We start from the raw sequence: 220,106 nt of genomic DNA, 5'->3' as shown, positions 1-220,106 counted from the left end.
ATATATATATATATATATATATATATATATATATATATATATATTATTTGCTGATAATAAAAAAATCTTATATGTATCTCATGGCGACTTAGTTTTTTTTTTATTCTAATTGTATTCTAAAGTTTACAAAGATAATTTCATATGTAAAGGACAAAAGTGTTCACTTGTCACTTAATTCGTTTTTAAAACTAATTATTATTTCCATACGATTTTAACTAGATTCAATTAGTTTTGCTACTCATATATGTTGGTCATATTCATATATACCATTTTATGTATAGTCTCTAACATTTAAAATGAGATTTTGTATATTGATTCATATGATGTGAGATCTGTATAATAGTAAATAAATTTGATTGATTTATGGAAGATATTACAGTGGAGATAGATTCTACAATTAACGTTTAATAGTGAATAAATATTGGCTTGATTACACCTTATCTGTATTCTTCTTAATAACACAATCTATTTTTTCTTTGTTTATGGCGATATTATAATATAATTAAGGATATTCAGTATTAATTATGTGATTCATGGACAACAAGATATATTATGTAGAATTTTATAATTCAAATTACTTTTTTTAAGACATTGATGGTGAGTATATATAAGAGGATTGCAGGAACCAATTGTGATCATCAATTTCTTCTGTGTTATATTTCATATAACATGTCTTCTCTCTTCACTACCAAGATGTTCTCATTGTCCACTCTCGTGCTTCTTCTCCAGCTATTCACGATTAACCTTCGCACTACAGGTTCTCATTTATTTCCTTTTAAGCAAAAATATACTATATATATGTTACAATTTTATCTCCAGATATGCAGCAGCTTAAATTTTATTGGTTACAATTTTCATGTTTTTGATAGCAGATGGTCAAAATGTTGGCGTATGTTATGGGACATTGGGCGACAATTTACCTCCGGCAAATGAAGTTGTGGGCCTTTACCAAGAAAACTGTATCCGAAAGATGAGAATCTTTGATCCTAATAGAGATACTCTATCTGCACTTAAAGATTCAGACATCGAGCTCATTCTTGGGGTGCCGAACGTCGACCTTCAAGCTCTTGCAACCAGTCCTGACAATGCTATTACTTGGGTGCAAAACAATGTCTTGGAATTCTTCCCAAGTGTCAAAATCAAGCATGTCGCAGTTGGCAACGAAGTGGATCCCGTCGGTGAGTTTGCCCAATACGTTCTACCTGCAATCCAAAACATATACAAAGAAATTACGGCTAAAGGCCTTCAAGATCAGATTAAAGTCACAACAGTCATTTCCACAAGCATTTTAGGAAGCTCTTACCCTCCATCACAAGGGTCCTTCAGAGCTGATGCGAGATCATACATTGACCCCATACTCGGCTACTTGGTATCTGCAAATGCACCTTTACTCGCCAATGTCTACCCTTATTTTAGTTACTCTAGTAACCCTAATGACATATCACTTCCCTATGCTCTTTTCACCTCACCAAATGTTGTCGTATCGGATGGTCAATACGGATACCAGAATCTGTTTGATGCCGTGTTGGATTCGGTGCATGCTGCAATTGATAGCACTGGAGTTGGTTTTGTGGATGTTGTTGTGTCCGAGACCGGGTGGCCGTCCGATGGAGCGCTTGGCGCCAGTATTGACAATGCAAAGACCTACTTAGTGGGTTTGTTTCGTCGTTCTAAAACAGGTAGCCCTAGAAGGCCTTCGAAACCCACAGAAATCTATCTATTTAGTATGTTTGATGAGAATCAAAAGACTCCCGAGCTAGAGAAACATTGGGGGATCTTCTTTCCTAACAAAGACAAGAAGTATCCAGTTAGTTGTGTCAAAGGCAAAGAAATATAATATAACAAGTATTTGTGCAATGTTTGTCGGCACGAGAAAATCAAACAGTTGTCTAGATCATTCTTTTTGTGTAAATGACTTTGACAATACATAATATAATGCATGCGTGATTGGATTTGGTTTGATTGAGGTGTTAGTAATAGATTTCTCTTAGTATTATTGAGTTGTTAGTGACAATAAATCTAATGTACAAATAATAAGGATTGATAACAAGAAAATTGTTACAATGATTTTGCATAGATCACTAATAGCAAGAATGGTTTAAAATGTTTGTTTCAGAATATGAGACATTTTGTGAAAGAAAAATATATTGATTCTCTAGTGAGTATTCATCAAATTTCATATCAAGTAATATGAAGAGAAAAACATAAAAATATGTATAGAAGTAGTGTTAGAGTTACCATCACAACTCAATTGATTTTTTAGGTATACAAGAGAGTTAGATAGAATATATATAATGTTTGCTATTTTATTCAGAAAATTTTCTAAGAAGGTTGGTAATCTTTGCTAGAAAAATTGTATAAGAAAATTTACAATTTTTTTATCAGAAACATTTACAGGAGAAGGGTTTGCCTTGTGTTAAATTTCTTATGGTCTTTTATTTATATTTCTCTTAATTTTTAGTATTCTTATGGCCATATTGGTTTTGTAATACTAATGTGGAATGTTGTATTAAAGTGTGCTGTGAGCTTTTCATTTATATCTTTGTTTTTATTTGTGAGTATACTTCCATTTAGATTGATGTTACAACACCAAGGTGGAATGAATTATTTTTGTAAATTGAAATGAATAAAAAAATTATTTTAAAAGATGAGCTTTTATTATCTTATTTAAAATATAAAATATAATATAAAAGAATAAAAAAAATAAAGAAAGTTGGCGGGGCGCGACCCCACGAAGGAGACAACTTCAAATTAAATAAAGAAGGGTAGAAATGAAATTCAGAACAATGAAGGGTGAAACAAGAAATTGATGGGGGTGCAAAAAGAAACAACCTTCTCTTCCTTGAGTCTTTTCCTTGATGGGGGTGCAAAAAGAAGGGGGCGACGACATTGACTGTAATAACAGTGATGATATGATATGGTGCAACAGTGAAGGCTCTTTGAGTCTTTTCCTTATTAACCTTAATATATTTTTTTTCTTTATTTTTATTGATTTTGTATAATGCTGAGACTTTCTGTTTTTATATTCGATACTCCCCAGTTTTTATAAATTATTTTTATGATATCGTGTGAATAATTAATGACGAATAAATTGTGTGACACATGTTATTTTATAGTTTTTTTTTTTGTTTTTTAAAAGAATTTATCAATCTCTTAATTTTTTTTTTTAGTTTAAAACAAATTTCATATGTCAAGTCCAAATTATTTTATGTAACAATGTCATGTGTCAAGACAATATCCAGTATTGACTTAGTATGTTAACATTAATATTACATGTCAGTTTATTATATTTGATTCAATCTCATTTATTTTTATTTTTGTTTAATTTAGTTTTAATTTTATTTTTTTATAAATTAAGATTAAATTTAATTTTTATTAAAATTCACATTTTAATAAATATTTTTACTATTTTTAAACCAACTCTAACTATGGCATTGAAATATAAGTGTTATATTTATATTTGATTTTTCTACATGTAAAAATAGGGTCCCAATTGGTTTAAAAATAAATTAGAAATCTTCTTCTAAATTTTAAAATAAGAAATAATTTTCATTCTAAGTTTAAAAATAAATTAGATTTTTCCTTCTAATTTTAAAACCAAATTAAAATTTTGCTTCTAATTTTAGAAATATGAAGAAATTTTCCTCTAACTTTAAAAATAATGAAAAAATTTTCTTCTAATTTTAAAAATAATAAAGAATTTTTCTTCTAATTATAAAAATAATTAAGAATTTTCTTCTTAATTTTAAAATAATGAATAATTTTTATAAAAACAATGAAAAAAAAATTCTTTTAATTTTAAAAACAATAAAGAATGTTCCTTCTAATTTTAAAAATAATAAAGAATTATTCTTCTAATTTAAAAAATATGAAAAAAATTTCTTCTAATTTTAAAAAAATTATAATTTGAAAAACAACGAATAACTTTCCTTTTAATTTTAATAATAATGAAAAAATTTCTTTCTAATTTTAAAAATAATCAATAATTATCCTTCTAATTCTAAAAGTGATTATTTTCTTTAATTTTAAAAATAACGAATTAAATTTCGATGAATATTTTTTTCTTCTAAAATGTGGATGGAATAAAAGAAAATTAAAAAAATTAGAATTGTATTGAATAAAATTAAAAAAAAAAGACTAAATTGAACAAAACTAACAAAAATTGAGATAAAATTGAATATAAAACAATGAGATATGACACTCAAGTCGATAAGTTAAATTGATATGACTAGACACATGACACTGACACTATCGCATAACATTGATATTTATACATGACACAATATTGACTTGACACATAATTAATTTTTTTTAAATTAATAAAAAAATAATAAAAAGTTTTAGATTTTTTTTTTTAAAAACTAAATAAATCTCAAACTGTCACTTAATATATTAAGTTTTTTTTTATTATTAAGGGAATGCAGAAAGTAATTGCACAGTTTGTCATCTTAATTATATTTTACTAATTTTTAGTCCCAAATATGGATTATGTGTTATAGGGAATTTTTGGAAGGGAAACATGTACCTTTTCAAAATATGTACACTCGATATTTATGAAGTTATTAATTATAATTTTGAAGTAAAATAGATGAGTGAGATGATCACTTATAGGGATGAAATAACATGCAAATTTGGTTAAAAAAGGAAAAATTAATTAATATAAATTTTAGTCAAACTTTCATAATGAATAATATATATAAATACTATATTTTTTTATTTTGACTAAAAACGTGATAATGTAATATATATAGACACACACTGCAAATTTAGTTTAAAAAAGGAAAAATAGTTAAATAAAAATTTGAGTCAAACTTTCGTAAAGGATAAGATAAATACTATATTTTGTTATTTTTACTGAAAATGTGATCATGTAATATAGATAATGTGCTAGCTAGCAGACAATATTATTAAATAAAGTATGTGGATATACATAGAAAGCACGATATTTATTCATATAGATTTTTATAATTGAAATTACTTGTAAGACATTGAGGGTGAGCTATATAAGAGGATTGTAGGAATCAAGTGTGATCATCAATTTCTTCTGTGTCTTATTTTGTATAACACATGTCTTCTTTCTTCTCCACCAAGATGTTCTCATTGCCCACTGTCGTGCTTCTTCTCCAGCTATTCACAATTAACCTTCGCACTATAGGTTCTCATTTATTTCCACCATTACAGTATTATTTTCTGAAGCATATCACTTTTTCAAATTTTCTAATAATAATAATGCTCACCAATTTTCATGTTTTGGCTAGCAGATGCTCAAGTTGGCATGTGTTATGGTACATTCGGCGACAATTTACCTCCGGCAAATGAAGTTGTCAGTCTTTACCAAGAAAACTGTATCCAAAAAATGAGAGTCTTTGATCCTAAACCAGATATTCTACATGCATTGAAAGATTCAAACATCGAGCTCATTCTTGGAGTGCCAAACATCGACCTTCAACAGCTCGCCACCTTCCCTAACGAGGCTATTACTTGGGTGCAAAACAATGTCTTAGATTTCTTACCCAATGTCAGAATCAAGTACGTGGCAGTCGGCAACGAAGTGAATCCCGCCGTCGGAGATACCTATAAGGTTGCCAAATACGTTCTACCTGCAATCCAAAACATATACAAAGCTATTAGGGCTAAAGGCCTTCAGGATCAAATTAAGGTCACAACCGCCATTGACATGACCATGTTAGGAAACACTTACCCTCCATCACAAGCCTCCTTCAGAGCTGATGTCAAGTCATACATCGAACCCATAATCGGCTACCTGGTATATGCAAATGCACCTTTGCTAGCCAATGTCTACCCTTATTATGGTTACTCTACTAGCCCTCATGACGTATCACTTTCCTATGCTCTTTTCACCTCACCAGATGTTGTGGTAACAGATGGTGAATACAAATACCAGAATCTGTTTGATGCTGTGTTGGATTCGGTGCATGCTGCAATTGATAACACTAAAATTGGTTATGTTGAGGTTGTTGTGTCGGAGAGTGGGTGGCCGTCGGATGGAGGATTTGGCGCCAGTAATGACAATGCAAAGACATACTTAGAGGGTTTGTTTCGTCGGGCTAAAACAGGTAGCCCTAGAAGGCCTTCGAAACCCACAGAGATCTATGTATTTAGTATGTTTGATGAGAATCAAAAGAATCCCGACATAGAGAAACATTGGGGAGTCTTCCATCCCAACAAAGAAAAGAAGTTTCCAATTGGTTGTTAAAATCCCACAGAATGGTTTTATGTTATAATTCATGCTAAATAAATAAATAATTTATAATTTTATTTATTTATTTGTTTTATAATATATGATGCATTTATATATATGATTATTGTTGTGTGTATTTTTTAATGAAAAGTTTTTAGCTTTGTTGTTGGGTTATGTTAGTGTGGTGTATAGAGACAAATGTTTAAATCTTGCTAAGCCAAACTCACTTAAAATTTTGAGTTGTCTAATAAATTCATTCTATTTTATAGTCTCATGTTCAACATTGTATCGTCTTATTAATATAATTAGCTTCTATAATTTGATTGCTGAGACCATTTGGATATATATATATATATATATATATATATATATATATATATATATATATGCTTGATTTGTTTCATTCAAATCTAAAATTAAGTAAATCATAAAGAACATGAACAATTAAAAAGTTTCTTTGATGAGGTTTGATGTTTGGTAGAAGTGTCTTATACATCATTTTATAATTTTAAACAGTATCATGGACTCATCTTATATCGTTTGATTAATATACTTATCGTCTAATCAACTTATTGATAAATCTTTTAATCAGTTTATTCTTTTAAGTTACTTGATAAGTTCATTCTATTATTTCGTTTGATTAGTATAAGAGGAACTTTACCATTGTTTAGTGTGATAATTTAATCAACTTCGTTGAGATAAAATATTTTCTTTAAAAGTTTTTTAATAAGCAAATTATCATTTAATTAAACAATTTTCAGGATATATTATCGTCAAGAAAATTATCAAAATTCATTAGATCAAACCACTTAAAGCTTATCATCAGTTCATAATTTTATATCAATGCTTTTGTCTTTTGAAGCTTATTTATTAAATACTAATAATTGAATTTTTTCAAGCTTATTTCAGGTTTTTATTAAATACTAATTTATTTTTTTACTAAATATTGAACTCAATTTTCCAGTGAAAAAAAAAAATCATTCACATATTCAATGTATTTCCTTTATTGTCTTTTTTTTTTTGCAAAAAAAGAAACGTGTTCTTTTGTATTTTTATTTTTTTCAATAAATATAATATTTCTTTTACATTTTTTAAAGGTATTGACTCATTTTTTCATATTAATTAAAATATTGAGTTGATTAAAAGTAAAATATTCACTCATTCTTAAGTGTTATTTTTTTAAAATTATAATATATTTATTATTTAATTTTACTTTTATGAAGGACACCACTTGGAATAACATTACTATGAACCAGATTAACTCTCCATAGCTTCACAATCATATGTTTTCTCAAATTTTTATTAAAAGGGAAAATAAAATCATTGTTAAAAAATAAAACGAAACCAAAATCTATATTTGAGTAACTCAAACCTCGAAAAAAAAAAATTATTCACTAGATATATATACTTTTCAGCTACAGGAATATATGATACTGGTGAGCTGAAGTGGAAAATCAATTTTGATAATCTACATACTGTGATTGCAATTTCTTTATATAAGAAGCTTTGCACTGACTCAAAGTAGAAAACTGGCAAAGGTGGTCCATATGATATTAGCTATAAAATTTGTAGGAAAATGGAATTTGCAAGCATAACGAATCGTATACCATATTTTGTATGTCCATTAGATTGTGTGAAAGAGAAAAAGACACCTCATTAGCCTGCCACTCAAACACTAGGAATTTTATCCTATCCGAATCTCATATTTAATAATATTAAGTGAGTATTTATTGAAAAATATAAATTATATTTTATAAGATTAATATAAATTGTAAATTTATATTTTTATTGAAATAATATTTATTTTAAAAATATAATAACATATTAGTTAATAAAATTACAACAATACATCAGTATAAATAATAATCATATTATTAAAATTTGATATGCGTAATTATTAAAATAATACCAATGCATAAGTTGGATGATAGAAATTTATATATGGATATTGATTTTTAGATAACATTTTTTTGACAAGAACATTGATTACGTGTCAATATGTGATTGGTCAAAAATTACTCCACAATCAATCATAATAGTAATAGTCATAAACATTATTGTAGAGTAATTTTTTACCAATCACAGATTCACATGTAATCAATATTCAAATGTTGTAAAAAAAATGTTATCTAAATATCATTATCCTTTATATATTAAGAACTATTAAGAATGAAAAAGTTTTTTTAACAACACTTTTTTAACAACTTTTTGACAAGTTTGTAATTAGTTTGTTTTAAATATTTTTTAAACTTAAATTCAAATAGACCAATAAAATAATGATATGTGTTCTATTGTCATAAAAATTGTAAAAAAGTGTTATCAAAATATCGTGATCCATTAAGAATAGTGGTATGAAGAATTACCCTTATATAAAAAGTAAAGGTAACTAGCTTTTTGTGTATTTCATGAGCAAGAAATGTTGCACTTTATGAAGATATAGAACATGCAGTTTATAATTAGCCTCTGTTCCAAGATTTGTATGAAATCCAATAATCTTGTACATCTGTTATTTGAATGAAGTGATGTTTAAATACATAAAGTAAAAACACAAGTTCAAAAATTACAATCTATGAAGATTATAGAATTATTTAGAGAACCTGATGTGTATCCAGTTGAATTGATAAGGCCTTTGTTGTACTGTTCCTTGATACTGCTGGAGAAAGCATGATTAGAAATTTGACCTACTATATCATGCCCCTTCTGTGAACTTGGTTCAGCTTTCAAAGATGACTTGGATTCTCCACTCTTTCCACCATCACTGCTACTAAGTTTTGCAGCGTTACAATGAGAACAAGCACTACGCGACCAAATCCCGGTTCTACGCGTTTTGACAATGACCTTACGTAACTCCTCACTGGGATGCTTGAAAGGACCTTCCACTTCAACACAGAAACAACTTTTCCTGCGAAGAATTTTGGCCTCAACAGAAAGACCGACATCTTTCGTAATATAATAGTGTGCCATGTTCACCATATAAGCATGCTCACTGTTAACCTTTTTCTTCATCTCCAAAACAAAAAGACCCTCTCTGAAGGAACAACCGTATGCGACCAAGGTTGTCTCTATTGTGTGATCTTGTTTCGCCCTCGTGAAGGACACCGGAGCATTACAAGAATCGATTCCGCTTATCCCTCCTCGGAGACCATCACGACTAACCCTCGTGATTTTCACCGCGAATTCGGTTTTGTTGTCGCCAAAGTCACCTAGTCCGAAATGTATGCTCTCCACACCGTTGCTGTCACGGCTTGCCTTCAGATTAAAACCACACGTGTTCTTTTTCTGACATGTTTTGTATTTCACACCCCAAACATCTGTGTTGTCGTTTTCTTTGTTATGGCCCATGGAAACTTCAAATGATTTCCCCCAACGTGCTATGCTACCGGTGGCACCGGCATCATAAGACGTGCATTCGCTTCCAAGGTTAGTGTGACTACTGTGAGCTGTTCCCATTGTATATGTGAGTACGAGAATGTAACTAAATTTCGACAAACAAGGTTATAGCAGAGCCATAACCAGTGGGAATGAGTTTCAGTATTTATTATAGCTACACAATTATATGAGGCATATATATATATATATATATATATATATATATATATATATATATATATATAATATCATATGTGTGTAATGATAAATAATATAATAACATATTTTATTCTATATAATACTTTAAAATTTGAACCAAAAAGAAAGATGAAATGCAACAATAACTTGAGTTTAATTACACTCAAGTTGTGAGCAGTAGGGGCACTATATTTATATTATTATAAAGGAAAAGAAGGATGGTCTTATTATAGGAAATAACAATGGAGAATAGGATGCGAATGAAGGTATTGTCCTCAGCTCAAATCCAATTGCCAAATAAGAAAATTAGCACAAACCTTTAATAATATATAACTTTTATTATTATTGCACAATATTTGGTCAGAGAATATATCCTCTTTACTTAGATTTGTATTTGGATCCACTGAAATTTCATCTTTTTCTTACAGAAAGAAACAAAAATTAGACGTTATGATAAGGGTTTCAGGTTCCCTTATGATTCTTCATTCACTGGCTTCAACGGTTTGGTCCAAATCAAAAGTGGTTTATTCTTGAGAAAAAATTCTGCTCCAATTCTACAATGATTACAGTTAATCACTTATCTATAGAATTCCATTATGATTTTATTTTAAAAAATATATTAAAAAATACATTTTAATAAACATAAGTACATTTTAAAGTTATGTTGTGTTTGTTTCGAGTGATGTAATGTTTATGGAAAGGGAGAAGGGAGTGGGTTTTGCGAGCACATATCTATGAGAGATAATAGATGGAAGGTGTTTGTTAATTTCTATTTTTTTTTTTACACAATCATGTAAATTAAATCATTTTTATATTTATTATATTTTTTTTATCTTTTGTACTTTTGTTAATTCAAAGATTTTGCTTTTGTGTTTTTTGTTGAAATTAAAAAAATCAAAAGCATTTTCATAATTTAAATAAAATTGAGTTAATTTTATTTAATTAATTTATTAAAAAAAGTCAAATATTTAAATTAAAAGTAAATTAAAGCATTTTAAAAATTTAATATAAAAATATTTTTTATTAAAACACTTTTCTCTTCTTCTTTTTTTTCTTCTTTCCATCCTTCTTGTTACGTAACATCAACTATCTTTCTCAATCAGTCAATGACATTGCATTTTTCTTTTGTAATTTTACTATGTTTCAAATTTATCGACCTTTTAATTCTCATTTTAATTTCTTCAATCAAAGTTGATAGAAGACTAATAATCTACAAATTCTCAAGTATCCTTATCTCGCTTCTTCTATTTTACTTTACGTCTTTCATTTTTCTTAATCAAAACTGATAAATTGACACAATTCATTTTCAAAAAATAAAAAAAAAAATGAAAAATTTTCACTATCTAAAGAAGACCATCAATAGACTTTGTTGGTCTATAATAATAAACTCACACAAGTGAAAAAAAAGGTGTTAGAAAAAAATAGAAAATAAGATTAAAATTTAATATTGTTGTTCTCAAATAAATAAATAAAAATAGTAAAACGAAGAACTATTAAATCCAAAAGCCAATATCACAAGTAATCATAAAGTTTCTTCCATTTTCATTTTAATTAAAATATGTACTTGCATTTTGTGGTATGCGGAGATTATCTATGGTTGCTAAATTGATTTGGCTACAATATATTTATTTTATTCAATTTTTTTATTCAGCCGATAGAATTTTAACGTAAGTTTTGGTGGTTTTATTATTATTATTATTATTATTATTATTATTATTATTATTATTATTATTATTATTATGATTATTATTATTATTATGTTTTGCTGCAAGTAATCTTTAACAGGCCCTTAAATGAAGATTATAATCACTTATGCATATTAAAATGTGATTTGAGATGAAAATCTCAATTTTCTATATCTGAATACCCTCTAAAATATATTGTTGAGCTTATTAGAATGATATTAATGCACAATAAATATTAGATTATCATACCTAATATAAAACTTTTCTTACCTAATAAAATACTTAAGTATATGATCTATGTACTGTATACAAAGCTTAATTATATAAAATCAAACATTTTAAATACTTATATTTAAACTACCAGCAGTTACTTCGTTTTAATTTGTATGAATTTTTTCTACTATTTTGCTTTCTTTCCTGTTTTTTCTTCACTTTTATATTTTGATGTATTCTTTTAACTATTTTTTAAATTGGCATCTTTTTTATGAATACTATATTATCACTTAAAAATATTATGAAGGACAAAATAAGAAAATAATATTTGTGTACATTAAATATAATGTATTGTTATACTTATATATTTATAAATGAGTTGGAACCATGTTTCAATATTATATTATATATTTTTTTTGTCGAATTTGGATTATATATATAAAGCATTTGGAGTGTTCTAATCAGTATTTAAGGAATAATATTCTCTAAAATAACGTGTTGCTGTCGTGATAATTTTAAACTATTAAAATGGTTTAATTATTAATAGAGTTAATTTTAGAGTGATGAAATGATAATTTTAAATTGCTTTAAAATTACTAGCATAAAGAAGGGTATTGTCGTGCTGCATATACGTACTTTTTAATATTTAATTATTGTAATTTTTCAAATTCCGTTGATTTTATTTATAAACGATGAAATAAGATGCTAAAAATATTTATAAATAATGAATAATTAATGAAATCATTAGAAAAAATAAAAAATATTGGAACCACAAAATTATAAGCACATAAAGTAAAAAAATATAGGTTGAAAGTTCTCCCTTAATTAATTAGATTATAAAGATGAAAAATGTGAGTTAAGAAAGTATTATTAAATAAAATATAAATAATTTTTAGTAAAATTTTAATTTAAATTTGGAAGTATAACAAACAAGTAAGCATTATTGAATAAAAATAAATAAATAAATTTCAGTAAAAAATTTAATCCAAATTTAAAAGTATAACAGATTGTAATTGTTCGCTCTTTTTTCTGTTTTTTTCATAATTGTTTTTCGTCTTTTGGTATGGATCTTAGAATAATTCCTTCATAGTGAATTTTTAACCTGTCATTCATGTTCTTACAATCTTCTTATTATTTATATCATTTGTCATATATTCCAATATCATTTAATAAGATGATGTATGATTTTTAAATTCTTATTAAATTACATTAATTTAAATTTCATTATTACAATTTTAAATTTCTATTAATTTTTTTCATATTTTGGATTTACATGAACAATACTAAAAAAATAAATTTAAAAAAGGAAAAAAAATAAGAAGCAAATGATAACTTAAAAAAAAGAAAAACAAATATAATAGGAGTAGTAAAAATCAGTATTGAAAGCAAAACAAAACATGAATAAATAAAAATCCGGTGAATGAATGAATAAAAAAGAAAATAAAATTGAAATTGGTGACATTTTATAATTATAATTATATTCCAATATCATTTAATAAAAACGTTTTTCTTTTCTTTTTTTATTCTATCTTGATATCTCTATTAAAAAAAGGAAAAGAAAAGAAAAAACAAAAATGGAGAAATAAAGTGCAACATAAAGGTGTTTATTATTGAGCAAGAGCATTACAAGTTTAGTGGAAAAGCATTACATTTATTGGTAAAATTAGAGCATAAAACTAATAGTAGTAGTTACTCGTAGAGGAGTTAAAGCCACCCTCTATAAAGCCTCCGTTACCATTACCATTGAAAGTGCCACTGTTATTAATAACACGTTCACCGTAGTGTTTTGAGTTGTTATACCTGTTCCGATCGCCTGAATATGCGCCGCTGTTGATCTTTGCATTCGAGAAGTTTTGGTTCCCATTGCCATGGTTGTTGAATGAGTTTGAAGTACCGTTGTTCGACCATTTCGCTGCCATTTCAGCCGCCATACGCTCGTAGTAGTTTGACATTTTGCTTCTCGATTCCTCTCTCTACCTTCTTCTTCTTCTTCTCCTATTTATAGATGCAAGAAAACCGAATCCAATGCTTTTGCTACACCACCAAATTCTTCATTAATAATATTCTAACGTTCAAATAGCAACTTGGTCGGAAAAGAGTTTCGGCGCATATATCCATTTCGGATGGACACACTCCTATGTTTTAAAGTTATTCCTTCGTGACAAATGCATGCAAAGCCTTTCTTACTGCTTCAGGAGGCTCCAAGTAAACGGTTCAATTTTAAGAGAAAATTTCCTAAGAGTTCAAAGATATCTTTCATTTAAAAGTTTTTTAATAATTGTTCCTCAAAAACCGTTTAGAAGGTGTATAGTATGATATCGGGGTCGAGCAGTTAGTATTCAGAGCCAATCAGTCCATCCAAAGCGCTCGTCAAACTAAACAAAACGATATTGGACCGCAATTGGACCAGCGTTTAAGTGATTGGGCTAATATTCCAGCAGAGAATAAAATAAATTAAGAATATCTGATTAAAGATATTTATAAAATTGTTTATGAGCAACCAACCGAATATCCAGGTAAAATGTTTAAGGTAAGTTCGTTTATGTTTTATTGGGCTTATGATAACCTATAAATACAGGGTCAAGGCTAAAAGGCAAGTACGTTTCACTTACATTCTATTCACGTTCCATTTATGCCTCACTGATACCTATAAACATTCAATTAAGAACCGAGATTCTACTATCATACGCCTAATTTGAGCATCGAGGTGCCATTACAGTTACCTATACCGAAATCGAAGGTATTTGAAAAAAAAGGTTAAAGTATTTTTAACAAATTTTTTTCACAATTTTTTTATACACATAATAGTGTCACATAATCTATTCTTAAAAAGTTGTAAAAAAAATTATTAAAATATCATAATTTTTGAAAAAAAATATTCTGACGTTAAAAATTAATTCGTTTTATAATTCAAATATTAAAGACACATGCAATCATCTTTTTCTTTATCTTAAATTTATATATTTATAGATTTTAAAATAATTTTTTTATTAAAATCCAACTAATTATGATTTAATTATTAATATTCATATTTTTAAGTTGTTCATAGTTGAAGTCTATTGAGTCATTATGTCCAACAAAGTACAACATTAATTCAAAGTTTGAACTTTTTTAATCCTTTTTTTTTCATTTAATGAGTTATTGAACTATATTATACATTTTAGCATGTATAAATGAATAAATGTACAATAAAAAAATCATAATTAATACATTAGAATCACTAAAATTTGTTGTATTTTTTTATTTTCACATAAATTCTTTTAAAAATCTACCATGGAGAAAATAAAATTGTAATTCATTTTTTAAAAAAAAAATTATACAAAACTTACCTCTATATGCATGAAATGTATCCTTATATTATGTTACATACATATATATATAAACAAAAGTTGGACTTCGTGTTTGTACTATACCTTATTGTTACGAAGATCTAAGCCAACAATGTATAGATGCAAGAAAGCGAATCCAATGCTTTTGGTAGACCGCACAAATCTATATCACTAATTTTCCCACATAAATTGGCAACATATTCATATCGTTGGATATACATCCATTTCTTATGGAACATTAGAGTCTAAAAGTTATTCGTTCTTATCAAATATATGAAGTATATAATTCAAAGTTTTATTCGTTTCTCATTTAATCTTTAAGTACTTTATATTTATGGAGCACATAATCTAAAAGTTATTCCATGGTATTAAATATATGGAAGATAAGAAGTACATAAATTAAAATTTTATTATTTTCTAAAACTTATTTTTAATCTAACAATTAACTACCAAAATATTCCAACGTATATTTCTATAATAATAAAAAACATATAAACCGAAAGTCGTGGAGAACATATTCATTATCTAGTGCTGCTACGACGAATAATCCACACACGGTGTGCTTTGTGCTAATACGTGTTCTCTTTCATTCCACTTTTAATATATTTATTCCTATTTTTCTTTCTTTCTTTTTTATCACCTTATTTATTACATATGCAACTTTTGTCTCTTTTGTTTTTATTTTCTTTTTAGATCTCTTTTACTATTTGTTCTTTTATTCACATCTCTGTTAGCTTTTTCATCATCTTTTTTATTCCTTTTATTTTTTTCCTTTATTTTGTTTCTGTCTCTCTTTCTTAAAATCCACCAAAAAAAAAAAAAAAAAAGTGGGGATGGAGTTGAATGTTTGACTAATAAGTTTCTTATATAACTAGCGTTTATCTATTGAATTTACTTTCGTTGGTATAACCTTTAGCAAAAAAATTAATCTACACTTTTATATTGTGATAGTAATAATTTGATTAGATTTAAATTTATTTTCAGTCTCTTAATATGTGATTTTAATTTTTATAAAAAAGTTAATTGTACATTTAGTTATTTGATTAATATATAAATTTGAGTGTAACTCAAAAGAATATGCGTACGGAAACCATTAAGAATAAGATTATTATTGAGATATTTCAAGGGAAATACCGAATAAATTTTCAATATTAGTGCCAGTGGTTACATTAATGCTTCTCTGAATAATTAATCTTTCATACTATTAATTTAAATTCGTATTTTGGAGCTTCTGTTGTATCCATGGAAGTGCCTATTTTAAAAAGTAATTCTGAATTCAAAACTATATTTCAAAATATATAATTTGGAATGTATTTAAAAAAATATATATATTCTGAATTGTATATTTTGGAAAATAATTATAAACTAAAAATACTCTTCAAAATGTACCTTAAAAAGGTACATTCAAAAACGGTATATATCGAAAATATTTTTAAATTTGGAATTGCATTTAGGAATATAAAATTGAAAATATTCTTTTAAAATGCATTCCGAAATATTGTATTCCAAAATACAGTTCTAAATTTAAAAATATCTTCCTACTGAAAAATATATTTCAAAAACTTCCATATCCAGATAAAAGTGAAGTTAGGCATGACGAGATTGGGTGACAAGAAGAGAGAAAAAAAAATGAAGGAGATATTTAGGTTTATTCAATTTTTTAACAGGAATAAAATGAGATTTATGGATTTTATGGTAGTGCAGAAATAAAACAATGTGTTACAAGAAGAAATTATAGAAATTTCATTTAGGCTATTGCTTCCTATACACCATAATCACTTATTGCAGATCCATAATACCAGGAAAAGACCTAAATGCATTTCAGCACTCCACGATACTATTATTGTCGTTATTATTATCGTTGTCGCTTCTGTCACCTTTCAAATTCTATATTTTTGCATATATATATATATATATATATATATATATATATATATATATATATATATATATGCTGTCTGCATCATGATAGGCTGAGACAAACGTCTTTAACACAAATTACTTATAGATATATTCTCCTTAACAATTATACATGGAGAACAATCACTCTACTTGATGCAATTCCCTCAAAATTCCCTCAAAACCACTTGATAATCGGAGTGGATATTTTCTGAATTCGATTCTCTAATTTGGTTGCATCTGTATGTATATATATATGGCCTAGTCAGTAAGGCAATTGAATAAGAATAAGTTGAGAGAGAGGGAGAAGATCAAAATGGGAGACTTGATGCAGAGAATCATGGAAATGATTCAGGCTGAGGAAGCAGCCAAAGCCTCCAACAATGGTTCTTCCAACTCATTCAACAATCACTCCTCCGGTCGCCAGGATTTCGGCGGTGCAACCATCAACAGTGGCCAATATGCTGGAAACCGTGACAGGTTTAACAACTCAATCCACTACGATGAACAGCTTCTGAATAACAGTGGTACTTTCAATGGTAACGGCAACGGTGGAAGTATCCAGGGTGGCTTTGACGCCCGAACGAAGAACTACTACCGTCGCCCTTATTATTAGTTTATTTATTTCATACATATACCCATAAATAATTTAGAGCTGCAGCTCTAATGGTATATGTAATAAGTGTAATGCTTTTCCACTGTTATCTAAACCCTAATCTTATGTTCTAATTTTTTTTTTTTATTATTGAAAGCTTCTCTCTAAGTAGATGAGAGATTCATTAAAAATACAGAAAGAATAAAAAATAATGCCGTCAACCACAGAGGGAGCAGACTATACCCTATGTGAAACCTATATGTATAAAACAATTTCATGTTTTATTAAATAACTAAGTTCTCATATACTTTCAATAAAAGATTTCTCTAATTCTTGAAGGTCTTAATTATTATGGTTGGATAAAAAAATAAGTTCAGTATTTATCCTTCAACTTGTTTATGGTCACCCTGTACTTCATGCATGCAAGTGTGACAACAATTTGATTTTATCTTGGATTAATTCTCCAATTTCTTGGTTAAGAGATAAATTCATATATGAAACTAAACTTGTTCTTCATCTGTAAAATGATATTGTCTAACTATGATAATTAAGGTTTTTGATGATAATTAAAATTACAACAAATTTCATTCAGATTACTAATCATGTGTTGAATCTTAAAAAAAGAACAAGAAAGAAAAAAATATGAAGTAGAAGCAAAATGTTCCATAAAACCCAAGAAAAAAGAACATAAAAACTTCATTATTTTGTAATAGAAAAATATTTTTGAATATAAAAAAAAATACATAATAGAAAATCATAAAAAAATTGAAAGAAAATATCAAAATATCTCTAATATTATTTTTAATTTAACTATGTCATTATTCAATTATTTTAATTTTTATATAATAATTTTTTATTGTTATTATATTGATATTATTATGCTATTAAATTATTATATTGTTAAGATTCTTCAAATTTGTTTAATTCTTTAATTTTCATAATTTATTCTTATCTTAAATGTGAAGTCTTCTAAAATATTAGAAATATCTTAAAATTGTTAAAAAATATTAAAAAGATGCATAAAAGAATTTGATTTTTTAGAGTATACTTTCAGAAAGAAAAAAAAAATTATATATATATATATATATATATATATATATATATATATATATAATTTATTTTTATATAAATGAATCAAAGAGGTACATACCTTGCAGTAACAAAGGTGAAAAGTAATGGTTTCTGAAAAACCTTCCAACAACAAGAACACTATCTACGGCAATGTTAAATTGTTAAATATTTGATGGGATTTCTCTACATGGATAACTACAAAAAGTTCTCAGAAAGGACAGATATTTGCAACTTGTCAGGACTATTCACTACAGTTTTTTTTTTTTTTTTTTATCAGAGATTTTTTTCTGAAAGCTTAGATTCAAATGACAAACATATATATTATAATTATATATATTTATTACATTTTTTATTATCATATTTGTTAGTGTTTTTTTACATACATAAATTACTTTTCAGTTATTAAATTGTAGTAGGGTGACTTGTAACATTGTCTTTTAACTTCTATACTTAAATCGTATACTTCCCTAGTAATCTACAACTATATTTATAATTATATATATTGAAAATACACCTTTTTAATATTTTTATTATTATTATTTTTTAAATTAAGTAAATGTTTATACACATAATACATGTGTTTACTTAGTCTTGTTTAAAATCCACATTTCCTAATAGTTTTAATTTTATAATTAATTCATAATAAATCTAGCACCAAGATTCCTTCCAAAAGTTAATTAAAGAACAATCTTCCAAAACTCAAGCAATGTTATGAGTTGATAACTCAACCAATTCAATCTTATATCAATTTATTTAATCCGTTAACAAAAACATAATTTCATTATCAATATATAAGTTAATTTTCCATACTTATTGTACTAACTTCAATCATTCTTCCTTTCTATATACCACCAAACATCATCAAAGATTTTTTAACCTTTTAGTAAACTTTTTAGTAAATCATTAAAATTTACTTATCATATCATTACTCAGACATTGTGTCAATCATGAGACATTTATGAACTTCATTCTTTTCTTCCTTGAATTCTGCAAATCATAATCTTCCTATATTGACGTGAGACTGCCCATAATCTAAATATTTTAGTATAAAATGTGTTATCTTTTTAAACTTAAAACATACAATAAATTAATTTAGTCATTTTATAATTAGTTACTTTATGGTGTGTGCCGACATCATAATTTTCACCAAACGTCGTGTCGACATTTTTAATTTTTCTTCTCGTAATTATGCCAAATAACTTAAAAGCTACGTGAAATTATTTTTTATTTCTAATTTAATTTAATTTGTTAAACGAAACCCGCCAACAGAGTTTGAAACGTGGAATTAGGGCATTAAGGGAAAACCAGATCGAATGAATGAGTGACAGAGGCTGTCGTGTGGGACCTGTTGCACTTTTCGCTTTTTCCCATACATATCTCCTTTCCTTGCTCCCCATTGGTACTCTCAGCTTCTCACCATTCAGAGGAAACAAACCACAATCATTTCGAGTTTCAAGCAAGTGATTAAACATGTAGGAGGTTCGTGTACACAGATATATACCAGATGAGGAAACGGATAAGAAACGAACATAGGAAGAAGGAAAAATGAGTTTGAAGGTTGGGAAATACGAGCTGGGAAAAACCATTGGAGAAGGAAGCTTTGCGAAGGTGAAGTTCGCCAGAGATGTCAACAACGGCAACAACGTTGCCATCAAAATCCTCGACCGCAAACATGTCCTCCGCCACAACATGATGGAACAGCTGCAGCGAGAAATATCCACCATGAGACTCATCAATCACCCAAATGTTACTAAAATATTTGAGGTTCCTACCATAACACTTCTTCATATATATTATCTCTTTCAACATCTATTTTCATTCAAAATTAATCTTATATTTTTTAATATTTTTTTTTTCGTAAAAGAACGTGTTTCTGATGTTTCTGATAAATAATATAATATAAGAAACTCTAGTAAGGTACTTAAAAAATACTGGGATATGGTCACTCTAAATATAGCATGTGCATGAATACAAAAAGAACAAAAAGTATCCCACTATGAAACATATATACTCTACACGTGATACTGCCGATATAGCACAAAGCTTCAAACTTTTTCTGTAATTTCAAAGTTGGATGGAATCATCATTACAACCATGCTGACACAAGTTCATGACCGATTTAGACATGCCTGTGAAATAATTGATGATTTGAAAAACGGATTCTATATTGTTAAGCTCACTAACTTCCAGAACTGATCTGGTTTAGTGGAAAAACTGTTCAACGTTAACTCATAAAAACATTGCATGGTCCTGAGGGAGATTTAGTCTCTTTTGAACCACTGGACCACTTTCTTTATTTCTTTAATCAAAGTTTTTGACTCTTCTGCAAACTCTTTTTATGAAAGTGGCTTTCTGATTAGAGTTTTATCATGCTTAAAACTTTGATCTCATGTCAAAAGATATAGATAGGCATATATTGTAATTACCTAGATTACGTATCAGATGCAAATGGTGGATATAATGTAACTAATGTTATCTCATTCTTTGAATCCACTGCATGCATTCACTTTATTCAGTCAATATATGTCCTTTATTAAAGGATAGGTGATGGCGAGCAAAACAAAGATTTACATTGTTCTGGAGTTAGTTGATGGAGGAGAGCTATTTGACAAGATAGTAAGTCTTATTTACTCTACTTTTTATTTCTCTTTTTCATTTTGTTTTGTTAATATTCTTGCATCTGAGTACATACATTTGATTTCTAGGCTGCAAAGGGGAAACTTGAAGAAGATGAAGCTAGAAATTATTTCCAACAACTTATTAATGCTGTTGACTACTGCCATAGTAGAGGCGTGTATCACAGAGATTTGAAGGTCTTTCAACTTCCCTAATCTTCTCTCTCCAGCACCATTACTTTTAAATATAGACTGATAAAATTGATAATGATTTAATTTTTTTTATGGCCATCTTCATTGTATTTTGCAGCCTGAGAATCTTCTTCTGGACTCGAATAGCGTTCTTAAAGTTTCAGATTTTGGATTGAGTACGTACACGCAGAAAGTAAGATAATTTCTTCCTTATTGGATCGATGCACGATTCATTTGAATGTGACCTTAGGCCTAACTTTCTTCAAATTCTTACGTAATGCAGGAGGATGAACTGCTCCGCACAGCATGTGGAACCCCAAATTATGTTGCTCCTGAGGTATACACATTGTAAACTACATTGGTGTTTAGTCCTTGAATCTTTCATTAAATTGTATGTTATGTGCCATTTGCATCAGGTGATTCATAATAAAGGCTATGTTGGTTCTACATCTGACATATGGTCTTGCGGAGTCATTCTCTTTGTACTTATGGCTGGGTTCATGCCTTTTGATGCTCCAACTCATATGGCTCTGTTCAAGAAAGTAAGTCATTTTAGATTATTATTATTATTATTATACTATTAATATTTTATTACCTATGGCATGAGAATTTATCATTGTTTATACAAGTCTAAATCTATAATACTACTACATTTCAGATTATCAAGGCAGAATTCACTTGTCCATCATGGTTTCCACCACAGGCAAAGACACTGCTGAAACGCATTCTAGACCCAAATCCTCAAACGGTTAGCTTTGAATGTTTGCTTCATTTCATACTGGATCATTACTATTGATTTTGTTTGTGGCTGATTGCTTCTGTAATTTACCCTTCAAGTTCTTGTCTTTGCGTTTTTGCAGAGGATAAAAATTCCCGAGCTCTTAAAAGACGAGTGGTTCAAGAAAGGATACAAGCCAACATCTTTTACTGAGGAAGAGGACCTAAGCATGGATGATGTAGCCTTCGCTTTCAACGAGTCTGATGTACTGATTTTTGGTCAACGTTTGTACTCAACTTCTTTCATCCACGGTGGGAATTCTGTTGTTTATTCATTCACTTTGGTTTGTAGAAAAATCTAGTGACAGAAAGAAAAGTGAAACCCGTCTACATGAATGCTTTTGAGCTCATTTCTAGGTCCCAAAGTTTCAATCTTGACAGTTTGTTCGAGATGCAAACGGTAGGTGAATGATTTGTTCTTTGATCATGTTGACGTTTTCATGCATATCTCATAGTTTTTTCTTAATGTTGTTTTAAAACCGTAAGCTGTCAATTTCCATGAAATATAACTAACAACCTGTGATCATTTGTGGACTATGGTCTTTGAATCAATTTGTGTTCTATTTCTTAATCAGATCAAAATTCAATGTAGTAGCTTGCTCATTATATCAAATGATTATATTTATATTTATTCCTTCTGCTTGATGCTTGTTGTTTATCTGTTTTATGTATCTCGACACTGTAGGATGAAGTAAAGCAAGAAACCTGTTTTACTTCACAGTGCCCTGCAATTGAAATTATGCACAAAATTGAAGAAGCAGCTAAGCCGCTGGGATTTAATGTACAAATCCAAAATTATAAGGTAAAGGTGATTGTTTCTCTTCAATTTTGCTATGCATTGGACATTGGTCTGTAGAGTATTGTTTCTTACGCATATCTAAATAATGCAGATGAAGCTGCAAGGTGACCAGAACGGAAGGAAGGGTCACCTTTCAATGGCTACTGAGGTACTGAAACATTTGTTTATGATAAAAAGCCTTTTTTTTTTCTCTTTCTTATTTGTGGTCACATGACAAATTATCTGTCCCTTTTTCTTGTCCCTGATGAAATGAGGCCAAGTCAGTACAAAAATCTGTCTCTCTCTTTTAAATGCCAATAACTTCTTTCGTGTTGATGAGTTATATTCTCATTCAATTAGTATGATACACTCCTAACTATAGTATGTAATATGATCTGGAACATAAATTTTAGTCTTTTGATCACAATCACTGTGTCAGAAGAACATATGAAGCAATAAATTTTCGTTGGCGGCAGGTTTTTGAAGTGGCTCCCTCAGTGCACATGGTGGAGCTGCGAAAGACAGGGGGTGATACACTTGAGTTTCATAAGGCATGTGAAAGTTCCTACTCTTTGCTTCAGATCCAGAATTCAAGCCAAATTCAACTTATTATTTTGGGTTTCTTACCAAAGCTGAAGCCTTTTTCCTGTCCCTTTTCTCAGCTTGAGCCTATACTTTTAGTTCTATTAACAAATGAAAGATACTAAAGACTACATCTTTTTTTCTGTATGTTTTCATTTTTTCTTCTAATATATTATGATGGCATCCCTCTCTGGTTTACATGCAGTTCTACAAAATCTTCTCATCAGGGTTACAAGACATTCTGTGGCATACAGAAGAAAAAAAATGAAGCGTTAAGGTATCTTGAAAGAGAACGTTTTGATCATGTAACATTTTATCCACAGCAAGCTCTTGAATAGGGTCACTGTTTCAATGATTTGTTTGATTAATCGATAATTCGGTTGTCTTCTGTTTCTAGTGTCATTATCATATGGAACACCCTCGCAAAATCTTTGGAATTGTCGTCTGGTTGGATGTTGGATATGAGAGAAAAATAGTGTGTATATGGTTAAATGATGTTGTTTCTTCAGTGGAGTAGAATGTAAATAGGGAAAAATTAGTACAAGTAGGCCTTGGAGTGTGTGTAGCTTGAACTATTGTTAATAAACTACTTCACATAATTCTAACCAATAAAGTTTGCAATATCTTCTTGACATTTTTTAGTAATGATTTTTAACATTAATGGTTTCGGTTGAACGGGGGTTGAGGATAAATCGTCCGGTCTTAGCTTCTTCCATGTCACGATTCTTCGTATTCTAAGAATATCTTTCAAAGTGATTGATGATTGATATGTAGAAGACACTTTGATACTCTATTTTTTAGGTTTAATTGCTTCTTTTGTTCCCAGTTTGGTTGAAGTGTGTCAAATTCATTTCCCTTTTAGAAAAATGTCAATTTCGTCCCATATAGAAAAAAATTGTGTCAATCAAGTCATCTCTGTTAAATACAAACTAATGGTGTTAAAAACTTAAAGTGAGTTTTGAATAATAACCACTTCATGGGTCCGATCCCTGATATTGCAGTGGATAAAGTGAGTTTTAAAAGCAATGATTTTTAACAGAGATGACTTGATTGACACAAATGTTTTCTATATGAGGACAAAATTGACATTTTTCTAAAAGGGGGACGAATTTGACACACTTCAACCAAACTGGAGACAAAAGAAGCAATTAAACCTATTTTTTACTAAGGTCTTTGATAATTGAATAATGTCAACATTAAACCTATTTTATAAAATTTATGACAATTAAATCTATTAATCGATCATTATTAATTGTTAATATACTTTGTTTCGGTAAGGTTTTTGTGGGACCGAGACACTAACCTTTTTTATGCTTGAATCACGTGCTCCACCTGCTGCTTCCACTTGGGCCGTTCGGTTGTCCTTTTCTGACCGCTCGGTTCCCTTCTTGACAGAGGGGGGAGGTACTTGCAAAAGGCACTCTGACGCTCAAGTTAGGAGCGGTTTGATGAGTTTCTACTCACAATTGTATATTTAGTGAATTATTATTACTATTGAGTATTTGGATCTTGTAGAGTATGAGTAGAACGTGAATGGAACATACATGGCTTTTGGCCCTGGCTTTGTATTTATAATTTGTCTCATGGATCTAATCTGATACAGGCCCAATAAAATATAAAATGAATTATCTTAAAATCTAGTTGGTTGCTCAAAAATCGCTTTATGAATATCTTTAATAAGATATCTTTGATTATTTTATCCTCTACTGGACTATTGGCTCAATAACTTAAATGTTGGCCCAATTTCGGCCCATCTTTGATAAAAACCATTTGACTTGTTTGGCTAGCACTGTTACTGTAGATAAACCGAACGGTCCTGGATTCCAACCATTCGGTCCATACTACATACCATACATATGTCCCCCAAGTCCGAGTTAATCGTTCGGCTTTAGCCATAATATTTAACTATAGGACTTATGATTTTGAGGGAGGTTGTATTAGCTGCATTGAGAGGCGTGCTTTTAGTCGTTGTTCATCTGTGAACCGAACAATGAGAGAGAGAGATCGGGGTCTGACCGGGTTGTACCCTATAAGGTCGAATGGTTGAACGTGTGAGGTTGAATGGTTGAGGGGTCGAATACCTGTGAGGTCGAATGGTCGTATACCTCTGAGGCCGAATGGCCGAATACCTACGAGACCGAATGACCGAATACTTATGATACCGAATGGCTAAATTCTTGTGATTCACCGTTCATATAAGGAATGTCTTTACCGTTCGGATGATAGTTCACGAGGGACTGTCTTCACCGCTCGGATGATAGTCCACGAGGGACTGTCTTCACCGCTCAGTTTATAGTCCATGAGGGATTGTCTTTACTACTCAGTTTATACTCCATGAAGGATTGTCTTTACTTCTCGGTTTATAGTCCACGGAAGACTGTCTTTGATTTATAGTCTATGGGGGACTGTCTTTGATTTATAGTCCATGCGGGACTGTCTTTGATTCATAGTCCATGGGCACTGTCTTTGATTTATAGTCCATGGGGAACTGTCTTTGATTTATAGTCCATGGGGAATTGTTTTTGATTTATAGTCCATGAGGGACTGTCTTTGTCGTTCGGTTTTGAACGTAGGAGTTCGGTTTGGAACGTTCCCTGGGTTTTGTGAATGGCCCGAACGATTAATTGCAGATTGATCAAATGAGATGTGTGCTTAATCTTGTCTTCTGCCCTGTAAAGCCGAATGGCTAAACACTTGGGTGGCCGAATAACCAAATATTTATGAGGCTGAACAGTTGAATACTTGTAAAGCCGAATGGCGGAATGCTCGTGAGGTCGAATGGTCGAATTCCTTTGAGGTTGAATGGCCGAGCACCTGTGAATGGCTGAGTACCTGTAAGGTCAAGTGGCTGAATACCTGAGAGGCCTGATGGTCGAGTACCTGTGAAGCCGAACGGCTGAATACCTGTAAGGTCGAATGGTCGAGCAGTTGAAGCCGAATGACCGAGTACCTGAGAGGCAGAATGGTCGAGCACCTGTGAGGTCGAATGGTAGCGAGGGCGATTAGTTGAATACTTGTGACCGAAAAGTTTGCACGGGCTTTGATTCTTCTAAACCCTGATGGTTAAAGGAATCCTTTTTACTGATGTGACCTTGTTAGAAATTTCAATAACAATAATGGAAACACCTTATCCTTTATCAAATGACGCATCGACCACACATGATGATGCATTTACGGATAACATGAACATTCTAAATGGTTATGTTTATTATAAATTAAATCATATAATATAAATTAAAATGAATTTAATATGGTTATATCAAAATAGTTATATGAAAAGTTGTAGGAGTTTGTTGACATTGATGCTGAGACTACGTCCTTGTCTAGTTCCTTACGGTTTTAGTAGGATGCCTCATGGTGAACGCCAAAATGTTTCGGTAAGTTTTTTGTGTTACCGAGACACTAACCTTTCTGATGCTTGAATCAAGTGCTCCACTTGCTACTTCCGCCTAGGCCGCTCGATTGCCGAAGTCTGAGCGCTCGATTGCCCTCCTCTGATCGCTCGGTTCCCTTCTTGACAGAGGGGGAAGGTACCTACAAAAGGCACTCCAACGCTCAAGTTAGGAGCGGTTTGATGAGCTTCTGCTCACAATTGTATATTTAGTGAATTGTTATCATTATTGAGTATTTGGATCTTGCAGAGCGTGAGTAGGACGTGAATGGAAAGTACCTGGCTTTTGTTCTTAACCTTGTATTTATAATGTGTCTTATGGATCTAATCTGATACATGCCCAATAAAATATAAACATTAAAATTTGATTGGTTGCTCATAAACAACTTTATCAATATTTTTAATCAGATATCTTTTATTATTTTATCTTCTGCTGGACTATTGGCCTTATAACTTAAATGTTGGTCCAATTTCGATCCATCTTTAATAAAAACCATTTGACTTAGTTGACTAGCGTTGCTACTATAAATAGACCAAACGATCCTGGAATCCAACAGTTTGGTTCATACTATATACCATACACTTGTTATTCGTCTATTAATATTAATTAGATTTTAATTACAACTTATTTATAGTTTGGTCTTGACTTATAGTTTGGTCTTGACTTATAGTTGGCAGCACGTCCAAATGTGATGCATGTACACCGTATACTATACTAATTAATATTTTTTAAAAATCATGATTACTCGTAATTTTTTTTATTATTTTAGCATTTCTATATAAAAAAGAAATATATCATGTTTCTAAGTAAAATTAATAAAAGAAACATTAAACTTTGATTAAGTTTGGCCTAGCCACTTTTCGGTTCCACTTGTTGGGTACAACAAAACAAAAACATATATATAAGACAGGATGGCTGGAATTTTTTGTGTTTGGGTGGGCATTAATAAACATCATTTTCATGACTGATTGATAAACCCAATTTTGCATATAGTTAATTTTGAATATATGCAATTTTATATAAATTATAAATTCAAGCATTGAATATCTGCTATTTGGTTCTTCTATTAAGTTTGTCTACAGATTAATCCGAATCAAGAATAACAGAAATTAAAAATTAAAAATGTTTAAAAAAAAAAATCAACAGCATCTTAGTATCTTGATTGTCTCTAGATTTTATTGTAATTACTCTTAAATTACTAATATACAAATATTTTTGCATGATACAAATATGTCGTTTAAATATTAAATCGAATCAAAACCCAATAAAATGACTAAAAGTCCTCTATTATTATCAATTTAACTAGAATGTCGTGTAAAAATCTTGCCTTGCAAAAAATAAATTTTATTCGTTTCCAAAAATAAATTTTTGGATTAAAAATATTCTATTATTTTATTATTTATTCATATTAAAATAAATAAAACTTGTGCTGATTTAATTAATATTAATTTAAACAAATATAAACATTAAAAATAAATAAATTTAGTGTCAAGTTGACATTGATATATTATTAAGTGTTTGAAACTATAGAATATAATAAATCACCGTTAATATTTTTCTATAAAAATAATAATTTCTTTTAAAAGAATTTAGTGTCACCAATATTAATATTTTTACTTATTAAAAATAGATGATATTAACATAAAGTTGTTTAAGCTAAATTGGTTGATGTCTAACATTAACTAAGCGAGTATTTGAAATATAATTATTTATATTGTTTGTACTTATATTTTTTTTCTTAAATTTTTTTGTTTTTTTTCATATATACAAACAATTTTTTATCATTGTGTTAAAAGTTATAAATCATTTTATTACTAAATCAATAATTATAAATCATACTAACAACATAATATGTAATTTATAATAATTTTTCTGTTAACAATCGTTTTAATTGGGAATGACATTTTTTTTTATCTTGAGTTTAACATTAATTGTTGAACTAGACATTTATTATTAAGTTAAAAGTTGTATTTCATAATCAACACATAAATCTTCTATTTAAGAGCTCAACAACTCAAATATCATAATTCATTTATGACTTGTTTCACTTAATTTATATATAAGGACAAATGATGTATCTTATAACAATCAGACATTTGAATTGATCTATCTTGCAAACAATCACACATTTGAGTTGGTTGAATTAAAGAACTTCTTTATTTTTTTAATTTGAGTTAATGAAATCTTGACTTATTTAACATATTCCGAACAAAGTTAAGAGTAAGTTTATTCATAATATAAAGTATTTTTTTTATCATTTTCATTGTGATTATTTTTTAGTTTTAATTTTATAAGTTGATTATTTGATTTCTAGTTCTTTTAATATTATAATATTGTTGGACAACTTTTGAATAATTTAGATAATTTATTTCTTTCCTTAATTATGTATCTTCTTACTTTTATTTTCACTTGTTATAATATTACTTTTTAACTATAACTAATGTAAGTGTTTGGTGAATCCAATCAATCTCTTCATATTATATATACTTTCAATATAAATGATGATAAGTGGATTAACTTTCACTTGCTAAGAAGAAGGTGATTAAAAAATTATTGTTGCACTTAAATGAATTGAGGAAGTGAAGCCGTGTGGCTAATGATTATGATTGCCATTAATTTCAAACACATTGATTGAATTTTGGTTTGTAGTTGGAGGAAGACGATTCATGGACAAAGAAGCTATGGACATTGTGACCCAAAAGTTCTAATCTCATTTGCTAACTCTGTAAACAAATTCAGTGCCATATGTTTATATGCCTTTTTGTAATATTGCATTTATGTTATTGGGACCATCATCAAGTTCCACCATTCAACAGGGTCATTCTCCTCCAACTAACCCCCCACTTTCAAGCATAAGTTCTTTTCTTCATACACTCATCAAATTAAAACACCTTTCTTTTATAATGTCTTTTTTAATTCTAGACTTTATAACATTATCAAAATTTATTACATTTGTGCTTGCAATTTCACCTATTTTAAAATCAGTTGACCGGCAACTCCCAAGTATATGCTTTGTTGTCGACCAAATAAAAGCAATAAAAACAAGGTCGGTGAACTACATGCACCGTTTATGTATGACTGTAGCATGTAATCCACGTTTTGATATGGTCATAGTTTTCCAATGGATAAGGAAGGACCTGTTTGAAACACTAAGTGTAAAAAAACAAATGGATCTTCAGTATCCAATGACCACTAAATCATTCGTAGCCATAATGTTGGGGCCAATTATTTATGAAAAGACATTCACGGTGTGTCAGAAATTTCACACAACATACATACATGTACGGAATAGATAAAAGGGTAGAAGAATTGTCTTGAAAAGATATTATCGGTCGTTGCACCGTGAATGGGCGGTCATAATTTCTGGTTTATGACAAGATTAAGGTAAGATGTGATTAAGACTATTCGGTTAAGATTGGATAGTGATTAAAATTTTTCTAATCATAAGTTTATATAAAAATTATAAATACAAGTAAAAAATATGAGGTAAATGATTCAGATTTAGTGTATATTAGTATTCAGAAAAAGAGTAATCTAAAAATGGAACGGAAGGGTTTAAAAGACAAATTATATAGGTATTAGAGATAACTTGACCTGGAACCCAAAAGAATACAAATGAAAAAAAAAAAAAAAAAGGTAAAATTAAACTGATTAAAACCAGCAACATAGAAACTAAAGAACAACACTCTACTGTATGAATGCGCTGATGTCTTCTACTACTATTGCATCACGAAATTTCACAGTTATGGGCTGATTAATTACGTCATATCAATTTTCCTTTGTTGGCCTAAACCACTTTTCCACCAACCAAGATCCAGATAATGGCTCATTTCAACACAACTTTACTTTAGAAAGTGAAACAGTTTCTGAAATCCACCGTCCATCACAAACACTTCTGGCTTTGGCTACTTTTGATTTCTGTCACTGTTCCTTTCCTTTCTTTCTCCCTGTTTGTTGATGGTAGAATGCACGATGGAATTATAGTATTTTAGGAAAAGTAAAACGTGCACAACAAAGAAATTATGTACCTGAAAACCTTGCTTTTAACCGAGACAGATACAGAAAGAACTTGAGTAGATAATGGCAAATCATGGTTAGAATTTATTTGAGTAAAGTTATGTTTATTCTGCAGTTTTTAAGATGGGGTTGAGGTTTTGACAAGTTAGCACAAAACCATTAATTGTTCCATGATGACCAGCCACCAACGACTACCAGCCTTCCATCAATCTTTTCCAAATTTCACCATCTCCTGGACTGTACAAAACAATAATATATGCACCCAAATATAGAGACCAGTTTCGTTTTTCTTTCTTTTCTCTCTTGTCTTGCTACACATTTGCGTGTTGAGACCCCAAAATTTGTTTCAGAAGCATACGCCAAAAGGTTATATTTTATAAAAACAAATGGAAAAAGGGCAGAAGAGACACACATTGTTCAGAGAATATCTCAGAAAGTCAAATTACGCTAGAATATACTGCTTGCTTGCTATTAGTAGAAATATTTATTAGGAAAACTGAGGTTAAAGTTAAAATGGTTTTAAAAGAGAGTTTGGTTTGAGAAAGTTGTTGAGCTATATATCTAACAATTTTCAGAACTACCGTCCATAAGATTAATTACCAAGTGATGCTACTGTTATGACATTGGCTTAGCATGTTTGTTGATGACTGTTTGGCGATTTTGATTTTGGTTTTTTCCGAAAGTGCAATAATGGTTCAGCTTCCTCCTAACGCCAAACCCTTCTAGTCTCTGCTTTATAAGCCAACCAAAACCCACCGCTTCCACATCAAAATTTCACAACAAAACACACAACAACACAATACGATAAAAACTATGGGTGGCGATAGCATAGACATGGACAGGGAGAGATTGACGGCGGAGATGGACTTCAAGGACTCGTCTTCCGCCGTCATCAGAATCCGCCGCCGCCTCCCAGACTTCCTTCAGTCGGTCAAGTTAAAGTACGTGAAGTTGGGATTGGGATACGGTTATTCATGCAACGCAGCCAGCATTGTGATGTTGGCCGTCACACTTCCTCTCTGCTTCTCCCTCACCGGTCTCAAACTCTCCAAACTCTGCTCTCACCAGCTCGACGCCGAGACCGTGCTGGCGGCTTCCGCTGCGCTCCTTTCCCTCGCCGCTCTCCACCGCTGGAAGCGCTTGGGAGCGGTGTATCTAGTGGACTTCGCGTGCTCCAAGCCGGACAAGGAACGGAAAATCTCGGTGGAGTCCTACCTGAAACTAAACGAAGATACTGGGGGGTTCGAAGAAGAGGCTCTTCAATTCCAAAGGAAGATTTCGACAAGATCGGGTCTTGGCGACGAGACTTACCTTCCCAGAGGAATCACTTCCCGCCCGCCCAATCTCTGCATGAGCGAGGCGCGCTTGGAGGCAGAAGAGGTGATGTTCGGCGCGTTGGACGCGCTTTTCGCGAAAACGGGCGTGGAGCCGAAGGACATTGACATCCTGGTGGTGAATTGTAGTGTGTTTAACCCCACCCCTTCTCTCTCCGCCATGATTGTGAACCACTACAAGCTGAGAAGCAACATCAAGAGCTACAACCTCGGAGGCATGGGATGCAGTGCCGGACTCATTTCCGTTGACCTGGCCAAGGACCTTCTCAAAGCCAACCCGAACTCCTACGCCCTGGTGCTCAGCACGGAGAACATAACCCTCAATTGGTACTTCGGCAAAGACCGCTCTATGCTCCTCTCCAACTGCATTTTCCGAATGGGCGCCGCCGCAGTCCTCCTCTCCAACAAGCCATCCGATCGGTCGCGATCTAAGTACCAGCTGCTCCACACCGTCAGAACCCACAAGGGCGCCGACGACAAGAGCTACAACTGCGTCTATCAGAAAGAGGACGATACCGGAAAAGTGGGGGTGTCTTTGGCGCGGGAGCTAATGGCTGTGGCAGGGGATGCTCTGAAGACAAACATCACAACCTTGGGTCCGATGGTTCTGCCTTACTCGGAGCAGTTGATGTTTTTCCTGTCACTGGTTCGGAGAAAGGTGTTGAAGATGTCGAGGGTGAAGCCGTACATTCCTAACTTCAAGCTGGCCTTCGAGCACTTCTGCATCCACGCCGGCGGAAGGGCGGTGTTGGATGAGTTGCAGAAGAATCTCCAGCTGAGCGAGTGGCACATGGAGCCCTCGAGAATGACGCTGCACCGCTTCGGCAACACCTCCAGCAGCTCCCTCTGGTATGAGCTTGCGTACACGGAAGCCAAGGGTCGGGTCGGCAAGGGGGACCGGGTCTGGCAGATCGCATTCGGGTCGGGTTTCAAGTGCAACAGCGCCGTCTGGAAGGCCATGCGGGACATGCCGAACTTAACTGAATGGCGTGGCAACCCCTGGGACGATTCCATCCACAACTATCCCGTTAATCTTTCATCTACTTCTTAATTAATATCTATCCATCAATTCAATCATAATTAATTGCTTAATAAACTATAATTACAATAATAATAATAATAATAATAATAATAATAATAATACACTCTTGCCTTCAATTTCTTCATTAGCTTCATCTTTTCTTCCTGCAACTTTAAATATAGAACATTCCCAAAAATACACATCTGTACGCACTGCACTACCACATCGTACAATACAACATTGTGGGAATTCCATACCAAAAAGCGTGCCTTTTTATATGATTGGTCAAATGATAAATCAAAGAGTAAGAAATAGAGGAAAACTTCAGGGAATCAGCAACTTAGGTAAATAAAATGACTAATTTAGGGTTCTGATTTTAAAACAATCAAACTAATTTGGTCACCCACTGTATCAAATTGTCGGCTCCAGTACAGTAGAACCCACCTTTGACACGTGTTATTTGATGTTTATTGTTTTTTTTTCTTTAAAATTTTTAAATTTACTGGAAATATAATAATATGCACAAAAATATAGCACGTTGGATATTCAATTTAAGTCCGACCTTACAACTCACTTTCTTCCAAACCTACGACATATTAATAAATTGGTAATACTGATAATACTATATTATAATGTGCCAAAACAGTACGTAAACTCTTAAGAATAGCTCGTAATTTCAAAGAGTTTTTGCACTTTTATATGATCACCAATAGCATAAATAAACATAAATTTAATAAAGACGTTAAACTATAATCTCAAAATCATTAATACATATCTTCACTTTCCCTTTTATTTTGAGTTTAATTTTATGAATTTCAATACTGTGATTCTTTTTTTTTCTTCTTCTTTTCTAATTTTATTCTTTAGATTTGGAGTAATTTAGAACATCTATAATGTACCAAAACTTTAAAAACTAATTTTAATTAATTATTTTAGTTAAAACTCATATTGATAAGTTCTTATTAAAATAGTTTATTTAAATTCCATTATAATTTAAAAAAGTTAAGATTAAATGTTTTGAATGAGATTGAATAAGATGGGTAAGAACTAAACTAAATTAAAAATCCCTAGGATATAAAATAAATCATTTTTAAATATAGACTAAAACGCAAAAGCATTACACGTATAAGGACAAAATAAATAACACAGATTCATGTTATAAACTAAAGAAATAAGGACAATTGGCATTCTATAGACCACAAAGAGCATGAAAGTAATTGAAAGATCTCTCTCTTACGAAAACAAGACACAAATTTTATTGTAATTTTTTCAAATATAAAATGGAGATTTTATTTATTATTTGTTTCAATTTTTAAAATTAAAAAATGATTTTTATTTTTTTATTTTTATGAATTTTGATATTTTCTTTAACATCATGAACATGTCTAATATTCAAATCTTTGGACACTTGTTTCTTTAAAATCTTGTGACGAGTAGTGTAGATGAAGTTCACTTGAAAAGAAAGCAATATTAAAATAGTTTTTATTTGCAAACTTTATTTTTATAAAATAATATAATTCAAAACGAAGAAGTCTGTGTAAGTAACGAGAATAGAGGAAAACATGTGGTTTTGTCCAAACCACGCCACTCCCTTTCAGAAGGTTCTTGTTCCCTCCGTCTCCGCCACCTCATGGAGGCAGAGCCACGGCGTCTCCGCCACCGCCGACCAAAAAGGTGGGAAATTAGGGCACACCCTTCTGGGCGTTATCCGTTCCAATTCGACTCCAATTCCGAAACTAGCAGAACAAGAAGGAGAGATCAGTGGGTCAGATGTACTTTGGGCACTGCAGAGAGCGAGTGCTCGGAAGAAGAAGAACAGGAAGAATAAGAAAGAGCATCGGAGGGACGAATCCTCTGTGGCCACTCTCACCGAACAATCTGCTGCGGATTACACCAACGTTCGCCCACTCTCTGTAAATGCAAATTGGGCTGCTAAATTGGAGGACTTGGATAAACGTCTTCGTGAGCTTTCTGATACAATTTGATTTCACTGTTGTTGTTTACATCAAGATCTATATTTTTTTTTCCTCTGATAATAATTTAACATAGTTTGCTTTTAAATGGTTGCTTAATTTTGGGTCACCTGAACGTGGTGTGCGTGCTTTTGCTTGAAGAGTGGAACTTTGGTTTTCAGTATTATACTAAATGGATGGAGTAGCAATGAATTAGCAACTTGGAAGAATATTATTTTGGAATTTTTAATTTTATTGATAAAGGCATGATTAGGTTTGGATTTGATTCTTCATTCTTGTCTGGCTTTTCTCCACTTGCAAAGAAGTTGGGTTAATAAACTTGAAAAGTTCTCTTGGAATCAATGTTTGATACTCAACAGTATTACTTAATGATATTATAAGCATGATCCTTTATTACATACATGAAAAACTGTTTTGCGGATTCCTTCATGCAGCACTGTTCCTTTTTTCAATTATATACTTGACTTCCTGTATTCTAAATTCTAATTGAGAGAAAAATATGAAACTCCATTAAATGGCATTGTTCTGGTGGGGTACTAAGCCAATCTTTTATTTTTGAGCGTTTTGGGGAATGGAAACTTCATTTCGTTTTCAAATCTTATGGACAGATTATTCTGTGATTGTCTTGTACTATATTTTCTGCAGTGAACCAGGATTTCTTATTGGGTTACCATTACCATAACTTGTGTGTGTATGTGTATAGACAGGAGCACAACAAAGGAAATAAGGAAAATTATATTTTGACACAAATTTTTTGATACAATTTTGACACTGTACACATATTAAAATGTGGTTGGACGATTTCAAATTAAAAATAAAATTTTGGTTTTTCTCTTCCAAATATGTTCTTGTTTCATCTTCTTTTATTTTAAAATCGTCCAATCACATTTTGATATATATGTAGTATCAAAATAGTGTTAAAAATTGGTGTTAAAATATCATTTTCCAATAAAGATCGCTTGTAACAAACTTCGTCTGTAAACAATAACCTCTCTAATAGTTGTAAAGCCCTATACTATATTTCTAAAAAAGACCTTTGATCAGTTTAACGTAAAATACTGAAATTGACTCCTTTTAAAATCCTTGATTTGATGAGTTCAGAAGTAATACGATATGCCTCTTAAGATTGAGATATCCTCTCCCTAGTCAACATAATGAAAGCTGGTTAACCTAAGCAAGTGGGGTTGGTGACTCATCTGTGAAAATTTTATCGTCATCAATCCATTTCTTATGTGTGAATGAAACAGGTTGTAGCATTTATTAATACCAGCTTTGCAAGCAACCATGCAATCGTTAATGAATAGGACGAGGTAATAACATACGATGAACAGAAGTAAAACCAAAAGCATGAATTGACGATGTTTGTTCATTTCTGGGAATCAACGATCTCAAATGTTGCCGGCAGATTTAGCCCTTCAGCAAAAGAATAAACATGTAAGAAATTCGGCAGCCATCAATAAACATTGGTGAAAACAAGCCAAAGGCCTAGTTCTTGAGTGGTCCAATTTTCTCGTATAGTATATGTTTTTCCATGAATTAGTTGGGTTTATTTTATTATTCCATTTATAAATGGCAGCGAGGTAGTATTGATTAACACTGCTAAAAGTACTAATCCATTTAAAGCTCACAAAACTGCCACTAACAGGTAAAGTTTTCCTGAAGCCAAATTAACACAATTTTCTACTGGCTGTCAATAAAAAATTCCAAGCATTACAAGCAGAAAATATGACAATTACTCCGCTGTGACTCGTCTAACAGCAGTAGGCACCATCATTAAAAAGTTAAATAGAATATCACTGGTCCTAATCCTAACTTTCTCTTCATATTTTTCTTCTTTTTCCCCTTTCATGGGATAGGGATATAGAGATTGTGTAAAAATGTATAGCAAATGGTTCCCAAAATCCCCTCATATCCCTAATAGGGTCGATACCTTCTACTACGATTCCCTTCATCATTGCCACTACCACCTCCTCGCCCTGGCTGCCCACTTGGACCATTACTCCGATCACTTCTGCGAGGTCGGCTGGGTGGCGCTTGTACACCAGGTTGTTGTCTGCACCATATCACAATTATCAACATCACTTATTTTTCCAATTTTCACAATTCAGTTTAATAAAACTAAATAAACGTTACTCCATATCATAGAATATAAACTTATGATTCAAATTAAAAAACATGGACAACAATGATTGAAAATTACACACGAAATAGAAATAAAATTGACAGTAAAATTATGTACAGAACATTTTATAGTAATGATGATGATACATAATACAATTTTTATACAATACCAATAATTTAAAAAACGTATTGGGTTACAAGTTTTTTCAATTACTGTGTTAAATTACTATTATGCATAATTGCCAGTGCAATTTTAAATTATATTGACAATACTAAATAATATGCTATATTAATTTATAGTATGATTTAAATTTAAAAAACGTTCTTATTGGTATTTTCATATAATAAAATTTACGTAAAATAAATTTGCAGAAACTTACAGGACATAGCCAATTCGACCGTCAGGTAACACCATTGGAACCATTTGCATTCCTGCTGGCATTGGACCCCTACCATATATCATCGGCTGCTCACACATGCATAAGAACCCACAAAGATCCAAGCGGATTAGAACAAAGGATAACACAAGAGACAGAGACATATATTTATAAATATACATTGTAACTCAGTAAATACCTGTTGATAACCACCACCAACACCATATCCAGCCCCTAAAGAGCCATAAGGATTTCCAGAAAAGTTACCATACGCAGGATGAGGAAGATGGTTTGGATGCAGTCCAGGATTGTAGCCGTACCCTCCATCTGGTTTTTTATCAGCTTGAGGCTTCGCAAGAACAACTTCAAGAACTTGTCCTGCAGTTCAAATCCATTAAACACTGAGTATATTCAAGGCACTTCTTTTACTGACAAGTGATAGCTGACACTTGTTAATGACTTTTATGCATAGATAAGTGAGATACTACTCCTTACTCTCTTTGCATAGAAATTCAATTAAAGAAAAATAAAAATAGACAGACATGAAGAGACAAATTTGGCTTATTACAAATAGTATAAAACAAATACCATCAATTTCATATTTCTCAGTATCTTTTACAGCTTTCAATGCACTTGACCTCTCTGCATAATGAATGAAGCCAAAATCGCGTTTCCCTCCAGCTTTGCCAGGTGGCATGACCACTTTTGTTACTTCTCCATGGCGACGGAATAGTTCCTTCAGTTGTTCGGTGGTAACATTCTCTGGTATGTTCTTGACGTACAGAGCTTTAACCTGAAAATGCCAAAACAAAAAAGGTTTGAAAGCAAAACTTCAATTAACTCAGCAGTTCCTTGTAGGCTCATACACCCTAAAAAACACATAAATATAAACACCGCATATCAACATTTATGATGCTTTAGAGGATCAACATCAATCCCTTTTTTAAACAAAACCATCTTTCTGTAAGTGTCAGTCATTAATATTACCAAAACAACGATCCAGAATCTAGAAAGTAAAGACACTTGAATGTTTCAGATATATGTGCATTTCATGCCAAGGAAAGATTGAGCAACATGGCAAGGACCAGAAAAATTTGGGATAGAAAGGATACGAGAAGAAATCCAAAGTGATTGAAAGGGTAAATGTTATGCTTACAGAAACAAGGATGAGCTTATATGTGCCAGAAAGCTAGCTTCATAACTAACAACCAAACTAACCAAATAAACATGTGGTAATAGCTCCTAGCAACCTGAACAATAGACATTACAACCTAAGGATTAATAATACAAGCCATGAGAATGAGAAACAGCAATGACCAAGAAGCATAACTCAGAAGTCTTCAACAAGAGTGTAGGTAAACTTAATCTTATTCTTACGCCACTACAGTACGTATTAAAGCGTATTGGAAATAGGTCCACCATATTGCGGGAACAATAATCTAAATTCCAGACTGAGACAGAGACTTAATAAGAAAAGGTATAAGCTGAAGTCAAAATTTAACACCTAAGGCAGTTGCAAACCAACCCCGTATAAAATATGCAGATAAATTTGAAGATTCGGACCGTCATGCATGGAAAATATATCGAACAGGAATCTCATATTGAATGAAACTGACAGAAGAACTATTCTTTGCCAAGTGTTTCCCTTTACAAGTGACTGCCCCTTTCTTACAACTGAGCACTTGTGAAATTCTCTCCAAATTCATATTCCTGAATGACCCTCCCGATCCTTACTACCTCCATATATTTAATTTATCCTCTCCAACAAATCAACTGCGGTAACTGTCCCTCCTCGGCGAGACTTCTAAATTATGATAAGCCTGACCTCAAAATAAAGTAAACTCATCTTCCCATCCATCTTTTTATAACCAAAAAAGAATGTTATGAGAGCCAGTTTTTCACTTTACTTTTTTTTCTCCTTTTTGAGGAAATGATACAACTTGGTCAAATTAACAGATAAAAAATGCAGCTCGGAAAATGACTGAACCTAAATCACAATAAATTTCACCAACAGCAAATAGGTCTTCCTATATGCTGAGATCCATGTTAAAAGCATAAAGAAACATGAAAATACCCATAAAGTTGGGTTCTTCAGTGTGAGAAGGAAAAGGAGGAAACGATAGCAAGGAAGGGAAGAAGGGATACATGTCCAATCCAATCAAACCCTTGATGCAATGATAGAGAAAGCTATAAAAAACTTCTCATTTGCATTCCACCTTAATTCTGGAAATTACCTGTGAAGAAGCCGAATGATCAGGAGAGTTCTTTGGATCTGCCCATGTGACAGTGGGTGTATTGCCTTCCAGCTTAAAGCTTGCATTTGACATCTTTTGCCGAGAATAATCAGCACATGCATTATTGTAATACAAAACAAAAGCAAATCCACGATTCCTACTTGGATTTTGAGGGTCCTGATAAAAACAAAATTGAGACGGAATAAAACATTGGGCCTGACAAAAGTTTAATGTAAGCTAGTAGCACAGCCACTGGAGACTGAACCTTTATGAGCTCGATATTTTCAACTCCAGGACCAACTCCTTCAATGACTTTCCTAAAGTCATCTTCCGTCCATGTTTTTGGAACATTACCAATGAATAATCTGTGTTTGGTTTCAGAAAGTGAACACCTCAAAGTTTTACCCTGAAATGATGAAAATTTTTAAAACCATTCACCAACATTGGATTCATAATTGAAATCTAAGTAGAAAATAAAATATGGACAACAAGACACTCTGAGGGAGAACGGCAATACCTTAAATTCCCTGCTATGTATCTCCTCGATTGCCTTTTGTGCTACCTCTTTTGTTTTAAAAGCAACAAAGGCATAGCCCTTGTTTTCACCCGTGTCCCTGTCTTTCATTAATCGCACCTGAAAAGTAACAATAAATAAAAATTTTACTAATAATCCCAAAGTTTCCCATCCGCAGAAAGGACAAGTTTATCATATCATTTATCAATTTATCAAGGCTCACCTCAAGAATGTCACCCATCGGCTCGCACAAATCCCTTAAATCATCTTCACATACATCCCGAGGAAGTCCACCAATAAAGACTTCGGAACCATGAGGTGGAAGGGCAAGAAGTTCGTCGTGCTTCTCTTTCTCATCTTCATCAATGAATGACGGTTTTTGATCATCATCTCCAAATTCAGTGGCAATGTCACTTTTTTCAGCTTCAGGTAATTGGTCCTTCCCACCAACCTCTGCTGTTGAGTCCTCGTATTCATGTTCCTCAACACTACCTTCAGCGTTTTCATCTTCACCTCCATCCACTCCATCGTCATCTATTTGTTCTTCGACATCATCATCGATCTCTTCCATGAAATTTTCTTCATCAAGGTCCACTCGCTCGTCAATTTCTGCACCTTCTGACATGATTGATTCAGGCTTTTGTCATGAACAGCTGAATACCTGCAGGTTCACATATTAATCACAAAATCTGTACAGAACTTTAGGATTTACAGGACACCAGCTTTAGGTAATTGTCTTTTCAGAGGGAAATTTTTTTCTAGGACAGTTAGAGCGGAGGCGTACAGAGGCATAATGCCAGACAAAACCACAGAGACCACCCAGCAACATCCCTAAATTGTTTTCATTTGGACAGTGGGTAACTGAATTGAGATCCTAAGGGTTGTGTTTGTGAAAGAAATTTGGGAGGGAAGAAAAGAGAAGGCATTTGAGAAAGGTTTATATTGATTGGGTGCTTTTTAAATTGGGGGAAAGAAAATGGTTTTGAGAATTTTTAAAACCCTCTAAAACCCTAATTCCCCAATTTGAGGCATTAGAAAAAACAAAATTAATTTACACAATAGTCCCGGCCAACTTTTGCAAATTCTGGCTCACTCATGCTCTCTCTGATTTATAAGCAACATGGAGAAACTCTCTCTCTCATCCATGTTTATCTTCTCAGCACTGGGAACCTCCGTCTTAGCCCTCCTACTCACTGGTGATTGCAATTAACAACAAGGGGTAACAGCAAGTTTTCCTGCATGCGTAGATGTGGATATGGGCGTTGTCTTGCAGAAGGACATAGTAGACCTGGTCCTTGGGGATCTGAATGACATAGGTTCCCACTGGCAGCAAGATCATTGACATAATCGAGGATACATGGATATACTGGCCAGCCGTATCCATTCCTCTTGTAAATCAATGACACAATCAAGGGCGAGTGCTGAGAACTTCCCCTTCATTTCCTTTCCCTCCTAACTGGGAGAAAATTCAGGCCTAATTGTTCATTCGGCTCTTGACCTATTCCAGTTCTAGTTCTACACTATCAAAATGGGCAATAATATTTTCATCGAAATCTGTACACAGACAAAATCTTGTTTGTCCAATGCTGGAACAGAAGAATGGCGACAAATTGAACCGGCTATTAAAATTAAACAAGACAAAGAAGCAGACACTCAAATCTCGGTGAGATAGAAAACCCTGCAAGGTTAGGTTAGGGTTAAACCCTCCGATGTGAGTGGGAAAGGAGATGAAGAGGAGTACAGAGCAGAAAAATGTGACATACCAAAGGGAAAGATGGTTTATTGGTAGATTAAGGAACGAAAATGTCGATATGGGAAGGGTTAGAATTGGATCGAAAGAAGAAGTGGGGCGAAGAAAAAGAGGCATATTTATGATGGAAATGAAAAAAGGAGGGATTTTGGATAGCGTACCAGTGCTAATAAATGAAGGGTTTTCGGATTAGCTTCTGAGTGGGTTTCGGTTCTGTGATTCTTCTTCTTCGTTTCGTTCTCACCCTTCTTCCTGTACACAGAGAAAGAGAGAGAGAGAGAGAGACAAAGACTGAGATGTGTGTATGTGTTTATCTGCCAAACCCTCTTTTTCCAGATGCCCCAAATAGACAATGATACCAAGTGCTCGTTCTCACTTTATTCATTTGCACCCGCTCTCTGGACCAATTACCAATTCCCACGTGTTCCATTAATCAATGACCACCTTTTTATATATCCAACCTTAACTTTAAATTTTCTTATCATGAATATCTAATACAAAATTTTAAAAATGAGTTAAGGTAGCATTTTTTTTTCTAAGTTACCTTACTCATCTTTTATTTAAAATATTTATTTGGTTTTATTTATTTATTTGTCCTAATTATAATGATATTTTACAATCATACAGTTAGAACTAAAAAAATAATATTCAAGCAAAAGTTATTATTGTCTTATAAAATTGAGATGAACATTTCAATGTTAGGTAACGAATAACATAAAACTATTTAGATGCCTCTTCCTGTTTAATTAGGAACTAAAAGTCTAAACAAGTTATGTTAAAATGTGTCTAAATGCTAATCTAAAAAGTCCTATCACAAGAGATCTAGCAAATAGTGTTACGAAAGTCCAATAAGTGAAAATGTATATCCGAATAGGAGAGCACTTATCTTGGGATGGGTTTCCTACTTAGATGCTTTCAGCAGTTATTCGCTCCGCACTTGGCTATCCAGCGTTTACCGTGGGCACGATAACTGGCACACCAGAGGTGCGTCCTTCTCGGTCCTCTCGTACTAGGGAAAGGTCCTCTCAATGCTCTAACGCCCACACCGGATATGGATCGAACTGTCTCACGACCACGTTTACAGAAATACAAGGTAAGACAAACAAGTTTTAAAGATCTAGAAAACAAACATATTACAAATGTGTTGACTTAAAGAGAGAGATAAGCCAAAAGGAGATGACATGTTCTTGAGAAGAAATGTCTGATTAATAGGAAAAACCTACATACAATTGTCAAGTCATTATACTTAAGATATATACATGTTCATGAAGTGATGGGTGAAAAAGTGTCTAAGTGAATATTGTAAAACAATGAGCATAAGAATCTATCAAGCAAACACATGCTTTACAAAGATGTTTTACGTCAAGTATCATTTAAAGAACATAAGGGCAAAACAAAAAGACATACATCTAGGTCTTAAGGAAGAAACATCCACCCTTGAGAAATAAAATAACATTGAAAGTCTGACATATCATATATAATCAATGATATAGATAAAAGACACTGTCTAATGAAAAGTGAAACAAATCATATAACTCCCATTGTTCTTTACTCACAAGCTTTTTGATGCTTTATATTGAATATGCCTCATACTTTCTAATATCATATTATTTGAACATTACAATCAAATGATAAATTTATTATTGACAATGCATATGACAAGATGGTTTGATCACATAGTACAAGTTAATATTCATAAACATTAAACCATTTAATGTCATTTAATACACATGTACCATTAAAGTGTTATCATGTTTGTATACTTTGTCCTCCTTATTTGTGCAAAACAAGAATGAAAAAAGGGTTAATCAAAACAGCTACATGTATGGATAAAGACGTTGAAAATAGCATTTTGGGAATGTTTATAAGTGAAAACTTTTAATCTAACATACGTCGTGCTTCAATCATTGTATCTTTACATGAAAACACTTGAGTTTGACAAGCTATCAAAAGAAGTTATAAAACTTATTCAAATATCAACTATATATTCAGTGTTAATTTCTTCATTAAGACTGTATAAAGAAGATTTAAAGAATAAGAAAAAAACTAATGGAATAAACAAATGAAGAAAAAATAAATATACAATCTAAAAGTAAGATGAGGTTGAAACATATGAGGTTGAATAAAAAAAAAGTTGAACAAAATGAAGTTGAAAATATGTTAAAAAAATATAAGAAAAAAAAATATTATTTTTTTATAATCAAACATTTGAACCGTAAACCTTAAATAATGGTTAAATGTTATCTTGTAAACTATAAAACTATTGTTATTATATTCTCTGTTTAATATGTTTTAATCAAACATTTACTTAAAAAAACCTATGCCAATTTTAGTCACTGAATTTTTTAAAAAAATATACTAGTCACTAATTTTGAAGTGAGTTAAATAATTTCAGTGAACTTTAACATGCTTGTAAAAATATTAGGATAGAATTTGGAAAAAAAACAAAAAAGTGTATATCTCTTTATACTATATATATTTATAAATATAATATTTATTTTTAACTTATTAATTTACTTATTGTAATAAAAGCAAATTTCAGCTTAAAAATAATGTAACGTAGGTGAAAATACTAGATTGTATCAATTAAGGTTATTTTTTTTCATGCAAGCTAGTGTAGGAGGTAGTTTTTGGGATGAGACCAGCAATTACCCATAAAGGCGACTGATACGGTGCGTTTCACAACACATCACAAGAACAAACAAACGCAGGTTTCCAGTTGAAGGGGGTTCGATCGAAAACCACTCGTGCTAGGGTTTCTTCTCTCGGAAGCCATGGGAGGTGAGGAGAAGCGCCACCAGATGATGCAAAACCTCTTCGGCGACCAATCCGAGGAGGAGGAAGAGCTCGACGTCGATTCCGAGCACGAATCGAACCCTCAACTCAATTACCCCTCCGTACGCCCCAATTTCACACTCCTTCTCCTTGCATCGCGTTTGGATCCCTACCCTAACCGTTTTTCCATGTTTTGGCGTTTTGTTTTTTCAGGACGAGGGAGAGGGAATGGGGGAGCAGGAGGGAGAGGGCGAGGTGGAGGGCCAGGGGGAGGTGGAAATCGAGAGCGAGGGAGACGGAGAAGGAGAACACGATCGCGAAAGCGAGGGCGAGAGGGAGCAGAGCTCGCAGGAGGTGGAAGTTGGAGAGAGAGAGGAGAGTGAGGGAAGAGAGTCGGATAGTGACGCCAAAGATGACGGTTATAGCCAGCGTGGCGTCACGAGTAAGCGCCGCGATGACGTCGTTGAGAGCGGATCTGAAAGGTCGGAGGAGAATCATTACGATCACCACGAAGATGAGGAGGAAGAAGTCGACGAAGCTAGAAGCCCCAGGTATAATGTTGCGCGGAAAAATGACAAATGTGGCTGAAGTATGTTGGTATTTGGGGACGGGTTTATGTTTTCCTTTATCAGTGTTGTCATGCATATTGAAACATGTCATTGATTAGGGCATAGGATAGAACACAGGGAATTACTGATGACCCAAGACTTTTTGTGCTTAATTATTTTAGTTTTTCAACTTTTGGATTTTAGCGCACCCATAATTTGATCCTCTAACCTAGTACCGGTTGACAAGTTCATCCTCTCTGCGAACTACATTTAACATTTTCTAACTGAAAGGATGAACTTGTTTTGCAGCATATAATTAGAGGACCAAATTTAAACAAAAAGGAAGTTGGAGAACCGAAGTGAAACATTAAACGAAGTTAAAAGATCAAACGTCAAAGAACTAAACTTGCCGATTGTTTTATAACTGCCGCATGACATTAAGATTGATAGTTTGTCTTTTTTTTTTTTTTTTTTTTTTTTTTTAAATGTAGTGTGTCGCCCAGAGACGAAAAAGAAGACGAGACTCGTGACTTGCATTCGGCCCCTGAAATTCGTGATGTATTTGGTGATTTCGATGATGATGAAGAAGAGGAAATGGGGTACACTGTTCAGAAGGACATTGAACAAGATTCAAATGTTAGTGAAGTTGCCAATAGTGATATTGGTGTCAATAATGAATTTTTCCCTTTATCTGTGAATTGCCCAAATTTTAAGAATTGATGATATTATTGGTTTCCTGCCCCAGAGATATCATGTGGAGGAGGAAGGAAGTTACGGAAAGAACCTGAGACCAGAAGACATACTTGCTGATGAAGATCATCAGTATGAATCAGAGGAGGAAAACTTTGAGATAAAAACTAAAGAGAAGCCACTTGGCCCCCCTTTAGAATTGGAAGTTCCATTACGACCTCCTCCAGCTCTCCCAGACAAGGTCTGCTTCTAATTAATAAGTTTATTTATTCGAGTGAAAGCCCTTTATTATTATTTCATATTTTAATTTTAAATTAGCTTTTAACTTGGTGGCTGCAAAACACGAGTAATTGACACTCTTCTTGTGTCGTTCACATTGTTGTGATAAAGAAGTTGGCACGTGTAGTGTGCGTGAGTGACTCCTGAATTCGAAGTGTTTAAGGAAGTGCATCTTTTAAGAAAGTTTTTTGATAACTTCCCCATGCCAAAGACGGTGACATGTTGCGAATTAGATGGGAATTGTACAAATCAGGTTTTATGATAACAAGGTCATGATGAATACGTTTTTACACGTAATATCTCTCAGGTTTTATGTATAGATGTATTGCCTTTTATAATGATGTGCATCCTGGTAAGACAAGTTGAGTTTCATTATTCAGACACTTGTATTTTAATCTCTCTCTCTCTCTCTTGGCAGATGAACATGATTAAAGTTTCCAATATTATGGGTGTTGACCCAAAACCATTTGATCCTAAAACATATGTGGAAGAGGATACTTTTGTAACTGATGAATCTGGAGCCAGAAAGCGCATACGGTTGGAGAATAATATTGTACGTTGGAGGACTGCTAGAAATCCTGATGGCACAGCATCTGTAAGTAATTGTAAACCGTTTCTTTTGCCTGCTATCGATTATAATTTCTGTCAAATTAAATGGGATGAAGACAATTATGATGTTCTTGTGTGTAACTTCTTAACTGCTTTTACATAATTTGTATTCGATTCTACTACCTTTTACTAGCCTAATTATATCATAAAATATTTGTTTTTGAATTTTGAGGTTAAATATTAGGATGGATTCAGGATAGAATGGCCAAATGTATTCTTTTAATGTTCTGGAGTCTATGATGCCTTCTGTCGATAAAATCTGCCCTTTGGTTGACAGGATCTAATTTAGTTTTCATGTGCATGAATGGACATGATTTTTTTGAACTGTAGTAGATTGATAATCTGTTAAGGAAGTTTATGATATTTTAAGGATATGGAGTATCAAATTTGAAGCTGATCATGAGGGCGAGGAAGTACTTCAAATAAAGTCATTAGTACTAAATAGGAATAAAATGCTCCATGTTCTATTATGTTTACCCTTTAACTTTGTAGAAAACCAGGTGGGTTAGTGTTATGATGATTTGTCATTCATGATCAGGTTGCAGTATATAATTGTTTGCAAGAAATGTATCATGGATTTTCTATTACTGTAGTATGAAAGCAATGCCCGCTTTGTGAGATGGTCCGATGGCAGCCTGCAGCTTTTAATTGGGAATGAAGTTCTTGACATATCAGTGCAAGATGCACATCATGATCAAGCACATCTTTTCCTTAGACACGGAAAGGTGAATTTTGTTATTCCTATGAATGTCTTGATGATTTACCATTTCCCCCTAATTGTTTGTGTCTACATGCTTCAGGGAATCCTTCAATCACAAGGAAGGTTATTGAGGAAAATGAGGTTCATGCCATCTTCTTTGTCTTCAAATTCTCATCGGCTGTTGACTGCCCTTGTTGACTCAAGGCATAAGAAGGTTTACAAGGTGAAAAACTGCATTACTGACATTGATCCTGAGCGGGAAAAAGAGGAAAAAGAGAAGGTATAATTCAATAATTACGTGCTAAGTGTCTCTTGGGTACCATAATCTAATTTCTTTATATCTTTTGTAGGCTGAAAGTCAAAATATCCGGGCTAATGTGCTTCTTAACCGAAAGCGTGAGAAGGTGAGCCGGAAGTATACTCCAGCTGTGGATAGGAGGCGGCAACTTTCTCCTGGGTTTTTAGAGGATGCATTGGATGAGGTATAAAAGTCTGTTTTTGTTTTGGTCACGTATCTCATGCAATTTTCTGTTAGCATATCTGGGTAGATAAAATTATGACAGTTCCATTATTTACCCGTTGTTCTTTCCTTCAGGAGGATGAAACAGATTACTATGATTCTCGTCGCACTCAGCGCCGCTTTGAAGATGATTTGGAAGTGGAAGCCCGAGCAGAGAAACGAATTATGAATGCTAAAAAGGTATTGTTTCTCAGTTTCCGGAAATTTGTTTGTATATTGATTGTTTTGGCATTTGTCATTGATGAGGGCTTTTTTATTTTTCTGGAATTTAGTCACAGGGACCTAGAGACATCCCTCGCAAGTCTTCTTTTCCACCTGCTAAATCCTCTCGAAATCCAGTGGGTTACCAGGATGATGAGAGAGAGGAGTCTGAGTATGAAACCGATGAAGAGGAAGATGAGAGGCCTCCTCCACGCAAGAGGGATGAGGATACTGAGCCAGAGTATGAGGATGAAGAAGAGGAAGATCACTATGAAGAGGCAGAACAAGTTAATGATGCCTCAGATGAGGAGGAAGAGAAGGTACTGCATATTTTATTAAAAATAATACATATTTAAATTTTTGGCTGTAGGTCCATAGATATTTAGTTTCAGATTGCTTCTTATCATGCTCTCCTTAGCTGTTGATAAGAAGGTATATTACGTGTGATTTGTTCATGCAGTTTCGTTGTTTTCAAATCTGCCTCATTTATAATGTTTCCATTCTTTGCACTGGTTTGTACTGTGAAGATATTTATATTTTTGTTTATAAGACTGCTGTACGCGTGTCCTCTGTGTGCTTTTACATCTTGTGGGTAGGGTGAAAGTTCATAAGATGATGATGAAGCATTTTTTGTCAGATATTATATCCTTGTGGACTTCTCTCTTATTCTCAGTTGACACAACTGTGGATGAAATCCCACGACATTTTCAAAAACACCCAACATGTTTCAACAACGTTTTGATTATCCATGTTCCCATTTTTTTGTTTTCTATTAGTGTTCCTTCATTGTTGGACTTTTCTTTTATGACTCAAATATATGTGGAAATAAGGATATTCGATTGCTATGCCGTGGTTTAAAAATTAGTTGGATGTTTTATTGCAGGAACCAAAGCAAAAGAGTAAGGAGTTTAGAGGCAGTGGCAAGAGGAAGGGATTTGAATCAGATGAGGAGTCTCCTCCAAGGAAAACAACCACCCATCGACGGATGGCAGTTGTGTATGATAGTGATGAGGAATGAACTTCCTTATGCTATATTTTCACGGTGAGTATTCTTAGTCTCTAGAATTTAATTACAATACAGGGTAAGAGTTTTAACTACGGATCATCTATGTAAGATTGTTGAATTTGTAGTTATTTTAATTTGCAGTGATGTTCCAGCGAAGGGTGTGCGTAAGAACTGCAGCTTTCGGACGCATCAGAGGCTGAGATGACTCAATATTTTTCCTTATATACATAAAACAGAGGCTGATATATTGATGTAGTACTTAGTCTCAGTCTCTCAGGTCACACAATATATGTTGATTCTCTTGATAATGATTTTAAAAAAGATCAGTGTAAATAGGTTTGTTCTCTGTATTTTCCGTTCGCAAACCTTTCGCCCTAGGGAAGGTAATGGAAACGGGACCGCACCTTCCCTTCTTACTTTCTTATAGAACGCTGACATTAGTTTGCGACTTTATATCTTCTTTTGATAAAAAATGCATTAAAGAACACGAACACTCAGGTTTTAGAAGGAGACTAGAAAACAACAGTTCTTCCATATGTATATACCAAAGTGATTTTATTAAATGATAAATTCATGAAGTTTATTATGTTACAATTTTAATATGTCTAAACACTCATAAATATCTGGTAATTTGATTTTGTAATTTAAAATGTTTAATTATAGTGTAATTTTTATTTCAAAAGTAAATGGTTTTGGTTTTGGATGTTTAATGACACTTTTGTTGATGTTGATGTAAGTGTTTTGGGGTGGGTAGATATTAGTTATGTAAGCGGATTATCCCACGAACAAAATTAGGTTCTTACCAATAGAAATGATTAGGTTGGAATGTAATTTTAAAATCCTTTGGTATCATCGTTACAAAATCCAATGAAATTTTAAGCCTTATGAAAGAACGACAACCCAATCCGCCACTCGGGCTATCAAGGAATAAGTGATTTCCTTTGCATGAGATTGAATCTTGTCTACGTGTATCAATCATAAATGACAGACATAAGTTTTATTGAGATGGAGGAAGTAATAAGGTTATTTGATGAGAACTGATAACAGTGCTTTATAACTCGTCCTTAAAATCATCTTCTTCTTTGGTTTTCTTGGAAACATGAGTACAAACCCTAGCTTCCTTATAAATTTTTCCTGATCTGCATAAGTAATCTTTCTTTGGTGCACAGTGTCTATCTTCTGAGCAAATACACATCCCTTCCATTGCACACCCATCCTTAAATACTGTCACTCCTTCTCTAAGTCCAAGCATTTGATCTGTCCACTCGCTTGAGAAGATCTCATCTGGGTCATACTCCTTTTTAACCTTCAAAAATTTCTCTGCATTATCATACTTTTTTATTATTCCAAGAAATGCTAAGTTTCTATTTTTGCCCCAGTGGGGTAATCCTCCATATTTAAACAATCCAATCTGTTCTATTTCTTCAAGTATATCTTGGAAAAGCCTAGGAGCCAATGGATCTTTACTGCGATAGTAAGTGATGTCAAAATCTACAGCGTCTTCTGATTTTCCAAGATAAGCGCTGGAAGCTGTAACATAGCGCATAAGGATTCCATTCGCTATTTCTAACCCACAGAGTGACTTTGGTTCCAACTCAACGAGTTTCTGCACATCTTCCACGAAGTTTTTTACTACAGACAGGGAAATGCTAAACGCAGTTTGGTGAAAGAACTCTCCTTTTATTCTTGAATCCCATGGACATGCTGTAATCAATCCATCGTTCAAACTATCTAAACATGTTCCTGATGCTTGCATCCTGTTGCTAAATCCAACAACAGGATATCCAAGAAAGATACCTGCATCATAATCATATGTTTAAATAGATTAATATTCTTTTATTTCAATCTGAAAGTTTTTTCTTTTTTTTTTCTTTTCTATTTCTAATTCCAAATTCATTGCCATTTTATTTTACTCAAATCAGTACCATTGTTAGTCAACCCATAAGCAATGCCCGACAGCAATGCAGTTATCAACTTCGCACCAACACACTTTCCATTAGCATCACGTGTTGCTTCTTGAAGTTCCTCTGTTAAATGAAGATGTGAAGAAACAACTATTATAAACAGAAAACTTGCCAATCTCGAAAACAAGTGATCGGAAGAAGAAGACTATTGAAGTTAAATAACGATAAATGATTGTCCTTTTCTTTATTTTTTTATTCGTGTACACACATATTCAAACATGCATGCACTTGATTAAAGAATAACAGAGTTGAAGTTAAATAATATATATAACTGTGTTTGGATTGATCTATTCAAAAGTACGTTCAAGATGAAAGAAATATAACATGCATGCACTGCCTCTATATATATGATATTGATTATGGAAGAATAGAAAAATTATGAACAGATATATCTATCCGGAACCTGTTGATCTAACAACAGCTAATGCTGCTGAGGCTGTGGAACGAAATGGGAAGAAATTGTATGAGCCATTTCCAGATGCATTAACCGATACACGGTCATCGATTCTATAGACAGCCTTTTTCTGACTTGGGTACCATATTACATCACCAAACTCATGTTTTCTTCCAAAAGTAACAAGTTCATCTCCTAAATCTGTATCATCTTTGGTGATATATGTAATGGATCGCTTGAAGAGAGGCTCCAATTTTAGGGTAACCTGTATATATAAAACCGGTGATTGTGGAAGCATAGTTATACCAGTTCATATATATTTGAAAATGGTAAAATTTGATTTAGTTATATTTTTCAATCATTAAATTTTTAAGTTATTTTTTTAAATTCAATAGTATATTCTTAAGGGAAGTATTCAGTGGTATATATTAAGAAAAGAAAAATATTTTTGCATTAGACTGACATGAAAATAGAATATACAGTAAACTGTAAATAATTATCATGTTTTGAAGGTAGAGAGGGTGAAATTCTTGGTTTTATCTTAGCTGCATTGATTCAAGATAAGAAAGGCATTATGAATTTTATAGAGGTGAAAAAGTATTGGTACATAATTTGACGGTTTATTTAATTTGAAAGATTTGACTTGGCATACAAATGGTTATTAAAAAGATACTATTAGTTGGATCTTTTGAGATTTGAAATTTTGCCAAAATTATTGACTAATTCAAATTAAAATTACATATTAATCTCGTTGCCATTTTAAAATAGACAAGAGAGTCAATGTAAATTGAAAGAGATGTTTTCCACCAAAAAAGTAAATAAATTAAAAGAGATCTTTTTACATTATAAATCACTCATCCAAGATCAATTCCTCTCACTTCTTCTAATCCTCTTACTAATACTAGAATCAGTTTTTTTTTTCTTTCAAAAATTAAGTCTCTAATTATGTTAGTCCAATAAAATGACTAAACTATAATTATTTACATATATTTAATATGTTTTATATGTTCTTAACATTTTCTAGTCGAGTAAAGTAATTATTTATTTATTTTGGTTTATGCATGTTTTTACTTGTACAAAATATAAAATTGTCATTTTTAGTCTTTGTAAAATAAATAAGCTATATTTTGGATAAATTAATTATTCAATCTTTAAATATATAAAACTAACGAATTATTTTAGTATTATAACCTTAACATATTAGGAAAATATTTTTTTTAAAAAAAATTGTTGACATCTCATCGTTCTAACATATATGCATACCTGAGAAAGAACTCCAAGAACTCCGAGGGAAACTCTGGCTGCATCGAGAGAGGGGTGAGATTGGTTAAGGGTTCGAACTTTAGCATAGCCATCTTCACGTCCAGCAGGAGTAACGATTCTCAACTCTACCACATACTCATGAACGGCGCTTCCTTTGCCCCACAACGTGCTTCCATGAGCACCTGTTCCCATCATTCCACCAATGGTTAAACCCCACCAGTACGGCGCATAAGGCAAGGCCAAACCATTCTCTCCGGCCGCCGTGATTATCTGTCTCAACGACACGCCACTCTGCACCGTCATTGTCCTTCCCTTCGCGTCGATGTTCAGTATCTTGTTTAGATTCTTAGTGCTTATCAGCAACCCGTTTTCGCCATCGGGACAAGCCAGCTTGGTTATGCTGTGGGAAAAGCGCGTTGCGGCTTTCACTTTTCTTTTGTTCTTGGAAGCTGAGGCCACCGCGGATACCAGCTCCTCCTCCGTGGTGGGGTAGACAACCTCGGCGACGCGGCAAGTGGTTCGGTCGGGGAAGATGCCATAAGTGTTGGTGATGGTGCAGTTTGTGTTTTTTGAAGCACACCGGATGGGATCTTCCGGAGGAGTTGCAATCACTCCACAGACACAGATCAATAAGAACACAAACCTTAAAACCTGTTCTTTCATCTTTTTAATGTCTTCATCTTCTCACCCTGTTTGTGCTCACTATTTATACAACCATTTGCTAACGTCAATGCTTAACTATTACCTTCTCCACTTTACAATTTGATACAGTTTTTCAAATTTCAATGCACCGCACGTTATCTCAGTCTGCACATATTGAGTAATAAAAGTAAACTCGGTCTACTTGTAATTTAAATTCAGGTTTATAGGTTTAGTTTGATTAGTTTACGTCAAAGTGTTCTTACAAACTTTATTTCAGCTTTGGAGTAAGTATTTTAATGGAAAATGATATTTTTACCACTGTTTTTTAATAACTTTTTGACAATAAGATACGTGTCATCATTTTATTTATCTGTTTAAATTTATGTATAAAAAGATATTTAAAACGGACTAATCATATACTATCACGTATGTATTGTTAAAAAGTTATAAAAAGAAGTTGTTAAAGATATAAAAGTTATAATAAAACAAATGAACAAATAGAAAATAAAATAGTAACTCTTATTAGATTTTCTAATCATTCCTCTATCTAGAACCATAATGACTTCAAATATTTCTGATGTGTATAGTTATCGGCATTCATATAAAATTGGAAGAAAACTCAAAGTGGTACACTTCTTAATGTTTTCATCCCTCAAAACTTCTGATTATTTATCTTAATGTCGCTTTGAATATTAATCTACTTGCTCTTCTTTAATTCCCCATATATAATATATAACAACATGTCACAGTGACAAGTAAGCAAATGATCTATTTTGAACTGTTCAAGGTTGATGGTTAACATATAAAGTTTCTTTGCGTAATGGGTCTGCTGAGAGATTGGCCACTCCACGTTTATTATTATATATCTCCTTTTATTTATTTCTCTTAAACTATGCAGATAGGTTGTTTGTTGAAAGTCTTTTGAAACTTGTTGCATCTTAAGATCCTGAACCAGCACAAACCTTTGCTTCTTTGTAGACTTTGCCTGGTCTGCAAAAGTAGCCTTTGGTTGGTGCACAATGGTTGTGATTGGAGCATATGCACAGACCTTCTAATGCACACCCATCCTTTGATACCATCAACCCTTCTTTCATACCAAGAACTTGGTCTGTCCACTCGCTGGAGAATAGCCTTTCTGGATCATACTCATCTTTCACCTTCAGAAACTTCTCTGCATTTTTGTACTTGTTCATCACTCCTTCAAATGCCACATTCCTGTTCTTACCCCAATGTGGTAAACCTCCATATTTGAAAATCCCTATCTGCTCAACCTCTTCAATAATGTCTTCGTACAGCCTAGGAGCCATTGGGTCTTTGCTACGGTAGTATGTGATATCAAAGTCTACGCCATCCTCTTGTTTCCCTAGGTATGCACTTGAACCCTTCACATAACGCATCAGAATCCCGTTGTACATCTCTATGCCACAAAATGCCTTTGGTTCCATTTCAACCAGCTTTTTCAAATCTTCAATAAAGTTCTTTACCACAGACAACCCAATACTAAATGCCGTTTGGTGAAAGAACTCTCCTTTGATTCTAGAGTCCCAGGGACAGAATGTTGTCATCTTTGTATTCCTATCACTGCCCAGGCATGACCCAGAAGCCTGAATGTGGTTATGAAATCCAACTACAGGGAATCCAGAGAAGACTAAACCTGCAACTTCCAATTGTAGAGTTATGTGATTTTACTGCAGAAAAATAAACTACTTATATTGTACACACACAATTCTAAGTGCTCATTTAACTGAAATAGATTAGATGAATTCAGCACCATTGTTAGTTAGTCCATAAGCAGTGGCTATAAGGGCATTGGTTGCTGTCTTTGCAACTAAGCATTTCCCCTTTGCATCACCAGTAAACTCCACAGCTTCCTCTGTAGTCAAAAAACAAAACCGGAAACAATATTTTCATCAGAAAATTTTAAGAGATGTTAGTATAAAACTATTGCCTGAACTAACAAAAGCAATCAATAAGTTAATCATGTCAACCTAAAAAGGAGATTCATCGCTTTTGGGTGAAAATCCAAATTCAATATCTATCAACTCTTAAAGTTTTCACATTTATACTTTCCAAGTACCGAATAAAGCACGTTGTTAGTATGTAACAATGAGTAGTAGTTTACATGCATTGTGCAGTGAATTAAGAATAACTCGCCTGTGGTTCTGAGGAGTTGTAATTGAGTTGCAGGAGTGGAACGGAAAGGGATGAAATCGTAAACAGCATCACCTGATGTATGAATTGAAACACGATCATCAACACGATATACAGCCTTGTGTTGAGTTGGGTACCAAATTATATCTGCAAATTCATGTTCTTGTCCAAATGTTATGACTTGGTTCTCCAAATTTGAATCGTTTTCTGTAACATATGTGATGGATCGCTTGAACAGAGGTTCAAGTTTGAAAGTAATCTGCAAATTCATATGCAAATCAGCATTTGTATCATAATCATCTTCGCAACAAAAATGTAGTGTCACAATTAAGACGTAAGTTGAAAAGAAATCTCAGTATACATCAAAAATTACACCATTTAATTATAGATAAAATTGCTTTTTAAAATATGTAAAGTTCAATTTTTAATTCTCCAAAAAAGTATCTATTTTTGGTTTCCGTAATTTTAAAATGTATTACTTTTGGTTCTCCAAATCATTTAAATAGCAACTTATAGGTGTGCTAGCAGAATTTTGCAAAAATATAAAAGTATAATTTACCCAATTAAAAAGGAAATAAATAAAAAAAAAAGTTTATTGAATAGACAGGAGTACAAATTAAATTAAACAGACAATATTTAATATTGTCAAACAAAAAAAAAAATTCTTAATTAAAGTAATGCTTCTATTTCTCCTTTGTATGGTACTCATTTTTATTTTTCTGATAATAGTAAGGACAATGATATTTTGACAACACTTTTTGACAACTTTTTTTATAATGGGATACGTGTCTTCATTTTATTGGTCTATTTGAATTTATGTTTAAAAAATATTTAAAATGGACCAATCACAAACTGTCTTGTCAAAAAGTTGTTAAGAAAGTGTTCTTAAAAGAAGTTTTTTCTGATAGTAATCTTCTTCTCCTTTGTATATTATTACAGATTACAGATTGCAATGCAGTATTGTCCAACATAACATTGCAAATATTCACAAAAGTGATAAGTGTCTATTTATGATATTCATCAATGTTGATGATATCATCATACTCGATGGCTTCAAATTTTCACAGTAGAACAAATTTTTACTATTTTCTTTAAATTTTTGTGTAAATCCATTAGTTTTTCTCACACGTTAACGTACCAATTTCTTGTTCACATGTTTTGGCTGTATTCTAGGAAGGTGCTACACAGTGATAGATAATCCGTAATGAAAAAGATAGTATGTTCTTCGTATTGTATATTACTTTAAAAATAAAACATTATATGACTCACAGAGTGATTGAGTAAAATGAATGTCATGAGAAGGTTCAAAACATGAAAGTAAAAATTGATTAGGTTAAAAGAAACAAAAAGATAAAGAGGAAAAGGAAGTTGAAGGAAGTGATGGTGCATGGTAACAAACGTACCTGTGAAATGACCCCAAGCAAGCCGAGTGAGACTTTTGCTGCATTGAGATGTTGATCTTCTTCTGTTAGAATATGAAGCTTGGCATATCCATGTTCAGAAGGTGCAGGCGTAACAATTCTAATCTCCACCACCTGTTCATGAACCGCACTTCCTTTTCCCCACAAGCTGCTTCCGTGAGCTCCTGTCCCCAAAATGCCACCCATCGTCAAACCCCACCAGTACGGCGTGTACGGCAAGGCCAAGCCCGCCTTCGCAGCCTCCTCCACCAGCTGCTTCAACGTCACGCCACTCTGCACCCTTGCCGTCCTTTTCTCGGCGTCAATCTCCATTACCCTGTTGAGATATTTGGTGCTTATTAGCCACCCATTGTGACCTTCAGGGCACACCCACTTGGGGATGCTGTGGGAGAAACGGGTGGCAACTTTCATCTTGTTTCCGTTTCGAGTGGCTGATGCAACCACTCTGAGAAGATCTTCTTCTTGTGTAGGGTAAAACACCTTTTGTGCTTGACAGATGCTTCGATCAGGGAATGTACCATAGGAGTTAGTGATGGTGCAGTTTGTGTTGTGTGAGGAGCAGTTGATGGGATCCTCCGGAGTAGAGAGTGCGACGTAGAAACCTAGGAAGAACAGAAGAAAAGGAGTTGGTTTGAAGCATAGCTGCGACATCCTCTTCAAGAACATCATGCTACAGAGTTGCTTATGTGAGAGTGAGTCTTTGTTTTCTTTTTCCGAACTCTTCATGTTTGAGGGTAACATGCGTTTATAATCATGAGCTGAAGAAGGAATCTATGCGTGTTCAAACATCAGGGTTCGTACTCGCTACGTGCCGCTTTAGGTTAATTATGACTTGAAAAATGTTAATTTTACGTTTCAAATGACACGTTACGTAACATGTGTGGTCCCATCCTAAATTTTATATCTTATCTAGATAATTCTGTAAAATTAATATATATATATATATATATATATATATATAAATATATATATATATATATAATATTAAGTTTCTTAAGCTTTTCATTAGCAAAAATACGTCTTAAAAATTATATAAGAAAATATTATCAAAATACAAAAGAAAATTATGAAAATGTAGGAAGAAACTTTCTGGTCCACAAGTGAATGCGAAGAATGAGGTCTAGCTGCATATATCCACTGATATCACAACGTAAATATTATAAATACTTATTATATATAAAATATAGATTGTCCGATACAGAAATAAACCAAAATATTATAAATAGTTATTGTGTAGAGTATAGACCGTTGGATGAAGAAACAGACTGAGAGATCAACTAATGGATTAAATATAAGAAATATGATTCTAGATTCGATCAATATAAAAATTACATTATTTATAAAATTATCATTCTATCACCTTTTATACTTAATGGATTAAAATGAGTATAATACGTGGTTATAAAAATATTTTTTTACACTAATAATAAATTACATAATCTAGTCATCTTTAATTTGATAAACTATTAAATGAGCAATGATATACAAAAAAAAAAAAGTAAAAGAGAAAAAACACAAGATAAATATAACTAAGATTTTGTAATTCATTGAGCATGTTGTTGTGATTAATTACTTTGGTATAGATAATATTTTGAAAATGTAGAAAGATATTATGAATATGTCAAAAACAGTCATTAAAAGAAATTGCATGGATACATGAAAACTGTGAGATTTTAAGTTAACAATTTGAGATCATTCATAAATATATAAACTTTTAATATTCATGTATTACATCTATTTACTCGTGATAAACACCTACATATAATTTTTCCATTAACTTGTAGTTTCAACTCCAAACAGACGTCTCTCAGCTAAATCTTTATTCATTTTCCTTTTAATATTCATAAGCTAGTTAATTGTATTATTATAGATATTTTTTTCTATATACATTACATTTGTATAAATCTAACATATATTTAGATCAATACGAAATTTTAAAGAATATGAATTTTTTTTCTTTTATATGTTAGACTTCTTTTATGTTTTCCAAAAAAAAAAAATATTTATATTCTTTTGCGAAAATGAACATAAGTGCATTGTGTTCACATCTATTAATTTGTTACATGCTACATCAATAATTAGTCTAAATGTATAATATTTATACTAAATCAGTTAATTTTATAATTAGGGATCCTAATAATGCTGGACACATGAGTTTGACTATACATGTTTCTGTTCTTATTTTTGAAGTAAAAACACATTTTCATTCCTGATATCTAATGCATATAAAAATTTGTGTGTAGCTATCAAAATAAGTAATTATAATCATACAAATTCCAAAATAAAATACCATAAATTGATATATGTCTTTAAAAGGTATATATATGTGCATGTTTATCTTCACTAACAAATTTAAAAAGTTTAATATTATCTTTCTTCTATTGTTATTTAATGATTTCAAATATTTAATGTCTATATAAAAATATATATTCAATACTATGAGCATTTTTTTCATTCATGGATGTGTTTTGCCACTCCATCCTTTATTAGAGCTAACCATGCTTAAATGAAATGAAGTTTTTATATGTAAGACAAAGTTTATTTAGTATATAAGTAAGAGTTATTTTCATAAATAACACGAAATAGTTGTGAAAAAGTATAATATTTAATTAAGAAAATATTCCTTTATTAACTTTTTTTTTTACAATTTTTTTATTCACGATTGATCTATTTTAAATATTTTTTTGAAAATAAATTTAAATGTGTCAATAAAGTAATATTATTGTCACTAAGTTGTTATGAAAATCCATTTAATTATTAGAAGAAGTCTAATTATTTGGATTAGATATAATATTTTTTACAACATTACGTGATGACTTGCGATCCATTTTAAAAATTAATATATATATATATATATATATATATATATATATATATATATATATATATATATATATATATATATATATATATATATGGGGTTTCTTAGGTTTAGAAGTATATGTGTAATAATATTTGTAAATTTGTCATAATAAATTCGAGGAATTTATTATATCAGTTCTAGACATACATATAATAAGTGATAAGTCTACTATCTATCATATTATATTAAGTTAGACATACTTAAATAAGTTTTCTAATATTATAATAGATTGAACTTATTGAGTCACCTCTATAAATATAGGGCAAATAGAGGAAAGGACAACCAAACTTCCATTTGTGTCGAAAATTTATGAAAAAGAAAACACTTTTAAGGACAACCAAACATGTATATATAATAACTTATTCATTGAGATAAAATTGTATTGATGGCAAACTATTCAGTTGATAATCATAAAAGGTTTATTTGCTTAATGTGGTGTGCTGAGAGATTAGCCACTCCACCTTTATTATTAGATATCATCTTTTATTTATTTATATAACTATGCAGATACGTTGTTTGTTGAAAGTCTTTTGAAACTTGTTGCATCTTAATAGCCTGAAACAGCACAAACCCTTGCTTTCTTGTAGACTTTGCCTGGCCTGCAAAAGTAGCCTTTGGTTGGTGCACAATGGTTGTGATTGGAGCATATGCACAGACCTTCTAATGCACACCCATCCTTTGATACCATCAACCTTTTTTTCAGACCAAGAGCTTGGTCTGACCACTCGCTGGAGAATAGCCTTTCTGGATCATACTCATCTTTCACCTTCAGAAACTTGTCTGCATTTTTGTACTTGTTCATCACTCCTTCAAATGCCACATTCCTGTTCTTACCCCAATGTGGTAAACCTCCATATTTGAAAATCCCTATCTGCTCAATCTCTTCAATGATGTCTTCGTACAGCCTAGGAGCCATTGGGTCTTTGCTACGGTAGTATGCGATATTAAAGTCTACGCTATCTTCCTGTTTGCCAAGGTACGCACTTGAACCCTTCACATAACGCATCAGAATCCCGTTGTACATCTCTATGCTACAAAATGCCTTTGGTTTCAATTCAACCAGCTTTTTCAAATCTTCAATAAAGTTCTTTACCACAGACAACCCAATGCTAAATGTTGTTATGTGATAGAAATCTCCTTTGATTCTAGAGTCCCAGGGACAGAAAGTTGCTATCTTTGTATTCCTATCACTGCCCAGGCATGACCCAGAAGCCTGAATGTGGTTATGAAATCCAACTGCAGGGAATCCGGAGAAGACTAAACCTGCAACTTCCAATTGTGGAGTTATGTGATTTTACTGCAGAAAAATAAATTCCTTATATCATACACACACAATTCTATTTTGACTGAAATAGATTAGATGAATTCAGCACCATTGTTAGTTAGTCCATAAGCACTGGCTATAAGGGAATTCGTATCTGTCTTTGCGACTAAGCATTTCTCCTCTGAATCACCATAAAACTCCTCAGCTTCCTCTGTAGTCAAAAAACAAGAAGGGGAAGAATATTATTTTCATCAGAAAATTTTAAGAGATGTTATTATAAAACTATTGCCTGGACTAACAAAAGCAATCAATAAGTTAATCATATCAACCTAAAAAGGAGATTCATATCCAAATTCAATATCTATCAAATCTTAAATTTTTCACATTTATACTTTCCAAATACTGAATCAAGCACGCTGTTAGTATGTGACACTAAGTGGTAGTTTACATGCATTGTGTATTGAATTACAATAAAGATTCTTTCACACATATATATTTTTTATATTTATTTGACACTCTCCTTCTTTAATTTTTACTCTCATTTTTGTTAAAAAACTTACAAAAATTTTACACTTTTAGGATTATTTTACTTTTATATTCTGTGTCAAATAAATATAAACGTGTCTCATGATATTATTACTTCTTGAATTAAGAAAAACACACCTCTGGTTCTGCGGAGTAGTAATTGAATTGCAGGAGTCGGACGGAAAGGGATGAAATCGTAAACAGCATTGCCTGATGTATGAATTGGAACACGATCATCAACACGGTATACAGCCTTGTGTTGATTTGGGTACCAAATTATATCTGCAAACTCATGTTCTTGTCCAAATGTTATGACTTTATTCTCCAAATTTGAATCGTTTTCGGTAACATATGTAATGGATCGCTTGAACAGAGGTTCAAGTTTGAAAGTAATCTGCAAAATTCATACACAAATCAGCATTTTATATCATAATCATCTTCCCAACAAAAATGTACTGTCGCAATTAAGACGTTGAAAAGAAATCTTCATATACTTCCAAAATTACACCATTTAATCAAGAAAAAATTGCTTTTTAAAGTATGTAAAGTTCAATTTTAAATTCTCCAAAAAAATAACTATTTTTAGTTTCCTTAATTTTAAAATGTATTACTTTTGGTTCTCCAAATCATTTAAATAGAAACTTATAAAGGAGACGGTGCTTTATATAATATTTATGGAACTAAATAGTGCGAGAATACAATATTTTTTTTCTGAGGAATTAAAACAGCAGAATTTTACACAAAGATAAAAGTATAATTTACCCAATTAAAAGGAAATAAATAAAATAAAAAGTTTATTGAATAGACAGGAGGAGAAATTAATTTAAACAGACAAATATTTAATATTGTAAAACAAAAAAAGAAGAAGAAAATTTCTTAACTAAAGTAATGCTTCTATTTCGCCTTTGTATGGTTCTCATTTTTATTTTTCTAATAATAGTAATGCTTCTTCTCCTTTGTATATTATTACAGATTACAGATTGCAATGCAGCATTTGTCCAACATAATATCGCAAGTATTCACAAAAGTGATAAGGCTCTGTTTATGATATTCATCAATGTTGATGATATCATCATAACCGATGGCTTCAAATTTTCACAGAAGAACAAATTTTTACTATTTCTTGTTCACATGTTTTAGCTGTATTCTGGGAAGGTGCTACACAGTGACAGATAATCCGTAATAAAAAGATAGTGTATGTTCTTGGTAATGTATATTAATTTAAAAAAAAAAACATTATATATGAATCACATCACTGTGAGAAACACACATTAAAAAAGTAAAAAGAATGTGATGATGAGAAGGTTCAAAACTTGAAAGTAAAAGTTGATTAGGTTATAAGAAACAAAAAGATAAAGGAAAAGGAAGGTGAAGGAAGTGATGGTGAATGCATGGTAACAAACGTACCTGTGAAATGACCCCAAGCAAGCCGAGTGAGACTTTAGCTGCATTGAGATGTTGATCTTCTTCTGTTAGAATATGAAGCTTGGCATATCCATGTTCAGGAGGTGCAGGCGTAACAATTCTAATCTCCACAACCTGTTCATGAACCGCACTTCCTTTTCCCCACAAGCTGCTTCCGTGAGCTCCTGTCCCCAAAATGCCCCCCATCGTCGAACCCCACCAGTACGGCGTGTACGGCAAGGCCAAGCCCGCCTTCGCAGCCCCCTCCATCAGCTGCTTCAACGTCACGCCACTCTGCACCCTCGCCGTTTTTTTCTCCGCGTCAATTTCCATTACCCGGTTGAGATACTTGGTGCTTATTAGCCACCCATTGTGACCTTCAGGGCACGCCCACTTGGGGACGCTGTTGGAGGAACTGGTCGCAACTTTCATCTTCTTTCCTTTTCGAGTGGCTGATGCAACCACTCTGAGAAGATCTTCTTCTTGTGTGGGGTAAAACACCTTTTGTGCTTGACAGATGCTTCGATCAGGGAATGTGCCATAGGAGTTAGTGATGGTGCAGTTTGTGTTGTGTGAGGAGCAGTTGATGGGATCCTCCGGAGTAGAGAGTACGACATAGAAACCTAGGAAGAACAGAAGAAAAGGAGTTGGTTTGAAGGATAGCTGCGACATCCTCTTCAAGAACGTCATGCTGCAGAGTGAGTCTTTGTTATCTTTTTCCGAACTCTTCATGTGTGTGGTTGCTATAAATAAAGTCGAGTACAGAGCAGGGGAAGGATGACGTTTGAGGGTAACATGCGTTTATCATTAGAGTAATAATACTATAACACTTCAAAGGAACCTAAATATTTTAGGTATCTCGTAATCATTTTTCTTATAATTATGACTCTTGAAAATGTTATTTTTACGTAACATGTGTGGGTCCCAATTGTTATAAAAACTGTGTTTTGATATTGCATAAAATATCATGATTAGCTTTTTGTGTTTGGCCATCTATGTTTTTCAGTGGGTCCCTTTGTTATAAAAAGGATATGAGCACCGAAAGAAATGAAAGTTTTACATGAGCCAAAAGTGCATGAAGTCTGCCAACGGATAGATGTTTCACATAATAAGCCTCTTCATTGTTTCTTTTCTTCTTGGTAGCAAACTACGAGATTTCTTCCTGCTTCTTTGTCTTACCATTACGGTTTCCTCCAGCTATAAAAAATGCATTGCTCATTTCGTTTTCACCGAAAAATTTAAGAACAAAAACGCATTCTAGAAGCTTTTATTTCCCTTAGTTCTTTTCTTTTCTCAATCCTGAGTTTCATTTATCTTGGGAATAAACTTTTAGAGAGTTTCGGGTTAGTTTTGAAATTCTCGAATGTTTTTATAACGTTCTGTTACATTTCGGAGGATTTGTATAATATATTTCGGATAAATTTTTAAGAATCATAAAATTACATACTCTAGGAAATATTATTCGTGATTATGTCAGAAATTTTATAACAATCTTAAAGACTTATGGAATAGTCTTTCTGAAATCACTTCCAAAGGTATCAAAAGTAGGGGCCTTCTCTGAATAGAACTTTCGACACTAGCAAGAACGCTTGTCTATCTTTTTAGGCATATACAAAGTTACTTTGCTCAAGAAAAACCTGTTCTAGAAAGGTTCGAACACAAACCTTATCACAATAGAAAAAATAATTTTCGAAAATCTCATCCAAATGGATCTAACCCCACCTCTAAGAAGAAAGGAAATTGCTTTGTACGTGGAAAGTCGGGTTATCATGCACCTTAGTGCAGACATAGAGTAAGAAATGACAATTCTCCTAAGACGAATATAGTCGAAGGAGATGACAATATTATAGCAGTTGTTTCACAAGTAAATTTGATCTCAAATTCCAAACCCTAAAAATAGAATCTGAAATCAAACCCTAAATTGATCTCAAATTCCATCCAAGTGTTTGCACCGCTAAGACAATGGAGAACGAGATTTTCGCATTGCAAAAATGCCTTGTCTTAGCCACCGGAAACTCACTGTAAACGCTGAAACACCATTGTTTAGGAAGAAAGTGTAATTGCCACCACACCTAGGAATGGCAAAAAAATCCGCAAATACGGATATCTGCAGGTAACGAATAACAGTTATTTTAATACCTGCTTCTAAACGGATTGATATGGGTATTAGAGTATTCGTTACCTCCAAAAAATAATAATAATACTTTAATTTAACGTTGAAATTAAATTTAATTAAAAATAAAATTAATTTATATAATATGATATATATTTTTTGTAATCTTATTTAAATTTTATTTTAAAAATATATAAAATATTTTCTTAAAATTTTTACTAGTATCCGTGAATTTGTCACCCCGTGAATCAAAGTTAGGATCTCCTGTTCTGCATGACATACACATTTCGCATCATCATTGGAGCAAACTTACTTCATAATATATTCATCTGATTAACTTATCTTTGCCTATTTTGCATTTTACACATGTTTAATTTAAACCAATTAATTTTCTCAACCCTCAGACATAATCACCAGACCTTTATTCCATCTTTCTAAACTCTAAACAAATAAGTAATATGGTACTTTTATGATTTTATTTAAATGAAACAAGATTGCTATATTGATCATATAGACATCTATAACAATAGACATTTTTTAACTAGATCTTACAGTAATTATATATATATATATATATATATATATATATATATATATATATATATAACTTTTTTTTCAGTATTTCTCCATGTATGAACATAATAAACATCCTTTTGTTGACCTAAAACCAATGTATTGGTATATAATCTTATCTTTCAAGTTTTTTCCTTTTATTAATATGGCAGTAATAGTTTTTTAGGTTTACAGTAATTATTTTTAAAAGGAAAATGATATTTTAACATCAATTTTTTGACATCATTTTAATATTGTACACGTGTCAAAATATGGTTGGACGATTTTAAATTAAAAAATATTTTGGTTTTTCCTTTTTAAATATGTTTTTGCCTCAGTTTTTTTAATTCGAAATCATCCAACCACATTTTGACACGTGTGCAGTGCCAAAATGATGTTAAAAATTGGTGTTAAAATATCATTTTCCTTTTTAAAATCCTAAAAAGCATGATCTTGAAATTATTCTATATATGGCCATTAGACTTAAACTTTACATTACATGCTCATTAATCTGAATAATAGTGAGTAATCATGATCTTAATTAATAAAAAAAAGAAACATGTGAAAGACTGAAGATTACTGTGAAAATCAAATAAACAACAAAAGAGCACACTTTTAAGCATCTCTAAACCTTGATTTTCAGTCACAGGTAGTTGAGTGATCAGAATTCGGCGCCGACAGCACGCCATTGCCGCACTTTGCCACCGTCCTCAAGCTCTCCACGAACGCCTCCGTCTGTGACTCCTGCGACAATATCTCCGCAAGCTGTTCCGGGCTTATTGCCAATTTCACCTTCCACACTCCTTTCCTCGGAAACACTTCACCGGTTTCCGACCACATCCTACTGTTGTTGTTATCATAGGTACACATTCTGTACGGCGTTAAGGTCGCACTGGCAGCAGCGTTGTTGGATAGTTGTCTGGCGATGTTCTTGGTGGATGACAACCTGCAAGAAGGGTCCAGAGGGAGAAGGTAGTAGAGCTCCCCCGCAAGAAGCTCATCATCACGGTGGAGAGGCTCCGAGAACAAGTCGCGGCGGCTTCGGAATATTCCGTGGCCGGAAAACTCGTTGGTTATGCAGTCGGCGGTTATGGGGGTGTAGAGCTCCATGATGCCTCCGTTTGGGGTGATGACCTTCACCATCTTATCCTTTTCCCAAGCACCTTCACTTTTGATTATTCCTCTGAACGCACAGTTCCCCATTGATGGATTAACTGACGATGTTTTTCTTGTTTATGTTTTTATGGGAAGATAACTATTAACTACCCGACACATAAAGCATCCAATTCTTTTCTTCTTTCTTTCCGAACCTTTAGGGCTATCTTTCTAATATGCGCGGACCCACTTAGTTTGTATCATGAGCAAAGTAAGATTGGATCATTATTGTAATTTTAGTTAATCATCACTAACACTAGATTAAGAATATAAATTAAGAAGAAAGGCATTTAACGATGTTTGGAAAGAAGATTGATAATTAGTAATATAAAGAATGAGTGAAAACGAAAGCGTTAAAAGAGGGAACAATGTCTGAAAAGGAGGTGGAAGACTATGATGGAGAATGCTAGGAAGGAAGAGAAGAGGCATGGCGTCCAGGTTTAGCAGATGATTGTCAATGGACACCATGATGGCTTCATGGAAAGAGTGCCTCTCCCACTGTTTTATCTTTGTTTTGTTTTTGGTGAACACATGCACACTCAAATCAAGATTGTAAATTAAGCTTCTTACATTAGACGTGTTATTCTTTTCCAAAAATATTAATAAACATATAGATTATGTAAATAAATTTATAAGGCGTAGGTAAAAAAAATATATAACCTTATTTATATTATTTTATTTACTACAATATAGTAGTGATTTTTTTATATAAGGTGAGGTAAAATTAATAATGATAAGACCCCCTCTATTGTGACAAAAGTTCATTAATTACATGTACGTTTATTAATTCAAAAGTAATATGTAACATATGATAGTGAGATCTAAATTTACAATTTGAGATGGTGAATATATGACTACCACAAATTATAATCCTTAGAAAAGAAAAGAAAAACGAAGATACAGTAACGTAACGAAGAAAATGAAATTGGGCCAATGGTTAATAAATGGGCCAGAAATCAATGAGCCCATGAACGGGTTTATGAACTCTTAAACCTAGAATCTGCAATCGTATTTCAGTAGCGGCTGCATCAGGGAAACGAATTTCTTGTTTCTGATCTGTTATCTTTGAAGGTACAAGTTTTGTAGTTTTACCTTTGACGATTTTGATTCAACCTTTCGCCTTTGTCATATGTGACTATGTTGTTTTTTATTTGTTTTCTTTGTTCAATTTTCTGTGTTGCAGTGTGAAAATGTCCGTCGGCGAAACTGCTTGTTCATACGCATCTATCATCCTTCACGATGAAGGAATCGCCGTCACTGTATCCTTTTGTGTTCCCACAGGTTCACCGTTAATGAATTGTGAGTAAATGTATGAAGCAATTTATTTTACTTATTTCACTTTTTTTTTATTGATGAATTGAGTAATTGGGATTAAAACAAAACAGAAGTTATTTTTCGGAAGAAGGTTTAGGGTTCCTATCATGATTCTGTTAACGTACTTTTTGTTGAGTAATGTGGAATTTAAACACGGAGGGAAGTGGCAATTGATTATGTTATGTTGCAGCATATTTTTTCTCTCTTGTTGGCTTGGATATCGAATCAATTTAAGTACTTCCGGCAATCGTGAACAAAAGTTTTTTGAAGGAGGAAAGGGATTAAGGGGAACGGGTTAATGTTATTAATAATGGTGATTCTTTGGATTAGTGGGTTTAATCTATTTCGTATTTTTGTTTGGAGATAATAGTGGGTTTGTTTTTTTCGTTTAATCGCAAATGAATTTGCTTGGATATGTTTGTGTTGTTCCTTAAATCGTAAATAGGCCGACAATATCACCACTTTGTTGAAAACTGCCAAGGTTCAAGTCGAATCTTACTGGCCTACCTTGTTTGCTAAACTTGCCGAGAAGAAAAATCTTGGCGATTTGATTGCAAATGCTGCAGGCGGTGGGGCACCAGTCGCTGTTGCAGCTGCCCCAGTTGCTGCCGCAGGTGGAGGTGCAGCTGCGGCCGCCCCTGCCGCTGAGGAGAAAAAGAAGGTAACTCTTTTGAACCGGTTGATGCTGCAATTTTTGTTTGATCTCATTTTTTATGATCGTCTAATTTGTATCTTTTACATTTTTATAGGAAGAACCTGAAGAAGAGAGTGACGATGATATGGGATTCGGCTTGTTCGATTAGGGACTTTTTCACTATCATCTTGTCAATTTTTGTGGTTCTTTAACTGTTAGTTGATGTTACATATATTTTTGGTTTTGTTTTTTGTGCTAATTATTTATGTATACGACTTGATTTTGTAGTACTACGAACTAAGGAATGGTGGTTTATGTTCATTTGAGAATTCTGATCGGAGAAATGTTTACCGTGACTTCTTTTTTCTTGCCCATTTATCTGCCAACACTGTTGTCTTGTACCACTTTGATTTTGTCTCTGATCCCATATTTTCCACATTGGATTTGTTTGCTGTTGTTTAGGTTCAAGTTTGTTTGTACTAAAATGTAGTTCTGATTTCCCAAACAACACCAAGCATGATCAATATTAAACCAACGATCTTTGTCTCTTTTCAATTGAATCGTGTATTGGATCTGTTTTAGTGAAGATCTGTGGAAGAATTCTTTTTTTTTATTAAACTACTTGATTGCCTGTTACAAAGGCTTTAGCGTCAGATTCAGCTTTTGGGTTTTTCATGTTTGCATTAAATTTTAGAAAGATACAATCGCTAAAATCGGGAGCGAACAAGAATGTCTGGATTTATTGGAAATGAAATTTTTTTCACAGATTTCAAATTTTAAAGGATGATCAAATGAGGATGGAAGTAAGATGCTTGATTCTACAATTAAATTCATAAGTCCCATGTTTACCTTAATTAGGGAAGTTTTCGTAGCTGTTTTTTCTTTTCTGATTATCACTCTTATATTAGTTATTGGAAATATTAATTACGATGAAAGTATATTAAAGATATTGATGGATTTATTGAAATAATTTCATGTTCTTAATTTGTATTTTTTTTAATATAAACAGATATTTTTATATCACGAAACATATTTCCTTTGGTAATTTATTTATTTAAATAAACAGGTTTATAATTATAATCTTCTGGTAATCATAAGTACGTAATTTTCTGTTTACGATAATTAGGAATATTAAAGCCACTCTCCTATTAAAATTAAGGTATATTAAATGTATATAATGTTGGTTCTTTTTCGGTAAAGAAAACAATAAATGTAATTCAAACCATGGGACACAAGTAATTCTATTTGATTTGAGTTGTTTTTTCAACATATAATGATTATTTTAAAACAAATCTTTTGTTGAAATACTTTTTAGACTCTGTTTCATAGTATTTGTATATAGCTTTTGTTTTAATATTTGTCATCATCACAATATATATTTTTATTCAAAATAACATTCAGTACTTTATAAGAAAGAAAAAGATTTTGAAGTCGATAGCAGTGTTTTCTTGCTGTAAAGAAAACAGCAAGGTTTGTTGGTTTTAATGGTGACGTAGGTTCAAGATAGTTTTCACTCAGTTCTTTTTATAACTTAACGGTTAGATATTTTAATCTTTATTAGAGATCAAATTACTCGACATCTATGGTTCGAGCCGGAAGAAATACTAATCCTAATAAAAAAAATTATAAATATAAGTTAAAGATATAAATATTAAAGTTTTTACTATATTTATTTTAATATTAATTGTTTGATTGATTGAAAATGAATTGACTTAAGAATTAGAGTGAGAAAAATCACTTTAAGTGAATATTTGATCTTATATGTCCAAAACATTATGACACCTATAGTAAGATCGAGCGGAAACTTTTTAAGTCTACATGATGATCATAAGGATTATGGCAAGCAATCAAGCGCAAGAGAAAGATCCGATGGATATCATGATGAGGATACAAAGCAGATATATGAGATGCGAATGAAATAAGAGTACGGAGAGATGAGAATGAGATCATTCAACAAGAGAAGGGTGATAACAATCTTGGGTCATTGATTCCGGCTCTTCCAAGACTAGCTAAGCAACCTCGGGAGGAGTTGGACTGAACAATCCTAGCCAGTAGCTTTATCGCGAGTAAGGACTATCGCCACTTTGTTGTAACGTTTAACACGATCGACTTTTGTCATTTGTTGCATTGATTATAGATACGATTTTGTTCGATAACTTGAGAATGTCAATATGATAGTTTCATGAATCCAGACGAGCACATTCAGATCTTCGTGAATCAAGAAGTTGCAGAGTCCGAGGTTAAGAAGTTGCATGAGGTGAGATTCGTCTTGGAGGTCAAGTACACTATATGGCTTTCTAATGTGGTCCTTGTGAAGAAATCAAACAATTAATGGTGGATATGCATCAATTTCACTGACCTGAGCAAAGCATGCCCTAAGGATGCATGCCCTTTACCTAACATCGATCAGCTAGTGGATGAAGCCTTAAACCACTGGGTGTTGAGCATTTTGGACGTTTATTCAGGATACAACCAGATCCCAATGTTCAATTTGGACAAAGAGAAAACAACATTCATCATCGAGTGGGCCAATTACTACTATGAGGTGATGTCATTCTGTCTAAAGAATGTGGGAAGTCACTTACCAATGCATCATGGACAAGGTCTTCAAAGACCGGATAGGTAGAAAAGGCATGAAGGTGTACGTTGACGACATGATGGTAAAATCCCAATGATCGATGATCATGTACATGAATTGGTAGAAATTTTTTTATCATATTCAAAGATACAACATGCACCTTAATCCAATGAAGTGTGTGTTCGATGTTGAGGTAGGAAAATTCTTGAAATTCATGTTGACTGCTCAAGGCATTGAAGCTACTATAGACAAATGTGCAATAACACTCAAAATAAGAGGACTATTTACTATATATGTACTGGCCAAATTATCCTAAATCGATCTCCGAGCTGAGAGGAAATTGATCAATGTTTATCATAATCAATTAATCTAAACATATAAGTAATCAAGTTTAAATAATTGGATTGTAATTAGTGTGATCCTAATCAAAAGTTCATGAAAAAACCTATAAATACTGTTCAAATGTATAATTGTTCGATCTTTTATGACGCATTTATTACAACATTAATTATTTGACTAATCAAACCTGAATTAACTTAAACTTCAAAGTATATTTAAGAGGTAAACTCCATCAATAGAAATATCCTAACAACAAGAAAAAAAGAAGCTAACAAATAAAAATAAATTACTTTAAATGAATATTATATCCATTCCTTCATAAACAATTACCAAACACTTTTTTGTCACTAGTAAACAAAAAGGGGATGTAAAATAGTTATTAAAAAAACATATACTAATTTCTTTATTTCTTAATAACTAATTTTAAAAATAATTAGACATATGCAAGTCTTTATCTTGCTCATGGTCATTCAAGTTATCATTAATTTTATGTAATAAAATATACCCGGATGTGTATCTATGAATGAAAGATTGATGACACTTATAGGTAATTTCTTGTATGTAAAATAAGAAAAATTTAATTTAATTTTATTTAAGTTTCATAAGTTTAAATTTTATAAAATATATTGGTTTAATTTTATTTGGATAAACATTATAATAAATATTTATAGAGAATAAGATGAGATAAACAAATTTTTAAAGTTAAAATAAATTTATACTTAAGTTAACCGTGTCTTTTGAACTCTAGTGTTTTTTATACTGTAAATGTGTATAAATAAGTTACATTTAATATTTTGTCCAATTTTTAAATTACAAAATTTTCCTCAGCCCATATTGTTTTACTACTTCTAAATATTTGTACTATGCTTTAAATTGGTCCGATATATACAACTTCAACAATGTTTTTTAATTAGTGAAATATCTTTTAAGATTAATGAACTAATTAATGTTTAATGTTTCATTTAAATTTTGCACTTTATAAAGGTCCTTTATTAAGCTAAAAAAATAGATAATACATATGATTTACACTCCAAATTTTCTTTTTCAGAAAACCTATTATATGCTAAAATTATGCTATCACTATGTGTAGATGTTTCCAAGTGACCTACCCACTTCCAATCTTTCCAAATGACTCACTTTTTTGTGTGGTTTAATTAGCATTTTTTTTCATATTATTTAACCATTTTATTGATTAAAATTTCAATTAAGATTTTATAATTATTTGCAAAATTATAGATGATACATGGAAGATAATTATTAGTATTTTTTTTTTCTTTGGATACATTGCAATTTGAATTGATTTTATTTCCCTATTTTATCTTAGTTCTGACATCGGACGTTAATTATATATATATATATAAAAAAAAGGCTCTAAAGAAAAACGTATGCTGAAATTTGACAGTAATAAAAAATAAGCTATTTTTAAAGAAAAAAACAAATTGTAAAGTTAAACAAAAATGAAAATAGTATAGGGCCCAACCGGGTTCGAACCGGTGACCTCTTGATCTGCAGTCAAATGCTCTACCACTGAGCTATGGACCCTCTTTTGGTATAAGAAGGGAAACATAAAATTTATTTTTATCATATTTTAACTATAAAGTTCACCATAATTCAATGTTAGGTTATTGCTTAACATGAGATATAATTTAGAAAACCTTTTAATTATGACTTCATGATTACTATTTATTTGCCTAGGTGAGAAAATATACAAACTCAGGTGAAAATTGAACCTTGGGTTATGTATAGAAGAGAAAATTCTTGTCTCAACCATACACATAATGTTGGTAATGAATGGTTTATTTGGGGCGATTTTGTAGGAGCAAAATGAGATGAAAATTATGTGTCAATTGAATTAGTTGAACAATAATTTGAATGAGAGAAAAGAAGAAGAATAAGTATTAGTAGGAAAAGTTAGTTACGTATTGGTGGCTTCTTTGTCTCCTCTCCGTGATGTGTGATTGAATGTGTTATGTGTTCTGAATTTGTGTTTTGATTATTTCGGCTTTCATGCATTTTTCTCTTCTCTCTTTTGCATTTCCTCAAACACATTAACCTCTTTCTTTTTCTCATTCGCATCTCGCCATACCATAATATTAACAATGTCTCTCTCCGCTCCCAAGTTTGCGCACCCTCTTCCTCTCCATCACAGATCTAATGGCAGCCCCATGTCTTTCAACACGTCCACTCCCTTCCTTGGATCCACTCAGAAGCTTCGTTTCATCGCCCCCATTAAGCTCAATGCTCGCTCTAATTCCACTGTTGTCTCTGTCTCCGATGCTGTCAAGAACAAGAACCTCAAATCAGCTACAAATCTGGTAACCCTTTTAACGTTTTGTTTTTCGTATCAAATATCAATAATCCACCCCTTTGGGTGGAAGAGATTTTAATTTGTTCTGCATCCTGCATAATGGGTTTCTGAAAATTAAATAAAAAAAATTATCTTTCCACTTAATTCAACCCACCCAATTTGTTTGTCTAAATTGTGTAATCACGAAGCGTATAGAGTTTTTGCTCTGTCTATCAATTAGAAATTGTTACAATACTTACCTTGAAAGTTATGCAAGAGTTTTGATTTGATGACATGTATAAAGAGTGTTACACTTATGGTACGTAGAGATTAAACTCTTGTTTTATAAGTTTCATGGATCAATATTTTATTTCAAATGTTGTAGATATTTCACAATTTGATGCTGTAGATTTTGCACTAACTGTAAGGAAGGAAGATATCTTTTTATGCCAGCTATATCCTATTAGCTTCAGATTCTGGAAAATATGTTTTTTGTTATTTGGAAATGAGTGTTTGAGATTATTTTTCTTGTTTGTATTTGTGTGTGCAGCTTATTACGAAAGAGGAGGGCTTGTTGCTCTACGAAGACATGATATTAGGCAGGTTCTTTGAAGACATGTGTGCCCAGATGTATTATAGAGGCAAAATGTTTGGCTTTGTTCACTTGTACAATGGCCAAGAAGCTGTGTCAACTGGCTTCATCAAGCTTCTCAAGAAAGAAGACTCGGTCGTGAGTACGTACCGGGACCATGTTCATTCATTGAGTAAGGGGGTCCCGGCACGTGCTGTAATGAGTGAGCTCTTTGGGAAGGCCACGGGATGCTCCCGTGGTCAAGGTGGATCTATGCATATGTTCTCAAAGGAACATAATGTGATTGGGGGGTTTGCTTTCATTGCAGAAGGAATCCCTATTGCCACTGGGGCAGCATTTTCCAGCAAGTATAGAAGGGAGGTTTTGAAAGAGGCAGATTGTGATCACGTGACATTGGCATTTTTTGGAGATGGGACATGTAACAATGGACAGTTCTACGAATGCCTAAACATGGCAGCTTTATGGAAATTGCCTATTGTGTTTGTGGTGGAAAATAATCTGTGGGCTATTGGGATGTCACATCTCAGGTCAACTTCAGATCCTCAAATATGGAAGAAAGGGCCGGCATTTGGGATGCCGGGGGTTCATGTTGATGGGATGGACGTTTTGAAGGTGAGGGAGGTGGCAAAGGAAGCTATTGAAAGAGCCAGACGAGGAGAGGGACCAACTTTAGTAGAATGTGAGACCTATAGATTTAGAGGACATTCATTGGCCGATCCTGATGAGCTTCGTGACCCTGGTGAGGTTTATGTTATGCTTTCTTCTCTTATAATGTACTTCAAATACGCTGTTAATTTTTTAGTGAGTTATGTAGCATTTCCTTTGCACTTTTGTTGGTATCTTTAGTGGTATTGTACATACTACTTGTACATTTACTCTGCCGTATGGTTTCTGTACATTATCTCTGTAGTTTAGTTTTAGAAGCACTTTTCTCTTGATGATAGATGTGGGGAATGCAATTGATATTAAGATTAAGATCATGGATTTGGATCACTGAGAAACTTCTATGTTAAAGAAATTGAACTTTTCGTTGTGCACTCTAAATGTGTTAATGGTGTAAAGATGAAATACTTGATAGATTGAATTTGAAATAGGGTTAACTATGTTTTTGTTACAGCATTAGTGTCACGTGATCCATGTAACCAACCTAACTAGTGGGATAAGGTTTTGTTGTTGTTTTCATTCTTGTGGGCAATAATATTACCGTTTTACTAATTTCAACAAGTCAGGATATTCATGCCATGATCTCAATGAGTCACATCTTTCCGTAGTTTTCTTTCTTCTATTAGTGTTGTGTCTGCCAAGTTCATGGTAATTGTTCACCATCATCTGTACGTGCTTTGTCAGCTGAGAAGGCACACTATGCTGGTAGGGATCCCATCTCTGCGTTGAAGAAATACATGTTTGAGAACAAATTAGCCAGTGAACAAGAGCTGAAGGCCATAGAGAAGAAGATTGATGAGGTTCTTGAGGACGCAGTTGAGTTTGCAGATGAGAGCCCTCTTCCACCACGCAGCCAGCTTCTGGAGAATGTATTTGCTGATCCCAAAGGTTTTGGAATTGGACCTGATGGCAAGTACAGATGCGAGGACCCAAAATTCACTGAAGGCACTGCTCATGTCTAATGTTTTTCAAGTCTGACATGTATCTGCTTGGAGTTTTCAGTTTTAGATTCATGTTCTTATTCTTATAGTTTCTAGAAATCAAACATTACGGCAAAATGCCCTCCATAAAATATAAAGAGGATTTTTCTTTTGGTTGTAGTTTTGTTTTTTCTTTCCTTATATTTGTTACTATTCTCAGAACTAGCGTCAACAGTGACATTTTCCAATCATTTTTTATTTGTCAGTTGTTGCAATTATACCAGCCATCTACTATTCTATTGGATTCATATAATTTTTTCAATGAGTATCTTCTAGTGGAGCATGAATTCCATATCCACGCGGTGTCCTCCTCTTGGTATAGTCATGATTTATCCTGAACTCAGTTTCATATGATTGAGTTTGGTTGATGGTTGTTATAATGTAATTTACTCTAACGTTGAATATTGGATTAAATTTGTATTAGAGATTTTTGCACAGAAGACAATTATTTTTAAATTTTATGACGTGAAATTACTTAAATAAGTAGTAGTAATATGGTTCACTAAAATTTAAATTTACTAAAATACTTATGATTTTATATCCTTTAAACTTAACTACGATCTCAATTTTGAAAAAAAATTCAATTTGTATTTAGGATTTTAAAGTTTGAATTACCACAAATTCTTCTCATATAAACTTCGTCTTGATTCTTTAAAGAGAGGCGGCTATCAGGGCCAATCACCTTTCTTGTGTGTTTTTCTTTTAATTTTTATGCAATCTATAACTTTGTAAAGCATTTCAAAAGTGTGTGGCTAATGCTAGAACATACAATTTAAATTTGTTACTTTTCTAAATTTTGGTACATCTTAGTTTTTAAATTTAAAATCCTTTTAACCTAATAATCTTAACTTCTTGTTAAACACTTATAAGGAATAGAGAGTTTCATGTAAAGAAGAGAAAAGGCAATAAATAAAGAGGGGAAAAGGCGTTAGGCAGTTATAGTTATAATTGTATTTTCAGTATTGGGTGGAAAATAAAATTCCTATATAAGAGCTAATGTATTGATATACTTTGTAGATAGGATCATGTTTATCCGGTGGAAAGAGAATCTGACTTTCTTGGAGGTTGTTACATCTGTGCATTGACTATAATAGAGAATGTTCAGATTATACTATTTTTTCTGGTATACGTGGGTGAATGCATTGTAGATAGGTTTCCAATCCTGGAACTAGATAGGTTTTCAATCCTGTGTAGCCTTATATCAAACACAATGTTATGTAAAGAAATGTAGTCAGTTGAAGATAGAATTTAGATTTAAATTATTATTATGTTTAATTGGAAATAAGTTTTAAATTTAAAAAATTGTTTTTTGTTTCTAAAGTTGTTTTCTATTTTTACGTATAAGCGATTAATAGTATCGTATTTTATTCCTGATGAATTATTTAACATTGGTATATTAAATCTGGGAATATTTGTCTTCATCTTTGTACGGTTTTCAATCCTAAATTCCCAATTTAGCCATGGTCAATCCTTCTACTTCACACAGTCTACGTTTACCACCTCTGTTTCATCCTCCAATATTATCATTCAGCAAGACAATTTTTCCTCTTCTAATGATGACTCCTCTCCCTCTCCTCAAGCTAATGTTGTGTATGAAGGAATTCTACTTGGATAATTGATACTGATGTATCAGATCATATGATTCATGATGCTTCTATATTAAAACATGTTTCCCATGCAGTAAGTCCACCATAACCATTGCTAATGGTTAAGGTACATTACTCAATAAAAAACTGTCCCTCTTCATTTTGCTCTTGTTGTTCCTTCTCTTGATTTCAATCTCTTATCTGTTTAGTCAGCTTACATCACAACTTTTTTGGCCCACATTTTGTGTTTTTCAGGACGTCCAGACCAAGGTGATTCTTGACTATCTCAACAAAAAGGAAGGAGTGACNCTGACTGAATCCAATCCATAAACCCGGAAACGAAACAAAGTTCGTTCCCTTTCAGTAGGTAAAGTAGGCATACGAACCCACTTTTATGGTAATCTTTACTTCTTAGACCTCTATGAGAGTGGTACTAACATCTCCGACCATCGTCTCCGGCTGTTGTCTCCGGCCGTCGTCATCTCCGGCCGTTGTCTCCGGCCGTCGTCATCTCCGGCCGTTGTCTCCGGCCGTCGTCATCTCCGGCCGTTGTCATCTCCGGCCGTTGTCTCCGGCCGTCGTCATCTCCGGCCGTTGTCTCTACTGCTTCCGCTATCTTCTCTATAATGAAAAGGTCTTCGACAGTCAGTGGTTAACACCAAGAAATTTCAACACTAAAATTATATATGTATGGGGTTGAAACAATTTCTCTATAATGTCAGATTTGTTTTTTGGGCTCTTTGATGAATAAGAGTTCATTATAATCTTCCACTTTCACAATCTGTCATCGGCATGTCGTCATTTCCGCCGTTCATCGTGAGGAGGAGTATGTTTCCAACCAGGTTTTAGGCTTTTAGACTCCACTAGTCAATGATTCCTTGCAATTTTGTCGTCGCTTCTAGCCACTAGAGGCCTCTATCAGTCAGTGAATATTCCAAATTCAGTTTTATTTTCAAATTGTCATCTCTCTAAATTTCAACTACTTGTGAAATGGAGAAAAGCCACATCACACATTCCCCCGATTTGAATAAAAGTCGTATTTCCCTTTCAAATTTCAATATCCTTTTGTTTTTTCATTCTTATTATTATGTCTCTCCTTTATTTGATGAGCGTTTCTTTATTTAAAAGATAAAAATGAACCTAAAATTATTATGTCTTGTTTTTCAGAATTTCACAATAAATTTTCAAAACACAATTAAAAATATAATTATATTTTATAGAATAAGATTCTCATTAAAGTTCCTAATATTTATCATACAAAGTGAACCGTAATAATCTTTATTCTCCCGTAGTAGCATAAACTTGTGTATACATAAAAATAAAGAAAATGACCTACATATACATTATAAACTAAGGACAGAAGCATCCTCAATCTGTGTGGTTTTGAGGTTTTGAAGTTGCAAAAAATGTCAATCTTGAAATTGGTTTTATCCTATACAGTCTATAAAACTCTAAATCATGTTAGAGAAATTCAAAACTAAATCCTGTACAAATTAAATGACACAAACTGCACAAACACTGGTCTTCATAACCTAGGAACCTAAAATTACCTCATAATGATGTGCCAACTATACTCACCTCAGCACACTGGTCTTCAATTTCATGTTTTAGCTTCAGAACATCCATATGTTGCAATTTCTGTCTTTTGCACACCAACGCCACCAAATAACAACTTTGCACCAAGGCTCTCTTATTTTTTGCTGTCCATATTATATTTCATTATATTCATTACCGAGTAAAATGCTGGCACCACTCAAAACGGCAACAACAGAACTGATATTGGAAGTGGATATTGCCCTCCGCAGGCAACTGTGCAATACATAAAATACATCATACACCATAGAAGTAAGTGGTAAAGAAGTAAAGGCACGTGTTCATCAATCCTTATTGCTTTCCTGACGTGTAAATCCCTCCAAAATCACATAAAATCCAGTTAACAGAAGCAACTCAGGGTCACAACTTGCTGATATTGCCACTCCTAAAGCTCTGCACGGGGAAGCAACTCAGGATCAACAGAAGTGCCCTTTGATCTTTGAAATCATGAATTCAGTGTAATCACCAAGCTGCATAAGGGAGAGAATCTCCTCCAAATATATCTCTACCTCTCGTGAGCATTATCTCAGAGGACAACTTAGCCAACTTCCTATACTCCTTATACTTGTTCAAAATCACAGAACCGCGAGAATCACACTCCTCCTGAAGCCACAAAGACCACTCAAGATCTCACTATTCTCCCCAATTGCTCAAACTCCATTCTTCAATCACTCAAGAGACTGTACCCAACATACAACTGCAATCCCTCCCCTCCTCCACACCCAGCGGGGTGAAGAGTCGAATAAACCTTAGCAATGATGGATCAAGGTTCAGGCCCTGTGGCACAAGTTTTTTTTTTTTTTTTTTCTCTTAACTTTTCATAACATAATTTCAAGTTCAATTTCTGCGCACTCATTGCAAAAACTATATGTACACATTATTATACAAACAGAAAAGTTATGGTATGAATGAGTATTAAATTAACAAATGTGAAAGTGGACAAACTCATCAAATATTAACAATTTGCAATTGGATGACAGGATTCCAGCGAAAAAGTTGTGCTCATATCTGTAATATATATGTATATGCATTACTCCCATAATTTAAGATATAGAAGAAAAAAAAAACAATCATTCCTTACAATTCGCGGGAGGCAGACTATGAGCCTCGAGGGCACTGTGGCCGCCTTCGAGGGAGTTGGAATGCGGAGGAGCGCTGCTGCTGACTGACCCTGGTCAGCGAGGTCGGAGTTGGAAGCCACGTTAGAGAGCATGTAGTCGCCGAGTGTTTCTTCGTCCACTACATTACTCGCGTTGGCCTCAGGCGTAGTCCCCATCTTTCTCACACCATTAATTAAAACAATAGATTATGATTATGAGTCCTCCAGACCTGCCCTATTTCGCACAACCATCACCAACAGTCCGTAATTGCGAAGAAAAGAAAACCCAGAAATTTAACTCAAACACCCTACACTCAAACCCTGAGGTCATAAACTCAAAACAGGGACCCCAATTCCAAAACAGAATCTGAAAGCCATAACCCCCAAATTCTCGATCATCAACCCCAACTGAAACATTACGGAATCAAGATCACAAGATTTTTCCAAAGCAGAACTTTGACCCCAAAACACAATTTGAGAAAGCAAGAACAGAGCTCCTAAAAGAGAATTCCCAAGTCAGAAGAAAGATCAGAAACCCCAATGCAATAACAGATTACCGTCGTTGGTTGCTTCAAAAAGAGGGAGCTTCCGCGATCTCGACCACCACGAGAACGCCCTCTTGTCTTACATCGCGAGCCAGAACAAGAAAGGGAAAAGGAGAAGGTCCATCCGCACAATGAAGGACCCTGGAAGTCCACTGCGAACCGCCATCGAAGGCGAGAACAAGCTTGAGTCGCGCCTTCGTAGCGCCGTCGATTCTCGCCACCACCAGACCATCTTCCTTGCACGAACGAGAGGGAAAAACAAACGAAGAAGGAGAAGAAAGCTCCCCTATTTCCAGGCTTGCGAGAATTAGAGAATAAGACAGAACAAAGGAAATCAAAGAGAGAAAATAGAGATTGAAAATGTGTTTTTTGCAGTACACTTGGAATGAAATGGATGATATATTTATAAACATGAAAAAAAAAGACCGTTGCAAGATTCTAAACGTTGCTACAGTTGCATTATGACCGTTGCATTATGACCGTTGCATTATGAACGTTGCATTATGAACGTTGCAAAATTCTTAAAGCCAACGTTCCAAAACTATTGCAATAAAATAATAATATTTTACAACATTACTAATTTCAACAAGTCAGGATATTCATGCCATGATGAAAATGAGTCACATCTTTCCGTAGTTTTCTTTCTTCTATTAGTGTTGTGTCTGCCAAGTTCATGGTAATTGTTACCACCATCTGTACGTGCTTTGTCAGCTGAGAAGGCACACTATGCTGATAGGGATCCCATCTCTGCGTTGAAGAAATACATGTTTGAGAACAAATTAGCCAGTGAACAAGAGCTGAAGGCCATAGAGAAGAAGATTGACGAGGTTCTTGATTTAGATTCATGTATCTGCTTGGAGTTTTCAGATTTAGATTCATGTTCTTATTCTTATAGTTTCTAGAAATCAAACATTACGACACAATGCCCTCCATAAAATATAAAGAGGATTTTTCTTTTGGTTGAAGTTTTGTTTTTTCTTTCCTTATATATTTGTTAGTATTCTCAGAACTAGTGTCAACAATGATATTTTCCAATCATTTTTTATTTGTCCTTTGTTGCAATTATACCAGCCATCTACTATTCTATTGGACTCATATAATTTTTTCAATGAGTATCTTCTAGTGGAGCATGAATTCCATATCCACGCGGTGTCCTCCTCTTGGTATAGTCATGATTTATCCTGAACTCAGTTTTATATGATCGAGTTCGGTTAAGTGTTGATATAATGTAATTTACTCTAATTTTGAATATTGGATTGAATTTGTAATAGAGATTTTTGCACAGTAGTCAATTATTTTTAAATTTTATGACATTGAATTACTTTAATAAGTAATATGTGGTTCACTAAAATTTAAATTTACTAAAATACTTATGATTTAAACTTAACTACGATCTCAATTTTAAAAAATTCTCAATTTGTATTTAGGATTTTAAAATTTGAATTACAACAAATTCTTCACATATAAACTTCGTCTTGATTCTTTAAAGACAATCACCTTTCTTGTGTGTTTTTCTTTTAATGTTTATGCAATCTATACACTTTAAACTTTGTAAAGCATTTCAAAAGTGTGGCTAATGCTAGAACATAAAATTTAAATTTATTACTCTTCTAAATTTTGATACATCTTAGTTTTTAAAATATAAAATCCTTTTAACCTAATAATGTTAATATGAAATGCAGTCTAACAAAAAAAAATTCACAATGTTAAGTTACAAAGACGGTATCTTTTCATTTATAAAGTTTAAGAATCAAACTATATCAAAATGAAATAAAGATGAATTTCAATCTTGTATCTAAATTTATGAATTAAAAATATATTTAACTATATTTTATAAAATAAATTCTCACTATCAAAGTTCTTTCCTAATAAATTGAGATAATTTACCATACAAAGTGAACCATAATAATCTTTATTCTCTAGAAGTTATGTAGACACAAATATAATTGTCAACAAAGATACGCATGTATTATGTGTTTTTCAGTAGTATAAGATTTGTAAATTAAACTTCTTTTTTTACAATTTGTAAATTAAACTTCTTCAGTTTTGAGTGTTTGCCTCTTCCACCATTTATCTGGTTTCTTCTTGTGTTAGGTTATAGCATTGTTTTTCACCAATGATTGTTTACTCATGCTAGCATTGTTTACTCACCAATGATGTGATTACAGAAGTGCGTAAAATGATACGTTGGACTTTGTCAGCATCATTATTTAAATAACAATTAATTCCGCAACATTCGTATATTCCGCAACGAAACGCAAGAAAAAGTTGTTTGGAAGTGAAATGTTTACTGAACTTTATACTAAACACGCATGAACTATGTCTCAAATTGATTTACAGAAAAATATTCAAAAATTCAAAATTGGAAAGTGGATATTCAGGAACAAAGACCATTTTACACTATACGAGTAATATCTTGGCCTCTGGGGCGGCAAATCTGAATACTCTGTGCCTATTATTTTGCCTTTGAAGCTAACAATGTGAGTCGTATAATGAAACTGTAAGTTAACTTACCAAACACCAAAAGTAGTAAGAATGAATCTGTAATACTTATCAGATGAAAAATTAAAGTAGAAAGAAAGAAAAGAATGTGAAGAGACCATATAAACCGATATTACAACTTCACAGCAGCTATTGCTTCTGGTTTAAAATCAATCCGCAGACCCAATACACGCCTAACTTCTGCTGGAGTTAATCTCCAGGTCATAGGTCCAGAGTTCTCACCCCAGAAATCTAGAATCTCAGAAACCTTTTCTAAATTTAGAATTGTTGCCATTTGAGTAAGACGTGCAAACTTGTCTCTGACAGTTCTCTGTGTCATGACACTGAAGTGACTTACCAAAGCTCTAGCATCTCGGTCAAGTTGAAGACCGCCAAGTTGACTAAATCTTTTTTGCATCATAATAACTTCTAGCCTTTTCACAATGAAGTCAATAATCAAATGAACAAACGTGTCATAATTGTTAGCTGTCATTAGTGGCTGCAGCCATGCCACATTCGTCTCAACAGCATGGAGAAGTCTCTGAACCCATGGATCATTCACCTCATTATTTGCATACTCAGCCTCCGAAAGCTCATAGCTAATTGTTCCAACGCTGTCTAATATTGGTCTTAATCGAGGTGTAATGGTTGACACAAGTTGTTCTATGCCAGCAGTCAAAGCTTGCTTGAAAGCATTGCTGCTATCTGCCAACTCAGTCAAACAAGATTTTACCCTTTCTCGATCAGCTAGTGCAGGAAACACCTTCATGAAGTTATTCAGTCCGTTAATTCTGCAACTTTAAACTTGTATATTATATGGGCAAAGCAACAAAGGACAAATTGACATAGCGCTGTATAAATTGAGAAACAGTTCTCGAAAATAAATAGTCTGTAAGTCTGTTCCAGCTACATTCTTTTCATTTAAAAATGAAGGAGGAGCAGTTGACAAAGCTAAAGACAAATATGAAATATTCAATTAGCAAACTCGAATGTCTGAAGAAACATCTAGTTTAAAATGGAAAATAGTTCATAAAGTGAAATCATCAATACAAAAATTTTTGAATTTCTAAACCATACTTTGATTGCACTTTTCTAATCAACAATCTCCGTATTAATGTTAACAGAAGGGTTGCTATAAATTTGAACATGTATTCATCACAACATTCAGGGGAAACCGATGTACATAGTTCATCAGGCAAAATCAATGCTACAATTTCTGATTTTCTAAATCATGCTTCAAGTGCATTCTTTTAATCAATTGTCTCAATATTCATGTTACAGAGAGGATTACTACAAATTAAACTGTGTATTCATCAACATCAACACTAAGGACAGAAGCATCCTCAATCTGTGGTTTTGAAGTTGCAAAAATGTCAATCTTGAAATTGGTTTATCCTATACAGTCTATAATTTTATCCAAGATTTGTACATATCACATAAAACTCTAAATCATGTTACAGAAATTCAGAACTAAATCCTGTACAAATTAAATGACATAAACTGCACAAAAACATTTTATGAATAATCCCTAACCTAGGAACCTAAAATTACCTCATAATGGGACCCCAGGCAAACAATGAATAAGGCAAGGGTGTGCCAACTATACTTACTGCTCATAATTCAAAATTTAATGAATCTCATTAGTGATATACAATTGTAAGGTACCAAAAATATACAACACTCACCTCAGCACACTGTTCTTCAATTTCATGTTTTAGCTTCAGAACATACTCACTGCTAACATCCATATTATTCAAAGCTGTTGCAATTTCTGTCCCTGTCTTTTGCACACCAACGCCACCAAAGAACAACTTTGCACCAAGGTTTGGCTCTCTTATTTTTTGCTGCAAGGCTTCATTATATTCATTACCGAGTAAGCTGCTGGCACCACTCAAAACGGCAACAACAGAACTGATATTGGAAGTGGATATTGCCCTCCGCAGGCAACTCTGCAATACATAAAATACATCATCCACCATAGAAGTGGTAAGGCTGTCAGGCACGTGTTCATCAATCCTTATTGCTTTCCTGACGTTTTCCAACATGAAAAATCCCTCCAAAATCACATAAAATCCAGTTAAATCTTGTGCAACCTTGCTGAAACTGCCACTCCGAAAAGCTCTGGTGGCACGGGGAAGCAACTCAGGGTCAACAGAAGTAAGCCCTTTGATCTTTGAAATCATGAATTCAGTGTAATCTTCACCAAGCTGCATAAGGGAGAGAATCTCCTCCAAATATAACTCAACCTCTCGTGGGTCAGGACCCTCAGTACCTCCTCCAACAGCAAGCAAATTAGTGTTGTGAGCATTTATCTCAGAGGACAACTTAGCCAACTTCCTATACTCCATATACTTGTTCAAAATCACAGAACCGCGAGAATCACACTCCTCCTGAAGCTCACAGATGGCATATACAATACCATCCTCCCCACAAAGACCACTCAAGATCTCACTGTTCTCCTCAATCGCCAACACAATGTCCTTGAACAAATTGGTCAAACAACCAACAAAATTGACATTACGCTGATCCATTGTCTCCACCAATTGCTCAAACTCCATTCTTGACCTCATTGCAATCACTTTCTTCAAGTACCCAACATACAACTGCAATCCCTCCTCCTCCACACCCAGCGGGGTGAAGAGTCGAATGAACCTGAGCAATGATGGATCAAGGTTCAGGCATTGTTGCACAAATTTTTTTTCTTAACATAATATCAAGTTCAATTTCTACGCACTCATTGCAAAAACTATATGTACACATTATTATACAAACAGAAAAGTCATGGTATGAATGAGTGTTAAATTAACAAATGTAAAGTGGACAAACTCATCAAATATAACAATTTGCAATTGGATGACAGGATTCCAGCGAAAAACTTGTGCATATACAGTTTGGTCATATCTGTAATATATATGCATATGCATTAATCCCATAATTTAAGATATAGTAGAAAAAAAAGACAATCTACTATAATGTTGTTCCCGCAACTTAAAATTTATAGATCCGTGACTGAACCTGAGAATGGCAGGGTGGTCGCGTTGATCCACTGCGGCAGAGAGCTTCTTCCTTACAATTCCCTCCAACTGCTTCTTTGCTGCCAGCAAGCGATCCCTCTGAAGCTGATCGGAGCCGGAATCTTTGTACTCCGCGTCAATTTGGAGGAAGGTCTGGACGTAGCGGGAGGCAGACTCATAGTCCTCTGCCTCGAGGGCACGGTGGACGCCTTCGAGGGAGTTGGCGCGCTCCACAATGGCGTCGATGCGGAGGAGCGCGTTGCGGACGCGCGACTGCGCCAGGTCAAGCTCGCGGACCTTGCTGCTGACCTGATCAGCGAGGTCGGAGGTGGAAGCCACGTTGGAGAGCATGTAGTCGGCGTCGGAGTTGACGATGTCAAGGACATCGGAGGAGCGCTGGAGCTGGAGGAGGTGACGGTCGAGGTCAGTGCGCTGCGAGAGAACCTCGTCGAGTTCGATGTCGACGGCTCTCTGGTGAGCGATGCACTCATGGAGGAGGCGCGTCATGGCGCCGACGTCGGTGAGCGAACGGACGTATTCGACGGCCTCCGCCGTGCCGAAATGAACTGAGCCGCCGAGTGTTTCTTCGTCCGCTACATTATTCCCGTTGACCTCAGGCGTAGTCCTCATCTTTCTCACACCATGAATTGCCCAACCTACAATCACATTCCCCTTCAGATCAGATCTGAACTAACTACAACAACAAAGGGAGTTTATTATCTAACTCTTAATTATCATTACACTCTTTTCTTAATTATGGTACCATGTTTTTTCTAAGAACTTATTTTCTCATGAAATATATAACTTTATGCTTTATTTTATAAATTTTTCCTTTAAAATTCATCATTTATAAACTATTCTTTATTTTTTAGTAATTTTTTCAATGATATTGTAATAAAAATAATGTTTTAGAAAAGAAAAAAAAAAGAGTGTATTTGGGGTTAAATGGATTGGGTGTAAAAGAAAACACAGCACAACATAGCACACACTGAGGCTAAACATGGCACCTAATACCACTTTCTTGCTCTCCTTCACATCTTCCTCCTTACCCATACCCTTATTCAACCACCATCTCCACACCCAATTCAGATCTTCCCACAAATCATTCTTTTCCTTTTCCAAGGCTACGACTTTCTCCTTCACCGCCTCGGTGGCCACGGTGGATAAAGCAAGGGTCGTTCACGGAGGAGAAAACGCGGAGAAAGAAACGTTCAAGCAACCAAGACCAACCGAAGTCTACATCTGCAACCTTCCAAGAAGCTGTGACGCACAACATCTACTTCATATGTTCAACCCTCATGGAACCGTACTCTCTGCTCAGGTTTTTATGGCTTTTTTTCACTTTTTCCTTATTTAACATTCATTTTACTACACCCTCTCTTCTCTTTTTACTAAATTACTCAATTTTTTTTTTTAAAAAAAAACAGAGCTTGAAATCTTCTTTGCTCTATTTATCATCTTCGTTTTCATTATTAACTAGCTAGTTCAGCAGCACAAATGTTTTCACCTTTTCTAGTTATGATCTCATTCCCCAATGGTGGTAATGATGACAAGGTACTGTGTTGATGGGTGACTGCACTTTTGCAGGTTTGCCGCAGTGAGGAGACTGGTGAGAGTAGAGGGAGTGCTTATGTCACAATGGCATCTATTGACTCCGCAAAAAAGGCAATTGAGGCATTGGATGCATCGGTTCGTGAGTGTGAAACTCGATGATGTATTATTTCGTTAATGTGTTCTGGCTGTTTGTTTGATCTGAAAGTGTGTTTTTGGTTCCTTTTTCACAACTGAAGGATGTTGGTGGGCGCGAAGTGCTGGTTAGATTTTCAGCTGAGATGAATCCCAAGAGGAGAAAGAATCTTGACACGATGAATTCGTTACCCATGAGAACTATATACTATGAAGGTCCTCATAAGTTGTATGTTGGGAATCTTTCCAAGTTTACCATACCTGAAGACCTGAGGCAGCTTTTTGGTAGATTTGGTAATGTGACCAGTGTAAGAGTGTTGCAAGATACGAGACAAGGGAAACAAAGGGTCTATGCGTTTGTCTCCTATCTTTCAGAGAGAGAACGAAATGCTGCACTATCTCTCAATGGAACGGTATATCTATGCATTCTACCTCTGCCACTTTTCATTGTTGTGCTTCTTATTCATGAGCTACTGTCTGATACCTGGTCTGGTCTTTCTTGCAGGTGCTTTGTGGTCGAACACTAGTGATTAGAGAGCGTGTAAAGAGAGAGGAATAAGATCTGACAGGATATTCAGATTTTACGTAGTGATAGTTGCAATTTTGATTGTTTGGGAGGAAGCTCTGGTCTGGTATGCATAGTTGAGATTGATGCGAGAACTTGAGAGCTAGAATATGTCAGCAAGTGGGGTAGATGTACTGTGAAAAGTCCATCAAAATCTGGATTTATTCCTTGTATTCAAAATTCCAATCAGCAATATCTCTGTATATTTGATAGTTCAAAACATGAATTTTTGAGTGAAAAAGTATTCAACTTAAGATCGAGAAATATAATGGCAGACCTGATAGGAAACTTCAGTTTATTTTCACATATCTGTAATTCTTTAAATTAGCAGTGACTAATTAGGTGCAGGGTTATGCTCACTTGTAGAGCAAGCAAAAATCAAATTGAGAAATATCATTGAGGCAACTCTTTACCACTGCCGTGCAGTTCAAAGTAATATTAAATTAATCTTCGGAAAATATAATCAAATTCATCCTTAAACACTGTGACATAATTGTTACACATTTTAGGCATACAGAATTGAATGTGAAATTTTGTTCTTTCGTCCACTAAATTGTCCATCGCTTTTAAAATCTCAAATCACTAACTTTAGTTTTTCTCATTAGCAGTGCTGCAAGTCGGGTTGTTTTTCTGTCTGTATAGTTCAGCTGCAAGATAATACTGGGCTTCATAACTTACAATGTGTCAAATTACAATGCGACGGCGGCCTGGGGAGTCGCGCTGCGGCTTTCGTTATCGCTGTTCGTAGATAAGCTTCCTCCTGTGTGGTGGAAGCGGCGCGGGAGGTGGTGTGGTTCAATAATGGGGAGTGTTTTAATCTTTTTCTATTATTATGCGGTGCAGATAATAATTGTGGGGCTGTAGGAATCAAAAGCCTTCATGTGAAGGTTTGTCTCTCTTTTTTTTTTTAACTTTGATTGTTGTTTTTATTGGGCCTTTGTCTTGGGCCTCGATTTCACTTCTTCTTTCATTCTCGCGCTGCAACACATCAGAGCACAACATAAACAAACCCTTAAGCCGTCAACCACCTTCGACGCCGCAGAGGTTTGATATTGGTTTCATTTGTTGAAGTTGAGAATGACGGAGATGGAGATTGAGGGCGAGAAACAGCAGAAGTTCGTTGTGGATCTCGGCAACCTCGTGGCTTTCGACTCCAATCACACTTTCCCCTCTCAACCACCTCTTTCCAGGTACCCAGGTACCGTCTTCTTCCTCTTCTTTAGGGTTTTTGGTTTTTGACACTGTCCTTGCTTACTTTAATTGAACACAGGGAGGAAATCGTCAAGCAGTGTTTGCTGAAAGGCACTCACTTGGTTCAAGCTATCGCAGATGCCCTCTTCACCTTACCATCAACGGAAGATGTAGATGGCCCCCTTGTCAACTTGCCTACGCCACTAACTAAATTGCCAAGAGAAAAACATGTAATCCCACACTCCAATATTTATTTTTCTTTAATTTCAAAGGTTATGCAATCTATTAATTGTGACTTTTCACTTTAATGCTCGTATTCCTGATCCTTATTCTATTGTATTGCAACTTTCCAATGGCTAAATAAAAGCCTCTTCCTTTCATATGTGTTTGCATTGCAATTAGCTATGCATTGTATTGGTTCTGTGATTCTATCATTCGTTCTTTGCTTCTAGTATTTTTTACTTCATGTCTAATCAGTTAAATCACTTGCTCATCAATTTTTGTGATGCTTTCAGCTTCCAAAACCTAAGCCTCCTACTAAATGGGAAGTTTTTGCCAAAAAGAAAGGTTTGTCTATTCGTACTGCACTTGTGACTCTCAAATAATCTTAATGCTGTTCATGCAGTCCGTGTTGGGCTCAGTGCTCTCTACTTTTTTTAGTTGAACTGATGTATTTCATCCTGTATTATTTTTTCAGGCATACAGAATCGGAAGAAAGACAAGATTGTGTATGATGAACAATCTGGAACCTGGAAACGGAGATTTGGGTATGATCGTGCAAATGATGAAGACGCTGTACCTATCATTGAGGCAAAAGAAACTGATGGTAAATGATCGAACATCCTCTTCCTCATGAACTGCTACCATGTTTCTCTTAATGGTCACGAATTAGGTGTAGACTGCCGATACTCTACTTTGAGTTGTTACTTTCGGGCACCAACAGAACCACTACAATATGTTCAGCATACGATAAAATTTTAACATAGGATACTTCATGGCAGACCTGTATAAGGTCTGTGTACTAAAAAACAGTTCTAATGAGAAAAATTATGAATCAGGACAGCATTGGCCCTTTAGAAGACCCAGATTGTACGATGGAAATATTTATATATATCAGGGCATGCTCAATGCTTAGTCAAGAGATATGCTTGGCATTGTGGGTTACCAGATTTAACACGGAATCTGTTTAATTGAATACCCTTCGGTCAAGATTTCAAATCTTGAGGATTTATTTTCCTACCAATTTTGGGCACGTTGTTATTTTTGGTTATGAAAATTCTTGTATGGGATAAGTTAGATAGTGTTTATATGTCTATATTTCAAACCATATAGACATTTGTTTACACCATTTATGTTTAATATTATTATTCTTTTGACGTAACCATTATTATCTTGTCATGAATATAAACTTGTTATTAACATTTTTTGGGTTTGTTTTTAGTACACTGATCAAAGCTATATTTGTGTCATATTAGTAATGGTATTGTAACATTTTGTAGATCCAGCAGAGGATCCTTTTGCAAAAAGAAAAGAAAATAAGAAGAAAAGAATTGAAAAACAAGATAAAAATCGACTACAGAACTTGAAAGAAGCTGCTAAATTTGGTGCTTTACCAAGGTTTGTAACATAATGTTTTCCAATTTACCTTGAAGATTTTGTAGCAGGGAATTATTCTATTTGTTAATGTTCATTATTGTATACATCATTGAGTTATAGTTGTCTGCACAATTTATGTCACGGATCATGGACCTTTGCGTTTTATTTTGGCCATTGGAGTCAGTTATATCACACCTTGGAGAGTTGTCCATTGCCTACTTTCTTTTCTCATTCAGGAAGTCTTTACTGAGTTTTCTCATGCTAAACTTTGCATAATCCAAATGATATATATGCAGTTTCAGTTAGAAATATTTATCTTTTATTTGTTAGGGCATCTGCATTGGGAGGTGCTTAACTCCTTCTTTTCACTTATTAGTACCATTACCTAATAAGCGCCTACGTTGTACTTAATTTTTCAAGTCGGGCCATGTTTTTATTTTAAGAAAGTGTGAAATTTAAATTTTAATTTGTACTTTTCATTTTATATTGTGTTTGGGTATTTCTATTGGTAAAATGAGATTATCAGTGGGATCTATTTAAATTTTTTTCAGAGGTACTGAATTAGAGAAAGTGGGTGCAATGATAGAAACAAGTAAAAGTGATTAATATGTAGAATTGGATCCCATTTAGGAATCATAGGAATTGATACTGGGTTGGAGATGACGGTCTTACATGCTCCAATGCCGGAATTACTTTTACTGTTGCGGGTATATGATATTCTATATGGAAAATCTTACCTTTTCTATTGGTGGCATCTCAACTTCTTTTAACGTCTGACTTTCTTGCATGTGGTAATTTCCCCAACTTTGGAAGCAATTGAGTTATCTAGAGGCTATTGTCCCTCCAAAGTCCTATCTTTTGACTAGATTGTTGTAGAGTGTTGTTGACCTGGTGGTTCTTGTTTTCTTTAATATACTCTTTATTGTTTTTCTCCCTGCTACTCATCATATGTTCGTTATTGTAATGAAGTCTGAACACATTATTATGCAGCCATGTTCAGTTGGCGGCTACAGCTTTGCCTATAACAGGAACTCAGGCAGCGCCCAAGAAAGTTACAAAGGATGAACTAGGTAATGTAGCAGGAATCGCAGCAACTGCAACAGCCAGTGGTGGGAAATTTGACAAGAAATTGCCGGGTGAAAAGCCTGCAAAACATAAAGGAAAATATCGAAAGGTTGTGCACTGTAAACTCGAAGAAAACTGTTTCTCTTAGCATGTAAATTGTTATATCTAGAAGCAACCATTTTTAACTAAATTGACTTACTAACTTCCATTCTTTTGTTTTCATCTAGTTCTTGCCAGTGGTGGAAGGAACCGGGATAGGATCACAAGAGAGGGAGCAAACTGAAAAAATATTGAACAAAATCATCTCCAAGAATTCTCACAACATACTAAATGTTGAAAAGGTATAGTAAAGTCATTTAGTGACATGGATTTCAAATTTTCCCAGTTTTGTTAACTTTTTTTTGTAAAAAATGTGCTCTCTGAATTCTAGGCCGTCACAATGCACAATGTGAAGAAAGAGAAGAAACGAAGGAGCGAGAAAGGGAAGGCTTCACCAGCTGACAACAAATTGAAACCTGAGAAAAAGTCTTTTAAAAAAGGAAATTTCAAGAAAAAGGGAGATTTCAAGAAAGGAAAAGGGAAAGGAAAATAATTTAGATTTTATTAAAACAAGTTTTTGCAGAGTTATCGGAAGCTCTATTTACTAGTTTCAAGTTTTGTAGTCTAATTTCATATTACGATTTGTAACCTGAGAAAGAGTCTCTTAAAAAGGGAAAAATTTCAAGGCAAGGCGGGGGAATAGTTTAGATTTTATTGAAACGAGTATTGTAGAGATCTTGGAAACTGTTTATTGGTTTCAAGTTTTGTAGACTAGTTTCTATCTGTTGCTATCGTCTTTATTTCCCATCTATTTATTAATTACATCTTTTTATTTGGCAAAGCTTTTAACTTATCGAATGGATGATAAAAATATTATGGATAAAATAGAACACGTATGTATTATTTTACCTAATTTGTACGGTATGTATAGTTACACCTTTTTAATTTTTATAAAACAAAATTCTATATTTAGTAGTGTAACTAAAGAAATATACAAAAGAAAACTTCAGTGAAAAGGTAATTTATTAAATCATTTTAAATAATTTTAAATCACATTAATTTGTAAAGTACTTTGGACTATGCCAATATAATTGTTTCAATACAAATTAATTATCCAAAACACGCGGAACGTAACTTTACCGAATAATTAAGAACTAATTCTCAAAATTGATTTGCAAAATAAAAAAAAAGTGTTCCAAATGGATTTACAAAAAAGAAAACCATTTTACACAGGATAATCTGTATATATGCTTAATATTTACTGAACAATCAAGAACTAAGTCTTAAAATTGATTTGCAAAATAAAAAAAAAAACAAAAAATACAAGAATGTTCCAAATGGATTTACAAAAAGAAAACCATTTTACACAGGTTGGTCCGTATATATGCTTAATATCTCAGCCTCTCCGGTGGCAAACTTGAATGCTCTTGCTTACTCTTTATTTGAAGCTAACAATGCAACTCACACAACAAATTGTGAGTTAACTTACCAAACAGCAATAGTTAGAATGAAAGTGTAATACTTATCGGATGTAAATTTAAAGAAAAAAAAATGTGAAGAGACCATATTAACTGATATTACAACTTCACAGCAGCTACTGCTTCTAGTTTAGAACCAACCCGCAGACCCAACACACCCCTAACCTCTCCTGGAGTTAATCTCCAGGTCATATAGGTCAAGGGTTCTCACCCAAGAAATCTAGAATCTCAAATCTTTTCTAAATTTAGAATCGTTGCCATTTGAGTAAGGCGTGCGAACTTGTCCCTTAACAGTTCTGAGGCATGACACTGAAATGACTTTCCAAAGCTCTAGCATCTGGGTTATACAGAAGACTGCCGAGCTAAATCTTTTCTGCATCATAATGACTTTTAGCCTTTTACACAATGAGGTTAATACTCATGAACAAAGTGTTGGCAGTCATTAGTGGTTGCAGCCATGCCACATTTGTCTCAACAGTATGGAGAAGTCTCTGAACCCATGGGTCATTCACCTCATTATCTGCATTCTCAGCCTCTAAAAGCTCATAGCTACTTGTTTCATCGCGGTCTAACACTGGTCTTATTCGAGGTGTTATGGTTGACACAAGTTTTTCTCTGCTAGCGGTCAAAGCTCGCTTGAAAGCATTGCTGCAATATGCCAACTCAGTCTGACAAGATTTTATGTTTTCTCCTCAGCTGGTGCCGGAAACACCTGCATGAAGTTATTCAGTCAGTTAATTCTGCAACTATAAACTTGTGTATTGTATTATGACAATTTTCCAGCCGAGTTGCATAATTATGATTGGCATTCAACAAACAACATCGTCACTTGCAAACCTTGGTTATCTGAGAAAAGCGAGCCAGATTCTTCGGAGTAACAAACATACCACAAAGATTCAATATGAATGACAAAAGAGCATTGATTGCAAGTTGTAAGTCCTACATAAGTTTTAGAATACTCTGGTGGAGTTGGCTCGTATCTTCCTAATCAAGTAGTTCTCCAAACCAATGCCAGCATCGACAATTCTAGTATGCCCTTTTATTTCAATCTTAAGAACTTCCTCCAAAGTACCATTGATTTTCCCACCATCATCCACTTCACATATTACAGGAATTAAGATCATCCAAGTATCCACATGCGGAGCTTCCCCATGTTCAAGAGACTTAGTAAGAACTCCACAAGCATCCTCAACCCTACCAACATTACAAAACCCCTTCACCAAGGCGTGAACAACAGAGAAATGAGGAGAAAAACCTTTACAGAACATATCCTCGACATACTTACTAGCCTCATCAAGCATTCCCATGTCACACAAGCCACTCACCAAAGTACGATAGGACACGAGATTAGGCAAGCACCCATTGGCCCGCATGTCAGTAATAACCTTGCAAGCATCGTGAGCGCGCCCTTCTCTACAGAACCCTAGTATAACAGTATTATAATGAACAATATCAGGATTGCACCCTTTGACCTTCATCCTACAGAGAAGCTTGTAAGCCTCCCTGAGCTTCTTCTTCCTACACAAACTATTCAACAAAGTGGTGTAAGTCAAAGAATCAGGAACAAACCCTTTGTTGAGCATATCCTCCAAAAGATCAACAGCACCATTCACTTGACTCTTCCGACACAAGGCCTGCATCAAAATCCGGTAAGACTCGATATCCGGCACAACATCTCGTTTGAACATTTTGTTGAACAGTGAGTAGGCAATGCTAATGTCCCCATTGAGACAGAACGCGCGCATGAGAATGTTGTAGGACTTGGTGTTGGGTTCCACCCCATACCTGTGAGCATCCTTGAAGAGAAGGAAGGCGGGACGAATGTAATTACGGTGGGAAACGAGGATCTCGAGAATGCGGTTAAGGTGTTTGGGCAAAGGCTTGCAATTGAAGTGGAGAATGTTGTAGAAGGTTTTGAGGGCTTTGTCGGGCAAATCGGCTTCTGCGTAGACCCTGATCAAGTAAGTGAAGAGGGTGGGGGTGATGGGGTGAGAATCGGATTTGATGCAGCGGAGGAGATGGTCGATGAGAGAGAAGTGTTTGGAGCGACCCAACTTGAGGATGAGAATGAGATAGGTTGAGTAAGTATGGCGGAAGTTGGGTTGGCGAGAGGCCACATCGAAGATTTCTTTGGCCAAAAGAGGGTCTGATTGCGAAGCTATCAGCTTCTGAACTCGAGTTGGTGATCCGAAAGGGGTGTTCCCATTGCTGTTGCTGTGGAAAGCTTGTTGATTTTGGAAGTAAAAGGGTAGTGATGGAGGGAAGAAGATGCAATTGGAAGAAACCGAAATTAGGGTTTTGGATCGAACAAAGACCCTCTGCATCTCGTCTTCTTCTTCGCTTCTGATGGGTGACGGAAGCAGAAACGATTATACATAATTAACTCCACGTGTCACAGTGGCCACCAAGACCTCCAAAATGTGGTGGCGCGTAGACAACGTGGCATTTCTCGGAATATGAATGAGGCACGTGTATAATAACCAATGGTTGAGAATGGGACACGTCAGAAGGGGAAACATGGCACGTTTAGATGCGGTGGAAGTTGAGATCTGAGAGAGTGATGAGATTCACGTTCGCATGTATCTATGCATGTATGTGGCATATGGCGAGAAGATATTTTGTAGGATTTTCGCGGTTGTGAAGCAAAGTATAGAAGGCGGTTTGAAAATTCTGAAATTCTCTTTCTCTCTCTGTCTGCCTCCACTCAATTTAGCAGACTTTTAAGATATTTTCACTGCACAACTTAAGACTCAGCATGAGGTCTTCTTCCTCCTCCTCTTCTTCTTCTTACTTTTCTAGCGTTCAATTAGGGTTTTGGTGTGGTGTTTTTGATTAATGCAGCAGAAGCAAATTGATTGAGAATGGGTGAAGTGGCGGGTGAGAAGGGTGTGATGCAGACTCAGGAGGAACAGAGCAACAATGCCTCCATGGTTCGGTGGGAACGTTTTCTGCCTCGCATGGTGCTTCGGGTGTTGCTTGTGGAAGCTGATGATTCTACTCGACAGATCATTGCTGCGCTTCTCCGTAAATGCAGTTACAAAGGTTTTTTTTTTTTTTTTGGTCTTTTCTTTTTTTAAAAAAACAATATTGTTTAAATTATGTTTCTGGAGAAAATGAAAACTACCTTTCGTTACTCTTTAAACGTGGTTAATGTAAAAAAACGAACACAGCTAGATTTTTCAATAACTGGCTATCAATCTGGTTTGCTTGAACTGAATAATTTGTTATTTCTTTTAATTAAATAAAGGGTATTGTTTCATGCGAATGTGTATTTTGTGGTGCACTCTGTGAGTTATTTCCTTCCACGGTAGTGTTTGAAAAATGAGTTTACCCTAAAGCTCAAGATGCTTATGAACTTCTTAATTGCAATTTTTTACATGCAGTTGCCACAGCTTGTGATGGCCTAAAGGCATGGGAGACATTGAAGAACAAAGCATCTGACATAGATCTCATATTAACTGAAGTGGATTTGCCATCAATATCTGGATTTTCACTTCTTAGTTTAATCATGGAGCATGACGTTTGCAAAAACATTCCCGTCATAAGTATGAGTTGACTAGGTGCTGTTAGTAGTTAGATATGGCTAATGGACTCAAATTTGTTCTCACCTTATGATGATTTTGCAGTGATGTCTTCTCACGATTCAGTTAGCATGGTGTTCAGATGCATGTTAAAAGGTGCAGCTGATTTTCTTATAAAACCTGTTCGCAAGAATGAGCTAAGAAACTTGTGGCAGCATGTGTGGAGAAGGCATGTCGTACGTCATATTCTTCAATGTTATTCTGGCAATGTTTTGATATTTCTTTTGTCTATACTAGTGTGAACTTACTACTTTGACTTATATTTACTTTCCTTTTCTTGCTTCAATTAATGTTTTCTATATATATATATATAAGCGGGCCTCCTCAAAATTTAACACTGCCACAGATTGAACTTGGTTTTGCTGCAGAAAATCATGCTGCTAGCAATGATTCTAGCGGTTCTGTGGCTTCTACACCAAAAAATAATGAATGCAGCGAGAAAACAAGTGAGGTTCAAGTAAGTTTTTCTCTTCCAGCCTCTAAACTTTCACTGAAATAGCATGCTGTAATATGACTGTTACATATGTCAGTTTCTCAGATTTCAGTATTAGGTGTGAAACAGCAACTAATTTTTTATTGTACTAATTCAATTCCTGAAGTATTTTCTACACTTTCATTGCTTGGCATGAGTAAGTTACAAAGACATAAACCTTGAATCCATTTTCCATTACATTTATATGAAGCCACTCCCAACTTGGGAAATTTTCCTTTATAGGTTAGGCTGGTTTCGTGACTTTATATAGAAACTGCATGTTTTGCCAATTCCTATGTAGGGAGAACTTGTACACCTCCATTTTTTGTAGCTGAAAGTACATGCATGTAAAATATTCAGGATGTTTCACAGCTGAAGAGTTCTTCAAATTTGAGCGATGGCACAATTAAGCATGACAACTCTACAAAATGTGAAAGGGAATCAGATAAGCATAATGACAAAGCTGGAGGTGCGCAAATTTCCTTTATTTTGTACTTTTGTTCAAATCTTTGGCCCTTATTCTGTTACTGAGTTACAATTAGCATGTATTGCAGCCAAATCAATATTTATATCAGAAGATGAAGGGTGCGACAAAACTTTTAAACCAACAGGCTTAAGGCCAGGTCAAGGATATGATTTCGGTGAAATAAGAAATCAAGATGAACTTCTAAGAATAGAGTTGAGCAAAGCCAATCCTGCAATTAGTGTTGATATTCGTGGGTGCATTGATGAATTGGAAGGTCCGTCTACTGGGGCCATTGACTTGATTGGTACATTCAATACACTTCCAGAGAGCACTGATGAAAAATGTAGTGTCAGTAGTGGTAACGTTTCCAAGTTTGACTTTGATACACAACTGGAACTTTCTATAAGAAGATATTTTCCCGGAGGCTCGTACAAAGCTGTATTTGAGGAAAGGCAAATATTGAACCATTCAAATGCTTCTGCCTTTTCTAGGTGAGTTCTCTACTTGCCTGCTATTGTTGTAGGTCAAGAAATAAGTACCAATTCTTGCTTTGAACTTCCAAAACATACAGATAATTTTTAATAATTTGTTATAAAAAAAAAATTGCAGGTATGGTAGTAGTAAATTGTTGCAGCCCCTTTGTCCAACACCATCAACTATCTCTGCAAAATTAACAAACGTTAGTCATGATTCTCAGAAATCTCCTAAGTTATTTGAAAATGCAACTACTTCTCATCATTGTGGTGAAAAAGATCAAATTAAGGAGAAAATCACCACTCCAGATATTGGTCAATCTGGACAAGTTGATCCAAAATTACCGAACAGTCAACTTGTATTCTTTCCTGCTAATGGGGTTACTTATGATCACAAATCAACTGGAAATGGAAATGTCTTCCCTTCTATGCTTTATTCTCAATCAGGTGTCCATACCATATGGACTCCAAAATCATTGTTCCAGAAAGAGAGTTCTCCGTTTCCCACTAGTACTTCCTCCCAGTCTAATCCTCAAAGTCGGAACTCAAAACATCATCACTGCTCTGACGATGCAACCCATGATTCAATTCAAAATGTAAATGACCAAAGCCATTTGGATTTTGAGACACAGGACTCTCCTGCTGCTAGTCAGACTGCTGATACTGCCCTTTACCATGATACAACAAATCATAATTGTAGTGGTGTATACAGAAGCATAGGCTGCACAAGTGATGGAAATACTACTTCAGCCAAGGTAGCCAAGGACAACCACGAAAGTTTCACTGATATTGGTCACTTCAGTCATGATGGATTCATAGGGACAGATTCTCATCGCACCAGCCAACGAGAAGCAGCTCTAACAAAGTTTCGACTTAAGCGGAAAGACAGATGCTATGAGAAAAAGGTATTGCTACCGTGCTATTACTGCTTCTGAAAAGAGCTACTTCTGAAATATTTATGGTAAAGGCATTATCGGGGCGTCATGCAATTGCTTGCTCCCATGTATTTCTGAAATTTAGGATTTGAAACTTCATTAGTTTAACATTTATGTTATTAGCGGGTCTAGTCAATTTTGAAATTCCTATACCATATTTTAACTAAAAATCTCACCATTTAAATTGTGATTACTTTCCTATCTATTTTGCTTAGACTAACATGTTTGGTTATTGTTGAATAAGCAGCTGCTTATTGTTGAATTTTTTTGCATAGGTCCGATATCAAAGCCGGAAGAGATTGGCAGAGCAGCGCCCTCGGGTGAAAGGGCAATTTGTTCGCCAAGTAGACAGTGGTCATCCGGTATCAGATCTGGGTGGTGATTCCTGAAATTATTTTCTTATGGCTTCTTGAAATTACCTTCATCACTGAATTAAAATTTGACTTCCAGAACTGATTTGCCTCTCTCGACAAGGATTAACTATAGGTGTAGTGTGTCTGGTGAAATATGTTACCTTTTAGCGTTGTTAGTATTTTCTTATGACTGGTCATCTTGGTTGTCTTTTAGAATGTAGAATTGTAATTATTTAGTAGGATTGGTTTGAAATTTTGATTTTACCTCGTGTATATGTTTCTCAATTGAATGCTAGTATAGGGTTATCCTTATATAGGCAGTGGTAGTATGCTTTCATCTTAAAGGGTTGAAATAAGATGTAAAATGGAGTTATATTTTATATGGATTGTAATCTTTCTTTAATATTTCCATTCATCATTTGAGCCCCATTTAATCACTGAACATTGGGAAAAGCACTTGGACCCCTTTGTTCATGTCATGTATTTCACTTTTCTTTTCCTAATTCCTGCTAATATATTATTTTCAGATTCTATTTTTATGTTTTTAATTGTTGCGAAATTTAATGTCTAATACTACTAGACTTCATGTTTAGATAAAAAATATAGCAATAAATTTTTTAAATAGAGTTAGTGATAGATTTTAACGTTATCTAATAATTTGGATAAATCAGTTTTGAAGGTCTTAATTAGGGCAACGAAAACATAAATAGTGTTAACATGTTTGATGTGCATAAATTGTATGGGACGCGTGCATAGCAGATGTGGGAAACACATCACATTATGTTGAGTTTGCTGTAGGATGTTGCGAGGTAAGGTCCAAACAGAACCAAACGTGTGTATAACTGAATAGAAAACACATAAGTGCTTGTTATCTCATCTCTCTTTCATTGCATGCAGAAACTGTTCATTTTTTTAAGTCTAAGTTTATCCATATGTCGGCGAAAGGAGTCAAATCGAGGCACTTAGCTCTTCTTTCGGTTCCCTCTCCTCTACTTTTGTTTTCTTTTGGTGCTTCATTTATTTTCCAGAGCAAAAACCAGAGACCCCATGAAAGGAAGTTATTCTTTTTGTTTTTTTAACATAAGGTTGCATAAGAAAGCAGTGAACTTTGTTGGTTCCACATTTGATTTTCAATATAGGTTTGACTATTTATAAAGTAATTAATTAGTTAATTCATATTGTTTTTATTCACTCATCTTCACATGACAGTTAAAGCAAGTGTAATTAGAATGAAATGAGAGAGAAAAACTGACATTATTTGCAAGATATAGGCAAAATAAAGTGAAAGGGATAACAAGTAAAGAAGAAAAAAATTGGATTGAAAGAGATGTAAAAGCACTTCCAACTCTCCTTTGTGACTTTTGCGATCTATATAACATTATTACAGCATCTTTCTTTTGAAGAGAGTTAGTTAAAATAAGGAATTGTTGGATAAGGATATACAAAACATGATTAAAGTGTGTAAAGAATGAGAGTTGCTTATCATAAGCAAAAAAACAAAATAAAATGAGACAGAGACACGTGTATATATGAAAAAAATGTGAAGTAAAAGCACTAAACAATTTGCTCTTAGATTCCTCTCCTATATTGACATCTCATTTCTCCATCTTTTTTTCTCTTCTTCACTGCCAAACTCCATAGTCACACACTGCAACAAAGGAAAAATGTCGAAGGACAAACATTCCAATGATCCCAGACGCGCAGCATGCACGGCCATCACCATCTTCCTCCTCTTAGCTGGCGTTACTCTTCTCGTGCTCTGGCTGGTCTACCGTCCCAACAAGCCCCGCTTCACGGTGATCGGAGCCGCCATCTACGGCCTCAACGCCACCACCCCACCGCTCATGTCCACCACCATGCAATTTTCCGTCCTCATAAAGAACCCCAACAGGCGCGTCTCCATTTACTACGACAGACTATCGGCCTTCGTCTCCTACAGGAACCAGGCCATAACGCCTCAGGTCCTGCTGCCGCCGCTGCACCAGGGCAAACACACCGCGGTGTCGGTATCGCCAGTGATCGGAGGGACGGCGGTGCCGGTGTCGGTGGAGGTGTCAAACGGGTTGGTGGTGGACGAGGCTTATGGGGTGGTGGGTCTGAGGCTCATATTTCAAGGCAGGGTGAGGTGGAAAGCTGGTGCCATCAAAACAGCGCACTATGGACTGTATGTGAAGTGCGATGTGTTGATGGGTTTGAAGAAAGGTTTGGTGGGTCCGGTTCCTCTCCTCGGAGTTACACCCTGCGATGTCGACGTATGATGTTTTTTTTTTTTTTTTCTGTCTTCAATTCAGTGTAATAATGTGCAACTCTATTTTTTTACCAGAAAAATTATGTATAGGTGTTAGTTTATTTGCAAATTCAGTGTGTTAGAAAGGTAAAAGTGAAAGAATTTCCAAGGTTATGTTTTTATTAATTTAGAGGAACCAGGATGAGAAGGTATGCGTGTTTCTTCTCTTACTCCTCAAATTGTTTGTGAATGGAGCTTTTTCAACTGTGCTGCAATGGGTGCAGCAAAGTGATCTAAAAAATCAATAAAGATGAAGATGAAAGCATAATTAAAAATATAATAAGTAATATAATCTGAAATGAATAAAAGATAGGAGATAAAAGAACAATGGTATAAATTCTGAGGTAGTGAATGGTGAGCATAGCATCTATATACGAAGCTTCCTCCATTGGAGTTTGATTTTGAGAGTGAAGTTTTGTTGTGAAGGTATTGGATTCCCTTTTATGTGCATAGTGGAATGAAGAACCAAAGCTTAGTAGGTAAAGGAATCACTTTTTTAATGTACTTTTTATTCAAAGGGTCCAAGATTATAACTTTTTCATTATCTTCCTGCAAAATTTTAAAAGTTAAGTTGGAAATTTCTTCTCGTATCAATTATCTTTGTTTTAAAGTTCTATATTAAAATATGATCTGGCTTTTGCTTCTTGTACTCCATAATTTCTTCGTGGACTCCCCAAATTTTCAAAATGGTGATTTTACATTTTGTAAAAGTGATTTCCCGATTATATATTTCAGAAACATTTCAGAATTTTCAGAATAAAAATTAGGAAGTGTGAAATGCATTACGAATCAAGCTTTTTAGAATTAAGCTTTCCAAAATGCATATAATAATACCTTCTAAATTATATTTTTGAAATATTCTTACAGTGTTTTGGAAGGAGTTTACCGAAACGAGTTATTTTCTGCATTTTTTTCTGTTCTTCTTTCTATACAATAGTGGCAATAGTGACAACAAGGGTAGTAATAGTGGTGATGTTTGAATATTTTTCTGTTAGTGTGCAGTTTAGTAATTATTAAGGTAAGATTAATAATTGTGGGGTGAAAGTAATATCCCTTTCCTTTCTTTTCAAGTTTGTTTGGAGTTGTAAGCCCACTGGTATTTGCTATCGGCACTGCTATATTTACTTCTTTCCTTACTTTCAAGTCATTTTCATGAAATATTTAACGGTGTTTTTGTCTTCTTTGAGTGTTCTTTTCTTCCTTACAACGAGTTTTTCTTCTTGTTCTTCTTCTTCAACAACCTTTTTTTTCTCAACGAAAGAATTTTTTATTTCATCTTCATTTTGATCGAAGTTTAGAGATATTGTCGATTTTCTTTACAAGAATCATTTGTAATTATTTATTGTTTTAGAAATATGCTTTGTAGAATGGAAAATTCAGTTTAGAATAAATATTGGATTTTGAAGTCCATGAATATCTCAGATTTCAAATATTTTGAAATTTGATTTAGAAGTGTATCGAATTTTAAATATAGTTTAAAAATGTATTAGAATTCAAAATTTGGTTTAGCATTGTCTTGGATTTTAAACATGTCAAATTTCAAAATCTAATTTAAGAGTCTATCATATTTTGAAATTCAGTGTAAAAGTGTGTTGAATTTCGAAATCCAATTTAGGACTATATCAGATTTAGAAATTCGATTTAGATGTTTTTTAGATTTCAAAATTTGGTTTTCTATTTTCTCGGATTTTGAAATTCGATTTTGTTATCTTTCAGATTTCGAAATTCAATGAAGAATTTTCTTGAATTTTGAAATTCGGTGAAAGATTATCTTGAATTTTGAAATCCGATTCTTTATTTATTTATTTTTTCTATTTTGTTTTTTATTTTACTTATTTAGTGTTTTGTGTTTTATGAAATTTGTTGTTGATCTCTATTTTAATTATTATTATTATTGTACAAGGGAGATATTGAATGCTCATGTCATGTTGTAAATAGTTACAGTGTTGTTATTTAAGGCGAAAGATTAAGCTTAAGTTTTATGGAATCACAAGTAAATGAAAACTCATTCAGATTTTTTTTCTTTTATCAATGATATGTGCGAGGGAGATTAATACTAATAACTTCACCATCGATGAGATTTTTCCTACGCATAATGAGTTAATCAATGGTTTTGAGGTATTTTTTTTCATCTTGGTTTTATTGTTGTGATTATAAGGTTTGATAAAGTTAATGATCAACCTAGAAGAAAGACATATGTATTGTTAGGATATGTAAGTGATGGAAATTATGGGAAATACAAATCTAATTAATGTTGAACGAAGTGTGATTGTTCTTTTAAATTAAGAGGAAAACCAATTGGTAATGGGGATTGATGAATCTTGAAGGTAATGTGTGGATATCATAACCATAATTTTGCCAAAAAATTAAGTTGATCACCCTTATGTTGATAGGATAAAACCTAGTGAATATTCATTGCTTATTAATATGAATAAGAGTCAAGTGAAGCCTACAAAATTCTCTTTACTTTAAAAGAAAATAATGAGTGTAATGTGACGATAATTAAACAATTATATAATACAAGATATACTTACAAACAATCATTGATATGTTCTAAAACTAAATTACAACAACTATATATATTTATTGATGTAAATGTGTCGACGAATTTAGTGACATTCTAGACACATTCTGATCACTAAAATTGTTGAATGCATTTAACATTGTGATTCTTGATTGGTAACACATACAAAACCAAAAAATATAGTTGTTATTACTTGAGATTGTTAGTGTGACATCAACATGGTTGACTTTCTCAACTACTTTGGTAGTCTTATTAAAGGAATGTCAAAATAATTTTACTCGAACTCTTGATAGGCTAAAAGGATTATTTCTAATATCTAAGTGTGGTCCTAATGTCATTGTTAGTGACATATACCTAGCTTTGATAAATGTGATTAGCATTGTATTTCTTAAATCATTTTCTATAACGTTTCCAAAAGTTTTCTAAAACTTACTTTTGAAATTTGGTATTTATTTTTAAAAATGATATATTTCATTTATTATAGATTTCTAAATCCGTTTCACCTATTTACCAAAATTAACCATCTAAACTCTTGAATCAAGTTAGTTCTAAATAAATAAACAATATAAAAGTAAAAACAAAAATAAATTTTACTTTTGTGGAGTGTTGTGAAAAGAAGAATGTGTGTAAAAAAGATGTACAAAATAAAATAGAATGTGCTTGTGAGGTGGAGATTCGAAGAAAAAAGATTGTAAGATGGGAAGAGACACTAGAATAAATGTGAAGGGGGAGGATTGTTGAGAGAATAATTATGTTTTTATCTAGTCAAAGTCACAAGAAAGTCATTTAAAGTATTTAAAAAAATTTGGCAGTACAGAAAGAAAAACTGGGGGTGCATATATACTCCAGTGGAATCCATGGGCCATTATCCATTTCTTTCCTTTTATCCTACCAATTATGTCGGGTAATTCTTTATTTCACCATAACAGTGACATTAATGAAAGGATAACAATATTTTAACATTGTTATTTTGTGATTGATGTAAAATTATTCTAAAATTAATAATAATAATTATAAATACTAATATAAACTAATTATAAAATGATAGGTAAATGATATTAAAATATTGTTGAAATATAATTGTCTTTAATGAAATATCTTTAGTGAAATATCTTGTGAAGGTGTTTGTTCAGATTTTAGATAGATGAAAGATATTTTTGCATGATTGTAAAGAAAGAGTTTGATTTGGAAAAGGGAAGGCAACCAAGAACCTCCTATCCAAGGAAAAACCATAAAAGCCCTATCCTACAAAACTACAAGCCATGTCATCACACTATCCATAATCAGAACAAATGAGTGGTTCAGTGGCTGAAGCACTTCCAAATTCATATCTATGCCAACAAAATTACAAACACACCAAATAAATATCTCACCAACATAATCTATATTCTTTCCGTGCTGTCCTCAGAATCCTTCATACCAGTACTTGCAATGGCCTCAACCTCCTCCTCCACCCTCTCTTTATCCTCTTCCTCCACCCTTGTTGACGCCAAGGCTCCAAGGCAATCACCATCTTCTTCCCCACAATGTGTCACCCTTCCCACTCTCCCTCCACCACCTGTCCACTCTCAGACTCGTCCTTCCAAAACTGCTGCTTTCTGTAAGTCAATTACCTCAAAACCTTCCTCAGATTTCATAAACAACTTCATCAATTTTTTCTCTTATAACTTTTTACTCGTCAAGATTATAACTTTCTGCTTCTCTCTACCACTTTTTTCATATGGGTCATGCCCATCGGTCTGTGAATCATGGATATTTCTAGAGTGTTATCAACTTTTCAAGGTTGATTCTTTCAGGTCGCAGGATTGCTCGAAATGTTATGGGAATGGCTACCACAAGAGAGGCACCGGCAGCAGAAGTTGCCACAACTGAGCTTGCCATTGCTGAGACGCCAGAGATTGTGAAGACTATTCAAGAAGCTGTAAGGATCTCAAATTATCTGATCAAGTAACGTACTTGTGCTAATTATAAAAGGGTGATGCATGTGAAGTTGGTATCGTGTTTCTGACTTTACTAATTAATGTTGGCTACGTAGTGGGAGAAAGTTGAAGATAAATATGCAGTGAGTTCGCTGGCCGTAGCTGGTGTGGTTGCATTGTGGGGCTCAGCAGGAATGATCTCAGTAGGCTTTTTTTAATACTGAATTTTGTATTGTGTTGCCATTAAATGCATTAAATCAAGTTGTTTCTGAGGTAAGTTATAACATAAGCAATGATTGTCACTTGTAAAACAGGCAATTGATAGGCTTCCTTTAATTCCTGGAGTTCTTGAGGTTGTAGGCATTGGCTACACTGGGGTAAGTTCATTGAACTGTTTTCAATTGAAAATGATCATCAATAGTAGTTCATCTTCAATTTGTCTTTCTTTGCAGTGGTTTGCTTACAAGAACATAGTTTTCAAGCCAGACAGGTAGAGCCGGATTCTGTTGATAATTTAGTATGATTTTGTTGCATGAATTAAGTTGATGATGAATGTTTTATTTCCATATATATAATCTGGTTGCATGGTGTTACAGGGAAGCTTTTCTAAGAAAGGTAAAAGAAACATATAATGAAATACTTGGGAGCAGCTAAAGCAGTGAGATGCAATAGAGATCTATCTTGCAGCATTTTGTTGAAGATGCAACCGTGCTTCATTTTGTCCCAATAAGCTTCTGACCATACTTCATCCCATGTAATGTAATCTAGCCTCAAAATAAATGTAATATTTTTAATATATCAAATCTACTTCAACATGATAAACATTTTAGTTCAGTTAATGCATGAATTTGAATGATATATATATATATACCTTATCATTTTGTTCATTTCATTTTCTGCAAGACCTATCCTTAGCATATTGCTAAAATAACTTGTAAAAGAGAGCATCAACACTATTAATCTTAAGTTACTTCAAGCAAATGGAGCATAAGCAGAAAGGGAACTATTCGAAATAGGTTAGTATTATATATGTCACATCATATAACTTACTAAATAAAAAATATACAATTAAATTTGTTACAAAATATTTAATATGACTAGCTCATTTTTGACAACGTTTTAAGCTAACACATAATGTAAGTCCTTTTTTTTTAACTTCTACACGTTCAAATTTATAAATCCCTTTATATCTATAAGTTGACCTAATTAAAAACATAACTTGAACACACCTTATTTAAAAGCCTATTTAAAGCTTGGAAGAGGGAAAAATATGTCCAAGCAACTTATCGGAAAAATAATTAATAATGCTTTCCAAAATCCACAAATATGGTATTATATTACTATTAGAAAAGAAATAGATCTTTCTACAAAACCAATTTTCATGAAAGGAGTTCACTCTCAAACCAAAAGGTTACATATTTGATGTGATTCTTTACGTGAAAGTTAAGTAAAATGAAAATAATATTAATAGTACTACTCATAACTATGTCCCGTGTTTTAGGGTTGAATTATTCCAAGTTTTTAAGAAATAGATAAGGTTAAAAAGTTTAGAAGTGGTTTTAATAAGAGGAAACATTTATGGATATATTTTAGTTTTACAGTGTTCAAAAGTGTCAAAAATCTTTTCTGCATTAGGTAAAGATATATTCATATCCTCATCAATTGAACAGAACAAAGTTAGGTATAAGTTCACCAAATAACATTACTTTCCGGGTATACCCATGTTATTAAACCATGATATTAGACATTAAATTCTTAAAAGTAAAAGTACTTATATACATTCTGTTATTACGTGAATCTTACAAAATTATTTACGACTTGCAAAAATTGACATTAAAAGTTATTTAACATAGGTTTTAAGGAACTCATTAATGCTACGAACTCATTAATTGCATGTGTCATTCATTATTCAAAGGTGCAACATGTCCTCTTTATTAAAAAGAAAAATCAAGACATTCTTTATGATAATATATTATTCATGGAGATCATCTTATAAGCACTACTTTCCCATGTTCTTCTATGGTAGAATTTCACATTCTGCATAATAATATTCATTACTTGTAGAACTCCATAACCCAGTTCCCACATATAGAGCATATGAATCTGATCCCACTAAACCCAGATGCTTCTGCCAATTCTATGATTTGTTGGCGTGTTCGCTCTTTCCCTCCTGGGTTTTCAGTCATCATTATAACATCAGATCCCAAAGCACTCTTAGCAGTAACACTTCTCTCCGGCACCGTCGACACAATTGAGTCCACCACAATAACCTTTCCATCATCAGGAATCCCTTTGTAGCAATTCTTCAACAGCTTCACGCAATGTTCATCACTCCAATCATGAAGTACCCACTGAAATTTGTTATCCACACCAACTTATCATGTCAATCAATCGTCTGATAAACACATCAAAAATCGTTGCTTCACAATATTTACCTTCATAAAAATCGCATCTCCTGAAGGAACGCTTTCAAACATGTCTCCTCCCACATGCTCCACACCTGCAGATTAGAACAACCGTGAGTTTATTACTTGTATCTCAGAGTTCATATCATAGATGAAGAACTGGAGATCATACCTGAATGGAGAGGGGCATTTTCCACCACATGAGGCAAGTCAAAGTTAATAGCCTGAATGTGAGGGTGTTTGGATTTGATCAATTTGAGGTTGACTCCATAACCTCCACCAACGTCGACGAGCCTTGTGACATGCTCAAAACCGTTGTATAACTCAAGAATCCTCTTCATAAATACAGTGGTGAGGCCTATCATACCGTTGTTGAAAACCTCGTTAAACCTAGGATCCACACGTGGATATTCGAAGGCATGCATGCCATGGGCCCTGTCGAATGCCACACCCCCTTCTAGGATTGCTCCTTTCAGTTCGCTCCTGAGTCAACACCCCACAACTCAATAATTTGTTGCCTCGAAAGAAAACGAAAAACAACTGAAAATTAGGAAAAGATTTATGTTCCATGAATAAGGGTAAGAAAAAGTTACCAGCTTTTCAAGAAGATGTCGTCCAGAAGTAATTTGACAGAGGATCCCAATGATACAGCTTGAGGATCAGTGACAAAATATCTGGAAGCAGGAGAGAGGGTGTAGAACTTCTGAGGGTGTGGTTCTTGTTGAGAGATGGAACAAGATAGCAGAGAGTGACTCACCAAAAGGCTAAGAAGACGATCCAACATTGCAGGAGCTTCAGGGTTCTTGCTTCCTATCTCAACTGCGATCTCTTTCGCACAGAGTTTGCCACCTTTGGCTAAGATATCAAACACCCTCAGCTCAGACAATGTTTTCAAAGCCATTGGAACCACAAAAGAAACCGTCTTTTCCATGCAAAACGCCAACTCATCTTCTTCTTCTTCTTCTTCTTCCCTTTTAAGATACTCCTCTCTCCCATTCACAACCTTTCTACTTGATTCTAACATTTCAGCCATGGCAGTTCAAAAACCTGACACACAACAGTTATAGTGATATTGATTTCTGCAATGCAGGTTTCGGTTCACCTGGCGATTCACCTTTTTATAGACACCAACTCATGCCAACAACATAATAATTTCTGTTGTTAGTCAAAAGTTATTACATTAGTTAAGTTTGACTCTTCACAGAATGAAACTTTACTTATAATTTTGAATGAATTGGAATTGGAAAGAGTGTTCATTAAGTCAACAAAAGAAGAGTAAACAAAAAATTCCTAATCAGACCGCTATGCTATCTTTCAGTGGAAATGAATGGAATATTGTTGAAACTGAAAGTTCTTTGGTCATACTTAGATTGTTCAAAGTAGTCTCTAGAAGATATTTGAATTACTCTCATTAAATGAATAAACAATTTACTTTTTCTTAAAAAGATATTTAAAATGTAATGATGATACCGTGTTCAGTATTTTATTATTATTATTAGTTAATATTTAATTTGTTTTCAGTTTCATTTGATTTTTTAAAATAACTCATTATAATTTAACTTAAACATGATGGAATCACTTTAATAATAAGAAATATCATTTTAAAATTAATGAAAACTTGTATTTTAGTGAGTCTGAGTCTGAATGTATGGTCCTTGAAATAGACATAACAGCAGCAACTGTTCTCACTGCATCATTTTTCCACAAAGCATTCTGGATAGATTCCATTACATAATTTAAACTTTCAAGTTATTATAAATTGTGATAGCTGACGATAGATTATAGTAATTTTGAATTTAATGTTTTGAGTTAATTGAAAAATTATATTTTCATTCCTAAAAATTTTGAGTGATTGATATTCAACAAGTTAACTAAAAGAGTATAATTTATTTCTTTTTGCAACCAAATTGATATTGATTAATTAATTTTACTACTGTAATTTAATTTTATAAGATTATATTTCTTTTAATTTTAAATATGAAAAAATGCGATAAATTCTTTGGATTATCAATTTTGATTATTTGAAAACTATTGTAAATACTTTTCTTAACTTTAAACTTACAAAAATATTCAAAATGTTTTATTTAAACTGTGTGTAGTTTAGACTACACAATTAAATTTAAATTTATTAATATTTTAAATTTAAATTATGATAAATATTTTATTAAGATTTAAATTTTTTTAAAAGTATTATAAACGGTTTCAAACTATAAATAATTATATTGAAATATTAAATTCAAGTTTACTTCGTATGATCATTTTTTTTTAATTTTAAATTTTAATTATTTTAAAAAGGTTAATGTTTTATTGAAATTGATCTTAATGAGACTAAATTAAAAAAAAATGTTATATTCCTAATTTTAATTTAAATGGTATAAATATTTTATCTATCTTTTAGACTATAAAAATATTACAATTTTTTTATCTAAGGTAATATTTTCTAATGAAAAATATTTATAAAAAACATTTTTATACAAAAATCATAAAGGAACGGTGATAATTATCATATTAAATCTTGAATTGTTTTGTTGTACAATTTAAAAAAGTTAATTACTTTTTTATAATTCATTGAAACATATTTTTAACTTATGTTTTGCATAGTTTATGAAATTTAATTTATTATATTTATGTTGACTTTTAAGTACATATTTAATTAGAGTTCATTATTGTTTTCATTTTATATAAGTTATAGACTAATAAAATATTGTCAAAATTTGCTAAAGGTAATAAATGTTGATTCGAACTTACCTATTAATAACAATAAAAATATACTTTTTGATGAGACAGCTTTAATAACTTTTATAATAAATGTTTAATTAAATCATAACATACATTGCCAAGTAAAATTTTAATTCTAATTAAAAAACCTTGTAGAATTTTTTGAATTAAGAAACTACTCTATTTCTTAATCTGAGAAAAATATTTAATTAAATGTTGAATTAAAAAAGTTGAATTAAGTGTACCTTTTAATAACTTTTATAATAAATGATTAATTAAATGTTAACATATATTGCCAAGTAAAATTGAATTAAAATATTGAATTAAATGTACCTTTTAATAACTTGTGAAACAAACGTTTAATTAAATGTTAACATAATAGATTACCAAGTCTAATTTTGATTCTAAATAAAAAAAAAAAAAACTTATAGAACTTTTAAATAAAGAAACTATTTTATTTCTTGATCTTAGAAAAATAATGGTCATCCGCACATTTCTTTCCTTTCCACTATTCCTTTGACTTTCATGCTATTTCTTTTTGCACTCCCATAAAACATGTAAGTTCCAAACTATTTTCATTAAAAATATAATAAAAACCCTGCATTTTTTTTTTGGATTGGATATTCCAAAACAAAATTCTAGACCTAAAAGTTTAGAGCAATCCATTTATAAAGTATAGGGGTGGAATGAACATTAATGTTGTATTTAAATGAGGTAATTTAGAAGAGTAATTCATTTATTTGAATAATTTAAATTTTTTTACACAAATGATTTGTTTGGAAAAGTAATTAGAAAAAAATTTAAATTTAAAGAATTTTAGAAAGTATTTCAAGTGAATGAAATATAATGATTTCAAATATACTTAAAAATATAATAAATTTGAAATTTCACTCTTTTTATTTTATTTAAAAGGTTTAAATACCTTTTTAGTCTCCAAGTTGGGGACTGAATTTCTGTTTTGTACCCGCTTTTAAAAATGATGTAATTTGATCCGCAAATTACTAATTTTGATGTTAATAGGTCTCTTCCGTTAAGTAGCTTGACGTTAATTTTACTCTACTTTTCTTCTCTATGCTCTGTTCTTTCTCTGACACTTTTTTCTCTCACTTTTCTGTTTCTCTCCCTCATTGACTACCTCCACATTTTTCTCTCTCTTCTACCATTATCTACTCTTCTCGCAAGAGTTAATTACCAGGTCTCCCACGTTTACCATAGGCCCCAAGTCTCCCACGTTTACCATAGGCCCGCCATTCACTGGTGGCACCGTCACCCACTCGCTACCTTTCAGGTGAACTTGCATTCCGTTTATGTTGTTCTGGTAAAGAATTGTCAAAAGGGTGGAGTTCGTGTGGGAGGCCATGGTTCAGCACTTGATAGCCTCCCCAAGTTCTGCATGCATGGCCTCTTAGGTTTCAATTCAACATTGCTGAACTTAATTAGATTAATGGAAGAGAGAGAAAAAAGCAGTCCATTTTAACTAAAAAGTTTATCTGAGAAAATGGAGAAACACAGCAGTCCATTTTAACTAAATGAGATGAATGTATGGGTGAGTGTGGCTAATTGAAGCTATCATTTATTACTTAAACTTTTTGTAAAATGGATCTAAAATCTTACAGACTAAGAAACATTAACTGAAAATGAAAAATTCAAAACAGTTTCCTTAAAATCTTAAGCATTCTCCATGAGGAAACATTTCACGTTAGAACAACTAAAACGAGGTGTCTCTGGCCGTGGTTATTTTGTTTCTCTTTGCAAGGGATGACACATCTATTCAAGGATGTGCAGGTCATCATCCTCCGAAGAAATGTTCTAGGATGTGGGTCATAAGGTCTTCCTCTTCCCCCTACACATCAACAATAATGGTGCAGGTGACAGTGGTGCCACAACAACAAAGGTGTTGATGGTAGTTGCAACAACTAAATGGTAGTGACAATGACAATCGTAGCAATAGAAGTATCACGAGTAGTGGAGGTGAGAGGGAAATCAACTATACCATCATGTTGTCTACTAACTAAACTCAATCTAAGGAGGCTGAAATTGTTTGAAATTTATACCATATGAGGACGAGGGCATTCTGGATATAAAGGTTTGGGGTGAATCAGAGCTAGGTGATCAAGCGCGGAGGTGTTTTCCGTGAGGAGCAAGTTTGGAGGTGATGGGTTGGTCGTAGTTGCAGGGCCTTCAACACGCTTCTCACCTCCATTGCACTTCAACACTTCAACTGCATGCTCTCTTCCTACACATTTTAATATTATTTTATTCTACTCAGACAATCAAATTTATTATTTTATATATTAATTTTTACTTTTATTTTAACGTTGTTTTGTTTATATCTAAAGATATTGTTTAGCATATTTAAATTTAAAATTAAAGGATTTTGAAGTTATTTGTTGAAGAGAGAACAATGACGTAAAAGAGTATAAAATTTCAAAGTTATTACTAAAATTACTATTTTTTTTATCATAACAAAATATAATAAAATTGTTATTAAAAAAATAAATGTAAATTGTTTATAATAAATTATTTTTATTTATTTTGTAAATAACTTTTCATTATAAATAATTATTTAAATGAAATATAATTGTAAATAATTATATGATTTTGTAAACTACAATGAAGGTGGAACCAAAACCTAGGTAGTAACCAACAAGCTGTTCATCTGTTGGGTGGAACCGAAACCCAGGTGGGATACATAATTCCATGGACTCTATAGGTTTGCTAGTGAACCTTCATGGAAAAAGCAATTAAATGAAAAGGGAGAGGAAAAGTCAATGATGGAAGAGAGAGAAAAAAATTACAAGTAATTAATGCTGAGAGAAATAAAATAGAGAGAGAAGAAAGTGTCAGGAAAAAGAGCAGAGGAGAGAGAAGAAAAGTGCAGTCAGTTAACGCCGTTCTATCTATTTAACGGAAAGGACTGAATTCTTATAAAATTTGTAACATGGGAACCAAATAACTTCATTTTTAAAAGCGGGTACAAAACAGAAATTCAACCCCTAACTTGGGGACAAAAAAGGTTGAGTAGAGTTGGTTTGATACGAAAGTTGAACTAAGTCAATCCGGGCTAATGGTAAAGCAAGTTGGCCTGAGCCAAGATGGTCTGGGTTTCATGCCGAGTTAGCCTAGATTGAAGGTCGAGCACAATTAGCTTGGATCGAATATTGAGTCGAGTCAACCTAAATATAATTTGAGTTGAGTCGGCTCGAACTGAAAGTCGAACCGAGTTAGAGATTGAGCATAGTTAGTCTGAGAGGAGGTTGTGACTGAAAGTAAATAAGTCATTTCGAATATATAGTCAATCTATGTTGACCGTTGCTGAAAGTCAAACAGAATCAATCAATGTGAAAGTTTAGCCAAGCTAATTTAGGTCAAAGGTCAATCCAAATTGACCTAAACTAAAAGTGAAATTAAAAAAATCAACAATCATATTATTTGTCATGATTTTTTTAAATGTTTCTTTCATCAAAACCTGAAAAATTATCATATGATTCTGATGTTATTAAAGTATTGTAAGTAGAATATCATGTCAATAAAAAATGCAAATGTAAAAATTAAGGAAGTTTTACTTTAATTCAGAATATTAGTTACAATATTGAAAATGGTGTTGTATACTTTTTCTGTAATTGGCTATGAATATTTCATTTTAGTAACCTACATAGGGACGCAAGCAGATTTTTGTTCCTGAAAGTTCTAATATTGTGTTTGTTGTTATGAATATAAAGTTTAAATTAGATACGTTAATATCTGATTTGATTTGATTAATCTGAAAACGTGTACATAACATAATACATATGAGCTTGTTCTGTTGATTCGAAATACGTAAAAGCAAACAGATGGTGTGGCTTACTTGAAGAACTCCATAACAGAGAAAATGTTTGCACGACATTCATATCTGATGCCACTAAATCCAGCTGCAGTTGCCAAATCCATGAACTCTTGCTCACATCGCTCTTTCCCTCCCGGATTTTGAGTCATCATCGAAACATCCAATTCTAAAATTGCCTTATAAACAGCACTGTTAGTCTCAGGTGTTGTTGGAAGAACTGCTTCCATTACTATCACCTTTCCATCATCTGGAATTGCATCATAGCAGTTCTTCAACAGCTTCACACACTGTTCATCACTCCAATCATGAAGTATCCACTGTACAGTTCTCTTATTGTCAAATCTCAATGAATGAGGTTGGTATACTTTCAATAAAAATCCCTTTTTTAATCATCGCTACACGACACCTCAGTTTCCGCAAATAGCATTTTTCTATTTCCAGAAACTCCGGATCTTATCTTTAAAGATATCGTTTTTCCTTTTTAGTACATACCTTTCTTCCTTTGTCTGACATTTTTTTCATTTCATAAATGGTTCATTCTCATCATTAGTAAAAGTTTGTATTGATTAATGAAAAATCCAAAATAGTTTGAATAGAATGTGTTTAGAGGTTAAAATTAAAGTCAAAATTCATTCATCTCTTCTTTAAAATTAATAGAATGATATATATACTATCAGTAAAAAACAAAACTACGTTACAAGTATAGTTTATTAATTAAAAAAATTATTATCGTACTTTCTTTCTCTTCACCTTTCATTATTACGCACTTTGTATAAAAAATTGATCTATTATTCAACATTAAATGTTGTTTGGGTACCACATCGAGTGTGGACCAAAACTCCCACTAACACACTACACTTACCTTCAAAAAAATGGCATCTCCTTTAGGCACGTTTTCAAACATATCTCCGCAAACGTGGTCCACTCCTGTAACATTAAGATGCTGAAAACCTCAGATTATATTATAAGAAAGAAACTTAATTGACAAAGAAAGTAAGTAGTAGATACTACTTATGTTATTGTCTAGTAAAACTCAAATTTGACCGAATAACAGTGTTTAAAAGAAGGAAAAGATCATTTTTTTTTTTCAGTTTTCCACAAGCACGGAATTGGAAGGTGTAAGGATGATACCAGGATAGGAAGGAGCATCCTGAATGACATGAGGCAAGTCGAAATTGATGCCATGGATATGAGGGTATTTTGAAGTGATCATTTTAATGTTGATCCCAAGACCACCACCAACATCCACCAAACTTTTTATCCCGTCAAAACCTTTGTAGGATTCCAGAACCCTCTTCATCACCAAAGTCGTGTGATTGATCATTCCTGTGTTGAAAACTTTATTGAACCTTGAGTCCAACCTTGGATACTCAAAAGCATGGGTGCCATAGACCCTGTTGAATGGAATACCCCCCTCCCTAATTGCATTCTTCAGCTCACTCCTAAGAATGTAAAAACACAGTCAGCATATTAAGAAACGCGTCAGAAAGTGATGGAAAAGGAGATAAAATGATAATAGTTAAGATAGATCCAGAGAGAAAGAGAGTTTAACCAGCTGTGTAGGAAGATTTTGTCTAGGGTCACGGCCATCAAGGGTCCCAATGAAACCCCATCAGAATTGCGAGCAAAGAATGTGGCGAGGGGAGTGATGGAGTAGAGCCTGTGAAAGGTGGGAGGGACAAGGTTGTCGGAAANGAGGGNAGAGTGAAGAATGGAGTGAGAGGAAAGAAGAGNGAGGAGACGATCTAGCATTGAGGCTGCTTCTGGGTTGGTGCAGGAAATCTTGGANGCTATGTCCTTTGCAGAGAGCTTAGCACCTTCACCCGCTTCTTTCAGCACCTCAAACACACCCAGCTCCGTCGCCGATTGCACTGCCATCGGTAGCACNACGGAGCTCACAAGCTGCATGGCACGCGAGAAGCTTTCTTCATCTTCTCTTTCTTCTGCTTCCTTCTTCTTCTCTTCGCCGTTCAGCCTTGAATTTGGAAGGCTTGTCATCTATATTTGCACACTGCTATCTTCTTCTAACTCTTTCTGCATTTTTCCTTTTATATTATACGAGGCATTGAGGATGCTTAATCACGATAGATATAGAAGTTTCAACCACATATTCTTAACCTCACCCGAGTATTTCATAGTGGTGTAAAAACGGTCCCGAACATGGTCAGCTCATTCCACTCATTTACTAGTTACTAAAAAAGAATTTAAATTCGGTCTGATCGATGTAAATTAAAAGGGTTAGTTTATTTAATTACAAGTTTTTTTAATTAAAAATTTTAATAAAAGTTTGCTAATTCAAATATAAATAAAAAGAACTGTCTTAACAAAATTTTGAATGATTTGGTAGCAATTTAAATTTGTTTCTGTATAAAAAAAATTGAGTTATTAACTATACATTTCTGAATTTTTTATATTGTTTAATTATTTCATACAGAAATAGTTTTCCACAAACCTTTATTTCATATTTTGTGTGCGCAGACTCAACCTGTCATAAACACACTAATATTGTGATAAAAAATAAGACATAAATAAGTAAAAGTTTAAGTATGTCTTATATGGAATGATCGAGGAATAATCATATTAAAAGAATATTTATCAGTGATTAGTGATAAAGTTGTTTGTATAATTATTCTTAAACACTTCATTTATGAGAAAGGAAAATTCAAATATGAAACTCAAGTTTATTTGATAATCAATTAATTAAAATAAATAATTGTTCATTATTTAATATTAATCACAATCTACAGTAAATATAGTTATCAATAAATATTCTTCAGTCTAATAATAACAACAACACAAATTCAAAATTAAATAATGAAAAAAAGCATTAAAAATAAATGATATTTAAAAAACATCACATATTATAACTTAAGTTGAAAATTAAATACATTAAAACATAATAAAAATTAAATAACAAATAAAAAATAGCAAAAACATAATAAAAATAAATAATAAAAAAAACATAAACATATTGTAAATTAAATATAAAATTAAATACGTTAACCCATGTTATAAATTAACTAATAAATAAAAAATAACAAACCATATTAAAATTTAAATAAAAAATAAAAATACATATAACACATTAAAAATTAGCTAATAAATAAAAAAAAATAACAAAACATATAAAAAATTAAATAATAAATAAGAACATAAACATATTATCAATTAAATAAAAAATTAAATATATTAAGACATGTTAAAAATCAACTAATAAATAAAAAATAACAAAACATATTAAAAATTAAAAAAATAAATATAAAAACATAAACATAGTATAAACTAAATAAAAAATAAATACACTAACACATATTACAAAATAAACTAATAAATAAAAAATAACTTAACATATTAAAAATTAAATAACTAAAAAAACATAAACATATTATAAATTACGTAAGAAATTAAATACATTAACACATATTAAAAATTAATTAATAAATAAAAATTAACAAAACATATTACAAATTAAATAAAAAATAAAAAAACAAAAAAACATAAACATATTATAACACACTACAAATTACCTAATAAATAATAAATCATATTACAAATTATATAATATATTAATAATTACATAAGTTTAATTTAAATAATTTTAAATTAAAGAACAAACATATCTTGAATTATATTTGACTATTAATGGATTTTTAAAAACTAAGGAGTACTTAAGTGATTTTGAAAAATTAATTAAAAGTCAAATATGATTCGAAATATGTTGGACCTTTAACCAGCTTGAGTGTCTTCTCAGTCTTAAAACTTTATTTATCTCTAATGTCGACCTCAAACTTTGAAGTTTTTAATGGACTTGATTTCTTTGACTGAAATGAGAAAATGTTCTTTCATCTAGTAGAAATACACAAAAATATTTATTCAAACTCTTTCCAAAACTAAAAGTAATTTGAAATTTGCATATAATATAATATGTTACACAACATGAGCTTTGTTCCGTTAATTTAAAATGCATAAAACCAAACATGCAACGCAAAAATGGACAATTAGAAGTAGAGCAGAGGAAGCAGAGGAAGCAGAGGCATATAGCATAGCATATGGTGTGATCTACTTGAAGAACTCCATAACCCAGAAAAGGTTGACATGACATTCATATCTGATGCCACTAAATCCAGCTGCAGTTGCCAAATCCATGAACTCTTGTTCACATCGCTCTTTCCCTCCCGGGTTTTGAGTCATCATCAAAACATCCATTTGTGAAACTGCCTTATAAGCATCATTTGTCTCTGGTGTTTTTGGAAGAACTGCTTCCACTACTATCACCTTTCCATCATCAGGAATTGCATCATAGCAGTTCTTCAACAGTTTCACACACTGTTCATCACTCCAATCATGAAGTATCCACTGTACAATTCACTTATTGTCAGATCTCAATGAATGAGGTTGGTATAACTCATGCATCATTTTCCATAAAACAAACTTCATAAATGTGTTTTCTGCCCTTACAACAGTGTTTTCTGCAAGAATAATTCTATACTTTAAATTTGAAATTGGAAAAAAATACGACCACGACGACCAAGCATTGCTCGTAAGAATTGAAGATGAGAAACACGTTTAAAGTTTGTATTAAAAAAAGCCAAAAAAAGTTTGAATGAAAAGTTTAAAAGTTTAAACTAAAGTCAAAAAGATGTTTCATAAAACGACAAATACTACTGCATTATAGCTAGTTTGTCCCTATCATCCATCATCACCACCTAACCAAAACACTAACCTTCATAAATGTGGCGTCTCCTTTAGGCACATTTTCAAACATATCTCCCCCAACGTGTTCCACTCCTGCAATATTAGGTAGCTTCAGCTTTTAAAACTGAACGACTTTAACAGTGCACACAACTTCATAGCCTTAGGGAAACTAGACACTAATGTTAATTGACAAAGAAAGTAGGCAGTGACACTATTTATGTTATCGACTAGTAATACTCAAATTTTAGCAAATTGCTCTGTCTAAAAGGTGGAAAAGAACCTTTTTGTTTTTTTGAACTTTCCACAACAACAGGGTTAGAATGTGTAAGGATAATACCAGGATATGAAGGAGCATCTTGAATGACGTGAGGCAGGTCGAAATTGATGCCATGGATATGAGGGTATTTTGAAGTGATCAAGCTAATGTTGATCCCAAGACCACCACCAACATCCACCAGCCTTTTTATGCCCTCAAAACCTTTGTAGGATTCCAGAACCCTCTTCATCACCAAAGTCGTGTGATTAATCATTGCTGTGTTGAAAACATTATTGAACCTTGAGTCCAACCTTGGATACTCAAAAGCATGGGTGCCATACGCCCTGTTGAATGGAATACCGCCCTCCCGAATTGCATCTTTCAGCTCAGTCCTGAGATTGTTAAAACACAGTCATTTCACATACAATCATAATACCGGTCTACCAAACCATGTTTTTGACTCAGTAGTGCGGTTTTATTCTTTCATTTTAAGTGAAACACTTATCACCATCATTGAATTTGAACTGTTGTCTCCATATGAGCAAGAGAGAAAATGAATGAAGTGGACATGTAGGAATAAAAAATGACATGTATCTAACAGCGTAATTTGTCCAAATACTTCGTAAGTTCATGAGCAACGACCAAAAATTCCACACAGCCATAATAACTGATAATGATTATTAATTACTAATCATAGCTAGACCGATTTTACCGTCAAAAAACCAAACCTCACTCAAATTAGATGATTACGCAGAAACCATTACCCCCTTTCACAACCTTCAATAACAAAAAAGAACTGGTCACGAGTTTGTGCGACCAACTTTCCATCTTCATTGTTAATTGAATCGAAGAAAGTAAAGTAGTTTGGAAAGCAAAGTTTGAATAGTAAAATCTCTTTCTCCTTCCTGTCTAAATCATTTAAGCTAAAAGGGGATCCCTTGTGTAAATCGTTTGTGATGGAAAATGATAGAGATAGTTTAGAGAGAGAGAGAGAGAGAGAGAGAGAGAGAGAGAGAGTTTAACCAGCTGTGTAGGAAGATTTTGTCTTGGAGCAAGGCCATCAAGGGTCCCAATGAAACCCCATCAGAATTGCGAGCAAAGAATGTGGCGAGGGGAGTGATGGAGTAGAGCCTGTGAAAGGTGGGAGGGACAAGGTTGTCGGAAACGAGGGAAGAGTGAAGAATGGAGTGAGAGGAAAGAAGAGNGAGGAGACGATCTAGCATTGAGGCTGCTTCTGGGTTGGTGCAGGAAATCTTGGANGCTATGTCCTTTGCAGAGAGCTTAGCACCTTCACCCGCTTCTTTCAGCACCTCAAACACACCCAGCTCCGTCGCCGATTGCACTGCCATCGGTAGCACNACGGAGCTCACAAGCTGCATGGCACGCGAGAAGCTTTCTTCATCTTCTCTTTCTTCTGCTTCCTTCTTCTTCTCTTCGCCGTTCAGCTTTGAATTTGGAAGGTTTTCCATCTCTGCTTCAACCTGCAATTTCTCACCACCTGTTACACTTTAAAGTACACACGCTGCGTTTATTCTTCTTCCTCCTTTTTTTTTTCCGGTCTGCAGTGAAAATGCTTTATCTCAAGATATTTTTTAATGATTTTCTTTTTGTGTGTTAAATTATATTAATATTTAACGTAGGTTGATGTAATATTTAAAATATAATTTTGATGTAAATATTATAAAGTAATGATCATTAGAATATAATGTATTAAAAATATTTTGAAATCCTGCATGAAAAGTCAATTCCCTTGAATTGAATTTATTCCTAAAAGTCGCAAATCTTTTAATTTTGGTTGTTACACAATTTTATGTTGCGGCACTGTTCTCACAGTAAAGTATTTTACTGTTGTGTTTGTGTTAATTTTTAACATAGATGGCACTGAATAGAAATTAAACGTGAATTAAAAGTTTGAAAGTTATATATATTTTTAATACATTTATTGACATGCATGATATAATTTTGTTTTATAAATTATATCTAATTGTTTATTAATCTTGGAGGAAGGAAATTCAATTAAGTTGAATGAGTTATAATTTTAATTAAAATTAAAAATTTTAGTCATTCTGCTGCTTTTTTAAATTACTCATGATATTGTGAAAATTATTCATAATATAAAAGATGTTAAATTATGAATATATATAGTAATTAGTCATTAATATAAGGATGTTATGGATTATCTAAAAGTGAACCATTGTTTATAATTGATGACATTAAAGTGAGACATTTCATGTATTTAGTAAATATGTTTGTATATCCAAAGATAGCATACATATATATTTAAGTATGACTGATTGTTTATTAAAGTATATATGAAATTTGCCAGTTTAAGAGTCATCCAAAGATGAACTTAAATGAATGACTTAAATGATTACCTATCAGTTTAAGTGTAGTTTAGTAATTTGTTTGAATCCATTAATTTTAATCAAAGCATTAATGTTGAGCTTGTATATTATTTCACCTTACATGAATTTATCAGGTTTGAGCAACAATGTGGTCAAGTTTAATGGGCTAAATTATGCTGATTGGTCAGAACAAATTCAGTTCCAACTGGATATTTTAGACTTGGATACGACTATTATGATGGATGAAATGTCCGTAGCCATTACAAAGACCAATACAAGTGATGAGAAGTCTCTTTATGAGGCTTGACATAGGTCTAATAGGCTGCCACTAAACTTAATGCGCATGTCTATGGCAGAGAACATAAAGCCTTCAATGCCTAAAACGGAAAACACAAGGGAATTCATGAAAAGGATCACAATCAGACATAATTGACAAGTCTATTGTGTGAACTCTTATGAGTGAGCTAACTACCAAAAAATTTGACTGGTCACAGCCTATACATGAACATGTAATTGGAATGGCTAATATAGCAGCAAGATTGAAGTCAATGGGAATGAAGGTGAATGAGTCTTTTCTAGTACAGTTCATCGTGAACTCTCTTTCTCCTGAATTTGGCCAGTTCCAAGTGAACTATAACACTCTTAAGGATAAATGGAACTTTCAAGAAATCATAGCCATGTTGATACAAGAGGAAGGGAGATTGAAGAAAATGAAAGATCATTTTATCCATCTCACAACCACTACAAGAAAGAACAAGATTTCTGGCGGATCATTACCGAAGGACAACGGTCCGCCGGTAATTTTCTATTACCGAAGGAATTTCCGGCGGAACGTTGGGTGTGTCATTACCGAAGGAATATTTCCGCCGGTAAAGCCAATGATAAGTATTATGGTCATTATCGAAGGATTTGGTCCGCCAGTAAAGGGGGTCAGAAATAAAATTAAAATTTCCCTCTTCGACTGAAACAACCCAAACCCTTAGACGAAGTTAGAAGCATTCTGAACCCCTCTCTCTGCAACTCATTCTGAACCCCTCTTCTCCGCAACCCATTCTGAACCCAAACCCTTATAATCCTTCAGCTCTTCGTTGAGAGAGGGTTCGTCACCGTGGGTGTAAGTGTGAGTGGTTCTTCATTCGGTGCCATCCTTCCCCGTTTTCGTTGACGGCCAGTATTGGTAAGTGTTGTCATCTTTCTCCATTTTTTTTCCCTCATTTCCCGAATAAAGTTCGTGAAATTTGTTATTACTGTCTGAAACCTCAAGAAAAGTCTGAAAGACTAGGAAAAAGGTTTGTGCTTCAACTTGAAATTTGGGAAGCTCAAACCCGCTGACTAGGTTTAGGACGTGGTGGCTGAAATGCTTCTCCGGTGAAGGTCAAAGGTCAATGACAGTGTTGTGATTGTCCTAAAGGTTAGATTTTTTAAATCGTAGAATATAAAATTGTAGTGTTTAATTGTTAATTTGGATGCATTTTTGTGTTTGGAATTGGTATTGGTTTGGGTTCTGAGATTTTGAGTGATATAATTTGGTGTTGCAGTTGTAGTTGTAATTGCACCTTCATGTTGTGTTTATTAGTTTAGGTTTTTCGTGTACATGGAATAAAAATAGAGTTAGGGATACTGATGTCATGGATTTGTTTAGAAATGTAGTTACTTATATGTTTCTGGCTAATCATCACATACAAGAATAGTTACACTTTGACCTAGGATTTTCTGAAAGCCTATACACCAAACTGAACCCTCACCCTGCAACACCATTGGTACCTCTGTTGCTTGATGATCCAAAAACTGCAGGTTTGTTTTACTGATGAGGCTTTTGCAATTGACAAGACTGCTAAATTCTGCATTGTCATATATTTGTCCCCCTTTTTATTTCATACAATCTTCTATATTTGGTTTCATTGTATTTTTCTATCTATAAGTGTTTGATTCTTTAGTCACTAAGAAACCTTAGGTAGGTAGGGAAATTGAATAGTGAGTGCAAGACATTGAGGCCTGAGAAACCCTCATGGGTATGGAAAATGGAAGATAATGGAGTGGGTTGGAATGATTACCCAAAGGGAAAACACCAAAGAAGGACTCAAATAATATTTTTGTTACTATTCTCTCACTTTTGTTCTTGTTCCTTTTCCCAATCTCAGTTTTGAACACTGATGTATCTTGCTCCCTAAAACTATGTTACGTCTGTAATGGTATATTTCAGCAGTTAATTTTGAAATGTCGGATGTGCTTTAAACTAGCCTTAAACATGTTGAATTGATTTTGATAATATCCATGTGGGGACATTGCTATTACTGTGTTGATTTCATATGGCAAATATTGTTTGCTAGTGTCTGTACTTACAAAAAGTTTAGTAAGTGTGTATTGTTTTTAAAAGACACGTTTTGATTTTTCTCTTTAGGTGTCACATTACTTTTTTCATCACTTTCTTTTCTTTGATTTGTATTTCAAAATGGAATTAGTAGAGTTATCCTAGACAAACTTTATCTAATGTTTTAACTCAATCACAATTATGGATTAATATTTGCATGAGATGATTATCTGATTTCTTGAATATTCATACGTATGAAAGGCAATATGTTGTTTTAGGCACATTGACAAATGTACCCTGTCAAGTATTAGTTAAGTTGACTTTTCTTTTTTTAATTTTGCCTTTTTGAATGTGCTTGTTATGTTGACAGTTTAGTACTGTTTGTGGAAATTATTTCTCACATATCTCTTTCAATGTCTTATTGGCATTTATGATCTGATAGTTGATGAAATGGTCCTATCACAATAGTTATATCTATAAATAATTAAGTAATGGAACTATAAGACTACCATTTTTTATCTGAACTATAACACCAAATTGATTGTGCAAACAATAGGTAGGAGATGTTTAATGACTTGAGACCAAACAAAGACATCAAGCACGATGCATAACTTGACTGAAAACAGTTACAACATACTAAACCAAATTTTTGATGAACTAAACTATTGATTTTGCAATTCTGTGATTAACATGAGCTGTAAACACTTGAGACATGCTTAATAACATAAAAGAAACTTGTCTCATGCTGAACATAATCAAACAACAAGCTGAACTCAAGGTTGGAAGACTCCATTAATGACATAAAACCTTAGGGATAAAAGAACATTACAGCTGAATAAATGGCCCCTGCAGCTTTGACAATTTCCTATTTACCTCCAATTTCTTTTTGCAATTACAATAGTACTGAGTGTAAAGGAAACACCAATTGTGCTTGAATCAGTTTTGACGTGCAAATTGTTCTTGTATAATAACTATTTTTCTGATTTTCCATTGTGTACACAATTGCATCATGAGAACCTTTCCAACAAGTTTAATTATGCTTTTAAGATTTGCCTTTTTCTGAATTATCAACTCATACACCTTGATTAATAACTTTTGTGGAAGCATTTAGACTGCATATGTACTGCTGCCATTGCATCAATTATGGTCTAAGTATTTTGTTCTGGTTTTGATGTCTATTTGCAGATATTTCCTATCACAAGAGAGTGGACCAGCCATTGCTCTGTTGTCCGACTCGTCAATTTGGTATTGTTTATTGGTTAATTTTGTATCAACTTAGGTATGATTGTTGTTGAGTTTGATGCTAAACTCATCTGCAAATTCCTACCCCGTTTGATGGTGGTTTCTTTATATTTCATACTCTAATAATGTTGTTGCTTTATATAACATGTTTATTATTTGAATTACCAAAGTCAACATATTCTTGCTTAAATAATCTAATAGCATACCCATTTATGTTTGAAGGCAAACATAAATGACTCAAGCATGAGTTTTATCTATCCTACCCGTTATAGTTGTTTGACACTTGGTTATAGGTATAACAAATCCGTTAGGATTGAAAATGGTATTTTTCATTTGTATAAACTTTCGTACTATTATGGTTCTGGTACATTATTGGATGGTTTATATCGTTCAAATCTTGATGTTAATTTTTATGAATCCCTGTTTAATGTTGAACATGTTGTTGATAGAAATTCTAGTGCAGGAAAGGAATGTTCTGCTTTCTTATGGCATAAAAGATTGGGTCACATATCCAAAGAAAAGACGTTAAGGTTAGTGAAAAATGAAATTTTACCTCAATTGGATTTTGATGACTAGGTGGTATGTATTGATCGTATTAAGGGTAAACAAACAAAACACATATCAAAGTAATATTCTTTTATCTTTGTGGATGTATTCATTAAAGATTGTTGTATATCTGGTTAACAGGGTTCCTAGCAAAGCAGTTTTTAAAACTCCTTATGAACTATGGACCAGAAGGAAAACTCAGTTATTACAACATATAATTGAAATAAACAACACTTATATCATGATATTCATAATATCAAGATGGAGTTTATCAACTTTACAATTATGTCAAAAACATAACCGTGTATGTTGGAAGTCTCACATCGACTAGATATAAGGTCAATTTATAATATATAAGTGAGGTGCAAACCTCACCTTACAAACCAGTTTTGTAAGGTTGAATTAGACTTAAAAACCCATTTTCTTATATGGTATCAGAGTCATGGTCGGAGTCTATCTTAGCAATATTCTCATTTCTTAAACATTTCTAATATGGTTATGTAAGATTGAATTATACTTAAAACCTATACATGTAAAATTTCTAGCATAAATCAACTATACATACTTGAATTCAATTTCCACATGTTTTCACAATTTTAAAACGCAAAAGTAAAACTAACTAGAATATACTTAACAGTCACTATTCTAAACTCCTAAATAATCTCTAAGTAACATAGTGATATACTAATTCACCAGAATCTCATTAAATTTCCCATTCATGCTAATTATCAGCATCAACATAACTTTTATTTCAATATAATTAATCATTTCATCTTACTAAGTCCTGCCATTTTCTTATATTGTTCTAATTACTAAATCAAACATATTACTATGTACTTAATATAATATCAAGTCATATGTTAAATATGTTTTTCTTCTGCAAACTATTTTAAAAATCGTATTTCATTGTACCTATTTCATCTTTGTAATTTATAAGAGTAATATAAAACATCACTCCAATGACACATGAAATTTATATTATAGTTTAGTGTGAATCTTTATTTATTATACGAAAAATAGTAAACATGTTCTTTGCTACAAAAGATATTTTAGACTATTTTCATACAAAATAAATATATAGCTTAGTTTAAAAAGAAAACAATTTTTTTAAAATTATATATATATATATATATATATATATATATATATATTGTAAAGTCATTTATTCCATTTTAATTTTACATATGGTGACAAAAATTCTCAAAAGCAGTAGAAACAATAGAAAAGACTTGGAGATACGAGAAAAGCAAAAGAAAACACACTTTAACTAAAATAATCTTCACTTATTTACTATCTATGATCGAAAAAAGAAGTTGGTATAAAAAAAATTAGAGAGGAGATAAAAAAGAATAAAATATTAAAAATCCAAAATTTAATAAATAAATAACTAAATACTTAATGTTTTAATTTATACATTTAATATTAGTTACAATTTTAATACGTTTTAAACAACTTATTCTAACTCCTATTTATTTTGGAAGTTAGGTGACTAGGTTTATTAATGACATTAATAAAATGGATTTTCCGTTTAATTTTTCTATATACATGTATTTTAGTTTTACTCTGTTAGTATTTTTTTTTTAAAATTTAAATAACAAACCATAATAAAAACAATTATTCACCCAAAAGAGAATTACTTATAATAAAATTATAAAAATTAATTATTTTTATAATTATATTTTGTTGAAATTACTCTTTAATTTAATATTATTTTTCATTTCAATAACTATTATAGCACTTTGTAAATTATTATACTATTTTATAATTATTATAGTGAGAAAACAAATTAGAACTATTTCTAGAAAAAGAAACAGATGTTACTAATTTTAGTTATGTAAGGGATTTACATAGATTTCCGCTTATAACGTCTATGAACTACTCAAATAATTTAAAATACATTTTCAACATCATAAATTATAATTCAATTAATATTTCAAGATAATTCAATTTGAAAAAAAAAAGAATTTATTTTAGCTGTTTTATTTAAAACGATTCAATTTTCCTTTTAAATGCAACTCAGTTTGGTTGGTTGTAATTTGATTTAATTTAATTTTGTTTGAATAATCCTTAAAATAAGCATCTAATAATCCCGTTCTCTTCTATCTAATCTCTGTTTACCTATAACTTTTCCTATATTTTTTTTCTGATTTAATTAACCAATTTTAATCTATTTTCTTTCACATATTCCGTTTTCATGCATCGTATCTTGTGATCAGATCGAAGACGCAATGTAGATTATAAACATCACCAAATGAACACACTCTGTCTGCCTCCTTCGTTAGATGCCACATGGCACCTCCTGTGCCACAAAAATGCTAAACCAAACAATTTTTTCTCAAACTTATTATATCATTAAGTTACTTTTCTTTTACAAATATTTCCCTAAACTTTTAATTGAGTCATGAACGTATCATTTTTATTTATAGTTAATATTTTAAAAAATAATTTTTAGAAACAAAATGTATAAAAAAAATAGGTTAAAATTGCAAACCATTGCCATTTTTTACTCCGACGAAGGTGGTGGTGATGATTGAGCCACGTGGGCAGAAGAAAACGGCAGGAGCGAGCCCCTCCGTGCGCCGGTGACTGAAAGAAGCCGTTGCCACGCAACTGGAGGGCCCACATGTGACAGCTGGCGACGCTTTTACGGACTGAAAACTATGGCGTTGGAGTTTGTGGATGAGATTTGAGCAGAGGGAAAAAGGCCCCCAAAAACAATAATAAAGAAATTGAAAAAGAGTAAAAAAAAGAAATTAGGAAAAGTGCAAGGATGTGTGTTACCTCCACCAGCCACTAAATTCATGCCACTTGTCGTCATCCCTACAGTTTTGCTCTTCCGCACCTTAGCAGCCTCAAATTAAAACGACTACTTCTTTTTTATTAAAAAATAAATAAAAATCCTGGGGAAATTCTAGTGGCTGAGATTGCTTCTCACTGTTCGACAGTTCGTGTGGATGCTTCTGGTTCGTTGTAGTTGAGTCTCTCCCTAATTCTTCTTCTTCTTCTTCTTTTGCTACTGTTTCCGAATCTTCTTTTCTCTTCCAATTTAATTCTTCCTCTGATCCTTAAGAGTCGGATTCGCCATTGCCGCAAAATGAGTCCTCCGGCGAGTGTCCGGTGAAATCCATTTCTTCTTCACATGCATGATCGCTCCAGTCACACCCATGGCTCTTTTTCAAGGTACTTTTCCCCTCCTCTGTTTATTCTCTTCCAAAAGGATTCAGTTTCCCCTATTTTTGGTTACCGAGAAAATTTAATCACCGGAATTGTAAAACGATTGATTATGCATCTCTAAGTACTTCACTGAGTGAACTACTTTCCGGATTTGCGTGAGTTAACCATCTGCTTGCTATGCTCTGTGATTAATTGTTCTCGGCAACTAAATAGGAGTAGTGTATTTATTTATTTATTCACAGTGACAGATTGTAATTTTGAAGCGAAATTATGAGATAGAACGTGCAAGATGGAAGTGTTCCTGTGATATACTAATTGTAGTTGTTTCCACGTTTGAAAGGTTTTGGCGCTGTGGAGTTCTTTTTGGTGAGGACTGATTAAAGAATTTTCTTTTATTCTTCTTTCGGAGAAGCGTCTCTCTCTGTTGCGGTGGATTCTTAAAATTTATTGAACCCTTTTCTCTTTTTTCATGTCATTTCTAATCTCTATTATCCTGCGTGTGGCTTGTGAGTTGGAATACTTATTTATAGCTATTATATCTGATACGAAACAGAGACGGATCTCTACCTATTGTTTTTGCTTTATGTTTGTTTTGCAGTAGCATCGCCTTGTCAGCAGCTTCTGCTTACTTTCACCAGGGCTTTACCATTTGCTGTGTTCCATGTCACAAAAAACGAAAGGAGATATTCCTTTTACCCACTCCTCGTCAGGGAAGATCTGAAGCAGCGCTAGCTGCAGACGTCCTCTAATGGACGCCTACTCCTCTGGAGAAGAAGTGGTTATTAAGGTATGTCAAGTTTATTGTGATATACTAACGGGAAACAATGATTCCTCAAAAAGGAAATAATAAAGCTGTTATTATTGTTGTTCTTACTATTAGTAGTAGGTTTAACTGATATTTTGGTCTGGACCCTATTGTTGTCCCCTGCTCGTTACTCGTCTTCCTTTTTAAGTTATGTTTTGTTCACTACCGTGAATTGTTCTTCTTTTTGACAGTTTACAGTACAATGGTTCTTTTTTTTTTTTTACAGTTGACAGTTGAATTGTCAAAATCGCCAAAAAAGTGTTCTGCCTACATAAAACTCTCAGACCAAGATTATTGCGATTTTACATTGCTAGCAAATTCTGTAGCAATTTTACTATGTCTAAACAATTTGTCGTGGTTTTAATAATAGCACTGTCAACGATGTTATCGTAACTACCGGGTCTAAAGCTTCACTTAATTTTGTGTACAGATCAACATTACGTTGGTCTGAGTAGAACTGTCTCACATCGTTTGAATAATGTTACGATTTTATATCTTGTAATTGAAAAATCTATAGCTGGAAACCATCAATTAATTCTGCTAGTTGAAAAAGTGTAAACTGGAAACAACTGTAGAAACTAAAATATAAATTAATTCTTATTATTATCTGAGTGGCTACTTGGCAATTGCAGACACGAAAACCATATACTATCACAAAGCAAAGAGAAAGATGGACCGAGGAGGAACATAATAGATTTCTGGAAGCCTTAAAGCTATACGGGCGAGCATGGCAGCGCATAGAAGGCAAAATTTTGTTCACCATCAACACTTATATATATGTCTGTGTACACACACACACATATATAGCATAAATGCCTTTTTGAAATATCTTAATAAGAAAGGACACAAATTGATCTATATGTTTTATTGAATTTTTATATAGGATTACTGTCCGCTTTTTGATGTTCTACTTTTATTGTGCAGAGCACATAGGAACAAAGACTGCTGTGCAAATCAGAAGTCACGCTCAGAAATTCTTTTCAAAGGTAAATCCGTACCTTCATTCCTTGGATTATACATTGTGGTCCTATAATTAGAATTTATGCTTCGTTTGATTTGATGCTGATTTATTATTCAATTTGGTATTTTTTTTATTCATGAAATTCCCATTCAATGGCACAAAATGGTTCTGCATCTTAACTGGTTGATTTTAAGCTCTCAGAATTTTGTTTTTAAATAACATCACAAAACACTTGTGTGTGGAAAACCCGTCCGATGCGTATATAGCTCTATATCATGGCTTATGCCTTGCCTAGAAGACTCCTTTGGCTATCCCAATTGAGTGTTCCTTGGAAAAGACACGAACTCGCTGAGCACATGCATAGAGAAAGGTAAGTCTGAGATAATGTTTACCAACCAGTTTCTTTCATTCGTCACCATCATCCGCTGAAATCTTCAGTTTAGAAACAATTAGGTGTCACGTGGTTGGCTCCCTCAGCTTTCGACATAAAAGGAAAATCCAGGATACACTTTTTGAGAAAGAAATATACTCTTCTAGTGGCCTTCTTTCATCCGTTCCTCAATTTAGGCGATACCAATATATCTTAGTATAGCAAAACAATAAAAATTGTCACCAAACTTAGCTAATAGCCTCTGATAGTTAAGTACTTCTCTTGATTCTTTAATAAAAACTATATTCTCTGCAAAAGCATGCAATTAGAGATCATTTTTTGTTTGTCTTTGGTAAGCGCATTAAAAACTAGATTAAACAAGGCTTAAGGCTTAGCCTTGATGTAATCCTACCATCAAGGTTTAACTGCAATAAATATCATAACAAATTACCAACTGGATCACTGACAAGAATGAACCCTTATTCATTTTTTATAACGTTTACTATAGCCTTTACCATGAACAATATAGGACTTGGCCTGCAATTATTGATGATAAAATGTGCCAAAACATTTTAGCTTAGTTGAAGAGAATGTTAAAGATATAACCTCAGTCTCAAGCATTCAGGTGTATTTTTTTATGCATCTATGGTTTCTATATTAAGTTCAAGTTTGTAACTATTTGGAATTGAGTTATCATGTCGAACCCTTTTATCGGTCGGTGTATGTGTTGAAGAAACGAGGGATTGGATGATTTGATAGAGTACACAAATGCAATGAAGATATATGGCAACAAATTGATTTTAAAGAAGATAAAAGTGTTAAAAGGACAAGGGGGACTGGTTTGGCTAAGTAATCTGTCTGATTGCTTGGTCAAACCAGTCCCCTTTTTTTCGTTCAATTGCACTACTGTTTGTGCCATTTGTAGGATATAGAATGCAACCAGAGATAAAAGCAATGACATGTACGACAGATAGAGGTATATTTTTAGAACCTGATACTTCTGTGAACATATGATTTGTATAGATATCTTTAAATAGTTTAGCTGAATGAGATTTCCTTTACCAATCGTAGAAAGAATGGACAAAAGGATAAACTATAATTTGGTAAAACAAGTTTTGTGGGATATTAATGTTGTTAACCCAGGGCAGTGATGGTGAATACTGAATCCCACTTAGAGAACTGTTCATTCTCTAGCTGCTTTTAGCTCAAATTTAGGGTCATACCAATAACCCACCAAGTTGTCAATCGATAGAAATCCTTCAACAGATCTCATCCATAACCTTAAACTAATCCCAAAAGAAATAGAGGGAAAAGTGTCTGAAAGAGAGAAAAAGAAGAGAAATACATAAACAATACAGTAAAAATAGAGGATGTTTGTTTGAAAAAAATAATGTAAAATTATTATTATTTTTTAAAACTTTTTTGTTTTAAAAATCATTAATATAAATGTTATTATTTATATTATTATTAACGGATTTTATAAATAAAAAGTGACATATTACTTAACATATAATTAATTATGTTACATATTATATCTAATTACGTTTTTACCTAATTTTTAAATTTTTATTTTGTTTTTTTCTTACATTTAGTTCGTCCATTAAGTATAATTGTTTTTTCTAAGTCACTACTGACTTAAGCTAAATACTCTTTCAATTGTTTTTCGAAACAATATCTCAAGTATTAATTTACTAGCAAATCTCTTTAGAATCTTATTATCACACTCTCAACGATCCAGAAAAAAGTTTTATACTTTACAAACCAATAACTTTAGATTCTACAACGACGAATTTAAAAGATTGGTTTTTATTGTGTAAACAAGAATGTTTGATGCATCAATGTGTTCAAATATCTGTTTTCTAAATATATATAACCTTGTTGAAAATTGTAGTAAGTGGAGAAATGCGAGATATATATTTTGGAGAACTTGTAAGTTGTTGTACTTTTGGCATCACAAGTGTATCTATTGCTATTTGTAATAATAAATATATCTTTCATAGATATCGAAATTGTTGAATATTAGTTTGCCGAAAAACTTAAGTTTGAGATATTTAAAAACCAGAATAATAAAATTAACAAAGCTTAAAAATAAATACAATTATAAAGAATAATTTTCACTAGTGTAAAATTGTTAGAGTGTTGATTCAGTATTTTTTTTCTTATTTTTTTTATTGTTTTCTGATGTTCAAGTATCCTTTGAGTTAATTAATAGATTATTTTTTATATATAAAAATTATATCTTAACTATCATTATAAACCATGACATTTTTTTAGACCGCCATTTTAAGATTCAAAAATCACATGTCGGAAAGTAGAAAAAAAAATAGTTACCAAAAACAGGAGAAGACCAAACCAAATTCATGTAAAAACAACAACCATTTCAAAGAAAACAAGTTATATAAAGTTATGGAATTGATATCAATTATGAAAAATGTCTAAACTAAAGATAGAAGGTAAAACATAAAACCAAGTAAAATCCACCTTAGTTTCATTCTCAACAAGACTATTAGTAAACTAATTTTCTTTACCATATATAAGAGAGACCATAAAAGATCAAACAATCATAACTATTAATACACTTAAGTCATTTACCTCTAGCCTTTCAATAAAAGAAAACTAACAAAGTAAACTAAAATCAACCACATATAAGAATTTAATGATACCAAATTAAGAAATGAAATTTGGAATATATTTTCCATGTCTTTCTAAAAATGTTACCATAAGCAACATGACCATGAAATGTTTTAACAACACTACTAATAGGATTTATAATATGACTTAGTAGAGGATGAGAGAGGTTGTGGGTTCAACTCTTCCCACTAACACTTGAAAGATATAAGGTTGGTTTAGTGGGTTTGAAAGGAAAGATAGAAGAGGTTTGAGATTCAACCTCATCTAACAAAAATACTAACAACTAACATTTACCAATAAAAAAAAAGATTGTCAATGATGGCTTTCACTTAACTAACATTATCTTCCGGATAATGACAATACTTAACATGATTTTTCATCCTTCACAACATCTAAATAATAAGTAATAATTGTTGCACGACATTCACCTAAGGACAACATGTAATATTAAGAAGCCACAAAATATCATAGGAAGAGAAAAAAACAAAACCAAAATTAAAGCCAATACTAGATTTTAATAGCCATGGTGTACTAAAAGAAATATATAAAGAATACTTTCGCTTACATGGAACACATATGGACACCTCTAAATTGAACATCTTACTAAAAGAAATCTTATCATTCATAAATTTCCACCAACATAAGAGTTTTAGCATGTGGAATGTTATTCACCCATCAAATTTTCCTAGACAACATATCTATGAGGTAAGTGAAAAAAGTCCAAGCCACTTTTTTACTAAGTACATTAGAATCATACAAAGACCAAATAGGTACATCAAGAAACTTAGCGAGAAACAAATTATTTATATAATCCATATATGGAATGACATGCAAAAAAGGGGGTGTAATTCAAGAGTTATCATCCCAAGCATGAACAACTTTAGAAATAAGTCCGTCCTTCACATTACTATCCTAAAGTTATCATGAGTTATTATCCCAAGTCATAGACAATTTTAGAAGTTGTCCCTACGTATTACTAAGTATTCCAACCAATTGAGAATGCTAGGACTAAAACACTAACAACCATTCCAAAAATTAATCTGCTTATCATCTATATATAAAACATAAGAGGGCAAGGAATAACCTTTTGAACTAACCATATGAAGCATTCTTAAGTAATAAAACCATTATTTGAATCATCAATCTTCAATCCTTTAGCGATGAGAAATAATGAAATTGTTGTGATATTTAGTTTAAGAAAGAATATTGATGTTACACTCAAAAGAGATGGAAAGGTGAGTGATGAGTCATGGGATTAATCACTACAAGTTACCCTAATAATATCTAAAATTAGGTTCTTATAACTCAAAGTTTTAAAAATTTCTCACAAAGAGAAATCTCACTTTTATGTAGGGATGACAAAAAGGACCAAGTTCTATGGGCCAGTACGTCAATCCGACCAAAAACGATAGGTTAAGACAACCTTTTCAACCTAGGAGCCCGAACCAACTTGGCCCACCAAGCCTGACAGCCCAAGAGCCCAACCTCGTAGGTCAGTTGGGTTAGTCCGACAACTCAGCTTCACTAAAAAAAAATTGAACCCCCTACGACACTTCATGTTAACACAACTCGATAGTCCGACCAAGGTATAATAATTTTTTTGGTTAAGGTTTGATATAGCTTGGTCAAGATCTAAAATAGCATAAACAACAATCATTTTTAGTCCGGAATCAACCTGACAACTCAACATCAACATGTTTTCATGTAAAATATAAAAAATTCAGTCTGTTTCCATGTGATATTAGACTTTCGATGACCCAAAAAAGAAACTGTCAGGGTAGCGCGTCATCCCAACCATAGACTGGATCAGATTGTAAAGTTCAATCCATTTTCAATTAATAGGTCAATCTAACCCAACTCGTTTTTGACGAACGAATATCAGGTTAGGCTTAGTCGAGTAAGGTTGACTCATTTTTCTACCCCTACTTTTAGGATAGAATTCATATATATATATATATATATATATATATATATATATATATATATATATTAATTTGAAAATTAGTAGTCTTTAATACCCATTAATATTGCATTTAATTAAAAGATAAATGTTACAAAGAAAAGTCAAGACTCGTCAACATTATATCATTCCTTTCTTCTTCAAATACATTTGTCCTTGTTCTCAAATGTCACAAGTACACTTCTTCTAAGAGAAACATAATATTGAGGTCAAAGATCACCCTTTTATTTGTTTTTCCAATCAGAATTAAAATCTTTGCATATACTATTAATTGATTGAAACCAAATAATAGGTTTCTTGCCAAAAGTTCTCCCTGAAATTGTTGAATGGATATTACATAAAAAAAACATCATTTTTATCATTATATTTTCCTTTGTTTGTCAATTTTTTTTGTTATTTGTTTATTTTTTCTTTTCTTTTATATTTTTTTATTGATTACTTTTTCTCTCAACTTCTTTTCTTTAATTTTTTTTCCTTTCAACACCTTTTTTTTCTATTTATTTTTCTCTCTACCTTTTTTCTTCCATTTTTTTTCTCAACTCTTCTTCAATTTCTTTCTCTTTCAACCCTTTCTCTTTAGTTTCTTTTATTTTCCATCATGTCTTTTTCAATATTGATGAAACATTTTATCTTCATCTCTATACTTTTACGTTTTCTCTTCTTTCTTTTTAATCTCCTCAAAACTTTAAGTATGAAAATACAAAGAAAACTTGAAAGTATATATATAAACTAACTTTTAATATCAAGAGTCCAAGTTTTGAAACCAACCAATGAGAAACCAGGAGATTTACTTTAAGGGAAGATGATGCCACTCAAGAAAGATGATTTGAAAGTATATATATATATATATATATATATATATATATATATATATATAAAACTAACTTTTAATATCAAGAAGATCTCGTCCCAACCAAGAAAAAACTAGGAAGAAGGGATAATGTCACACTCAAAAGAAATGAAAAAGTGAACTATAAGTCATAAAATTGATTCTCAATCAAATATTCTAAATTCCAATTAATTTTCATTTAGTAATATGTTATACCACTAATATTATATTTAATTCTTATATTTAATTAAATGATAAAAATTACAAAGAAAACTCTAAAATCATCAAAATCACTTAGATAATTTGAAAAATTCAATAAAACTGTGAAAAACAGTGATAATTTCAAATAAAAAAAATTAATCAAATCTATCCAATTTAACCAAAATTACAATTATAAACATTAAGTTTAAGATATTTAAAATAAATTAACCATAACTGATTAAAAAATAAACAAAGTTTTAAAATAAGTAGGATTATAAAAAAAATCAATTACTATAAAGCATTGTAGAATAGATTTGATATTTTTTTCATTTCAATCGACGCTAGTATTCCAAGTATCTTTTGACTTAATTAAGAACTATTCGTTCCTAGTACTAATGTTTATTAAACCTAGCCCCCAATCTCTAATTTGATCAATTTACTAAAAGTATTAAATCAATAATTATCTCAAATTAAGTGCACCCAATTTCTCAATTATTTCAAATCAATAATCTTTTTTACAAAATTTCTCAACCCAGTTAACTAAACATATTTTACATCATAAAAAAAACTTCATTCTTTTTTTTTTTATAAATTTGGTCAAACCCTCATTAAAATACAAAAATAAATGTTTTTATGATTCTGATTTCTTTTGAGTTTAAATCACTCTTCTAAAATGCTTTCACTATGAGATCATCCACCTTCAGCATGAGAATTATGAGAACCAATTTAAATACACTTCAAAAATCTACGTAGATGAAGATAACTATAGAGATTATTTTATCAAGATTTTATAATGATATGAGCATAAAATGTCTTTTTCATTTCCTTTTTATGCTAGAACTTTTCAAAACCATATGAATGAAAAATTTTAAAGTTTAAATACGATGTCTTATATAGTAAATTGTGATATACAGTGAATAATTAACTTGTAGTTAATTGTTTAAGTGTTTCCCCTTGTTGATTTTAATACAATAAGTCGTATTAAAAGGATGATAGAAGTTTGATATTATTAAAATTTTAGATTTTTTAATTTGAACTAACATTTTAATCTTCCTTTCTAATATTAAATGTAATTACAAAATTAATAATTTTTTTTATTTCTTAAAAATGATATAAAAATGGTGGAACTGTTTTTTCTTCTTGTTTTCATAATTTTATACTTATTTTAAATTAGCAAATGAAAACTAAAATTATTTGCTTCAACCAAACAAATTTTCATTTTTAAGATATTATGTAAATAGATAAAATGTTAAAAATTTGTGATATTAAGTAAATGATGTTTGGAATTAAACTCAAACAAAAAAAAAACAAAAAAAAACCTTGTATTATCAGGTGCAAATTTTTACGGATTTAAGATTTAACGATAAACATGATATTTAAAATCATGTTTTTATTTTTTTATTTAAATAATATTTATAGTGATATTTTTATTTTTATTTTATTTGTATCGTACGTCCAAACATGTTTTCTTTTTTATGAAATTATGTTAAGAAACATGATTTTTATTTTTTTTTAATTTTCATTTTGTAGTTTTTTGAATGAATTTTTAGAAACTTTTACATAATTTTAATTATATGTTTTTGTTATAAAAATTTTTTGGTTAAATATTTGTTTTGGTATTTTCTTAATTAAATTATTAATCTTTTAATTGTTTAAAATGTGGTTCATTTTTATTTCAAAAAATTATTTATGGTTTTTAATTTTAAATAAATTTTTTGTATCGATTTTAATTCAATTTTTTAAAAGCATGGTTCATTAATTAATTAAAATAATGATGTTAATGTAATTTGGGAAATCTAAAACAATAATAAGACAAATAATTTTAACCAAAAACATTAAGGACTTTTATTGTCTTGATGGACAATTGATTTTAGTGTGATATTCATCTTGTTAACAAAAGTGAAGAATATTAATACCTGTAATTTTCAACTCTAAATTCTTGAATTATTTTTAAATTTTTATTGAAGTTGGATGCCATGTAACAATCCATTCTTTTCTATATGAAAGAAAGGACATGTTTCCAATTCCATTGACTCATAAATAACAATGATTATGAGAATGTCCAATCATAAATTTGTAGCTTCATGAGCTACAACAATAAAGATTCAAAAGATAAACTAGAATATCAACCTATAAGATAAACTCTCACAAATAAATATTTGATTATTTTTTCTTAAGTGTTATTCTTTAAAATTAATTTTCATTTTATTTAAATTTGTTTTTTATATGAATTCTCAACATTGGTATTTATTTTCGATTACAATTTTATTTTTTATATCTTCCAAATTACATGAAATTAGCATCACTATTTTAATTAAAAGACCACACTGTTAAAAAATATGTAAATTAAAACAGATACAAAAAATTATTTTAAATTTAAACTCATAAGTAATTTTTTATTTATTAAAATAAAAATATTTAGAATTTTTTAATAAATAAAAAAATATCAATAAGTTAATTAAAACAAAAAACAAAACAAAGTTTTAATAAAAAAAATATACTTAAGTGAAAAAGGGTTTACATGCTTTCATAAGAGAAAATTAATAACTAAAGTCATGTAAAAGGAAATACTAAAAACCAATTTAAAAAGTAGAAAAAAATTTAAATAATACTTCTAAACATAATTTTATTAAAAAAAAGTGTTTAATTGTATAATTTTAAAATAAAAATAGTGATTTAAGTCCAACTTGATCTAGGTTGGATTGGGTTTGACCTAGTTTAACTTGACTTTACAAGATTTTAGCCTAATTAAATTTTTCTTAACCTAGGTCTAGACTTATTAGATTTGACTTGGACCTATCCCTGAATGGATCTCCATCAATTCAACTTGACCTAAACATAAGTAAACTCAACCATATGCTAACCAAGTCTAACATTACTTGAAATAGACTCAATCCAATTAGAATCGATGTTGGCTTAACTCGATCTAGGCTTTATTATAGGCTAAGCTTGACCAATTCAAACTAAACCCCTTTTAACTTCTCTAACTTATACAAGGTAGACCTCTCCTAACCCAACCTTATGTGGTCCTACACCCACTTGGCTTAACATAAATTTAAGTTGACTTGGCTCAACTTGACTCAAGCTAACTTAGCCTATTGTGAATTCTGGTTAACTCAAAATAACTTTGTCTTTCAACCTAACTTGGCTCAATGTGGATTCATTCCCACTTGACCTAACGTAAAATTTGGTCCACTCGATTCAAGATAGTTTTTGGTCTAATTAACTTAACTTAAATCAAGGTCCATTCGACTTGGTGTAATATTGAGTTAACCCAACTTGCCTTGAGTCTTGCCTGATTCAACCCAACTTGGGCCTAATTAGTCTTAATATGAGCCCAGCTTTACTTAGCTTGACATGGACTAAGTAAACTCATGTCAACTTTGATACATGCTAACTTAGCCTAACATGGACTTAAGCTGACTCAATCTGACATTGGCCTAATCCAATTCAACATGACATGGATCGAGACCCACTCAACCTGACATAGATTTGGATTTACTCAAATCAACCTAAACTGGATTTGTCCTAATTCAACTTTACATTAGTCTCTCCTAAATAAACCTAATGTGGATTCAAATTAATTAACTCGAATTAGGCCTAGGATGGACTAACTCGACTTGGGCCTAGGCTTACTTAGCCTGATGTGGACTTGGCTAGCTTGACCTAACTCTAACCCTACTCAACTTGAACTATCATGCCCTGGCTTATCCTAGGTCCTATAAAATTAGGTTGAGTCTGACTCAACTTGATGTGAACCAATTTCACTTCACCTTACAAGTTTTCCACCCAATCTTACCTAGGCCCGTCTTAACCAACTTGACATGGTACTAGCCTAATCTAACTTTACCTGGGTTTAACCTAACCAAGATTTACCTAGGTCTCACCTAGCTCAATCAACTTAAGCATGACCTAACATTACGTTGGGTTCGACCGGATCTAACTTAATTTCGATTTGACTTCACTAAGTCTAACCTAACCTAACTTGACTTTGATGTTGTTTGGCTTTATTCAATCTTGCATAACTTGAGTCTAACACAATTGAATTGCATATGAGGTGGATTTAATCTAATCCAATCTTAATTGTACATGAATTGATCTAATCTTGAATAACTAACTAACTTAGATTTGTCTTAATTTTAACTTTTTACAATCTAAAACATTATTTAATCAATAACCATTTCAAATCCACTTAAATGAATTTGGACTTAAAATCTTAAAATAATTATTTGGATTTGAAATAAATCTACTATATTTGTATTTTTTTTGTCCACACGGATTTGTAGTCATTCCTTTAAGTTTAATAATATTTCTTCACCAGCTCTATAAGCAAAATTTTATAAAATGTTACGAGGGATGTCACCTAATTGGGATCACCTTTGGATTTCTTTTGCATCAACTTACCTTATTTTGAAAAAAAGAATTAGTGTAAATAGTTGATTTCATACAAAAATATTGAGATATATATTGTTTTTAGTATAATAAAAATAATAATTACAATCTTAATACAAAACTTTAATTTCATTATTTTTGTTTGAATCTATTAATAGTTGAGATAATGGGATATATATTTGATATTTAATAACTGTCATATATATATATATATATATATATATATATATATATATATANATATATATATATATATATATATATTAAAATAAAAAAATAATATTAATTTGATATTTAATAATTATCATGTGTATGTATTAAAATAAAAATTAATGTTAATATGCAATTAATCTTGAGAGGAGTCTTTTACCTTTTGTTTTTCTTTGTAGATTCAAAATACTTAGTGTTTTACTTAAATATTAATTGTATATTTACATGTAACAATTATTAAAAATTAAATACATATCAACTATCTTAATCATTAATAGAGTTAAACAAAATTATAAAAATTAAAATTTTATTACTTTTTATTATACTGAAAATAAAATATGTGAATACACAGTTAAATGATTAAATTAACAATATATATATATATATATATATATATATATATAAAAGAGGAGTTTGTGGTAAAGGTGTGAAAGTATTGTTAAATACAGCGCTTAGTTTAGCAAAGGTGTGTTTTGGAGTCAGATTCCTATAAAATCCAAATCATACTTATGCACAAGTCAGCAGTATGGCTTCTGTAAATCACGTAACGTCTTCAAGTACATACAACTTTTGCGATCTGTTACTATACTTTCTGGGTTGAATGTTTTCTTAGCTTGTTTTGAGGTTGTAGTTGTTTGATTATGATTTATTACTGAATGCATTGAAATGTTACTGTTGTTGGAGGTATTACAATTTTCTGAGCATACTGCAAATTTTACCTTCAGCTGGAGAAAGAGGCCTTTGTGAAGGGTGTTCCAATAGGACAAGCTCTTGATATAGACATACCCCCTCCAAGGCCAAAAAGAAAACCAAGCAATCCTTATCCCAGGAAGATCAATGCTGCTGTCCCAAAGAATGGAAAGTCTCTCATTTCAATTGCATCTTCACATGCTAAACATGCACTGGACTTGGAGAAACAACCACTTCCAGAGGTTATATTTTTTATTTATTTTTCATTTGCCATTAAAACTATCTCTTCTTCCTCCTTTCCATAACATCATTCTGCTTGCTCCTTTAGAAGCATTATCAGGAGGACCAACTGCCAACAACTGTAAAACAAAATAACGACGAAAGCAGCTCAAAAGTGTTTGCCATTCTCCAGGAAGGACCTGCTTCATCTGTATCACTGCCGCTCAGAAATCCAAGTCCCTTGAGGGAGTTTATACCCTCAATAAAAGAGGTAACAACTCTAGATGAAACAAATGAGTCTTTTATTACTGATGAGCTTCAAAATCACAAGTTAGAGTTAGATGACGGAGACCACAAACAAAAGACTAATACCACTTGTAAAGTCTCTAAGTCCGACAATTCTGGTGCTTTGAAATTGGTTCAAACTGAGAAAACAGATGGGATGCAAGGAAATCAGAATTACCCAAGACATGTCCCTGTGCACGTTGTTGACGACAAGTTTAATGGGCATCCTAAGATTGTCACAAACTCTGCTGCATCAAACATAAGTGAAAGTCAAAACAACACAGCACGGTCCTCTCTTCATCAATCGTTTTCTCCTTGTCCTCCCTTCTCACAACACAATCAGGATGATTACCATTCATTTCTTCATATGTCCTCCACGTTTTCAAGTCTTGTTGTCTCTACCTTGCTGCAAAATCCTGCTGCCCATGCTGCAGCAAGTTTTGCTGCTACATTTTGGCCCTATGCAAATGCAGAAACTTCCGCAGATTCTCCCGTGTGCACTCCTCCAAGTGTGACAGCCATTACAGCAGCCACAGTTGCTGCCGCAACTGCATGGTGGGCTGCCCATGGATTGCTTCCTTTGTGTACTCCACTTCATACAGCCTTTGCGTGTCCTCCTGCACCAGCGACTGCAGCTCCATCCATGACTCTCGGTCAATCGCAGCACAAAAACCAACAAGAAGAGGGTAAGCCAGAAAATCCTCCTCCAGAACAATCGGAAGTTCTGCAAGCTCAACACTCAGCTTCCAAGTCACCAGCTGTTTCTTCATCAGAATCTGAGGAGAAGGGAGATACCAATGTAAATACTGCACCAAAGGCTACTAATGATGAGATGAACCAAGCGATTTCCGAGAATCCCGATTCCGAGAAAATAAACGGTAGAAAACCTGTAGACCGTTCCTCGTGTGGTTCTAACACAACCTCTAGCAGTGAAGAGACTGAGATACTAGAGAAGGATGAGAAAGAAAAGGAAGAGCCCAACAAAGCTGATACAAACCTTTTAGGTTCTGAGCCTAATAATCGTCGTAGTAGAAGCATTAGCAACCTTACTGATTCTTGGAAGGAGGTCTCTGAAGAGGTATCACTGTCTATCCAATGATGAAGTCTTAATGTAGTTTGTGTATTTTACCGCTGGTTCTTTCCTCATGCCATTGTTATTTTCAGGGTCGGCTTGCCTTTCAGGCGCTATTCTCCAGGGAGGTGTTGCCACAAAGCTTTTCACCTCCTCATGATTTGATAAATGCAGATAATCAGATTCACAGCATCAACAAGCAAAACGCAGAGTACAAAGATGAAGACCTTGAGACCAAAAAACACAGTCCTATCTGTGATGGGCTGCAGAAAAGCGTGTCATTTGTGAAAGATAATGATGAGGAGGAGGGATTGCTAAGCATGGGTCTTGGACAAGGAAAGCTGAAGAGTCGTCGAACAGGGTTTAAACCTTACAAAAGGTGTTCGGTAGAAGCAAAAGAAAACATGATCGGAACGGCCTGCAACCAAGGTGAAGAGAAAGGTCCAAAGAGAATACGTTTGAACGGGGAAGCTTCAACTTGATGGTTGAGATATATGCATGCAACCACAGAAAGAAAATGTCTAGTTTTGCGTATAACATTTCTGTATTGCTTCTTTGCAGCTCACGAAACTGGTCGTGTAGGTCTGTGTACCATATTAAATTACCACATACAATCTTTTTCTTTCTTTGAATGATGTTGATGTTACTACCGCAGTTAAAAACTCCGCTAAAATAGACTTAGACAACAAACATTAAGTACTGTTTGTGCATTGATCATTTAAGTAATTTATAATCCATCTTTCAGTCACTTCATGGGATTCTGCTACTGCCTTTTCGAATCTTCTACTTCATCATATGACCATAGCAGGAAGTTCCTTGTTTGATTTGCAACTCCAAATTCCGTTAGTCCTCTTTAAAGATTGAGTGAAAAACTGAATATAGAAGTAGAGTTCAGATATGAATAAAATCAAGTCTTGAAATTGGTAATTAGTAATTGGAAAATGTTCTTTTAAAAACTTTTTTTAAGAACTATTTTACAACGTATAGATGATATTTTATAATTGGTTCATTTTAAATAAGTGGACTAAATTTATTGTTAAAATGTTGTTAAAAAAAAATTGTTGAGAGAGTCCTTAATAATTTACTTTGTGAAAAAGAGAAAAAGTGTTAAAGAATGGAAAGTTTGGTGGCATTGGTTTTCATTACGTTGGAGTGAGGTATGTGTTCATCTTCAAAACGGTGAGGAACTATAAAATAAAATACTTAATTATCCCTTTACTTCATTATTTTATATCTTAAGTAATTTAAAGATAAAAGTTTTTTTCCTTCTCTATCACTATTATGCTTAACATAACACCTACAACCATCATGTTTAAATTATTGTGTTTTCAAGATAAATATTATTTGATGAAATTTGTCTCTTCATATTTTAGATTTATTCACATTACGAAATATAATAAGAATGCATTTAAACAAGACAGATTAAGAATTTTTACTATTTAACTTTGAAGACTTTGAATTGCCGAGCAATTTTTTTATTTTATTTAGAGATAATCCTCTAATAATCATATAAGTAAATTTTAACTAGTATGTATAATATATTGGTTTAATTGCTTTTTTTGTTCCCAGTTTGGTTAAAATGTGTCAAATTCATTCCCTTTTTAGAAAAATGTCAATTTCGTTCACATATAGAAAAAATATGTGTCAATCAAGTCATCTTCCTTAAATACAAGCTAACGGTGTTAACTGCATTATTTTCGCTTAGGCTAAACTTTTTCGCCTAAGCGAGATTTGCAGAAAACTAAAACACAAGTTTTGCTGATATTTTCGCTTAAGTTAAACAATTTTCGCTTGAACTAAATATTTTCACTTAAGCTAAAATATTTTTGCTTGAGCTAAAAATGTCCTGCAACTAAAGTTGAGCCGCTGAAACTCTTTCGCGTGAGCGAAACCTACTTCGTCTGGAGCTAAAACTTGGGGTGCTCATTGGACATAAGTTTAGTGGCTTCATGGGAATAAGTTTAGTGGGAGTATTCAAATGAACATTGGGAATTTGATCTTGCTGAGGGATTTCGATCTTAATGGGAATGAGTTTGTTGGGTTCATTCCATGTGGTTTGAATGGGATGAAGTTGGAACGATTGGATTTGAATAATAATCATTTCATGGGTCCGATCTCTGATTTTACAACAGATAAAATGAGTTTTAAAAGTAATGATTTTTGCTTGTCTAAACCTAAGGCTATGTGTGCATTTGAGGTGATGGCGTTATTGAATTTTTTTGAGAAATTGAGTTAACTTCAGATTTTGGTTGATTTGTAGAGTGACAATATCATAAATTTTATCATATTATAAAAATATATAAATTTATTACACCTGAACATTAAATATTAGTACGGAATATATTATTATCTGTATATTATTATTATTATTATTATTATTTAGTCTCTGTTTACCATGGTTAAAAAATTGAGATTATTTTCACTCGATTTACACATCTAAAAGAAAAGAAGAAACCCCTTGCTTCTCACCTAAGATCCCAAGAATCACTGTTACTTTTTTCGGCTTCATATAGAAAGATTTGTGGTGAAAAAAAAACAAAACAACATAATTATGTGTTGACAATTAGATGTTTGAAAATAATTACATGTTGTTTTGAGTCACTATAATGATTCTGTATAGCCAAAAAACAATAGATTGTATAATCTGAGTAATGTTGGTAAAGAGCAATGAATGCCAAACTATTTATTCTAGTTACCTAGCATTACATTTTAACACAGTATGATGAGTTATATTAGGTTAAGGTTTATGTGGGTCCCCAACAACATTAATTATTTATTTTTTTTCTCTTTTTGTAAGGTACGCATCCATATTCCTTTCCATACATTCATTGTTCACAGATCTAACTCACTGACATTCCGTGATCCTTAAACTATCTTCTTCTATATTTTATTTTATCATACACACGCACGTATAAGCAATGCCCTCTGCTTTCAATTTCAATTCATACATATTTCAATGTATATAGTATATTGATTATTGGTGTGAGTTTGTGCAAGAAATCTCGATTCCCATGCAAGATCACAATAGTCTATGCTACGTAATTAAGCTTTGTGCAATTCAACAAGATTGAAATGCTCACAAGCTTGGCCACGCTCGCTCAGCACAACCTCCAATGTATTATTCTGATACGAACTGTGCCCCATTCCTCAGACCAATCGTCTCCTCCTTCTCCAACTTCTATGCCTTCTTCACACTACCCATTACCTCCCTGATTTTGCCACGTCTTCATCAAATCTTCATCTTCATCTCTCTCATTCACTTTTACACTCATATTCATTAAATTACAGACCAACTACACTTCCACTCCACTCACTTCTCTTCTTCCTTACAATGTCACCTATTCTTCTCCTCACTTTTCTTCTACTTCTTCTGTGCTTCCCATTTTCTTTCTCTTTGCCTCCAAACTTCTGCACTGAAACATGTGGGGACCTCCATCTTCCTTTTCCATTCTATGTCAACTCTTCTTGTCACTCAATTTCCACTGCTTTCCATCTCTCCTGCACAAATTCATCTACCCTTTTCCTCAGAATTGGCTCGGTCAGCTACAAAGTCTTGGAGTTCTTCCCAGATGGCGTGCTGGTGGACTTTCCCGGCTCATCATCTTGTAGACAGTACAATGACTTGAATTCTTTTGACAGAAGCTTTGCAGGGAAGGATAACTTTGGAGTTTCGGTGGACAATGTTATTGGTCTCTATGACTGTGAGGATTCCTCTCTCTGCAAAGCAGATTGTGAAACTATTGACTTGCCTGGTTGTGATGGAAGGGGTGGAGGCTCCCTTGCCTGCTGCTATCCACTCTCCGACCATACCATATGGCATGTTGGATATGGATTTTCGGTGTTTTCTCAGTTTGGATGCAGGGGGGTTTCTAGTTGGGCCGTTTTGCGAGGCTCAACTTGGGGAAAACGTGGGGTCAAGTTGGAATGGGCACTGCCCAGAAACTCCTCTTACCAAGTTTGTGCAAGAAATGCTGACATGATCAATGCTACATCAATCGAAGGAGGAGTCAGATGTGTCTGTCAAAATGGATATGTTGGTGATGGTTTTGCTAATGGAACTGGATGTTTGCAGGGTGAGTATGGGTTAAAAAATATTATTTGTTTTAATGCCATTACATATTTTTATACATTTAAGTATGACATTTGCTTATGGTTGATGTATTCCTGTTAGCCTGCATAAAGGACGGAAAGGAAGCATATGGAAGTGACTGCAACATCAAAAGACAAGATCAGAGGAAATTTGTTATCATTGCCGGTACGTAATAGAGAACAGTAACATTCAAATAAAACTTAATTTCCTAAAGTCTCGAGCGTGCCAACTCCAAAATTACTATACAACACATTCAACAAGTTTTGCAGAGGTCACAACAAGGATTCATGACTACCAGATTTGCTTTCAATTCTTCACCGTTTTCCTTAAGCTATATATATATATAATCTGGTAGTCATGGTCTGTTATATTATATACTTACATTTCTTGTATCAATCTAACAGCATTTTTAAACTCAACATGCAGGAATCATTGGCCCAGTTCTGATCGTTGCCTCCCTGGTTGCATTATTTTATCTTCTTAAAAGGCCAGCAAAACCAGGGATGTTTGACACGGAGCAGGCTTACTATCAAAACATTTCAATCCCCAAAGCTTGTAAAACTCGACTGTTCAGCCTCCACGAGCTAGAGGAAGCCACTAAAGGTTTTGAAGAGGGTAAAAAACTTATGCATGACAACAATGGGACAATTTTTGCTGGAGTTTTGAGGGATGGATCTCACGTAGCTGTCCACAAATTACAATGTGAGAAGAAAGACTTAATTCAAGTTCTGTCACAGATCGAGGTTCTGTCCTCTACCGTGCATAGAAACATGGCCCGCATTCTTGGTTGCTGTATTGAATCTGGCAACACTCTAGTAGTTTATGAGTTTCCTTCCAATGGTACTCTGGAGGAACATTTACATCAAAGCAAAGGACAAGAACTACGTTTAGATTGGTACAGGAGATTGACTATCGCTGCAGAAACAGCTAGCATTCTTTCATTCCTACACTACGAGATCTCTCCTCCCATATTTCACCATAACCTTAAATCTGCATGCATCTTCCTTGATGATGATTATTCTGTCAAGATTGCAGGATTTGGTCTGCTCAACTCCAATTTTTACTATGGTTCTCACTTACACAAGAACCACGAAGGCTTTGGCATCTGCAAAAATGATGTCTATGACATGGGTGTGTTGCTTCTTGAAATCATCTCAGGCTCAAATCGCTTGGATTTGCCAAGTTCAGCCTTGCAGCATATAAGGGCTGGAAAATTTGAAGAAATATTTGACCCTTTTCTTTGCTATGATGAACAACCACAGTATCGGCAAGAGCAAATGCAGATCATTGCTGATCTTGCGACAAGATGCCTCTTATTTGGTGTTGATGGAAGGCTGGGAATGGTTGATGTTGTGAGGGAGTTAGTACAGTTGACTAAAGAAAGTCTTGATGGAGGAATTAGCAAAGGAGCTGCACTGGAGGAGACATTCTCAAATTCAAGCCTTCTTCAGATGATATCAATGTCTCCTGATTCTATGAATGTCCCTTGAATTTTTCCTCCTTTTTATGTCCTGCTCAGTTTAGTTTTGCCAGTCTAAAAAACAAGATAAAGATCCTTAATTGTACGTGTTTATGTGTGAACTGTACATCCAATATTCTGCTACTGACATACTTCACTAAGGTACAAAAGCAACTGTATTCCGTAGCTGTAACTTTAATAAATTTAATCATCTGCCATTAACAGTGCTGTAACCATTCAGATGAAAATCTCTGTGCATTCTGAATGTTTCAATTTATTGCATATACCCAACTCTCTGATTCATTGGATGACTAAATTCTTTACTCACAACTCAATCTTAGCTGGATTTAACTAATGGAATTGATGACAGCTTCGAATAAAGAAACAAACTTTTGATAACTCATTAGATTAACATTTTAATCATGTATTTTCTATTTTTTAAGTTAAACATTAATGTATATTGATTGACATTTTCTTCTTAAGGATGTGATATTATTGAAATCCAAAACAGAAGCTGTTATTCTTGAATGTTTATTCTTAATGCAAAACTATTCAATGATAACATGAGATCTAAATTATAAAACCTCAATATATTATATTTGGCGAATGTATGCAGAAGAAATTAAAAATAAAAACCAGTGAATAAATTTATGCAGAAAAAAGAAGCGTGTAACATAATCAATTTGTGTATTCTTTCAACTGCCACATGTTTGATTAGAATAGATTTCACATGCATCTCATATCCACTGAAGCAATAAAAATGCGTTTTTTCAGCACAACGTAGACGAAATTTATGCAAGAATTTCTGCATTATTGGATATTCAATTTAATTAATTCTTACATTAATAAAACTACTCCGGATAATACAACATATTTCCCTATATAAAACACTTTTTTATTTATCAATCATTAAAACTTTCGAAAAAGCTAGAAAATTTCCATCTGACACATGTCGTAGTTAAATCGTTTTTATTAAGATAAAATAGATGATGCTATTCACATTTCTTTTACAATGCTATGTTACAGCATTCAAGGGATAGAAAAGTAGAAAAGAATAAAACGGGAAAAAAGGTGAAGAAGTTCTAAAAATGTGTTACGCTTAACATGGTTTTCGGAGAATCTAGTGGTTAATACAGAAAATAAGGAAGTTTGAAATTTGTAGGAAAGAAGTGATGGAGTGCTAAATTTCATGAAGAACCGAAGTGAATGCTCTAATAAATTTGACCAAGTCTTTCAAATCTTCATATAAATACATCAACCCTTAGCAATTTCTTCCATCAACATTATTTACTGCTCATCAAGGTACGTCTTTTCTTTCTCTCAAACCTTGTATGATTTCTTGCATGCACCGTGTTTGGGTGACTTTTTTCATCCCATATAGATTTAAAGATGGCTGAGAATGGCGAAGAAGCTCAAGAAAATCGTCCAGTTCCCCGTTTGAATGAAAGAATTCTTTCTTCTTTGTCAAGGAGATCAGTAGCTGCCCATCCTTGGCATGATCTTGAAATTGGTACTGTTGCTCAGATATTATACATTGCCAATTTGCATTCAGTTTACGTCATAGCTCAAAATTTAAAACATGTTTCAAAAATATGCAGGACCGGAGGCTCCTCAGATTTTCAACTGTGTAAGTTCTTCTCTTCTGATTTGCATGAATCTCTGTCCCATGCTAAGTAGAAATGAAAAAGTTGAATAGAATTCCTTATTTGGATTTGACTCTTCCCACAGGTTGTGGAGATCACTAAAGGAAGCAAGGTCAAGTATGAACTTGACAAAAAGACTGGATTAATTAAGGTACAAATTAATTGCATGGTTATTGGAATGGAAGTCTCCACTCCTGTGCTTTGGATTGTTCTTCTTACTATCCTAATAATGCTCAGGTTGATCGGATTCTGTATTCATCTGTTGTTTATCCTCATAACTACGGTTTTATCCCTCGCACACTGTGTGAAGACAATGATCCAATGGATGTCTTGGTCCTCATGCAGGTAAACCATTATCATTTTCAAATTAATATAATTCATACAACAAGCAACCCTGTGGTTATTTTCTTAAATCCATCTGGAGAAATCCTAAACATAGGCATCTTAACATAGTTAGCTTACTGAATGAATCACTGACGGACAGGAACCAGTACTTCCTGGTTGTTTCCTGCGAGCCAGGGCCATTGGAATCATGCCCATGATTGACCAGGTATCTATCTACCTCTATTGCTTTCTAAGCCAATAAAATCATTCCCATTACACAATAACAAATGTGTTTTTGACACAGGGAGAGAAAGATGATAAAATTATTGCAGTGTGCGCTGATGACCCAGAATATAAACACTTTACAGACTATAAAGAACTTGCACCTCACCGCATCTCTGAGATCCGACGCTTCTTTGAAGACTGTATCCTATTCATTACAATCTTTTAAGTTTATTTCTTATCTTTTCTTCACAATTTGAGATTTGTTTCTTAACACATTGCTAAGACAAAAAGAATGAGCACAAGGAAGTAGCAGTTAATGACTTTCTACCTGCAAGCGTTGCTGTTGATGCCATCCAATACTCAATGTATACGCATCCAATCCAATTTAAACAAAAATCCTGTCACTCTGCTAACATCATTCTATAGTGCAAGAATCTCATTATTTTACGTCACACTTTGTTACACCTATTAAAATATGCCTTTTTTTTAGAAACCAAAAAAGAAAAATCTGCAATCTGCTACATGTTTTAAGCTAATAACCTTGCCTCTAATTTGGTGCAGGGATCTCTATGCAGAGTATATTCTGCACACCTTGAGGCGATAGACAAATATGTTATTCTACGTTCTCCATCAACTATCGGAATAAGCCATATTATACTGTATTTTAATATATCTTAATTAAAACCTGTCTATACCTTTTAGTTTTCGTATTTAGCCGGATAATAAACAACCTGTTTGGTTTATTAACCGTGCTTAATGTATGTAAGTCTTGTAAAATAATCAAAATTGAAGTATTTTAACTATGTTTACCACTTTCCATGCCATAATTTGGCTGTGTATTTCATTAATGCTGACTCAAGTCCTATTGTAACCTTCATTGTAGACTCAAATTCTCGAGTAAAAGTGCAACATCGTTGTGTAATTCAATAATTTACATGAGCTGTTTCTAGAATACATATAAGCTACAAAATAGTATGCTTAACCTTCAATAGCAATTTGTTTTATGTACCTCTGGCCAAGATGAGTGCTCGTAAATATTAAATTAAGATCTCATGAAATACATGTAGGAAAAAAAGACGACAAAGTGAACTAAAAGCTATATCTCTTGTGAATTTATCAGAGGAATCACATAATTGGTTACATATATAATAAATTAGTAAATCGTAACATCCCTTGTTTCTTCTTATTTATTCAACCATTGATTGAGACATGGCTTGAAGCAGTTGATAATATGCTGGGTTAAATACCCGATGCACAGGAATGGTTTAAATATTTGGCTAGATAGAATGGGAATAAAAATCACTCCATCTTTTTCACGTATAATTTGTTTAGTAGTTCTAAGAGAAGAACGGCTGCTGAGTCTTTGGCCTTCTTGACGCTTGGCATTGGCTCTCCAACACATTCATCCGTCCATCCCCGATCAGTAGTATTGACTCGCACCGCAAATGTAAATCTCTTTGCATGTGCTGGACCACCCTCATTCACACACCTACAAGTTTGTGTTAAAAAAGTTTTAGATCGTTCAGTTATAATACTAAGTAGGTAACTTCATAATGTCATATACCTGTAGAATGGCATAGGCCAATTTCTTCGTAAACAGATATCATTTAATGTTTGCCTAGTAAATGACTGGTTTCCATTCTTTTTCCCGCTTTCATCATTCTTTTCCTGAGTTTTTCCCACCTCCTTCTCTTTCAAAGCAGCAAGGGCATTTCTGGCAGCTAACTTTTGTGCCATTTTTTTCTGTGGATTTTGAGCAGCTCCCACTTGCACCCCATCAATGAATACTTCAACAGTGGCCAAATTGCCAATACGACTTGCTTTATACTCTAAGCCTTCAGCTTGCTGTTGGCATCGCTCCTGCAGCTCTCGCACAGGATGCATGGGCAGAGTCTCTGGGGTAACCATAGGATGCAGAAGAGGCTGAAAAACCTGGCAAAATTGAGAAACCCATAATATTCTCCATTAGTTTCTCTTTTTTTCCTTCCATTTTGTAAATGAACACTGGAAGGAATGGTCTGTATGCTTAAAAGCTAGCAACTAACCTTCCAAACAACAGTAGTATCCCTTCCACTGTCAAGAAAAATGGCACCCGCAATAGATTCGACAATGTCACCAAGGACCTTGGGAGCTTTGCAATCTCCCAGACCAAAGGAGTTAAAACCTGGCTTTGACAATTCATCTTGAACTTCCTTCACAAATTCTTTAATCTGTACGCAACCAACAAAATCAACAGCTCGCTTAAAGAATTTGAAATATTACAGATAGGTCATATGATTCATCTCAAGGTAATGGTAAAAAGTCAATAGAACGAAACAAGACCTGTTTCTCTAGGGCACTGGACCCATGTCGGAGATGTACATGAAGGTTGTGTTTAACTGCAACACGTGCAAAATTTTCATTATTTACAGCAGCAGCCCGAAGGTCAGTGAGACGTCCTGGTGGCAGATTTGTGTAAGTAAAAAACAAGTGTCTGGTGATAAGATGATCCAAGACAGCATCACCGACGAACTCCAACCGCTGATAACAGGATATTCCTGAAGATGGTCTGGAGGCATGCGTTATGGATTCTATCAACAGCCCCTTGTCTTTAAACTTTAGATTTAAAGCACCCTCTAAAGCATCAAAGTCAACACTCCTGAGTATGCTATCTGGAACATTAAATGGCTTTCTTGCACAATCCATCGTATCGGGATCAAACTCTATTTGAATGCCAATCCATTTCATAAGGTGATTGGCAGCATTTTTACCACCTTCTACATAATATACCCCAATCAGTGCTTCCACAACATCTGCAAGTGTCTTACTGGACAGAACTCTGTAAGAACTTGAATCACTCTCAAGCTCCCCGTCTTCCATCTCATCATCATATGCATCCGTGTGACAATCCATCTTCTCAGTTTTAGAAATGGATCGCTCCTGGTCAAACAAAGAGGACTCCCCATCCTTGGTATCTTCATCAAAGACAGGCAGCACCCCAGGAGCTGCCCATCTGGATGGAGCAAAGCGATCTGCCTGAATGTATGATTGAAGCCCTCTACTTAATGCATATTGATATAATACCATGTTACTGACCATTTGTTGTCTCATCCTAGTAAGTTGACCTTCATGTTTCTGAGGGTATTTTAAGAAAAGAAATCGACTAACAACCCATTTCAGGTAGGCGTCTCCGAGAAGCTCAGCCCTTTCATAGCAGAATGTCTCCTGGCAAGAGGCAGCAGTCAAGGCTTCCAAGATCTGTTCACAAAGAAGGCATGGGTTAAGTGAAGAAACTAGAACTGAAACACAAATACCTCGAGCAGATAAGATACCTTTGAAGTTTGGACAGGATAGTTTATCATATTCTTCAGCTGAACTGCAAGTAGCATACTTTCAACCCTCCTCATTATTGAAGGCAATCTCTGGGCACCACGGACAAGTGATCCAGGCAGTGGGTGTACAAGACATAGCTCGGGAGGAAGGAAAACATAATAAGTTTTGTCATGTGTCTCTTCAGATTCGCCTTCATGTCCTATACAATGAATTGACATTTCCCATTAAACATGAGTCCACAGATTTTACGACGCACAATAATTCCACGATAGAAACTATGAGAACAAACCTTCACAGTGCTCAAAACGAGGGGACAGAAGATTCTTGCAGTATGATACACCACGCCCTCTTATTAGAGGTTGCTGCTTGTAAATCAAATCAACTCCATATCTACACCCAAATAATAAAAAGAACCGGTAGCCATTCGCACCCTCAATTGTGCAAGAAGAGACAAAAAGCTTCTCTAATCTGGAAGGAACAAGAAGTTATTGTCACTTTCCATGGAACATTGTTGATAACGTCCTCACTATTTAGAGGTGACAACAGAAGATTCCTTCACAGATTAAGATTTACCCCTTGTTCTTCCTGCACAATATTAGAGGTGCAATGTGGCCAGCAAGTTATTAGTAAGAATTTTCAAAAAACACACGGAAACTAAAGAGTTCAAAAAATGGGATAGGGAGTCTTGACTGCATCAGGAAAGAAATATTTTAAACAAAGGGGAAAAAACTACGAGAGAACAATATTAGTAATATATCATACTTTTGCTTGTAGTAATCAGCATATGAGCTATACTCCAGAGGACCAAGATAACCTTCTTTCCTAGGGAAAGAGTTTTCTGCTGACATGTCATAGCGTATAGAATCAACATAAAACCTCTTCCCCGAATGAGCAGCAGTTACAATTTTCCCTACCAGATCCTCTGCGTTAGTACAGGTATCTGCCATCATCAATTTTCCGTGGGTCGTAATATTAATTTGCTTTTGTGTTTGCATGGAATCTCTACTAGGAACCAACCCTGAAGCTTTCACCACATCAAACTGGGCCACAGCTCCTCTGATTCCATAGGTGGGATGTGATTTTTGCCCAAAAGCCATGCCATGACGCAATTTTCCAAATCCATATTCCCTTCTGTCTCCACCTAATGTTCTCTCATTAGTACCAAGGTAAACATCTGGTCGAGCTTTCTGGAGGGGATTCTTCCATGCATCAGCTCCAATTATTGTCTCAACCAGACACCAGTCAATTTGGTTCATAGGATCTACAGACTTATCGCCAAACATTGGGACAAACAAATATGCTTTTGCAGGATCCCAAGGTGTGGTAGATGGTTCAACATCCACATCCAAGACAATGCTCATCAATCTTACATGAAAGCTTTTCAGGGATGCCAGCTGCATGTCATGAAAAAATAGGTTTCTCGGACATAAGAAACTATTTTTTAAAAAAATATATGAACATTTAAAACAAGTACACTGATTAATTTTTCAACCTGACTCTCAGTGATATTTATCAACCCCATAAAGACAAGAGATGCCTTTGTAGTCACGGTTCGAGCGATAAATAGATCCATTGACATCGATAACACCTACAAAATTAGGGTGATTAGAAAGGGAGAAAATGTGTTATAATGCAAAAAAATGGAACTAGAAGCAGTAGCACAAATACAAATTACTACCTCTGCATCCAGCTCATTGCCAAAAAGTATTGCAAAATTTGAAACTTGAATCAAGAACGGATCCTTTGAATGGCCAATATTTTCACACTTCACAGCATACATGTAAAGTTGAAGCAATTTGGAATTGTTGCAAGCATCTTTTCCAGATAAGATCCATTCTCCCTGAAAATTCAAATGCCATTACGCAATAATGAGGTCAAGACAACAAACATATCCTGTAACTAAAGACTAAAATAGCATTCATGTGGCCAGACAGATACAAATTTGGTGAATATTCACTTTTCTAGAAGGTATCCCTGTTCTTTTCCTGAATGGGAAGTGTTGAGAAGAGAGAAAACAAGGCATATATAATGACTTCTGTGTGTTTAGACCACAACTGAGTTATTCAATTCATAGAGGGTAGAACATAATTACAAAATACAGGAAGTATTTAGGTTGCACTTGTTTCCACTTTTCTTCTTCATATTACTAATAATCATCTTCAAAGCCTTCAAGATCATAGCACCAGAATAAAGGTAAAACATACAAGCTTCCTTTACAAATGAAGAATGATAAATGGTGTACCGGTCAACTATATAATAAACCCTTACAAAAGATTGTTTAGACTACATAACTTAAAGAACCAACCCTCGGCATACTCAAAATCATACCACTGGATTAAGGTATTATACAAGATTTTTATTGAAGATTTCACATAAACTAAAGATATGGCCAAATTAAAATATATAAATGAGCACAAAACTCACTTACAAGTTAGTTTTGTAAAGTTAAAATAGGTTTAAATTTCACTTTTTAAGATGATATCAAAGTCTATCCTAACGAGATTTATTTGGTTTACCATATCACTTGCTATTAGACCACTCACAAGTATTTAGTCCTATATTTGAGATGTTTAATCCTCGGTATGAGGAGGTGTGTTGGAAATCATACTTCACCTAGAGATATGGACCAAATTAGAGCATATAAGTGAGTGAAAATCTCACTATATAAGTTGGTTGTGCAAGGTTGAATTAGATTTAAAGTGCACTTTCTAAGAATTTCTTTACAAATGAATAATGATAAATGGTGTACTGCTCAACTATACAAAACTCTACAAAAAGATTGCTTAGACTGCATAACTTGCAGAAAGAACCAACCTTCAGTATGTCAGCCACACCTTCAGGATAGAACTCCCTATGTCTAGCAGTCCCTGGAAGTGGATCTCCTTCATCAGTTTGCTCATCCTTTTCTCTTTCTCCCCCACTTCCTTTATCAGGCAATAGCATGTCAGTGAATGCTCCCATCTCATGCAATTTCTTGCAAGCAGCCAGACAAACAGCCTACAAAACACCAAATTAACAAATGGTTCATGATAAAGCTGAGCAGTATTAAAATTTAATATTCATAAAGAAATAATGAGAGAAGATATATTTCATTATTACTGAAATATTCAGTAGAGTACACATTTATAGATACTCTAAGAAGAGTGCTTAGCAGGCAAAGACTACTGTGCTGACTCAGCTCTTAAGTGACAGTCAACAAACAAAGACTATCATACTATTGTAAACAACACTAACATACAACCAACAAGCAGAATCAATCAAATTCATGATAAAATATCACGTGCCTGTTGTGCCAGACGCATAGAACTGCATATTGGGCCCTCGAGATTTTCAAATGGTGCATTACAAGGCAGTTGAAGCTTGCAAGAATATTCTGTGGGACCTCCTGTTTTCTCATGCCTCTCCATAATAAACTCAGGACGAAGAATTGAATATCTGGACAAGGGATAGAAAACATCCAAGTCATAATTTGAAGCTTAATAAAAGGACGGTAAAGAAAACTATCAATCTCAAGCCAAAATGTAGCACCTGTCACTAGGTAGCTGAGAGCAGTAGAAGTGGATGAGACCTACAGCAGAATTAAGACTCACAACTGCACCAGTTGACTTCACCTGGTAAACTGTTCCAGGCCTAGTGTCAACAGAAATCAATCTTGAAGTGTCCTTCAGATGACTAAGGTCTGTTCTCTCTATTGCTTCTTTACGCAAAGTCTCCTCACTGTTCCTGGCATTCCTTAGGAATGCTTCATGTGACAAATTGCCCCTGTGTACAAGACAACACAAGTAGTGGAGAGGGAAAGAGTTCAATGACTTAGCATCCATCCACAAAAATATAAAACACCATGCATGTCTGGTAATATTATGAACATTATGCCTGTAAATGCCATAACCAACAAAAAATCCAGTGCCAATTTTTCAGTATGACAATCAGATAAGGAAAAGCAGAATCTTCCACAAAGAATAATTTACTATTGGTTGAAAAATCTAAAACAAATTTTTCAAATAAATTATTCTGATACTAAATAAAGAACAAGTTCATGTCATATAACAAAGCCTATTATCACAAGAGCCTCAGCACGTGGCAAAATGATTCTAAAGAGACTATTTGATCCCATGCTCAAATCCAACTAAGGCCACTTTGCCTCAACTTTAGCCTACCTTCCACTTCTGAAAACCCAATTTAAACTTCCCATGTAATGAAAGATAATTATGACAAGCAAAGTAGTTTATTAAACAGTTAAAAAATAATTAATGATAAAAGAATAACTTTGAGAAATAGCATAGATCACAGAGAAAGAAGGACAAGGAATCTGCTTGAACCAGAAAAAAGAACTAAATTGACCAAGAAAAAGAAGAAAATCAATGAGTAAACCTCATTCTAATCCCTAAAATTGTTAGTGACTTACGCTATAGTCCCTAACTTTGATATAATCTTCACTTGGTCCAGGAATTTGAAAAAAGTCCTAACTTTAGTCCTTTCTCTACTTCATTGTTGTCATTTTACATGAAAATTTACCAAAGTTAATAACATTCCACAGCCAATGATTAAATATGGATTTTGTGATTTCACGGACTAAAATGTGAATTTATTTAAATTCAATGGGTGGAGGAGGAATAACAAAAAGAAAATAACCCAAGAAATAATAAAAATCTTCTTAGTTGCATTGCTAAATGCAGAATGAGATCCTTCCATCACCTCAATTAATAATAACATAACTACTGTCATCAAAGAAGGCCATAACCAGAGGACAAACAAAAGAGATTCCGTTTTCTCTTGGGCTTACTAAATCTCTACAAAAATATACTTGAAAAACAAAAGAAAAAGTAAAATGACAACAGCTAAAACTGTCACAACCAGTACCTCTCCACCATCAGGATGTAATCAGATCCAGGTTTTCTAGCACGCCCCCTGGATTGAATGTATGCCAAAACAGTCTTTGCAAGGTCAAAGCGAATAACAACATTGCATTGCCGAATATCAAGTCCTTCTTCAGCAACACTAGTGGCAACCAACAATGTGACCTATAAATGAGTACATTAGTCAGATTGAGAGAATAGAAAAGATTACTTCAACCCATGTGAAATTGATAGCTGAGCCATGCGAACAAAATATTACCCGCCCATCACGGAATTTGGAAATTGTATCTTGCATTTGGTGGGTTCGCATTTCCTGACTGTTATTGTGACCAATCAAGCTTGCACACTTAACAAAACTAAGAGATGGAAGCTCCGCAAAGACCTGCCAGTATTGGCACACAATGAACCAACAGGATATTGGTTATGCAACTGAATGAACTAAAAGAAACTATAGAAGTAATGTGTGTCTATTAACCTTCGGCAGAACTAATGCAGAAACAACACGCTCAACAAAGATGATTGCACGGAAGTCTTCTGTATGCTGATACTTGAGAAGGATTTTTATTAGTGCCTGCACCTTGGGGGTCACCTTGCCATCAGCCACAGCAGCTCCTATAATGACATCCACGTGCTCTCCGCCAGAAACAACTAAACAAAAATGTGTCAGCTTAAATAAAATATCAAACTACTTATCATCTCAGTCATTGGTATTTTAACATTTAATTTAAATATCATTACAAAGCAATGAATAAGTTAGATATGTAGTGAATTATGAATGCTCTTTCACATGTGAAACATACTCCAAATTTCGTGTATACTCTAAGATGTTGCCAAATTAAAGAATAACAAATATAGCTTATCTGGACAATTACAAATTTAAGCAGATGAAATTTGAGCTATTACAAAGTTTTGATTAAATAACCCAGCTCACCATGACTGTCTGGAAGTTCCCCTTCTTCCATCTCTTCATGCTCAGAAACACTTTGAGCCGCACCATTCTCCAAGTCATCAATATCAGTACTTTTGTCAGAAACTGCACCCTCTGACAGTTGGCATTTCAGTAGAGAAACAACTTTACTCAGATAAGATTCCTGAAACTTGACATCAAGTTGGTAGTTGGCTCTTTCATCATTTTGCAAAGCTGCTAAAAAGGATTGTGCAACCTGTAAAAAGAAAGACACTTTGTAAAGATGGCCAAGAAACTCAAGATTCCTCATTCTCCAAGAAAGGGTATGTACCTTGAATGCACACCATTGTCCCAGTTCACCAAGAGCATAATTAACAGCTCTCAACTTCTGAATTAGGTTTGCAGCTCCATCGCTTTCAGTTCTTTCAGAAACACCATATACTTGGCGCAGCTCTTCCTTAGCTCCAGCATCTCTAGCTCCCATAAACTGCCATTTGCTTCTTCTTGAACTAGATTTTGCAGCTTCTTCAACTTCAACCTCCATCTGCTTTATCTGCTCATGTAGATAACATAAACTGGCAGCTTTGTCATACTCGACTACAACTTCAGAGGGCATTGGCACATGTTTCTCCAGCTCCTTACGATCTTTAATGGTGCAAACTATAGAATCTAACTTACTCTCAAGATTGCGAATTTTAATTGCACAATCTACTTGGCTGGAGACACCTGAATATGTCACAAGCATGAACAATGCTAACTTGAACACAACTCAATGAACGAACAATGCAAATAATAAAAGAATACTAAGTTATTAGACAAGAGTTTCAAACCCCAAGTAAAATGTTTAGAAAAGATAGTCATATCTAGATTATCCTATAAGTTTCGTTCCCCTATTTCCTCTTTATCTCTTAAGATTAGTTATCAAATATCCTTATCATATCATGATTTGTTTCCTTAATTAGTTAGGTTTAAGGCTTAGAATTGTTAGTTTTAAGAACCCATCAAACGCAAGAATATACCGCAATACATTATACATCTCAGTTAATCTAAAATTAGTGTTTTATTCTCTTGTATTCTCTTTGTCCCTCTTATACCTAAAATCCCGTAATTTCAAAACAAAACATAGCTTTAAAAACTTAGTAACAAAGCACCGGATCCTAAGCTCAGCTGAGAAATTAATAACTACCCTTCAAGTTAACAGGAGAAGCAGTCATTCCAAATACAGATGGTCTCTTCTCTTTGGGAGTTGTATGGTAGAACTCAGACATCACCAGTGAATATGGGTGTTTCTTCACAGCATGGTGGCACTCATCCAGAATCAAGAGATTGATTGCTTCCATTTTTATTATACTATGCCTCAAAATGTTCAAAAGAATTTGAGCGGTCATGACTAATACCTACAGAAAGAAAAGCCAACTGAGTAATTGCAGTATAAACACACAGCTGGCCAAGGAAGAATAGTAGAAATATAAACAGGGCTAGAGGGGAAACTTGAGAATCTTATAGAAAAACAATCTGCCAACTACTTTTATTAAATTTTGAGAATAAAAGTTGCAGAAACATATACCAGTCAATTTTCAAATCACATAGTCATGTCTTTAATATTTAAAAACAATACAAAGAAATTACAAGAGCTTCAACAAATACAAATACAAAGATGAATATGCATTTCAATTTTTAGTAAAACCCTGAACTGCCCAAACCAAATATCAAGGGGATTGTTTGGTGTCATATAGTTATAAGTTCTTCATAACTCCAACAAATACAAATACCACAAAAATCTGTCAGACTAAAAATTGGAGTATTGAGATAAACATTGGAAGAAAAAGAAAAATAAAAGCTGAAGTGCAAAATCATCAACAAGCGTACTCACCATCCCCACACATTCCGAAATCTGAACTATAATACCCCAAGGAAACTAAAAAAGCATTCCATTTCAGTGATACCAACTTAGATGAATCCAACATATAAAAGTTCATTCATTGAGCAACACCAATTATAATTACAAAGCATAAATGATTTATGAAAACAAAAATAGGCCAATAACGATACATACTAGTATACTAATTAAACAAAAGTTGAATCTTACCTAAAAGTTAGGAGCATAGGCTTTAACTTCTATTTTCCTAACCTAAACAAATGTGTACAATTTTCCCAGTGTTATCCTTCATTGATATGTTAATACTAATAGATAATAGTATATTAATAGATGCTAGTGTACTAATTAACCTAAAACTTAATCCCACAGCTAAACTTCATAAATTTAAAAAAAAAAACAGGTTCTAACATCTATTTTCTAAACCTGAATAGTTGTGTACAATTTTCCAGCAGTGTTATCAATGGTGGATAGTGGAATATGATGGAATACCAAAATTACACAGTAGAAACACGCCAGTGTGGCTAGGCCACTAAAATAGCAGGTCTCCCTTCAAAAGTTGGCAAAAATTCGCTACGCAATTCTGTCATACCACCACCAGTTAACAACAATGTTTTTCCATCACATGCTATTGCAGGCTAAGAACCAAAAATTTATACAGCTAGATATGGCCAATCATTAACTACAAAAGCTGCATGTGCTACAATCCTGACATCCGAGCAAGAATTTTAATATGAAGTACACATATGCATTGAACATAAATGAAGAACTTTATGTCAAATAATAAAACTAAACTTTAACACTGAACCAGTAGCCAACTTTAGATGTGAGGAAAATACGGACAAAGATGGGGAAGAAAACAGAATAACAAAAAATAAGGTGAGAGCAAGCTCACATCAGCATATCTTCAATAAAAAGTTCAAAACATACATGTTTGGTATCAAATTCACGCTGCCACCTTCGTGCATCCCAGAAATCCTGTCCCATTTCTCCACAATAGTGGCCTACTTGATAACCAGTTCGCTCACGAATTACTTCAGCTTGCTGTAATTAGACAAAGAACTGAAATTACTACAGCAGAATACTTATACAAATAATTAGAACTACAAGAACTTCCACGATTGTGAATGACACCACTTGCATAGCATTGCAAAAATCTCATTGATGTCCACAACCAAAAGCATTTAATAATAAATAAATTGTGAAAAACTATTTTACCTGGTAAACTAATGGAACTTTTGGAACTAAAAATACTGCAAGCATTTTCTTATTTTGCTTCTGCAAACTCTCTTGTATACTTTTAATAAGAAGAACAGCAATTAAGGTTTTCCCTGCTCCGGTTTCAAGGAAAGCTATAGTATTTTTCCTCTTTGCCTGGTCAAGAACATCTAATTGATACTGTCTAGCTTTTTCCTCAGGAACCCTCTCCTTAGCCTCCTCAGATTTCTTATCAAGCTTTCCATTGCTCTCTTGTTTCACATCATTAGCCATTTTTTCTTCTCGATTACGCTCAGGTTCCCAAGCGCCTGGGCGAAAGACCATGTCATTGTTACCTGATTTATCCCTCTCCCAGTAACCCCTAGGTTCTCTATCCCTCCAATCTCTATCTCTAACATCCCTCCTGCCAACAGCACCACAATGTTCTCTTTTCCTTCCACCACCATCCCTGTCCCTCCTGTCGACCTCATCCCTATCCCGTGGCCTCTTTCTGTTATTATTAAAACACCTCTCCCTCTCCTTGCCTTGATAATTACCTCTGCCATAATGAGGCCTCTCATTCTTGTAGCCACCAAGCCGAGCCCTTTTGCTGCACCTTTCTTCACCATCAACATCATGGCCACCATTCAGAACCCCCCTTTCCTTAGAATAATTAACCAAAACTCCCCCTTCATTCCCATTAGACAGTTTACTCGACCCATTATTCCGAACAGTAGCAGAATGGTCAAAAGCAGCATCAGCAGAAGCAGGAACAGGAGTATGAGGATGACGATTTCCCCCATCCGCCAAAGTGGCATTGGAGGGAAACCAAACTTCACCTGCTCCTGCTGCTGTGCCATTAGAGTTGGAAGCAGGTTCGCCATGATTCAGAGGGAGACCAGCACCGTTTTTTATGCTGTCCAAAATCTTATCAATGCCACCGAAGAAGTCCTGATTGGAAGGGTTGTCAGGCTGCTCTGAAACTATGGATGAGACATCAAAATCAATGAAATCACATGATATGTCTTCACACGCATCCAGCCAGTAAGAGGGGTCATCCCCTGCCGGAACCCTACTCCCATCCTCCATAATAGATTTTGCTAAAAAAAAGAAAAAAAAAAAACTTTCAGTCAGAAAAACAAATAATAACAACAGGAATAGCAGAAAAGAATGAATGAAAAAGAATAGTGATAAAGAGAGAAAGTCACCTAAAACCAGAAATACTGTAGGTAGTGTGATTCTATTAGATTCCGCGGTGTATCAACGCTTATTGATTTTTTCGATTCGAGCTAACATAACTAAACCGCCCCAGTCCAAAAGGCAGAGCTGTGTGCTGTTTTCATTCACTCTTCACTCTTCATTCTCAGAATCGTTTTCTTCTGAATTTTGCTTCTCGTTCTTCTTGCGCTGCTGCTGCTGCTTTTTTTAATTTACTCAGAAAAAGCACAGCCACAGAGACAGAAGAAACAGAGCAAAATCCCAGACAGAATCGGAGAACACCAACACTCCCCACACAAACCACAAACCAGACATACGATGCGGTGCGACAACCTGATTTAAGTCAAAAACAAAAAATACAAAATAGATTTAATATTAAACACCTTCCTTCATTAATTAAGGTTAGATATCTCTGTTACCGTCATTACCATTAATTACAAGATATTGTTTTATTCGCAAGTCCCTCAAAAATATCTACTTATCATTTAATTTAATCTAATTTTTGTTTACGTAAATTAATTTAATATAATCATATCAAATATTTCGTAATTTCGATACTAGACGTGTTGTATTTCCTTATTTATATATTTTTTTTAAGTTTAGAAAGATTAGTATTTTAAATATGAGGTTGAGTGTTTATTCAAATAAAAATATTTAAAATCAAAGTAGAGGTTATATGATCAATTTTTTGAAAGAGTGCTTAATTTTAATAACATGAATAGTGTAAACTTAAATACAAAATATCATACTTATAAAACAAAACAGAACTTTGTCTCGTTAAATAAAAGTAATTACATTCGTCACGGAATATCTTACTTAGCCCTGTTAAATTTATTTAAAATACAAATAATTAAGTATGAGATGAAAAATTTTGATGATAGTTCATTTTGGAAAATAATGGTTTAATGAAAAAATATTTTTAAGCAAAAGATAAAAGGTAAATGATGATGTAGTTTTTAAATAAAAGGAATAAAAGTAATTTATTATGAGGAAATAAAAACAAATGAGAATTCTCATCAAAATTAGTAGTTGAGATTCTTCTTAAAAATATCCTTATCTAAAGAATCATAGATATTTTTGTTAATATCCTAAATTTCATTTGGTCTTTAAGATTTTAAGATTCTATATACTCAACTGTGACTTAATAAATTAAAGGAAAATATTTCAATTAAACATTTTATTTTGGGAGAAAGAATAGAGAAAGAAGAACAAATTTTTTATTAAAAAAATAAAGGGTTAAATATGTTTTTAGTTCCTATACTTTGGGGCTATTTTGGTTTTAGTTCCTCCTCTTTCAAGGTACAATTTAGTCAACTTTAGAAAACTCTGGTTTTAAAAAAAATTTGGTAAAAATGACTAAAACGAGTTTTTAACCTTATTTGCTCTTTCATTTCATTATAGCATTTGAATTGTTTACACTGTTTGACACATTTTTGCTTCAATGTTAAGTGAGAAAAAATAAAGACTAAAACCAGAGTTTTCTAAGGTTGAATGACTGAATTGTACCTTAGTTTGAGAGGGGGACCAAAACCGCTCCAAAATATAAAGACTAAAAACATATTTAACCCAAAAATAAATTATACTTTATTCATAAAAGAATAAAAAAATAGTTTATTTAATTAATTATTAATTACTAAAGGATATTTTTAAGATTGAGTGTATGAACATATTTAGGTTCTAAACTACTTTGATATATATATATATATATATATATATATATATATATATATATATATATATATATATATATATATATATATATATATATATCCAGTATTGTTTACCAACAGAAAAATATTCTGATATTTCAAAAAATAATTATCAATATATTAAATTACTAAATCTATGTACTTCTGATTGATAACAAGAGTGGAATAATGGTAATTGATATAATAAATATGGCAATAAATAACATTAAGTGGTAATAATAATAGTAATAATAATAATTAATAATAATAATTAATAATAATAAATAATAATAATAATAATAATTTAATTGTAAGGATGAAAATAACGTAATGATGAATGCTAATAACAATAGTAATAAATAATAATAATAATAATAGTAGTGATAATAATATAGGTATCAAATATTTTATAAATATTATAACAATCTTAATGTAGTAAGGATATATTAGTTGCTACAACAAATATAGCAAAAATATAAAATATAAAACTTAAATAATGATAAAAAAAATCATGAAACAAAGAATTGAATAAGTTTGTCTCATTTTTATTATGCTTATTAATATTATAATTTTGCACCACATAAAGGCATAAATAGTACTAACAAATGTTCCAAATTATGTTGAGTATATTTGTGAAAGTAAAGATTGAGATAAAAAAATTAAAAATAGGATTTTGAAGTAGTGCATTAGAATATGGATACATAAAGTTATAAGCGAGAGGAGTGGAGTAATTGTGGATATATTCTAAGAAAAGGAATGTGAGCCACAAATCAATAATTGTAATTCCAAAAGAATATTACAAGACACATAGAATACAAATCGATGAAGTTGAATAGGTTAGTTGATGAAGAAGAAATAGGAATATGAAAGAGGAAGCATATATTTGGTTGACAAGTGGATGATTTGCTTTCCTTTTTCATTGATTCACCACACAACAAATTGGAGCATCACTCATTGGTGGACTATGGAACAATCTCATTTTGCATGGAACCTCATCCTCCAACTTGCATAGTATACTTAATGAAAATATATTCTTCTTTTTTTCATCTTCTTCACAATATCTAAGGAGTAATCAGGGTTGGTTAAGGAAGATAGGACACAATTTTGAAGTTTTTAATCTCTAGTAGACGTATGATCTTTATTTATTTCAAGGAAAAAAAGTAGTGTTTGGTAATTAATTATTTACTGGTGAGTTTGTTTCCTATCTTTTGATATTAATCGCTTTTGAATCTTGTTTGTCATGGTTTTCTTTTTAGAAAAATGTTTTGAAGGATGGAAGGAGAATAAATATTTAAATTATCTTATGATATGAGATTATTGGAGGTGATAAAAACAATTAAGAATAATTAAACTTATTGGGTCTAATTGTATTTATTGTACATTTTACTTGTAATTCTTTTTATTTTCATGGTTTGATCAACCACTGATCAGACTTGAATTAATAATACAATTGGCAAACTTGCTTTGAATATAACCTGAAATAAGTGTTTAACATAAATTTCTTAGTAGAGAGAAAGTAATTAATCTTATTCTCTTAAATACTTAATGTTTAAAGCAAGTTATTTGTTTAGATTATTAAGGAAATAGAAATTTTATAGAAATCTTACAACAATTATAATAAGAATTATATTTAGTGATTTACTATTATTGTTGTAGTTGTCAACTAAATTTAACATATTCTATTTGTTTATAACTTTATTTGTTGTTAACCATATATTTAAATTTCATTATTTCAACCAAAAATTTTGCTCTTATGGCTCAAGGATAAATATAAATTATATTAGATATTGAAACAAGCTATTGTAGGATAAAATACTTATATAATCTATGACTTATTAAAAGTTTCAAAGAATACTTAACAAGTTTTATAGGATTATGGGAAACTTATGTCTTAAACCTAACATTTTTCATAAACATTGTTATTTTATTTATAGTAAGATGTTTAGAATACATTCCCAAGAAAAATATATGAAAAGTTTTTATAAATGAGGAGTGTGAAAAGTCTTTACATTTAGGAGAAGAAATAGTGAAGACAAAGATTTGATTTTATAAGATTTAGAAATGTAGTGAATGAAAGAAGGTTTGAAAAACAACTGCAAGAAAAGTACAGGAAACACTATAGGTTATGGTTAATATATGTGACACACGGGCACTGACGAGGGCGGGGAGTGAACGTCGGTGCAAGAAGCATGATGCAGGGGGCACGGACAAGGAGCGACTCCTGGCAGGCTTCAAGTGGAAGGGGCACATGGACGAATCGAACATACACTGGAATGCGAGGGATCTAGAGACTGTATAGGTATGAGACTATACAATTGAAGGATAGCTTAAAGGAATTGATTTGGCTACTCATATCAACAAATGCATTTGCTTTTCGGTAGCCTAACTCATAAGAACTCTATGGTTAAGCGTGCTTAGCCTAGAGTAATTATGGGATGGGTGACCTTCCGGGAAGTTTTCTCGGGAAGTGTGTGAGTGAGGACAAAGCACACTGAAAAGTCTCGTGTTGATGTGTGGGGGAAAGCAAAAGGGAGAGATTTGCAAGAGGAGATGAGAAAGAAGTGAAAGAACAACAAAATAGTGAAAAATAATAAAAGGATGGATTATCCAAACTACAAGAAAGAAGGAAAAATAACATTTGGAGAAGTAGTTTTACATGAAGGAGGAAGAAGTAAATAAGAATGGAAAATATAATCACAACGGGGACCTTTGTTGTGCATGTCAAGCTAAACATGTATTCATGAATTTCAGTGCTATATATTTTTCTTTTTGTTGTGGAGAAAGAAGTAAATAAGAATGGAAAATATAATCACAACGAACCTTTGTTGTGTATGTCAAGCTAAACGTGCATTCATGAACTTCAATGTTATATATTTTTCTTTTTGCTGTTTTGGAGTGTAGAGTCGAGGTCCACTCCTATAAATATTGTCTTGGTCCAATTCAAGCAGAGTCTTTTGCATCTTGTTTTTAAGTGTCGTTCATCCATCATCATTCGAAGGACACTTGCAAAAGATGCTCTAATGTCCAAGTCATTTTGAGTTTGACAATTTATATATTTAACGCGCATTAAGTACGATCACCTACCTCTTATCACATACTTGTATTTATATATTTCAAAGTAGGTATTTGATTAGTGTTAGCCTAATTATGACCCATTTGATAAAATTACATTTTATGCTAATTTGATCAATATTAAAAGTAACACCTTGTAGATTGATCGTTTGCCCTGGTCACAAAGACAATTTGCGGTCACGTTTGTCGTGTAATCCACTAGAGAGACCATCTAATTTCAAGTTAATCGGAGGGTCATACAATATACTCACTATTCATATTAATGTTTTAAATTTTTAATATTTACATTTATTTTTTGATAGCCACGGATTATTTTTAATTTTATATTTCAAAATTTAAATTTTTTTATTAAGAAAAAAATATTAAGTACGTGAATCGAGTTATATTTTGTAAATTACAATAAAAATTATACATGAATCTTAAAATGATATAATTTAAACATACACAATAGTTTACACCCGTCGTTAATATTATAAAGTCCAATATAAAGACATAGATAAAAATTAACAATTTATAACTCGATTAATTATTTTATTCGAGACATTATATCATATATTAATCTATTTTATGTAAGGTGAAGCAAGATCAATAATGATAAGATCCCGTCTTTTCATACAACTTTATTAATATAATCTATTTAAATAATCATATACATAATACTAGCACTTAATAAGTAGTATACTATTGTTAATTACTCTTCACATATAGTAAATAATCCATTATCTTTCACAAAGACCATGTAGTTCGAGAAGAACAATTAAATTGATGTTAATTACTTGAGTTGAGTATATATGCATAGCATAACTATAAATTAAACAGATACAGACATGTTTTCCTGTCTCACTCCATGACCATATAAAACCCTTGCACACATAAATTTTACTACTAATTAATGATAATTAAGTTAGTTTATATTTAGATGGACCATTCTAAATCAGCCAAGTTATTTTGCAATTTTTTAGATAAAAATAAATGATATCTCATTTTTTATGTTAATAAAATGGATAATGATATTTAGACAATATTTTTTTGACAACATTTGAACATTGATTACGTATCAATCTGTGATTATCAAAAATTACTCCACAATAATGTTTATAATTATTATTATTATTGATTGTGGAGTAATTTTTGACCAATCACAGATTGACACGTAATCAATGTTCAAATATTGTCAAAAAAATGTTGTCTAAATATCATTATCCAAATAAAATAGAACATAAGATTTAAAAGAACTTGTGAAAAAACTTATTTGAACTAACAAAAGAAAGGCTTAAAAAGGGTTGTGCAAATAGGTGTCCTGGAGGGAGGGTGCAGGTAGTAAAAGGAGTGGTGAATTTTTGTGTGTTTTGGTTTTTAAGTTATAGGGAAAAATAGAATAAAGAGGGGGTGTAGTTAGCAAATAGAAATCCTTTGTCTAATGGCCTTTCTCTCTTTTTATTCCGTTCCGTCTTCCCTTTCTCACCACCATTTTCAATCAGTTCGTCTAATTCCCTCAGTTATCGCAATTAAAGTTGATTGTAACCTTATGTTTCAAGAATTTATTTGGTAATCCAAAAACACTTCAATGCCTCTCTTTAATATACCTCAGAATTAATCAAGGAGAGTTAATTAAGCTCGAAACCCTAATTTTTATAAGAATTTGTTTATTTTTGGGGCGATTTTGAATATGCATGCATGCAAGTTGTAAAATATTGGTTGTTTGTGCAACATTACATGTTGATGGATTTTGCTATACAGGGAGACTGAATCTGAATTTTGGAGAAGAATTTAGATGTTTGCTGTCTATGATGTTGTATACAGTGATGGAGATTATAATTTATAAGTGGAAAGTTAATATAATTACGTTTTTATGTACTAATTCTATCTATGTGCATATAGTATACTCTATATCATAGTATCAGTTTCTTAATACGTGAACAAACAATCATACCAATGCAGGAGATATTAATGATATGAAAATTCAACATTTGAAGACAGTCAAAAAGATATCATGATATAAAGTGACATGATTCCTGTAAAACATATCATTATATATTAATGAGACATGCAAATATAGTTAAACTAACATAATATATATATCAAATGATAGCTTTCTCTCATGCATGCCAGAAATGTTTATGCAAAACTTCAAGTTATACGGGGCTCGTGTACTTGCTGCACAGAATGATCACATGCTCTAAGAAAAGAAGTCATCAGTCACTGATGTATTTTACTTGTTACAAACTATTACTATATTCACCAAGCATAGTGTTTTATTAGAGAAGAATGCAGTTACAGTAATGTACTTGGGAAGAAAAAGAGGGCTACACTTACACACACTATACACATATACAGGTGTGAAAAAGTAATAGACAGTATTAAATAGTAGTCTCCTCTTGATTAAGTCAGCAGAAGAAGGTTAAAGATGAAATTATGCAGAGAGGGTGGTATTTATGAGTGATGATGTTTAAAAAAAAAAAAGAAAAAAAGAGGAGAGAAAGAAAGAATACAGCTTGGCAGATGGCTCCACCATAATTATACTGATATAATTTTGCAGTGGAAAGCAACAAAAGCTCAAAAGAAAAGCAGCATAAGGTAGTGTAATACATGAATAAATGATAGAGAAGGGGCTGGGAGGGGGGGCTGTAGCAGCTAGTGGGCTAAATTAATTAGAGTCTACGCAATTGAAGATTGGAAAGTGACCTGACAGGGAGAAACCCCAACGGTTTTCTCAGAGGGTAGTGTAGTAGTGAGGGGATGTGATGAGATAGTAGACTCCTAGTGTGGGGTTTCTTTTCTTTTCATTTTTTGGTAGAACAGAAGAAGTGAATGAATGAATGAACGCAGGAAGAAGGAAAGAAGAAAGAATGGTAGATTTGCTTACTTTCTTTCAACCCTTATCTGATCTCATCTGATAAATCTGAACTGTAATATTAACACATATACATATTCTTCTACAGCTACCTAGCCAGCTGCATGCTGCAGCTATTATTTGGCCTATTGCAAATATATATATTGTACTCTTTCTTCTGCCCTTCCCCTACCATACTGTGCCCCATATATATAGTTATATATACATCTCAAATGGAATTATTTTGGTAAACTCGCCACCAGTGAATAAAGTTCCTTTTCCAGCAATCTGGTTGATTTGTATAATTGCATGTGTCCCCATTCCCTTACATATGGTCCCACCCCTCTTTTTGTGGTCTCCCTTTATCCCTCGCTGCATCCATTAACAAGCCTGTGATAGATTTATGTGCCTGCTTAATTTGTCCCTTCACTTTGTCCTATCTATATTGCCAATGCTAAACCCTTTTTTCACTATTTCGGTAACCTATTTTCTCTCTTCCATCTCTCTCCAATATACTAATTTGTCACCACCAAATCCCTGCATAGATCTGCATATCAATCATGTATAATAATTAATCTCAGATCATGACCTTATATATATATATATATATATATATATATATATATATATATATATATTTCTACTCCAACTCATTTGCTTAATTACTTTCATGGATGATTACCAATATTTTAGTCACCAGAAAAAAACAGTGTTTCAACATTAACTCCCAACCAAACTGGACCACCATGTGACAGAGTTGAATATTTTGCCATCAAAATTAACTAGAGTTTGTAAATTGTGCATACAACTTTTGTCATTTAATTAGGAGAGGCCTTTTACCGACTCTCTTTGAAACATAGTTCATTTACTAGTTTCTTCAATTATTTGTTTTTAAAAGAAGCAAAGAAAAGCTGTGATATTTATTAGAATCATAGAGCCAACAGGTTTGCTTATTAAAGTCATGAGGACAAACCACTAAGCTGGAAATTGTGTGTGTGCGTGTGCAGTGTGGGGGATGGATGAGAATACAAGAAAGAAACCTTTGTCTAGTTTATCCTCAACTGAGATGACAAGTACATAATTTTTTAATCAAAGTTAAGCTATTATGGCTAAGCCCTATATATTCTATAGACTTTTGGGCACGTGATGTGCTATACAAGTAAATTTTAACCTCCAACTGGAATCATAAATTCTAAATAACTTTCTTTACCCTTAATATCACTCATCATTTATCACACATCATTTATGATTATAGGTTCTAACGTGATTTTTAAGGATAACAAATAACGCTACATACATTAATTAGGTCGCTTTCAACATGTTGATGAAAGAAAACGGCAAACATAAGAGACTGTCATTTCAACTATATATGTTTTATTATACACTGTCAATTTTAACACTTACAATAACTAAACTGACTTAGACAAAGTATAGCCTAAAGAGAGTGATAATGCTCCCTACTTTGTCAATGTATAAATAAGGAAATAAATGAGGAGAAGAAAAGAAGAGAGAGTGTAATCTCAGGTTGAGTTTTGCAGTGCAACCTAACATTGGCAAGTGTAGTTGTCTCTCTACAAGACAAATGTATGGTAAATATCCTAATTCTTTTCACCCTTCCATTTAAAGCACGCTTAAGGACTTTGTTACAAACTGGTCCACTCCTACACCTCATACCATGCTATAGTTAAGTTCTGTTAAAGTTATGAATTTAAAACGTAGAAATGCATAATTGCACACTGTAGGGTGTACTATTGTAAAATTACATATGCTTAATTTCATATTTATACTTTGATTTCGTCAATAAGGTATATGTGGGTGAATGTTTGCTACAGTTTCGTCATATGAATGTTAGATATTATGTGGGGTGGCTGCTTTCTGTTGGAAGCTTGTGCTTTGCCAAGCTATATATGTAATGTTTGCTTTTGGCTGTATGAGTGATTGCTGTGTGTTTTTGTGTGCAAACTTATCAAGATTCAAAGGTTGTTTTGCAGAATAAAGATTCTCAAGGATATAGAGTGTAATTATTTTCTTCAATGTATGTTATCTTAGTATTTTGGGACAAAAAAAAGTAGGGACATTCATGTGTAATGATGCTATTAGGACTAATATAGGATATAGGTTTGTTGAGTTGGAGATGATCATCATAAATCGATATCTAATTTGTGTTTAGTTGAGGGATTGTTAACAAAAAACATCTCATTTTTTTTTTTGTATGTACATATTTCTTTGTATATAAAAAACTAAATTGTTTTCATTTAATGTTTGTTTTTGTTAGGGTTTATATAAAATTTGTATATTTCTTCTTATTGTCTTTTATTGTGTGATATATTTCGACTATTCTGATGTATTTATTTGTAACTCAACAATTCAATTTTATTAATTAAATTTATCTCCATTCAGAGATTATAATTTATCTATAATTTGATGTTATGTTTAATCGAAATCCAATAAAAAGTGATAGGTATAAATATATGGGAGAAAAATGAATTTATTTTAAAAGGAAATTGTTATGTTTTATAGTAAGAAAGTGAAATTTGTGTGCAGGCAGGCTGTACAAAGAGAAGAACCAATGGATTCAGCCTTTATATGCATTGCATAGTCAATAAACAAAATTTCATATTTTTCATAGGTTTAACAATTTTTCATATTTTTCTTTCTTTAAAGATATTAACTTTTTATGTTTAGTATGCTTATATGATATATATTACACTTACCAGCATTAATAATTACACTTAATTTATAATATTCTTACAAGATGATAATCTCGAAACTCTACTTTTCCATTTTTTTTTTCTCTTTTGTTTTTGGTGTATTCTAATAATTTAGTTTGGCAACTGAATGTATATGTAAAGATGAAAATTAAGTTAATTAAAAGGTTTATATATAATAATAAATTCTTAATAATGTATAGCTTTTAATTTTGTCTATGTAACTTACTTGTAGACCAAGAAGGTATTAATATAAATATGTATGAGAGAGAAAGCCATAAGAGGGAAGAAGGGAAAAAAATTGTAAAAGATAAAGTTGTTGAAATAAAAAAAGATTAAAAATGAGTATCAATTAAAATTGAAATATAATTACCTATGAAATTATTATTATTATATAAAATTTTAAAATATTAATAAGTTACTTAAAAATAAAATTTATTTATTTAAATAATTATTTGTAAATCATCTATCAATATTTTTCATATACCAATTTAAAAAAAAAAATTAAAGTATAATAAAAGTTTGCATATAACAAATGGAATTTTCACATGAAATTAAAAAAATTTAATTTTAAATTCACACTTCAAAATGTTAAACCTTAATTCAAAATATATTAATAACATGCATGTAAAGTGAGGAAGTTACAAGAAAAGGAAAATTGATTATGGTATTATACTGAATTATATAATAAATTATTTATTTGTTTTTAATTTTTTTCTAGAGTAGACCTTCAACATTTACATTAATATTCATAATTAATGAACAAAACAGAAAAATACATTCTATTAAAATAATTAACTATGTTTTTTTTAATTATAATATCATATTGGTTTTATTTTAGTTTTAAACTCAAACTTTCACGTACTTAAAAAATATATGGATGTTATCATTCTGGATTAATTATTCTTTTTAAGAAAAATAACTAATCGTCAACATTTTAAGAAATTGAAAAAGCTGTCAATTACATCCAATATGTTAATTATATCAATACAATAGTTAATATTAATGAATATAAAGGATTGCATCTATACATTTCGTAATTACATAGATCTAATTACAGATCAAAATTTGAAATATATACGAAAACTAAAATTACATTGTTTAAAGAAAAAAGCATAATTAATCCTAAAAACAAAATAAAAAATTGTAAAATTAAAAATATTACCTGTTTTTTCACTTTTTTTTTTTTTTAAAATAGCCTGGTATTCCAAATATTTCCAACTTTCGTTCTGAAAACAAAATAATGAAATCGTGAACAGTCAAACATTCCCACAATGATAACTTATAAAACGAAAACTACATTAAAAAAATATTTATGCTGTACAAAATTTCCGCCTATACCCTAATTATTTTCTGATTTTGCATTTTTTTAAACCAGTGATGTGAACTCTAAATTATATAAATGGATCGAAACATTCCTACAACGATAATACTTATAAAATGAAAGAAATAATATTAAAAAAATATTTAAAGCTCTTAATTAATAATAATTGACTGTAAAAGCTTGCAATTCAATAAGTTATTTTTTTAAATAAAATTAACTTAATTTTTATTTATTTATTTTTTCATAAAACCGAATTTTGTTATCTATAGTTACACCGCTTTTAAATATATACTGGTTTGTTTTTATTACAATAAAAATAAAAAATATAATAAACTTTTAGTTTTATTAATTTTATACTTGAATTAGAATAATGGTTGAACTAATTGAATATATCTTTATTCATTAGTAACTCATAATATGATAATATGATATTGAGTTTTTCAATAATGAATATTTGTATTGTTTTATTTATTTTAACTTTTTTATTAGATATGTTGTGAAATTGGAGTATATCCTAAATTAGTAACGGGTTTCTCATTTTCCATAATTATGATATAGATAGAACATAGAGAAAAAAAAAAAAAAAGTGGTCCAAAGTTGAAGACATGCATAGAGTTGAAGAAAGCTATCTTCTGAAAAGACAACAATTGCCACCTACCCCTAATTTATTATCACACTATCTCCTCTATTTTTATTTTCTTTCCTTTGAATTTTATATATATACTCACAATTTTAAAATATCTTTTCTAACATTATATATATATATATATATATAATTTACACTTATTTATAAGTTATAATTATAAATATATTAAAATACATACAAATTGTCAGTAACTAATGCACTTATTCTAAATAGGCAAGCTTAGTAAATACATGTTTTAACAAGTGAATATGAATAAAATTTTACTTACATATTTCCACAAATACATCATATTTAAATAAATTATTTATATAACTTGTTAGTGTTGTAAGTGGTATCAATTGTTATGTAACATCAAATAAACTAAATCACAATTGAATTGACGGATAAACTATTATGCTTAACAAAAAAGATACATTTTTATTAATTGTTATAATTTTTTTGTCGAATTTAACAACTAATTTACTATTTAGAGAAAAATGTTACTATGCTAACAAATCATATATATGTATTCATAATAGTATTTTTTTATGAGTAATTAAGAACTTGGGAGTCCAATGGTTTCGGTATAATAAAATTGATGGAGCAGATATATATGTATTTTTGTTTTTATAAATTTATTCAAATAATTGGTTGAAATTTACCAAATAATTGAAACCTTCTTATGACAAGTCAAAATGTTTAAAATCCTAAAATAAAAATACAGCATTAAATTTTTGTAAGAAAATATGAAAGATGGTAATAGGAATATATAGATATTAATGTGTGTACGTATGTGGAAAGAAAATGTATATATTTAATTGGAAATATAACATGTGAAACGAAAGGGGTCCCCAATAGATTTTTTTTGTATGATGGTGATGTAAAGTGGGGCTTCTTTCAGATGGAAGGAAAGGGTTAACATTAGTATTAGAAAATTTAGGGTTCTTAAACTCTGAATTTGAAATCCTAATTCTTCTTTTCTTACCCTTAACAGGAATCTAGCTACCTAGGCATGCATGCAATTCTTTTCTTCTCTGTCATCCACATGTGGCCTTCTGGTGTGACATTTCCTCGGAAAATCCTCGGTATGTGTTTTTACCAACTCTTTCCACTCTAATACCAGATCCCAACAAAACACAAAACCTTAAATTATTCAACTTTCCTTTTAATTAATCTCTTTCTTCCATTAGGGTTTCAATCGCTTTCCATTGCCTGCATACCTCTCTCACAATTAATGAAACCACCACCACTCTTTCGCATTGCTTCTTTCTGCTGCATTTTATTGCATTATCTCCTCTCAAAGAAAACTTAAAGACACGATTCAGATAAGGATTTTCTACCTAGTAGTTCATATTATTATTACTCCTCAATTCTTTTCTTTTCACTTTATCAATCAATGCTTTTCAGCCAGCTCAGTCCAAGAACAAACGAATTATGTTAGGCAGATGGAAGAGAGAAATCCAAATATAGAAAGAATATGTGACCAATAATATCAAAGGAAAAGAGATAATTGTTTATATTTATTATTGTCATTAAACAACTCTCACGGGGTACTAAAAGTTACTTGTAGGTCATGTAATTTTTTTCAAAGTTTTTTTAATGTCATATCATTTTCACTGTTGTAAAACTATTAGAGTTTCTTCAATGAATCTCGTACACTAATTCTCACTTTTATATTTTATTATTTATCTCTATTCATCTCACCGAACATAGATTAAAAAATAGGTGAAACCAGAGAAAAAAGGTAGAGTAGTTTGTGTGCAGAACCGTTGTTCTTATGTGGCATTATATTTGCTTGCATATATTTGCTTTCACATTGTAAGAGATGATCTTAAGACATTATTGGATTTGTTTTTTAAAATGAGGGTAACATAAAGGAGGATTTTTAATTTCTTATAACTGATGATGAGTATAGTTCTCATGCTGTGAAAATAAAAGACAGTCACAGGTCTCTCTTGTATCTTCTGCTATTTCATGATGCTATTTATTAGTCCTTCTTCTATTAAATATGTGTGGCAGAAGCTTTAGAAAAAGGATGTATATATATATATATATTTTGATTCAAAACTATAATATTACAAAGAGAGTTTCAGAAGAAACAATAAAGAGACTCACACTTGCATATGTGATGAGCTGCAGCCTGCCAGTGCATAGAATTGTAATTGGAATATGACTAGACACTATTCCTCATGCCAAGGCAAACGCAACTTGTTTGATCCTCTTTTCTCTGTGCTATCTCTACAACTTGAACATGATAACGTTAATTTTTCACTTGCTTGTCTATATTATAGATTCAAATATGTAATTTATGGTGATTGGATGCTCATCCAGCCAAAGAAAAATATAGGCAGCAGGTCACAGTGGACCACTCGATGATACTACTGGCTACTCATAAACATAGCCAACTATCTGATCTAGAGGTAGATATCATCACCAGGATCAATTACTTGTAGGCATCTAAGTCATATGAATAATATTTATTTTTCTGATTTTCGATAAGCTTAATGAAAAAGAGAAACTTCCAACCAGGGTTTGTGGTTTTCGGATGCATTCAACACTTTTGTTTCAGTACCTGTGTTCAATGCATATATATATATATATGTGTGTGTGTGTGTGTATTTATATATAATGAAAACAAAGAAAGTAGAGATATAATTATTCCCTAGCTTGCCCTTGTCACTCCCAAAGAACAAAGATACACAGAGATCATATATTATATGACATTTTACTTTTCTTGGTTGTCTTGCGTGTCTCTGTGTATCTATATATATATATATATATATATATATATATATATATATATATATATATATATATATATATATATATATATATATATATATATAAAAGAAGGCAACTGAATATTAATTTTGTTCAACTATAATCTCTTGGCTTTCATGGTTAACTAGCCACTCAGTTCATGTAAAAGTATACCAATATCTTAATTTACATGACCGAGCGTAGACACTATAACAGATGCGGCCTGATTAATTGAACGTGCATGCAGAGAGGGTTGATGAAGACAGTAATTCATGTTACGTGTAAAATATATAGGACATGGCTATGCTTGAATGTGTTGAAGAAAAAACATGTTTTTTTGTTGATAAATTTAAAAACGATGTAGTGAAGCAGAGAGAAAGGTTAATTTCTGACATGTGGGGCTGTGTCTAGGTGAATGTGTTAAAATTCTACATTAAATATGTGGCTTTGTATCATATAACATCAAACAAGGACACTATATAATATAAATTGATGAGTAGTACCTATTGAAATGAAAAATCACGTGCAGGGAGCAGGCAAGTTAATGATTAGTTTTACGTATATATATTCATAATCCCTTACGAAAAAAGAAGAAGAAGAATTATTAGTTCAGATTGCATTAATTTCGACTTTCGGCTATTCCTCCCACTTCTTAGTTAAGTTATCTACATTCAGAAAGTCTGACATACTATTTCTAATACAACTGTTAATTATGTTTTTGGGGTCACACAAGTACATATTTAAAACCTAGTTCTTTTGTTCTTTTGTTGGGGAAGTCAATTGTAAGCATTGGTAGGGAAACTTAGGCAATGTTTGAAGTTTAAATGTGTTATTAAAACATTTAGTGAAGGATTAATCTACAGGATGTCAATTCTTTTGATTGATCTTCAACTTCTTCACGTCATTCCGATCACCTCATCATCTCCATATCCAAAAACTATTTTTACATGATTTTTTCCTCATAAAGAGTAAAACTGTGTTTTTGTTTTCATCAAAAACGAACTTTAAAACCTAAGTCCTTTTTTTATATTTATTTTACCCTTTGGAACAAGTTATTATAACCTTAACTGTTTCCTGTTATTAGTTATATCCATCACATACATATTACTATCATTTGATAATAATGGTTAATATATGAAAAAATTTATTGATTTTAATAACAATATTCTTTTTTATGCTTATAAGAATTATCTTAGATATTGTATTGATATTTATAATAATTTATGGATAATTTTGTTTTTTTTTTGGTTTTGAAATATTCATAAATCAGAGTGCTGATTGGCAAACTAGATTCCTTTGTAAATTCCAAAATTAAATATCATGTTCAATCACTACTTTTATAATTGGTTTCGCATTAATTTATACCGATATACACACATTCATTATTTTAAAAGGAATGATTTCTTCTGTTTTTGTTGAAAACTTAAAGTTTCTTTAAGAAAAATTGTTTTAAGCAGAGACGAAACATTAATTTGGTTGTTAATCAAATATGTTCTAAGAAAGACTTGTGAAATCCTTTTCTAAATCACATGTGGTTCAACCCTTTTGTGTTTATTTATGCTTTACAAACCATTAATCCTCTAAGAGAACTAAACGTATCATAATAAATAAATAAATAAAAACCATGAATAATTAAATAAAATAGCCACAATAAATAAATTTTAAATAAATATATGGTACCATTTTTATTCATTTATCTTTATGTGTTCTATTTTACTTGACAAAGTTGTAGTTATTTATTGTGGCAAAAAGGACTTAAAAGAAAAAAAATTAAAAGAAACCCATGTCACTATTCCATTAAAAAATGAAACCTAAAATGGCCAAGCAACTTTACAAACTTTAGCCTAACATAACAAAAAGAACTCCATCTTAATAAATGTATTAAAACAATCTCTGTTGAATAAATCGTATGTATGTAGTTTGTACACAGGAATTAAAGCACTCTGCATAAAATTTTAATATGTGTTCATAAATCTCATAAGTAATCTATTATACTTAAAGTTTAATGATTTCTTCTGTTCATATAAGTAATCTCCTTAAGTAAACTATGTATCTTTATAGGAAATTGCATAGGAGTTGTCTAATTTACTGTTGAGTTTTAATAATTAACTTTGTTAAAACAAAGTAATTAATATGCATGAGGCAACGACCTTATATACACTACTAACGGTTAACCATTTACCCAGAAGGGTTATAATATCTCTTCACGTTTCAAGGTATCAGTCTCGAAGAGTGAGACCATGAAGAGTTACAGAAAATGAAAATGCATAAAAAACAATTTGCATACATTAACCAATGATTGAAGTTTCAACACAGGAATAAAATATATAGATATACAATGTGCCGTATATGCATACAAACTCAAGAGACATGCATATAAAAAAGGTGTTAATTATTGTAAAAATAGACAGGTAGGGCAAAAGGGTCCTTGGAGGTTTGAGTTATATATGAAGTAGAGGGTGTTGAAGTTAGGAAGGAGTAGTTGTAGTTGGCTTGGAAGAGAAAGATGTATAGTTTCCATGTAAGAACTAAATTAATATTGAATGTTTATAAGGACAGAAATGAGTTGAAGGGAAGAGAAGAAGATAATGAATATATATATATATATATATATATATATATATATATATATTATTGAGAGAGAAAGAGAAAGAGTGGGAGGAGAGAGGAGGATGCAGTGGAGGGCAGGGTGGTCTGATTTCATTTTCTCATAGTTTAGGCATTTGCTTTTCCTTTTCTTACCTTTGAGCAGGGGACCATCCACAAGAGACTCAATCAATGACACACTAAAAGTCAAAAAAATAAAAATAAAAATAAGTGTACACTAGTCTATCATCTCTCTCCATAATGCCATTATGCCATTGCCATTTTCTCTGCTACAACTAGGTAGAGCCACGTAGTTTAGCCCGTACCAGTGGATGAGCTGCCATGAGATAAATTAAGAGATATGATTGCGTTGGTTTGTATGATTTAGAAAGAAAATGAGGGTGAAAGCAAAATTTAACAGAGTTAAGTTAAGGTCATTGGTTCTGGATTTGGTCTCAACCCAGAAGCATATGTACTGTACAGATTATACCAAATATGATGAAAACGACAAGTTGCTCACATGACCACAATAGGCACATTATTCATGGCCCCCACGTAAGTGTAGTAATCTTCTCTATCTACCTTTCTCTCTCTCTCCCACGAATAAAACTGGGTTGCAACAAATTTTTTTTGCTTCTTTTCCTACTTGTAAAGAACCTTCCTGTGAGGTAACTATACTTATAGCTAAAATCCACACGACTTCTCTCTCTCTCTCTCTTTCTCTTTCTCTCTCTCGATCTAACTTCTCATATTATGCTTTATAGGTCAGCAGCAGTATATAACAATAACACGACCCCTTTTTCAATTCTCCATTCCATGGCTTGTCTTTCTTTAGGGTTTGGATTTGGAGTGTTCTGGTCAAATATGAAGGCACCGACGGTTTTAATTTTTTTGTACTGAGAGTCTGCTTTTGTTTTTCTTATTAGAGCCTCGGCAATCTGGGTAAAACATCTTCTTCCCCATGCTAGAGCTATCTCATGCCAACCTTCAATTTATTCTCATTAAGTCTTTTTAATTCCTCAGACTTTTCCGTTTCTTCTCAAATTTCTGTTTTTGTTTTTTTCTATTTACTTTCCTGCCCTCTTCCTTTCTTCGATCGCTTTATTCTAATGATTTCATTTTATTATTATTATTATTATTATTGTTTGTATCTTTTTCCATTGTTTTTGCTGAGATCCAGAGGTTATTATTGACAGAATTCAAGGTAGGTCAGCCATAACTCCATGGACTTGATACAACAAGTTAAAGGCACTTATTCTGATAGCAGGGAGGAAGAGGAGGAAGAGGAAGTGACAGAGATTATTGGTATCACAAGAGAAGCAGAAAGCAGCAGTAAGCTAGCTCTATTTTCTTACCCCTTTTAATTTCTTCATCGATCCACCACAAATTAATTATTAACTCCTCTCTTTAATTAATCATCCTCATCTACTTCAATTCTTCATCTAATAAATATTCCCCCACACCTTCAAAATTCACGGTTGGGGTACCATCTTTAATCTCTCTACGCCACTAACACTTCACCCACTCCCCATGAATTAGGGTTACACCACCAAGATGCCGCATCCAATTTTGGAAAGAAGCTAGACCTCATGGAGTTGTCACTGGGGAGCAGCAAGGAAGAGGAAGGGGACGGCAATTTGCAAGGCGGAGGAGGAGGAGGACCGGTTCATCATCATCATCATCACCATCATCACCAGCAGCAGCAGCAGCAGCATGAACATCATCATCATCATGACGGTCACGGAACTTGTTCAAACGCCAAGGAAGTAGTGGAGAAAGAGCACATGTTTGACAAAGTGGTGACACCGAGCGATGTGGGGAAGCTGAACAGGCTGGTGATACCGAAGCAGCACGCGGAGAAGTACTTCCCCCTTGATTCGTCGTCGAACGAGAAGGGTCTGCTCCTGAATTTCGAAGACCGGAATGGGAAGGTGTGGCGGTTCAGATATTCGTATTGGAACAGCAGCCAGAGCTATGTGATGACAAAAGGGTGGAGCCGTTTCGTGAAGGAGAAGAAGCTGGATGCAGGTGACATTGTTTCCTTCCAGCGTGGCCTTGGAGATATGTATAGACATAGGTTGTACATAGATTGGAGGAGAAGGACTGATCATGGCCATCCTCCCTCTGATCCCTCCGCCTCCCCTTTGTTTCTTCCCTCTATCAGATGGTACTCCCTTCCCGCCACCTCCCCCATCGTTCCACCCCGCTACCACCACGATCATCACTTTCACCATCTCAATTACAACAACCTCTTCACTTTCCAGCACCAACACCAGTACCTTGGTCATGCTCATGCTCACGGTGCTGCCACTTCCGCCGCCGCCGCTGCCGCCGCCCATCATCACAACAACTATGGCGAGCATAATTCGGGATCTGGGACCGGCTCACTCTATTACCTCAGGTCCTCCATGCCAATGGGTGGTGGTGCTGATCAAAACTTGGCAGGCAGAGGGAATAGCATTGTGCCCATGATCATCGACTCGGTGCCGGTGAACGTGGGTCATCATAACCATCGGCATGGGCACGGTGGCATGTCGAGTGGCGGAGGTAGTTCTACCACAAGTAGTGGAAAACGACTGAGGCTATTTGGGGTGAACATGGAGTGTGCCTCTTCGGGGGAAGATTCGAAAGGCTTGTCTTTGGGTTCGGCAGCGCATGTCACAGTGGGCAATTCACTTCCTTCTTCTTCGTCACTACAGCAACGGTTGAGGATGCCCCATGAAGACCCCATTTCTTCTTCAGCAAGGTTCGGTGATCACAAAGGCGGAACCGGGACTTCTCTGCTGTTTGATTTGGATCCTTCCTTGCAGTATCATCAGTAGTAGTCATCAAAATAAATTCAACATATCCATCGACCCACCAATAATGAATGGAGAAGATGCAGTTTCGGAGTTAGTTGGGCTAGCTACCCTCTCTTTTGCAGCATTGTTTTTTTTTTTTTTTCTTTACTTTCTCTCGCCAGCTAGCTACAAAGGAAAGAGCTCCCAAACTTTCTTTATATTCTTCTTCTCCTTCTACTTCTCCTACTCCTACTCCTAATCAGTAAGCAGTAATATATTAGCACGTATAAGTTAGCGTTTGAACTTCTTGGTAAGTCTTGAACTGCACACGAAGGGTTAATTAGCTGGGATTCCGGTCTCGAAGGAAATGAAAAAATCGTTTCAAGAGCAAGAGACGGAATATGAGATCTCCATTAGCTAGAACTTCAATTGTGTATAATGCAACACATATAATATTATTATATTTATATAATACGGTTCCTGTCCCCTTTTTTTATTGCATTGGTATATACTGTTACATGTACTCTCTCTCTTTCCGTTCACTGCATTTAATGATACACAGAAAAGCTTGTTGCTTTCTTCTATCCTCCAGTGTTTCTGTTAGCCTTGTTGGGTTGATGCGGTTCACAACACTGATGCTTCTGCAGCTGCTTAGTTAGGCATTTTCGCTTGCTGATAAAGAGCAGAAAGTTGTACAGCTGTAAAATGGTGAATAAATTATATTCTTCTTCTTCTTCCAAGTTTCATTTATATCCATCTTTACTTTTTTTCATTATTTCCTATGCTATTGGTGTTATATTTAATGAGTAGTTACTCCTCCTTCTCCGGCCCTCTTTTTTCTATATCCTCTTTCAACTTTCTTGTCTTCTTTCCAATTCAGAAGCAGCCACCAGCTTTGGACAAACACAACTGCATCACTCTACATTTTCTCCCAAGGGTTAAAACAGTAAGTATCTCAATGCTTCCCAAACTAAATTTCCATTTTTATTATTACTTTGCACCCAGATTCAATCGCTTCTCATGCTCCTCATAATTGCAGATACCATGTATTTCTTCTAGATAATTCTGTTATATATGTCTATATATATATACATATATATATCACTCTCTCTCTCTGGATTTTGATTTTTTTCTTATATGTTTGGTTGGCTACTCTTTAGCACAGTCGTCTAAGTTTATTAGCCACTGGTTGCTAAAATACCATTTTGTATTTTGCTTTAGTCAAAGGTACAAATACTGTTAGACACTTTTGAACAACAATCAAAAACAACAGTTTACTTTGTAGATTCGATCATATATTCTTTTGTCACTTATACCCAATACAGTAGAAACGTTGTAAAATTAAATACTGTAGTCTTTTTTTCTTGTGTACAACCTGGTATGTGTAGTGTATTATTTTCAAATCAGATTAATAGAGACTGTTGTAATGGATATATTTGATGCATTTTGCTTTGAGGATCATAAATAATGCAGCAGTAAATGCATTTTATCATATATCTCATTAATTTTATTTATAATCTGATGAAAGAGATTGGTTCACATTATAGTTAAAGTAGCGAAGCTAGGTTTGAATATTAATCTCACATTTATTAGAAATAGACTGTTCATGGCATAAAAAGGAGAGATTAAACGGAACGTGATTCGCAGAGTGTAGTAATTAAAAGCAAAATATAAGAGACTAAGGAGTAGGACTTTCTTTTAGGTACACACTTGAACCTGATGCTTTTCTGTCCAAATGGTAAGAGTATCTCAGATCCGTTGCTGGTTTCAATGTCCATGTGAACTCATTCAAACCGCTGGAAATTAAAGTACCAAACACTTCAAATCATTTTTACTCTTTACAATAACCACATTTATTTAATTTATGTTCTATTTTCAAATCATGATTGATAGATCAATATTTATATGACAAACCTTTTTTGGTTAATGTTACATTTCAATTATTTTTTATGTTCTATTATTATGTAGATGATCGAGATAAATTTAATTGGAGGTTGTATTAACAGTATCTATAGTTATATTTTTGTTTTCAAATACTTCTTGGAAACTTACACACTACTGTTCAGTAACACTGTTTTTGTATTTTTTTTTTTTATTCATTAAAATCTATGTATGCTTGCGCGTGAGTTTTTCTATTTATTATTATATATAGAAAGTTTGAAGTTTCACCTAGCCATTGAACTAGGTAAGTGAGTATTTCCATAATTCACTGTTCATAATTATGTACCTTATGTTCAAATGGTTTTGTTATAGTTACTGTCTTTAATATAGTAGTTAATAGTTAAAGAATCAATAAATATTTTGGTGAAAATTTAAGATTAATCAATAAAAACTTTAAATTCAATTTCTTAACCGTTATCATTTAAACCTCTTTCAGAAGTATAACTAATAGGTGTTGAAAACATCATTTGCATGAAAAAAAATACATATGTAATCTAGTTTGAAACCAAGTTTATTATTATAACTTTAAGAGATAGTTATAATTATAAATTTGAAAAAACATGAATGGATACGTAATTTGAGTATTTTTATGATTGCATTATTACTTCTGTTTATCTTGATTTAGAGCATAATATGACTCATTAATTAGCTTATCAAACAGATTTGATTAGTTGGATTGATCTCAAGTAACATATATTATAATTGTTGGTTAATAAGTATGAAGTGGTGAACACTTTTACTGAAATTTTGTGTAAGAATGAAACAATGTCTGTAATATATATACAAGTGCTCTTATGCTAATTATGTTCATCTATTCCTGTTAATGTTTGATAACTGTTGTTATTTATGGGGAAAAAACCTTAATTAATGATAAATTAAAGATCTGTTACTCAATTTCACCAGTGCAATTTAGGAATATCTAAAAAGCAGGTATGTTTGGTTTTTCAATATGTCTTTAGTTTACTTTCACTTTTAAGGTATATATATGAAGTGATATTTACATGAAAAAAAGTTATGCAATAGTTATATACTACTTACATTGCATTTCTTCATTTATAGTCTAAAATCCAGTAGCAAAACGGATATTCTTCGATCAAAACTGATACATTCTCCAATGTATCTGCAGAAAATGTAAATAATCAATCACACATGATTTTTGGATAGTATTATTTTTCAATGATAGGTATTAACTCAACTACCTATTGCAGAAATCATATACATTAAATTATTCAAAATCTCATATATACAAAGATCATATATTCTGCATAAAGAAGAAACATAGAACAGTATATGTGATTTCCCAAGACAATTTAGCTGAAAAAAAGGAAAGAAAAAAAAGATTTTATCCATGAAAAATTTTCACTTGCTAATCCAATATCCAATATAAAAAATCTGGGAAAGTTTCAAAAGTTTTCTTTTGATAGAAAATGCTATTAATATTAGATTCATAATCATGATAACTTTAATGTTAGCAGTGATATTTTGTATTTAAATGTATTAGAAGAAAAAGGTAATTTAGTAACATGGAGTTTTACGTTTTGAAGCTCATTATTACTAATAAAAAAATGTAAATAAAACTTTCTTAGTTTTTTGAAATATACCATTTTTAACATAATTATGCAGTAATTTATAATAGAAATAACTTCTTCAAAAGTTGTCATCGGTACTATTAACTTTTGGAAACTGACTTTTGATAAAGCACAAACAATACCAGAGTATTTTTTTTTTTTTTAGAATACTAAACTGAGATTTATTATACTGTTAAAGCCTAACAATTTATCATAGAAACTGATGCGTAAAGTTTAAAATGAAATTGGTGGAAATAAAAAAAAGGTTGAATTGATGGGTATTAATTTTCTATTGAATATATACTGCCCAAAACATTTCCAGATAATTAATATAGTAGTTGATGGAGGATAAAAAAAAGTACAAAATGTTGAATGTGTTATTATATATAGTTCATCAAAACAAAACTATTTGTTTTTAATTACTAGAAAACAAATTATCACTTTTTTTTGTTTCGTTTTGTTTCTTATTTTATAAAAATGTGAAACATAAATAAGGGGAAAAGTGATAATGTTCTTTTCGAAGGAAACAAGAACAATATCTAACACTGTTCTATATAAGTGAGCAAGACAACTAAACAATTTATTTCACGGATTAAAAATGATAAATTTTCAGTTTACATGAATTAAAGAAAAGAAAAAAAAGAGAGAGTTCTTCTATTTTTAATTAATAATGCATATGATTTTATATAATTTTTTAGCTTATCTGTCTGTTGTGTATATATATATATATAATATTATAGTTTACTTTGCGTTAAAAGTTAAAGTTAATAGCATCATAGTTTGTAGAATGTATAGAGGAAAGGAGGTTACTTTCTTGGAATATATGGAATTTAACGAGCTCATATTGGTTTACAAACTAATTTTCGTAAGTAAATAATAAACATAAAAAAATGGATAATATATCTTATTCATTTGTATTAAAATTGTTTTGGCAAAAAAAAGACACTGAAGTTAAATTCATTAAATAATAAATTCTCTTCACTCTTTAAATATCAAATTAACATAATAACCAGATTACAAATAGGAAAATAGACATTTTCCTATATTCAAACAAAAACTTAATCATGATTTTCCTAAATTGATTTATTTTTTAAGCAACCTTCCAACCCAGTTTTGAGACCAACAAAACCTCGAAATTTTAATAAATCGAAAAAAATAATAATTTATCAACTCAGCCCATTTAAAATTAATTAACTTATCTTATCGATGAAAATCCATTTGGAATGAAAGCAGATACACTATATTTTATATAATTTCTCAAATTCGATAAGAAGAAAATCTTGGGCATTGAAGTTTCCGTACCTTTTATATAATTTCTAATTATAAAATGTAGTTACTGTTGTTTTTACTTTTGATGGAATAGGTTACATAGGTTTCCATGTTCTAACTTTTAATAATAAATTTATTATATTCAGTTAATTACAAAATTTAGTTGAATAGTTATGAAAAGAAAAAAATGTATAACTATAATAAAGTAACAAGTTAGAAGTCAACATTGAGGCTAAAAACAAACGCAAATAAATTCATTAAATTAATCTTTTATAAAAATTATTCAAATATTTATTTTACTTTTTTATTATTATTTTTATGTTATTATTGTTTGTGGTTAAAAAATAGATTTTAAATCTAATTAAATTTTATAAAATTAGTTTGTAAAGTAAAATCTATATTTATATATATATATATATATATATATATATATATATATATATATTATAAAACTGTCTTATTTTTAACTTTTATGTTTTGCATTAAAGAAAGTGTTCATGCATGTTTTTTCATACCATCAAAATAATTTTTCCATTCTCTCTACATACTTGTTTAATGAGAAATGATTTTTTATGCTCAAAGAGTCTTTTAGTAATATATTTTTAGAGTAAAATAATCATTAAAAAATAAATTTTTGTATTTATAAAGAAAAAGAAAGATTGAAAAGTAAAATACTTAAGAGATTTAAAAAAAATTGAATATCAAAGTAACATGATCCTTTTCTAATATCCTTTTACCATAATGAATGATGCCAACCCCTTCTATTGTTTAGATTCCTTCAACTACCATATTTAAATTCTAACATTTCTTCCCACAATTCCATTTTTCTAAGAGTATCATATTAAATAATTTTATGTCTTTTCCATCTAATCCACTTTTTTTTTTTGAATTCACATACCCTTTTCCATTTAATCCAATTTAAATTTTTTTTACACCATTAGAATGTTGAACTTTTGTATTTATAAAAAACAAAGAAATTAAAAAATAAAATAATAAACACAAAGTAGATGTAAAAATTTGTTAGGTGTGAAAGTAATAGTGTCCATCCAACTTATCTCAATGCTTTCACTTTCTCAACCCATAAAAGAACTTCTTTAGATTCTCTTAATGAATTTCTCTACACTTATAGAAAGTTAATATAATCATAAATAGAACAACCGTACCACAAATTTTGAGAAACTTTATAAATTAATATATATAGTAATAATATGTTTTTCTTTCCTTTTGGCTAGTTTATTTTTTATTCCATCTACCATTCCTACACAAAAAAGCCGTTTTCTAGAATTTCTTCCAACTATCATTTTCAAATATTGTTTTATACTTTTAATCAAAGTGTGGTACAATAATTAATATATATAATCTTGAATTAAAAAAAATATTTAGTTTCTATTCTATTTTAATTATAAACATAAATGAATATTTTTAGTTAAAAGAGCATGCATGGCCGGAGAAAGAAATCATTTTCAATTCTTAAGTTTAATATTTTGATGTTCTCCAATTTTGATCAAACAATGGACAATGACAGTCTAACTATATATCTACAAATTTAACCAATCTTTATTAATTAATTAAACAATTTTAACTTCTTAATTACTAAACAGACACCTTCCGGTAACATCCAAGAGGCACATAACTTGTTAATTACTTATAACTCAGATAAAAATAATAAAATGAGAATGTTGTTATTGTTTAGATTTATATTTTATATGTAATAAGCATTATTAATAATAATAAGATTCCTTCTTTCTTCTTTTTTCAATAATAGATTTAATGAACTTAAAAAAAGAAAAGAAAACATTCGTGTTCCTCTAATAGGATAACAGATTTGATGTTGAAAATTTAATTAAAGTGTTGAATTACAGACTGCGTACTATATACATATGTGTGTGTGTCCTTGCAAAGGGTACAGTAGGCCATAATTTGGTCCCTCTTTCCTTTATTGAAAGGGTACTTGTAATATATATATATATAAGATTGTATAGGTAGATGTTTTAGAGAGAATTTTGATAATATTATTTAGGATATAATAAAATGAGGTGTTATTTATTTAGACAAGAGAGATAGAAAAGAAAGGAAGAAGGTGAAAGATGAAGAGTGGTAGATCTGGAATGAAGGGTCCCCCACACTAGCATGAGACGTTAGGGCTAATTAAGAAGGAGATTTATTTAGCAGATTGTACCATTTTCCATTAATTCCATCATTGGATTGAACGCATGCACTGTCATTCTATAATTGTACTATAAAACCTCAATATACATATATGGACCACATCACCTTTCTTTATACTTTCTTTCTCACCTCAATTATTATTATTATTATTATTATTATTAATCTCTGTCTGTAAGATCAAAGTTCTTCAATAATATTATTACAGCAGTTTCTGGTGGTGTTAAATTTAGAAGAAATAGAAGAGGATGATGGATGCATGATGATGGACCATCTCAGGATGCATGGACATTAAATGAAAGGGTGAGGACCATCTGACATAATAAAAGAGTGGTAACCCTTTTGAAGTTACAAAGTGCAGCCCTCCCAAATGCGAAACCGATGAAAGCAGTTTGAAGTTACATGAAGAAGATATAGCCATCTTCCAACACCATCCACATCTCTTTCTATCTCTCTCTCTTTTTGTTTTATTGCACCAAATTTGAAAGGAACTACAGAATGTAGTAATCTGTACCAAGCTTTTCTCTTTGTGGTACCAACCTCCTTCTCTCCTTTCAACTCTCCACGTCATTTTACTGTTTTAACTCTTACACTGCTGCTCCTTAATTCTCACACACAACACAACACTGTTACTAAATCACTATTTCTCCTTAAACATTCATTCCCATGTCTTTCCTGTCTGTTCCATGCTCATCATCAAACACTGTCGTCAAAACATACATACTCAATTACTCTTTACAATGTTTTTTATACTTAAACCAACCACCATACATTCTAATACTTTGCATATGAAATAAAATAAAATATTAAATTGACACAGAGAAATAAAAGAGGTAACGAGACTTACTTCGCAGTTTGACAAAAGAGTTTATTTCATGGACACATGTTCTTTGAGAAAAAAAAAAAAAAAGAGTCAGTGTTCTATTTGGGTTTGGCCCATATGATTTTTGGATCCTGCATGAATAATATCTGACTCCACCACATTTGTAACACTTGTAGATAAAAATGTTAGCATGTGAGATTCTCAAACTAGCAAATGCAAAAGGACTTATACTTATTACAAAAATAAGAAAAATATATTTTGATAATTCAATATTGTCATTCAAAAATTATATTTTTGTAATTATAAAGTAAAAGAGAAAAAAAAGAAAGAAATTATTCCATGGACAGAGTTCCCCTCCGTAACAAGGACTGGATATGAATCTGTTCCAATACTGTCTGTCACCTTGTTCAGAGATATTTTTCTTCCCTTTTCCTTTCAAGAAGAGAATGTAGTATGAAAGAAGTTGAATTTAGTTGAAACTGTGTCTAGAAATGCTTCACTATGTGAATGACACAATTGGAAGCATGAAAGTGTTCAAAGCATAGCCTTGTAAACTTTATTTTCACGAGTGAGGAGCTTTTTATCAGCCAACTTGACTCACTGTTCTACTGATTATTTGTCATCAGTCATGTTCCGTTCTCTACACCATTTTCTGACAACTCATAGGAATTCATTTTCTTCATGTTTCTCTTCCAGCTTCTCAACTTTTACTACCTTTTTTCTGTTGTTGAAAGAAGATATAGTCTGCTAATCTTTCCAGAACTTCCTTTCCTTTGCATTCCCTAAAATGTTTAATTCAGACTTTCTCTACATATATATTAATTCCGGAAATGAGTTCGTCATAGTTTGTGTGAATAATTAGAGGTAAAGGTTCTTTTCATCATTTTTTTTTCTCATGAAATTAAACAGTATCCTCCTTATAATTTTATAGCTGTTATTATTCCTTGATTGTGATATGATTTGTTTGTTAAACATTGGGCGGATTAAATTTACAAGTCAGTAAGTATAAATGATATAGTTTTTGTTAATGTTAAAATATTAAAGAATTGAAGAAGGAACTGTACAATACTAAAGAGAAAAGTTTAAAGAATGAAATTTGACCATTTTTCTCAGATTTTTGTCGTGAATGATGAAATGCTGGACGTGGATTATCATCATAGGCACAAATGTGAATATTATCTAAACGCATTCATGTGATCTAAAACTTAAATAGGTGTCGGCAAGTTGGATTATGATTCTGTGCATATATGTAGAAGTTGCATATTACAAGCTTTCTAGAGACATAAACATTCCTCTCTCCTAAGACATTTGATCTCTCTATTACTTGGGTGAAACATGTTCTCCCAGGATGCATGGTTGAACTTCAGCCCTTTTCACTTAGGGGTGAAAGCCTGCAGTGGTGGTGAAAGAAAGATAAGGTCAGAGCATAAAGAAATGGGCAATAATCGAAGGCACAGTGGGTGAATAAACTTACAGCAAAAATGGTAGCATGGCCAGGATCTGCAAGGTGGGCAAAGAGGTTGTCAATAGGACCAGTTCCAGTGTATATGTGCTGGAACCATGCACCAATCACAGCCAACATGGCCAATCTCCCATTCTTGATCTCCTTAGTTCTCAACTCCTTGATCTTCTCGGGAGAACCACTTCCCCATCCAAGGGGGTCAAACCAAAGCCCACCTGGGTAACCAACATCAGTTCCTGTGAGCTTGTTGTTGGGAAAGATGGGGTCAGTGTTCACACACCCTGGCTTGATTATGTCAGCCCACCTTCTACCCTCAGCCCACCCAATGAAAAAGAGCTCAACAATGAAGAGGGTAGTGGTGTCTGTGAAGTATTCAAGTTCTCCAGCTGAGTACCATGAGGGTGTGTTTAAAACACCAATCTTTGTCAGGAATTCTGGAATGAAAATCCCAGCAGCACCCAACATTGCCCATCTGGAGTGCACTAGCTCTGCCTGAACATTCCATCTCAGACTCTCCGGATCAGATCCTATCAATCAAAATCCACTTTCTTTTCTCATTTGCTTTCATAAATGAAATTTCAATAACAATATGCTCATAACATATTCTGTAATACACTCTTATAATATGATGTGAGGAAGCATATATTGTTAAGATTGTGTTCATATTAAGCACTCACTTACCAAGACCAAGAGGGTCAAAGCCAAAGTCTCCAGGGAGACTGCCGTCAAGCCATGGAGGAGGGGTGCTGCCGGGAAACCATAGGGGTCTGTCAGGGTCTGCTACGGCACACACTGTAGTGGTGGATCGTCCTCCAACTGCTGCTGTGTATTTGTTCACCCTCAATTTCCTTCCACCAAGAAAAGAAGCTTTGGGGGTTCCCAACACTGATCCATTCTTCTGGGAACTGTACAAGTTCACTACTTTTGATCAATCACGTCTATGCATCACACATTAATTCATTCATACAATGCTTGGATTTCCATATTCAAGGCGAACGTACGTACACATTAATTTGATGAATATGTGCAACATCTTATGCACAGAATGAAATGACATAAATAAATATATTTGCAAATATGGAAGAATGGAGAAACTTGCCTTGGCGTGGAGATGGAAACAGCAGCAATGGCAGAGGAGGCACAAGCAGAAGCCATTAACCCTTGATTCAAAATATAAAATTATTATTCAGTGAGTGACTATCTCTGCTTCTGTGTATATGTTTGATGATTAATGGCAAAGAAATGGAAATTTGTTGATGTATGAAGAATCTTATCCGAAAGGATAGGAGTGTGAATGGGTAATGAATTTGTGGGTTGCCATGTGGCATGTGAAATCTAATGGGATAGGTTTACCTTAAAAAAATCAAAATCTGGTGGCTCACACGGCCTTCTGCCTTATATAAAATCTATTGGTTGCCACATGTCATCACAAATCATAGGAGATGCAGATTCTGATATACTATTTTCCTGCACACCAATCACACACATTTTGTGGGACCTATATTTCTTACTTGGATATAAATTATCTCTCGCACATTCAAGTTATAGGAATACTTTATTCAGAACCAAATTTTTTACAAATGTTTTTAAAATAGTTGTAAAAAATATGCTTTATTACAATTTAATTACTATAAAACAATATATTCATTGTTAATTGTTATACAAAGTTCAGTAAATTTATACTTAATTACTGTAAGAAAGCCGTATTTTCGTATGTCAATGTAAGAATGTAGCATTCTTATTTTTAATAAACGAACATTTTCATCACTTCAGATCTTTTTTTTTTTTACTGTTTTTCATCACTCCAATATAATTTAAACTCGTCATTCAATATATTATTTGTCAGTATTTCACTCAAACTAGAGACAGATCATAGTAGGCTAAGAAGTTGAGTATGGGATTTGCTTGCTGTATGTCACAGCATTAGTTTCTTCAATCTATACAAGATATTTAAGAACATAATCAAGTTTTTCTAATGAAATATCATGATTTTTTTTCTCAACAATATTAATTTTCTATTTAAAATATAAAGGATATACTTGAAAAATTAATCTTTCTAACTATTTCATTATGCACTTGAAGCCTTTTGTTCTGTTCACTACTTCACAAATGTAGTTCAATAGTTCAAGTTGTAGCAACTTTGCACCGTTGTTGATCCTCATACTATAAACGCATAATTGCATACAGCAATTGTCATTGTACTGTAACTTTGTGAATCTATTAGCAAACGTATTATCATTATCAGGTAGCATAGGGTCAGCCAGAACAATATGCAAGGGAATATAGGGAAAAAGATGATCTTCGCTATAAGGTTTCAACAGAGAGGAGTGGAAAACTGGATGAATTTTAGCTACTGATGGCAGCAGTAACTAGTAGCAACCTGTCGTATCCGGAACGAGTCCAACATACCTCATACTCAGTCTTTGATTCTTTCTTAAATCAACTGAGTGCTGCTTCTATGGTTGCAGTTTCACTAGCACTTGATCTCTACTTTAAATTACACATGACATCTCTTATTGTCAGCATCTTTTTCCATGTTTCGTTGAGCTTTGTGAAGGCTATGTTTCAGCCTGCGTAAAAGTCTCTTTCAAATTGTAATTCCTGGACAGAAAAGGATCCTCGCCATCTGGAACATATTTTGTGTTCTCAGGTGGTTCTCTATCATGGACTATCTTGAAGGAGTCATGCCAATGCCAGCATGGTTCGAGGTGCTTCACCAATACTCTGCCTACAGCAGCAACTTTGCCCAAAAGTGAAGCATTTCAAGTTCATTTCCAAGCATCTAGTCAAAGCTTTTGACTGCTCTTCTGATTAAGGATGATATGCAATGCAATACTCATAGTCAAAGTTGTGTCTTGCCAAAATTGGCTAGTGAAAATCTTATCTCTATTAGAGACGACTGTCTTTGGAATACCATGTAACTTGACTTACATTTTTAAAAAAACTTCAGTCACTTGCTCACTTGTATAATCAATCTTTAATGAGAAAAAAAAAAAGGAAAAACATACTTGGAGAATCTATCTATAACAACGAAGATCATTGTATTTCCAAGTGAATGGAGAGGCCTATGATGAAAAACAATGTCATTCCATGTATTATTTGTCAGTCTTTCAGACTAAGAAGTTCTGAGTGTGAAGTTTGCTTGCAGTATAAATATGTGAACTTTGCTTACACAACAGATGTTTGAAGCCCACCATGCGATTTTCAAGTTCTCCATGAACAACTTTCAAGCTCTAAAGCCACCCAGATCATGCTAAGCTAAAACCCAGATGGGAAACCAGATTCCATTCAGGGGAGGCAGCAAAGTCGCTTGGAGTTACAAGTTTCCATTTCCTCTATTCACTCCTTGCAGAACCCAATATTTACTCCAACTGAATACTGTTACCCTAATCTATATTATCAACAAAAGTGTTCATCTTCTGATTCAACCAGTGTCAAGCTTAGCAATAAACGCATAATTGCATATATTAACTCTCATTGTACCATAACTTTGTGAATTTATAGCAAACGTATTATTATCATTATCAGGTAGCGTAAATATCCACACAACACAAGTAGAAATCTACTCTCAATTCATGGTGCATCATCTTAAAGAAGCCTTTCATGTTGAGGCCATAGGTAAGAAAAAATTAGAGACATGGACACCATGATTCGAGGTTTTGAACAGACAGTTGCAATCGCATAACATGCAATCATTGCACCACATCAGTGAACTTCCATTCCTTTTACATATAGTATCTTTGACCAAGCTACCTCGTATTCCTGTATCCTGATTATAGGACGTGTAAAACAAAGATATATAAAACAGACTGAGACATTCCAAAATCACCTTCATGATACTAACATTTTTCTGCAACACCATAAATTCTCAAGAGTCGCCATCTTGTTTTTTCCTGCGGTAGCCTGTTAGATGCACCAGAACAAACGATCAAGGGAGATGACTTGAAATGGAAAGCAATAAGTTACACATAAATCATAGTCAGCACCTCAAACAAAAGAAAATATCAACCATTTAATCACTTGCTTAAAGTTGTTTAAACTCTTTACCTTGTTACTATAGGTAAGTAGAAAAGAGGAAGATTATATAGGAATCATCAAATCGTCATTGTTTATTTGAGAGGAAATAGGGAGGGGAATTATTCCAGTTGGAACTACTAAAAGAATTATCCCCAAATTTACATAAAATGGGAGAGAAATTATTTCTCTTTTACATTTTCTTTTTGTTTTAATTACAACAAAATGTATATTTTTATGTAAAGAAAAAACAGGAATAAACTAATTGAGTTTTTATAAGTAGTGTAGAAATATTTTTTATGCAATTTGTTTCCTTCTTTCCATTCTCTTTCCCAATTATCCAGAGAAATGGAGAAAAAAAAAATCTCCAATTTATTCCTTTTTATTTCTAACTGTTCAAACAAAACATTTTTCCATTCTATGTCCTTTTATTTCTATTCCATTTCTTTCCTCCAAACTTCTTTCCTCTCTTATTTGGTATTTTTACCCTATCTCCCTTCCTTTTCTTTTCCTTCCACTCTATTTCTATGCAAACAAACAAAGGGCAAATGTTCACAAAGTCAACACAAACTTAATTATAACACAACATAGATGATCTATTTAATCAAAATCATTTTCCATGAATAATTCTTTGGTTTATGTTCCAAGTCTTACAGTAGTGTGTATGTATGTCTGTCAAAAAGTGACCAATAAGGTGCCTTTATCAGCAACAAGTAAGAAGAAAAGCTTCTCGTTCTAAACATTGTTAATTATTCAAGCAAAGTTAATAAACTAACAGATTGACAATCCGAACTTTAAGGTTATGTATATGCTCACAAAACAAGGAGCAGGAAGGATAGGCGGTGAATGAAAGTGTGTTCACACCAATGAACATTGAACATTAGCAGCTAATTATTGACTCTCTTTAATCCACTTTGATTTCAGGGGAATAAACAGCCCATTTGTAATTCAAAATCTTTATCTTTCCACGTAATAGCCAACACAATCTACCCCAATGAGTAACTGAACTTTGAAGTAGTTTATGTTAGATACCGTCAAGGGAAATCAGGTAATAGTAATTAGAAAGCTACTTTGATCATAAAAATGACGCAAAAGTTATGTGTTTCCTTCATATATTTATATCAATTCATATATGCCAAGAACGAAGCATGAACAGAAGTTCCTTTTATGTCTCCAGTCGTCCTTTGTAAGATGTAATTCTGAAGATAGATTTCATCTATGAGTCTGTAACACAAGTTTTAAAATAAGAGATATCTTACTTCTAAAATTCTTGCTCCATAAGACCTGACCATCAACACCAGTTAGATTTTGATCATCAAGGCGTTTCCACGTTTTAACTGATTTGACATCTTCCCAATGGCCATTCTCTGTTTTCTCCAAGCTAACTACCACCACTCTTGCTCTTCTAGACCATCCAGCTTTGCCATAAGCATGATACCCAAATCCTCCAGCATAACAAAGATTTATACCTGTTAACTTCCCACAGAAGTCATTGACATGATCATGGCCAGTGAAAACTGCCTTCACATCTCCTGATTCAACCAGTGTTGTGAAGAAGCCAGAATTCACAGAAGCAGAACTTATGCCTTCTTGTTTCACGCCTGTGAAGTTTGATGAATCAAACTTAGCATATTCAGGTAATGGAATGTGAAAGTATGCAAGACCAGGTGCAGGTTCTTTCTGAGGCACTGGTCCATTCATGTATGCTTTCTGCAGAACAAAGAGCAAATAGTTAATCCAAAGATTATCAAGGGAAAGAAATAAAAATCAGCTCTGCGTCTAATGAATAGTCACTAACTTTCATCCATAACCCCCTAATAGAAAATAGAAAGAGAAACAGGATGAACAGTTTAGCGGATCTTTGGAGAAAGTGTACAGGAGCCAAAATATAGTTAGTCAATGAAACAGGTAAATAATACCCTAAGTTTTTTCGATGTCCGTCGGAACCAAAGTTGCTGAGAGGGTTTGATCCAGCCATAGCCAGGAATGAAAGGAACCTTGGAGTAATCTCCACTGTCGAGAAAGTAGAGATTGAGCACTGATTTATTTTCAAAATCAGTACCCTTAACTCCTCCAACCTCTAAATTATAGTTCCCATAACCATTAATTATGTGTACATCCGGAGGATTGACAATAGATAAAGTGTTTTTCATCCCAGCAATATATTTCATCACCCCTTTCCTAGAGAGGGATCCTTCCTGGTCATGGTTGCCCAGAACAGCTACCCAAGGAATGTTTGAAGCGATTGCAGGAGCAAATGCCTCGTCCATTGATTTGGCCGGATCCGAGGCATCATGTCCAAATATATTATCCCCTGTCACACCAAAAACGAATACACAAAATCTTATCAACAGTCAAGCAAATTCAAACTTGCAAATTCCAAAATTATATAGCCAAACTCATTGAATTCCAAATAACAACATGTATGAAAATTTATCCTTGTGACCACAATAATAAAATAATTGGGGGAGGGATGATGTTTCTAAAAGAATCATCTTTGTGCACCAAATGAAAGAAAAAGATAAAAACGAATGAAGAGGCAAAATAAATGAAAAGTAAAAATAGGAATTGGGAGGAATAGAAACCAGTGAAGACAATTAGGTTGGGTTTCTCAGCAAGGATGATCCTTTGGATGAAGGCGGTGGTGTTGAGGTCAGAGCAAGAAGCATACTGAGAACGCAACACATCCAGGCAGTGGGTAGTCTTCCCATTAGCATAGTGCAAGTCAGCAATCTGCAAGATCTTGAACTGTCCGTTTTCCCCGAACCGCAACTTCTGCTGTTGTGGCGGCTTTCCTTCCTTCGCCGCCGACAAACATATCGGAATGAGGCAAAAACAATAGAGTGGAAACAAAACCCATTTTCCTCTTAGTGCCATGCCCACTCCAACCATCACTAATCATCATTTCATGGCTATACTAATCAAAAGCTTTTTAACTGTTGCTTATAATCAAGACAATTTCACGGTATTATTACCAACAAAGATATGCAACACGACAACATACACTGTCAACAAAGGCAGCAAAAATCCTTTTGTTTTATGTTTGCATCAAAGGAAGAGAACGAGAAGAATCGTGTTCTAATGATGTCAAAAAATAATCTATATAAACTCATTTACTTAACAACTATTTTATAAAGGAATTAACTTTGCAAACAAGCTGTAAGTTAGTTAACTCAAGTAATTTTCAAACGAATTATTAAGACCATATTGTATATATGAAATCATATTTATTCCCAAATAAACTATTTTCGTAACAATAAATTCATCTCTACTATAGATTGCCGGAGAATTTTATAAAACATATTCTATTACTATTTAGTGTTTTTTTATAAGATTAATATAATATACAAATGACCACAAACTTCTTAAGTTAGTTTATTAGTTTATTGTAAAGATAAATTAAACTTGAATTCACTTTCATGATATTATAATTTCATGATATCATTCATTATCATTCACAAATATTTAACCCTTGGCGCAACATGTAGATGTGTGATGTGAGAGAGCGATAGAGATTTTACATTTTATAAAGATAAGATTAAATTATACTCTATAACTAAGATCAAATCTCACTTGATTTTGTATGAAGGATTAAATCAAGGCTTAAACTTAAAATTATGATTAATAACACACATACATTTCATATACATATTACATGTATTACACACATGTTTTTTCTTTTTCTTTATCTCTCCTTTCATCACACTATAGATGTTATAAACTTCTTAATTTTATTCTCTTTCATAATAAGTATTGATCAACCTATGAATATTTTTCAAAAAACTTGTCTGCATTACTAATTTTAAACTTCATTATGACGAAAATGATAAGAGAGTATATGCAGAAGCCATTTCTGAGATTCTTCTGAGCTAGTAACGGTGATAAATATGGTACAAAAAATGCAGAGCGCACACACAAACATGACATGATCCGTTACATAATGAAGAAAGTAGGGAAAATTAAGATGATGAAGTTGATGGTAGAATGAGTACTACAGCTAGAACTAGAACTAGAACTGATGTGATGATGAAAATGAAACAGAATCAAAGATTCTTAGGTTTTAGTTCCAAAGGAGAGAACTTGAACCAAGGCACCCATGTAGAAGTTGTCTTCTGATAAAGCCTATAGGCCTCTTCTCTGCTCTCTTGTTTCAACATTCTCTCCTCCACAAGCTTTGTCACATAACCCAAACACATGCTATTGGCCAAAGCTCCTATAAAGGTCCATCCATGTCCCAGCTTCCATGCAAACACAAACACTCCCCACCACCACAACTGCTCTCCAAAGTAGTTTGGATGCCGACAGTAATACCACAACCCTTTCTCAAGAATGACAACCTCTGCCTTACCTGCCTCTTTTAGCTCCTTCTTTCCACTCACAAAGTTGTAAAGCTGAGTATCAGCAATGTATGCTATGACAACACCAGATATACACAAAACTATGGCTACAAAGTCCCACATGCTCAGAGGCTCGTTGACCGAGTGGATAACATAGAATGGAAATGATAGTCCAATCAGAAACACCTGCAAAGGTGAAATCGATACACTTAAACAAAAAAAAAAAAAAAAAAAGAAACTCGTTTAAATTTAAACGGAAGGTGCAGATACATATTATATATTTTTGTTAATGTAAAAGCACAGAAAGCAAGAAATGGTGAGTTACCTGCTGAGGCACGTAGATGGCGAAGAAGGAAGCCCACCACCAATGCTTTCCATACTGATGGCTCAAATCAGTGAAACGCCAATCCTCCCTGGCACCCCACTGCCACTTTTCTCGCCTGAAGTAGTTGTGGATCAGCCTGATACTCCAAACCCAAGTTAACAGAATCACCGTCCTCGACCTCAACCGGTTATACTGAGCCAAAGGATGAGTCGAATAGTAATGAACAAGCATCACAGGTATCACTGTCCAATACGGGTCGATCATCTGTACCGACAGCAAAAGGTGTGTGTGAAGCTCAAAATCAAACCAGAAAGGAAACTACATAATGAAGAGAAGAAAAGAGGGAAGTCAAGTGGAAAGTGTACCCAGTGGCTGGATTGGATTAGGCCGATGAGCCAGAAGAGCAGATTGACATTGAAGAAGAAAAGGACATTGGCAAATAGTAAAGGATGGTGATAACACCATGTCCAAAAAATTGACCGAGAAGATGGAGAGTGTGGAAAGCCACTAATGGCCGATTGGAAGGAGAGATAAACTAGGATGGAAGGCAGAGGGACCAAGAATGCTATAGCAGCATTCTTGAGATTGGTATTTGTTGCCATGTTGTGATTTGTTGTCATGGTCTTTGTGGCTTCCACTTTTATAGCTGTCGAAAATAGAAGGGAAGCAAGGCATGCAGACGCTCCAAACAAAAATCAGCACAATTCCCTTTATGTTTCTACTTGTGGTTCCCCACACAGCACGCCACAGGTTATCAATTAGCCTGATCCGTTGTTCCACACAATGATTAGGGGATTCTATGATCCCAATGTCTGTATATCCACGCCCATTTCATTTGACTTTTATGTCTTACTGTTGTCTAGAACTATTATCAAATTTCAGAAAAGTGAATCTGTGAGAGAATAAATCATTCTCTGATACAGATATATCCGAGTTCATTATCTAAAACTGCAACAAATGCAGTTTGATTTGAACCTAATGAATATGGCTCTCATTATTAGTCGTGCATGGTGGAAGAAGTTCAGTTTCTCCTCAAGTCCAGGATCATCCATGCTCTATAATTATCAGAGTTGGAGACAGCTGCAGTTTGCTTTTTGAAAATTAACTATAAAGATTTTGAATGATGCGTAGTTTTGTGTAGAGTTAAGGAGCATGAAGAAGAAGGGGCCAACCGGGTAAATCATTAAAGTAAAAGCAAATGATAACCTTAGCAGTGGTGCAATGATGTTTGCCTCCAACCAGTTGCATGACAACTTAATCATATAAACTTAACCTGCACCATAAATTCCCGCCATCAACGGACAAAAAGATGAACACTCTGAGCATCAGGGACCATTAGGGATCAATTAATGTCTATATGTTTATGCACCTCAAAATCACAATACTATTAAACAACAACTTCCTCCATTCATTATTCCTCGGCATGCCTAGGCTGTGCTAATCCATATATGAATATCGGTTTTGGAATACGGCATGCAAAGTTATGGTAATTATTTAAAACAAGAAATATAAAAGAGAAGTCTATTATAATAATGATGATGATATAATTAAATTAACATAATAAATTTAAAACCGATATTCATATAGGGAGTGGGAATAACACTTTCCACTACAAACAGAAAGTGTGGGCTTACGTTGTGATGGAATGGGCCTATGATTACTTTATCTCGGTATGAATCGGCCTATGACTATAGGCTTTAATGTACTCGTTATTATACTCCTAAATTTAATATTTTTTTCGAAGAGATATGTTAACTTCATTTTGGTTTAAAGAAGAAAGAAAAAATAAATTGAGATGAATTTTTAGGTTCTTAGTAAGAAAGAAATGTTATGTGTTATATTTAATTATTTGTATTCACAATGATTTTTAATTAATACTAAATTAAGTTAAATGCTAAACTTTTAAGTTTTTTCTTTTTTAGTTTTATGGAATTGTATATCTAAATTCACAATTTTAAACAAAACAATGAATTGTCACACAATTAAATTATTAAAATATTTTATTATCATAGTAATTTCAAATTTTAAAATTTAAAATTCTACTTCACATTTTAAATTAGGACGATTATTTTTATTCGAGTTTTTGTTGCATTAAAAATTTGAGATAAGGACCATCAATATTAGCATTTTAATTATTTGGATTTTGCATCATAAAAATCATTGACTTAAAATCATATTATAAATAGAATTATTTGAAATTTTTAATTTTTTTAATCTTAAAAATTTAAGATAGTGATAGTAATTGTGTTAATTCAGACTCAACTTAGTTTGAATTAAGATCTTAGTCCTAAATAAATGAACATCAATTCAAGAAACAAAGACAAAAGAAAAAAGGAAGATACACTTTTGAAGAGAATGAAGAGAAAGGATTTAAAAGACATTTTCAATGTTCTCTTCAATGTTGTGGTCTTTGATGTATTACGTTAGGAATTCTAAAACTTAACATCAAAACTTTAGATTAATGGAAAATTAATGAATTTAAAAAGATATGTTGCAGATTGATTTTTAGTACAATTGTTCCTTAAAATGTTATATGAAAAATAAATTTTAAAAAACATTAATGTTCTATATCGATAACTAAACAATCTACATTTTATTTAAATTATTGTCGAGTAAGACCTGACAATTGAATATTGTAAATTTAAAAATATAATTAAAAGAAGTACCTTACAAAATGTGACAGATAAGTTTCTTATTAAATATTAATTTCAACGAAAACATTTATGAAATGATAATTGACAAAAAAAAAAGTTCAAAATTCAAATATTTTTTAAAAGAATGTTATTCATTCATTATTACACGGAATTAACGTAATTTTTGTCGAAAGTCTTAAGTGCCCCTAAGTCAACCTGCATTAAGTATGAAAATAATAATATATTATATTGTAAAATAAGACACTTGCGTGAAATTTTGGCAAATCAATCATAAAAGTTGTTGATTAGCATGCAGCTCCATTGAATATCGTAACACAAATGTTTTATAATTCATATAATTATTGTAAAACTGGTTTTGAATTGCGCGTAGACATCGAAAGTAACCCTCCTTTTCTAATTGCAACTTGCTTACTCATATGAAATCGCTAACCCTACTTATTCTTTTCTAAACAATTTAAAATATGCACCTAATACACTAAGTCAAAGAAAACTTGTCAAGCCTAATGTGTACATCCAATTGAATATTCACAATAATATATGCATTTGCTATAAAAAAAATCTAATAATATAATAATTTTTATACTAATGACTATCCGGTTAATATTAGATTGGACGGTTCAAACATTCAAATATATCACAGCAACAATAGTTACTATAATTATCATTTCGAAATCATACAATAATAACGTATAAACTGAATTATCACTATTCAAGACAATTAAATCTAATACAGATTAACTTATTATAAAATATGATTATTATCAAATGGATTATAACTAAATCATTGTTAATTTAAAATTCATTTCGAAACCTATAAATATAAATTTGAGATAAGAAGTATGTGATAATATTTAATACTATTTATTGTAAGAACTAACAAATCTTTGATGTTGATTTTGACATCTAAGAGTTTCTTACCTAAAATTTTAAAAAAAAAAAATTTTTTGACAACATTTTTACAACACATATATTTTAAATAAATTCAAACAAACTAATAAAATAACAATATATATCCTGATGTGAAAAAAGTTTTTAACATATAAGAATCTAAACTTTTAAATTTGATAAGTATAAAGTGAGGACAAATATTTGAATTTCTAAAACACATAACTCAATAAGCCATTAACTAACCTGAAATAATTCTATTTATAATTCGGATTACCCATTATGTTAATTATATGATTTGAAGTGGTTTATGAATTGCAAGTAGAGAGACATAAATATTGAATATTAATAATTTATTTTAAAAAGAGTTATTAGAAAAGTCAACAGTAGTATTGTAATTAAATTATCAAGTTGCATAGTACATTTGCATTAATGTATTAAAAGGTTTTGGTAGTGATGATGGGAATATATACCGACAGCTTTGTTAAACAATACAAAAGATATGATAAATAAAACCTGCCCCTGTTTGACAGTTTAAAACCTGTTCATAATTATAGTCCAATAGTTAGAGTTTATAAAGAATGAAAGAAAACGAAAAGTTTAATTTTCTGAATTTATTGAATAATGATTTTATATATTATTTTATTCATATAATACCCTCACCTGATAAGAAAGCTAGCTGTCTTTATTTTTGTTGTGAATAATGAAATATAATGCTAAAATATTTTTGCCAAAGTCAACCTACCCCATGCATATTATTTTGTAGCACCATAATTTGCATACTTATAACAAAAATAACTATTGGAAATAAAAATCAAATTATTTTTTTTTCTACATAAATAATATGTAAAACAAAGATATGTATATGAGATAATAGCATATACCGAAAAAACTTTGATATAAAAGAAAAACTCACATGTTTAATCTACTAAAAAAATTTCAATAACAATAATCAAGCTTATCATAATTTATTTTGTAACCTCCAATAATCAACCAAAAACATTTTGATTAACGAGGTAGATAACATTATAGGAAAATTTTATGGATATTTAGCTAAGTTTTAGAGAAAATCAAATATGTGAGATATGATATAAGATCTCTTCTCTAAAGTAATTTTTTATCCCATATTTACACAGATATACATTTTGTTCTTTTATTCTTTTTAATCCTCTTTTGGTTATTTGCTTTTTTTATTATAGACAATATTTAGAGTTTTTTATTTTATCTTCTCTTCTATTATTATTATTCCCCTATCCTTTGGTCTCTTTTGCTTGAGGATCCTACACTTTTTAATCACGTGTTCTAGTTTATTACAATGAAAACATGCAATATCTTTCTTTGATAATTTGTTCCACTATGTCTTGCAATTTCGTGGTAATGAGCTAAGCAATAACAATGTTAGTAAGATCATTTAATATAATCTTCATAATGATCAATTGATTCTTCATAATTTTGAAAATTTTCAAGAAATTTTTAAACTCAATCAACTCGTTTAATTTCTTTCATAAGTTGTAAGTTAGATTCTCACCTTATACAAAATGATAAACAAGTTGATTTATTCATTGCCTAATCAAACCAATATTCTTTCTAATTTTCTTCTTCTAATCTTTTTAAGATTTATTTGTTGGTTTAATACCTTATTTCTCAATAAGATCACACAAGTCTTTGCAAAATAAAAATTTTTTCATGAAATTTTTTTCATATTGAATAATCAACAGAATCCAATTAAATCATAATTATAATATCATTATTATTTTCCGTCTTCAAAACACAAATCAAAGCTTATAGCATATCAATTGTTGAGAAGATAACAAAAATATCAAATGAGAAGTATCAATTTTTTTTCATAAATAATATAGAAAACAATGAGATACACAAAACAGACAAAATAGAAATATGAAAAAACCTTCATATAAAGAAAAAATCCAAGAGACCTAATTAATAACGTATAAAAAAACTTCCACTAATCATAATTAATTGATATATCACAAGTTAGGAAACCAAATGAGACCTGGTATAAAACATATTCTTCGAGTTAGCTTATCTGCAATTTGCACATAATATAATAGTTACTCTTTTTTTTTTCTTTTTCACATCATCTCGTGGTAGTTTTTTTTTTTCCCATAAAAACACTCAGAACTTGTCTTTTTTCTCATTCCTGAAAAGCTGGTGTAAATATTTATATCATTTTAAATTACATAATGCAATCCATAAAAAAAAAATATTTTTTCCTTTTTTTTTAACTAAATCAGCACGAATCACTGGACCAGCTAACAAATATTTGATTATTTTAATGATATTTTTTTTTTTTATATTTGCGGGAATTGTAGGGGGAAGTTTCGTGGTTGAAAGCATTGTACTTTGTAAGTGATATGGACATGGCATGAAGTAGTGGAATTTACTTTAATTTTATTAGTATATCATCATTCACACCCGCACAAATGTGAAACTGACATGATTCCTATATTATATTTCTGTAGATTGAAGATGAAAGAAACAGAGTGTTATAAAATTTGTAATGAGTCTGAGTGGTACAACACAACACAACAACACAGGGATGCTAAGAATGAAAGTGGATGGTGCGGTTTTAAAGTGCTTTTTGAGACAGAATATCCATTCCCTCTCAAAGATGTTTTTGAGACAGCAATAGATGTTTATTTCTGATTATGATTGTGAGTTCCACTTTCACACGTTATGTATGGCATGGCAATGGCATGGGCATAGTTGTAAATGATGATGATGACGACGATGATAGAGAAATTCCACTGAGGCACTACCGGCCGCCCCTCCCAACCCAACCTCAGAACAAAAGTAAACGCTGAAAACAGATTATTTATTTATTTTATTACCATACTTTTCTTTCATATTAGCTTGCCTTTCCTGGTACATACATGCTCTTTGGTCAATGCCTGGTCGCTGCTATGCCATACTATTGCTATCCTTTCCTACCTCCCATATTACCCTTATGCCCATTCCTTCTTTTGCTCAACGTTGAGCAAGGAAGGACCTTAAAGACTCCATCTTTTCCTTCTGGGGATTCCTTCCGATGAGAGCTCCCACTCCCAGAGACACACCAACCCCATCAACATCAACATCATCAACAACAACAACAACGTCAACACCACCCTCTTCCATCTACATGATTCCCGACTTAATGGTCTTTGTCACTCTCCTGTTTCTTCTTCTCTCTGCCTTCCTTCTTCCTGTTCAAGCCGCCTCCTGTAACCAACTTGATAGAGACTCACTCTTGGCCTTCTCCAGGAACATATCCTCTCCTTCTCCTCTCAATTGGTCTTCTTCTGTTGATTGTTGTCTCTGGGAAGGCATTAAGTGTGATGACAATTTCAGAGTCATACATCTATTGCTACCATCCAGGGGTCTCGCCGGCTTCATCTTCCCATCACTCACAAATCTCACTGCTCTCTCCCTTCTTGATCTTTCCCAGAACCGCTTATCTGGTAATCTCCCAGACCAATTTTTCTCACTTCTTAATCACCTGCAGATTCTTGATTTAAGCTACAATCGTCTCTCTGGTGAACTGCCACCCTTTGTTCCTAATACCACTGGCAATACCATTCGGGAGCTTGATCTGTCCAGTAATTTATTCCACGGAAAACTACCACTCTCTCTCCTTCAGCACCTGGCAGATGCAATCGCAGCAGGGAGTTTGACATCTTTTAACGTTAGTAACAACAGCTTCACTGGTCAAATTCCCACTTCTCTCCTCTGCAATAACCACAGTAGCTCATCCTCTCTTAGATTCTTGGATTATTCCTCCAATGATTTCTCTGGCTTGATTCAGCCAGGACTAGGAGCATGTTCCAAGCTGGAGAGATTTCGAGCAGGCTCCAATTCCCTATCCGGGCCCCTTCCTGGTGATATTTTCGATGCTGTTTCTCTCAAAGAAATCTCCTTGCCCCTCAATAAACTCGGTGGAACCCTTGGTGAGAGCATTGTTAACCTTGTCAACCTCACAGTTTTGGAGCTCTACTCCAATAATTTCACCGGGCCCATTCCCTCTGATATTGGTAAGCTCTCCAAATTGGAACGTTTACTTCTTCATGCCAACAAAATAAATGGCACTCTTCCCCCATCTCTAATGGACTGTGTCAATCTTGTCATGTTGGATGTAAGGCTCAATTTATTGGAGGGAAGCCTCTCGGCATTGAATTTCTCCGGACTCCTCAGACTCTCAGCACTTGACCTCGGCAACAATAGTTTTACTGGTATTATACCACCAACCATGTATGCATGCAAATCCCTTAAAGCAGTGAGGCTTGCATCTAATCATTTTGAGGGGCAGATCTCACCTGATATACTTGGACTTCAGTCTCTGGCTTTCCTATCAATTTCTACCAACAACCTCAGTAATATCACAGGAGCTCTGAGGCTGCTTATGGGACTCAAGAACCTTAGCACTCTCATGCTCTCCCAGAATTTTTTCAATGAAATGATGCCAGATGATGTCAACATAACAAACCCAGATGGATTCCAAAAGATCCAAGTTCTAGGTTTGGGCGGTTGTAATTTCACAGGCCAAATACCACACTGGCTTTATAATCTGAAGAAGCTCGAGGTCTTGGATTTGTCCTATAATCAAATTAGTGGTTCAATTCCTCCTTGGTTGCACACGCTTCCCGAGCTTTTCTACGTAGACTTGTCTTTTAACCTCCTCACAGGAATGTTTCCAGCTGAGCTCACAACGCTTCCCGCACTAACATCACAACGGACCTATGACGAAGTAGAAAGGACTTACCTGGAGTTACCCGTGTTTGCTAATGCCAACAATGTCTCTCAGATGCAATACAATCAGATTTCCAACCTACCACCAGCAATATATCTGGGAAACAATAGCCTCAACGGCAGTATCCCGGTAGAGATTGGCAAACTCAGTGTTCTTCATCAGCTGGACCTTAGTAACAACAAATTCTCTGGCAATATCCCAGCGGAAATTTCTAACCTGATTAACTTAGAGAAACTATACCTCTCAGGAAACCAACTTTCCGGGGAAATTCCCGTTTCACTCAAAAGCTTGCATTTTTTGTCTGCTTTCAGTGTAGCATACAATAATCTTGAAGGACCGGTACCCACAGGTGGCCAATTTGATACTTTCTCCTTTTCTAGCTTCGAAGGAAACCCACAGTTGTGTGGGTCAGTTGTTCGGCGGTCTTGTCTTCCTCAACAGGGTACTACTGCTCGTAGTCACAGCTCAAGCAAAAAGCTGATAATTGGATTTGCCATTGCAGCCAGTTTTGGCCTTGTTTCCTTCGTTTCAGTGTTGATAGTGTGGGTAATATCCAAGAGGAGGATCAATCCAGGTGGAGAACCTGACAAGATTGAAGTAGAATCAATTTCTATCAGCTCTTACAGTGGGGTTCATCCCGAGGTTGACAAAGAGGCCAGCCAAGTGGTACTGTTCCCTAATAAAACAAGTGAAATCAAGGACCTTACCATAGTTGAAATATTAAAAGCTACTGAAAACTTCAGTCAGGCAAACATAATAGGATGTGGAGGTTTTGGTTTGGTGTATAAAGCAACATTACCAAATGGAACTGCTCTGGCCATTAAGAAACTTTCAGGAGAATTAGGTCTAATGGAAAGGGAATTTAAAGCAGAGGTAGAGGCTTTGTCGACAGCACAGCATGAGAATCTGGTTGCATTGCAAGGCTACTGTGTGCATGAGGGTGTTCGGCTTCTGATATACACTTACATGGAAAATGGAAGTCTGGATCACTGGCTACATGAGAAGGCAGATGGTCCATCTCAGATTGACTGGCCTACCCGACTGAAGATTGCACAAGGTGCAAGTTGTGGATTGGCTTACATGCACCAAATATGTGAACCACATATAGTGCATCGTGATATAAAGTCAAGCAATATACTTCTTGATGAAAAGTTTGAGGCACATGTTGCTGATTTTGGGCTGGCCAGACTCATTCTTCCTTATCACACTCACGTTACAACTGAACTTGTAGGCACATTAGGTTACATACCCCCAGAGTATGGACAAGCATGGGTGGCTACTCTGAGAGGAGACGTTTACAGCTTTGGGGTTGTCATGCTTGAGCTGCTAACGGGGAGAAGGCCTGTTGATGTAAGCAAGCCAAAAATGTCAAGGGAGTTAGTTGCCTGGGTTCAACAAATGAGGAGTGAAGGAAAACAAGATCAAGTCTTTGATCCATTTCTGAGAGGCAAGGGGTTTGAAGAACAGATGCTCAAGGTTCTTGATGTAGCCTGCATGTGTGTCAGCCATAATCCTTTCAAGAGACCCTGCATCCCAGAAGTTGTTGAATGGCTGAGGAATGTAGGATTATCCAACCACCATATGAATAAAGACTAGACATAAAATGTCTGTTCCTATAGACTTGTATACTTTGTGCAAAAGGTTCCAATTCAATATATACACAATCATTTTTACCTCTGTAAATGATGACTCCTAATCAGATTATGTTAGTTGCAAGATTTTGTTAACTGTATATGCCATCATCCATATTGCTCAGCAAAATTTTCCATCTTAGGAATACCTTAATGCCACAAACTGCCTCGGTAACACTTTCCAATTATACAACATTCTAAAGTGCACAAACCTTTGTTATCTGACTCTAGTCTATCTTGTTTTACTTTTCAGTCATTTGCAAAATCAAGTAACAAAAGAGTAAGACAGTACAAGAAGGGTATGAAAGAATTGAGTACAAAAAGATAGTGGAGATAAATTGAATGATGGTAATGATTATTTGTTGAGTACAACTAAAGAAGATGAAATAGTTCCATTGTCGGTGGTGGCAGTAAATGGAATTTTAAATTTTTCATTTTAGAAAAATGAAAAAGAGCATTGAATAAATGCAAGAAATAGAATGGAATGAAGCATTGCATTTTTGCTATCTAAATAAATAAATAATTACAGCTTAGAAGCTGCCAATCTCAGACTGAGGCATGCGAAGAGAGACTCCACCCAATATTTTAATGTTTTATTCTAGTGACTTTAAATTTCAGGTGATATGTTATTACATTTTATCTTTTTATTCTAACTTTTTTTTTCTGAGGTAATCTATTGTTTACATTATATTCTTTTTTTTTTTCTGTGAATGAACTTCTTACTTAATTGGAGGGGTTGAATTTGAATAAAATCATCAATTGAATTACTTTGTCACCCTATTAAGTGGTGAATTATATGATCCAATATAGATTAGTAAAAATCTTACTTCTTGCTTTTCATTCATGAACAACTTCAGTTTCATTTAGTACTTACCAGTTACCTTTAGTAATATTTTTTTTTCAAATTATATTTTTCCATTTACTCACAAAATTTAAATCCTATTCCAACTGGTTTGGAGTTAATACCAGTAACATAAAGAAAAAAAAAAATCTGGAGCCTGTGAATTGAGTTTCTGGGAAATCCTGGAATGATTACAACAGGTTGTGAAGATGAAGCAACTTCATAAAATAATCAAATTGTTTGGCACAACATGACATTATAGATAGAACATATAAATTGGGTTGACCTGCAGAGGGAGGTATGAAGGAGAAAAGGGGTAACATAGACAGCATAGTACAAGAAAAAAGGAGGTTGTGTTGTACAAGATTGATCTGTCTGTCCATAAAATGAGAGTGTCCTGTCCCCGTAAAACCCCATTGGTTTGGATCCGTCGGAGCTTCCAATGGGTAAAAAGAGACAGACGGGGAAAGGAGATTAAGGCAGCAAATCCAACTCAGCAACCACCAACCAACAAGCAACAACTTCAACTTCCTTCATTCAAACATGTTGGAGGATTCAAAAGGGTAACGACACTTAAACGAACTAAAAAAGAGAAAAAGAAAGGTGTAATGAATAAAAAATGGTTTCCATTTCAGTCATCTCCTTGGATATACCAACAGAGAAGCATGGTGGCACAGCGGCGCAGGATGTAGAGACGAGCACGTTGCTCCTTAACCAAAGAAGCGCACTTGTTGCTAAACCCATCTCCCTTTCTCTTACCATTACCACGGATCTTAACTCCTTGCTTCAACATTCTGATTTGGATATTACTTAGAACTTTTCACACCCCAAAAAAAAGCTCGCTCGCAACAGAGCTTGAGGGAGTAGGTAGAGGAGCAGAGGAACTTATATACTGATACGTATGAATATATATTATATAGATACGTACGTACGTACAAAGGCAACAGTTGACGTGCCGAGTGAAGGAGTACACAGGAAGTGAACGTGTAGGCTCGAAAACTGAGGTCAGGGAGGGGGAATGAATGTGGTTTTCGTGATGCAATAAAATAGTGCGCTTACTTGTTGCCAATGTGGATTAAACTTGTTGGCGTGCAAGATCAAGCGACGTTGACGTTGATGTTTATGTTGATGTTGATGTTAAGGTTGAGAATATTGAGGTTGAGGTTTATTAGAAAAGTGGCAAAGGTGATGATGGAACATTAAAAGAGGGGCACTGCTATAATTCGGACAAAGCACGGAGAGTTTAGTCATGGAAACACCAACCATTCGGTTGGATTCTCACGTTACCTTTTGTTTTATACCAATCTATCCTATGTTACTGACACCTTTTTTAATACAAAATATGAGCATCTGTACCAGTAATTCTTCTTATCCCAAACCAAAGATAATATATATTGTTCTCAGTTTAAAACAATATCTTTATGATGAATCCTGTTTAGTTGCTGGGGAGAATATGTTCCTTTGTCAGCAAAACTTTTCAAAGCCAGAATTTCGTTTGATTACTTATGGTTCTTCTTTGTCAAAAGTAAAAGTACTTATTCTTCTTAGAATATAATATGAAAAGGTGAAATCTCAAACCTTTTCCTTCCTTTAGCTGATTCACAAATACAAATCAGGTTAGAAATTTTTTTATCAAGTACTGAATTAAGGCATTCCATAAATTAAGTTTAACTTTGATTAAATTCTTTCATTTGACTTCTTTAAAAACCAATTTTAACTTAAAAAGAAATTATTTATTTATGTTTTGTATAAGTATTTGTTGAGAAATTTGTACATAAGAATAGTTAGTTAGTTGTTATGCTTGTATTTGTTGTCCTGTCAAATATAACATTTACATACTTAGAAAGTGCGGATGGAGGATTTGCGAATCTGTAGATGCAAGTATTATCGGGAAGTTCTTGAAAAATAGTCAAATCATATTTTTCAGTTTCGGTGGAGGTTCGATGGCTGGCTTCCAGCTTTTCCTGACAGTCAAAAAAGTTTGGATTCTAAGCATGATGTTGAGTAGGATCTTTTCAGGATGCCAATTTTTACCTGGAATAGATATACTATTCGATTTGGTGCTTAGATCAAGATTATATTTCTTCTAGTTTAGCATTCATTTGTGATGGGTCAAATGAGTTCTCGATATGCAGAAGATATTGTTCCATTTTTACGTGCATGCAGAAGATACTGGTACACTTGATCAGGCAGGGTAAGAAAATTTTTATATGCTTGAGGTCCTCGTTTATATCTTTTTTTACGTTTATATCTTTTTAGGATAATAATACTTAAACAACATTTTATTCACAATATTTGAATATCATCTACGTGTCATTATGTGATTAAAATTATTTTTATTTATAGTGGAGTAATTTTAAACCCAACATAAATGATGTTCAAATGTTGTTAAAAAAATAGTGTAACTATCATTATTCATATTTTTAACTGCATGCAAACTATTTTATTTGGCTTTATTATCATAATATCATGGCCTGAATTTAATTAAACTAAAAAACTCTATACATTAATCTTGTTATTAGTTTCACATGACCGAGTACATATCCTTTTTATGTGGTGAAAAGTGAAGTGAAAGCATATACGAGGAGAAAAGCACTAACATGCCCCTCGTCTATCACAATCAATTCAGCAGGATTGGTAGAGTATTTCTTAAACCATTATGACATGTATGCATCCCCATTCAGTGAACTTCCATAAGTGTGGCACAAGCTGCCCACTAGAGACTGTTTGCAACTATTAATAGAGTAGAATTCAAGCAGAGTGAGGGTGTTTCTTCAATCAGCTAAGTTTTTTCTTTCACTGTTTTTAATATGTATGGATAATAGGACTTAGGAGTAGCCAGGTCCTCGAGATCGTTTCCAAAACACATGCTTATACATTTTTTATGACAGGGATGTGAACAACTCTGGGGTCATACTTGAGCTGCTAAGCGGAGGAGGCCTGTTGATGTAAGCAAGCCAAAAATGTCAAGGGAGTTAATTGTTTGGGTTCAACAAATGAAGAGTGAAGGAAGAGAGGCAAGGGCTTTTGGAGAAGAGATGCATCAACCAGAATCCTTTCAAGAGACCAAACATAGAGAAGTTGTTGCATGATCGATCACTGTAGGATTATCCAACCAGTAAATGAAAAAGACTAGAGATAAATGATGTCTCTCCTTGTCAGACTATGTTAGTACCAAGATTTTAATAACTATATATGTTATCGTCCAAATTGCTCAAGAAAAAATTCTATCTTAACATAATTTCTTCGCAGAAAGCATACCTTAATGCGACAACTTGCTTCTGTTTGAATCTTTCCAATAATACACAACATCCTGGGAACTGCACAAGCCTTTGTTATCTGACTCCAGTCTATCTTGTTTTAATTTTCAATCTTAATAATGCATTCCTAGAACATTATCGAAGCTTCAAGAAATGTCTTTGAATCTTAACCTCAACTCTCTAACCAAACCTTCTGCAACATTAGCATTGTCATTACCAACCAAGACCTGAAAATTAGTTATAGATTTTACGATAATTTGAGACAATGAATCAACCGGGGTTGTAGGACATTATCTGTGTAAGGACCCCATAACTTATAAGGCTATTGGGCCTCTGGAAAGACCCCAGGCCCATTCGTATTGGGCACATGGCCAAGAGAGGGGTCCCTTCCCCAGCTTCAGAATTTTCATTTCTCCAATTTCTTTTCTCTCTCAAAAACAGAAACATTGCCCTAACTCAAGCTCTCACTTCTCTCTAGATTTCCAGCATATTCCACCGTTAGAGTTGTGATTTGATTGCATATTATTGCTCCTGGAGTCAAGGGCTACGAAACCATCTGATTGGTTTCTCGTTTCGTCGGGTAAGAAAATTTCTCCTATTCTTCTTTTCTGTTCTTGAACTAGAGCAACCAATTTTTCTGGTTGCATGTACTTTCCACGTTTTTTTTTTCTTTTTCTTTCCATTATATTCCAGCTCTAAAAGAAGCTTGTCCTATCACCAAATTGGTGATTTCTAGGTTCTGTTCATTTTCGAACGTTGTAGGAGGGTACTGTAGAGCATCTGTGAACTAAGTTAAGCATCCCACCAGGTAAGGGGAGCCAAAATTATATAAATGTGTTATCTCTTGAATGTTTTTGAAATTGTTGAGAATATCTATTGAATCTTAATTTTTATGAATTACTTGATGGGTTGATGTCTCTGCGTGATTGGATTTCCTGTTATGTGTTT

The 220,106-nt window shown here is 32.9% G+C and overlaps 33 protein-coding genes, 1 long non-coding RNA gene, 1 other non-coding gene and 1 pseudogene across 47 annotated transcripts; 19 read left to right on the top strand and 17 right to left on the bottom strand.

Annotated features, from left to right (window-relative positions):
- Window positions 1-669: 669 nt before the first annotated feature.
- On the top strand, window positions 670-1,837 carry LOC106760026 (glucan endo-1,3-beta-glucosidase, basic isoform-like). Its single transcript, XM_014643464.1, has 2 exons — window positions 670-757; window positions 873-1,837. The coding sequence occupies exons 1-2, from the start codon at window positions 670-672 to the stop codon at window positions 1,835-1,837; spliced, it is 1,053 nt and encodes a 350-aa protein (XP_014498950.1).
- Window positions 1,838-5,006: 3,169 nt separating this feature from the next.
- Window positions 5,007-6,217, top strand: LOC106760024 (glucan endo-1,3-beta-glucosidase, basic isoform-like). Its single transcript, XM_014643463.2, has 2 exons — window positions 5,007-5,155; window positions 5,259-6,217. The coding sequence occupies exons 1-2, from the start codon at window positions 5,068-5,070 to the stop codon at window positions 6,215-6,217; spliced, it is 1,047 nt and encodes a 348-aa protein (XP_014498949.1). The 5' UTR covers window positions 5,007-5,067.
- A 2,441-nt stretch (window positions 6,218-8,658) lies between these two features.
- Window positions 8,659-9,733, bottom strand: LOC106760185. The gene is made up of 2 exons (XM_014643647.2): window positions 8,800-9,733; window positions 8,659-8,705 (listed from the first exon to the last, which is right to left on the bottom strand). Exons 1-2 carry the CDS (start codon window positions 9,650-9,652, stop codon window positions 8,659-8,661), a joined length of 900 nt encoding a protein of 299 aa, XP_014499133.2. The 5' UTR covers window positions 9,653-9,733.
- A 7,345-nt stretch (window positions 9,734-17,078) lies between these two features.
- On the top strand, window positions 17,079-17,776 carry LOC106760226. The gene has a single exon (XM_014643693.2). It carries the CDS (start codon window positions 17,212-17,214, stop codon window positions 17,509-17,511), a length of 300 nt encoding a protein of 99 aa, XP_014499179.1. The 5' UTR covers window positions 17,079-17,211; the 3' UTR covers window positions 17,512-17,776.
- Window positions 17,777-19,998: 2,222 nt separating this feature from the next.
- On the top strand, window positions 19,999-24,180 carry LOC106760160 (CBL-interacting serine/threonine-protein kinase 9). Of its 5 annotated transcripts, XM_014643610.2 has the most exons (14): window positions 19,999-20,325; window positions 21,106-21,177; window positions 21,267-21,374; window positions 21,487-21,561; window positions 21,652-21,705; window positions 21,785-21,910; window positions 22,027-22,116; window positions 22,229-22,351; window positions 22,438-22,545; window positions 22,831-22,947; window positions 23,036-23,092; window positions 23,400-23,474; window positions 23,711-23,782; window positions 23,903-24,180. In XM_014643610.2, the coding sequence occupies exons 1-13, from the start codon at window positions 20,107-20,109 to the stop codon at window positions 23,771-23,773; spliced, it is 1,287 nt and encodes a 428-aa protein (XP_014499096.1). In that variant the 5' UTR covers window positions 19,999-20,106; the 3' UTR covers window positions 23,774-23,782; window positions 23,903-24,180. The 5 variants fall into 5 exon arrangements, with proteins under 5 accessions (XP_014499096.1, XP_014499095.1, XP_022636098.1 ...); XM_014643609.2 differs by having other exon boundaries at window positions 23,711-24,180; XM_022780377.1 differs by lacking the exons at window positions 23,711-23,782; window positions 23,903-24,180 and having other exon boundaries at window positions 23,400-23,704.
- Window positions 24,181-31,502: 7,322 nt separating this feature from the next.
- On the top strand, window positions 31,503-33,417 carry LOC106760153 (3-ketoacyl-CoA synthase 1). The gene has a single exon (XM_014643601.2). The coding sequence runs from the start codon at window positions 31,728-31,730 to the stop codon at window positions 33,297-33,299; it is 1,572 nt and encodes a 523-aa protein (XP_014499087.1). The 5' UTR covers window positions 31,503-31,727; the 3' UTR covers window positions 33,300-33,417.
- Window positions 33,418-34,746: 1,329 nt separating this feature from the next.
- LOC106760219 lies at window positions 34,747-35,638 on the top strand. The gene has a single exon (XM_014643685.2). The coding sequence runs from the start codon at window positions 34,832-34,834 to the stop codon at window positions 35,252-35,254; it is 423 nt and encodes a 140-aa protein (XP_014499171.1). The 5' UTR covers window positions 34,747-34,831; the 3' UTR covers window positions 35,255-35,638.
- Window positions 35,639-36,832: 1,194 nt separating this feature from the next.
- LOC106760154 (heterogeneous nuclear ribonucleoprotein Q) lies at window positions 36,833-42,571 on the bottom strand. Its single transcript, XM_014643602.2, has 9 exons — window positions 42,400-42,571; window positions 40,712-41,149; window positions 40,492-40,608; window positions 40,240-40,380; window positions 39,975-40,151; window positions 38,329-38,533; window positions 37,940-38,118; window positions 37,744-37,829; window positions 36,833-37,295 (listed from the first exon to the last, which is right to left on the bottom strand). The coding sequence occupies exons 2-9, from the start codon at window positions 41,111-41,113 to the stop codon at window positions 37,157-37,159; spliced, it is 1,446 nt and encodes a 481-aa protein (XP_014499088.1). The 5' UTR covers window positions 41,114-41,149; window positions 42,400-42,571; the 3' UTR covers window positions 36,833-37,156.
- A 2,335-nt stretch (window positions 42,572-44,906) lies between these two features.
- On the top strand, window positions 44,907-49,978 carry LOC106760142 (protein LEO1 homolog). Its single transcript, XM_014643587.2, has 12 exons — window positions 44,907-45,135; window positions 45,227-45,564; window positions 46,053-46,197; window positions 46,307-46,492; window positions 46,949-47,125; window positions 47,733-47,864; window positions 47,940-48,119; window positions 48,190-48,321; window positions 48,435-48,539; window positions 48,632-48,880; window positions 49,444-49,602; window positions 49,708-49,978. Exons 1-11 carry the CDS (start codon window positions 45,013-45,015, stop codon window positions 49,576-49,578), a joined length of 1,902 nt encoding a protein of 633 aa, XP_014499073.1. The 5' UTR covers window positions 44,907-45,012; the 3' UTR covers window positions 49,579-49,602; window positions 49,708-49,978.
- A 183-nt stretch (window positions 49,979-50,161) lies between these two features.
- On the bottom strand, window positions 50,162-53,877 carry LOC106760023 (probable L-gulonolactone oxidase 6). Its single transcript, XM_014643462.2, has 4 exons — window positions 53,188-53,877; window positions 51,934-52,189; window positions 51,492-51,593; window positions 50,162-51,363 (listed from the first exon to the last, which is right to left on the bottom strand). Exons 1-4 carry the CDS (start codon window positions 53,848-53,850, stop codon window positions 50,618-50,620), a joined length of 1,767 nt encoding a protein of 588 aa, XP_014498948.1. The 5' UTR covers window positions 53,851-53,877; the 3' UTR covers window positions 50,162-50,617.
- Window positions 53,878-54,514: 637 nt separating this feature from the next.
- On the bottom strand, window positions 54,515-58,103 carry LOC106760022 (probable L-gulonolactone oxidase 4). The gene is made up of 4 exons (XM_022780191.1): window positions 57,384-58,103; window positions 55,984-56,239; window positions 55,601-55,702; window positions 54,515-55,483 (listed from the first exon to the last, which is right to left on the bottom strand). Exons 1-4 carry the CDS (start codon window positions 58,068-58,070, stop codon window positions 54,768-54,770), a joined length of 1,761 nt encoding a protein of 586 aa, XP_022635912.1. The 5' UTR covers window positions 58,071-58,103; the 3' UTR covers window positions 54,515-54,767.
- A 2,513-nt stretch (window positions 58,104-60,616) lies between these two features.
- Window positions 60,617-64,162, bottom strand: LOC106760021 (probable L-gulonolactone oxidase 4). The gene is made up of 4 exons (XM_014643460.2): window positions 63,461-64,162; window positions 62,192-62,447; window positions 61,638-61,739; window positions 60,617-61,527 (listed from the first exon to the last, which is right to left on the bottom strand). Exons 1-4 carry the CDS (start codon window positions 64,145-64,147, stop codon window positions 60,812-60,814), a joined length of 1,761 nt encoding a protein of 586 aa, XP_014498946.1. The 5' UTR covers window positions 64,148-64,162; the 3' UTR covers window positions 60,617-60,811.
- Window positions 64,163-66,605: 2,443 nt separating this feature from the next.
- Window positions 66,606-67,405, bottom strand: LOC106760211 (annotated as a pseudogene).
- Window positions 67,406-68,217: 812 nt separating this feature from the next.
- On the top strand, window positions 68,218-69,599 carry LOC106760225 (60S acidic ribosomal protein P1-3-like). The gene is made up of 4 exons (XM_014643692.2): window positions 68,218-68,348; window positions 68,461-68,536; window positions 69,037-69,252; window positions 69,341-69,599. Exons 2-4 carry the CDS (start codon window positions 68,468-68,470, stop codon window positions 69,392-69,394), a joined length of 339 nt encoding a protein of 112 aa, XP_014499178.1. The 5' UTR covers window positions 68,218-68,348; window positions 68,461-68,467; the 3' UTR covers window positions 69,395-69,599.
- Window positions 69,600-73,612: 4,013 nt separating this feature from the next.
- Window positions 73,613-73,684, bottom strand: TRNAC-GCA. The gene has a single exon. It is a non-coding gene; the product is annotated as a tRNA-Cys (tRNA).
- Window positions 73,685-73,910: 226 nt separating this feature from the next.
- Window positions 73,911-76,958, top strand: LOC106760161 (pyruvate dehydrogenase E1 component subunit alpha-3, chloroplastic). Its single transcript, XM_014643613.2, has 3 exons — window positions 73,911-74,457; window positions 74,980-75,760; window positions 76,369-76,958. The coding sequence occupies exons 1-3, from the start codon at window positions 74,242-74,244 to the stop codon at window positions 76,644-76,646; spliced, it is 1,275 nt and encodes a 424-aa protein (XP_014499099.1). The 5' UTR covers window positions 73,911-74,241; the 3' UTR covers window positions 76,647-76,958.
- A 2,554-nt stretch (window positions 76,959-79,512) lies between these two features.
- LOC111241641 lies at window positions 79,513-81,878 on the bottom strand. Of its 2 annotated transcripts, none has more exons than XR_002667665.1 (2): window positions 80,925-81,878; window positions 79,513-80,851 (listed from the first exon to the last, which is right to left on the bottom strand). It is a non-coding gene; the product is annotated as an uncharacterized LOC111241641 (long non-coding RNA). The 2 variants fall into 2 exon arrangements; XR_002667666.1 differs by having other exon boundaries at window positions 79,513-80,591.
- A 2,023-nt stretch (window positions 81,879-83,901) lies between these two features.
- Window positions 83,902-88,101, bottom strand: LOC106760133 (conserved oligomeric Golgi complex subunit 4-like). The gene is made up of 4 exons (XM_014643572.2): window positions 87,990-88,101; window positions 86,984-87,638; window positions 85,654-86,620; window positions 83,902-84,731 (listed from the first exon to the last, which is right to left on the bottom strand). The coding sequence occupies exons 1-4, from the start codon at window positions 88,033-88,035 to the stop codon at window positions 84,102-84,104; spliced, it is 2,298 nt and encodes a 765-aa protein (XP_014499058.2). The 5' UTR covers window positions 88,036-88,101; the 3' UTR covers window positions 83,902-84,101.
- On the top strand, window positions 87,933-89,531 carry LOC106760192 (RNA-binding protein CP33, chloroplastic). Its single transcript, XM_014643654.2, has 4 exons — window positions 87,933-88,303; window positions 88,570-88,671; window positions 88,773-89,081; window positions 89,174-89,531. Exons 1-4 carry the CDS (start codon window positions 87,983-87,985, stop codon window positions 89,225-89,227), a joined length of 786 nt encoding a protein of 261 aa, XP_014499140.1. The 5' UTR covers window positions 87,933-87,982; the 3' UTR covers window positions 89,228-89,531.
- Window positions 89,532-89,659: 128 nt separating this feature from the next.
- LOC106760179 (ribosome biogenesis regulatory protein homolog) lies at window positions 89,660-93,931 on the top strand. Its single transcript, XM_014643641.2, has 9 exons — window positions 89,660-90,120; window positions 90,226-90,423; window positions 90,504-90,654; window positions 90,940-90,991; window positions 91,122-91,250; window positions 91,924-92,041; window positions 93,011-93,194; window positions 93,313-93,426; window positions 93,516-93,931. Exons 2-9 carry the CDS (start codon window positions 90,311-90,313, stop codon window positions 93,675-93,677), a joined length of 1,023 nt encoding a protein of 340 aa, XP_014499127.1. The 5' UTR covers window positions 89,660-90,120; window positions 90,226-90,310; the 3' UTR covers window positions 93,678-93,931.
- Window positions 93,932-94,535: 604 nt separating this feature from the next.
- LOC106760158 (pentatricopeptide repeat-containing protein At4g01400, mitochondrial) lies at window positions 94,536-97,020 on the bottom strand. Of its 2 annotated transcripts, none has more exons than XR_001375647.2 (2): window positions 95,440-97,020; window positions 94,536-95,314 (listed from the first exon to the last, which is right to left on the bottom strand). XR_001375647.2 is itself a non-coding variant. In XM_014643607.2 (2 exons), the coding sequence occupies exon 1, from the start codon at window positions 96,924-96,926 to the stop codon at window positions 95,553-95,555; it is 1,374 nt and encodes a 457-aa protein (XP_014499093.1). In that variant the 5' UTR covers window positions 96,927-97,020; the 3' UTR covers window positions 94,536-95,314; window positions 95,546-95,552. The 2 variants fall into 2 exon arrangements, 1 of the variants encoding a protein (XP_014499093.1); XM_014643607.2 differs by having other exon boundaries at window positions 95,546-97,020.
- Window positions 97,021-97,179: 159 nt separating this feature from the next.
- LOC106760140 (two-component response regulator-like APRR5) lies at window positions 97,180-101,285 on the top strand. Of its 3 annotated transcripts, XM_014643583.2 has the most exons (9): window positions 97,183-97,362; window positions 97,444-97,644; window positions 97,986-98,147; window positions 98,229-98,359; window positions 98,530-98,640; window positions 99,016-99,124; window positions 99,210-99,612; window positions 99,731-100,499; window positions 100,805-101,285. In XM_014643583.2, exons 2-9 carry the CDS (start codon window positions 97,464-97,466, stop codon window positions 100,916-100,918), a joined length of 1,980 nt encoding a protein of 659 aa, XP_014499069.1. In that variant the 5' UTR covers window positions 97,183-97,362; window positions 97,444-97,463; the 3' UTR covers window positions 100,919-101,285. The 3 variants fall into 3 exon arrangements, with proteins under 3 accessions (XP_014499070.1, XP_014499069.1, XP_022636097.1); XM_014643584.2 differs by having other exon boundaries at window positions 97,180-97,644; window positions 99,028-99,124; XM_022780376.1 differs by having other exon boundaries at window positions 97,184-97,644.
- Window positions 101,286-101,547: 262 nt separating this feature from the next.
- Window positions 101,548-103,374, top strand: LOC106760200 (NDR1/HIN1-like protein 12). Its single transcript, XM_014643663.2, has one exon. The coding sequence runs from the start codon at window positions 102,547-102,549 to the stop codon at window positions 103,138-103,140; it is 594 nt and encodes a 197-aa protein (XP_014499149.1). The 5' UTR covers window positions 101,548-102,546; the 3' UTR covers window positions 103,141-103,374.
- Window positions 103,375-107,027: 3,653 nt separating this feature from the next.
- On the top strand, window positions 107,028-108,470 carry LOC106760209 (protein CURVATURE THYLAKOID 1B, chloroplastic). The gene is made up of 6 exons (XM_014643677.2): window positions 107,028-107,293; window positions 107,490-107,614; window positions 107,729-107,815; window positions 107,927-107,989; window positions 108,065-108,102; window positions 108,209-108,470. The coding sequence occupies exons 1-6, from the start codon at window positions 107,125-107,127 to the stop codon at window positions 108,264-108,266; spliced, it is 540 nt and encodes a 179-aa protein (XP_014499163.1). The 5' UTR covers window positions 107,028-107,124; the 3' UTR covers window positions 108,267-108,470.
- Window positions 108,471-109,472: 1,002 nt separating this feature from the next.
- Window positions 109,473-111,213, bottom strand: LOC106760169 (anthranilate N-methyltransferase). The gene is made up of 4 exons (XM_014643624.2): window positions 110,611-111,213; window positions 110,190-110,500; window positions 110,048-110,112; window positions 109,473-109,963 (listed from the first exon to the last, which is right to left on the bottom strand). The coding sequence occupies exons 1-4, from the start codon at window positions 111,048-111,050 to the stop codon at window positions 109,667-109,669; spliced, it is 1,113 nt and encodes a 370-aa protein (XP_014499110.1). The 5' UTR covers window positions 111,051-111,213; the 3' UTR covers window positions 109,473-109,666.
- A 5,250-nt stretch (window positions 111,214-116,463) lies between these two features.
- On the bottom strand, window positions 116,464-118,698 carry LOC106760166 (anthranilate N-methyltransferase-like). 2 transcript variants are annotated; one of them, XM_014643620.2, is made up of 4 exons: window positions 118,114-118,698; window positions 117,693-118,003; window positions 117,424-117,488; window positions 116,464-116,848 (listed from the first exon to the last, which is right to left on the bottom strand). In XM_014643620.2, exons 1-4 carry the CDS (start codon window positions 118,557-118,559, stop codon window positions 116,579-116,581), a joined length of 1,092 nt encoding a protein of 363 aa, XP_014499106.1. In that variant the 5' UTR covers window positions 118,560-118,698; the 3' UTR covers window positions 116,464-116,578. The 2 variants fall into 2 exon arrangements, with proteins under 2 accessions (XP_014499106.1, XP_014499105.1); XM_014643619.2 differs by having other exon boundaries at window positions 116,464-116,878; window positions 118,114-118,696.
- A 1,744-nt stretch (window positions 118,699-120,442) lies between these two features.
- LOC106760167 (caffeic acid 3-O-methyltransferase-like) lies at window positions 120,443-123,073 on the bottom strand. The gene is made up of 4 exons (XM_014643622.2): window positions 122,536-123,073; window positions 121,594-121,904; window positions 121,285-121,349; window positions 120,443-120,917 (listed from the first exon to the last, which is right to left on the bottom strand). The coding sequence occupies exons 1-4, from the start codon at window positions 122,979-122,981 to the stop codon at window positions 120,621-120,623; spliced, it is 1,119 nt and encodes a 372-aa protein (XP_014499108.1). The 5' UTR covers window positions 122,982-123,073; the 3' UTR covers window positions 120,443-120,620.
- A 7,793-nt stretch (window positions 123,074-130,866) lies between these two features.
- On the top strand, window positions 130,867-146,503 carry LOC106760137 (protein LHY). Of its 3 annotated transcripts, none has more exons than XM_014643581.2 (8): window positions 130,867-131,136; window positions 131,471-131,496; window positions 131,729-131,917; window positions 132,568-132,679; window positions 132,860-132,921; window positions 144,215-144,421; window positions 144,511-145,761; window positions 145,848-146,503. In XM_014643581.2, the coding sequence occupies exons 3-8, from the start codon at window positions 131,879-131,881 to the stop codon at window positions 146,235-146,237; spliced, it is 2,061 nt and encodes a 686-aa protein (XP_014499067.1). In that variant the 5' UTR covers window positions 130,867-131,136; window positions 131,471-131,496; window positions 131,729-131,878; the 3' UTR covers window positions 146,238-146,503. The 3 variants fall into 3 exon arrangements, with proteins under 3 accessions (XP_014499067.1, XP_014499065.1, XP_022636096.1); XM_014643579.2 differs by having other exon boundaries at window positions 130,869-131,136; window positions 144,508-145,761; XM_022780375.1 differs by lacking the exons at window positions 130,867-131,136; window positions 131,471-131,496 and having other exon boundaries at window positions 131,503-131,917; window positions 144,508-145,761.
- A 2,149-nt stretch (window positions 146,504-148,652) lies between these two features.
- Window positions 148,653-152,551, top strand: LOC106760020 (probably inactive receptor-like protein kinase At2g46850). Of its 2 annotated transcripts, XR_002667664.1 has the most exons (4): window positions 148,653-149,828; window positions 149,927-150,010; window positions 150,272-151,466; window positions 152,467-152,551. XR_002667664.1 is itself a non-coding variant. In XM_014643459.2 (3 exons), exons 1-3 carry the CDS (start codon window positions 149,087-149,089, stop codon window positions 151,333-151,335), a joined length of 1,890 nt encoding a protein of 629 aa, XP_014498945.1. In that variant the 5' UTR covers window positions 148,653-149,086; the 3' UTR covers window positions 151,336-151,605. The 2 variants fall into 2 exon arrangements, 1 of the variants encoding a protein (XP_014498945.1); XM_014643459.2 differs by lacking the exon at window positions 152,467-152,551 and having other exon boundaries at window positions 150,272-151,605.
- Window positions 152,552-152,591: 40 nt separating this feature from the next.
- LOC106760206 (soluble inorganic pyrophosphatase 3) lies at window positions 152,592-154,209 on the top strand. Its single transcript, XM_014643674.2, has 9 exons — window positions 152,592-152,606; window positions 152,686-152,814; window positions 152,903-152,931; window positions 153,033-153,098; window positions 153,185-153,292; window positions 153,432-153,497; window positions 153,576-153,696; window positions 153,780-153,861; window positions 154,058-154,209. The coding sequence occupies exons 2-9, from the start codon at window positions 152,694-152,696 to the stop codon at window positions 154,098-154,100; spliced, it is 636 nt and encodes a 211-aa protein (XP_014499160.1). The 5' UTR covers window positions 152,592-152,606; window positions 152,686-152,693; the 3' UTR covers window positions 154,101-154,209.
- A 372-nt stretch (window positions 154,210-154,581) lies between these two features.
- LOC106760113 (endoribonuclease Dicer homolog 1) lies at window positions 154,582-167,186 on the bottom strand. The gene is made up of 21 exons (XM_014643543.2): window positions 166,853-167,186; window positions 165,666-166,744; window positions 165,378-165,491; window positions 163,758-163,968; window positions 162,903-163,297; window positions 162,596-162,827; window positions 162,140-162,312; window positions 161,924-162,046; window positions 161,669-161,829; window positions 160,337-160,570; window positions 160,093-160,243; window positions 159,623-159,805; window positions 158,487-158,648; window positions 158,301-158,396; window positions 157,571-158,202; window positions 157,098-157,198; window positions 156,808-157,007; window positions 155,819-156,733; window positions 155,542-155,706; window positions 155,061-155,428; window positions 154,582-154,985 (listed from the first exon to the last, which is right to left on the bottom strand). Exons 2-21 carry the CDS (start codon window positions 166,731-166,733, stop codon window positions 154,796-154,798), a joined length of 5,874 nt encoding a protein of 1,957 aa, XP_014499029.1. The 5' UTR covers window positions 166,734-166,744; window positions 166,853-167,186; the 3' UTR covers window positions 154,582-154,795.
- A 17,906-nt stretch (window positions 167,187-185,092) lies between these two features.
- Window positions 185,093-188,311, top strand: LOC106760156 (B3 domain-containing transcription factor NGA1). The gene is made up of 5 exons (XM_014643604.2): window positions 185,093-185,126; window positions 185,223-185,400; window positions 185,655-185,790; window positions 185,998-187,946; window positions 188,119-188,311. The coding sequence occupies exons 3-4, from the start codon at window positions 185,682-185,684 to the stop codon at window positions 187,278-187,280; spliced, it is 1,392 nt and encodes a 463-aa protein (XP_014499090.1). The 5' UTR covers window positions 185,093-185,126; window positions 185,223-185,400; window positions 185,655-185,681; the 3' UTR covers window positions 187,281-187,946; window positions 188,119-188,311.
- Window positions 188,312-196,199: 7,888 nt separating this feature from the next.
- LOC106760190 (chlorophyll a-b binding protein, chloroplastic) lies at window positions 196,200-197,731 on the bottom strand. Its single transcript, XM_014643652.2, has 4 exons — window positions 197,567-197,731; window positions 197,149-197,372; window positions 196,480-196,994; window positions 196,200-196,396 (listed from the first exon to the last, which is right to left on the bottom strand). The coding sequence occupies exons 1-4, from the start codon at window positions 197,620-197,622 to the stop codon at window positions 196,379-196,381; spliced, it is 813 nt and encodes a 270-aa protein (XP_014499138.1). The 5' UTR covers window positions 197,623-197,731; the 3' UTR covers window positions 196,200-196,378.
- Window positions 197,732-199,540: 1,809 nt separating this feature from the next.
- On the bottom strand, window positions 199,541-203,539 carry LOC106760162 (probable inactive purple acid phosphatase 29). The gene is made up of 4 exons (XM_014643615.2): window positions 203,067-203,539; window positions 202,401-202,795; window positions 201,741-202,191; window positions 199,541-200,370 (listed from the first exon to the last, which is right to left on the bottom strand). The coding sequence occupies exons 1-4, from the start codon at window positions 203,371-203,373 to the stop codon at window positions 200,336-200,338; spliced, it is 1,188 nt and encodes a 395-aa protein (XP_014499101.1). The 5' UTR covers window positions 203,374-203,539; the 3' UTR covers window positions 199,541-200,335.
- Window positions 203,540-204,336: 797 nt separating this feature from the next.
- LOC106760182 (uncharacterized protein C594.04c) lies at window positions 204,337-205,797 on the bottom strand. The gene is made up of 3 exons (XM_014643643.2): window positions 205,509-205,797; window positions 205,144-205,407; window positions 204,337-205,004 (listed from the first exon to the last, which is right to left on the bottom strand). The coding sequence occupies exons 1-3, from the start codon at window positions 205,761-205,763 to the stop codon at window positions 204,525-204,527; spliced, it is 999 nt and encodes a 332-aa protein (XP_014499129.1). The 5' UTR covers window positions 205,764-205,797; the 3' UTR covers window positions 204,337-204,524.
- Window positions 205,798-211,011: 5,214 nt separating this feature from the next.
- LOC106760118 (tyrosine-sulfated glycopeptide receptor 1) lies at window positions 211,012-215,199 on the top strand. Its single transcript, XM_014643552.2, has one exon. The coding sequence runs from the start codon at window positions 211,729-211,731 to the stop codon at window positions 215,020-215,022; it is 3,294 nt and encodes a 1,097-aa protein (XP_014499038.1). The 5' UTR covers window positions 211,012-211,728; the 3' UTR covers window positions 215,023-215,199.
- The last annotated feature ends 4,907 nt before the right edge of the window (window positions 215,200-220,106 follow it).

Source organism: Vigna radiata, chromosome 5 (assembly GCF_000741045.1).
Source record: "Vigna radiata var. radiata cultivar VC1973A chromosome 5, Vradiata_ver6, whole genome shotgun sequence".
NCBI classification, from domain to species: Eukaryota; Viridiplantae; Streptophyta; class Magnoliopsida; order Fabales; family Fabaceae; genus Vigna; species Vigna radiata.
Note: the sequence above shows the minus strand (reverse complement) of the source record. Positions and strands in the feature narration are given on the sequence as shown.

Excerpts from the sequence above, each read along its gene's own strand:
- LOC106760225 (XM_014643692.2), top strand. The coding sequence starts at position 68,468 with ATGTCCGTCGGCGAAACTGCTTGTTCATACGCATCTATCATCCTTCAC. Across the intron at positions 68,537-69,036 it reads ATGAAGGAATCGCCGTCACT|GCCGACAATATCACCACTTT; the intron begins GTATCCTTTTGT and ends AATCGTAAATAG. Across the intron at positions 69,253-69,340 it reads CCGCTGAGGAGAAAAAGAAG|GAAGAACCTGAAGAAGAGAG; the intron begins GTAACTCTTTTG and ends ACATTTTTATAG.
- LOC106760190 (XM_014643652.2), bottom strand. The coding sequence starts at position 197,622 with ATGGCTTCTGCTTGTGCCTCCTCTGCCATTGCTGCTGTTTCCATCTCC. Across the intron at positions 197,373-197,566 it reads GTTTCCATCTCCACGCCAAG|TTCCCAGAAGAATGGATCAG; the intron begins GCAAGTTTCTCC and ends GAACTTGTACAG. Across the intron at positions 196,995-197,148 it reads CTTTGACCCTCTTGGTCTTG|GATCTGATCCGGAGAGTCTG; the intron begins GTAAGTGAGTGC and ends TTTGATTGATAG.
- LOC106760161 (XM_014643613.2), top strand. The coding sequence starts at position 74,242 with ATGTCTCTCTCCGCTCCCAAGTTTGCGCACCCTCTTCCTCTCCATCAC. Across the intron at positions 74,458-74,979 it reads TCAAATCAGCTACAAATCTG|CTTATTACGAAAGAGGAGGG; the intron begins GTAACCCTTTTA and ends TTGTGTGTGCAG. Across the intron at positions 75,761-76,368 it reads TGATGAGCTTCGTGACCCTG|CTGAGAAGGCACACTATGCT; the intron begins GTGAGGTTTATG and ends GTGCTTTGTCAG.
- LOC106760020 (XM_014643459.2), top strand. The coding sequence starts at position 149,087 with ATGTCACCTATTCTTCTCCTCACTTTTCTTCTACTTCTTCTGTGCTTC. Across the intron at positions 149,829-149,926 it reads TGGAACTGGATGTTTGCAGG|CCTGCATAAAGGACGGAAAG; the intron begins GTGAGTATGGGT and ends TATTCCTGTTAG. Across the intron at positions 150,011-150,271 it reads GAAATTTGTTATCATTGCCG|GAATCATTGGCCCAGTTCTG; the intron begins GTACGTAATAGA and ends CTCAACATGCAG.
- LOC106760158 (XM_014643607.2), bottom strand. The coding sequence starts at position 96,926 with ATGCAGAGGGTCTTTGTTCGATCCAAAACCCTAATTTCGGTTTCTTCC.
- LOC106760024 (XM_014643463.2), top strand. The coding sequence starts at position 5,068 with ATGTCTTCTTTCTTCTCCACCAAGATGTTCTCATTGCCCACTGTCGTG. Across the intron at positions 5,156-5,258 it reads AATTAACCTTCGCACTATAG|CAGATGCTCAAGTTGGCATG; the intron begins GTTCTCATTTAT and ends TGTTTTGGCTAG.
- LOC106760113 (XM_014643543.2), bottom strand. The coding sequence starts at position 166,733 with ATGGAGGATGGGAGTAGGGTTCCGGCAGGGGATGACCCCTCTTACTGG. Across the intron at positions 163,969-165,377 it reads GTGAATTTGATACCAAACAT|GTATTAGTCATGACCGCTCA; the intron begins GTATGTTTTGAA and ends TTCTTTCTGTAG. Across the intron at positions 160,244-160,336 it reads TCTCAGCTACCTAGTGACAG|ATATTCAATTCTTCGTCCTG; the intron begins GTGCTACATTTT and ends TCCCTTGTCCAG.
- LOC106760153 (XM_014643601.2), top strand. The coding sequence starts at position 31,728 with ATGGGTGGCGATAGCATAGACATGGACAGGGAGAGATTGACGGCGGAG.
- LOC106760118 (XM_014643552.2), top strand. The coding sequence starts at position 211,729 with ATGAGAGCTCCCACTCCCAGAGACACACCAACCCCATCAACATCAACA.
- LOC106760133 (XM_014643572.2), bottom strand. The coding sequence starts at position 88,035 with ATGGGTAAGGAGGAAGATGTGAAGGAGAGCAAGAAAGTGGTATTAG. Across the intron at positions 87,639-87,989 it reads GAGCAAGAAAGTGGTATTAG|GTTGGGCAATTCATGGTGTG; the intron begins GTGCCATGTTTA and ends ATGTGATTGTAG. Across the intron at positions 86,621-86,983 it reads GACCACCCTGCCATTCTCAG|GTTCATTCGACTCTTCACCC; the intron begins GTTCAGTCACGG and ends ATCATTGCTCAG.
- LOC106760137 (XM_014643579.2), top strand. The coding sequence starts at position 131,879 with ATGGACGCCTACTCCTCTGGAGAAGAAGTGGTTATTAAG. Across the intron at positions 132,922-144,214 it reads CTCAGAAATTCTTTTCAAAG|CTGGAGAAAGAGGCCTTTGT; the intron begins GTAAATCCGTAC and ends TTTTACCTTCAG. Across the intron at positions 145,762-145,847 it reads GGAAGGAGGTCTCTGAAGAG|GGTCGGCTTGCCTTTCAGGC; the intron begins GTATCACTGTCT and ends TGTTATTTTCAG.
- LOC106760140 (XM_014643583.2), top strand. The coding sequence starts at position 97,464 with ATGGGTGAAGTGGCGGGTGAGAAGGGTGTGATGCAGACTCAGGAGGAA. Across the intron at positions 98,641-99,015 it reads AGAAAACAAGTGAGGTTCAA|GATGTTTCACAGCTGAAGAG; the intron begins GTAAGTTTTTCT and ends TAAAATATTCAG. Across the intron at positions 99,613-99,730 it reads AATGCTTCTGCCTTTTCTAG|GTATGGTAGTAGTAAATTGT; the intron begins GTGAGTTCTCTA and ends AAAAAATTGCAG.
- LOC106760206 (XM_014643674.2), top strand. The coding sequence starts at position 152,694 with ATGGCTGAGAATGGCGAAGAAGCTCAAGAAAATCGTCCAGTTCCCCGT. Across the intron at positions 153,099-153,184 it reads AAAAGACTGGATTAATTAAG|GTTGATCGGATTCTGTATTC; the intron begins GTACAAATTAAT and ends AATAATGCTCAG. Across the intron at positions 153,697-153,779 it reads CCGACGCTTCTTTGAAGACT|ACAAAAAGAATGAGCACAAG; the intron begins GTATCCTATTCA and ends CACATTGCTAAG.
- LOC106760226 (XM_014643693.2), top strand. The coding sequence starts at position 17,212 with ATGGGAGACTTGATGCAGAGAATCATGGAAATGATTCAGGCTGAGGAA.
- LOC106760160 (XM_022780377.1), top strand. The coding sequence starts at position 20,107 with ATGAGTTTGAAGGTTGGGAAATACGAGCTGGGAAAAACCATTGGAGAA. Across the intron at positions 21,911-22,026 it reads ATATGGCTCTGTTCAAGAAA|ATTATCAAGGCAGAATTCAC; the intron begins GTAAGTCATTTT and ends ACTACATTTCAG. Across the intron at positions 22,546-22,830 it reads GTTTGTTCGAGATGCAAACG|GATGAAGTAAAGCAAGAAAC; the intron begins GTAGGTGAATGA and ends TCGACACTGTAG.
- LOC106760021 (XM_014643460.2), bottom strand. The coding sequence starts at position 64,147 with ATGACGTTCTTGAAGAGGATGTCGCAGCTATCCTTCAAACCAACTCCT. Across the intron at positions 62,448-63,460 it reads TGCTTGGGGTCATTTCACAG|ATTACTTTCAAACTTGAACC; the intron begins GTACGTTTGTTA and ends TGAATTTTGCAG. Across the intron at positions 61,740-62,191 it reads ACTACTCCGCAGAACCAGAG|AGGAAGCTGAGGAGTTTTAT; the intron begins GTGTGTTTTTCT and ends TTTTGACTACAG.
- LOC106760142 (XM_014643587.2), top strand. The coding sequence starts at position 45,013 with ATGGGAGGTGAGGAGAAGCGCCACCAGATGATGCAAAACCTCTTCGGC. Across the intron at positions 45,136-45,226 it reads CTCAACTCAATTACCCCTCC|GACGAGGGAGAGGGAATGGG; the intron begins GTACGCCCCAAT and ends TTGTTTTTTCAG. Across the intron at positions 47,126-47,732 it reads ATCCTGATGGCACAGCATCT|TATGAAAGCAATGCCCGCTT; the intron begins GTAAGTAATTGT and ends CTATTACTGTAG.
- LOC106760219 (XM_014643685.2), top strand. The coding sequence starts at position 34,832 with ATGTGGTTTTGTCCAAACCACGCCACTCCCTTTCAGAAGGTTCTTGTT.
- LOC106760192 (XM_014643654.2), top strand. The coding sequence starts at position 87,983 with ATGGCACCTAATACCACTTTCTTGCTCTCCTTCACATCTTCCTCCTTA. Across the intron at positions 88,304-88,569 it reads GAACCGTACTCTCTGCTCAG|GTTTGCCGCAGTGAGGAGAC; the intron begins GTTTTTATGGCT and ends GCACTTTTGCAG. Across the intron at positions 89,082-89,173 it reads CACTATCTCTCAATGGAACG|GTGCTTTGTGGTCGAACACT; the intron begins GTATATCTATGC and ends TCTTTCTTGCAG.
- LOC106760200 (XM_014643663.2), top strand. The coding sequence starts at position 102,547 with ATGTCGAAGGACAAACATTCCAATGATCCCAGACGCGCAGCATGCACG.
- LOC106760182 (XM_014643643.2), bottom strand. The coding sequence starts at position 205,763 with ATGACAACAAATCACAACATGGCAACAAATACCAATCTCAAGAATGCT. Across the intron at positions 205,408-205,508 it reads TAATCCAATCCAGCCACTGG|ATGATCGACCCGTATTGGAC; the intron begins GTACACTTTCCA and ends CTGTCGGTACAG. Across the intron at positions 205,005-205,143 it reads CCATCTACGTGCCTCAGCAG|GTGTTTCTGATTGGACTATC; the intron begins GTAACTCACCAT and ends TCACCTTTGCAG.
- LOC106760023 (XM_014643462.2), bottom strand. The coding sequence starts at position 53,850 with ATGAAAGAACAGGTTTTAAGGTTTGTGTTCTTATTGATCTGTGTCTGT. Across the intron at positions 52,190-53,187 it reads TTCTTGGAGTTCTTTCTCAG|GTTACCCTAAAATTGGAGCC; the intron begins GTATGCATATAT and ends TTATATATACAG. Across the intron at positions 51,594-51,933 it reads AGCTGTTGTTAGATCAACAG|AGGAACTTCAAGAAGCAACA; the intron begins GTTCCGGATAGA and ends TTCATTTAACAG.
- LOC106760179 (XM_014643641.2), top strand. The coding sequence starts at position 90,311 with ATGACGGAGATGGAGATTGAGGGCGAGAAACAGCAGAAGTTCGTTGTG. Across the intron at positions 90,655-90,939 it reads AATTGCCAAGAGAAAAACAT|CTTCCAAAACCTAAGCCTCC; the intron begins GTAATCCCACAC and ends TGATGCTTTCAG. Across the intron at positions 90,992-91,121 it reads AGTTTTTGCCAAAAAGAAAG|GCATACAGAATCGGAAGAAA; the intron begins GTTTGTCTATTC and ends TTATTTTTTCAG.
- LOC106760154 (XM_014643602.2), bottom strand. The coding sequence starts at position 41,113 with ATGTCAGAAGGTGCAGAAATTGACGAGCGAGTGGACCTTGATGAAGAA. Across the intron at positions 40,381-40,491 it reads TACATAGCAGGGAATTTAAG|GGTAAAACTTTGAGGTGTTC; the intron begins GTATTGCCGTTC and ends TCATCATTTCAG. Across the intron at positions 40,152-40,239 it reads AAAATATCGAGCTCATAAAG|GACCCTCAAAATCCAAGTAG; the intron begins GTTCAGTCTCCA and ends TGTTTTTATCAG.
- LOC106760156 (XM_014643604.2), top strand. The coding sequence starts at position 185,682 with ATGGACTTGATACAACAAGTTAAAGGCACTTATTCTGATAGCAGGGAG. Across the intron at positions 185,791-185,997 it reads AAGAGAAGCAGAAAGCAGCA|GGTTACACCACCAAGATGCC; the intron begins GTAAGCTAGCTC and ends CCCATGAATTAG.
- LOC106760185 (XM_014643647.2), bottom strand. The coding sequence starts at position 9,652 with ATGGGAACAGCTCACAGTAGTCACACTAACCTTGGAAGCGAATGCACG. Across the intron at positions 8,706-8,799 it reads TTCAACTGGATACACATCAG|ATGTACAAGATTATTGGATT; the intron begins GTTCTCTAAATA and ends TTCAAATAACAG.
- LOC106760026 (XM_014643464.1), top strand. The coding sequence starts at position 670 with ATGTCTTCTCTCTTCACTACCAAGATGTTCTCATTGTCCACTCTCGTG. Across the intron at positions 758-872 it reads GATTAACCTTCGCACTACAG|ATGGTCAAAATGTTGGCGTA; the intron begins GTTCTCATTTAT and ends TTTTGATAGCAG.
- LOC106760162 (XM_014643615.2), bottom strand. The coding sequence starts at position 203,373 with ATGGTTGGAGTGGGCATGGCACTAAGAGGAAAATGGGTTTTGTTTCCA. Across the intron at positions 202,192-202,400 it reads GGACATCGAAAAAACTTAGG|AAAGCATACATGAATGGACC; the intron begins GTATTATTTACC and ends TTTGTTCTGCAG. Across the intron at positions 200,371-201,740 it reads ATGGAGCAAGAATTTTAGAA|GCTACCGCAGGAAAAAACAA; the intron begins GTAAGATATCTC and ends TGCATCTAACAG.
- LOC106760209 (XM_014643677.2), top strand. The coding sequence starts at position 107,125 with ATGGCCTCAACCTCCTCCTCCACCCTCTCTTTATCCTCTTCCTCCACC. Across the intron at positions 107,990-108,064 it reads TAGGCATTGGCTACACTGGG|TGGTTTGCTTACAAGAACAT; the intron begins GTAAGTTCATTG and ends CTTTCTTTGCAG. Across the intron at positions 108,103-108,208 it reads ATAGTTTTCAAGCCAGACAG|GGAAGCTTTTCTAAGAAAGG; the intron begins GTAGAGCCGGAT and ends ATGGTGTTACAG.
- LOC106760169 (XM_014643624.2), bottom strand. The coding sequence starts at position 111,050 with ATGGCTGAAATGTTAGAATCAAGTAGAAAGGTTGTGAATGGGAGAGAG. Across the intron at positions 110,501-110,610 it reads GACATCTTCTTGAAAAGCTG|GAGCGAACTGAAAGGAGCAA; the intron begins GTAACTTTTTCT and ends GTGTTGACTCAG. Across the intron at positions 109,964-110,047 it reads GAGATGCGATTTTTATGAAG|TGGGTACTTCATGATTGGAG; the intron begins GTAAATATTGTG and ends AACAAATTTCAG.
- LOC106760022 (XM_022780191.1), bottom strand. The coding sequence starts at position 58,070 with ATGATGTTCTTGAAGAGGATGTCGCAGCTATGCTTCAAACCAACTCCT. Across the intron at positions 56,240-57,383 it reads TGCTTGGGGTCATTTCACAG|ATTACTTTCAAACTTGAACC; the intron begins GTACGTTTGTTA and ends ATGAATTTGCAG. Across the intron at positions 55,484-55,600 it reads TTATGGACTAACTAACAATG|GTTTAGTCTTCTCTGGATTC; the intron begins GTGCTGAATTCA and ends TGGAAGTTGCAG.